The following is a 267,782-nucleotide window of genomic DNA, read 5'->3' on the forward strand; positions in this document are numbered from 1 at the left end:
AGGGGTTTGGAGAGGAGGCTTGGAAGGGAAGGAGGGCTTTGGTTCCAGGATCCCTGCATTCCCACGAGTTCCATTAAGGAAGGGGGAAGGGCTTCCTGCTGAGGCAGCCATCTGCATCTTTCTGTGAACAGCAGGAACCAAAGGCCTGGTAAAAGGAGAGTAAACCCAGGGTGACAATTCTGTCTGCAGTCAAAGTCAGAATGTGGCTGACTTTTTTATTATTAGTCATGTCGTTACTACTATTATTATTAAGGAGAAGGGAGGGTTTCTCTGGCAGAATTAGAAGGTCTATAATGGAATATTAATTACAAGCAAACAATAGGGTTACAGGCAGAAAAGCGTCTAGCACAAACACACCCTGTCAGCCTCTCCTGGAATGTGCCATCGACAGCAAGCTGGGATTGTCATCATCCAAGCTACTGTCGCTCTGCTACAAACTATCTGAAGTCCAAGGATGCATGTCTGAGGTCCCTTAAGTTATTGCTTTCTAGGTTAGAATAAATTAGACCTGGATTTTTGTAAAGTGCTGTCACTTAATGCCTATTTTATTAAGGTTATTTTTATGCCCATAATTTGAGGGTAACACATCTGTTATTTCCTCTACTGCCTGGCTTTGAGTGAACATTGCCTATGGAAAGTAACAAAGAGTGACACTGGAAAAAATAACAAGGGTGTTTTAACTTCCAACATCTGGAGAAAACAATATTAAGGAAACAGGAACAAATAGGTATGGTAGCCTAAAAATCAAAAGTCCACTTTTTAAGAACAGTACATAGTTTATACAGTACAGTAGATTTTTATTATTCTAGTTTGGGAAAGCTAATACAAAAAATAAGATTGAAAAAATCTCATTAAAGAGATTCAAGCATTTCAAGCTCTTGTTCAGGTCATCCTAATGCCGAAACCCCAGGTACAAAGGGAGAGAAAAAAAAAAAAACAACCCTACTAATATCCCTTCCAGAAAAGACTTTCAAAATTCCATCTCAAAAGCCTCCTGTTATGTAGTTTTCTATAAAGTTTTATCACTGCTACATATATATCTCTGGCTACTACCTACACAGATGCAGAAAATTCTACTGTGTCATATGGAACTTGAAAACTGAATTAAGCATTCCTGTGGAGTGATAAATACCAAGATTAAGAGACCAGCGGTCTTTTTCGAGAAAAAAAAAATAGTCAATTATAAAACCTCTCAATATTTGCATTCACAACATTGAATATAGCAAAGTAAATCAAAAAATATATCATATAATCCTTTAGGGAAGGAGCTGAATTTACCATACAAATATCTGCCTAGAAATAACACATTTCCATACTAACTTCTTTTTAAATTTGATAGATTTATTTTACAATGTACATTCCTAAACCCTCCCATTTGTTGTCTGAATTCCTGTTTGTGACCTTGGAATTCCAAAATTATTATGTCATTCTCTGCCTTTTTTTCCAAGGGCATTGTATTAGAAAATGAAAACAGTATGAAAATACTTCCGTGTCTCTGCAGACCCTCTCCTTTTCTCCTGTTAACAAGTATTGCCTTAGAAAGTTTTGGGTTTTAAATGAAACGGTAGCTTATACTTACAATACTTTGCAAAATACAAAGTCTACCTTTGTTTCACAAAGCTTAAGGGATAGGTGTAGCAGAAGCTACTCATTTTAGCTACTATTATGGGGCATAGAGATTTCTGCCTTTATTTAATTTTTTTTCTTTCAAAGAAAACTACAGATAAGACTTTTGAAAGAGTTCCTGCCTTTCTTCTTTTGACTCGCCAAAAGAGGGCTTCTGCTTTCAGTGGCACTTGATTATTTTAGCAGTTTCCCTCATGTAAAGGCTACATGTAAGCAAAGACTGTTTCTCCAGCCAGCAATGAGAAGTAGACAGGTGATGGTTAAGAACAGATACCTGTTATGCCTAGACCATTGCTTGAGGCAGCAAAAACCAGAGGAGATCACTACACACCTGAACAGAAGATGTGCTTTTTGGTTCTCAGTGTACGTGCCCTGCATCAGTGAAGGACTCTTGTACTGGAATTGTTTTCTGAGAAGATTTTCTGTCTGGATACTTTTCTTATGTACTTTTCTGAGATACTTTTCTGAGAGGGTTTTCTCAGATATTAAAGATACTTTTCTGAGGTTTTCTATCTGGACACATGAAAGTGACTCCAGGCACAGGTGAAATTACTCCAGCTTCTGGTTGAACATCCCAATCAGGCTGCAATACAACAGGTTGCAGTGCAAGAGAATTTTAGTCATGAGATATTCCATGAGAAATTTTCTGATGAAAACCTTAGTGCAATGTGAAAGTTGGCATAATGAATGGCAGTCTAACCCTGAAAATCCTCCTTATTTTAACAGGTATTACAAATACTCAGCACCTCATAGGATTAAGTTCAAGGGCAACTTTAAACACAGTTTTTCCTTCACAAGTACTAATCTTCCTAAAGAAACTTTGGGAACGAAGCACGCAAAAAATAAACTTTAAAAATATTTGTCTGCTTTTAACACTACCAACCTAGACCATGAGGTACATACACTCCCAAGGAAAATACAAGAATATGTTTTTATCTTTAAATCATTAAACATTATTTTCCTCTGATGAGACTGTAGATGCAAACCAGTTTCCCAAAGCAGAAACAAAACTGCTAAAGAAACATCAGTGTTATACCATTTTATAATGAAAGCTCAACACCCCCCAAATAACTCCAAATTGCAACTTTGCCTTAATAACTCTGCTTTTTAAAAGTTCTTGCAGCCAACATGATTGTGAAGGAAGATGATTTTCCTAATATTTGTTCCCGAAGCTGCTAATCCATAGTCAGAGAAGTTTTCCTTCAGGAAATACACCAGATGCTCTCACTGAATTTAAGATTTTAATCTCAAAATGTTGAGTTTTTTCTTGTGTATGTTTGTAAAAGCTTCATCTGTGATTGCTCTATATCACCTGTTCCAGGAAACAACTTAAGTTTCAGTGGATTGCCTACACAGTAGGCATTATTGATGAAAGGTACAACATCTGTTAAAATGGCATCTACTTTTTTTTCAGTTGGTTAATAGTTTAATAGCTTTAGCTATCAGAGAAATGCAGTACCTATGGGTAGCACCTCAGAAAAACATGCAGGCATAGTATATGCATTCATAAATTAGTAAAATTTATCACTGAATATATGGGTCTCAGGAGACCTCTTTATCACTTAAGTCCTCAAAGTAAGGCTCCAGTGGGATTTGAAAAATGTGTGGGCTTTTTTCCAGCCCTGTGAGGTGAATTATACCTATTGAAACTACAGATATGCCTGTGAAGACAGGTGCAAGCAGTTCCCTCAATTCCTCTGAGTCTCTGGTCCCAGCCGGCTGCAACCCAGCTCCAACCCAAAAACTACACAAGCACGTTCTCTGAGAGGTAGTTATTGGCTTGCACACTGTCAGCCTTCAAACATGCTAGCTAAGAATCGACCAAATACTTTCTGAAGTGAGTTTTAGTTAAAGCTGATTAGTATGCAGAACACTTAGAAATAAAATTGAAGTAATTACACCTTTGTTAATTCCTTCAACCATTAAAAAGAAAAATGTACGAGCAGGTATAGCAATTCAGATGGCCTTAAAAATATATGACAGAATCACAAATAATCCACAAGGGTCATCGAAGTCCAACTCCTGGCCCTGCACAGGACTTCCCAGGAGTCACACCATGTGCCTGAAAACATTGTCTAAACCCTTCTTGAACTCTATCAGACTTGGTGCTGTGACCAGCTCCTGGGGAGCCTGTTCCAGTGCCCAACCACCCTCTGGGTGATAAACATTTTCTTCATATCCAGTGGAAAACTTCCCTGACATAGTTACGTGCCACTCTCTAGAGTCCTGTCCCTGATCACTGGGGAGGAAAGATCAAAACTGTGCATTGAACATTAAGCTACAATTTTTAAAAATACAGACTGGATTTGTAAAAGAAATGAGGCCAAGTGACCAGTATTTTTTTTAAAATTGTGATATCCTTCCTCATTTGTAATATGTGCCATAAAATGAAGTGGAAGGAGTAAATGAAGCAGAGAACACCTAACAGATTTACTGACAGTTTTGTACTAGCAAAATATAACATTCTGCATTTTTTTGATATATACTGGGAATTCACCAGTTCAAATAGTACCCAATGACCCTAGTTCAGTAAAGTACCCAAGCAAACATTTAAGCATTTTCTGAATGTGTTGAATAAAGCAAAAGCCTGAATTAAAGCATATGCTTAAGTCCTGTGCTAAATGGAAACATTACTGCTCACATAAATTGCAGTTGCAAGGCATGCAATTGTTCTACAAATTATTCTCAAATTATTCTAAAAGCTATCACAGAAATCCAAGTAATTCATAATATTAGAAAGTCAACAGGAAGACTAATATCTGTCAACTGGTGTTTGGAGCAAGCTATTGATTCCCAAGTGGAGCAAGGTTAAAATGTTATAGCAACATGATCTGGCATGATTTTCCAAAAAACTTACAAGCAAGGGAAATGCACCAGGGAATGCACCCAGGGAGCATTAGGCCATGCTTCTGAGAAGGCTGGATTTCAGGATAGAACTCTGAGGAAATGGCAAAGAAAAAAGTCATATGTCTTTCAGTCCCCAAGGATCTGCTTATGAATTATAGCCAAGGACGTGAACCTCTAGGTTACTTGTGCTTCAGATATGTAAGAATCTTTTCCTTATTAACTCTTCCACACCACAGATAACACTCCTCTTCATAAACTAGTGCTCTGTTCTTTCTATCAAATGCATAGCAAATAGAAAAAAAATATTTCAAAAAAGAGAGAGAAAATCAGTCCTTATTAATCATGAGAAGGAATAGAGTCAAAACAACTTCATTCCCCTTTGTTTTCCAATCTGATTTTGAAAGAAAATGAGATAAGCTAAGGGAAAAGAACACTGAAAGGTTTCTGAGCTGAATCTCATCAGCTCAGCACCAATCAAGGAGAATTTGCAAGAGCTGTGACAGACATGACAGAACTGTAAAGTGCAAAAAAAATGGAAAATATTTACTAACCCAAAGACTGTTGTCCACTAGTGTTCTAAACCAAGACACAATGTCTCTCCTCTCATGTTTCAGTGTGATAAAAACTTATTTATGGAATAAACCACAAGAAAGGTAGGGGTCATTACTTCTCTGTTTGTATTAGACCTGGCTTCTTCTTAATTTTAACATATGAACCCTGAAACAAATATCCATTTCCTTTGTACCATGGGAAGAGGAGGCCTTTTCAAGCACAAAAAGTAATTGAAAAAAGATATTTTCTGGTTTTAATAAGAACTAAGCCAACATGATATAAAAACCCTCTATGTTTTGCAACACCTGTCACAACTTCAAAGAACGTGAGAAGTGGCTATTGCAAAAAATAACAGGTGTCAGCCTAGAGATGTGAAGTCCAATATGTAGCAGAAGCCCAGCAATTCAGGCAATTCCTGTTAATAGAACACACAACCTGAACTTCCCTCAAAAAGTAAAACAAAAAAAAGCCCCTTATGACCCACAAGTCAGGGGGGATATTTTTAAAACTCTGTATGTTCACAGTATCTCATAAGTAATATATCATTGAAATATGCAAAGGGATTCAAAAATAGGTTGGAACAAAACTGAGGTTAAGAAACCAAGCATTCAGGGCCAGGAAAGAGAGAAACAAATACTAAAAAATACAACCTTGCAAATGTTGATAATTGATGAAAACAATGCAAAATGGATCATCAGCTAAACACTGATAGAGATTGATGATCTGGGAAAGATTTGTTTTCAGTATATAAATTTCCCTGGTCATAAGGGCTGTAAGATATGCAAAAGTCTTTAAACTGACAGTTCTCTGATACAATCCTGAAAACTGGATGGAGTTCTCCTGTTAGTCCAAATGAGAACATAGCAAGTGACAGAAATATTGGAGGCATTACAGAACTGATACTAAAAACAAATTACAAGTTAACTGCAGTTCACGTACAAGGTCCTGCCTTTCAACACACTGTAGAGAAAAGGACCACAGCTGAAATCCCAGGATGGCTCAAACAATTTGTTTATGATTTCATAGTTTTTAGTGTATTGTCACTAAAGCTCTGCTAAAAGTAGGCATTAAAATTTTTGAGGGGTTAACAATAGAAAATTTCTTTTTTCTTTCTTTCCAACTACCCAAAAGAGACAGAGAGAGTAACATCTGATTAGTAAGTGCACTTCCTCTGTGATGCTAACTGTGAAATATGTAGCTGGCCCAGCATATTAACAAGGAATATGTGCATGAAGCATAGAAACACACTGGATTGTTTGAAACATAGCAACAGACTGGGTTAAAGGGTCCTCCCTCACTGCTACCTAATTTAGCTTATTGTGGGTTATTCATGGTCTGGGCCCCCTGAGAAGCTGTCATGGTGACTCATGACAACCCCATATCCAGTGTGCTTGCCATCATGCTATTATATATGGGAATAGAACATCTTTTGCTTTAGAGATAGGCAGATGTGCATCGGATGTGGGGTTTTCAGGAGGGATTAAGGGGGTTGGACATTTTCTCTCATTTTTCATTAGCATACATGGAGAATCTATCTAACAGTAAAGCAAAGGCACTGACATGCTTTGGAGATCCTGGGCCTAAATCTCAAAAAATAATTGTTCTTAATTATAATATTGAAGAGTGTGAATCTGTTCAGCAGAAGAACAACCGTTTGCTTCCCATGATTAAGACAGCAACCAAAACAGTGTTTGGAACCAGGTAAAACCACAAAGGGTACATCTACATCTAGATGCTATTCCAGCATCTCTTTTCAGTTATCACCTTATTTGAGAGAAAATTCTAATCACCCTAGTTTGTTTTCAATTTATCTCTTCAGATTGTTGGAATCTTATTTTGAGAAAAATGAATGAGAGTATGCACTGTTTTTTCTGTCTTACAGGTGGTACAGCCTTGATTGCCAGCTGGATAAATGCAAGTAGAAAATCTTCCTAAGGTATCCCAATCCTGCCAGATGTTTTGCTTTTTTGTCCCATGCAGCTTAGAGCAATAACATTCCAGACAATGCTTTTTACTGAATAGGCAGTGCAGGATGCTCTCCCAGAACATAGGACCGTGCACAAATTACCCAATTAATTTTATTCCCAGATGCCGAGAACTTAAGACTGTGCCAAATTAGTCAAATTAATTTTGTTACAAATGTTTAACTGACAACAAAACAACTCCACCTCTGAAATCCATATCTGAGTCAAGATAGAGAAAATTTTATCAGTATTCTGCAGCATGCATTGCAATTCCAAAAGCAGGTTTTTTTCTAGGTGTTATTTAACATAATTTAGGAATCCGTATGTTCTATAAAAGCAGAAGGAGTACAGACAATGGCATATTTGTTAAGCAACAGTGGTCAAAATCTCCCCAGTTCCTTCAAAACCTCCAGTCAATGTTTTTCTTTAAAGTTGTGTTCCATGATTCAAGCTCTTGAGAATTTAAGTTCCTTGCTTCTTTGCTGGCTTAGCCAGCTCAGTCAGGTCTTTGTCAGCAGCTGGGAAGGATTGCAAATACATAGCTACCAGTTCATTTAGGACCAAACTCTCGTACACTTATGCATGATGGGCAGGAATTTACCCTCCCTGCATTAGTTTTAATGGGAATTCATTGGGAGAAAATGCTGCAGAAGGCCAGTGCTTAGTTGACAAATTGATACATTTACCAAATACCAAACAGGATTGGAGTCTGTAAAATGCAACTCCAAAACAAAAGTTTCAGGTTTCATTGCAGTAGCCAAGAAGGTAACATTTCCTGATCTCTTGAGAGGAATTCTTGGCATCATTTGCAACTTTAGCTTTTTACCTAATAGTACCCTAGAAACTGTAAAATATTTCAATTTTAATGAACAGAAAAAAAAAAAAAAAAAAAAAAAGAAAGAGTTATGACAAGGGGATAACTGAACACTAGCTCTCCCCTCAGCAGAGAAATACCTCTTGTAATTCTATTTTCCTTCCTATTAAAGACTTCCTAACAATATTTTCTTTCTCTTTCTCTCATGTGTATAAAGAGGAAGATAGACATAAAGAGAAACATTTTACAGAAGAATCGTTTGACCCAGGCTCCTCCACAGACCTCAGTGAACCTTCCCTGGCTATGAAACACAGAAAGGAAACAGGTGTGGGAATGAGCCACGCACACACTTCCCTCAACAGTGGCCACAAAATTCAGACACAACAGCTAAACCCACTCCTGCAGAAGCAATATCTGTGACATAAAGTCAATTAGTTTTATGATAGAATGGCAAGAGTGAGAGGAATCGTTTTGAAAAATAGGAGCAGTGGAAGGTGAAACAATATTTCTCTAAGTGATGTCTAGAGAAAGAAAATACGTAAAACCTTCAGAATCAAAAGAATACTGCCTGATAATTCTCAAACTATTCAAAAAGTAGTATCATATTGTGGTATCTACTGCAGAACACCTATGATGTATGTTTGTTAGTCTTCACAGAGATGCTAAACTCTTAGTTGTGTTTGTCTGTAAGTTATAGAATGCTTTAAGAATATTTGATCTGTTGTATATTTCCACAGCATCTATCAAAATGGAGTCTTGCTTCAAGCCTGGGTCTACAAATAATGAAAAGAGACAAAGTCTATAGCTTTTCCTGTGGTCAGCAATTCCTAGTTTTTCATTAGCACACCACAAACAGAAGGGCTTCACTTCAATATAATTAATAAAGGCTGTTAGTGATTTTTCAAAAATATTTACCTACAGCTTTGTCTTCTCATGCAGACTGAAACAATGTGCAATATGTTTGTTTTCTAGTTATTCTAATGAATCTGTAAAGTTTTTTGCTTTAGACACCATGCAATTATTTTAATCAGTGATAGTGTTTCTGTCTTGTTCAGTGTGCTTCTTTAAGTGCTATAGAGATGCATAATATTCACCTTTCACTGAAAATCATCCCCATCATCTATGGAACATAACTCCTACAAAACATGTATTCTTTTTGCTTTGTTGAGATTGACCCAGGCATACACTACAATTTTTAAGGTTGGAAAGGAGATGGACCTTCTACACAGATGGTGGTTTCCAAGCCATAAGAAATCAACAGATCAAACTGTGTAATATTCTCTGCATTGCAGAGTTCATTCCCTACATGATGATATTCATCATCCACCCTCTTCCTTCCTCCACAGACTCTCAGTAGATTCACACTGTATCCATTTCCAGCACTCCTCTCAGATTCCCCAGGCAAATGCCAATCAAAGCTTCCTTTGTTGGTGATATGTACATTCCTTCATGAGCTATAAAGGGTAAGTATGTCCCAACTTTCTTCAGGCTATCATAGGCACGTGCAGTATTATTGTCCCATAGTTTATCTTACCATACCCTAGAGAAATCTCATCATCCTGTTTTCTTTATATGGGCTACAGATGTCTTAGCCAAGCTTCCTCACCACTGAGTCACCGACCAGGATTGTTTACGTCTTCATAATGAGTCACCTTCACAATTTGGCTCATTGTCAATACTTGTGCTGACAGCTTCAGCCAGTCTCTGCTTTGTCTCATTCTCCTTCATCTTGGCAGTGTAGTTGTACCTGTAGCGAATAAGAACACAAAATGGCTCCCTCCTACCTTTCCTTTTCTTTTATGTATGCCACTTCATGTTCACTGATGTCACTTTCTATCTCTAGATTGACTGCTGTTCCACAACTTTTACTTTCATGTTGTTCCAAGTTCCTGTGCCACAGGAAATCCAATTCAAATACCATTTTTGCATTCAAGAATATCAGTTGATGTGCAAAATCTTTATGTACTATATCTTTGGTCAAATATCAAACTGCATTCAATATGTCTTTCATCCTATTGATTTATAAATAGGGATATTGTGAATATCACAAATATCTATGATGCTTTAGAAGTCACGTTGCCTTTTTCTATCTGATATCTTTTCTGGATCTTTTACACAACCTTACTGGATTGTATAAATGACTAAGAATTCTGATGGCCCAAGAACTTTCCTTTTTGCACTCTCCATTGCCTTAGAGGTTCATTTTATGAATGTTCTGTATTTATTAATTCTTTCCTTTTCTAATCACTGTGTTTAGTATGTCCACTCAGCACCTAATTGCCCCTTAGATCTAAACTCCCTACAATCAGTGGTTGGCTGGGCTCCCAGAGTTAGTCAGTCTCATTTTCTGTTTCACCTTCAGGGTTTCAAGGGCTACTTCAGAGTTATTATAGATACATTTCCAGAACAGCACAGAAATTTTAATATTTTCATAGTATTATTATTTTCTAAATTTACACCGTAAATATGTTTTATAATAATTCCTTTCTTACAAAACAAAACAAAACAAAAAAACCTTAATAAGTTCCCTTTAGGAATCTTTCACAATTCCAGTTCACAATTCACAAGTTGCATTTGCTCTACTGTGTAAGAAACCTTACAGGAACTGAATTGGGGTGAGAGGTAAAATACTGCCATGAAATAGACCAGGGTAAGAAACCAAAAACAAAGAGTTTGAATTACTAATCAGTTTTCAGGGAAAAGGTTAATGGGAAGGTGACCAGAACTGAAACCAGTTTGTCAGGTTGGGGGTGGGAAGGTTGGAGTGGGTGATAGTGTAGAATGTAAAGAAGTGAATAAAAACATTATTGTGCTTAATTATTATTAACAATATTAATAAATTATACCTAAACTTTTTGCAACTCATTCCATGGAAATGTCACTCCAAAAAAATCCTTTAAGGATTTATCTAGTAACTTGCAACATAAATCCCGTTTTCATTCAAACTCACAACTTTTGTGGATAGAAACATGGCTATATTTTGGTTTTAAATACCAAAGTGTTGTGTGAAGGGCAGAATATCTTTGAAGAGCTCCAAACTGTGTGGTACACAAGACAGATAATCTAAAACATAAATGAATTCTTTAATTCTTAGACTCTATTTATTGATCATACCTACAGTTCCTTTGACATTCTAGCTTTAGCCAGACCCACCTATCCACCTAGAAAAAGGGGTTTGTGTCCTTTAGTACCAGTTCAGATTAATGGGCAGCCCTATCATCCTGTTTATTTTTAAATCAATCTGGATAAACAAATACTTCCATTTGTCATTATTGTTTCTGTTTCTGTAATTAATCCTCTGAGAAGTTACAAATGAACTTACTCAGCCAAAATGGAAACTTCATATAGTAAGTTCTTTCATAAAGCACAAATCAAATATAAATTCACATTTTTTGAATATGGAAATACTTGTAGTGATGAAAGTTATACTTAGCACATGTGGAATGTGTGCTTCGTTTTTTTAAATAACAGTGATGCCAGTGAACTTCAAGATGATGAAGTTTAATAGGCCCTGGAACCTGCTCAGATCCAGCTGCCTCAATCCAAATGCTAATGTTGAGCTGTAAGCAGGAAAACTCAGAGTCTGAAAGACTCATTGCCCTGGTGGGAAATGCTGTTTGTGCAAGTGAGAAGAGCTGCTGGCTGGTTTATGTGACCGAAGGATTAAGAACATTGGCTCACATGGGGTACGCCTTTCCTGCAGACAGGATTCCACTTAAGGTCTCCCTGATATTATGGCCATTTTTAGATAAGGCCAAGAATAGTGCTGTTTGCATTGCTTGGGATGCCTGAGGTATTAATAAATAGAGCAATAGACACTGTGCTGGATTCCAGAGGTGAAGAATGATGATTTTTTGTTTTCAGATCATAGACCTAATTTTGGTGCTTTTCCATGTGTGGTTCTGGGTAAGAGACCTAAAGCTGTAGCCAGCTAGCTGTTTGTACACCCTGACAAACATGACCATAAAACAAAGCAGATTCATCATGGGTATGACAGAGCCAATATCTCAAATTCTGGAGGTTTTTCTATCAAGGTGTCATTCAGTGATGCACTCCTGCCTTTAAAGAACTCTCAACAACCAACCAACAGCAACAAAAAAATTGTATTCCAATTAAGGAAAACCCTATTTACCCTGGACTTTGCTACTCTGACAGTATAGGACAAGATAGTCTCAGTTACAGTTTAGTCAACTGTTATACTATCCACCAAAATCTGGGATAATATATGACCAAAATATGGAACATCTGTATATTGTTGAGAGCCTCAGCATAATTTTTAATTGGATGTGTTTTGAATGTTTTCTCACTGCTAAATAAACCAGACATTTTAAAAACACAAACCCGAAATTATTTATGGGCAAACCAATGAAATCCTCATTGCAAAACCACAGCTACACCAGCCATGAATGCTGACCTCACCTCTGCTGCTACAACTGATAAGAAAACTGATGCATCACTTAAGCTAAGCATAATTAAGAAGAAGTATGTTAGTGGATTTTTCAATATTTTGCTAGATATTTGCAAGTGAGAAAGATGCTGATCCTGATTCTGTCACTGGGCCTAATAAACAGTGCAATGTCTAAATAAAGTATATGTTAAAATGAAGCCAAATCACAAAAATGGAGATAGCATAAAAATGGAGAAAGTAGTGTGCAAAATTGAAATAAAGGGCCAGAAGGGAATTGACATTATGAACAATTTCACAAGGGATTATTTTGTTTACTATTTTGATTTATGTTCTGGGTCTAGAACATGGGAGTGCACTGATGGCAATTCAAAGAGGCTTACATAAACATACAAGAGGACAAGAAAACGCACTGAAAAACTGAATATTTGTGAATTGAAATGAGATGACACACAGTAGTGAAAATGTCAAAACTTGCATTGAAGGCTAACTAAAGCTTTAATTTGGAAAAGATTCAGTGAAGTTGCTCTGGAATCACCAGACAACTGCAGGAGTCTACAAGAGAAGTGTTTTTTAATATGACACTAGAGGAAAAGAAGCAAATTCTTAGTGTCCAATTGTGCAAGGTTTGGGAGGCCTCATCTGCAATACTACATAGAGCTTTTCTTCAAGGAAAATGAATTTATCACTAGCACAGGTACAAAATAACATACTAGGATAGCCAGAGCATATCATATCATTGGAGCAGCTTTATAAAATTAATTTGGGATTGTCAAGTAAACATCAGGAAAGCAGAATAGTTATATAAGCAAACAGACAGGACTGGCACAATAATAAGACAGCAGGCACTGGTCATAAATTAATTGAGGCTGGAAACTGAAAGATGGTGTCTAGCCATTACAGCTATAACGTCTGAAGGATGAACTGCTCCAGAGTAAAGAGGCAAAATTCATAAAAAACATTTTACAAACTATGAAAATACAGAAGAGTTTACTAAAAAACTTGAGCAGGCAACTCCAGACTTTGTTTGCATTCCTTCGTTTCTGTCTGATGAAGGATAGGAATCTGGAAGGATAAATGCACAACCTCTTGGTTCTAGAGGGCCATCAAGTTCTCTGAGAGAAGAGCTGAAGAGCTACATCACACAACCAGCTTTTTCATTACAGCAGAGAAGTCATCTGTAAATTAGAGGCAGGTGTAAAAGACTATATAGGCTGACTGTTTTCAATGGGGTATATATGCAGACTTACACAGAAAAGTGTGCCACTTTTGTCTTCTAACCTAGCTAAAATTCTATTACCTGACAGTTCAAATCTGAGGAGCAAAATTGCCTTCAGGCTGTTTGAAATAGTGCTTGTCATGTCGGAAATTAATGTGAACCCAGTAATCACAGAATATGCTGACTCAGAAGGCATCCATCAGGATCAGTGAGTCCAACTCCTGATTCTGCACAGCAGACCCCAAGAATCACTCCATGTGCCATTTCCTTGAGTCCTGTCACTGGTCACAAGAGAGAAGAGATCATGCCTGCCCCTCCTCTTCCCCTCATGGGAATGTTGAAGACCACAATGAGATTTCAATAAAGAGTCATACTGAAAAGTGTTTAATTGAGAGCTCAACTTCTTGTTTTATACACTATTAGTCTTCTTAAATGATTCTAAAGACTCCTTGTAAGATAACTTAAGTTTTCTAGTTACACTGACAAATACATTACACAGGTAATCGAAAGCCATATAAATGAATTTGGCTTTAGTTAAGCATACTTACAGAAAAGTGTTCTAGAGGCATTTTCTTCCAAGTTTACTTGATTCTGCATGGTGGGATATACGCAAGAAATCTCTTTGAAGAAAACAGACCGTAACAGCCATCATGTCTACTGAAGAATGTTGTTTAATACAAAAAGATGCAGAAAAAAATCAGACAGGATACAATGATGTTTAAAACAGATTGCATCAATGACACAAACCATAACACAAAGTCCACTTTCTTAAAAGCAGGGAAGAAACTCTTTCTCGTTCCATACATTTTAATGTTTTTCTGTGTCTAATTAATTCATTAAATTTAAGCAATAGGTTCTGTCTGAGAGTTCCATATTTTCATTTGAACTCCTGAAGAAATTCATCACAAAAGACTCCTTAGATCTTACTTCACTAAATTCAAGCAAAGTCAGAATTCCTTCAAAACCCACAATTCCTTCATATGCAGTGAATCAAAAACGTAAACATCGGCTTATTTCTGATCTTCTGATCTAAGTTTTGTCCAACATGCTCAGATCATTCATTCAAAAAAAATATGCTTAGTAACTGTTCAAAAAGCGGATTAAATCCTTTAACACATTATTACTGCACTGCCTCAATAAGCCCTTACTTTACCAAAAAGGATATTTACTGTAAATATGGTACTAGAACCAGCTGCATCACATTTATGCAAAAAGAAAACATACTGAATTGTTTAGAAAAGAGGCATAATATAGTGGTGATTGCTTTTCCCTATACTTCTGAATTAAGAGTTTGAAATACTATGCTTGAAGTCCCATAAAGCTTGGTATGTCTTGGGAGTAGCACTCCTTGCTTAATTTGGGCCAGGCTCTTTTTTCCACTTTGAAGGAACAAAATGAGACTTTAATAGTTCCAGGAGCCTCTAGGTAGTTGCAAATTGAGGGTTCTAAAGTATTCACATGGGCAGAGCTCAGGCCATAGTATAAAGCATATTTTAGAGAGACTGCCATGTAAACCAAGGTCGGACCATCTCTCCTCCTACTCATGCAGAAATAAAATCAAATCACTTTATTCTCCTCTCTCACTGCCTCCTAGGTAAATTTTTATGGTTTTATATGTATTTATATGCAATTATGAGACCCTTCTTGATTTAATAGCATGCAAGTGAATTGCAGTTGTGATCCTTTAGGGATATCCATGACTCAAAACAAGTCAAAATAGGTAAGTCTTTGGAAAACAGAGAATAAGACAAGAGTGTGAAGATTAAGTTTCATAATAAACATTTCAGAACTGCATAGTATTTAGGTTCAAGAGGGGCTTTGGTACAAAAGAAATAAAATCCAGCCCTCTGCCTCACTCACCCCAAAACATAATGAGATTTCAAATCCCAGCCATTTCAGACATTTGTGCCATGCAGAACTATGTAGCTCAGGGCTTTTAGCCAGGAAATTCTGCAAATGTGTCCTCAGATTAAAAAGTGCATGCAACCCAATCATGCCACAGCTTTATTTTGAATGCTTGCACTTGGCAATGTCTCTGGATGAAGATGTCCTGTATTTTTTGGCTTCTGGATAGTTTGTACTAGAAAAGCATTTTGGCACAATTTGTTTAACTGTTTAACCTCTTAAAGGAGCATGGAAATAAAATCCCTTTAATTGGTCTTAGGTATGCACGTCTTGAAAGGTTTAAGACTAATTTTTATAACATGAACTAAATATATAGCCTGAACTAACTTCCTATCCATCCAGGATGTTCTTTCTAGATCAAAGATGAGGATTCAGAAAGAATGCAATGAAATTGCATCAGAAAAAATAGCTTACTGTTTGGCAGTGCTATGCAGAGGTTAAAGACACGTCTACATGACAGCCAAGAAGTATGATTTAAAGCTTGTTTGAGGATGTGTGTGCAGGCTGCAACTAGCTGGCCCAGTGATGATAAACATATAGCCTTTACAGAGCAAAGTGTGGATTGAAAACTTCATCTGAAAATTTGGGCAAATATTTACGTGGTTAAGCTGCACTGAACACCAAGCTGCCACAGCTGACACCTTATTTGTAGGATTAAAACTTCTATCTAGCCATAATGACAAAAAAAATTCTGACAAGACTTCATTCTAAGTATTTAATGAATTCAAACAGAGTGAATGAAATGGGGAGTGGGAAATGAGAGTACTACTGGATCTTTTCATATGAAACTCCATTTCATCAATAAAACTATACCGCTTAATTTCTGGGATACTTACGCCTCTCAGCAAAATACCTACCTTCTGTGATTTCTTGCAGTCACTGAGAGTTATTCGAAAAGTGTTTCTGAACTAGAGTTTTCCATAACAAATTTCAGAAAAGAATTCAAACATGCTCTTCCTCAATTGACCAGATCCATAGCCTGAAAAACAACCTTGAAAGCCCAGAATAATAAGGCTTGCTTGCTTCAACAGACCCACCCATGATTGTGTGCTTTAATTTTTCAACAAGATGTGGAGGTAGGGCCTGAGGAAACCCATAAAAATGTTTGGTTTGGCTTTCTGGCAGATTTCCCCAGCTCAAGCGCATGAAAAGCACTGAGGATGCAAGATCCTGCTAAGTTTCCATAGAGCACCTGACTTGAGCACCACAGAACATTCTGTACATCCCGAAGCAGAGGATCGTATTGCTGCGTTCACTCTGGGGACAGCAACAAGCAGCAGCAACAGCAGGTCATCAACTGGAAACTGGAAACCTGCCATCTTCTAATTAGTTGCTCTCTCCTTCATAATAATCCTGTTTAAAATCCTACAAAATGCAAGGTCACGTTTGCTGCACAAACTCAGATAATGTCAAGCCAAAATTTTAATCGTGTCATTAGCCAGAAGCACCTTTTTAGATGGAATAAATATCACGTCCTCATAAAAATTAGGGTATATAACACATGGCCAGGTTCTGTTCTTTCCTATTCTTAATCATTGTCCAGATGAACACAATTTTTTTTTATAACTGAACCAATTTCTTTTAGCTAAAGTCAGCAGCTTTTAACAATAGTTGAATAACTGAACTTGCTTTTGGTCTCAAATTCCAGTCTTTCAGATAAAGGAACCAAAAATCTCATTCTTCTTATACCCAATGCAAAGGTATTTTAAACCACTCTAGTTTTCAGTGATTCCAATCAAACACCTGTGTAAGCAATCACAGGATGCATTTTAAAAGCAAATAATGTGACTTCACAAAAAACATTCACAAGACTTTAAAGCAAAGGATAGCAAAAGCATCAAAGTCTTACCACCATTTCACAGATTGTTGCAGAACTATGAAAGACAGCAAATGTGTAACTTAGTAAAATCAGTAAAATCAATTCCTGAATCAGGAGCAAAACACTGGTCTTCTGACTCCTAATCCAATACCATGGAGGAAAATTACCTCATCCGGATCTAAAACGAAGATTTTTCATATCTGGTACCTTCCCCACCTTCCACACTTCCACCATCACACCACTCAATATTTGTTCAGGATGCTGGATTGAAATGTTCTCCATGCTCTGCCATTTACAAAAAAACCAACCAACCAACCAAACAAACAAACAAACAAAACCCCAACAAAAACAGTTAACTACCGTGGATGGGTTCATATTAATACAAATTAATAAGGTTCTTCGGTAGATATGCTGCAGTATATTGTAATATATAGTGTAATATAATCCGAGTAATCTGAGTGCTTGCTACAGACACTAAATCATTGCCAAAAAAGTGGGGAAAACCTGCCAACATTATGTGCAAATTATGAAGTGTGTAAATTCACAAGATTCTGCCTTATTGACAGAGGTAAACTCTTTTTGAAAGAGACTGATTTAGATAGCTGATTTCTTTAAATGCATTTATTTTACCTTGCAGGCGTCATCCATTTGGGCAGGAAATTAAATTTTCAGCCAGTGATCTTTTTCACGACACCTCTTAAAATTATATTTTTGTATGGAATGCAAGAAAGCCTCTGTATGAATGCACCCCAAGAAAAATTTTACAATGCCTGACAATACCCCAAGTATTTCAGTAGGTGCAGAGTATACAGGCCCTTGGCATTGAGTCAAAACTCCAAGTCCCAACTCACAAAACAGCACAGAGCTGTGTGCAGAATTTGACAGGTCTGGGGCTTAAACCTCAGGCAGACAGGCAAGCAGCCAACCTTTCAAGAACTACCTCAGGCTGCTGTAGATTTCCCAGCTCTCAGTCTGGACCTTTCGTCACCCAGTGGACCATCTCTCTTCTCCAGTGGTTTCTGTTCTAATGGAATGTCTTGGGCAATTCCTCTCAACACTCCTCTCACTCTTAGGCTCACTCCTTAGTTCCACTCCTCTCCAGAGGATACAGCTCTCCCTCATTGCCTGACTCTGGGAAAAAGATGAGTTTGAGACTTCCCAGCCACACAACAGATTTCTTTCTCAAATTCACAATGCTCTTTATCTAACCTACTGGAGTTTAACAATCATGACATGCAACATCAGCATTGCCAAGGATGAACAAGATTACTAAATAGGGAGGAAAGGGAGCTTGCTACTTTTTCCTAATGTGTTCTCAGATACGGGCAAAATAGAAGCAGTTCTACACCTGGAAATGATCCCACACCAAGTTGCTCTCCTACCTCATCATCATCCCAACTCTACACTCAGTTTAAAGGATATTTTTCACTGTATAGGCTGTGACTGTGACAGGATCCTCTAAATTTTCTAATGGAAGCATTCTCTGGAAAGAATTGGCTATTATTTTTCCAATGAAAAGTGGAACACACTCATGGAAAGTCATTCTAGTGAAGTGCTGCCCCCACCCCTTTTTCCATAAAACAGTACAGTTTTGGTAAATGCTGTCAGTTGTTTATAATTCTAAAAAAAGAAAAAAAAGTTCTCCACAAGCCATTTGTACACCCATGACATGGTTCAGATTACAAAATTTTTGGGAAGTTTTTGGTATCTATTTCCACGTTTCTTATAAAAGCTTTTATACTTGTATATGTTCTTCCTCTTATTTCTTATTATCAAGTAAAAGCAACAACAAAAGAAATTGTTAAATATTCAGCTAATAACATCTTGAACACTTTTAAAGAAAGGAAAATGAATAAAAACATTGACAAAGTGAGAAAGCAGTGATAGCACATTTTACTAGTCAATTCTAACAGAGTTTTCACTTGTACCACTGAGAAAAATACATTTACTCACCATCGTTTCTTAGTATTAAGACATTTCCCAAGAGGATTTTTTCATACTAGAAATCCACCTTCATTTTTCTTTTATAGTATCCTATAAAAGCACCCATATTTAGTATCCTGAATCAGTCTGTGTGACCAGCAAGGAGCTCTAGTCTCTTGAGAAGAGACTCAAGAAGTTTGTTTGGTTGCTTGGGGTTTTTTTGGCAGATTCCTAAAATTTGTCTTACTAACAAACATACATGACATCTGAACTGATGTTTGCTGCTTATGTCACGTGGTGACCAGAAGTTGTTAGATAAATATAACAAATCTAGTAATTTAAGCATGCCAGAACAATCCTGATAGCTATAAATAACTGGCATGTCCTGGACTTTGACCATATTGTTTAATTCTCTCACCCTGCAAGCATGGTGATACACATTCAGTTCAGAAATCATCACTGTGTGCAGAATTTTTCTGGCACTGCTAAGCAGCCCAAGCCTAAAACCAAACCATGCTGGGGCAGATGTAGCAATTTACCAGTACAACTGATCAATTCCCACCACCCAGGGACTCTGCCTTGACTTACGAGTATGGATGTAGACAGTGAAGCCACACTGACCATAAATAATAAATGCATGACATCACACTTTGATTTCTACAGAAAAACACTAAGGATGTTTCAGAGGTACACCCTGTTGCATTACTAGAGCTCTATTTTCTCTTTATTTAGTATATTCAGGGAGAAAGGAAAGTCAATGGAAAGCTGTCTGAATTGATGGAATTGTTGGAAAGGAAACAATAAAAAAGAAGGCAGCAGAATTGAAAGGCAAGGTAAAGATGTCACTTTTCAGTTTTGTCCAGGAATGGTCTAGAAAATTTTATCTTTATGATCATCTTTGTAGTCCTGTAGCACTTGAATGTCTTTGATGCCTTTACAGTTATATATTAAACATAAAGGTTCAAATGCAATATACAGATTTCTTAGGCATTTTTTTGCAATAAAGGTCATGTGTTTTCTTAGCTATCTCTAATTTTTTTTATTATTATTTGAGATTTTTATAGGACTTGGGTATAAATACTGTTTTTTCCTTTTAAACAAGGTAGATATCACAAAAGTCATTTTTCTGGTTAAGAAAAAAAAAAAAAGTAAGTAAGAATTTAAACTTATGGTTACATCATTAGGAATCTATATTTCAGGGCTGTGACCTTACAGCTGCAAAATATAGAACCAGTTTTATTTCACGAGTATTTGTCCAAACATTTTCTTTCATTTTGATCCAAATACTTTCACACCCACTGAGTTAGACCTTGACTTTCTGGTTCGAACAAACTAAAAATTTCAATCAGGTCCTCAGCAAATTGGTGTAGCTCAACAATGGGGCAAATCACTGACTTCAATGGAGCTACACCGATTAACACCGGGCGAGGATTGAATCCTGATCAAATTGAAACTCAATTGGAATTGCTTTGCTTCACCTGGTGTTTATTCACACCTCACATCAAAACCATGCAAAGCTATGAATTTTGCATGATTCTGATGCAAAGCCACACACCATATATGCTTAAAATTGAGTTCAGGTCACTCAGGAGTTGCACAATGCTAAGCAAATCTTTTGATAAATATGGTTTGCGTTACTAGTTTGTAACGAAACTCCACACCAGGTGACTTTTGTGTGGTCTGGTGTTTCATTGTGAACATTTTGCACTGCTCTAATGAAACATGATTTCCAAGACAACTAGGGGATAAAAAAAAGTTTCCATTCAAGGTTTTACCCACAAGTTCTGCAATATGCACACAAACCATGACCACAACATTAAACTCCTGATGACTAAAATTTGAAACCTAATTCCCCATTAAAGCACTTAAATAATGTTGGTGTGGTCTTCTAGAATGAACTGCAGCTCCCATTATTGGAAGAACTGCAAATCAAATCACTCTGTCTTAGGTCTTTACATGGTCTGGGGTTTCATCAGAGTTTGTTATGGTATTGAGACTAGCTTTTCAGAGTTTATTTATCAAAAATACCTGAAAATGCAGGTGGCCATCTAGGGCTAAAACAGCATAGAGATGGACTCTTTAGAAAGGGACAGAAAAGAAGACCCCATGAGTAGAGCTCACCCAGTACTGGCCAAGAAGAACCAAGCTGACAGGACCCCTTTATCTCTCTCTGAAGATTTGGTGGCACTCATGTTTGGGCATGTGAGATCACAAGCCTGGAAAATAATGTTGCTTAATCTAGACAAATGTTTTTGTATATGGTCACACATTCATCACATTCTAGCCTTAGTTTCCAAGGCTACTGCCTTGTCTTTTCCATTCAAGAAATGTGTATGTCACATGCACAGCAAGACAGATGCCTCCAAGAAGCTTTAAATTTACTGTATTTGCCCTGCACACATGATTTGTGCATGTGGGGTAGATTTGATATGCATAAGCAAAATGCACATCTGGGATTTCTGTTGCTCTGCACTGTATTTTCAGATAGAAAAAGAAGTTACGAATACTGTGAAAAATGACAGTCTTATGCTAGTGAGGCTTACAACATTGCTTACAACTGCTTTCACTATGCTCAAAAGAGAACAAGGACAAGACAAAGGTGAGTATTTCCATCCAGATGACATCCAGATAGTGGGCAGCAATAAATCCCTTCAAGTGAGGTAAATATAGTACGTGGATGCTGCCCTATGGTGCATATGGGTCCATACATGCTTGCCTGCCATGTTGAGCTTTTTGGAAGAGATCACAGAATCACAGAATATGCTGAGTTAGAAGGGAACCAGAAGGATCATCGAGTCAAGCTCTTACCCATGCACACAACTTCCCAGGAGTCCCACCCTGTACCTGAGAGCATTGTCCAAATGCTTCTTGAACTCTATAAAGATCAAAGAGGAATGTAGTGTTTGATACTTCTGATGAAGATTTGGAGGAAGATGAGTGACCACCTCCTCAGAGATAGGCAGATGCAGCAATATAGACAACAAAAATACTGGCCAGGGAAAAATTAAAGTCTATAGTGAAGGGACACCTGAACTTAGGCAATTTGAGGGTTAGATGGCACTAAGGAAGAAACAATCTCTAGGTTTCACATGGCTTGGTTCCATGTAAGAAATTCTCTGCCTTTTGTTGAATTCGGCCTACGATGAGAGTAGGATTTCAGAAGAGCTAAGGTACCAATAACTTTAACATGGAAAATCCTTAGATTTCTGAAGTTTTGTTGATGTAAAATGCCACAATCTTAACATGGCTAAGCCATGCAGAATTTCTTTGTACTTGCAGCTCACTAAGCCACTTCAACTCAGCCTTGCTTTCTAAAACACATAGTCTGGCACAAGACTGAACTCCTCATAAGACACAGCACCAAAGCCATCTTCTTAAAAACCCTTATTGTGAGAGGAAACATTATATTTTATTTATAGTTCAATATTTATAGCACTCCCAAAGTTCAGGAAGCCTAAGGAAAACCCTTTCCTAATCTGTGAAATGTTGGATTTATACATTCCATCTTTTAGCAAAGTGACAAGCTATGAAAAGTCTGCACATTCCTATCTCTTAATTTAAATATGTATCAACATGAGGTTCATTAGATGAGAGCAGAAGACCAAACAGCTGAATTACTCCCTAGCTACCAATAAAGATAAAATGCTGGGAAAGGGCAAACCAAGGGAATGAGTCTGTGGACTTCTGCTCTCCAATGCCTTTCAAATAAGCCAGTGTGTCTCTTTACAGGGATTTTCAAATATATATTTTTTGTATCTTTGAGAATATTTTCCTTAGCAGCTAATTCAAATCACATCCTGCCACTCAGTGAGTTTAAGTGTAAGCATTCACATCCTGGCCAATCTACTGATTGCTTCCATGTTATTACAATACTATGAAAATCTCAAGTAGTGATCTGACCATTAAACCAAGTAGTAAATTAGACAGGTTGGGTTAGCATTTTCCTCTAGGGAAGTAGCATGCTTCTTTATTCAGTGTAAGAACTTCATGCTGGCATGCTTCTTTAGGCATAAAGACAAGAATGCATTAAAATCAACAATGGCACACACGCTTGAACAAAACAATATATATCACTCATTTCTCCTGGAAGCATCTCCTGTGCTCTTTGGATTGTAGCTGTGCTGGTGCTTGACTATTTGTTTCACAGAAGAAAGTGATGCAGGAACTGGAAGACAACATGACAAAAATAGCTAAGCTTTCCCCATTGGAATTTCAAAATGTGAGAGAGTGGAGAGAACAGTTCCCCCACCCCTTGGGAAAATTAGTCCTATTATTGCCAGCACAAAACCTAACATCTTGTCTAGCATTAAATATTTCTCTGGGTCAAAATTACTTGAAGAAAGTATTTCATTTTCCAAAGGGTTTCTATTTTGGGTTTTCAGCGTGGCCATTTAGAGAGCAGGAGAGACTTTTTTTTTTTTTTTTTTTGTCACAGGACAGTGTTTAATTTTACTTAGGCTACCACCCCTTCCCAGTCTCATAAAAAGGTTTACATACAATAGATCACAGAGACCATAAACTAAAGACAAAGACCTACACAATACTTTTGAGATAATCCTTTGTGCTCTGCACATACCGGTGCTGTATAATATTTGAGGAAAAGCACAATAAACTATTTCAGACATCTGTTTTTAAGGTTGAAGAACACTACAATGTAAAAAGCAGATGCTACAAAGCATTCACATTTCCACCAACTTTAAATGATCCTGGGTATTCAGGGAGATCACCAAGCTGAGTAAGTGCTCTCTCAACTGACAACAGTAGCACAATGTTAAATGAGACAGATTCTCATGCTGCCAGTATGTTGTACTGTCATGATTTCTTTGCTCCACATATGATGACAAAGGTGGTAAGTGAAGTTTGACAATCATGCATTTGCCTTATCATATTTGCCGTCAATTCTATTATTAGGTACTATATGAGACTTCAAGTCCTGTTTCAAAAAGCACAGCATGTGCTTAGTAGGATTTACACTGCCATCTCTACTCATCAGAGAATATAAATTCTAAATTAAACTGCTTATTAGAGATATAGTTTGGTGATTTCTTCAAATATATTATATACTTACTCAAAAACCGATTCAGGGATTATGGCATAAGGAAGCTGAGACAAAGCAGCTTTCAGGTAGCTGCTCAGCATTGTTCCTTCTGCCTTGTTTTCTTTTCCTCAAACGAAAGGAAGCAAAGGTTCCTGTTTTTTCTCCAAACCTCCTGCCCACCATACAGAATCTTCCATTGCAAGTCTAAGGCACAACAGCTACATAGGTGGGCTTTGGTGAAAGCAAATGCTTCACTAAAGTACATTCTTTCTTTTAGGCAAGTAAAACAAATGCATTAGATCATGTGCACAACTTGTGACAGTCACTCAAATTCTTTATAATCTTGAGTAAGATATTTTAAAAGCCTTCTCAAAGTCCACATGAACAGATTTTGAAGAACGCATTGAGGTGAGGATAATTCGAGTATCTTTCATTCAAAGTGTAAATAATAATTTTCCTTTAATGAGAAGGAGAACTGTAAGGCCTTTCAGGTCCAAGACACTTGTATGCAGATCAAAAACACTCTTTTGTCTGCTACTACTTTCTACCATCTTTTCAGTACTCTGGAGTTCATGTTTGTTAGTTATGACAAAGACTGTTACAAAGTACCCCAGGACTTTGTGAAGGCACTCTACTATCTACAAAGCAAAGACATTCTTCAGCTACTTTGCAGAATGTGACTCAATTGTGGGCTTTGTAGTGGGCTTCCAGCCAGAACTCTCTATAGTGATCTTGCTGCACTTCATATTCTAGCATGAAAACTTTTGGGAGAGTTGTTGGTACCTTTTTTGTTTGTTGTTTTTTTCTTTTTTTCTAAAGGCTTCTAAAGTATATCCTTCAAAGAAGCTCTGTTTTACGTTTACTTACTGGAAAATGAAGCAGTAATCTCCATACACCTAACCAGATGAGAAACATATTGGAGTTTTTTCTTTTAGTTGTCAAAAAGAACCTGTCACTGTCTCTGCTTCTGCTATCAGTTGTCAGTCAGTAGTTGTCAGCAAGCTAAACTCCGGGGAGCTAAAGCTCTGCCCTACAGATTGTGTTCCTGAAGCTGAGTACAATGGCAATTAACTACAGCTTAGGTAACAACGCCTGAAACCTTGCCTCAATTCACTCTTACTCTGGAGCACGTAAGTGGGAAAGTAACATCTGAATGAGCTCACAAAATGGCAATAACCTGGGTAGTTTGGTAGCGAATAAGAATGGGCTTAAAAAGCCTGTTCTCAGGGCTCATATTCTCAACATTTGAATTACTTGGGACTTTATGAAAGATTTCAGCAGGAGTTTTTCTCTGAGAACATGCTTAATTAATCTATATTTTGATGACAGTGCACCAGTATGGGCACAGGTCTGGCTACAGCCTCATTCACCACCCTTCTTCCCATGCACATACTCCTGGTGAATAACAACTTGGAGGCAATATAAAAGTATACTGAACAAACTTACCACTGTTAAGACCTGTTTTGATGAAAAAATTACAAAAAATCCAGATGTCATCTTAACACAGGGCTATCTCAAAAAGGATTCAATGCCTTTATGACCAATTATGGTCAAAGAAACTTTTGTTTTGATAAGCAGGTTTGACGATAGCTGTCTCCAGAAGGAGGATGTAATGTTTCCTATATGACATACCTTCTGTATTGTGTCTTGTTTTCCTGTGTTCTTTCTTTTCCAGGTTCTATTTGCCTCTCCAATCTTTTCTTGGGTGATATCCCATTTTTGTTTTATTGCTCTTTGTCCTTAGAATAGCAGAGTATTTATACTATGTGTTGGAAAAATGTTGCTTTTATGGATGCTCTGTCTCCTGTGCTAAAGAGAAGAAAAATTAATTTACCAATCTGACAGGATTGAGATTAAATGTTAAGGATTCTCTTAAAATATCCAATTTACAGGAAAAAAATCTATTAAATAAACCTTATATATTTGGCATTAAGGTTTTTCTTGCTTGGTATAAGTGCATCTAGGTGTCATGATGCATGATTCATCATGAATATTCATACACGTAAGACAAGGATTAAGAAGACATGTTTTCTTTGTTCTACATCCTAGGTTTTTTACATTCATACAGTTTATATCTATGCAGAGTTAGGACAAGTGAGGGGGTGCTCACCTACTTATTCTAGAGGGGGAAAGTCAAATACTCCCAACTACTCCTAGTACACCAGGTGAAGTTACCCTGCTGCATTTAGAGGAGGTGCTGCAGGTCCCTTGTGGCTCCTTAACAATCACTGCCAGATGGAAGGCAACAGTTAATAACTGGCATGAGAAAAGAGCAAAGCCTCTGCCCAGCAGACAAAATGTGTCTTGCCACCAAAGCATCTCATCACAGTTCTGTCTCTGCACAGTGTATTCCAGATACACAAACACTTCACAACGCAATGGAAGAAAATCCCCATGCTGCAGAATGCCTTTCAAAGTTCATGTGTGTCTTTACCTCAGAAAATGGCTTGTTTTTTCTCTACATGACAAGCACCTCAGAATTTCTTATAAAGGCACAAGTATCAAAGCAGATAAAACCTTTATCTAAGCAGAGAAAAGAGAAGGTGTGCACAGCCCCATGGATTCAACCACACCATGAGAAAATTATCTCTGCCATCCTGCCAGAGCTTAGGGATGGATCTTTAAAACACCTCTACCCATGCTATTAGATGTCTGATTGCAGTCAGTACAGTGTGGTCTGTGCTGAGTGTCAATCCTCATCTCCACACAGCTGAAACTACAGATGCTGATGTTTTGGAGGCAAATATGGATATCTCAGTAAAGGGAATGGTTTCTAAACCAGGGAAGGTGAGTACATACCCCTGACAGTAATCATTCTGCGTGAAGCTGAATCACATGGATGACAGTTGGTAGCAGTTTATTTCCATCTGAGAATCTAAATTAGTTAAACAAAGCTGCAATAAGGCTTTTCAGAGCTAAGGCAACATTTCTTACCATGGCCTCAGGGCCCTGCTCTGACTTTCTCACTGGCATGGCCAGATTTGCCCTACCTAGCATGCTTGCCCTTTTGAATGACTGGCAACTTCTTCCAGATGTTCCTACTACAGCTGTCACAGCCCAGAAACCTGGGTATGTTTGTACCCATATGGTATCCTTTTTAATTGCTTTATTGAACACATCTATTGAAAGAACATATTTATAGGAATCAAGTTTCATTTCTGAATAATTACGTATATTAAAATAAACTGAGTAAGTAAATTCCAATGAATAATTCAAGCAGCTGTAATAGTTGAATGTATAATCTGCCAGAGTGCTACATGATCTTATTTCCATTTGATTCCTGAAAGGAAGTGCCTTAAAAGCAGTGCCACGTAAAGTTATCTCTAAACACAGACACCATCCATTGTAAATATTTAATGTCCAATCATGAGTTACAGCACCTGTTTTAAGTGATCAGCTACTAAAGAATATATATATATATATATATATATATATATTTAAAAAAATTAAAAAAACAGGATGGAAATAGGGGTTTCTCTCAAAGATTATTTCTTATTGCTGAATTTCTACATCTCAATAGTGTAATTTTCAGTATTTGTTCTTGCAGCATCTACTGTATATATAGTTGAAAACTGAAACAAAAGTCTTAGCACAGAATTTTAGTTAGAGTACCAAGTACTTTAACCTCATTTTGCATGCACTATGATTTAAAGTGTTAACTATCTGTTTATATGTGATACACTACAAAAGCGGGCCCACAAACCTTTGTTCCCTTTCTCAATGTTTTTTCAATCAATCTTGTCTACTATTATAATTGTTTCAGTGTTCCTCATAATTTGTAAAATGTCATATTTATTGCCCACACCCATATTCACCTGCAAAAAACCTCCATGGATGCCCTATGCAAAATTGCCTCTAATCAGAATAATATCTTAAGAGTTAAGTGACAGATAACATATAATGAAGAGTCAGCAATAACTGGTAAAAGTCAGTGCCTTACTAAAAATAAATAAAGTGCAGAAGGAAGTAAAAATAATAGGATATAAGAGAGAAGGTGGGGAGGGGGGAAGTGGGACAGTTTTGGAATGATTCATATGAAGAAAAATGGGGAAAAATTTACAGTGGATCTGTTTCTCAGGGAGTTTGGTCCAAGTCTCACTGGCAAAGGTGAAGAGGCAGACTTCAGAAATATGAAGCAAGGAGAAAGACATAAAAAATTTAGTGAGGGGAAGAACTTCATGCCACTTTTTCCTTTTGGCCTTTATACTCTACACACATTTTCCTTACCCTTACTCATACACGTTCGTCTGGGGGAAATGTTGGGATTGGGAAGTGATCCATGAGAATGAAGCAGCTTGAAAAGCATTATATTAGTCTGTGGAATAAGTAATACTTCAACCAAGTGAAGTAATGGAAACCACTTCACCCAAGTCATTTAAAATTGGACTGAATAAGGCACTGGAGATTATGCTGAAGGGAACAATTCTGCATTGGCAGGAGTATGGACAAGATGACTTAATAGATCCAGTGTCCATGTGCCAAATCCTGAGATCCGGATCCAGTTTTTGTTACTCTATCTTTACTCAAGTTGAACTTCCATTCACGTTATTGGGAGCTCATTCTGACACAAGGAAAAAATAACCAAGGGCTTCAGGATTTATGTGTAGAACTGTGAATTAAACTTAACTTGCTGCATAAAAATTATGAACTGTGAGGACAAAACTAATGGATCTATACAGAGCACTCCTTGAATTATTCCTAACAGTCTGACCAGAAATATTACAGTTTATCTAGTTTAATTGGTTAAGACACACAAGAATCACAAGCCCTGCTGCTCACTTGAAATATGTCTCTGTGTGTATGTTATGCTCTTCCTGAAATGAGTGAAAATATCTGTGAATACAATATTGCAATGAAAATTAATTATGCTTTTCTATTTAATCATAGGAACAGCATTAGAAGCTTACATTAAAAAAAATACATAAAATAAGCAACAGCATTTTTTCCCTTTTCTTCATTAAGTATCACTGTGGTGTTTCAATGCAAATGGTATAAGGTTTAGGGTAAATTGAATCTATTTTCCTTGGTCAAGAAGTATGTGTAAAGGAATCAAGGCTCTTCAGAGATTCTGCTTAACTCTGTTTTGTTTAAGTTTTACAGAAAAATAGTACTAATTAAACCAAATTAGTCTATAAATGCTATTAACATATTTAAAATGAGAGATTTGAGTGTTCTCTGGGGACAGAGGCATGCATTATGTACAAAAGTGTTGGTTTAGATGCAGTTAAATAGCTCCAATTTTTACTTCATTCCCATTCACACCTGTTGCCTGCTTAGATTATTCCTGGCAAGGAAACGGTGAATGAGTTCTCCCTGGCACACTATAGAATGATCACAGACAGAAAAATCAAAGGCCATATTGAGTGTATTGGGGCAGGAAAAGAAGTCTAAAACACAGCTGAAGCAGCAAATTCTGCATTTTGTAATATATAGAGATATACATTACTTATATTAAACTTTACAATATGGATGGGAGGATTAGGAACTCTAGGACAGTGAAATGTCTTCCTTCCCAATAAAAAAAGTCATGTTAATAGCTGGCTGGAGTCTTATTAAAAAATTTTTACACCACATTGAAAATTTTAAAATAAGATTTCTAATATTCACGGTTTTAAGAATTCTTGTTTATACTAAGCACTATACTAAGCACTAGTCTGTATGAAGGGATGAGATTTTTCTTATATCTTTATGTACCAAGGTTACTGCCCAACAGTATAAGGCTACAAAAAGTCATGTGTTCTCAGAATGGGAAGAACAGAAATCTTATCTGACTGTTCCTTTCTTTTCTGTTTGTTTTTGGGGTGGTTTTTTTTGATGGTTTGTTTTGGGGGTCCTTTCCTAGATCTATTTAGAAGCTGTAGGAAACCTGGCACATTACCTTTAAAAATACCATGAAATCAAAGTGAAATTCATTAGTGAGCACATACAGATATGGGGGAAAGACCTATGGTTGACCATAGGCATGGGGAACCAGGAGGGAAGACATACAGATATAGTTATTTTTATATTGTTTGATTTCATTAAAACTTCACAAAGACCAAAGCATGTATCAGGTATCCTGCCAGGGTCTTCAAGCACAACCCAAAAAAGGTATTTGCTTACAACAAAGTTTATGGTCTATACAAAAACCAGAACTCCTGCACTCCTCCCCAGCTTCAGCTATACCCCGTAGATGCACCTGATTTCTTGGACCATCTTAATTTTTAAACCAAATAAAATGTCTTTCTGCTTCTTTAGGCATTGCTTTCACAGTATGCTTCTTCTGGAACTGCATTTAAGTAAACTCAAGAGAACTCTATATAGACAATGCAAAATCATACATGAGTTTTTGTTGTTTCAATAGACAGGGCTTGAGCAATGTCAGGGTTTATGGCTTGTATTTTATTTGGAGGGACTACTTTTTAACGGAAGCAAGAAGCAGTCTTTGGATACAGTAAGTCACAATGTATAAATAGTTCTACTGAGAGTATAACAAAGACTCTTTTGTGCTCTTTTACCAGCACAGCCAATCACATATGCAACTTAGTAACATAAAAATACTTCATCCTTACTTATGACACCTATATCCTACAAAAAAAATTATGCAGATATCCATTTAGAACTTCTATCAAAAGCACATTCTTTTTTGTGCATTTCTTATGAGAAGTCATACAGAAGCTGAAATTATTTTCTTTAATAGTTGTAGAGAAATACAAGAAATTTGTTGTTGTTTGATTACAAGGTAGAACATACAGTTAATTCATCTTAAATTAGAATACATTTGTGGAAATACGCTTCTCCATATGGTTTCATATTTATTTCTGCAAGGTGAATACAGTGACGGCATTTTTTTCAAATTAGAATCCACAATTTTTTTATTAAATCAAAACCAGCAGAGTTTCTTCTTAGCAAGCATTTGGGACCTCATTTTAAGCCATTTTAAGGAGGTCTGAAGTTTATTGGATTTTAAATATATCCTTCTCTCCATCAAGAGTCTTTTAAAGGATAGTTTAATCTGTCTAATTTACATTCAGGAATTTCATTTTACATGCCAGGCTCTGGGACTGTCAAATCCTTTGGCTTTGCATTCCTATCAAACATAATAAAGCAATCATATATAACCAGGAGGATGTATTTTTTTTATTTTTATCCAAATATCATTTTCAAATCCAATTTAGGTCATATAGGATGCCAATTTTGTACAGTTGAGGAGTTAGATGGATTTTCCAAAGGAAGATTATCAGTAGTAAGTATAAACATATGTCAGTTCATTAACTCTTTAAATAAAATATCCAGCACATATTTCACTTCACTCCCTCCTACACTTTCAAATAGTACAATAGATCCTACTTGAGGCTTTGTGAAGTCCTAATACAAAAACTCCTCAAGCCAGTAGAAATCATTGGTTTTCTGTGTAGGGTTTGTACTTGGGCAATCTCCAATAAATGCAAACATTTTTCTGGACAACCTTGATCACATTTTGAGATTTGGGACAGATAAGGATCCCCTGCCTATTCCAGCCACTGCTTAGAACGGCTTCCAGTAAAATATTCTCTAGCTGTTTCATAATTTAAAATGTTATTATGTCCTATTTAGAACCAAAGACAAAAGGTAAATTTGCCTATTGTTAGTCAGTCATTCCTCTTCCCCTTCTCTTCTGCAAATATAACACTGCAATTTTATCTATCTAAGAAGCTTTGCCCCATTTGGTCAAAATTAATAGAGGTTCTACACAAAGTTTTGATTAGTATTTCTCAATCACAGGATTTTTTTTTCCACTGTTATGATAGAGTTTAGAGAATATTTTTTGCTTCCTGTACTTTGAAAATGAAAGGTTCTTCTATTTCCAACTTTAGAAGCAACCCAATCTATGCTAATCCTGAAAGTCAAGTAAATTCTAACGACTCCTTAGAAGTAGTACTAATATTACAAATTACTTTCTTCCTCTGCTTAATGTTATGCAAATTGATACTAACCAATAAAAGTGGGGTTTATTGCAAATAAATTAGAAGGTACCAAAACCCAGTAATATACCCAACTTCAGTTAAGTGCTAAGCATTTTATTCCTTGTACACAGAGAATATTTTAAGATTAATAATGTATTCACATATTTCTTAGGCTTAGAGAAAAAATGAGTCTGTCTTTAGAGGAGCTTTGTACTCGACTGGGGTTAGATGGGGATTTTACCAAATCCAGTACACCATTCTCATCAACATAAGCCAGGTGAAGTTTCACTGTTATCTAGACATAAGTAAAAGCTGTTATGTAGAATTTCTTATCTCACACACAAATCTGCTTGGATGTACAGAAAGAGGGAAAATCTCCCCTTTTCTCAGTCTTCAACAAAAGGAAAAAGAAGACTGACATTGCTGGTTCTTCAAGAAATTGCAATATCATGAAATCAATCTTTGCTAATTTTTTCAAGTTCTTTTCTGCAGCTAACCAGCCATACAGTACCCATTTGCTCTTGAGCCCAGTCCACCCCATGTCTTATAATGACAATAAAAACCATTTAGAAGCCTACACCACTTAATTCAAATGCAGGGATAGTGTGATCTGTCAAACAGACAACAATACTTCTCAGCACCTTTCCATAAGAATGGAGCACAATATTCAGTCTTAAACATATTTAGATTCAAACATTCAAAACTTTTTAAGCAACCACATCTGTGGACTTAAAGGAAAATGTGAATAACAACTCAGAATGATATGCCCGTCTCACCAGCATGGCCCTAATCAGAAGGACCTCAGAGCAGCCTTTTCCCTAGGGCAAACAATAAAAGGGAGCTGGATTCACATAATCTTCCTGCATCTATCATAAGCAATTAATCTACTCTGCCTTGAACAGTCAACATACTAACCTTTATGTCAGCTCATTTGTAGCAGCGGCTTGTTATGGCTCTCCACTTAAACCTTTGCTCACCTCCTGTTGCTATAAGCCATTCCTGCCTCCAGTGACAGAGAGAAAAGGAAAATAAGCAACCAGGTGATGCCCACATGCTATTGTCTTGCATAGATGTGGGGGAAACCTTGATATTTGTTCATCTCTAGGTCTCCTCCAGTGAGAGAGTAAAGGCGGTTAGGACAGCATAGTGTCAAACTCCCTTCAGAGCCTATGGGCCAATATTCATCAAAGTAAAACATATCACAGTAAGTAAAAGTATGATCTGGACTCACATTGAGTGGTACTGAGTCATCAACAAACATACAGGGATGGAGAGATAGCTCTTCCCAAATGTATAAACTGAGATTTTCCTATTGCATCTCCTGGGTATAGTAGTATTTGACAAGACTTACAGAACTGAATCCATCAGAAAAAGTGAACACACAGGTTTAACAGCAACCGGTCACAAGTCAGGTCAGAGAGACATGGAGGCTTGATTGTGACTTCAGGGTAGGCCATGTCCACAGTTCCTGACTGCATTTTCATCAGCTACAATTTAGAAAGTATTTATCAACTCCACCAGAACAGAAAATAAATAACAAAAAATTCACTTCAGTATCTTACAATATCCACACTTCAACAATCAAGTAAATAAGATTCATTTTACATTCACACTTGAATTATTGTTATACAGCCAACAAAAACAAAATATGAAGCCTTACTGAAGAGCAGTTTTAATTTGATAGCATTTCTGAAGTGTCTGGGGATATCTGCTGTCTATGAATGCGGCATAAATTCTGCCATTGTTTTCTATAGTACTGCAAAAGGAGAACTTCCAAGTGTTGTTCACAGCAGGAAATGCCTTCAGCCTATTTCGACCCACAACTAATAATTCTTAAGTTAATATCTGGTGGGCCCCTCCAAGCATTTCAAAATCGTATGCTTTCTGCAGTTATTGGGTAAGGACTGTATATGACCTATAAAAATTGGTAGCATGAGTTGTGACATCTCATAACGACATGTTCTCATGTCAGTTTTGTTTACTGTATCAGTGGTGCAAGTTGTGCTTAGAAGAAAAGTAGCATACAGTGATTAAGAGATGTTTTTCTTTTGATGACTTCTTTCTCTTTCTTTGCAATAAAAAAAATCTGACTCTGATCACTATTCCTCCTCCATCTTTTCTCAAATCCCTTAGTCATAAAGTGTTGATGGTATTCATCTAGATTTAGAATGCAATGATTTTGTATCTTATTTATCACTGAATGATTAAACTTGCTTTCCTTTCATAAGAAAGTTTCATACTACCTACCATAATATCATACAAGAGTATTCTTAAAATATCCCTTTATCTACAAACTTTTTATATGCCATAATACTAAAAGAGTTGCATATGCAACACTGAACTATAAGTCCACACATTATGTTAACAATAAATAAGCTATTAAGGGATATTTACAAAGAAGTATGAAAAACAAGGCATAAGAAGCATGTTTATATATTCAAATGGATATATCAATCCAGACAAAAGAGAATGAAACATGTGCTGATCATCTCATTTTCATCTTGCCCACCAAGTTTTTGCACCTTTCAAGCAGTTTACTTCTACCGCTTATAAGCGGAACTTGACATGTTGAAGTAGACGACTGTGACCTTTTATGCTAGCTGAGGCTGAGGAACTGGTTCTAAATTCCTAGCCACACTTCCTTTATGAATTAATAATACACATCCTACCAAATAAACCTATTTGATATTATGAAAAATGTATTAGGAAGCTAAACTAGATGATCTTTAAAGAATTTGGGTTTATTTTTTAAGGAAATGTGCATGCTGGAAGATACTTTTATTTACTGAAGTGCATTTTTTTCTGTGAACTTTTTAAAGTTCATAGGAATAGGAATCCAAAAGCCACAGAGTAAAAGATGAAGCATTAAATTCTCATTGTGGTGTACACTAGGGTCATTTGGATAAATATGCAAAAAATGAATTTTCAAGCTACTGTCCTGTTCTTTACATTTTAGCATTAGCTTTGCAATAATACATTTCAGAAGCAGACAACACCCACTCAGTCAGAAAGAGATTACATTAAGTCTTTTTTATGAAAAAATAGGGAGAAGCAGGAACCTTAAGCTCACTCATATCTGTTTTAACTGTGCTGACTCCATTTGTATTTCACTGCATTGGTGCCGAGAACTTGCCCTGATTTGAAAGGTCAAAGATTGGAGGAGTTATTCCTTACAGACCATGTTCTTATTTCTGAATATTTGGTCATAATACTCTAAAATGTTCACGAAATAGACCTGGGCTTATATTTTTCAGATTCCATCCTTTAGAAAAGAAATAGTCATCCTCTTTCAAATTTTGAAGCTAAAAAAGTTATGTCAAAGTAAAAAAGTACAATTTCTCAGCGTGTCCACTGTATCCTTATTTGTTCCATTTCTGAGTGACTGAGCACTTGATTCAGCTCAGGCAGCTACCACTCCCAGTTCCTGAGCCTCAGCCAGGTCTCTCAGGCCCATTCACAATTCCAGCACTAACTTTCCATAATTATTTTATTTCCTTAATCTTCCCAATGGCTGGTTCAGCCCCAGGTGGGCTTCATTCCTCTCCAAGTTCAATAAGACAGTCTCTTACTCCCTCTGCTCTCCTGTCTCCTCCAATTTTGATTTTTGTTGGCAGCCTTACAGTATCTCCTGTCCTCTCGCTTATGCACACACAAACACACATATGCACGCACACACAATAGATGGGAAATACCATTTGGAGAAAAATAATGGCTAGTTGCAGTTTTCCACACCTCAAAAAGAAGCAAAAGCTGAGGGGAAAAAAAGACTAGGAGGGAGAAAAGAGAACCACAAAACTGTAAATAAATGGGAGAAGCAAAAAAGAGTTTGAATATATCAGCAGCAAAACAGTGGGAAAAAAAAAGTTGCTCATTTATATGAGGGTGGGGGGGGGAAAGTAAGGTATAGTGGTAATGATGATGAAAATAGGAGAAGATATAAAACCAGAAAAAACTTAAGCCTCACATAACCTAAAGCTCAATGTAGCTCTGCAATTTCTACCTCTCTGCCCAAAATTTCTATCCCTAGAAATGTTGATAAAGATGGAAAAAACTCCAACCAGATTCATCTTATTGTCTTAGTGTTAGCTTACCAAACAGTATTCCCAAAGGTGAAAATGTTGAATGCTTGAGCCTTCCCCCAGCTTTTTCCACATGTTAAGCTGGAGTGGAGTACATGTCATTATGCAAGTGTAATGCTGCATGCTACACCCAGGTGTAGCATCTGACTGCAGTCTTCAGAGACTAAGTCTGTCGACTGCAGTTTAATAAACTATCTAAATACATGGCTGATTTAAAGCAATGGCTGAGCCTAACCTGCAGAAGCTGGGTGTGCCTCCCAGCCCCTACAGCCGTGTGTGTGTGTGTGTGTGTGTGTGCGTGTGTGTGTGTGTGTGTGTGTGTGTGTCTGTGCATGTCTGTCTGTCTGTGTGTGTCTGTGTGTCTATGTGTGCCCCAGCTGCACCCCGGCTTCTTGCTCACTCCCTTCAAGCCTTCTCCCCAACATTCCAGTTTCCAGCCCAGCCAGGTCCCCCCCAGATGATCAAGGACTTGGTTATGGAGCACACCCCACCCAGAGGCTTAGACAGAGCCTCTGGGACTCATCGAGTGTTATGTTTGCAGCAGCCTGAAGCAGAGCTTTGACTCAGGGTAATCATCTTGTGAGCTGAGCCTTGTACGAATATTGTCCACTAATAGTTCTGCTGTGAAAGAACATATCTTTTCTCACTCTCAAAAGCAGAAATAAGTTCAGCTCATTTTTTAAAGAAATTACTTTAACAGCTTGTGCCGTATTTAGGAAAAGGAATATAAGCACACACCGGGGTCAGTCTGGTAACAAAGGACACACATTGGTTTGGTAAAAGCAACCAGAGCACTCACATGGCCACGTCGCCATGCACTGAAAGTGTGCTCATAGGTGTCAGTAGTTCATGCTTGGCCATCTGTATTTTGTCAACAATAGCAATTCACTTTTTAATGAATGTTTAAAGTCTCAATTCCCACAGGAGTAACAGCTACAGAGAGCATCAGCTATTGCTGAAAGAACAGGGATTCTAGGAATAAACAGAATATTGTGGAATGGCAAATGGGAACCGGTGACCTCATTATTCTGGAAAATGTCTCATTTTGAACCACAAGGAACTCTGACAATTGAAAAGGTTTAGTCATGAACAGTGGAGTTTTGCAGAGATAGAGTGAAAGCAAAATTGAGCCCCCTGTGTACTTATGGCAGTTCTTTATTATGTGCCATATATTATCATGTTGTGTTGTGTTTTGCTTTATCGTTGTTGCATCTTTATTAGAGGTGGGCCAGAAATAAAACCCAGATGTAAACATACCTGCACTTCCAAGGCACTTGGCTTAAGTTAAGAGCGCAGCAGCTGAAAGTTATCCTCCTCATGTATTCTTCTAGCACATTTATATTCTTCTTCTCTTAAAGTAAAAAAAAAAAAAAACAAAAAAAAACAAAGTAAAACATTTAAAATAGCAAATAAAATTTTGCTGTTGTAAAATAATTATGTATAATATTGTTTGTTACATTTTAAAAGAATCTGGCCATACAGGTATGGGTAGTGATTCTGACTTTAAAGAGGAGAGCAGTTTTGCTCTCTAGTCTGCAGAATATGAAGAATTCAGGACACATTCTTGTCCTTAAGTCTAGGGATTTCCTTTGTTTAGGCTTATTAGGCGAATTACAGACGGGTGTCTTGCAGTCAGACAGTGAGGTCTGCACTGGATTATTGAGTTGTAGGACACAAAACCATATAAAGAAAGAGATGTCATTATTCCAACGACAGTGGAGAAGAAAAATATCCACTGCTGACAGGCCCACTTACTCACATGTCCATTGGTGTCAACATACATAGTAGTAGAGACAGACTAGGTTAGGAGAGAGTTTGGTACATCTGGTTAAAAGGGAAGTGTGAGAGCTAAAGGGGAGCAAAATATTGTATGTCAGTATTTGCCCTACTGAAGAACAGCACACACGTACTGGAACTGAAGGATACCATATATAAAGAAGTAAGCAACCACATGTAGTATTTCAGCCCTATGCCCCAGCTGTAAAACATTATTTGAAGTTATAATAGTTGCACAGCTGTGAAAAGGTGAGGGTCATCCATTTTACATACATATTCAAATTAAGAATGCAGGGCTGCTGGCACAGAGCATCAGCAATGATATGGCCTCAAAGGTAGAAATGTACAGAAAGACAGACAAAAATCTCTTTTTGTTTTCTCTTTTGAAGGTGGATGTGAAGTTTTTCACTCCTCTCTTGCTTGTGCATGGTTAAGCCTGAGGGTAGAAAATGATGAATATCCCAAGCAACAAAAGTACAGATATACAGAAAATTCAAGAATTAACATTTAAAAAAACTAACCAACCAAAAACCAACCAAACAAAAAACCCCAAGGTACATAATGGTCTGATTTACACCTAAATCAGGGGGTGTCTAAATGTTCTAACTGCTTTCTCTTTCTATATTCAATTGTGTTTCTTGAACCCCACATCTGGCCATGGATGCCCTGACTAGACTTTCCTTATGTTCCATCTGGATCAAGAAACTAGATGTTTTTCACATATGAATATGCCTAACATGCCTGCACAGCAATACACAGGTCATATGTACCTCAACTAGCTCTTAATGAAAAAGTCTGGGTAGCAGAAGCTCATAATTTGTTGCTCTTCACTGACTATTTATGCTCTTTTGATTTGTCCTCACAACCTTCCACTATGACAAAGAAAAACAGAATTTCTGAGGTTGGAAGAGACCTCAGAAGATCATCTACTATGAACCCCTGCTCAAGCAAGCTCAGCTAAAGCAGGTGGTTCAGGATCATGCTCAGCTGCAATTTAATATACCTCCAGGTACAGAGATTCCACAAACTTTCCAAGCATTCTGTCCTAGTGTTTGACTACCCTGACCACAATGAAGGGTTTTTTCTTATGTTTTAATGCAATCTCTTCTGTTTGAGTGTAGTGATTATGTCCTGTGCTGCTAGGGCTCAGGCTGTGCAAGCTCAGGGTCTGCTCTAGGCAAAGCTCCCAGCTGTGGCTCTGCCTCCCTTCTCCTCATACAACTGGAGTTCAAGCTCTTGCAAGAGCTACAAGGTCTTGGACAAGATCTCGTCAAACTCCTTTCCTTTTCTCTGATGCAACGCAGTCTGTAGCTCTCCTGCAACTCTTTAACTTGGTGACACAGATCCTCTATTAGTGCACACTTCCTGCAGCTAAGGACACCATCTCCTCCAGCCCCAGCATCATGTCATGCAGGCAGGCAGCTAAACACCACACAGCTGCTTACTCGCCCACCCCCAAAGCAGGATGGGGAGAGAATTCAGAGAAAAAGGAAAAATCATGGGTTGAGATAAAGACAGTAATAGGACAGAGAAAGATGGAGGGAAGGAAGGGAGGAAAGAGGGAAGGGAGGAAGGGGAGTGGGAGGAAGGAAGGAAGGAAATTAAAAATCAATAATATTAATAAGAATAATTAGAATAATAATTAGAACACACAAACAAGTGATGCACTTGCTTACCACCTGCCAACAGATGCCCAGCCAGTTCCTGAGCAGTAGCCCCCAGCCTGCTTTCTCCATAGTTTATGTGCTGTGCATGACACTTTATGGTACAGAATATCCCTTTGGTTAGCTGGTTCACCTGCCTTGGCTATGTTCCCCCTCCATCTACTGTGTCCTCCAGCCTACTTGCTGGTGGGGTTGGGTGGGGTAAGCAGCTGAAAAGTCCTTGACTAATTGTAAACACTGCTAGCAACAACTGCAACTTCAGTGTGTCATCAACATTATTCTTATATTAAATCCAAAACATATCACTGTACCAGCCACTAGGAGGAAATTTAGCTTTATCCCAGCTGAAACCAGGATACCTCAGTGGGGCATCCCTGTACCCATAAACCTGCAAAGCTCCATCCGCCCTTGGGAATTCAGGTTAAGTTCACGACAAAGGATGATGCTTTAGCTTCTGCCCCATGAGAGGTCAGCACCATTGCTGAGGGTGTTATACAACCCTCCGTAGTTTCTGGCCCCCTTCTGTCCGCTCTTCTGCTCAAATTGACACAGACTGCTGCATCTCCTCGTTGCACCTGCTAGCTGCACTCTGTCACACATTTGTGTCACACAGGTATGCTTAAATCTCCTGTAGGACATAACCCAGCTGCTTCTCTTAGTACAAGACTGGCAAGACATATACAGTAAAAATACAGTAACCGATGCAGAGTTTAACAGTGCCAACAGAAACACTTGGGAAGTAATTCTTCTCACTGGGATTTGACATTATTTGAAGCATATTGGTTCTAATGCAGTTCTAATTATGTATAAAAAGCAGACATTATGATCCTCTATTTTTACCCTTCTGAATCTGCTCATACCATTGGAAATAGTTTAGAAACATCATTTTATCTTCAGGAAGTGGCTACTACCTATTCATGTACTCTGGGCAGTTCATTGTTTTCCTTTTGATTTTAGGTGCTTCCTTGGTCAGCTAGTAAACTATTCTAGATACTGGTTTGAAACAGTAATGGGAATCTAGGCAGCAAACGGGGGGGACAAGTTAGTCTCTACAAATCAGAAGAAAAATACTTAAAGGTAATCATAATTTTAACTGAAATTTCTGGAGTTTAGATCCAAAAATATTGATGGCCCTAAAAGCTACAGATGCTATGAGTTCCAGGTCCTTAAATCTCCAAAGACTAGGCATTTAGATCCACAGTACATCAGCTCAATGCACCAATGAATGGAAAATTGGTTGTGGTGTCAAATTATTATGTTGGATTCACAACTGTTCACCACTCTTCACAAACATAGTTCTATTTCTAATTCCTATTCTAGCAAAGATAATGACTCAGTAACTGTTAGCTGCTGAGAATGATTTAAGACCTTTGAGAAAAAAAAAATCTACTTTTAGTTATGGCAAAGTGAGAAAAGTAAATTAACACCACCATCAGGTAATGGCCTGTAACAGTCAACAAGGAGGAAAGATAAACTGTTGGGATCAGAAATTGAGTCTTCTATCTGTATTGGGAATTGTGACACTTTCGAAAATAGGTCTACCAGAAATAAGTTATATAATTATATATATATAATAAATTACACTAATTGAGTTGGTTTACTTCCATCTGGTAAAAGATGTCAAAGTATGTACAAGTAGAATTTAACAGGCAAATGAACACTCTTTCTTATTAAGGCTAACCATATCAAATAGAGTGTGTATATCTGTTCAAATCCTCTTTACACTCCAAAACTGCCTACTGAGAATGAACCATGGTCTCTGTCTCTCCAAATAATGCCCAGATACTCTGGGGGAGATTAGTAATTGTCTCAGGACAAAAACTGGCAGGGGACTTTTCCAACAGTTTGGCAGTAGAGGTAACGCATTCAGCCATTCATAACATACCACAGAATACAATTTCCTTGAATAGACAGGTCCTTAACAACTGCAAAATTTATTACCACTTTCACACTTGAAAAGAAATTTTGAAAAATGTAATTCATTAAGATCCTTCTTATTAGAAAATGGATTTAAAGACATATATTTCTGAAAGGAAAAATAGCATTTTAGTTTGATTTTCCAAAAAGAAAACAGTAGTAAAACTGTTGTTTCCCTATTCATCTGTCTGTTCAACTTGCTTGCCAGTTCTCCTCAAAAACTTTCAAGGAAGTAAGTGAACATAGAATACAAATCCAAAGAGCAAGACTTTGCTAATATTCAAATCAATCTGTACTTCCTAAGCTCAAGTCATTACATAAGACGTGATTCTCTCTTGGAACTTTCATTTTAGTAGAGGTAGAAATCGTTATTACACAGTAATACGCGTTCAAATTTTGTGTCTGCATTTAAGGCTACAGTAATAACAATCACCCTGTAACACAGATATCCAGTGTTCGGCCTCTTGCAGGACACTGTGGCCCTCTGAGGGCCACAAGACACAGAAAATTTTGATTATATGTAGAAAAACAAAACCCAAAAACGTTAGAGTGGCTGGCCAGAGAGTCAGTAAAGAGTCCTTGGTGATATAGCAAGGGTGATTGCACCAGGTCTTGAGCAGCCTGCTTTAACAGGAAGGAGACTGGACTACACAATCTCTAGAGGTTCCTTCCAACCCAAAAAATGTTATGGCTGTTTATATGGAGCCTAATGAGAAGAAAAGGAAGAGCTGGTGAGAGAACTTTAATCTGATTCAATTAACTCACAAAACAGAAGTGAATCTTGATATAGATTCATATCTCATTGGCAACTAACATGTGTTAAAGGATATCTGTATCTCTTACTGGATTGCTTAGACTTTTTTCTTTGTTCAGCTGCAGGCATTTGACTCACCTGTAACCTCTTTTGAGTAATCTCTGAATTTCTGAGTAAATCTTATAAGATGAAAGGTTTTCAAGGCTGTCACAAATAACCTATCACTGATGTATACAAAGTTTCTGGATTCAGCAAGTTAAGTGAAAGATATATTTATGTATAGACATACCTGGAAACAGCAGAAAACAATACCAAAGGATACAGGGAGGTCTAACCTAGTCAAAATTAAATGGACCTAAAATCCCTGAATCTAAAGCAGATCTGAATGACTGCCTTAAGACCATTAAAACAAGTAAGACAAATAGTGGACACAGTCACAAGAGTGTAGACTTCCATAGAAATGTGAAACATCAACCTGAATGCTGAAAGCAAGTAAGTTACAATCACTCTCTATTGTTTCTACTGTTTTTTAAAGAATGGAATTTTATGCACATCCTTTACAAATGAGTAGAACTGTACCCAAATGGATGTTATACCTGACTTACACTACACCTGTAAATTAAAACAAATACGCAGGACAGACAGTGAAAACCAGAATGAAAGAAATAAGATGTGGAATACAATTGCCAGACATGTGTTTTGTGTTTTTTCTAAACCCTGAAGATACCTATTCAGCTCACTAGCTGTCACTCCAGAAAGACACAGCTTCTCCTTATATGTGAAGAGAAAATCTGGTGTCCCACACAGCCTGTTTTGTCTCAAACGGCACCCACCATCCATACTTAGGCAAGTGAATTGAAGACAAGTTTTTCAGGCCAAACATAAAATTTGTCAAATTGTGTCTCACTTGTCACTGCAGAGGTTAGAGCTGGCTCTTTTGCTGTCCCTTGTTATATTTCTCTTCTTACTCTCTTCAACCCTCATTCTATGGTGGGATAAAGTAAGGGCCTTTCAAAGAGAAAAGCAAAAGCAAGCCCTGTTTCAGACTGAAAGAATTAACCTGGTAATTCAGGCAGCTCAGACAGTCCAAAGATTTCTACTTCCAAGCCAAATATTTTTGGCTATAGAGGTGATCTCAGATTCTGCTATCTTTTCTTTGGGTATTAAATAATAGTATTCTTTGTTTTAAAAATGTCTATTGAAGCACTGAAAGGAAAAGACTATCCATGTCTTCTGTGACTGAAGCATTTAGCTTTTCTAAAACTACAGGGAAAATCTTGCCTCAGATAACATTTAAGTCTTTATTTACCAAAGAAAAATTTCCTCAGTAGCCTGAGGCTAGACCATGCACATTTGATATGACACAGACAGGAGACTGTACTGGAATTGTTTCAGATAAATTTCATTGAAGGAGAAAGGTGTGAAATAGTTTCTGTATGAAGAAGGTTGAGCAGATCAGGACTGTTCTGGTTGAAGAAGCAGTAATATAGGCCTAATAAAACACTGAATGGCAAGAAGAAAGTGAATAGAAATAACAGTTCGTGGATTCTTCCCATATAAGAACTAGAGATTATCAAATAAAATAGCAATTGGCAAGACCAAAGCAGAGATCCCTCATTCAAGACACACCACACAAGGTACACACAAGCAGTATGAATCATTTTTACAGGATGTTGCAGGTGCCACAATTTTATATTGTGTGTAAAATGGCTAGAAATATTCATGGGGAGAAAAAAAATCAAGGACTATTAATTACAGATGTCACATGACTGACTCCAGTTTGCAAAGGCACAGAAAATTCCAGTATATGTTTGGCAGACACACACCACTGACTATTGTGAGACAAGCTGCAGGGCTGGAGAGGCATTTGGGCTGCCTGATGCTGCCATCCCTATATTCTTAAATCCCTTATTGGAATGAAGCAGAGCTGTGTTTTGCAGTGAGGCTGCTTCCAGAGAAGCTAACATATGGCTCTATGATTTTGAGCAGAAACATCACCCTGCAGCACCAAAACTTCTTCTGAAACTTGCTCATCTATTTCCAGCATTATCTGATGAAAAGAACAATAAGAAAAGAACACTTTGTTTTAAAAAATCACAACCAGCTCCTCTGCTATCCAAACTCCAAAATCAAACTCCACACTTTCCCGAAGTTTCCCTTCCAGAACCACAAAAGACATTGGCACGTTCTATAGACTCAGGCACCAGTAAAATCCAATATGTATCTAAAGAAGACTGATTGCCTGTCCTTACTGCAATGATTCTAAGGCCCAGTGCTCCACAGGGGAGAGATACAAGACAGCCAGAAAAGACATTGTGAACACAGACGGTGAGCATATAAATCACCAGTGCAGCTCAGACATGGAAGTTGGAAAGATGACTCCTATTTGGAAGATAAACTACACTGTACATGCTAAGGAGAGCAAGAAAATGTTTTGATATAGGTAAAATGCAGAATACTATGAGGGACACAATAAGGAAAGGAATCAACCTTCTGCCTCCTAGTGAAAACACTGGCTTTATTGAGCCAGAAATTGGAAAGGGTTATTTTTTTCCTTGGGCTGAAATATCTCCAGACCATAGCTGGGAAGAGAATCGGGGCACTTTCCTACAATGATTCAATCTAATATGGAAAAAAATATATGTTCTTACGATGATTTTCTAACACCAGAATATTTGTCTGCTTTAATAAGCCCAAAGAACCTAGGTGTCTGGTGATTTCTTGTCATAAATCAGGAGCTGATTAAAAGAAAAAAGTATGAAAAGAAGGCAAAGATTCTGGCAGGAGTCTTGAGAAAACAATTGAAAAGCATTTTTGAAGTTTCAGTCATTTTGGTGCAGTACTGCAAAGGCCACAGCTCTGAGAAGTAGTAGTTCCAAAGTCAACTTAGTCTGTCAACTAAGTACCTTAAAGCTCCTGAATCTACTGAATTTTAGACCACCGATTCTGCTCTCTGCCTGTGACTGGATATTGCCTGCTTAGAATGACGCGCAAAGCTGTGGTTGTGGGAGGGAGCTGAAAGAAAGTCATGCTACCTGACCAACAGGAAATTCAAAGTGCATCAATTCTAAGAGTCCAAAGAGCTGTTGAAAAGTAAGATAAGGTTCAGAAGGGGATTACTGTGTCCTAAATGTGATATTTTTATTGAGAGGGCAATGCTTAAATTACATTTTTATGAGCCAGAGTGGCATACCATCACTTTTTCATTTTACTGGGAAGCTTGCTGGGACTTCTCTGGTTCACAGCTGCAGAAGGGATTAATTTTATCCTCTCCTGAATGAGACCTTCAGTCCCAGTGTAACTTCTAACTTGGAAGCAGCATGCAAGGATACTACAAAAGCAAAATCATTATACCACGAGACAGAGTAAAAGAGAAACAGGAAAAAAAATTAATAAAACACTAAGACTTGCTTCAGCAAAACATTTATGCGCAAGTTAGCCTTAAGCAGCCCAAGTTAGTGAAGCACTAAAGCATGTTCTTAGGCTTAATAGAAGTTAATTGGATTTACACAGGTCCTGAAGGTAATCATATGTTTCACTGCTTCATTAAATCAGAATACAAGTATGCAAAAGGCAAGGGTTATCCTCAGGGAATTCCTCTGAAATACAGGGTGATACAAAACTATAAATCATGCTAAGGTATTTGTTATTAAAATTCAAACACAAAAATATGTTACAGAAAGTGCAGGTTGCATAAGAGCTGAGCCTCAGAATAGCACTTTGTTTAACAAGGTATCTGAGACATAAGACCTGTTTCAGTGTAAAATCAGAAGTAACTACAGTAAAGCCAAGGCTGACGCAGCTGAGATCAATATTAAACCCCAAAGAAGGGGAATTTTCTAAAATTTTAGGGGGAGGGGAAGAAAAATGGAGAACAGGTCCCCAGAGAACGTGATAAATTGTGATGGGTTAGGCAATATAGCTCTGCTTCCAAAAGCCAGGCTTAATCCTCACTCAGGAGTAGACATTGTGCCACATATTTAATCTATCCCTTAGAGAGAGTCAAAAGGATCAAAAGCATCACACAGATCCTTAAAGGGAAAGGTCATATTCCCATTGAGGACTAATGACTATATCCGTTCCTTCGAGCATGGGGATTTCTGGTGAGGCAACTAAAACTGCAGTGTTTCCAGCGTTAACTCTGGCTGTAGGGTGTCTGCTGCCACAACAGCTTCTTGAATCCTTCCCCTTTACTCCAAACCCTCATGCTGTGAACTTGCAGCTCCCTGTGTTTCTCCTACAGCTTTTCCATATCTTTCAGCAAAGGGATTTCTTTAACAAAACTAAGCTCTGTGATCAGATCACCCGAAGCCACTGCAGTGTCTCAAAACTACCAAAGCCTTTGTGGTTACAGAAGAATTGTAGAGAGCTGCTATAATTTAAGAGCAGGGATTTTTTTTTCCACTGTAGTGGTTCAATGTGTGTTGTGTGCACACATGTGCTTCAGCACAGATGGAGATTCAAATGAATATCAGACCCTTTGGTGTGAGTTCAAATTTCCTGAAGGTGTTGGAATGTCTGTAAAACATCAGATGCCCTTTTGGTTGTTTTTTTTATAAATACATTTTGATTCTCTGCTGATTTGACATTTCACTTTATTTAGGAAAATCAGGAGAAAAATGACAACATATAGAAAAAAGTTATTATGGAAAAAATGAACAGGGAAAAGGAAGGAGGCTTGGATGTCCCTGGCAGCTACCTGCCTTTCTTACACAAAGCCACCTATGATTCTTCTACAACCACAAACAAGCCAGCTTTTCTTTGTGCTCTATCCAGAAAGGAAGTTCAAAATATGTACATCTATTCCAAAGCTATTAATCTTTTTTATAAGATTATTGGGGAGAGTAGAGAACCATTGTCATATTTCTTAAAATTAATTTTCCCCAAAGTTTCAGGATTCTTTTAAGTCAGATTTAATATATACTTTCTTTTTTTTTCTCCTAACACATTTACCTCCTAAACAATAGTTATTTTATGACTGTTTTATTTTTTACTGCTTATATCCATTTCTCTGTTTCTTCAGGAAAGAAAAAAAAGGCAAAAATGCCCCCCCCCCCCCCAAAACCCCAACCCTCAAAACTTTAGACCTCTGCATTTCTGGCTTTAGTTTGAGCTTGTTCCTATCAACCCAAACCCATATGGCTGGAGAGGCTGTGTTTCCACAAGGGCTGAAGGATATACTGCATGAAAGAGTTTCTAAATGGTCAGCAAGACCACGAACAGTCTCTGAACCTTTTGATTCTTTAAAATGGTTTCAATTGCATATTGTAAGTAACATAAGGCAAAACAGCAACAAAAATCAGAGTCAGACCCCCAAACAAATGTCATCACTGCTTAAACTTCAGTGAGGGTGTTAATTATTATCACAAAGTGAGGAAACCACAGAATTGTTGGACCAAATACATGTTTCATGTGGAGAAAGTAGTACAAACAAACCAAAAACATACATCATTTTTCATGGAGTACAGAGAAGATGCATCTATTTATTCAACAAGCCTTAGGGATCCTCCTCCTGTACAAACTATCTAACCTAGTACAGTACAACTTGCATCCCAAGGCTGTTACAGTCTTCCATATGCTTGTAATTTATTAACTATACAGCCATGAGATTACAACTGGAATAATTCTGAGGGTCATTAAAAGGGAACTTCTTGTATCAAATCTACATAAACTGTACTGTGATACCAAGACCAGACAATCAACCTTCTCCCACACATCCACATTTGCAGTTCTTTAAGATGAGATTCAAACTAAACTTAGGAAATGCAATTATTCTAGCTGGGTCTAGGACACGGAATATATAAAAGGTGTGCACTCATCATGCTATATAAGGATAAGCCATGCACATGGTGAAAAAATGTACTTCTCACTGCAATACAGCATAGGGAGCAGTGATGCATGTAGTTCAAAAGTTATCCCAGAGAATCACAACCAGCAGGTATTTCACACAAAGTTGGCAGAAAGGCAAGAGCAAGTAGTTTTTGGATATTCTGTGTAGAAAGTATCTTTTTCCCCTTTATTATCAAGATGATTTGTTACCTAAAGCCGAATAAAAAAAAAAAAAACCATATCACAGTATTTATATAATACAGGAACATCATCTAGCCAAGCCAAAAAGATTTTGTTATTTATGAACCAATCTTGGAATAAAATTAGTTAGAATATTGAGAAAAAAAATAAAGACTATGCAGTTCACTGACCTGTACTCTCAGAATTAAGAAGGACAGACCCTTTCCTGGTATGCACTCATCAGGATGAGCAATTTTTAGAGCACCTCCTTGTTATAGACAGATGTCATATACGACAGATAAGCTAAGCTGACCCGCTTAGGTTATGTCTCTATTGTCACATTTACATGAATCATAGCCACACTGACTTATTTTCAGTCTGATAACCATGAACTTTGTATAGGTTTGCACAAGGGCTGAACACTGGTTTCAACAGGCAAAATCTAGGTCAGGAGAAGGTGGGAGAAAATCTCCAAGCGCCGTACAAAGGTGATAGAACAAATTTCACCAATTGAAACTTCAAGTCAACCTTATTGAATCCCTGGAAATTCCTAACAACAGAATGCTAGAACTGGTGTACTAAATACAATTAAATTGCTTTAGGTTGAGTAACTTTTAACTTAGGTCATTTACCATCAGAAATTTGAGCTAACTTACCAGGCTTGACTTAAACTGGGTTTAACATGTTTTACTTTTTCAACTGACCCATAACAATTCTATTCCTATATTTTCTAACTGAGGTAAAAATTAATTTTTAAAAATGTCTCCTACTTAGAAATCTGCAAGCAAAGCCAGTCCTGCACAAACCACACCTTTACTTGAATTTACTGCCATCATTTTAGAAAGTTTATTTAAAAGAATATAACCCAAATATATGCTTTTCTATAAAACGCACTTTTCAAGTTCATTTTGCCAGAGAAAATATTAATTTTCCAGAATGGCATATTTCATTTGCTACCAAAGAGGACTGACTGTAACATAAAGCGTGTGGCTCCTTTAGAAGAAAGAGAAACAATTTGACATGGTAGGTCTGGTATCCTTCTGCAATATCAAATGAAGCCCTACATTTTCAAAATGATGCATGGGAGCTTAACCACGTGGTGCCCATTAAAGTCCATGCCAGCTCTCATGGTTTATGAGGTCACCAGAAGTCCTTGATGGAATTACACCCCCGTCCTGCACGGTGGATTCTCTTGTATCACAGATTCTGAATCAAAGCCTATACAGTTAACAACTTGCTCAGGTTTGGATCACATATTTCTACTGGAAAGAGAGAAACAAGAGAGAAATAAATTACTGAACAATTGTTAGGGTAACAGCATGGCATGGATCTTATGTTGATACATATTCCTGTATGAGAAGGGGGAAATAATGTCTTCCTGTGGTCATGCTCAAGGCATCTGAATGAAAAGAGAAACACTGGGGAATATTCCTCTGCAAAACAAAAGGACATCCTGTGAGAGTGCAATTACAAAGTAATTCTCTGAGCAGTCCTAACAGCTATCAGACAACATACAAAACACAGTATACTTGAAGAATAAATATTCTGGGCTCTTTTGTGCATCATGTGAATTTTTAGAATTTGCTGTTCTGGTGCACATATGTCAGTTTTGTATTTACTGGACTGAATCTTTTAAAATCTATCAAAACAGTAACATTCAACGTACAAAAGTGAAACCTGGCACTTAACTTTCACAAAGACTTTGCACATTGTTGTGTTTTAAAACACTCAGTAGTTAATAAAAGACTGTGGTCTATTGGTATATTGGTTTTCATATTCTCTCCACTGGAATATGATCTTGCTTTAGCAATAAACTGATATGTTGATTGAATACTTTCCAATTCTCTAGGTTTCTAGGAGTGTTCCTGGGGCTGTATCATGTAGCAGCATAGTGACTGTGTTAGAAGGATCCGTCTTGGAAAATGAAAAGCCATGGTATCACTGGGGTCTCCTGAATCCGCATATGTAAGGTAAAATAATTTTATTCAAAAAATAGATGTTTGTCAAGTCACATGATTAACACATGGACCAGCATGTTTCTAGGAATTTGTACGCTTAACAAACATAGTCTAGATTCCATCAGATTACAAAGTGTCTTAAGGTAGTTAACAATTTAGAAAGAAATTTGTATGCATTAATACATGCATACCTTGCAAACAAAGGTCTAGAAAGAAGAAGACATGCTTATTGAAGGAGATTTGCACAGAGCAAAGAGATAATGTTGCTGAGACAAGCAGTAAATTGCAAACCAGCAATGCAATAAGGATTATCACCGATTGTTTCCACGGGAGCATGGTGTCTGTGGTTTACTGAGGCTTCTGTTACCCAGGGCTATGAATGGGGTAACCTGGCCAGCCAAAAACTTAAACGGTGCAGCACTCATTTTACAGCAACCAACAAGATCAGATCAGGCAGGGAGAGAAAAAAGCTGAGGCTTCATATGGCACCTCTCTGAACTAGGGAATACAGATGATACAAATACAGCTCTACTGCTTCTGGATCCAGGTGACTTCACACTTACTGCCCTGTCTGTCTGCGAGTGCAGAGGTCACCCACCGGGTAAGTGTGAATTAACCATAAAGGGAATGCAGTGCTGTATCAAATGAATTTCTGCAGCAGCTGCGGAGGCTGCGGCAAAATTTCAGAGGTTTTGAAGGGCCAATCCCAGTGGTACAACGGCTTTTGATTTTCCAAGAATGGCCGATTCCAGCAGCACCATGGCTTTTCATTTTCCAAGAAACATTCTTTTAACACACCCTGGAGAATATTTTCTTCTGCCTTTTGTTTTAGTTTCTGTTGTTACTATTCTTTGAAAAGAAGGAGAAGTCAGGCAAGTTCAGAGTGGGGCAACTTTTTCGTTACAGAGGATTGAATCAGCCAGTAAAGGACAAAGTTTACAGCAGGAATCCTGTGAAAGAAGCATTGTGTATGTATGTTCACATACAAACCTTGTGATATAGCCTGTAATATTTTAATTTTTGCAGCCAAGGTGCCTTTCTTTAAATGAGCAGCCAGTATGCACGCAGCTGGCCTGGGCTATTCCCCCCTCCCATCATCTCTTCACCCCTCTGAACATCAAGCACCAGCCAAATTTTACTGATAAAGCCAACACTAAGCAGAAGGAAAAATATGCATTCTTCATCCTGTACAGCTGAGCAGGGCTAAATGGCTAATAAAAAAATCACAGGCAACAATTTTAAAAAGGGGAAAGGGCTGGTGCTGTGGGTGGAACTGGAAAGGGGAAGAGGCTAGAGTGGTAGGCTGCGGAGGGGAACATGTCAGTCCCTCTACACAGTTTGAGGAGCACCACCTCAAAAGTGCATTGTTATTTCTGCAAAAATTTTTACTTCCATCTGAGGGCATTTTGGGTGAGCTGAGATCAAAGGAATTTGAATTAGTTTGATATATACAACTTAACTCAGGTACATATTTGACATGGATAAATACTCTGCCAGCAGTAAAGAAATATTAACAACTTGTAATCTCTCAACTTACACCTATACTCCAATTTCTGAAGAAGTATTCACAACCCTGATACACCGGTTGCAAAATTACACAGTCTAGGCTTTTGGGAATTAATGTATTCAAATATCTATTACAGAATTACCCGGGTTGGAAGGGACCTTAAAGGTCATCTAGTCCCAAGCCTCTTGCCATGGACAGGGACACATTCCACTAAAACAGTATCTCAGCGCTCCATCCAACCTGGCCTTGAGCACCTTCAGGGATGGGACATCCCCAACTTCTCCAACCCACTTCTATGCCTCACCACCCTCACCTCCTTCCTAGTATCTAATCTAAACCTACTCTCTTTCATTTTAAAGGTTTCCTGCCTCGTCCTGTCACTATATGCTCTTGGATAAAGTCCCTTTCCATCTTTCTTATAGGCTCTCTGCAGGTACTGGAAGGCTGCAATTCTATCACCCCAAAGCCTGCTCCAGGCTGAGCACCCCCAATTCTCTCGGCCTCTCCTCACAGGAGAGGCGCCTCTAATCAACTTGCTGGCCTTGCTCTGGAGTCACTCCAACAGGTCAATGTCCATCTTGTGTCAGGGACCCCAGAGCTGGATTCAGCACTTCAGAGGAGACCCCACCTAGAGCATAGGTGTTGAGAGATTGCGAATTCCTAACTAATAATTCTATACTGCCGGAGATGTCACCTAAAGCTGCGAGCTCCTTTGCCCTTGCCCTCCACAGCGACGCCCGGGCCCTGACCACGGCGCGCTCTCCCGTACCGAGCTCGTCTTTTCCTCGCCGTCACCCACAACCGGCTGGGGCGGAACAGGCTCCTGCAGCCCCCTGCCATGTGCCCAGCCCAGCGGCGGGCAGCAGCACTCCGGGGCGCCATTCCCTGCCGCTGGAATCCCGGCCGGAGGTGGGGGGTGCAGCGCGCGCGGCGCCGCACGGCGCGTGACGCCTCCCGGCGGCGCCGCCAGGGGGCGCCCGAGCGCGGGCCGGCCGCGTGCCGCGCCGGGATGGCGGGACGGGGGAAAAGCGGGAAGCGCCGGGGAATGTCAACGCGGAGGGCACATTGGCGGCCGTCGACACGGCAGCCACGGCACGGGGAAGGCCCGCGCTCGGCCGGCACGTTTCTGGCTAGGCACAAACTCAGGGAAAGCCTGGGCGGAGCGTGTCCCCTTTGGGTGCTGATTAAAACAGCCCCTTCGGTGGCAAAGCCCTCAGGTCGCAAACATAGCTAGAAAGTCTAAAAGGAAAATGGCTTTGTAATTGACAAGAAAAGGAAAAGTAGCTGACAAAAGGCTTTCTTTTTTTCTTGATGCCATCCTAAATCCATTTTTCTTTCTGAAAGGTTATATACTCTTTTCTTATTTGATGTGTTTAGTTACTTTTTTCTTCTTGAAATGATTGCGACATAATGATGCATGAAAACAGATTGATGTAAACTTTGAGATTAGGACTATAAAATGGGAAAACCTGGGTTAATTTTTTTGAATAAAAAGGAGAAGGAGGAGAAGGAGAAGGAGAAAGAAACACCGTAATTCAGAAGGGTATTAATTAATTGGAGGAAAAGTAACTCATGCTTTCCTGTTAAGTTATGATATGAATGGTAGCATTTTGAACTCTTGGCCTAAAATAGTTATACTGAGCTTTGATCCATAGGACGTTAACAGACGGGAAGCAGAGGAGTGAATTGGGGTGAATTTAATAGTATCCAGAGACAAAATAATTAACTCTTATGGTGCCTAGAAGAAGTTAGGGCCTGAAGGAAAAGGTTTTATAAAAATAAAACCAGAATGGGAAAAGGACCATTTCTGTATATTTGAGAGAATGACATCCTTCCCTAATATGAGTCATTAAATGAAGGCCAAGTTTGTCTTACCATCAACCAAAGAGGGCCACTATTTGCAAATAGGATTAAACACTGTTACTGTTAAGACCAGCGGTTACTGTCACTGCTTGTTTCTGGAGGTTTTATTTTCTTCTTATATTAGCAAGCTTTTCACAATACATGTTATATGTACATGGATTAATGGCCCTTCTCATGAGTCGTGAGACTCACAGATGCTCTTTTGAGCCTTGGTTGTTAACTGAATATCAAATCGTCTTTGGTTAACACAGAGACTGGATCTGTGTAAATTGGCTCAGCATGGGATGTAGCACTATTATGCTCCCTGATTTAGTTCTAAGTGTCCACATCAGTTCATCCGTATCATTAATATGTATCAGTTCCCAATAGATCATGTTATCATGTTGTAAAAACCAAAGCTCAGGCTAATCTATAGATGCAAGCTGTTCAGTGGTATTAAGAGTCCTCTAGGAAGGACTCCAAATTATTGATGAGGCTTGGAAAGGATGTGCTGACCACAGCACAGATAGGCTCAAGTGCTGATTCAGACCTGTGCTCAGACACAGGGTGTCTGTTCTCATGTGTACCTTCCAGTTTAATTGCTGTGTTAATCCCTGTTCCCACATAAGACATTGAAGTGCCTGTGAAAAACGTGCAGGACATATTCCATAGCTAACAGGCTATAAACTGAAAAGTATAATAAAATTATTCCATAAATACTGGAGAGATGCTCTTTACATCAAAAGAAACAGCACTTCATTTTTCAAAGGCTAAAACATCAGCGCAGGTGACAATGTCTTTCAAAGTGTAGAGTAGATATTAACCCACTTCACTGGAACTATGCAAAACCTCAGAAAGATGTACTTCACATGATTATGTATTATATACCAAAGGAAAAGGAAGGAAGGAAGAAAGAAATCTCCCCAGCCTTTCTGCAAATGCATACAATAGAACTCATTGAAAAGCTTCTCAGTATATTGCAGTACTGAACAGTAAATCAATGTAATCTGAATTTCTGCAGTAGCAGGAAACTTTCCAAATGATCGCTATAAATGGAGCACATGTTTTACGTATAGGTTACTATTTTTGGCAGTCCATCAAGCCCCTTTGATGTGTAGACAGTGGGGTTTCATCCAGCTAGCAGGACAAGAATAAAAGGTCCATATTCTTCCTTGTGCCAAGATCCACTCAGAGCAGGAGATGGGGAGCTGGTTATGGTCACACAGCTGTACAGCTGCTCCTGTGTCAGCCTGAGCCACAGCCGAACTTAGATAAGCTCGTGTTTTAGTCCCTGAGATGTATCCGTTAAGAATCAAGAGCACTTTATTCTGCTTCTGTGAGTCTCTCAGTCACTCTGTGTGCCAGCAGAGGGAGAAGAATTGGCACAGGAGCTGTTTATACCACCTTGCACTGGCTGCATGGTTCCTTACATAAGGAACATCCCCTGGGGGCCAGTTAAGGCAGTGCTCTGGAACACCTGCACAATACAAAGTGACGGAAACCAGCACAGAGAGTCTGGCCCATGAGTCCTCAAAATGGAAAAAGGCAAATGAAAAAAAACACACTAAGGCAAGGGAAACCAGACATCGCATGAGGATTAGAAAGAAAAGACCAGAATGAAAATTTGTAAGATGGAGTAAATCACTTCCTGACTGCAACAGAGCTGAACTTCAAAAAAGATCCACTAAGCCCACAGCACTGTTGCTCAGGACAGACAGTGTCTGAGTGTCCTTCCTCTCCTCAGGTTTCTCATCAAAGATGATGTCAAGATTTATGTATCCCTTTCTGAAAAGTTCTGTGAGTTTAAACTAGCCTCAGTCCATTACAGCCTCCACATAAAGCAGCAAGCAGTCAAGTGTTTTGCCGCATGTGGATAAGGCTCTATGGGACATAAGTGTCCAATAGCCATGATTTTGTGGCTGTCCAAGAGGCATGATTCTGTGGCTCTCCAGGTTGATTCCAATTACAGAGAGAAGCCAGTGTTGACAAAGAGAATTAAAAATGTCTATTTTGCCCATTAGGTTCTTTTCTTTTTTTAACTCTTTTTTTTTTTTTTTAACTCATTATACTCATGGCATATATATATATATATATATATAGTACATTTTCATTAACCCATCATCAAAGTGCACAAATACTAAACCCCTTCTGCTGTTCTGAGTGACATATTTCAGGAATAACTACTCAGAAATAACTGCTGTAGATGTGTCTGGCTGCTGAACATGAAAGTATGGGTGCTGCTGACTGCCTGGCAGCTGGCCCAGCATTTAACCCTGCTGTTTTAAAATGTCGTAAAATAAGCACAATTTAATCTTTTGAAACCTTTTGGTCAGTGACTGTGATTTCCGCAAAAAATGACTTCAAAGGAAAGACAGGCACCTTTGTTGATGCCTTTTTAAGCAGTCATGAGTTCCAAATTATTTTAAAAAAGGGAAGCAGAAACCTCAAAGTGTGTAACACCTCCTCAGAATTAGATGCTGAAGTGATATGTAAACTGGGCTGTAAAAATCGATCCTCCACTAGTGATGTGGCTCAGAATGATATAATTAAAAGATAATGTCAATGGAAAAAGAATATCATCATAGACTAATGGGCTCCTCCTGACACATAAATACCACAGCAAAACCTCTATTTTAATGAAAAAATACCATTTAGAAGCCAAGATATTTGATTTTCAAAGCAGGATGTGTTGGAAATGTTCTATTTCTGTGGCTGTATTTCTGTTTTGCCAAATATCTGACACAGAATTAACACTTCAACCTTGCAGTCTTCATGTAATGTGCAAGATTCCTCCATGCCTGAAAAGCAGCATGCTTTACCTGTGCAAAAAGCAGCTGACTTCTTCAAATAGTGTTCATTTTTTTGGTGAGTTGCAATTTTAATGCAGACTGAAGGTTTTATTTCCAAACTTAGATGTGAAAAAAAAAAATCCATATGTAATCATTTGACATTTATTCCACTCACCTTGATTTAGGGAATGTGGGCATTGCTAGGCATGAGATAGTTTAGGTGGTTGCTTTTCGCTGCAGTAAAAGGGGACTTAAAATTACCCTTTGAACACATAGAAGAGGGGGAAAAAGCATGTGAAGACACTTTGAATAATTAGACATACTTCCAGTTTACATCATATTACCCTTTTTACCTTCACAAAAAGACAAGAAAAAGTACTCTTCTGTTCTTCCCAGGTTTGGGTGGAAAGAAATGCCTTTTGACATTCCAGTATTAAAGCAGAATGATATGATCTATCACTGTATGCCAGGATGCTTTGAAAATGCCTACCAGATGTGGCCCTCAAGAGTCTTAGGCGTCTTCTGCTTAGTTCCTGGCTTTAGACCAGTCCAAAGAAGGAACTGGCTGATGAGCTGCTCAGACCAGGCTGATCTGGACAAAATCTGGATGACTATTGTCACCTACAAAACTTTAAAATCAAAAAGGGAAGTGCTTTGCAAGACTAGGCGCCTCCAGGATTAGGCAGCAGCCAAGCATGGGTTTCTGGAGAGCGCTTTTGGATGCTGTTCCACCTACATCCTGCCTTAGGTGCCTAAGTCCTTTACTAGAGCTAGCCAGAAAGGCTAGATTCCCATTGAAGTCTGGAGAAGGATTTACATTAACTTAAGTGGATTGGTTCAGGCCTTAAAATGAGAACCATGTGTACATCCTTATGAAGAATCTGGTCCTTTCTGTTTATTCATTGTGATTTGTTGCAGTATTGAACCATTCATACGCACTAATCCACAAATAATATGTCAGAAGATGTTCTGGAGGATGAGAGTTGTGACTTTCATGCCCATAGTCCACGCTGCTCTCAGTGGTTCTGGCCGTATGGCAGCTGCCCTGGCTAATGGGCCACTCAAGCCAGATACACCATTCAGGTCATATATAAGCTCTAATTGTATTACTCGTTTGGCTCGTCAATACTTTTCCATGGAGCTGAAGGAAGGGAGAGCATATGGAATAGAGAAGCAGGAAAATTAATGAATGAAAGAATATAACTTTCAGGGTTCTGGCAATGTTTTCACATCCATATTTTGCTCCGCTCCCCTGAGGTCACAAAAAGCAAATGGCATGTTCATTTCCTTCCATCTGTGCTATTCTGAACAGCAGAAGGGAACTTATATCTAAACTTTCGTAATAAGCAGGGTGGGAGGAGAGCTGGGTAATAATGAGCTTCTGGCTAAAAATGCCTCGTAGATAATTTGACTTTCAGAATGATGTTCACTGTAGACACATTTTTCTTCTTTCTTTTCCCATTTTGCAATGCCATGACACTTTAAATCAAAAATTTAAAAAAAGCCCCAATTCTTCCCAAATCCTACCCATCACACATGAAGCAGCAGGAGCAGACCCATGCAGAGCCAGGCCAGCGCTGTCCCGTTTTCCTTTAAAACGCACGCAATTCCTTGTAAACAGTGGGACGAGGTGGCTGGCCAGGAAGCCCTGGTGGTGTTGGATGTGTGGCGATGGCCCCCCTTTCCCCGGAGAGAGGCTCGGCTCCAGCTGCAGCTGCTCCCCGCCGCCGCTGGCTCCGCGGGAGGGGGCAGCTGGCAGGGCCTCCCCGCCGCCCCGGCACATCGCTCCCCCCGCCCCGGGCCGCAGAAACCAGAATTTAGTGACCTGGCGATGCTGCAAATAAATAAATGAATGGAGCTGGAGAGCTTTCTGGAGAGGCCTGCGGGCCGTGCTTCCCAGAGCGAGGGAGAGGAAAAGCGCTTCTGTAGGCGTCTGGCTGGCTGGGTTCCTGTCAGAATAATGGTTTCAATGTTGCTGTGATTTCACCAAGTGGCACGCTGGGGCACCTAGGGTCTTGGTAGGCGATTTTTTTGCAGTTGTGAATGCAAATAAGGCGTTTATTTAAATTAACCCTCTATTATACAAAGAAAACATAAGCTGGGAGGAAGCATTGCTGCTAGAGTCACTGACAGCAAGCAGTGCGTTTATAAAGCAGGGAGGAGGACAGGTCCTGCACATCACCTGGGAAGCACTGGCCAATATTTTCCTTTTAAAATGGGGTTCAAGGACAATAGTTTTGTCGCCAATCTGGTTAGCAAGGCAGCTCTGTACCTTGGCTTCCAGTCTCTAGAATGGGCATAAGGATCATGCCTTTATATAAGCCCCAGAAAAGACACTTAAGGGATGTGAAATCACTGAACACACACTAGGAAGCAACCAGGTTTCTGCTCCATAACAATGTTTACATTTCTGAGAGGAAAAAAAGAAAGACCATGGAGAAAACCCAAATTAAAATCATGAGATATTCCTTAAGTCTCCTCCTAAGCAGCGTTGTGCTTAATTACATCCTAAAAGATTTCTTGTGTGAGACTATTTACATGTTTTATGTTTCAGCTGGGTTGCTTTCCAAAAGGACAAAGTAATTTCAAGCCAGAGAAGCTGGACACAATTTTAAAATCAGAATAAAAATAGGCAGTTTTGATCAATGAAAAATTCTTCCAGATTTTTAATATCCAAAAATGGATCCAAACCCTTTTCTGTGGGAAACTTTCATCTTCAACGAACTAACATTTTTATAAAGATCCATTTCATTGAAAATTTTTCACCTAACCTGGTCCAGTAGTACAGCTTCATACCTGGGTATTGCCAAACCTCTGCTGGGCTCCCTTTGGGCTCGATGAGCTTCTGCCAGTTCCTTGATGCCTAGAAAACGCCACTTTACTGCTGTGGCAAAGCCTGAGTTTAAAATAAGGGCCATTCCATTCCTGCCTTTGGTTAAGCCCCTTCTTTTTCTTTTTTTTTTTTTCTTCTATTATTTTCTTCTTCTTCTTCTTCTTCTTCTTTTTTATTTTTTTTTTTTACATTTCCCTCTTGTTTTCATGGTAAAAGGTATTTTCAATATTTTACAAGAAAATACCGAATGTCCTTATTAGCTTTAGGTCATAAATGCCACAAAACAGATTTAAAAACTGGAATAAACCCAACATAAATGCTTACTATTGGTGAGTATAAGGGCATACAAAACAGGGCAGTAAAGTCACTATACAATATCAGTAAAACCATTAAAAAAATCTGGAAAGGCATCAAGATGGCTGGCCTCTTTGTAGTTTCAGCACAGAAAAAAAATTGAGCCTTATTTCTAAATATTTTCCCTAGTGGGAAATAACAGCTTGAAAATAATCCCAGATGTATTCATTTGTGCAACATTTTTCTGCTTGCAACATATAGGCATGGAAAAATTATTGAAGGTTTCAATTCTGGACTTGTATTTTAAAAATGTCAAGCTTTTGAAAAACAGCATAATTTTTCCTTAAAAGCTATTCATTTACCTGGAATGTTGGCCAGCAGGCGTACATTATGGACTTGGTTTAGCTAAGATTGAAAAATTGCCCAAAGGCAAAAGAGAAGTAGGCAATTTTTGTGGCTCAGATTATATACCAACACAAAATACAGTGGAGTTGATTTCTGAACTGGCATATAAAAGAATTTTGCAAGTATGTGATCTTGAAAGTGATCAAAAACTCTCTGAGGTTTTTAAAAAGCTCAGCAATTGTTATTTTCATGTCGTCTTTTTTACAATCAGAATCTGTATCCTGAGGTGCAAGTAATCAGAAAGGTCATATTAACTGGCTACTGAAAATAATAATAATAAAAGCAATCCAAGCCCATACGTAATAATTTCCAAAGAGGAGCAGATTAAGATGTATTTCTCTTAGCTCTACAAAACAAATTATTTGATAAAATATTCCCATTTTGGATAGATATTTAAAAAAAAAAAACACACTCTCAAAACTTCAGGAACTTGTCTTGCTAAAGGAATCAAAAGTTTTCTTCTGTTCGATCTAGACTATCATTTTGAAAGGCTACTTGTCTGGATAGTATTTACAGCCCAGAATTTTCTGTGACTAATTTCAGTGACATACAGTAAGCGATGTTACCATCTATAGGTGGCCACAAATAATTTTAATAGGTTAGACTTATTGGTAGCGGGGGGGGGGGGGGGGGGGGGGGGGGGTGGGGGGGGGGGGGGGCTGTTCCCCTCAATGTGTATAAAATCACTTTTTTAATGGAAGAGAGACTCTTTAGTAAAAAAGAAAGAAAAGTCAGTGAAAATTCAGGAAATAAAATTATTCCCCAAGAGCAAAAGGTACAGGTATGGGAAAAGGCAGAGTGGTCAAACCAGTGCACACCTACCCTTTAGGGCTGAGGGCAGTGCCTGTGCTCTGGCAGGAGGAGCCAAGCTCATGTGGAACCAGGCAGCTCCAAGAGCAGACAGACTGATGCTGTGCCAGCTCAACCCTTGGTGTAAGCTGAGTAAGTGAGCAAGGCTGGTCAGTGTGGACACTGCCCTGTGACCAGAGCTCCACTGACTTGGACAGAATATCAGTGCACAGTGCTGATGTCCTGTAGAACTGTGCCAATCTGTCTGGAGCCTGCCAAAGAAGCGCCAGGGCAGCACATGTACAGCTATAAAGGAGCATGGTCATCCAAGGGCCATGCAGTCTATTCTGTTCCCACAGGAATCATTGCCAGAACTTCACCGTTTTTCAATTTGGGAAGAGTTGAGTCTTTAGAGGGTACCACAGAGGTGACCCTTCAGGAAACTATGGCCACCAATTAGAGGGAATGGAGCACCTCTCCTGTGAGGAAAGGCTGGGAAAAATAGGTTCTTTTCAGCCTAGAAAGGAGACAGTTTTGGGGTGACCTAATTGCTTTCCAATACCTGAAGGGAGTCTTCAGGAAGGCTGGAGGGATACTATTTGCAAAGCTGGAGGGATACTAGTGACAGGGTAAGAGGGAATGTCTTCAAACGGAAAGTGAGTTAGATTAGATACTTAGAAGAAATTATTTACTTTGAGGGTTGTGAGGCACTGGAGCAGATTGCCCAGAGAAATTATGGATACCCCAAACACTGGAAGTATTCAAGGCTGGGTTGGATGGGGCTCTGAGACACCTGGTCCAGTGAAAGGTGTTCCTGCCCATGGTGGGGAGGTTGGAGCTACATGATCTTTAAGGTCCCTTCCTACCCAAGCTAAGATTCCATGATTCTTTGAATCTGTGAAATGGGGTTTCTCCATGACTGGTTTTTCAGTTGACTGGTTATTCCATGAAAGGTGGTCCTTTTCCTTTTGGAGTGCAGACTGCTGCTACCCATGCAGTCTGCTGCAAATGCAGAGCATTAGAAGAAGCTTCAGACACAAGTTAGAATGCCTTAGAGTGCTCCTGGGCTTTTGGTACAACATACCAGCTTTGCCCTGCTGGAGGGAATGTCCACGCTCAGGTCACAAGTGATACCAGAACATGGACAGTGCATGTGCTGGGAAAATGATGAGCATTGTGTCACAAATGATGTGTTCTCTCTTCTTCACTAGATCCAACACCTGCTCAATAACAGCAAAAATTATTTCTTGAATACTTCACATTGCCCTCTCTATCCTACTATCAACAAACAGTGGCTCAGTCATACTTCTTGCCCAGGGCTTTAAGAATTACTTGAAATAGCCAGTCAGATGAAGGTGGGAAGAGCGAGTTCAGGGTCAGAGCTTCTACACCTGCAATACTTTCTCAAAAAGAAATTGTGAAGAAGATCTGCTGATGTTTCTGAGCTCTCCACCAGCATACAGTGAGAAAAGAGGAAAACCCAAGAAAGGTGTAGTCAACAAAGTCTTAATGTACAGCTGGCAAAGCTGTAGGTTCTACTTGATGCCCAGGAGACCCATTAAAAAGCTGAGTGCCCCCAGCATCCAGCTGGAGGTAATTAGCATACCTTAAAATTAGCATATCTTAAAAGATGAACAAATATCTAATTGCAAATTAAAGAAAGATAATTTGTGCAGACATCTTTCTTGACCCCCTGCAAAAATTGCAGGTGCCTTCACAGATCAGGGAAATCAGATATGTGGTCTCTAGTTATATTCTAAGTATAACTTGGTTTATTTACACATATAAATAAGTACTGAAACAGAGACAATCACTGTGCAAGTAATTCCCTTCTTAAAGAGTCTCAGCTCATCAGTAAAATTGGGATTACAAGCAACAATTCCACCTGAAGAGCAGATTTTAGTATGAGATCAAAGCAAGTAGCAACCTCACCTTCCAATAACACCAGCTCCCTTCTCACACAACTCTAATAACACAAATTTTTAAGGTTAGTATATCGTTCCACAAATGAATATTTATTTACATACTTAAATTTTAAAAAAGAGAAAAAAAGTCTGGAAAATTAAAATGGCACCATCTGGTGATACCTGCCACACAGCGTGAATGGCTCATGAAGCTACTTTTGTTATTTGAAGTTTTGTTGAACAGCCTCGTGTGTGAGCATAAAAGCCTTTAACAGAAAACTCTTGATGAGCTACTGCTTTTTTTTACTGTTGCTTCATCTTGCTGTAAAGACAATTGTAGACAGGCATGTGGATTCAGGTACTTCCTTCAGAAATTATCAGAATAAATCAAGTTATATATAAGACTCACCTCACTCTAATTTATAGTTCAGCTCAGAGCATTGAACTTGTAAGTAAAATTTATGGGGGAAGAGCAATAAATTAAATTGCGTAGAAACATAATTTTTGTCCTGCAGTTACTTGTACAGTTCGATTTAATGCATAAAAAATGGAGTATAATACTAACTTGTTAATAAAATGTGCACAGCGCTGACATGTAAAAACAGTTTTATAATTGGTTGGTCCACTCTGTTAGCCTTGTTGACAACACTAAATTTTCATACCCCTACATTAGTAAGATTGAGCTAACATTATAAATGCAGAAAGCTCATAAATGCATACAACAGAAATTCATTTGGCCTTTGATTTTTTTGGGGGGGTGTCTTTAAAGTGAAAACTGTAAAATTACCACGTAATAAAAGCCAGTACACTGAACACTAATTGCCCATTTATAAAACGCTCTTTTCCTCCAATCACGTAGGTGTGAGGCATAAACTTCTTGGGTTTTACAGAGCTGCAATTTATACTTTCAGTTCTGCTTCTCTCTGTTGCATTTCATCTCAAGCTTATAAAAGACGAGCTCCATTTTATTAATCTGCATCAGCATTCATTGGACATTAAATCTATGTAGATCCCTACAGGGTTTTAATTGTGGCTGAATTGCCAACAATAATTGGGTCTCTGACTAACCATGGAGAGCAGGCCACCCTGGCTGCCGGGCACAAGTGCTAGCTCCCACACCAGCCACGATAGCCCACTTTGTCAGCCGCCCGAAGGGAAGTTGTCAAGTCTGGGACCCTGCTGCTTTATTCCTATAACTGTGTTTTAGAAACACCTCACAAGTGGAATTGTGGTTGCCTCATCCAGAAAATGTGGAAAGGATTAATGTGGCATGTAAAACAAATCACTCCTGAGCTCAGCTGAGAAAGTGGGTATTAAAAGCACTCCAGTCAAAAGAGCTTTAGTGAAAGGGTCATGGTGATATACAGTCAGCACATGTTGGGCTGGTAAAGCTGCAGGGTGTTTGGAAATGGTAATGGTCCATGGGTGTAAATTCTTTCAAGACCTCTTAAAGGCACATGTGTTTCTTGAGCATGTTCTCCAAACAAGGACCTGTTATAGGTTAGCTTCACTGGAACTTTTAAACTTTATTGATTGGTTTGTGGTATTCCAGGTTTGCTTACTGTTTTTTGGGGGCTTTTTTTTAGTGCTGTTGATAAACACAGAAAACTATCATGACAATCTAAAACTTAAAAATCTATAAACTAAGTTTTATACAGATTTATTGTAACATATTGCAGAACGTGTAATTTCTTTTCTTTATGCCAATAATCACTAGATTCACAAGAGTTAAGGGCCTATCAATATTTCTTTTATGAACGCAGGTTGGTTAAAACATCTGTAGTTTCGAGGTTAAAAAGGTCAGACCCTTAAGTTTGACATAACGTTTAGTGGGCCTTTATAAATGTTTGTAACTTTGTAACATTATATTTCCTAAAGTTATTAAAAAGATGGCTCATGGCAGCTTTTCTAGTAAAGCTGGGACGACTGAGAGTACTTAGCAAAAGCTTCATTTTACATGTTGCACTATTCTATGTTTTTGGTTGTTTATTTTTGGTTTTGTTTTTTTTTTTTTTTTCATTAGGAATTTCACTGTGATTTAGCATAACGAATGTAAAAGTGATAACAGATATGTACCATGTAGCCTTTTTTACCCAAACAGTTGCCACTATAAGGTGGCAAGGTCCAGAAAGGGTTTTTAAGCAACAACTCACCCTGACTTCCATCAGAAACATGAGGGTTCAATAATTTTGTACATTAGGCCTTCTGTGCAGGGATCATTTCACTTACATTTGAAATGGAGCCATTTTTGAGAAGCATGTGTCAGGTGTTGAGCAGAACACAGCCACATTTTTATACAGAATGAATGCCTGAGAAATGGAACTGAAAAAATAATGTATCTACTTGTTACAGTACTTGCTGTGATATAATTAAAAACACTAATGATCACTTCCAACATGCACCCTTCAGCTGAGAATGCATCCCTGCAGCAAGTGGCCTGCATCTAATTCTAGGAAAGCTTATTACGGTCATGGTTCGAAACGCAGTATTTTAGAATTTGGCCAACAGAATGCTGCTTTGGTCAACAATACTAGAGATTAGGATTTTTCAGTCTTATTTTTGAATGTATCTGTTTTTTACACAAGGCCACTGTTAATTATTTCATGTGGTCATTTAACCTGTGTTCGCTATAACAGACTTGAAAGCGAAAGCACACATTGCAGTTGCGTGATGTGGTAGGTGAAGACATTTGTTCTGAATAACAATATTTAATTGAAATCATTTTTAAACACACCAAAGAGCTGTTTTCTCACAGGCCCATAGGACTCTTATGAACAGGGACCACAGTTAAATGATCAAAACCCTACTTAGTCAAGTTAAGACAAATAAATAAAATAACATGTGACCTTGGCAAGGTTTGGGTTCTATGTAGGTTCTGGTTCAGTGCCTCTGTCGTTGGCTCCAGCTACAACCATGACTACAAATATTGTTTCACAGGCTTTAGCAATGACACCATTTGTTACTTTTGCCCAGTACAGCACTGGTGAAAGTCAAGATCAGTCATTCTCCTGCAACATTTCCATAATGCAATGAAATTCCAGCCATAAAGCATAGGAACAGAGAATAGATATGATGTCACTGTCTGGCATCTTTATGGAAATCAGAAAGCTTTGGTAATGCTGACCTTCAAAATTAAGTTTCCTGTCCTCTTCCCCTTCAGAAAGGTGAAATTTGATGTGCCTGTAAGTTATCTTGAAAGAGATGTCCTGTAGCTACTTGGGTAAACAGCTGAGGTAACTGACCAAGATGTACTTAAATGTTTTGTGAAGAGACACACAGTCTAAAAAGGCAAAGAAAAAAAAAAACAACCCCGGAAAAGGTTCATAGCAGATGTGGGGTGGTTTAATGGTATTGTTCCACATTGCAATAACGTGCAGGAAACTGGGCAACACTGTAATCCATAAACTAAATTATTGGTGTTCTGCCCAAACTTTTTCAAAAAAAAAAAAAAAACACCTGCAAGAAACAGCCAAATATTCTGAACAGAGGACTAATCCTTCTTGGGTTTTTTACCCTGAAAAGCAAAAACCAAAAAGTAAATCTACATTTATGAAATAGTTTTCTTTAGGCTTGCTAAGCTACAGGGCATATTTTCTAACAGTTTCCAAGAGCTGCTTTGGTAAATCAAGTCAGTGTTTCCTATACCTAGAAAAAAAGGCACTGTTTACCTTCTGTTTCAACTCCCATTTTATAACAGTCCTGGTAGTCTTCATAATACAACCTCAAATCAGCAATTTTGCTCAAACACTGTGGAGGTTTTTTTTTAAGTTGAAATATTAAAAATGCCTCAAGACCTTTTTAAGTTAAACTCCTAATAGCATCAGCTCTCAAATTCAGGTGTTTTTGAGAAGAATCTGCTCTTTCTCACACAAAACAATAAATTTCTAAAACAATAGATTCACATTGGAAGACATTTGTCAATACACTCACCATCAAATATGCAAAATCATTTAAAGTTGGAGCATAAACTAGCAGGAAAACGAAGAATAATAAAGTTGGGGAGGGGGAGGGGTTTCCTTTTTTTCTGTGAGTGAGCCGATAATAATTTGATTTTAATTCATTGAAAATGTCAACTTTTCAACCCAGAAAATAGCCAATAATATAATATAAACAGTGAGTAGACTCAATAGAATGTCACTCATTTACATCCTGGAGATGAACACTTTCTTACCCAGAGACAAATTTTAACTGTACTTTGTCAGCAACCTATGGCCCGTTGGATAGTTGGAATTTATCAGACATTTCAGTACCTAAAAGTGTTAATTTGGAGAGAAGAGGAACCCCAAACCATTTGTGCAGCTCATTACTCAGCAATTTCAGTTATGGCCCACCATCCTCAAGCCCCAAAAGTGCTTTAATGCAGAGTGAGGCATAAACCACCAAGGTTTTAAAACAAAGGTTGGGTTTATTTTCCTCTCAAGTTAAAAAAAAAAAAAAAAGTTGGGCTTTGTTGTTCTGTACCTGCAAGCCACATCAAGCATGTTCAACAAGGTTTTGGCATGGAAAGACCAAGAGTGAAGGTGGAATTTTTTTGTAGACCTGTGAGCAAAAATTAGTGGTACTTAGAGAAAAAGAAATTATATGAAATACAAAAGGGAGCAGGAAAAAATACCTGGATTGAGAAAATTCTTTATTAAAAATTAGTAAAAAAACTAAATAATTTACATTTCAAAAAAGTATGTTAGGAAAGTAATCTACTGTGTGTATAATTTATCCAAGAAAATATCAAAATGCCAAGATTCAGAAAGGTCTCATGTTTCATTTTAAACTTATTCTAGAAAAATATCTAAATATTTTGTGCATTTATTTTTTAGATTTTAATTTTATTGTGTTTGCTTGTATGTTTCCTTTTCATTCTTCTTAGTTTGTTTTAATTTTTTTTTTATTCATAGAATGGCAAACACAGTGAAGCCTTCATTTCTTCAAATCTGGATCTAAAAAATATACTGTAATCCTAAAACAACATAATTTTTTCCCCTCAAAAAGTTGAGCAAAACTTTTGTCATCTTTTCCAAGAAGCAAAAAAGGTAAAACTAAATTCCTAGCGTGAAACAGGCAGCAAAATATGTGAGTCCTCTTACATTTACATTTGCTGATGGGGGACTGTCCTTGTGTCAGCCATTTCAAACAGGGCACAGACACCACCTGGCACCCCTGTCCAAAGCCAAAGAGAAGGTGAGGAGGCAAATGTCCACTTTCTGCTGTTATTGCTCACGAGCTGCTGCCAGTGCTGACTTTTCAGTTTTTCTGTGTGGTCTTTTCCACACTTTCCATGAATTTGACACATTTTGCCCACAAAATTTTTCTACATTTCTGAAAAAAAAACCTCTACACAAGTGGCCTGAGCACACATCATGTGAGTCTGATCATTTACAAAGACTCTGATAATGTACCTCCAAGTGTGTGTGCACATGTGTTGAAAACATTTATCAGAGCCTTCCGATGTTACTTACTCCTGCTTTCAAAATTCACAAGTGTCATACCAACCCCAGGCACAATATCAAGATAAAGCATTCCAAGTTGAATTCCTGTATATTCTACTTGGTACATATACATTGGTACTGAAGCAGTCTCCAAATGTCATTCTTTACCTTTTGTTAGCTATAGATTTTTTATCATAAGAAACAAAAGGATAAGGCTTTTGAACAAACTAACCAGCTCTGTCTTCTGAACAAGAGAGCAGATAGAAGTAGGCAAGTGCTCTCACTCACAAGTTTGAACAGCAATTTTCAGGCAAACAAGAGGAAGCACTTTTCATTACAATGTACAATTAAATCATGGAACTCCTTACCAGAGGATGCTGCAGAAGCCAAAAGTACAACAGGGTTCAAAAGGAGATTAGACTAATTCGTGAAGGATATGTCTGTCAGTGGCTACTAAGCACTGTGATCCGGATGCCCTCTGGTGAAGGAAGTCCCTAACCTCCTGCCTACTGGGAGGAATTCCATGGGGGAACATCGGCATAGTTTTTATATTCATATATATATAAATATTATTTTAATTGAACACCTTAAAGAACTGTTTAGTTCTCAGACTCACAGTTCTTATTCCTACTTGACTACTTAAATGTTTACAGTGTTCTTTTTGTGGCCCTTTTTTAGCAACTTCAACACTACACTAGTCCTTTAGAGACAAAACAGTAACTTCTTTTAACGTGTTTACCTGATGTTATTCATCCAACTTGTAGAAATCTCTCTACCTTTGTAAAGCCGCAACATCAGTTCCCAGAAATCTGGTAAGTATAACTGAAATAAAATTTGATATGTGCACACCTGTACAGCAGATGACTATGTTAAAAGTGATTAAATAGCCTTTTTTTGTGTGTGTTTGTTTTAATTTGAACCTTACTCTCTTAGAAGAGTAGCAAGAAATTGTTAGAGCCAGGACCCCTCTGAGCAAATCAGTTTACTGAGGGTGAAGATGCAGCCCTAGATTTTACAAACTGAGGACAGATAATTGTCAAACCCCAAAGAACACATCATTGCAAATCTCCTGCAGTAACACGTCTCTTCCTGTGACCTTCCATGTGAAATGTGTTTCTATCGTTTACATTGCAATCATGTTCTAATGTAAGATACATTTGGAGTGTAAATATCAAGATTAAATATACCTTGAAAACTCAGGCTGAATCAGGTTTATAGCCTAGAGGCAAGTTGTGAATCCCATAAAGCATTGTTCAAGGGACCTGGTTAGTGTTTTGTACACCTGCTTAATGTTTTTTTTTTCATAGTCACAAATGTCAAACTGCTCACTAACGCATTGAGGTTTGAATGACAGCCATGCACTTGAGCACCAGTTATGTTTTTTCACTACCAAATTGGACTATAAATGATGAAAAAGAGGTCAGAAAGGAAGTATGGAAGCATACAAATTTGAAAGGGGAAACTGCTAATAGTCATAAACCGTGTGCAATCAAAGGACCAGCAAGTCATTGTGAATTACCTGCTCCATGAATTACTGATCTAACTGCATTATGATATGGAATTTTCTAACTCCTTTCATCTGTGGTACAACAGCTCCTAACAGCTCCCAGATCAAAAGCACGACTGCCAGTGAAACCATGGAGGAAAAGCCCACAACACTGACTTTCATTATGAGCTCTTATTTGTTAAACTTTTTTTAATATACATGTTTCATTATTTATTGATTCACTGATTGGATGTACTGTAAGAGTGCCACCTACCAAATATGAGGAAATAGCACAGAAATGATCAGCAGTGTGACACCTCAATGCAAGTCAAAACTTGTAAGCATGTGCACATAAAATCCCATAGCTTCTATATTTCTCCACAGGTGGTAACATAAAGACCATACAATGGAGCATTTTTGTTTGTTTCTTTGTTTAATCCTAATCACCCAAAATACCTCAGAAACAATTAATTCCATGTTAGTAGCTTGCACAATTAGCTTGCACATGCCAATAGAACCTCGTGAAGACACAGTCTATGTGAACAGTGATGAGACAATGGATTTCTACAGGTGCCTGTCATACCACACATAACCCAAACCAGAATCCTAAGTCAAGTTAGTTGTCATTTAGAAAAAGCTCAAGTCAGCAGGCATATTAAACAAAATGTATGGAAGGCTCTCTTAGGTGGGCTTAGAAATTCCTATGGTATCTCTTAAAACACATAAAAGACATTTCTAATCAAACGCTTTTTCTTTTCCCTCTGAATCTGTAACTGGATGAGAAAAAAATGAGGTTAGTTATGCTCACCTGAGCAAATTTCACAGTAAATATATGATAAATAAATAAACAAAGTATACAAAGGTATATAAAAATATACAAAAGTACACAAAATAAACACATATACATATGTATACATACACACACACATATATACACATTTTGACAGATACCTCTTCTGTTTGGTGGGGTTTCTATTGAGACAACTTTGTGTATGCCCAGAGATAAAATGTGAATTGTTTTCACCATCATGACAGTCTGTACGGTGAATATGTCCTTTTTCAGTGCTTATCATAGGGAATAAATGCTTCAGGCAGCAACAGCTGCATCATTATTTCAGTGTGAATATACTGGAGTCTTTCTACCTATGATCATATTGGTAAGTATGTGATGTGCAAGCAAAAAGAAAGTAAATTCTGTCAGTATCACCTTGCTGGTAAATCAGCCTAGAAAACAGACTTTCTCTTCTGTGGAAAGAAGTGATTGTGAGGGGACCAGTGCCCCCACATACACACTTTATATTTCTTTCCCCACAGCCACCCCACTGCTAAGGCAGAGGCCTGGTGAGGGTGTCAGGAAGCTGAAGGAGCAGCTGCCTGGGGAGCAGGGAGCCAGGGAAGCCTAGGCTGGCATGTGACCAGGAGCACAGGCTTCCTGGACAGCCTGCCTGTCTGCTTTCCATTGAAACTTTCAATGGAATCAACATGTTCCTGTGAAATGTTTCAATTCTGTAAAATCAGCGTTTTCCAACAGAGAAGCATTCCACTGGAAAATTTTCAACCGGCTGTAATAATCAGGGCATCTTTATCATCTCACACAGAGGCGCTGCTGAAGGATATTAAATTTCCATCTCAGAGACCATGAGCCAAAAGCTCTCCTTGCCTGCATCCCACACCACAGCCATGGTCATCACTAGAGCTGTTTGCCACAGCAGGCTGGGGTTTCTCCCTGGAGTGTTCTCCACGTTCTCTTTCCACTGTGAGAGCTTGACTGGCACTGTCCAACAGCAGGCACCACCAGCGTGATGTGGCCAAATACACAGCCACAGCAGAGACAATTCATGTTCTCCTTGGAAAAAGTCAGTATTTTTTGAAGGTTTGAAGGACGTTTAATAGTTTTAATCTATCATAGGAGCCAGAAGGTCCTGAGCTCCAATGATGAGCAGAGGTTGTCTTATGTATACATATATATATGTATATATATATGTATACGTAAGAATATCTAGATTCTAGCACATATATATATGTGTGTGTGCTAGATCTTTTGAGTTTAAATCTCCTTTTTTCTTTAGTGAGTTATTTAGCTGATTTTCATGTCTTCCTTAGGAGGTGGATTCATAAACTTGATGAAAAAGTATGGATTTTATTTACACAAAAGTTTCATTAAAAAAAATAGGAAAATAGCATAAAGAATGTGAAGCAAAAAAGAAAATGAATGGCTCCCGACAGAAGTTAGTCTAATTGACATCTCTTGGTTAGAAACTGCTGTTGATGATCACACCTCTTGATATAACCAACTTTGTTTTCAGTGAAACGTTTTAGGAACTTGTTCTGCTAGGAGTTAAAGTTAACTAGACAACATCTACAAATATAAATCACTGAAAACAATAATTCAATTAAGATTTCTAGTAAGTTAGTGAATCTAAATGACAGGAAACTTATGCTTGATAGATTGATCTTTTTTTCATTGAGCATATGAACCCAAATATATTTCTTTATTGCAAGAAAGAGTTAAGAGAAAGATGATATCTTTCTTTGGCTGATGTTGGAACCCAAAAAGGTAATTTAGCATTTATTGTCAACAAGTGTTAAATAATCAAACTACATGAAGGTAATCAGATCAATGCAGATTTTTAAATTCTATTTTATGACTCACTTTTAAGGACTGGATTTCCAGCTACTGATATACTTCGATTTCTGTTTGGTGCAGCTATAATATTTAGGAGGAAAAGTCATCTTGAAGCAAGTCATGCAATAGTCAAGATCTTCTAGGGTGCGATTTCTTAGTCTGAAATCAGCCTAATAAATCTCAGGAAGAATGTGCCTATTTCACTGCATTAGCCATAAAAGGAGGCTTGTGGGGACAAGCTTGGAGTAAACATCTGCACAGTAGATGATTTAAGAAAGGTGAGATGAAATCAACCCAACTTTTTTCTAAGGTACCTTTTCACGAAATAAATTTCCAGCCAAACTGAAGGTTGTAGGTGACTAATGTTTACATTGATCTTAAATTTTTCAAGAGGAAGTTTAATAAACATCATACTGACATCTGTGCTTTAAGTCCTTTTCATGATAGGAAAGTTTTTTACAGACCAGACCCTGAGGTATAGTAAATATTTTACTCAGTGACCTCAAATTTAGGGTGTAAGTATTAGGAGTCTCACTCGTCTCAACCCTTACAGCAGCAAGGCAAAGGAATAAAAGAGAAAATGAAAAAGCATGAAAGGAATAAGAGAGATATAGACACATAGACACAAAATATAGACACATAAAGAAACAAAATTAAAAGAAAAGTAAACAGACAAGAGAAGCCAAAAGACCAGAACAAAAAGAGAAACAGAAACAATCTACAGAATAACAAAAATCCTTTTCTGTGTCATAGAAAAACATGCATAAACCACAGCAGATAATCTTCCCACCATTACGAGGGGCAGCCCAGAAACAAAGCTCCAGATTTAGAAAGCTGGGTGGCTGGGGAAGCTGAACGTGGGGCTGTGCTTTGTGTCTGGCCCAGCCCGTGCCAAGCCCCAGACACAAACTCCCCCGGGCCACGGCAGAGCTCTGGGTGCCTGGCCCACCTCCAGCCCTGCGCCAGCGCTTCCGAGGGCTCCTCGTCCTCCAGACACCCAGTCACTTGTGTCTTGCCAGCTATAGGTCACGTACACGTCCAATATCTAAAGTCACTTTCCATCCGGCATGTTTTAGGGGTTGAAACTATTTTAAATTTCATTAATAATTCATTATACATGCTATTCTAAATTTCCCAGATGATGGCTCGCAGCTGACCCCAGCCCCAGCAGAAAGTGGGGGGATTTTTCACACTTGAAGACAGAAAAGCATGGCAGCATTGCTCTCCCTTGGGTACTGTTTGATGAAAGAGGAATACCACATGCAGCTGTGGATGAGTACTGGTGGCCACTGCTGTCCTTGCCACACAATAAGGGCTGTTCCAGGTCAAGAGGGATAAATTTTGGGAAATATAGCAACGCCAGACACAGAACATGTGAATATACAGTACAGTTAATGCATAAGTACCTATATGCATATTCAAACATACATATAGGTGTATATATATCATTTAAAATGTGAGGTGCTTGGGGAAGATACCAGGGGACATACACTTGAATTACATGTGCGTGTTTTTCTCTGGAGATGGGAAAGTGGGTAAGCAGAGCAGTGCACATGTGCTCCTCATGTGCTCCCAGAATGCCTTGTATTCCTGCTATTTTGGCTGGGTTACCTCAGTCCCCAAGTCTACAGTAATGCCTGTCACCCTTTTGGGTACATTTTGTTATAAATCTAAGCTAGCAAATATTTGTGTCAAAGCTGTCTACACGTGCAACCAGTTGAGAAGCTGAAATGCCTTCAAGTCATGTACCAACTGTTTTCATTTTCTCACAAATGGTGTTTCTGTTATTTTCTAATCTCTGCCTGGGTTTTTTAATTGTCTTTATTCTTCTCTAAAGCCTAACTGCCTTCCTCTTCTTTCCCTGACTTCTAGGCAGTGAGAAGAATGTGTAGGAGCCATCTCCAAATTTTAATACAAAGACAGCTAAAATTCCCAACTGTATCAAAACAGTCCCTTGCAGAGCTGCTCATCATTTCTTTTGTCTACACAAACCCCATCAGAGAAGCCATAATGCAGCCCTAAGAAACTACCAGAAATCCTGTAATAAGCACTTTCTTTCTAATGTGGCAAGGGCTTTGAAATTCAAGTTATAAATGTGACAGAAGGATTGAATTCAAGTTTACCCTGTGGTTATAGATGTGGTATAGTTGGGTATGAAGTTTGTGCCTTTGTGCTCTCCCAGTGCACTTAGTCAGTAATTGCCTGGGCCCAGGGCTTCTCCCACAGAGGTAAGAACAACGGGCTGACAGGAGACCACGGGCAGGCTGGAGGGATGGTAGAAACTACATCTGAAGAAATGATGGTGTCTTCTGTGTGTAATTAAAACAATTAGGAGATGTTTAGCAGGGTGTTCATCAGTACCAGTGGATCCTGGACCTGCTTAAGTGTCCTGCAAAACCACATTCTTCACAGTTTTGGAAGTCTCACCTAATACAGCTAAAGCTGTAGTGCTTTATAATGTCACTGCAATGCAGATTATAGTCATTACTGGATAGCAACTGATCATCTTGTTTGAGAGATTTGATTCCCCAGATGAGAACTACCCTACACAGATAAGCCAAAACTTCTGGGGTTTGCCAGCGTATTTATTTTCAGTTTGTTTGAGCTTGTTTATTTGTTTTTGGTTTGTGGTTGTGGGTTTTGGGTTTTTTTAGTAAATAATCCCGGAGTCAATATGCAACACCTCTTCTCCAACAGAGATATTAGAAAGGGAGCTTTCTGGCAAGTATCTCTCTTCATAAGGTAACAGCAGGACAATTTGAACTATGGTGGAATTCAAAGAAAATAAATATGAAATTGGCAGGACTCAAAGTAAATCCACCTGTCTTAAGATGACTTCAACTGTAAACACTTTAGGGAACTCAGAGAGTTACCACCCACAGTGAGGATGAGTGAAGGAACCAAGATGAGCTCATCGAAACAGACCTGACCTTGAATTCTCCCTAGCACTAGTCCTAGCACTCCACTTGCTTACTCTGCCTTAATCCACATACCAGGTTTTTTGAAGTCAGTAGCCTAAAAGAGCATATGACCATGTCCTCCTCAGTCTAACTCTATTTACTCAAATAATAAAAAGAAATAGTAACAGCAACAACAATAATGATAATAATTTTTCTTAACAAGGTCAATAACATTCAGTTACCTGAATGTTCATTTGAGACCTTTATCTGCAAGTTCAGGGAGTTTATACAGAACAGATGAGCATTGAAGGCAGAATTCTCATCTTCTTTTAATGCCATAAATTTGAAACAGCTCCATACAACCCCAAGGAATTAAATGAAGCTTGCAGTTTCTAAAATGGGATAAGACTTTGGCCAGTACCATGTACAGTAACAGACTCTTTAACAGACATTAAGGGTGCACAAGGGGGAAAATACCCAACAAAACAAAACAACTACAGAAAGGAAAAAAAAAAACCACCACCACACACACACAAAAAAGTAAAATGTGGTCCTTAAGTAAATATCAGTGGTTAGAGGAAGAATCTTCTATGAGCCTATGAGAAACGATATGCATTCATAAATCCTTGTCTGTTGCTAACTGATGGATGGACCAAATTTTATTTAGCCACATCAGCAGCAGACTCACATAAGAAATAGCAAGAGCAATAAAACTCATATGGATAGCTTTCATACGTATGAAAGTTTCTTGTACCATGTGTCACATATTCAGTTTGTAGGAATAAATATATTAACTATGTTTTTCTAACTGAAAATATTTTCCACATGCTAACAGACTTAAAAGCACGTTTAAAGAGAAGATGCAATAATGAGATTTTAAACTTTGGCTTTAAATTCAAAGCAGAACTTGAAGTAAGCCTTTGGGGATGTTCTCCTATTTGAAGGAATGCACAATTCTTGTTACTTACTTCAAGCAATGAATGGCAACACTCAATCACAAAAATGCAACAGAACTACTTAGGAGTGTGGGAAGACCATGTAAAATACATTTGAAAACCAAGATCCTAATAGTCAGCAAGATTTGGAAAAGACTGAAGCAAAAGTGAATTTGAAATTTTAAATAATAACCTCAAATCTTTGCTTATTAACCATTACTCATTTCCAAGGAAATAAATCATGTCAATTCCAATTCCCCAGCTACCAGAAAAATGGGATATTTATTACTGAAAATGACTTCTTTCAGAAATACAGGGTCAGCTATTTCATCAAAGACATGGCCAACTAGGCAATGTGCAGAATGAATGTTGTTGATTGGATTTCTTTGTTCAGGACTGGCAGAAAACAGTATATAGTAGTAGCAAAACTGTGATCAGATGGCAAAAGAAAATAGCAGTTGTTCATCAGGGCTTTGCCCTCAATTTTTATTTGAGCATGTACATTTGGCCTGTGTGGGTACGGGAGCCAGGCAAACAGCATAGGGAAGAAATGGGAAAAAAGGAGCCCAGGTGATGAGCTGCACAGCATTTCAGACCAGTCTCTGAAAAACACCACTGCAGACTCATTTATGGATCTCCTATTATTTTCTTTTTGTGAGGTTATTTTGCACGTTGATGGCTTTGCTGTGGTGAAGGAATTTCCAGGAAAAATCAGTCTCTGCTCATAGATAGGTAGGGTAAAAAAACACAGAGCATGCTTTGAAAAACAACAGATGTTAGAAAAGTCATTGCTACTGTTAGAGTAGTAGTTCCCACTTGCAAGCAAAATTTTGTTCTTTGATGTGGTCTGTGTACATCTCCTGTTGCAGGAGCCTAGCTAGCAATAAAAAACCAACAGAAGTAGAACCAGGAACTGCAATAGGATGATACAGGTACAAACTGAATGGAGGTAAATGAAGGTAAATGAAGTATTTTCCATCACTGGATTGTTTGCATTGGCACCATAGAAAGGTCAAGAGACCTTGGTATATCTAATATACGAAAATGGGACAGAAGAAGGAAGAAACACACCGAGGACTTTACTATTGAGCCACAGCGCCAACATGAAATGATTTCCCTCTCTCTTCCCTTTGCACTAACAGAATTATGAGTTACTGACCTTCTTTGGCTCATAGGAACAGTTATACACCACCTTGCACCAGGAGTGCTGGGAAGATGAACACCCTGCCCTCTCCTGTTCCTGTATAAGAGCAGGAGAAGCATGCTAGCAGGAGAAGCTCACACAACATTTTCCTTATATTATGACATTAAGGAGTTCTTGAGGTAGAGTTTTTACTCTCATATTTCATAGCTCTTGCTGGACTTTTTTTTCCTGAGTGAACTACTCTGTTTTTTAACCTGTGAAAAGTTTTGGCATTCTGTGACAATGAATCCCACAGACTGATTGTAAAATTAAGCATTACTTCTTTCACTGATCCAGCACAGTCATAATGTTGTGTCATTTATTCTGCCTTTTTTGGCTGGCAGTCATTAAAAGTGTACGCCTCTGAGTCATTTGGCCTCTAAGATAGTTCAGTTATAAGTTGACAATTTTTAGTAGGATGCTAAGAAATATTATAGGTCTTGTGATTTCTGTCTCTTCTTTTCCAAACAGTTCTAAACTGAGTGAGAGAACTATCAGACAGGCTTTTCATAATATAATAGGACACAGAATATTATTGTGTGTTCTAATGTTTGTAAAATCAGCATTAAAACACTTTATGCATCTTTGCTGTGTTATAATTGAACAAAGCTATTGTCACAGTGGTTGGGATTGGTTGAGTTTTTGGGGTTTTGGATCACTATTAAATGTAGGTTAAAAGCCACAGCAAAATTTCCAGATAATGTTTTCTTAATACAATTATTTATCTTGACTTTTGAGACACTTCTTTTCAAAACCCTCCTGAACTGCATTGCCCTTAAGTGCACAAAACAATCAACCTGAATGAGTGCATAACTGGGGTATAGTGAAAACTAAAATAAAGCAAATGCCCTTTGGGAATACATTTGTATCACAAATACCAGCTGGCGCTGGTTGATTCGGCTTTTGGCAGTCTCTGTAGCAATGTCAAAGACACAGTGTTTCAGAAACAACTGATGAGTCAGCGGCAAAAGGTTGAGAGATTTAGTTCAGAGAAGCTCATTTATTATATAATGAAATATTTCCGTAACATCCCATTTTTGACATCCCCTAAGAATACCAGTTACAGGCTGAGCTAATAATACCACCTATTATTGAAACTGCATTAACTTACTCCAGGATCTGATTCTCTTGCCACCTGCCTATAGACTTGTAAATCTTAAACCATTTTGAGCTGTAGTTTTCCATGGTTTTTTTCTGTTGTCCTATGACCCAATTCTGGGTTGTTTTTTTTCAAACTAACAAATACTGTGTTTCTTTCCAAGAAAAGCTCTTGGGAAGAAAAATATTGTTTTGTTCCTTTGAAATAAGGCCTGATGAACATGTTGAGAAGCTTTCTGACATTCATGCTTTGGAATAGGAATATGAAATTTGGGCTATAGGGAAGTTCTGAGGAGAGTTTTTGGAACTCTCATTATGGTCTTTTAAAATTGATCCATCGATTGTTGTGAACTCCCAGAACTAGTACCTGACATCTACAAAGTTTTCTTGAGCTTTACGCAGAAAACGTTTGAAAGAACTTACACCATTAAAAAATTGTCTCCTTTCTCCAGAAAAAAATACATTAAATACCTAAAGATGGCAAAACACTCAGACAGAAAGGATTTAACAACAAAAGGAAAGTGTATTGTTCACTTTTCACTATCTCTGTGATAAAAATAGAAACATGTTTGGTCACACATCACATACAGTCTGCTTCACAGGAATGTTTCCTAACCTTATGTGTTATACCCTCTGGAAGACAGACATGCTCTCTATTGCTATGACCTTTCAAATTTACAAGTGCATTTTCACTAGCTAGACATTTTCAGCCCTTTATCTGAACTGGCAATTAAAGCTTCATTTGCAGCTATGCTTCTGAAGCTAAAGCTTTCATTGTATCATTTCCAAAAGTTGGAATTTATTTGATCTGTGGAATAGTAAAACTGCTTTGGGAAACACAAAAAATGCATTAAATATTAAAAATGAAAAAAATAACTACTAGCCCTGGACAAAAACTATTGCCTCATGGCAAGATGATGAACTCAAGCAGCATAATAAAGGAACAGGAAGAAAAGCAATAGCAGATTGTCCTTTTCTGGAAAGTCTGGCTTGTTAGCTGACTGCATGGAATGAGTTGCAGGGGAAAACGAAACTAGAGAATATGTAAAGCTGGGAGATGAGATCATCCCCCCAAAACAACCCTTCAAATTCATAGACACTTCTGGATTCATGAGGTGAGAATAACCAGCACTGAGGACTGTAAAATTCATTTGCAGCATTTGAATTTGCTAACATGCACTTGCAAACTGTCTCCTCCTGGAAGGGGGAGCAGGAGATGCCCTGGAAATCAAGAGTGAAGAAATGTAATTTTTAAAAAATTCCTTACTAAAATGAGAGTGACAATAGCCTGCATCCAGACAGCCTCTGCTAACAGTCTACACCAATCCAATCAAGTGTTACAGCTACCTTTTAAGTTTTCATCAGCATATTGTTTTACAACAGCCTGATCCTGCAAATGGCTGTTCCCAGGTGCATAATCATTTACCCATGGAGTCCACTGAAAACAATGGGTGTCAGTGCATAAGTAACTACCTTGAGGACTGAGAGCCTTGAAATTGTTTCTGCATATGATAGGCAAGTTGCATATTTGCAAGGGGATTTTCTTTCATATGTGTATTTCGGGCTTTTTGTTTCCAAACTAAAATGGAGATAGGCCCACGTCAAAATACCCAGACAAAACCTTTTGAACTTTAACAGTGGATAGAGTCCAAACCTACAGCAATCTCAAAATTTTGCATGTATAGTGGCTCTTTATGATGGGCTGGATCCAAACCTCACATTGAAAAATATCCCCAAGGCAGTAGAACTTGGATCTGTGCTTTCCGGTTTGAACCCAAACTGAAAGTGTTGCAAGAAATGGCTCATTAGTTTACTCTGTAACATTTGCCTCCAGAAATCTGTCATTGAACAAAGGCACATCAACATCTGAAAAAAAATTATTAGTTATTTTTGGATAACCTGAAGCCCCTTTAAGTGTTGTAGCTCAATATTTTTTGGAAATCAAGGTCTATTGCAGAGCTGTCTTAGATCTCTCTATCAGCGCAGACAAGGATGACTTTTAACACAGTGAGAACATCAACATCCGCCTTAGGGTGGCCAAATTTATAAAGATAGCAAAACAGACCCTCCCTTGAGGTGAAAATGAGGGCATGATGAAAAGACTCAGCCAGATTTTCAGGGACTATCACTAAAAGCAGTAGCTCTTTTCTTTCTCTTTCAATCCTTCTCCTTCTTTAATGTTATGGTATATGTCTACTCCATCTGTCACGATAGGAAGAGTCCTTCTTCCCCCTGTGTAGTTCTTGCCTTCTAGCAGCTGTGCCTGAAAGAACTGGGAAGTAGCTGTAACTTCCAATCTTTTTCACTTCAAGTGTAGGGAAAACCAGACCACAGATTACATCAGATAGGCTGACAAGTGTGTCCTCCTCCCCACCGCCTCCTTCCTAGAGCCATGGGATGGAAAGTGAAGGTATTCAGCTAGGTCCTAGCTCCTCTGGGAAAAACAAAGAAAGTGAGAAATCAAGTACTTGGCTATTTGTGTTCTTGTGAAAGCGATTTCAGATATTTATGTGATCCATTTTGTGCCTTTGCTTGGTTCAAAAGATAGTTAATGTCACAGCCAGAAGACATCTTAAAGAAGTAACATACCCCTACAATATTCATGTCTTAACTCTGTTTGTGGACAAATGTAATGCTTCTCGTGCCTTGACGATCCCACTGAGAGACCAAAACAAGAAAAGAAAGAAGGTTTTGATAACTCATATGTGTGCCTTCTCAGTCCTAAAACAGGCCTCTCTGAAGTACTGCACTGATCGTAATGTCTGGAGCTACATCCTCAAAGTAGTATGTCAGCATGGATTTGGTCACATACTGATCACAGAGAGTTGATATTCTGACTCTGAAGACATGAAGAGATTGTTTTCTGGGGTGGGTTTTTTTGGTTGGTTTTTTTTGGTGGTTTGGTTTTTGGTTTTTTGGTGGTTTCTTTTTCAATTTATTCTATTTGAAGGGAAGAAAATAGATCTTAAATAGATGTTCAAAAAACACAAATTGCTTTTAAGCTTTGGCCTAATGTCTGTAAATGTTTAGAACTCGTGTAAGGAAGTCATCTGTCTTAACCGGTGTAAGGTCAAACTTATTTTCCATGTTAATTAGACATATTGGATCTGATAAGTCAATGACAGTGCTTCATTTTAATCAACAAAGAGAGGGGTCTTAACCCACACAATGCATGTATAACCTCTCCCAAACTAAGTGTAATGAGTCTGGAAATTATAAAATCACAGGCACTCATTCCAAGGCCCTGGAGATGCTGAATACTGTTTTCTTCCATGGGCCCTCACTTGTGGTAATAGAAGGCTGGAATTCTACAGAGTAATTATTACTAAATTATAATTGCAGTAATGGATGTGTTAAATCACTCTAGCAAGACTGGTCTTCTGAATACAATCACCTAAAAAGGATGTACAGTTATTTTTCTTCCACCCAGTGGAAATGTTCAAAATATCCCTGTGATTTTTGAAGCAGCTACATGCAATTTTTGGTACTTTCCAGAACAGTTCTGATTAACCCAGTAATAACCAGAAGTTTGGGGGGGGTTTATTGTGTGAATTTGGAATGTTACTCTGTGCACTGTAGTCTCTGCTTTTGAGAATTTTGCTGCCAGATAAAGGGGACTTTTTGGAAAACATTTGTGGAAGCAAATTCCCAGTGCTATGACAGCTGTTCTGAAATGTATTGTGACAAAAATAGCCACACAAAATGATTTTTTAAATACATTTTCCAGTTATTTGGAATAACAGCTGGAGTAATTTCTTTGGAGCCTGTACATTTAATGCACTAACACGTATTTTATTTGGTCTACCCATATTTATACACATTAGCCATTTTTAATGCATATTCTACCACAGTGGAGATTTAAATTCCAAGGATCCAGGTCTTCTCAGGACTGCATTGTGGCAAGTCCAGTACTCAGTTCATCAGCTCAGCAAGTCCCAGCAGGTCAGCTTGGTGCACCTGGTGTCCCCCCAGGCTGATCCCCCTCTGGGGCAGCCAGCTGTGCCTGCCTGAGCTGGGCTGTCCCCAGCCTGTCCCATTACAGCCAGTTCTCCTTTCACTCACACTCTCCCTCTGGGAAGGTCAGGGCTTCTCGAGCTGCACTACTTGGGCAGTATCAAAGGGTCCATGCTGTGTCCACACTCCACATTGAAAATTAAGGGTTTATACCGAGGAGTCCTTGGGCTTCCATCACAGCTTATCCTTATCCCAACCTTCCAAAGGCAGCCGGTGTGTTAGTCAAGAAAGCATCACAGGAGAAGAGTTCTCAACCATTTTTAAATGAGACATTATCTATTAAAGGAGGTGGAAACAATGGAGGTTATATTAACCCCCCCCCCCAGATGAAGACAGGCCTTCTTTTGGTCCTTCACACCTATAGGTCTGATTCCCTGATGCCTTTAACTTCAGTTGCTTACTGACATTACTGCTAAATTCTGTTACTTCTATTTTATACTAGTAAGCATAAAGCCAGAAAAACTGAATATTGTTACTAAGAGCAGAAAACCCTTCAACAGATGGAAAAATGATCCCACTTGGCAAGAGGCAATGTTTGGTACTTAAAAAAAGGAAAAAGCTTTTGGATTTCAGCCACCAAATCCAGTCCCAAATCTTGAGCTGTGCAGAGTAATTCCCAGAGCTCAAAAATGTAATGTACTGTTGTGGATCATCCATTAAACTGTCTATTGAATGAGGTATAATGCTAAGCAGGCTGAGGAGAGCCTATCATTCAGATTAATGCAACTCCAAATCACAAAACCTTCAGACATTATTTTTGTAGGTAAGGCAACTTGGTGCTAAATAAGTTTGTTTGCTGTGAGAGCCAAGCTGTTAGAGCATTAGAAGCCCAGAAGAATTTGTCTATTTCTAGGGGCTGAATCATGGCACAAGTATGCAACAAAATGGAAACAGAGTAAACACTAATAAGCAAAGAAAACAATATTGTTTCCTACCTCTATAATAAAAACTTAGCAACAATATATACAAAGCATAAAGAAAGTGCCATATATTCTCGCTTTAAGGGTAATTTTTAAAAAGGTATTTTAGTCTAGTCAGTGGGTCTCTAATGAGCCCATTCTGACTCTGAAACTCCTTTCAATAGTGTGAAATGCATCGTTTTGAGCTGTTGTCTGGATAGAGTTTTAAGCAGCCACTGAATGTGTTCCTAACGTTGTCCCCCCAGTATGAAATACCATACACACGGTATCATAGAAAAAGCATCCTAAAATATTGTGGAAAATGTGGGCTTCCTTAAAAATTAACCAAAATACCACGTAACTCAAGATTCTTGAATATCTAGCAACAGGGAAAGTTTTGTTTTAAACTATCTTAGCATATGAAAAGAATATTTTTCCCCAAAAAGACTTGAACTCACTATGATTGGAATAAAATAGCATCATTAATCTGGCTGCCCTGCTTATAGATGAGACTCATACATATATGAATATATATAGATATAGACAGATACAGAGATATCTTCAGTTTATAAGTGCCATTGGCAAAAAAAAAAAATAAAACATTTGTGACATGAAGCAATTAATGAAGATATGTGTTTCTCTATTATTTGCATTGCTCATACCTTCAAAAAAAAAAGACTTAGCTATTAGGTGAGTTAATTTAAATTTAAATCATAGAGTTATCAATTTGCATGAAAATACTCAGAAGCATTGTTTTAGTTACTCATAAGTGTTGACAGTCTGTAGGCAAGGAGCAGAGAGGGATAGGAGAAAGGAAGGAGAATATGCAGAACTTTTTACATGAAGTACTTGCAGTGGCTTTGTAGTGAAAACTCAATTATATTCTTCTTGATCCACAGTCATATTCTGTGAGCCCATAGCAACACAGCCATCCTCACTCATCCTCCATGGTGCTGTTGAACTCAATTTTTCAGTCCTTCAATGTCCCATGAAGCCTAAAAAAGAAGGGACACTAGAACATATGTCTTAAAGAATTGGTTCATTTCTCTCTATTGGACTATATAACTTTAATTTATTATAATATTATTTCATGATTGCGCCTTGAAGTGAGAAACATGTGGGACCCAAAGACTGTATGCATATTAATCCTTTTTTTTCCCTAGTATTTTAGAGAGATGGCCAGGTAATGGGAATATACAGTAGCTTCTTCCTCAGTCTCTTTGTACCTCATGAGTCTCATTCCATTTTAGTACAGGCTGAGATGTCTAAATACTGGGTGTTTGTGAAACACTAAAAATGAGTGCACAGCAAATGGGAGTTCTGGTCTCAGATTCCTCCTCTTAAAAACTAAGTTGTTCTTTCTGGATGATCCTGAGAAGCATTGAGACAAAAATTAGAGGAACTTTGTATCTTTGCCCTAGTTGAAGGAAATAGTAACAAGACAACCTGAACCAAACATGGACATAAGCAGCCTCAGCCCCCAGTGGAGATCCACATCAAGGTCATCTGTCAAATAAGCAACAGTGAAGTACGTGTGCAGACTATTTCTTGTGACATATGCCCTTTTCTGGCACTGAAAGTAGTAGTCTTCATCAGACTGGGACAATTTGTTTTAAATTGCAGCTAAAATAGACACATTGAATTTAAAGTGATAGGTCAAAACCAGAAAGAAAAGGTCTTAGAAACATGATTTGTAGGTTTAGTGCACCGAAGGGCAAATATAGAGTCTTTCTCAACCAGCATGTGGAATCATTTAGTTAAAACTCAATTGTTTGCTTGAAATTGTAAAGACTATCCCTCAGCTTTCTGAAATACATTTAGGTAGAGAAAACCTGCATAGAGAACATAGTGGTCAGTAAATGTGTCATATCTGCACCTCTTCTTTCATCAGCTTTTTGATGCAAACTCTAGTGCAACTAAAGGATCCCACCATTACAGGTCTAAACCAGAGAGCAAAGGTAACAAGTGCTCTGTCCAGAAGCAAAGGGATTTGCACAGAAGAACTGACCCAATCCCACATCTGAGAAGTGTAGACCAGTAATTTAGGGGCCATTTGCTTTTATATGACAATCTCAAGAATCCTCTGTTGGGACTATATGCTTCTGTTTCACACTGCTATCAGGCACATAACTTTCTCAGTTATGTATGAGATAATGAGAAAAAAATTCAGGTTTTGTCGTGTGAGGGTTTTTTTCTTTTTATTTGTAAAATTAGAATGATACAAGAATTAATATTGACGTTTCATAGCTGCTCCTAAATATCACATTATGAGAAACAGATCTCCAGGACTCTAACCAAGAAAGACTGCTTTTACTTCCTCTAGGAAAAGGTCTGGCTAATGCAGTATTTTATTATGTCTATAGAGACATTATTTTTATAATACTCTCTTTTAAGGATCTTCCTCACAAGGAATTCAGAATTTCAAATTATTTAAACATCACTAAAGTAATCCTTGACTTTTTAGGTCACTGGATTCAGACTGTGCTGTATAAAATTTTTTAGCAGCTCTCCAAAACAAATACCCTTGGTCAGTGAGAGCTATTCAACACTGAGGGGGGAAATCTGATTACTAAAAATAGGTGTCTGCTGCCAGCTTAACCCTAAGATATCAAAGACATACACACTGCAACAAAGAAAAGGAAAGGTGAAATGGCATTAGATACTTATAGGTGTATGTATATCAGATATGCATTTTTTTAGGTACCTGAATTACTTCATACATATCAAAGACCTCATTCCACTGAAAGTCCATGAAGGAGATGATTGTTCACTATCTATGTGTAACTGATTATGTGTAGGAGACTCAGGACAGATGTCTTCCCATGAAGGACTTGGTCTGCCCAGGAAAGATGCTCCCAGAAGGCTTGGGATCCACCACTGTGAAATCACTTCTCCACTACCCTAAAGACACTGTAGGAGTAACAGCTCATGGCCTTCAGCACTTCTTAACAGCAATGGCTACTGCAGATGGTTTGGACTGGCCCAAATGACCTTTTCCTAGCTAGTCTCAGAAATCCAAGTAAAGCCATGCAGAACTGTACGGACAGGGGCCTTCAGTAACATGCTGGCTGCAAACAGCTGGGGATAGTAACATCTTAAACTAACACAGCTGTCTGCAAATTGAACATCTGTCCATAGGCTAAGTATTCAGCAGTACAATAGAACAAACTAGATTCACTCTGGATGATCTAAAAATATGATTCTTACTAGTAGATATCCTCTTAAATATTACAAATCCCTAAGTATTTCTTGCATTACAAATATGGCAATGATCATTTTCCTATTTTGTGTCATGGTTCTCTGTCAACTTGCAGAGAAACAAAGGAGCTGCAGAAATTGTACAAAGCCACTTGTACAAGATGTTACTTGCCAGGGATTAACACCTTTGCTTTCAGAGCAATAATGGGATGAATATATATATATGTATATATCTCCAGACAAGTCCTCTTGAAGTGGAGCAGGCTGTGCTGTGCTACAAATATGCAACAAGTAGTAAGTAAATTGAATGGATTAATTGCTAAGACAGGTTGCTGAGACTGTCCTAATCACAGGATCACAGAACCAATAGGGTTGAAAAAGACCTCCACGATCATTGAGTCCAGCCAGTGACTGAACATGACCATGTCAACTAGACCACAGCATTAAAGGCCAAATTCCTTAAATGTCTCTGGGAGAGTGACTCCACCACTTCCCTGGGCAGTCCATTCCAATCTCTAATCACCCTTTCTGTGATGAAATTCTTCCTAATGTCCAAACTAAACCTCCCTTGATTTGACCTCATTAGTTCACATCACAGAGGGAGAATCACTTCCCTAGCTCTGCTGGCCACTCTATCCCTGATACAGGCCAGGATGTCATTTGCCTTCTTGGCCACTTGGGAACTGTTGGCTCATGTTCAGCCACTGCCAAACGGCTCCCCTGGGTCTTTTTCTATGGGACAGCTTCCCAGCCACTCTGCCCCGAGCCTGTAGCACTGCCTGGGGCTTTTGTGACCAAAGTGTAGGACCTGGCATTGGCCTTGTTGAACCTCATGCCACTGGTCTTGGCCCATCGATCCAGCCTATCCAGATCCCTCTGCAGAGCCTTCCTGCCCTCCAGCAGTTCAACACTCCCTCTCAACACTGACCCAACTCCAACCTACCTTGGGCAAAAGCCTTTGGCAATCTTAAATTGTATCAAGAGTTTGTGACATTACAGAGGTGGAACAATTCTCAAATACACTGATAAAAATTATCCGTAAAATAAGGAGTGTATTTGATGAATTCCACTGTGCCATGACTGTATTTGTGACACACAAATATTCTGCTCCTGCCACACTGTATAACCTATGTTTGAGATTAATACCAGGAACAAGGCAGATTTCATCACACAGTCCCAGAATACTATTTATAAATAAGGTATTTTGGCAGATGTTCATTAGAATGGTGATGAAGAGACAAAAATATTAAATATCCCATTAGCAATCATGAATTATCAAGTATTCTTATTCATTGCTACGCATACAAATCTCAGTGAAGAATGAAAATTGTGCAACAACAAATTCTCAATATACAATAACCACATAGAAATGTGATTATATTCTCAATATACAATAACCACATGGAAATGCAATTATATTTACATCTGAATAATAATCAGTGATTTAGTCAAATAACAAAAATAGCATTCTTTGCTGAGTAATTTAAGGACATCTTTGATCTGATGATTACTTACATTTGCATAGATACATAGATATCGCTACTTGATTTACATTCCTCCTTGTGCTACTGAAATTAAAGTAATTAATAACGTTTGTGTGCCTTTGTCTCTTTCTGAGTACTTGTGAAGTATTCTTAAGGATTTCATAATACATAATGTCTAATTATTACTTATTAACAGTAAGAGCACATGTCAAAAGGATTTCTGTCTTCAGAGCAATCTGTACACATCAGGCCTCACTACATCCTTGTGAAATAGCTGTTCAGAGCAGACTTGGGTGAAACTCTGTACTTGAAGAACAGATGCAAACATTTGTGCTGCTGTGTAGAAACAGTCACTTCACACAGCAAAGTGTGAAATGCATTGTTGTCTTACCCTGTGACCAGTCCCATGATGAGCCTCTTCATTTGTCTCCTGTGATGGCAGCAGGACCATATCTAGAGAGCTTCTGTCCTTCAGACTCATACACCAAATGCAGGGGGCTACAGTATCCTTGTCTATCCTGATGAGATTATGCCTCCACTAGACAACTGTAACTGCACCCACGTGTGTGAACTTCAGGACAGTCTTTCTTAGGAGACCCTGTTAAGCTCTGATGCAGAGCAAGTTCCATGCATTTTGTCACGATGTCCCAGTTTTATGGCCTTCACTGTCTTTGTCCTCACTGACTTGAGAGGGGAGCAGAACTTTTTCTCATGTCTTCATCTCCCTTTGTCCTACCACCAACCTGGCACGCGTTTTTGTTTTTCTGGAAAAGATGATTTCCAAGACTGCCCTTCAGAAGAAGATTTATGGAAAATTAGCTCAACTCAGTCAAATGAAGTTGCTCTTAGGGCTCTGCTGTCCCCTCCTTTCAATGCTGCCCTTCTGACTAGAATGGTGTGCTTTCAGGACTTCACTTGCTGCAATTTACTTGCAGAAATATTGATCTTTCTCAAAAAAAAATCAGTCATATCCTTCAGCATTACAGCTGTTAGGTTTTGATTCAAATTTCTCACTGAGTATGCAGGAGGCTGAAACAACCACACAGTTTTCTTGTGCAGTTCTGGAAGAAAAACTTGTGTTGTTTCTCCGGTTTGAGTAGGTGCCAACAAATTTGGACAAGAGGCAAAGGGCAGAAACTGATGCACAGGAAGCAACACCTGAATGTGAGGAAGAACTTCCTCACTGTGTGGGTCACTGAAGACAGGAATATGTTGCCATGAGCACTTATGGAGTCTCCTTCCCTGGAGATATTCAAAATCCATCTGGACACAAACCTGAGCAACATGCTCTAGGGGATCATGCTTCAGCAAGGAGGTTGGACTCGATGATCTCCAGTGATGTCTTCCTACTTTATCCACTGTGAGATTCTGTGAAATCTGCTATCCCAGAGACACCTGTCATCCCCACTGTCTGGGCCTGGCTCAGCCTTGGCCAGTGGTGGGCCCATCTCAGTGAATTTAATAACAATCCTCATCCTGAAAAAGTCCCATAGGAGTGATTAGGGAGGCCAGTTCCTGGTAGGATCAAAGTGGAGCCCTTTCTAGAGGATCTATATTTTCTCCAAAGAGAGGTAGAAAGTACTGCTATATTTCCTATCAACTAGTATCTGCTATATAGTTCCTACACCTTAAGAAGCCTCTGCAGGGAACTGGCCCAGAAAAGTAAAGAGTTAGAAATATAGATGAGTTCTCATAATTTATCTCAGAAATGGCTGAACTATTTTTCTCATCAATGCTAGGCTTTTTGTTTGAATTATGCAGTGTTAGTTTCTTACTTGGACCCATCACAGAAATAGATCATCAAGGCCAAATCTGCAGCATGTCAGGATGGCAATTTGCAATTTCCCATGGTAATTACTGTATATTTTTATTAGCTATGGCATGAGTGCATATTAAAATGCAAGGGCTGTGGCCCCCTTTATGCTCTAGTGTTATACAATCTATGCTTCCAGTCATATTACAGAGAAATGATGAGGCAGCTGGATTATTTTCCTCCCTGTCCCATCCCTACCTTGCCCATATGGCAAAACTGTCTCCAGTACTGAGACGTCCTACTGCTTATTTTTCCCTCATTTCAAAAACCGAACAGATCATCTCTTTTAGCTTGTGAGCAGACACACAAACACACAAAAATGTGGGGGAGCCCTAACCAAAAAACCCACGGAAAAACCCCATGAGACATTCTATAAATATAGGGGATAGCTTAAGTAGGAAGATAGAAGCTGGTTGAATCCAGAATTGAGTTACATGATTGTTCAATGCCTTAGAAATTGTACTTTTAATATGATAGACTAGCTGCCTGGAATATTGCTAGATACAGAGCAAATAGTTCAGCCAATGAAGGCAAATGGTAATAGAGACCCTACCCTATAAGTTTATTTTAAGAAACACACAAACGTGTCACATTTTTGCCTACTTTTGAATTTAGCTATTGAGGAAAACAAAAAAATCAAGCATTTTTACCACCAGAAAACCTAATGCGTTCCACAATAAATGTTAACCTGTGCCTAAGTTTGCTTTCCTTTTTTGCTCTTGAATATTATTGATTGACCACAAGAACAGAAGAATCTCTAAGTTCAGTCCAAATTATCTGAAAGCTTGTCCTGATTTCCCAAGAATGGATCCCACAGCACTTGGTAGAAAGAAAAATATTTATCATCTAGGTGGTAGGAGACACCTGGGGGGAGTGAAACTGATAGTGAGAATAGAAGTTTGACTCAGCTGTAGGTAGAGTAAGATGTTTGCCCAGAAAATACAAAAGATCATCAATAAAAACTGTTGTCTTGAGATTCACTCCACAAATATGATAGTACATCATGGAAATAGTATCAGCAATTACAACTGGCAACATAACAGAAAAAAAAAAATCAGTGGGGTATTAGAAACTGATCTAGGAGAAAAATATCATTTACAGGTATATTAAGATATATTGAATGAGATTTTTCCTGTGGCTGCATCTCTTATTTAGGAAGAAGGTTCATGTAGAGAAAAGAGCCTCTGGAAATTTCAGATGCAACTGAAGGAGGATTTCCTTTGGAAGCCATGAGGAAGGCTTTTAGTTGTTCCTCTAAAAGCCACTGGTAACCCCAGGCATCAAATAGGCCACTCACTGGAGATGGGGCCACAGAGCCAAACCACACGTGTTTCAGGGATCTGTCACCAGCAGAGCACTGGCCCAGGCCTCTGGGCTACATAAATTTCACAAAAAATCTGAAGACTGCCTCAGTGCTTGCAGCAGCCTAGGTTAGGGAGAGGGTTGAAACGGGCTAAAACTGCCTTTACTTCTCCCTCCCATGTGAGTAGGAGTCCTGTGTTCTTTGTCAGGTGACACAGACTGTCACCCCTCACTGCCACTAAGATTCATATAGAGTATCCTTTAAATTTAGACAGGCATATTTTGAGAAAAAGAGTGAGAATAATATAGGCAGAAGCTGCACCAGGAGAAATGCTCTGGTATCCCATGAGAATGTCAGAGTACCCACCATGAATCTCCTTGCATCCCCACAATGAGCCAAGCCATAAGGAACTGCTCCCGTTGGGCCAGGTCCCAGCACACAGCTTCTTCCACGTGCAAGGTGCTTCCACAACCATTGAGACAACATAGAGACAGGGGTTTCAGAAAGAAAATTAAGAACTATTCATGCCCTATCTTTAAATCTCATATTTTAAGACTTAGTTCATGTCAAGTCACTTCCCATGACCATAAAACAAAGCCTAAATGGAACAAGGAGAAGGAGAACTAGAGGGATATTCTTATCCTAACGAAAAAATTAGTAGGCACACAAGCCCAAAGGGGCACAAGTGATATCGTAAGCATTTCTTTGCTCTGACAAACTCTCTTAGCAGTAAGAGCACCAGTGAAGAGGCTGTCAGTGGCTAAAAAAAGGAAATCCCCAAAGTGGCCACAACATTCAAGGGAGTGTTCAGGCCTGAGTCAGCTGTTAATTAGGTAGCTTCAAATGGGAGAAACCATTTACAGGAAGCCCTGATTCTGGAAAAAAAAAAATCTCATGCACTCTATCTGGCATAGTGATGGGTCACTGAATGTTAGATAGAACAGAGAGAAAGAAATGGGGCAAAAGCTTTAATGGTGGCCAGGAAAAATCTTCAACTCCTTATGACCATCTCATTCATTTTTGTCCTCTCCATCACTTTTCAATTCATCTAGATACTTTAGGTTGGCTTGTGGGTTGACTCAGTCACTGAGGTGAATAAATTCTTTCCACCAAAAAAGCAGAAGGTGACATAATGTTTATCCTAGTGGCCTTCATAATCATTCTCTCAGTGTTCCAGGGACAAGGCAGAGAATCAGATGCCATGATGCACAGTTTTGTGGTGTTAATCTAATTTGACACAAACATAAGTAGGGAAAACAATTCTCCAAATCTCAAATTTAATGCTACTGGTGTGATCACATCATTCCAAATTACTGGATTAGGTAAATAAACTCCCTTAAAATAAAGCTACAGTGATGGTTTCTTGCATTCTGTTGGCTTGTGTCTATTTTATTCCTATTAAATTTGTAGAACAGACTCTTGTAAGTGTTTTCCAATAACTTCTAAATTTCTACAATTGCTGAGATAGTGTCTCAGACAAAGACCTATAGGGCTGAAATAAAAATAGTGAAGGGTTCAAGATGACATCATGTTTTATGAACACAAGACGTGACCACAAATAACCTACAATAACCTTTAAAATTAGTTTTTTCCTGACTTCATAAAACAATATTTTATTTGGCAGGCCCTTATTGGCAAGCACTTTGAACAGTTCTATTTGTTTTCTGTAACCAGGAAGACACAACCAGTGTTTTCACATAGGTTTCCTCAGTACTGTGGTTTTGCCATTTTTTGCCTCTTTATTACTGCCTGCTGCTGTTGAATATTTTTCTTTGGGATGTTTATTAAGAACAAGGATATGAATTTTAAAAAACCCTAAACTTTCTTTGTAACAGCACTGGTGAGTTCTCCCACTGTAATATCACTGTATCAAAAACACAGAAATAGATCATGGTATCTAGAATGATCTGGTTGCTTTAAGTCTAAAGTTATGTAATAACATGCAGCTGGCTACATGTATATTATGAGAAACTGAAGGAAATCAGCCCATATGTCCTTTGATGCATTAACCAAGACCAAGATTTAGAAATCCACCATAGCTTGTAACACCATATGAAATGGAGGAAGAAGCTTAGTCAGTGACTGAACTAAATAAAAAAAAACCCTAACATTCCAGTTAAAGTAAATTAGAAATGAACATCATAGAGTGACAGAAATACTCCTGGTTTCTTAGGGGATTTGACCTGGGATTAGTTGCTATTTTATTCCACCATCACCAGTGGTCCTGGTTATGAACCACAACTTGAGAGATAGATGTGTTTTCATGGTGCCTCCTGCAACTGAATGGGATTGCTCTCTGTATTCGACACTGTGCAAGCTTTTGTTCTTTTAGTTGTGCTGTTGTGAACAAAATGGACCATTTTCCCACCACATCTGTAGAAGAAGTTATGCTGCTCCCAGTGTTTTAAATATGTTAATTTGGGAGTTTGTGGAGTTTTGGTGGTTTGGGTTGTTTTATATATACATACATATACATATACTTATATATAGATATATAAAAATACAAATCTGTGTAAGATTTTTATTCAGTATATTTTTAACTAAGATAGAAAGTTTGTCTGTAGTCCCAAATTGCACTATTCAGCAAATCCCATCTTCCCTGCTGCCCCTGTCCTCTCACCAAAAGAAAAAAAAAAAGGAAAAAAAGGGTTTATATGTTTGAGCAAGTGCCATGCAATCAAGATAAGCTTTTCAGCTTCTGTGCAGTTTGGAGCTCCCAGAAATCCCTCTTTCTTCTGTGCAGTGCGAAGCTTGAGTGAACAAGGTAGGTTCCAATAATTAAACTTGCTCTATTGACCTAACCAAAATTAACTGGCCATGCAACAATGTAGCTGTCCATGTAAAAACAGGAAGTCAGATTTCCCCAAGTAACCCTTATTCACCATGAGAAAAACAGCTGGTGCTCTCCCTTTACATGCAAGTGTGTGGGGCATGGATAAAAGACGTATACTTCTGATATCCTCTCTTTTGAAAGGCTGTGTTTTTTTTTCCAGTGGAAGTTTTCCAGCACTCAGTTCCTGAGAGGTAGGGCCCCAAGATAGTCTGGTCAAAATAGTTAGAATCATATCTTTGTAAGAAGAAGTCTGTGAAATCGAACAAAGAAGCCACATTAGTATAACATGAATAATCCTCCCTGACCTCCAAAGAGAAAAATAATAAAGGATTTATTGCGGTTTTTTTTCCCTCCCTAAGAAAGAGTAATAAGAAAAATCCTCCTTACAACAACAATAACCACTGTTTCAGAATCAGAGCCTTTGTGTCACTGTTTTTCAGTAGTTACGCTACATTTCTCCCAGTACACTGCTGGGATTTTTTATTTTTTATTTTGCTACGCATGCTCGCACATCTGCTCCACATGTGTGATCAGTGACTGGATTTTCTGAGCTGAACGTCCTGTTAAATGGACAGAGTGGGCAGATCATTCCTTAGAGAGCAGAGAATCTGCCTCTGGTGGATTGCTGCCAAATGCAATGGTGTAATAAAGAAAAGAAAGCTGCTCGTTCGGATTGCTCTGAAATGAACTGTGTCCTCTCCTAAAATTCCATCTGGTTAAGGTCCCTGGAGGAACAGTCCAACACACCTAGGTCTGGCAGTCTGTACATTTGATGGCTGTAAATGTCTCTGCGTAGGTTGACTGGGGGAAGGCAGGATCATTATGAACTAGAAGAGGTGAAACCATTGTACTTTCATTCCCTTTCACCCACCCAGACAAAATTACAGACGAGTGCTATGGAGGCGAATGTACTTTCCATTGCTGACACTGATGGATAATCTTTAAAATAGGTGTTGTAGGCTTTGACTTTCTCTGTATTGTCTAAAAGCTTTGTTTTCAGCTGGTGGAAACCAGCAGCAGTCTGGACTGATTGTCCCTCTTCAGGTTTGGCCCTTACCACATTAATCAAGGGGTTCGTAGCAAACCCTATGAAGGAGATTGAATTGAGCACTTTGTTATGTGTGCAAGGAAATCCAGCTTCCAAAAACACGAGGGACTGATAACAGATGTACAAAGTAAGTGAAGAAATTAACAGATGCTTCCCAGTTCGGGCCATGATCGCCAATGAAACCCAGCTCATATGGTTCATAGGTCACATTAGAGTCTGCTGCAGATTAATTTGGTTCTTTGCTGATGCTGGCAAAATTAAGATTGCAACTGCAAAATGCTGGAGTATCCCTGAATACAAGTTGATTTTCTGAAGTAATACCAGTGCTACTACAAGGATTCTTCTGTGAGTTTAGTAGTTCTGCACTAGGCAATAGTATGACATTGGTTTAATCCATCTCTGTAATAGATGTCCTGTAGAAGATGACAGCTCTAGTCTCAAAGAACCAAATATTTCATTATAATTTTCTTCTCAGTCTACATGTATCCTTGTGAAATAAAGAGGTCCTGGGAACAGTCACGGGCATTGAATTATGATCATTTATAGTGTTAAAGAGTTAGGCATCCCTAGCAGCCTCAAGGCTGCTGCTAACTACCCTTCAAACCACTCCCAGGCACAAATCAGAAGCAGGGGATTTCCAGAACCATTCCCAAAATACAATTTGTAAGCAGACACATGGTTTTGAAGGATGAGAGTGTTTACTAGAGCAGAGCTGGCTGCCCTGCACTCATTGGCCTTGGCTCCTGGGAACACTCAGGGAATGTGTGAGCTGCCCATCCATAGGCCTGGACAACTCTCACCAGTAAGACACTATTTTAAGGAGAGGCAGAGTCTACCATTTTTTGAGACAGGGGTGTGGGTTTGGGGGTTTCTTGTGTCAGAGACAATTTTCTTTGTAAAAAGCACGAATAATAAAGCTCTGAATTTATTTTCAAGGCTCCCCTCTGCAGCTACCACTGGACAGGGTTTTGTTTCTGTGACTGTGCTGGAAGCTATTGGGCAACTGAGTCTCTGCAGCAGTGTCACTGATGGGGTGGATCTCACAGCCTCTAGCTAGTGTAATCACACTGCCCCACTGAATACACCCTAAATGTCCTTTGGTTTGTTTTTCCTTTACCAAAGGTGTTTTAAAATATCTAGCTGCTGGTTAAATTGTGAGTTCACATTTTTCTTGTTTATCCATCTGCTTGTAATTGTGCTGCTTTTGGTTCAAGATGATTTTTAACTAATTTGAAATCATTAATTTGATTATTGCTTACCACCCAGAAAGAAATGGCCAAAATCCAGGATTCTGCCTTTGCAAGACTTTTCAAGAACTTGGATTCAGCTCAAATACAAATGAATTATTATTTTTCAGATTTCTCTTGAGTCAGATAATATAAAAAATTGTATTGGAAACAGCTACAGAGGGAGTGTACCTTAAAGAAGTTTCTCCTTTTGCTTAAGCTGTTAACAACTATAAAACTGAGAAAAACATCACTTTCATCTATAGCTGTGCTGGCTCATCAGGTTTCAGACCAGGTATTCCAGGAAAAATCTCATACTTAACTGGTACTTTCTGGGCTTCCTAGCAAGAACCTGCAACCTGGCAGGAATTCCTGAACCAAGCACCTTCCAGTCCCATGGAAGGCTTTGTCTTAACCAAACACTTTCAGGCTTTTTGCCCCCAGGCACTGGAGACAAAAAGCAGAACCAAGGGTCGGGTCTTGAAGGGCTTCCAGCCAGCTGAGAGTAAGCTCTCATGCACAAACCTGTGAAGCCAGTGACTTTTTCCACCTTGACCTTCTGCTACTCAGATTTTGAGAAATGCAAGGCCTTCGGTGTTCAGTGAGTCGATGAACCAGGTTTCTTCAATCAGTATTCTGTGACACATCATTCCATTAGACTATTTCTGATAGTGAATAGATGTAAGGTAGAAAAGACCTCAGATTAAATTTTAAATATGGCAGGATGCATGTAGGGAAATCATACTTGCTAAATAACACTATTAAAGTAACATGAAGAGCTTTCCAGTTTTTTCAAATGCAGATCCTATCTCAAGCAATTATTATGTACAAAAGGAGGATTTAGCAAATAGCTAGCTGAAATAGGACAAGATCATTAAGACAAATGCTGGAAAAAGGTATTCACTCATTATCGAGATCATGATGACAGCATAATAACTACTGAGGAGTTGAATGAACTAGATTACAGAGCCCATCATTTGAAATTAACTCATTCTCAAGTTTCTGTAAGTTCACTTAGAGATTTTCAGTATTTTCTTGTTTTCTTCCTGCTTTTCTGTGTCCCCATTTGTGCTCAGCCTTCCCCTCTGTTCCCCTTAAGCTAAAATCTCCCAGGAGTGTATTTTCCTTGTAGTGGTCACAGCATGCCATGGCAGCAATGTGGCTCCATGGTTAGCACAGGAGGCTGGGGTCTGTGTGTTAACAGGGGTCTGCAGTTCCTCCTGCTGACCAAACCTCTGGGGGAAGACAGGGGCAAAGAATCATCTGAAAGTGTACGGGAGAAATACAGAGTTAGTTTAAACAGAAAGGATTCCTTCTTCAAAACTTTATCAGCTGAGCAAGGCACTTTGTCCTCAGTGACTTTTCCTCATTGTAAGACAGTAGAACTGAAAACCAGTGTTTGTCTGCACAAGACCATTGAACTTGAGGCTAATCATCTCATCCACCATCCACAGGGTCAACTGCTCTGGACCCTTTGAAAACCTGGAAAGTGTTCCCACTGGCTGAGGTGGGGTTTTGGATTAAGTGCCCCATATAGGGACAGTAGAAAACCCCTAATCGAGCAATAATAAAGCTTAATGAAGTCAAACTGTCCTATACCATGCAGTCCTTCTAAAATATATTTAATATTAATTGAAATCTTTGTCATTTTATAGGGTTACATAAATGAATGGAAAAGAACATAGAGGAAGATGTATTGTGTAAGATAAATAGGCTATTTTAGCACATATAGGCGTATAGAGGCAGAGGTCTTCAGAGCCATGCAGCTGTCTGCTACTGGACCTGACATACAGCTTTCTAGATCTCATAAAACTTTAAAAAAAGACTCCACAATACAGTACTGTGCCATACCACACCATAGACCTCTTCATTTTGCAAAGTATATGACACCATTAGGGACTAGAGAGAGAGAAAAAAAAGCCTACTACTGGGGAAAAATGTTTGCCAACTTTGTCTCCTCAGTGTTCAGTACTGTTTTTAAATACCTCAGCAAGTTGTTCTTAGGTGAAAGATAACAGTCTGCCAAGTCTTGAGAGTAAACATTTTGTGTTGGTCCACCCACAATGTATTCAAAAAAGAAACTAGAGCTTATTCAGTTAACTCAGGTTTAACTATCTCATTTTCAACATAGTTCACTCTTCATGGCCTTTCATATCCGTCTCTTCATGTTTCAGCCTCCTGAAGCTTCCTGTTTGGTCTTTCATGTTTGACTTCTGGCTTAATCAAACTTAGGTTATCATTATATTTGTGAACACATCTGATGAAGGTGCCTCTTTTATTACTTACCTGCAGTCTGTTGGCAATAGACCAACACAGAGTTTCAAAGTACAATGTACTTGAGGGCCCTTTCCATGTGCAGTTGGTAAGTTAATGGCTGTACCAGGAGGAAGAAAATAGTATAAAACATGAGAATAAAAGCTTTGTCTCTGATATTGTAGAACAGGAGAGGAACAAAATAAAGGGTGCAGGTAGTACTATTGTTCTAGGAAACTGAAGAGGGGTATATAGGGTTTGCTGGTCTCCTGTGGAAGCCAGGGTCAGTGTGATTTTTCAGTTCAAAAGTAAAAAAGGAAAAAGTAAATGCAAAGTAGGAAAGAGGCCTTCAACTGGAAAAGCACATGTGAATGTCATGATAATATGGGGCTGGAGATGTTGGATTTGAAGCTGTCAATAGCTGCCTATGAAGGGAAGAGAAGCTTTGCAGCTGGTGTAGCAGAAGGGAGTTTGGCCAGCAGGACATGCAGCAGAGGCTGAGATGCAGTCTGGAAAGGAGCCTGACCAGGAGCTGTCAGAAGGCCTTGACCATTCTGAGAAGGGTGTGCAGTGGTAAGTGCTGGCAGAGAGCTCCCAGTTCTGTCTCTCCCTGGAGCTGCTTTGGTTTCTGCCCCTGAACTGCACACAGGTCACTAAAGGATAGAAATCTCTACAGTGTGGCAAGACAACCAAAACAACACGCAAGCCTTTATCTTAAGAATTTCACTGTCCTTGGAGAAGGACACTTGCTTGGAGATTGCCACAGGTTGTACGTGTGACTTAAATCCTGTTCCACTTCAGAAGATAAGAGTGCAATGTTTTTTCTGGCCACTACTGAGCTATATAGTTTCTTGGTCTCCATTCCTCAGGAGAAATCTGATAAAGCACCTTGGACAATTTGTCAAAACTTCTGCTCTTGTTATCTTTTAAGACCTGAGAAATTGGCCAACATTCAAGGAGTTTGGACTGTTCCAAAGAAGAGAAACTGGTTCAGAAATCAATACCTCTCTCAGACAATTTTGTATATTTATAAGGAATGGATTGAACCTCTTGAAAGTCCTGAGGAGAAAACCCACAGTTACTCATTGTATCAATGTCTTTCTAAGTTATCTCCCCACAAGGACTCTCCTGAGATTTTTCAGGATTGTGCAACAAGCTGTTTGTACTGGTATCTGCTCCTTTTCCTTCTATATCATGAAAAGGAATATATTGCAGAGGAATCACAAGTTACAGAAGCCAGGCTAATAGAAGAATCAAATTAACACCGTCATGCCAGGCCTGTGTTGCAGGTGAGATAGTAAGATTTGCAGAAGGCAGTTCTTTTAAGTTCAAGCCCAGAACAATGCTCAGGAAGCTGATTTTTTGGGAGGATAATGTTTGCAATCTTCAGAAGCACCACTTTGTAAAGTATGACTGGACCACTAGGTCACTGTGGGGCCTATTTAAGCATGTCTTTTTCCTACTTCCATTTATTTCTTTCATTTATGCAACCATTACATTAAATGATACCCTTTTTTGGCCTTTCACACAGACAGCTGAGATTCCTCAGTTGTTTTCAATATGTCCTTGTATAAGCGTGGAGACCAGTGGCACTCCATGAACAATTTTTTCACTTGATTCCAGGTGGTCAAAACTGCCAACTTCAGGGGAGCTTCAATGGACTGTCCGTGACTGAAAGTACAAGGAAGAGTTGCAATTTCAACAGCTGTTTTCTCTTTCTATGAGTAGCATACAGAAAGAGATAGCTAAACCATATGCTGCTTTACAGTTCTATCTGGAGCAAGCTCCTGATCTTCAGTGTGAACACTATGCATTTTATCTGGAGTACCCGCACCAAAGCTGGTCGTGTTAGTTTCTTATGCAACACCTAGCTAAAGCCTTTAAAACAGCTGGACTGTCACAGTCTTCTGCAAAAATAGCCAATGATCTATTATGGAGAGGGCTCACATTGTAAGGAAAGGTGGAGGCAGAGGTAGCAGCAATTCTTGATGGTGTGCTGCTGTCAAGAAGTGTAATTGTACTACCTCACTGTCAAGGCTGTGGGTAAATCAAGACTCAGAAATCGTGTCTCTCAGCAAAATGGGAACAGCTCTCCCTGGCTATTACACATTGCTTGCTGTCCCCTCTAATGAATGCTTATAAAGTACTTGGGGACCTTCACATGCAAAATGTTATGTTTAAGCCACTGAAAATTAATTTTTATTGTGTACTTGTTTAAGCTAATGCTAACAGTAACTAGTGGAAAACTTCAATCTCTGTCTCAAATAGATCAGACTAATTGGAAAGAGCTTATTGGGTAAAATATGTGAAATGTGAAAAAAGTCTGTCTGAAAAGTGCGTCGTGCTCACAGATAGAGAAAGGGAATCTGTCATGTATTAGCACTTGTATTTAATCTAATGAGAAGGATCAAGAATACAGCAAGTTGATACAGCCAGAATGTCGTCTATGTATATTGCACTGATAACAGTCAGCACTTAAGTTGTAAAAAGGTCTGGTATGTATAGGATATTCAAATATCTTACATGTAAGTGACAACTTTGATATTGAGCAAATGAGCTCAATCAACTTGGAGCTATCAATCTTCTTTGAGCTGGAGTGAGGCACTTACTAACTACACCTCTGGCACTAGTGCCTAAAATAAGGGGATGCAACAAACAGTGCAAAAGAATAAAGAGATTGACGACAACTGAGAATAACACTGACTGGCCCTGGCTTAAACACTGGACCTATAAATTAACACGTGTGCAGGTGCAGTTCTGAACGTGTCTTTGTGCATGTGCGCGTACTTTCAGTGTCTGCCAGACAGAGATCACAGGGAGCTGTTGCAGCTCCCTCAAGCCCTGCTGGGCTCTGGCAGTTGTGGAGGACTTGGTAATTGTTTCCCCAAACTACATACCAGGTGCAGCTCCCTTGGCTCGAGACTGTCATTCACAAAACTGCTCTGGGGCCACATGGGAAGAGCCCACATCTCCTGCACACACTATCCCAAAGAAAGAGGGCAAGTGAGAACCAGAGAATAAGTACTTTGGTATGGAACAGATATTTATCTTCAGCCTTTGCTGATTCTATCCCTAGCCCTTAATATATGATTGCACGACATTATTTTTAAGATAATGAATTATCACAAATGTAATTTTTAAAAATTCTGTGTAGAATTTGCTGATCAATATACTTTTTTTTTTGTAAGCTTTAAGTTTTAATACAGTTTCAATTTGAAGGAGGTACCCGTGAGCCTGGGACTGACTGACTACATCAGAGGGCAGAGATTTTAGGGTGTATTTCCTCAGCTGGAAGTCTGCAACCTGAACCTTGGTACATGCCAGGAGGCCGCCCTTTCCCCCGCACACCCACTTCCACCTCATAATATCACAAAGCACTTTGCATTAGCTAAACCCACGACCAGCCTTTATGGCACCCAGCACACCAAGCACGGCTAACAGGGTAAAGCCGCTAAGGGCCTCAGCAGGCGCAGGGCCGTGTGTTACGGACGGCGGCGGGGCCCAGCGCCGGGCTCGGAGCGCCCGCGGGAGCCCCGGGAGCCGCCGCCGCCCGCTCCCCATTCCTGGCGCTGGACACATTCCCGGTGTTCGACACATTCCCGGTGTTCGACACATTCCTGGTGTTCGACTCCCCCTGCAGGGCGAGCCCCGGCGCATCCCGCCCGCCTCGGGCTCCGGGGCCCGCAGTCACCGCCGCTCACCGCCGCGCTCATCAGGGGCGTACCGCCGAAAAGGCTCCTAGCGCGGAACACTGGCCTTTATCGCAGGAGCAGTCTTAACCTCAGCGTCGCTTACTTTCTCTCCTCTTAGTCAGTATTTTAGGGTTTCAGCCTATTTCTTTATGGCTCTCAGGTGCTTCCAGAGATGCTGTTTTCTCCGTTCCTCCCCTTCTGGTACAACCCCCTTCTGCACGGCTCCCTCCAGCACACCCCTCCATCATCTCTCTCACTACCCCACTAGCAAAGCTGAGGGGCACAAATGATTTTTTTTTTGTATCCCTCCACGAAGTTTGACATTTGAATATCTCCAACCTATATCAAAGCCAGAATATTGCTTTTTTTTTTTTTTTTTTTTTTTTTTTTTTTTTTTTTTTTTTTCCCTTGATATGAGTAGTGAGAGAAAAGGGAATTTTTGTACTATTTATTTGAGTTTTTTCAATCAAAGTAAAACAGTTTGGCATCCAAGTGCAGCTTGTTTCAAATGCTTTGCTTGGGGATTTTGTATTAAACTGCATTTCCCTATAATAATGCATTGCCCAATGGGAGGAATATTCTTGCTGTTTAATGCCACATCTTGCCTATGGAGTAGTCTTCCTGGCTGAATGTCTTTCACAAACACTCCAGAGTTGTCCAACTTCCTCCGTGCACTTGCAGCTTGCTACAGTGCTCAGAAGAAGAAAAAGATGGTTGTGTCTCAGGCACTTGGCAGAAGACAGCTGCAAGATGGGGACAAGAGCCTTATCTGCTCTCCTCTGAAGGCAGCATAGAAATACAGACATTCTAGGCCATAGCTCTGTTGAATTGACTGAAGCCTATGTGTTTTTAAATGAGCTAAAATCCCTGACTTATTCCAGTTTGATTCCAGAGATCTCTTAGTTGACAATGTGTTTTCTTCCCAAAAATTCATTCAAGTGGAATATTCCCACGTGTTTTCTCCTCCTCATCCTACCAAATGTCAGCCACAGCCCTAGACAGAGAGCAGTCAGCAGTGAAGAGGGACACGGGGATGTTTCCCACAGATGGTCCCTTGGGGGAGCATGGTCCTGAGCTCAGCCACCATCCCTGCCAGGCTGCTTAGGCTGGGAAGGGGCTGAGCTGCATCCAGATTGGGCTGAGGGTGCAACGGACCTGCAGCAAAGTCTGTGCAGGGATCAAGAGGAAGGCTCTGCCTGGAAATAAATGCCAAAGAGCTGCCTGTCCCCAGCCCTCTCCTGAGGTCCCCTACCCAGCTCCACTTCTATTGCAGTGTCACAGCCTGGGCTGGCAGGGTTAAACACACACAGACCAGCCCTGCTCTCCTAGAGCTGCACACACAAGTTGGAAGTCCAGTCCCCTATTAAATGCTTTCAAAAAACCCCACTTCTTAACAGCATAGTGTCAATGGGTCTGTCCAAGAAGGATTTCAGCTCAATTCACGTTGCTGATAAACAACATAAACAGGGATGAGCATTTGTAAATCTACTGCACAACATCAAATGAGTCAAATGAGAAACATGGCTGAATAAATTTAATACACTGATAAATTGTGTGGTCCAAGGTCCTTGCCTATATTTCAGGTACGTGAGTAATACCACCTATTATCTCTAGAGCCACTGAAAAATGAATGCAGGCAAAACAAGATTTCCATGGTTCAACTGGTTAATCAAGGGTTCCCTAATACACAGAGTTGTTTTCAGCACTTGAGTATCATCTCAGAAGTAATAAATTTTATAAGACAGCATTTATGGTTTTCAATTTACAAAAAGACTTCGTAAATATGAATACATTCACTGTAAGAAATGCTGCTGTGAAGTAGCCATTATTCATATTGCATAGAGGGAGAGGCTGAAGCATAGTGAAGTTTACCAACCTGCCAGCTCTCATTTTCCCTGAGCAGGACTAGTGTCTAGGAAATTAGATTTCTTGGTCTTTATTGAAACATGGGACCATGTGCATCACATTCACTTTCCTCTTTTATGGGGAGAAAAGAGGGCGGTAAGACACAGGTGGGGCCTGAGGAGTCTCCGTGATCTGGCACTGACCTCCCCATTCTGGGGCTCCAGGTTTCCTCAAGCAGTGCCTGGGTTCTTGGCCTTCCCCAGCCTCCTAACAGCATCTGTGTCCAGCCTCATTTCTTGGGTGGTTAATTTGGGCTGTGGAGTTCCTTGGAGAACAGTGACTGTTTTAAAAGTGGCTGGCAAACTAATGTCTCAATGAAGACCAGGAACCCAAAGAAATGCATTCAGTGTATAGCAGTATGTTAGTTTCTTCAGAGATACTTTTGTTAGACAAGTGTCTGAGGTCAAATTTTGTTTCTACTAATGAACACAGCAGTGACAGTGAGAGCCATAGCCCAGAGAGTTTGCAGCAGTTATTCTCGTTTCAATTTCACATATAAAATATACCTGTTTGGACCTGTTCTAGTTCATAGTGGAATCAGTTACCATACCAGAATCAGTAAACAGCATCACTCTTGAAAATGTCATTAGTATGAAAAACAAGATGTCTTTGATGTGTTAAATAGCAAATCACCTTCTCAGCATTTTTGACTTTTGCATCTTTTAATTCCTTTAATCATGATTATTATTACTGCTAATGTTATTGTTATTAATTCTTTCACCTAATTACATTATACTTATTCTTTCCTCCCCAAGAGTCCTGGTATAGATACTTGAGGACTGACCTTTGATGCTATAGAAACTGATCATTTTTCTTTCATTTGATGAAATTTTTAGGCACTCTTGCAGATTTCTGTTCAAATGTAAGTAGAAGGGCCATGATGCACTATTTCATAATTTTGTATGTCCAAAAGTTAGACATGTCTTTGAAATTAGTTGAACATAATTGAGGTGCAATCAATTGAAATAAGACACTTTTTCTCACCTCCTTTTATAAGGTGAGACATTTTGGGTAGGATGAATCACTTCAGATGATCCTATGCAAAAATATGATCAGCATTTTCTGAAACCAATGCTAAAAATGTTACATGTAGTGATGAGACTCACAGTTAAAGTAGTTTATACAGTCATCTGTACATAACTTCTACCTGACAGCAAATATGCATGAAATTCCAGACCTGAGTGGAGATGGACACCTGCATGTAGAGAAACGAGCAAAGATCTCACACAGGAGGGCACCTGTGGTTACTTCTGCACTCTCAGCTCTTGCTGTGTAAGAGGCACCACTGTAAAAGCACAGGATCCCCTGCATTACTGTAATGCTTGTAAAACATGGGTGTATAATAAAACTCACATTCTAACCTACAGGCAACTCAAAAATATTTCCAATAGTATTTACAGTTTTACAGTTTTCCTTGAACCTAGCTACTGAATATTGCAACTGGGAAAAGCACACTCTGACTGCACAAACACAAAACATAGTTCTAACTGCAGAGGGCATGAAAGAGCTATTGAAGAGCAGAGTGTTTTACTTCCAAGGCATTATGACCTGCAACATAATTTTCTACGAGTTTAATTTTTTTCCACACTGAATATCTACAATACGCCATTTTTGTCCTAAAAGATCCTCTGAGGATCCATCTGAATGCTTTCTTGTGGAAAAATACAAACCTAACAAAGAACATAAATTATTAGATTCATTGTAATGGATATTTCTTTATGATAATCATGGACTAGAAATCATTCTGTTATCCTCACCGAATTTAGTGGATGTCTCTTCTTACGGAGATTTTCTTTCCCATTTTACTTCACATTCAAAAGGTTGGGTTGTTTTTTTTTTTTTTAATTTGCATACAAGATTGGTAGTGTAGACTGAGCTTACATTCACCTGTTTCCCACTTACTGCCATTATGCCATTATGCCCAGCAACTCATTAATGCTCATTTGAACCATGGACCACACCTATCACAGTGCACTATGGCAAATATTTTCTAGGGGTTTTTTCTGATGCTTCTAGGGTTTTTATCAAATCTGGCTTAAGATTCAGAAAAATAAAAAAAATAATAAAATAAAGACCTGAGATTTTCACTAAAGTAGAAAATAGCATTCCAAAAAACCACTTGAATATTCATAATTTGAACACAGAATTGTTCAAATCTCCATTTTGTCTGTAATTTAGAGTTTTCCGGAAAGCTGAAACAAATCTTACTCAGTGTGTGTTTTGAGAGGAATGAAAAAGGTCTGCAAAAACCACTACCAAAAAACTCAGCCTAAGGCAGATTCATGTTGGCAGGAGCCATCCCAGACGATAACAAATGCTTTGCCATCCTCCACCCACACAGCCTGATTAGCATGAATCCCCATTTTTCCATTAGCCCACATGCTAAGGGTGTTTTCCAGCCTCCTCTTGAAGGCAGTGGCATCTTTGTTTTTCACTTTGTAGCTTTGTGTTTCACTTAGTAGCTGACACTATGCCCAGAGTTTTTTCATCCCGTCTCAACACCTTAGGTTATCACTGCTGGGAATCAGAGAAGATGGAGAGAAAAATACTGGCCCTTCCTCTGCCATCAGCAGTATTTGTTAAGAGTTAACTTGGGGAAGATTTTGGATAAAATATTGATGGACACCAGCAGAGGGTGCATTGCTGCCACTGTAATGACCATTCTTATACTGTAAGTAACCATAAGTAACCATGGTGCAGCAAAGCTTTGGACAAATCCTGCACATTCCAAAGCTGTGGAGCTGCTTACACAAAGGTGCACAATCGAAAGCAGGCTTAAAGACCAAAGTCGGTGAAGCCAGTTGCTTTAAGGATTAAGAAAAAAACAAACTACCAAAGAGAAGTAATGTGTATTTTCTGCTGTGCACTCAAGGCATTTTTCAGCTTTTCTTGAAATATCTATCATAAAAGTTCCTCTTTGATCTGCTGTAAGCAGCCACTCCCAGAATGGGTGAGAGACACCTCGTTTCCTTCCTTCCTTTTCTTATCCTGACCTACCAGTCTGGAATGCAGTTCACCTCTGAGCATTTTCAGATTTATCATTTTTAGAGAGGCTTGCATGTCACAACACACAACCAGGCTTACTTTACTGCTCACAAAGATCGCACATGACAGCCAAAGAGAGGAGCCACATCCAGTGTGTGACCCTTCCACACTTCACCCATGTAGATACACCCTTGTCTGCTGAAGGGGTACAACAATATTAGAATAACAAATACTCATCTTGCCCTCAACATAGGCAGGACCTGAAACTGCAAAGTTAGGAAAACAGTGCCCCACGGTTGAGTCTGCGTTTAGGCAAATCTGTGATTCTGTTGCTGCAGCCCTACATGCCTCCAGCACATCCCTTTGCAGCAGGAATCACAATGTACCTTCTCCCCCAAAGGTCCCACCTGATGACTCAGCTGAGAGCTAGGCACTTTTTGCAAGGTTCGTTTCCAGACAGGTAACAGTTTTTCAGCTTCCTTGTCTGAATTTCTACTCAGCAGCTCAACCCTAAATGCTCACATACAGGAAAAAGTAGTGTTCAAAAGACACTTTTGGACACTGTATTTTTCTAATCCTGTACAAAATCATCCTTTTAGGCTTATTGTTCTGTCATTGCATTCAGAGTGAGTACTCAGAGAGATTTTAAATTCTGAACTGCCCTTCAAAAGTGTCCCTATAACCCCACATACCACAAGCCTGTGGGTGCTTAAGCTGGAGTTACAACTAAATTCCAAAACATAGTGGGCATTCATGAAGACCATAATGTTCCCTCCCAATTGGCAAGGGAGTTGAGCACAGCATAAATACACACTTAGAACTGCAGCACAATAAAAATAATGATGATGATAATAATAATAAGCCCCTAGCATAACCAGCATGGTTATGTGTGAGTTAGCTGAAGATGGCCGGAGGGAGGAGATGCCGTGCATTTTCGAGGGCACTGCAAGGAAATTTCAGTCCCACTGACTTCAGTGGGGCTTCAGTGAGGCCATGTCTCTGCTGTGGAAAGGAACTGCTTAACACAGCATCGTGGGGTTCCTTGCTTTTTGTCTATGAGCAGCTCCTGGCAAAACCACTGGTTACTAAGTGAAAACATACTTTTTCCAGTCACCCAGAATGGAAGCCATACCTGGATTTGGTGCTTTTTTCTTTCACTTTTTGTTGTTGCTGCCATTCTGATAGACTTGCAAATCTGGCTCCTTGACTAGGTGCTGACTTTACAAACTCCAGTTTGGCTACTGAAGCAGGAGAAGGGGGGTCTGGCCCTGAGGGGCATTATTCCCCCTCAGCAGGATGGCTCAGCTTACAGCCTGACTCCAGCTAACAGGCGGCACTCAGTGTCAGCCCAGCAGCTGCCATGCAGGAGGTCTGTCCCTTCGGGCAGCTGCTGCTCATCTGCCGGCAGCTGGCAGCGGAAGTGACATCTGTTTTCAGTCCCAGCTGTGAGCAGCACGGAGGTGCCAAAGCCCAAACGCCTCAGTTCTCGATCCAGGAGCAAGGAAGGGTTTCTGATGCCAGACCACGGCCTGGCTTGCAAGGGAAGGGAGGGGGGGATCATCTCTTTCTACGATGGTGGGCTGGGAGGGATGGAAAAAGAATGACAAATATGGAGAGCAAGAATAAGCAACAGAAGTAGGGAAATGGATGGGGAAAGAGCACAGAAAGAAACAGGAACGGCTGAAATGAAAAGGAAATATGAAATTTGAAGTGACCAGTCAGAAGCACAAAAACGAAAGGAAGGAGGTAGAGTAATGAAAGAAATGCAGAAGTAAAAACTACCCAAAAGAGACAGTTATCTAAAATGGCTGCTGAAGACAAAAATGCCTTATTGAGCTGCCATCTGAAGTGCTACTGAACCTGGAAAGCATTCCTGCCTGCAGCCCTTAGCATATCATGCCATTCAAGGGATCTCTCCTGCAGGCTTTGTAATCTGGTGGAGCTCTGGTACATCCTCTCTTGCCTCCTTGCTTCTCTATGCTATTTAAATTCACATCACTTTTTTCTTGTCCAAGTCTCTTGCTCTCTCATTTATCTTTGTAATTGTGTTATAATTCAGTGTTGTGGCATTTTAACAGAATTATAGTTTTATCTTCTGAGACAGGAATAGGTGCAGAATGAAGGACACGATCAATTACAATCTAAATATTGAAAGCATACTTAAATTAACCTTGCAATAAATATATTAAGAAATGCCACTTTGCTCCCCAGGTTTGTGTATGCAAGAGAAGTGACTTCATTCTATCATGAGAAGTATTTTCACAGTTGAGACTGTTTCCTCAGTACAGGTGCTGAAATTGTGTTTTTTAGATCTCTAAACTAATTGAGTATTCCTGGAAGAAATAATGAAGGAAAATGTATATTTAACAAGTGCTTTACAGCCCTGTCAATCAAAATCAACCTACACTGGGAAAAAATGCAGTGTCAGTGACTGCTTCTTTTCCTTGGTGCTTGCCAGAAGCACAAGAAAAACTGAATTCTGGTACACAGCTGGACTGGGAAACAGGCTGAGAAAGAGATGTCATAAAAATATCACATCTGAAGTTGAAAGTGCAGGAATTGGGGCACTAAGATTTCAACCTATTTTCACACTTTGCCTTTGGTATCTCACTGTAGGCAGGGAATTAGTCATTAGTCACAGGGAACTGTGTGCCTTTACAGATTTTTCAAAATCAGGTGCAAAAGAATAGATTGATTGAGTAGGAATAATCTTATCCCAAACTCTGGCCTACAGGAACACTGTTAACACAAGTCTATTCCTGAACCCCCAAACCTTCCTCAACAGCAATGAAGAGATTGTCTGAACATTGGTGGATGCTTGATAAGATGAACTATAATTTTTCAAATCAAAGTTATGGATGAAGAGGAAGAAGATACAAAATAAAAAAAACTTTTGCATGTCTCAAAGTAAATGTGCTCTTCTTCAGAAATAAAAGCCAAAGAAAAAGCAGTGAGAAGTGGTAAGCGTCTGAGGCAGGGGGAGCAGAGCAACCCAAGTATGACCCTTCTCTGGTGAAATTACCTACACACAGGAAAAGTTGCTGTATCTTCATAAATTGCCAAACATGAATTGGAAACTTTATGTCTTTGGAAGCTTCTTTTTGGATGGCACCTAGAACAGCATTGTGGAGATGATGAGACTTGGGTGTCACATAGAAATACAAATTTGAATACACCAAAGGCTCCACGGCATCCAGAAATTTTTTGTTCTGCAGCCTACATTAATTAGTAAGACAAGCTCAGCCAAAGCTGACTCTGTTATTAGAGTCCACTGATTACAATAGGTAACACCTCAGTTTCTTTCTCTTTGCTTTTTGGCATAGTTTTGGGGTATTGGGGTTTTTTGTTTATAATGCCACTATCTTCTATGCTTTTCATTTTTCTTCTTCAGAGGACGATCAAGCCTTTTTTTTTTTTCAAGCTAGGTTGTCTGAAAAGCTAAAGAAAAAAAATACAAAATAGAAAATCTTCTATCTAACGGACTGAAGACAAAGTAATACAGTTTTCAGATTTTGCATGAAGTGCGTTAGATTCAGTATACAAATCTAATTTATTCAACTTTGCAGTTTTGAAAAGCATTTCTAGGGCCACATTCTGCATTCTCTTTTCTGATGAACACTACCCAAGGAATACTAATTAGAGTGCTTGAGGAGTAAGGTAAGCAAGGCTGGCAGAGTTTGAGCTTCTATTTACTTTCTGTTATCTCTGTCCAAATGTTCAAAGCAATATGGGTGGTGACTGATTCACTAGTTAAATTCAAAACAACATGTGTGTACAAAAGGCTGCCAAGTTTCTCATGTATATTGCTATTTGTGAGAAGCTATGCACAGACAAAAAACAATCAGCCAGTTTCTTAATTTCATTTTATATCTTTATTCCCATTGTAAGTACTAACAATCACCCAGAAACCATTTAAATTTGGTTTGGATACACAATAGCATTAATCACAGTCTAGTTTCTTTTTTTTTTTTTTTTAACTGCAGTTTTAGTATTTTGTGATCTGTTTTAGTAGTTCTGTTGTTGGTGTGCTGCTTCCAGCAAAATGGACTTTTCAGTGTTTGTAGATTATTTTAAAAGATTGCTAAAGATTAAAAAGTCATAATGCAATGATTAACAGTACATTAATAAAGCTTATTATCTTCCATTTAGGATTAGTACTAAGTATTGGATGACCCAAAACTTACTTTTTCTTGTGCATTGTCTGTTCTGTTTTTAAAACAAATCCATAAACAACTATAATATATTTTTTTTATTATAGCAGTTCATTGCGGTAGAATTTTTAATTGGATTGAAATCCTCTTAGGAGAATGAGGTAAGTAAAACAACCCTAAAAAATAAAAGCTCTGTTTAAGCAAATGATGTCGCACACAAACCAATGTTAATGCAGTATCACAATGTATAAATTAGAGTGGATAGAAAACATGAAGGATTTTCTAAATTCACTTTCTTATTATTTGGGGAAAACACATCACAGATTGCATTTTAGTCTTCAAGAAAACAAGAATAACAAAATACAGTCAAAGAGACATCTTTCATCATGTCTTTTAAAAGCCTGTGGGAAAAATTCCTTCATCAAATTTATTAATGTAAAAGCACATTCAGAAAAATTATTTGTGAGAGCAGTCCTGTTAAATTATGAATACCAGTAATAAATTCTTTAGTTCTTCATTTATTTGTGTGCTCTTTATGCAAACAGACATGAATATATGTATGAATTATATATGCCTATTGTATAGCCATACACAGAGCTAATATGAATGCTTATGTTGTACAATGTCAGAAAAGGACAAATTATTAATCAAAGTAGAGAGAAGAAAGAAAGTAAGAAGAAAGCAAATGATGCACAAGTTAGTCATCTTTGCATGACTTGTGTGGAAGAAAATGACTGCTTTGGATATAGAACCATCAGCTAACAGCTCTTTATTTTATTGTGCAATGAAGAAAGTTTGGGACCAAGATCAGCTTCTAAAAGGAATTTAAACCAGAGATATAAATAGTCATGTAAAGGGAAAGAGGAAAGGGACCAAGCAGGGAACTTGTTACGCTAAGTTTTGTCTGAGCATCAGAGGGAGTGCAATATGGTGAGAGTAAGGGAAGGGGATGATGTTTTTAGAGGGAAACTTGCTGAACTGACAGTGACAGTCTGAATCAGGGACTCACTGGACAATTTGGGTGGGGCTACTTCTCCAAGACCTTATTCCAGCCAGATCAAGTATGTAAGACACTAACCTAGCCCCTTCAGAAACTGCAGGAGAGAGAAAATTTCTGGGTCTGATGCATAGGGAAAAACATATGTTTTCAGGGATGCTGCTTGTATTGCTCTTAGTGGTTGTGATACCCGGAGATACCCCACATAATAAACATCCACCATTTCATCTTCCTGTCCCAACGATCCACACTTGACTTTTAATGCAGAGTGTCTTTGAATTCATAATGCTTGCTCTCCTTACTGCTATTTACTACATACATCTGCTAACCAGCAAGAGATGAGAATTATATTCTTCTACATGAATGAACAGACTCTTCCTATTTCAGTGGAGCTACAGAAGCTCTGAATGATGGCACATGGGCACTGGAAGAAGTGCAGCACCAAGGAGGCTACAGCCAGAGCATACTGCATCTGGAAAACTGGGGGTTAGCACCTCACTGTACCCATGCATATCCTTTCTTTGATTTGAGGTTACCTTCCTTCCACAGAGAACAGGTACCTGACCTTTCCAACACTTCCTGCAGTATGCATTTCTCTTGATGTCAGGAAAGCTACAATCTTTAAGGAACTCTACATTCACTAATAGGTGTTAGAGCAGCAATTTTTACATTGTTTCACATAAAGCAGATGAGCTGTGCTTTAGGATTAATTTATCTGAAATAAAACTGAAGCCATATCCTAGGGTACAACACACACAGTTAAAGAAAATTCTGCATAAATGCTTTGGTGTCCTCTGTGCACCTTTTAAAATGACCAGTACCTTAAAAAACATTTCAGTATCATTCCTCACAGTATATATTCAGTGTATCTCAGAATTATTTGTATTTCCTTTTACACTTTATACATAATATTAGACTTGTATTTTAAATATCAAAAATATGCTGTTACAGGATCTTAATAACAAATGGCATAAATCCAGAGTTTTCAACAAAGAATAAAATGGCTTAAGATCTTTGGTGAACAGATGATGAAAAACTAACATTTCCAAAAGCTACCCATGATTTATGGTCTTATGCTACCAACAGCTGGCCAATCAGCTCCGGGTTTCTGTCCTTTATTAATGCCATGATAAGAGCAGCAGCAGAATTTATTGTCTCCTGGAGCAGCAAAGGGTCCTGGAACAAAAAGAAAAGGAAAAAAAGAGGGAGTAGGAAAAACAATGTATTTACAAAAGTGGAATAAGTAAATATTTTGAATACATTTTCAATTATGCCAAATTATGATTGCTGAAGAAACAAAGCTCTTTATTAGAAGAACTCCTAAAACTTTTATTTTAAGCAAGCATAATTTCAATTAACCATTTTCTCGAATCTCCTTGATTCAAAACTGCTAGAATTCTATCTACACCAAAAAACTTGATTCTGTCACTGGCTTCCTAACTGAATTTTAAAATCTAAAAGGCAGTAAAACTTCTGGGGTTGAAAACATGGAACAAAATACAGGATTTAACTGACTGCCATAGCAAAACCCTGCAACTTTAAACACCAACTGAATCCCATCTGTAGTCTACCAACTACTTGAATTCACAAAGGCATTTAAGCACTGGGATTGCAATGGTTTAGGCTGATTTCTGTATCAAATAATTTCAAAAAATAGTCTGGTTTTGACAGGCAGGTATAGAAACAAACACAGTAAACAGCAATAAAATGACATATTGATTCTGTGCTTCTAATTGAGTACTCCAGCTCACATTTGAAAGATTCTTTTGTCTATACCAGGTTTTCTTAATTGTATGGACTACAAAAGGTTGGTCCCTTGCAACCAGTAAGATTTCCATTTGTGCACTGGGAAAATAGCAATAGATGTAGTCAGGAATGGAGACACCCCTGGAGTGAGAAATAGGAGAGAATAATTTCTGTGAAGCAACAGAGAAAAAGAAAGGTCTACAAAACTCTGGAGTAGGGAGAAATCATGAGCTGTTCTCCATAGCCATGATGGATAAAACAGTAGGTTTTATCTGCCCGTTTATTCCATGGTGGAAACAATAGGTAAGGATTAGTATACAATGGAAGAGATAATTGGACAGATGAAAGAAACTCATCATGAGGGTCCTATAACATGAGACTCACATCCATGTAAAATGTGATAGAGATAGAGCTTCCTGTCTGGAGTAGGAGGATGGAGCAGTTTGATTCCAAATCTTTTCACCTCTTTTTCTAAGATGCTGCACAAAGAAAGGATTTGTAGAGAGCACATAAGAAATTTGGACTAATGGACAATGAAGAAACCATTTCCACAACTTATACAAAAAAAACAATATTAAAACTTGCTTTTTAATAAAAAAAGCAACTGCTGAAGGGACCTGCCAATTCAGCTAGCACAGAGGGGAGGTGGAGACCAATAAGTTGCAATTGAAAGAAAAACTGAAAGGGAAAAGGTGTACCTGGAACATTCTCAGTGTGGAAAAAGGTCCAGAGGAGAGTCACAAAAAATTATGAGAGGGCTGGAGCACCTCTCCTATGAAGAAGGGCTAAAAGGGTTGGGGTTGTTCTGTTTGGAGAAGGGAAGGCCCTGGGGTGACCTTATTGCAGCCGTTCAGCACGTAAAGAGGGCCTACAAGAAAGATGGGGTCAGACCTTTAAGTATGGTCTGTTGCGACAGCACAAGGGGTATGGTTTAAACTAAAATAGAGTCAATTCAGACTAGATATAGAGAAGAAAGTATTTATGATGGGCAGGTAACAATAGGACAGGTTGCCCAGAGCGGTGGTGGATGCCCCATCCCTTGAAACATTCAAGGTCAGGTTGGACAGGGCTCTCAGCAACCTGGTCTAGTTGAAGATGTTCCTGCTTACTGCAGGGGGTTGGAGTAGGCAACTAACCTTTAAAGGACCCGTCCTAACCAAACTGTTTTATAATTCTATGATAATGCTCTTATTAACTTCATTACTTATGTAAATGAAATTTAACATGCCAGAGAGGTAACTGGATTGAATTAAAAACACCTAGTGTATAACCACTTTTTTATCATTCCTGAATTTTTTTTTATTTGCCTAGAATTTTGTCCTAAATATAATCAAATAAGTAAATTAGAATTTGTAACCTTGCAAAACCTTACACCTTCTGAGTTAAGCAAGGAGTACAGAAGTCTATTGAGGTCCTGCTCCTTCAGAACCTTTTGTCATGGACCAAGGATGCAAAAGCAAACTCAGAATTCACTGCTCTGGTTCAGTAGGGTGCTCACTCCCTCATTTCCCATGGGTATAAACTGCTGGATAAAGTACAAGGAGAGCGGAAGTCGTGCACACACCCACTCAGACGGCAAACGCTTAAGTTGCTTTCAAAATCAAGCAACACAGTTCTTGCTATTCAGCAATGCCAAATTTCCTTGTGCCCTTCATCACTTTTTGTTCAGATTATCTCAAGAAGCACTTCACAATCACAGGCACTCTCTTTCAAATGGGCTTCCAGCCATATTTGAATTTGGCTGGAGGTGCACAGTATCTTTTTTTTCCATTTCACAGAAAGAAATAAAATACACCTGGCCAGGAATGCTCTTAATGTTTCTCCCAATAAATCTTTCCACATCCTCTGTTGGTTACTGGATTCGGTACACATTCCTTTGCAGTAATAAATTATTCAAGTTTCTAAACATAAAAGGAAGCAAGAGAAAGAAATTTAACTTTCACAGGAGAGATTGAAAGTGACACCATAAGATTCCTTTAGACTGGAAAAAGCCTTTTCTAAAGCTAAACCTAAGGCTTTAATGGTAATGTCTATGCTCTGAAGGAATGACATGCAAAGAATTATGAGCAATATTTGTAAGGCAGGCAATGTGGCAGGGTAATGTGTACAGAAACCTGCATGCAGAAGTGGTCTAAAAACCACTGAAACTGACTGCTGAAATGAAATTGGTTCAAAACCAAAAACATAGTAAGTAAGCAGCACAAATTAGAACCGCAAGCTTTACAGTTACTCCACTCCTAATAATCTGATTATTAATACTATCATTATAACTCTTCAGGAAACCTATTGGCCCCTGTTTAGGATTGGTCACTCTAAGTCTGTTTTTTGGAAATAACCAGAAGTGTTTTTCTTTAAGGGAATATATATGATCTCAATTAGGATAACAACTGCAATAGAAAATATATTCTTATTCTAAGTACAGTTCCAGTTGACAGTTTAACTACCTCGTGAAGTATATACTGAGGATATCAATAAGGCAGTCCTTTAAAGTATTGATCATAGGGGTTACTAATTTTAGATTTGTGCTGATGGTCCTTCCCAGTAAGGGACATTATCCCATTTTGATCTCAGGGTCATCCATTCACTGAAGAGTGTCCAGCACCCGGGCCCAGGAGCCAGCCTCTGAGTGCAGGAGAAATCAGTGCCATAGAGGTCAAGTATGTGCTGACTTTAACTTGCTTCACTCTCACAGCCATAGTATTACTGGAAGGAGGTAGTAAATAACATGATAAACTGGACTCCTCCAGCAATTTCAATTTGTCTATCCTGTATCTTTCTGAGAATCAAGACTCACTCTTATGATAGGAATCATTATTGTAGTATCTGACGGTCACTGCTTGGGGATAATTTAAAACTGTTGTTGATCATTTCTAGTCATTATCACAACTATCCCCCTCCTCTCCTCTCCCCCCACCAAAAAAAACCCCAACACCCCCCCCCCAAAAACAACAAAACAACCCCAATGCCCCAAACCCCTCTCTCCCCAAAAAAAACAAAAAAAAACCCCAAACCCAAACCCAAACCAAAACAAAAAGACCCCCAAAATAACCAACCAAACAAACAAAAAAAAAAAAACACGGAAAAAAAATAGCAACTGAAAGGTACACATTTTCCAAAGTGTAGGCATAACAATGACTAATGCAACAGCTAAATTGTATAGTAGGTATTCTTTCTCTCTTCCAAATCCTGCTAGGACTTTATTTTATTTTAGGCCATTACTCTGCCTGTAAGCAGATACTTTCAATGTAATTTGAACACCAGACGTTTTCCTAAAGAATATTAAAAAGAAATAAAACTACAGGATTCAACAACAATCCAGGAAAGGAAAAAAATCCTGTGGGTCTTTATTAATTTAAAGTTAAACAAACAAGCCAACACTTCAAGTCCCCTGACTATACCCTTAAAACACCCATGGTTTTGACACTTCAATGTTATTTCTGGCAACAATGCTGATTAGAGCTGATAGTGCCTACAGGGAAGCTTCAATAAAGATGCCAGGACAAACTTAATCTACCACACCTAACTCCATTGCACATTCAGGCCTCCAAACTTCTTTTATATTCAATGGCATAGCACTAAATCTTTCAAAAATCTCATTATTAGTTGCAGGAAGTCAAATAATCAAGCAGAACCATGTCTTCACTTGTTTAATTGCCTGACGTGTTTGCCTATATTGTAACCACGATAAAACCCAGGATGTCAGAACAGGAGGATCAATACAAATCCTCAAGCAGCCACAAGAGCTCTCACACGTTACTGCCCACCCACTGCTCAGCACTGCAAATTCCAAACACAGAACATCCTCCAGCACACCAGTCAGTGAGAGCTCAGCCCCGCACACACTGGACTGATCAAACAGGGATAGCTCTTTTCCTCATTAATAAAATCCTTAAAAAAGACTGTGACCTTTAAAGAAGACTTGGAGGCAGTAATAACTTTAATGGATTAATAACTGAAGTTCCACATGATCAACTAGTGTGCCATGAGCTCCCCCCAAACCACTGTGATATTCACTGTCTATTCATTTAATCCAGTTGATTTAAATGATTCTCCTATTAAAAGAAAAAAACACTCCCCCCCCCAACATTTCTTGTCCATTAATAAATAGAATTTTTTATTGTTTGAATAGATTATTAACTACATTTGTAAGCTAAACCCAAAACTTTTACCACTTTATATTTATGTACTTTGGAAAAGAAAGTATTCAGAAACACTGCCAATGTTATAAACCATAAATCCACATAACAGCACTTTGAGTCCAAAATAAAATATCTACTTTGTCTGTTCTTAAATAGTAAAAATATTCCACTGTAACCATATTGTGTGATGGCTGTAACTCATACTTGGAATTTATTTGATGTAGAATTTCTGACTGTAGGGCTTCTCTGGTATGCAGACTAAGATTGGCAATGGCTAAAGAGTTAAAGTTGTGTTAGGAATATGTAACGTGATATTTTACATATGTGCATTTATTTAAGAAACTATGAGGACATCTGAATATTTACTGACATTTCCCTTACATTTAATTTCCTTGCTTCTATCTGTTTAGGATTTTTTTTTCCCAGCTGGAACTTCATATACACACATTTCAATTTACATGTGTACTAGTTCAGTTTAAGAATAGTTTGAGAAACACACCTACCCTTCTCAGCTCAAAAAAAGAAAGCCTCTGTAGGTATTACCTGTTCTTGTACTGCCTACAGAATAAAACTGCTGTATTCCACTATTTGCACTCTGTCTTGCTGTAATATTATTTGACATTCCATTAAATAAAGTTTTTTTAAAATTAATAGAATTGTATAGTCCTGATTATATGGCTCACAGAAAGCCTGAAAACAGGATTTAAAGACATTGCTAAACTTAGGCAATATCGGTATTAACACAGTTATGTTTGTAGCAGGAACAAAAAGAGGGCTGGAGCATGTGCTGGCATGCCTGCATGCTCCTGCCCTTGCTGTTCCATTGTAAGGCTGCTCTCTGGCACAGTTTTGGCTCCTGACAGCTAACATGTTTCCAGACAATGGCTGGGCATGGTTCAGGGGACAGCACAGGCCAAGGAATGCTCCCAATGGACAGGCTGAATGAGGCCACCCTCTTTTGGGAAGCAAGAATGTAGCCATATGGAGATGAGGCATGCTGTGTCTTTTAGCCCTGGGACAAGAGAGTCATCCCTGGCCTGTTTTACTTACCAGTATGGATACAGCCTATGCACCACTGGGAAGTGACACTTGAGCCTTTCTCTCCCTACCAGATGCATCAAGAATACTCAGAACCACAATCAAATAACGTCCCCCAGACTGAGGCGCAAATTCCATGTTGCTACCACATAAGCACAGTCATTAAAAAAATAAAAACTAACTACTCTCTAGACACCTTTCCCACTAAAACAGAGAAGGAGAGGGATGAAGCACACTAGAAGACATTGACTGTGCTGTACTGCACTCTTGCCACCTATGGGAAAAAGGCTGGAGCCAACAAAAGGAACTCATGCCCCTCTGTTCCTTTTCACAGTGTGGATATAGGTGCACACCAGGTACACCAGGAGACGTGGGCAGAAGAGAAAAGTGCTGAAACAGACACCATTCTGGGAGGTATCTTGCAAAAGACTATGTTGGCAGTACAAGAGGAGCCACTGCTAATTTAAAACCCTGTGGAATGCTGCAATTTATACCAAGGCTATACCAGGTCCCTCCAAAACTCACCTGACATCACATACTGAGTGTTTCATTTGCTCTCAGAGAAACTGAGGGAATCTAGCCTCAAAAAGCTCAATATTTGAAATTTTCTTCTTCAATTATTACTTTTAATTGAAACAGTTGCTCTGAAGAGGGACTGAGTTCTTACACTACCAGAAATCAATGATCTAACATGATTTGTTGTTTAATCACACCATGAGGAATTCATCAGTAGATTCATAAAGAAGCATTTTTTCCCCCTCAAGATATGTACTGGCATGCATGCATCCGTGCATTAAAGCAACCTCCATTTCTGCAATAGTACAAATTAATCTGAGGTCTTCTTTCTATTTGAAATGCTTCCACATCACATTTTTAATCCATGTGCCAAAGGATCTATTGATAAGTGTCATCTCATACATGATATCAATGCAACAATTTACCTCAATAAGAAGATAGCTATGCAGATAATTCTAAAAGATAAGAAAAGTATTTCTCTGAATATTTTTAGGTTTTCTTTCAAGTAATACATAAGTAATTAAAATAGCACTTGAGTTCAGATAGGTAGCTGGGTTCAAAATTACTTGAGCAGGTTCATAATTGAACCTCTGCACACACAACCTTCCTTTCTAAACTAAGAAAATACAATCAATTTTTCATTAGTGGATACTCCTCAAAATATAAATAATTTTGAAATCTAGATATTGAGGATGCAATGAGAATTGAAAAAATAACATGATATGGCAATGGAGGAACCAAGCTGTCACTGTGCTAATGTAGTTTAGAAGACCACTTAATTAGTGAACTCTGATAGAGCTGAGTTAATTCCCTGCAGTTAAATGGTCATACATTCATGCTAATCAAGGCAAATCAAGGATAAATTGTGTGTAAATACATGAAACCGTATGGTAACTCTCTCTCATACTCTTCATCAGCCATGCTTCTTACAGTTTATACAAAGAAAATGGAGAGCCATCAACATTTAAAACGACTGTGAACATCTACTAAGAACAAACAAATATTTTAAACCTTCTGGAGTCTGTGAGGATTCAATCTCTACTGCTTTTGCTTTTATTTTTTTCATGTAAGATTCACAGAGTAAAACCCAAAGGTAAACATCACTCTTTTGCTAAAAAAGTCCAACAAAAGAGCACAACAAAACAAACAAACAAAAACTCAAACAGGATTCTTTTCTCTAGTATGGTAAGAGTAGACAGATTCACCCTAGATCAGCAGCTTTAAAACAGCTCCATTATCTACATGTTCTACAGTAGGTAGGTGACCAGGGCTCAGTTCCCTCCCTCAGTTCTCCAAATCTTTTTTTTTTTTTCCTCCTATAAAAACACTGTTTGCATGATCATGCCAATGATGGATAAAAATTCCTGGACCAAAAAAATTCTCTGAAGAGTTTGTTATGAAGAACACTTTCAGTACATTCAATCTCTGCAGCTTAGGCAAGAGTTTTCATTCAGCACTTAAACACTATCTGATTGAAGCTCTTTGCAAGAATGAGTGTGCCAGCAGTGACAGCACAATGCCTGTGAATCATCTTGCCCTCTAAGTTGCTCCAAAAGCTACCTAATGCTTGAGCTAGCAGCCAGTTCTGCCACCTGTATGGGACTGGTACAAAAGTACTGGCAGAAATAGGCCATTTAACAGATGTGGTTGCCTGCAAAATTGTATTATATGTTTGAGTTTTCTTAGAGGTCGTATCTTGAAACAGTATGTTACCAAATAATTCTATAGTATGAAATGTATTCATGTTAATGTATGTTACTGTGCTACCTACAGGCTCTATGAGGTTACTTTGGTAATCCTGCAAAAAGCACCATCTGGGTTTTTAATGGGAAGGAAAAAATTATTCATGTCAAAAATTATTCATGTAATCAGTATGGGAAACCTGAAATGCTCCAGAGGAACAGGAACCTTGCTTTCTGCTCTGACAAACCTGCATTCTGTGACCTGCTGAAAATCTAAGATTTGTCTGAAGTTGACTGAAGCTGTAGCAAGTCATTCCTCTGTTTTCAGAAAGCTGTGGATCAATTTGATAGCACTAAAATTCAAGTGGAAGTGGGATTTAAGCCTTCCACATAGCAGCAGCATATAGAATCACAAAACCACAGAATCATCTTCAGTTGAAAGAGACGCACAAGGATCATCAAAGTCCCGACTCCTGGGCCTGCACAGAACAGCCCCAAAAGTCACTCCATGGGCCTGAGAATGTCTTCCAAACACTTCTTGAACTCTGCCAGACTTTGCACTATGACCATTTCCCTGAGGAGCCTGTTCCAAGTGCCCAACCACCCTCTGGGTGAAGAATCTTCCTGATATCCAACCTTAACCTCCCCTGACACAGCTTCATGCCATTTCCTTGGTGCCTGTCACTGGTCACCAGAGAGAAGAGATCAGTGCCTGCTCCTGCACTTCCCCTCATGAAGAAGTTATAACAGCATTCCTCTCAGCGTGTTTGTGTGCTGTCTCTTCCACTGTGAGAGTCTATCAATACTTGGATGGGCTGCAGCATTAAGTTTTGCAGCTAGCCAGGAATACAGAGCAGACTCACCACATACACAGAGAGAAAAAATGGGTTAAGAGGTGCTGGGCTCATGCAAACATAACACCTCAATCATGCACATTATTTACAGACCACTGCATTTCTCCAGGCACCAAGCAAAGACAGAGCAACTATGGATCCATATGACTGCATCTGACACGTGGGGCTAGTAGCAGAGCAAAAGCAATTCAGCACAGCTTAGCTGGTTTTCTCCTTTTATAAACAGAGAAATACAGCACTTTCAAGCTCTGTTTCACTTGATTGCTGTTTTAGCCCTAGCTGGCAATAAGAAGGAAGGCAAAAATGAGTATGTAGAGAAGACAGAGAGAAGTGACAGGGGAGCAAATCAGAAGGGGGAAAAGTGAAAAAACACCAAGTTAAAAGTTTAAATACACAACTATCTTAACCCTGAAAATATAAAAAATAAACCACTGCTAAAGATGAGGTGAGATTACATCAATGTCAGAGGCTCTGTCTGACAGATAAACTGTGTCATATACTGCAGGTGAAATAAATAATTTTAAAAAATCTTCACAGAAGCACAAAGGACATTTCCAGTCAGTGAGATCTGAGGTCATCAGTGCAACTGTACTACAAAAGAAAAATTAAATTACAAATAAATTCCAAAACCTACCTAATGGGGACAGAGGAAACAATACAGCACTTCTTCAATAAACTTATAGCACAAGCAAAAAGTACATACTTACGGTATATTTAAAACAGTATATTTCAATATTAGAGGTTTTTCCTTTATATACCAGATTACATTGACAACATAGATTGGTAGTTTCATGTTTCAGGAAAAAAATGAACACAGCAGTTCAGAAACATCTAAGTTGATAATATGTAGTACAAGACATGAAATGTCTTTAGCTATCACAGGTTACAAACTTTGCATACAAATGTGCTGCAACAGATTCATAGACTTTGTAACATACAATTTGTGATTGTGACTATCACTGCTATATAAAAAGACTGGACAACATTTAATTAGTGACTTATAAAATTGTAAGGTTTTGGAAAGAATGAGTGATGCATTTGAATCTCCTGGGGGATGCTAAAAATCAGTGCAGAGGAAATGTGAGCTTTTTTTCTCCCCTTTTCTTGCAGTCTAAAGCACATTTTTCTTCCCTTCTATAAATGCTAACTTTATATGTAATATTAAGCATAACAGACGTCCCAATCTCCAAAATAAGAAGAGGCATGTGTCCATTTGTTAAAATGGGGACAGGCCAAGATTAAATCATTAAAATCTTCTTCATTATATACCTCCTACAGACTGTGAATAAATCTGAAACACAAGCACACGGCTGAAGTAACCAATTGATTGGAAACATTCCTTTTGATTATCGAGAACTTATTTGAGATGGTTCAGAGGAAAAAACATATGGTCCTTTAAAAAACAAACAAAAAAATTCTCCCTTGGGGAAAGAAATAAACAAAATCCAAGAGATACTGAGGGACAAAGTATGCACAGACATGTGCTGGGCTATTGTTCACATCCAGCCTTGTGGCTTCCAAACTTTTAGGATGATAAAATCAGTTCAGTGGGGTAAAGGCCACATTCCAATCCTGGTTACAGAAATACAAACCAAAGTAATGACAGTATTACAAGCCTTACTTTGCAGTTGCAGAGACTGAATTTCAACTTTCAACTCTGTATTTTGCTACAGGAGATCAAATATATAATTGGTTTTAAACTGTTCTCTCAAAATTTCAAAAGTAGCTTTAAAGTGACTCAAATGTCAGTGTTTTGGGCAGTGAGACACAGTGAGGGGGAGTGGCTGTTCAGAAGCTCATTGTTAGTCGTTTGATATCACAGATTTCCCTCATTTGATACTCTTAATTAAATCTGGCTAGTTGCATGCAAAGTGGCTCTCAAGTTGCATCATCTCATCATTCTGCAAGGAAGGGCTGATTGTAGAATAAATCATAAAAGCTTCATGTTTAAGTTACACAGTGAAATATGAAAACATTGAATCACACCTTAATTGTCCATCCTACAGCTTTCATTTTATCACTCAGATTCTACTTCTCTGACCACATCTCTATGATGTTAAGGCATAGTTTATGTCCATCTCTGTCTTTTCCTGCCTGTTTCTGAGGCTGTATACCCGACTGGAATGCAAAAATGTAAATTCCTTGCGATTCAAGACTTTCATGTAAGGCCAATCTAGTTTACATTTAACAAAAGAACTCAAACTAAACCAAAAAATCTCAAACAAAAAAATGGCAACAACAAGGAAAATTACCAACATAGACTAATAAAAAAGCATCCAGAAATGAGACAAAGGTTACAAGGACACAAGGTGACATCTCTCCTTGGAGAGTAAGAAGAGAGAAGTCAGCAGGGGTAAAACAAGTTACAACAGAATTTAGTAATAAGATTTATTCCCTTTGTCTTTCACATCAATAATAGGTTTTAGCACATCAATTTTGCAGTAATTCCAATTGTTCTCAACATTCTTTTGCACAAAACACAAACTTGTTCCAGCTCCAAAGCAGTTTTCACACAGTGAATGTAATAAGCAGAAAAGGAATTTAAATTTCTTGCAAGCATGAATAATTCCATGAGCAAAGTATGTCTAAGCACAGGTATGCTCAAATACACTCAGAACTGCTGCAAATGGAGAAAGTGCATTTGCACTCTATTGTTTTCCTTCAGGTATTTTGCCTACACAATGTTTACCTACTCACTTAAGACTGAACAAGTTACATCACCAGCACTCTAGGACACAAACTGAATGAATCCCTACTCAGAAGGCACAAGGAAATACTAATAATAATTTCTGAAAATGTTGATCCAAACTCTCAGTTCCTCTACTCTTTATTTCTTTGTCATCCTTAGTCCATAGTCTAAAGTCAATGCAAAGTTTCTGTCCTTAAAGGATTTAAGAAAGGATTCCTTCTTAAAGGATTCCTTCTGTTTTCAGCTAAGCAATGGTGGGAGCATATGAATTTTGAATCATTAATCCCAAAGGAAGGATGAGTCTTAAAATCTGGTGTGAATAGAGGTACAGAAAGCAGCAGTGAATAGTCTGCACCTAATCCAACAGATAGGGCAGGAAAGTATAAAAACACACCAGGAAACCAGTGTGGTGTATTTTGTAGAGTGTTTTGTTTTCACTGAGGAACAGTAGACACCCGACACTGTATCTTCCCATGGAGGTGTGGACGGAAGTAAGGCCATTTGCTCTCTACAACGCCCTGAGAGGAGGTTGTAGCCAGGTGGGGATCAGACTCTTCTCCCAGACAACCAGCAAGAGGACAAAGAGGAAATGGCCTCAAGCTGCATCAGGGGAGGTTCAGGTTGGATATAAGGAAAGGATTTTTTCACTGAAACAATGGTTAAGCATTGGAACAGGCTACACAAGTGGAACTCTACCCTAGTGGTAGAGTCACCATTCCTGAAAGTATTAAAAATTAGTAGATGTGGCACTTTGCAATACCATTTAGGGGTCACGGCACTCTTTAGAAAGTTGGACCTGATGATCTCAGAGGTCTTTTCCAACACTGATGCTCCTGCTGAGATAGTGGTTCTGAGTCTCACCCCAACCTGATCATCCCTCCACTGTTAAATCAAATGGAGGAATCTCCCTTGCCACTGGCTACTGATTAAACTGTGGCATAACTGGAGGGTGAATAGCCAACTTCCAAAATTCCCCTTGAGTGAAGCCTAGTGAAAGGAAGGCAGAAAAGAGCACATAACTTGCCTTGCAGTAAAACCATGGCAAACAGATGAAGCAGTTAGTAGCATTCCTCAGGGTCCACCCATAAATCCTTATCCTTCAACTCAAAATGCATAAAATCCTTATAGCTGTAAGAGGACACGTGCTTGCTTCTAGATTCTAGTTTTCTCTTAGGCTATGAGGGTCCAGCTACACCACAAAGATAGAGCTCACAGATGTTCTTTTACATAAAAATCAGGGTTTGCCAAGACAGACTTCTCTCTCTTTCTGCCAATTAGTATCAGCCCAAATCATGTAACACAATAGCCTGTCTATATACAAACAAAAGCACCCAAAATGAAAATATATCCAAGTGATAGAAAACACAAAAAAAGTGCTTTTAGAAGAAAGACTATTTTAAAGCTTTAAAAGGAAACAGAAAGAAACAGAACTAAAAAGAATAAAAAAGGAGTGAGTTCTGCTTTAGCAGATGGATTAATTTCACTCTATAATTAAGACTTTTTATTAAAAATAAGGCATATAAAATATTTTGTTAGCTATGACCACATCTGTTTTTATGAGATTATCATTCAGTGTTAAGCCTATTCTTCACATATATTTTATCCTGAGTAGTATAACACAAGATACTATGTTTTACAGCCTTTAGCACTTTCAATTTAATTGTTACCAAAGTTTCCTTTCAAAAATCCTAAAACCATTTTATGCCTACTTGCAACTTAACATATGTCTGTGACTGGCTGCACAGGTAAGTTTAGCTCTCCCTGGTATCTTCTGTAATAGCCATTTGATTAAGAAACTACCTATGGAAGTTTCCAAAGGCATGATTTAACATGATATGTAAGAGCTTATCACATTGCTCCGTCCTCACTTTAAAATCTGGGTCATCCAAAGCTAATTGAAAACTATGGGCTGAACAAGTGACCAATGTTATTTTCAAACTGGTGCAAGGCATTAGTATTTTTCATATGAAAATGGCTTGCCATTTTTCCAAAATAGTAAGGTAGGAGAGATGATATTTTAGACTCTCTTGGTCTGCATGTGAAATGGTTTTAATTTGCGCCTTTCTCTATAAAAATTGAATATTCATCTAAATTAGTGTTGCCAATATTTAGAAGTGATACAAGAATCATGGTAATCCTGAGACTTGTATAATTCATTTACAAAATGTTTAAAGTATTTTAAAATATGCTGATTTTGAACAACATTTAAAACAAACTGAAGAATAATTTAGAGGGTCTAACAAAATTGTTGGATTATTTTCTGAATATAAGAGTCAAAAATTAATGCAAACAGAACACTAAGTAGTCTCCACTCTCATTTGACTGCATCTAACTACATTACAGATCCTGGAAGTAATACTGGCTGAGGAATTTTAAATTGATTTTTAGAAGTCAATACTTTTTTAAAATAGTAACTGTATAATATTAACAACGTTCATGTTTAAAGGAAATGTAGTAGCTTAATTTTGTGGATTCCTGGTCTTGGTATCCACAGCTACCAAGGAATTCTCATGAAAAGGTCAGTTAGTGAAGTGGGAACATTGGATGGCACAGATATGAATCCCAGCACTCACCATGTGAGCTCAGTTATGAGAGCCTGCAGAGCTATTATGCCATAGATTTGTTTGGTAGAAAAGGAAAGGAATGTAGCTCTATTTAAACCTTATCCAGAATTAAAAACCAGTTCTGCTGTTCAAATAATTTAGGTGTTAGTTGCAACTAGAAAGCACAACTTTAACTTTTTCTCTCACTTTGACTCACTTTTATTTCTTCCAGCTTCACTATTTGCTTCCAAGTTAGCAGCTGCATTCAGAAGTTCATGTATCTTTTTACATGGGCATGGATTTCACATTGTTCATCTCCTCAGCCTGTATCAATCAGATAAATGTGTGGTTTGGCTTTTCATGGACATGCTTTAAAAGTTTCCTCCAGACAAAAGAAGTAATCTCTGACTCCATTTCCACTAAATCCTCTCTTGATTCAATATCTCTTTTGTCTTCAACAAACTGTATTCCCTTGTGCCCGCTCTTGGCCTCAGCTTTTTCACCCTGCATGTTCTGCTTCCATAAATCTGCTGCCTATTCAGTCAGCAGAATTATGTCTGCAGCAGTAGAGATGTACCACAGGCTCTTCTCTTGACACTCCCAGTTGTCCTCAGTCACAATGTCCCTTTCACAATAACTACTGAGATTATCTTTCCATTACCTACTTGAAGCTTACCTGGTAAGAACTTTTGCATTAACTTTTGCTGCCTAACACCCTTTTATATGCTCAAAATGAGATTCCATTCTCCCAGTCAAATAAATCTAGCAACAACACATTCCCTTCAAGGTCCATTAGGAAAACACAGGCTGTCTTGTGATTGAGGTTGTCTGGATTTCTTTCAGTCCAAAGATGGGACTTAAAAATCCTTTCTAAGTTAGTGCAATTTGATTATTTCCCACTGGTTTCTGCACACCCTTTCCTATAACCAGATCAGACACTAGCAGAAAGGATTTTTTGAATTATTTAGCCTAATCTTCACCTGAAAAAATATTCTTGTGTTCATGCCTCAGTGATTTACTGCAGCACATATTTTTACAGTTTATAAACTAAACAATGTAATAGAAACATACAGTAGGAAAAAACATCCTCTTTTCCACTTCCCCGAAATTTTTGACATTTTTTCAAATATTTGCTCTCTTACCAATATCCTGCAATACAAGCAATGACTTCCAAAATCTACACTTTTAAGACACAAGTCTCACTTTTATAGAGACGGTCATTAAGCCCACACTCACTCCTGAAATCTTTTATAGTTGCAATGCACATATATACCAAGAGTATTATTCTTATTGAGAGTAAATTATCTGACTTACTCTTCAATTTTTTCAATACATTTTTTATAGAATTCTAATACTAGGATGGAAATTTGAAGTGTCAATTTAAATTTTTGTGTATTTCTTTATGACCAATCTCAAAGCTTAATGACTATACAAGATATATTATTAGGATACATTTAGGGGAGTAATAAATTTTAAAAACATTGTATATGAATCCTTGTTTCTGCAACTACCATCATATCAAGCAAATAAATCACAGAATCATCAAGGTCAGAAGAGACCTTCAAGACCAGCAAGTCAAATCATCAACCCAGCACCACCAAAATCACCCCTAAGCCATATCCCCCAGTGCCACATCCAGACACCTCTTGAACATTTCCAGAGACAGTAACTCCACCATCTCCCTGGGCAATTATTCCAATGCCTGACCACTCTTTCAGTGAAGCGTTTTCTTTTCTAGTATCTAAATATGTGGCAAATTCACATTCTGCAGTCAGTAAATACCAGGAGCTCTAAAGCCAAATCAGTCAGTAGAAGCAATCCTTTATTGTGCTTAATTGATAATGTGCTGAGAAAGCTGCCAAGGACCCCAGACAGTTCTCTGGGTCCTTGTGTTTGCCACAGTGATGTTATATTCTGCTTTGACTTTGGTATGTGCTTAAAGGAACCAGTACTGTATTTACACAATAGATAATACATAATCTGCAATACGTTATGACAAGCATTGTATTTCAAGACAATTATAATTTGACTCTAGTAGATTTATAATGCATGGGACTAAATACCTATTGAGTTTTACCACCCAAGAAGTACTGTTTCGGACTGAAATGCCTGGATTATATTACTGATATAAAATGGAAAATAAACTTCAAAATAAGGAAAACAAGCAATAGACTGATCTGTAAATGATGTCATTGCACACCAGCTCCAGGACATTAATTTTATCAAGAAGACTGAAGCTATTTATAACAGCAATTGCTATCAGTTACTTTTCAATTCCTTAAAGTGTTAGGGAAAGAGAAACACAATTCAGATGAAAAGAACTAGAAAAGTCTCATAAGCAGCATTACAAAGCAGAACTATTGCACAATTGGGAGATTCTGCCTGCACCCACTGTTTACAGTTCATGCACTAATATGATCTGATTTGATAACTCAGAATCTGAAAATAAGATATTTTGAAGTACAGATATAAAGAATAGTGCTTATTCATGACCAAAGAGTTAAAATTCAAGAAGCTTAGTTGCATGCACTCGTTAAAAATTATAGTCCATGAATCCTTGTATTTAAGCCAGGTAATTCAAACTGCTGTGTCACTTGCAATTGTACTTAAGGTTTGTAACTTGTGGAATTTTCTGAAGTTTATTTTGGAATCAGTTTCTTCTCTTGAAAGAACTGCAAAAATATAAAAAGCATCACAAATCAACAGAACAGATTAGTAAGCTATTGCCCAGGTTGCCAGTCCCTCCTTATGTAGAGAAACATATTCAAGATTCAATAGCAACAGATCAAGACGTGGTTTCATTTATTCCACTGGATGAAACCAAGTCCCAGCAGAGGCTGTTGGCAATAACAAACCCACTCAGCCTTACAGTGGGTAGATATGTACTTACTCATATCATACACCACATACTTCAGGTGCAATAACTAAGCATGGCTTCTGGACAGTGCATTGCAAGGTTCTGGTGGCATCCCAAGAACAGCAGCTTTCTTGGAAAGGTGCAACTATGTCTGATATGAATTGCTCACAAATATACCCACAGTGTACTTAATCTAGGATTGTAAATCTTATTGGTTTTAAGACAAAGCATTATTGGCAAGTATCAGTTTTATACTGTTGCTGTTAGGGACACAAAAGGATGAAGCAGACAGCAGGAGGTCAAGCAGGAAAGCTCTCTATTTTATTTTTTCTGACTCCATATATACAGTTTTACAAGCAGGCCAAGATTGGCTACACAGGTAGCCACCTCTTCAACCTCGATGGTGAACATCGCCATCAATCATATTTCTCCTCCCAGGGAAGAAATTAGAATTAGAAGTCTCCATTTGCAGTATTTACTACACCTATCCCGCAAGGTAAACCAATTAAAAATGAACATTTAAGAGTCCTAACACCTAACTGAGCATAATCAAGATGAGAAGTCCCATAAGCTTCAGTGAGAGTCAACCCAATATTAATTTCATTTGCATTTGCTAAATGCCTAGAATTGTTAAATGAATGACAGAGCATATCATAAAAATTAAACATGCCTGCCAGATACCATTGCTTGATTCATGGAAGGTATACAGGGAAGCAACAGATAAATGACACATACTGCATGTAACTCACAGACACTGCCAGTTCACCTAAAAGATCACTTTAACAAATGAACAAATGAGCTCTAAAAATTTTAGCTGCATTATCTGTAACTGCACAAGTTTCTTGAATCTATTCCCAAGCTCTACCTATCACATCCACTCAGGCAAAAACAACTGTTAATGGAAAAATATTTTCTAGTTCAATCTGCTCAATCCCTGCTACCAATCTGTATTCCACAGAGCACTTCCAAATTGCCTGAAGCCAAGTTCTCAAATTGGAAGCAAACATGCTGGAGGAAAGAAACTCGACTCTTCCTGTGCCATACCTTGTTTCCCCATACTTCAAAGTTTGAATCATTTCTCAGGAAGTATTTTTCACATCCCTTGTCAAGTCCACATCCATCTGTGCCTTAGGTTTTCTGATCCCATCCTTACATATCCAAACTGCATCCCTGAACACTGCAAAGGTTACTTGTCCTTGCTTCCACTGGATACACATTTCTTTCCTGCTCCTCAGTTTAAAATCCTTACTCACATCTCAAGACATCACTTCCAACCTGAAAAACATTCCTGACAGTGCTGTAACATGCATCAACCTGTAGGTACAACTGTGAACATTTACCAGCATATTAAGCAAAACTGGGGATAAAACATCAATACAAAAGGACAATGTACACGTTTATCATACATTCTAAGCAGCACTGTTTGCAGTGCTATACAACACATCTCAGTGCACCAGTGAAATCACTGCACATATATATCCTCACTGCTCTCTTAACATACCTCTTGGAATTACCTACTTCACTTATAATTTTTAGTATGTTATTTTGGATAGGGGTGTTTACTCTTATATGTCATATCAAACGCAGTCCTGATTGCTTAAGTTGGAGCATGAGTTTTAGCAAAGCCTTCTATCAACAGCAACCAAGTTTAAATGGCATTTATGTAGAAGGTGTTTAGCAAATCCCTGACAGAACACATTTTCTACTTTTTACTAGGTTATTATTAATGCTGCCCTGAGTCAGGAAGGTGGTCAGCAGGACCAGGGCAGCGTTCATCTGCCTGTACTGGTGAGGCCAGTGGTGAGGTGGCCTCAAAGTTGAGGCCACACTTCAAATCCTGTGTTCGGTTCTGGGCCCCTCAATACAAGAAAAACATTAAGGTGCTGAAGCATGTCCAGAGAATGGAGCTGGTGAAGGGTCTGGAGCACAAGTCCTGTGAGGAGCTGCTGAGGATGTTCAGCCTGAAGAAAAGGAAGCTCAGGTGGGGCCTTATCACTCTCTACAACTGCTTGAAAGGAAGTTGTTGCCAGGTGGAGGTCAGCCTCTTCTCTTAGGGAAACAGTGACAGGATAAGAGGAAATTGCCTCAAGCTGTGCCAAGGGAGGTTCAGGTTGTACATGAGGAAGAATTTCTTCACAGGAAGGGTTGCCAGGCATTGGAAAAGGTTACCCAGGGAGGTGGTGGAGTCACCATCCCTGAAGGTCTTCAAGAAACTGCTGGTTGTGGCACCTAGTGGCATGGTCTAGTTGCCAAGGTGATATTGGATCACAAGTTGGATTCGATGATCTTGGAGGTCCTTTCCAACCTGAATGATTCTGAGACTATTCACAAACAAGCCTTACAATTGTTCATCAAACCAGCTGCCTTGTATATGTTGTGAGATAAATGTTTACACTTAAAAGAAAAACACATTCTGTACTCTGAGCATTAGAGTCGACAAGCGGACAAAGTTGCTGTGTTAATACCAGCTGGCTTTAAATGTCCCTGAATATTGTGACAAAATGCTTTTTTGGTAACTGCATTCCCACCACTTCAAATTTTAAAATATTCTCTAGTTAATGACGAAAATACTACTGAGCAATAACAATGCTTATTGTTTTAACACTTTTTTCATCTTCAGTCTATCAAAATAAATTGCCATGAAGAAAGCAGATGATGAAGTCTGTTCCTACCAAGATAAGATCCTTATGTACATAATTCTTTTGTAAATTATGAATTGAACTTCATGAAGCATTTCCTATCACATCTTGCTTTGCACACAATTTTAGGCACACACTACCTTCACCATCTACATTGCCTTCCTCATAACTACAGTACCAGTTCTGAATATCCACTATCCGAAGCAACTAAGGTGTGTGTGGGCTGCTCATCTCACTGTAAAAGCATAAGAACAGCACAGAAATGGAACCACCAGCTCCACTTAGGATAATGCTGGTCTTGAGTAGACTGCAGAATGATTCAGATTACCATGCGTACCCAGTGGATAGTGCTTAGTGAACTTTGAGATATGTCAGGAAGAATTTCTAATTATCAGTATTTGGGAAATACTACCTGCTCCAGCCAACCTGCTCAGAATATTCTCTTTTGATGAGGGACATAAACAAAATAACATCTGGAAGTCTTTTATATCACCCGCCCTTTTAAAAAAAAAAAAAAAAAAAAAAAAAAAAAGAAAAAGCCATTGTCTGACTTAATTACTCTAGTAACTGTCAACTTTCTGCTGCCAATTATTTAAATATCAAAATAATATATATGCCTGAGGCAATAGAAAGCAATAAAAATAAGAGTTGGCAGTTATTACTTACATTATAAAAATCTTGATTCAAAGAGTTCATCCAATTAGTAAAAGAATAAATTGCATAGTGTACCTTTTAGCTAAAGTGTTTAATGCTGTTTTCATTTAGATTGTATTTGTGTTTAAGTCCAATAACAGTGAGTGAGAGTGACAGGGATCCATTTTGCAGTTCCTGCCATCTGGCACAGGATCCCTTGGAAGAGTCTCAAAACATCTGCTTAAGCACCAGATGCTCTTGAAGCAGACAGATGACTTGTGTGAGGGCCCTGGAGGGTAAAAGGTCAGTCAGATGGGTGCCCCACTAGGCTGAAAGATATCTCCTCCCAAGCACAGCCTCTACTCTCGCTGCATCCATGCTTTCTGGGTTTGACTTTAGCCAAACACCCATTCCAGACCACTTCTGCTCCATATCAGTAGCAAAAAACATAGGAGTGGAGTGGAAACTTTTGGACAGGGAAGGCAAAATAAGAGAAATGAAGATAATTTAGAGTAAATAATAAAAGCAATTCTGTTGCTGAAGGGAGTAAGGAACAGGGACTATTTGATTATAAAAAGGATGCTGCTGCAGGTGAAAGGAAAAGAGAATTTCCTGCATGGAAAAGATGAAAGGACAAGGGAAGATTGCCTTCTGGAATAGAAGGCAAAATGCAAAGACAAGGAGCTGTTGTAGGAAAAGGAGAGTTGCTGCTGCTTTCCAGTGCAGGAGGGACAGGACACTGAAGCCCAGGTCAATATTTTAATCCAAAGAACCCAGGAAAAGCGTATCTCCTGGGGTTTCCTAAATTCAGTAATCTTCACCAAATAGAGCAGCACACTAAGAACAGTGATCCTGTTGAGGATCTTGTAATTACACAATGCACATTTTGCAGATTTTTACTTCAGTGTAGTTTAAATCTGAGGCCCAGATCAAGTGTTTTCCCTCCAGCAATTCCAAGGATAGTTATCCTGCAAATCTTTGGTTTCCAAAGAGCAAATATATCAGGTTGGTTCTCGGTGAAGCACTTCATCATCCTTTTGTCTGTCAGACATGGTAATAACCAGGCGACCAAGGCAATGACATGCATCTCCTTTATAAGCCTCATGGAATCAGCCCTTTATGTTTGTCTTTATTTCTGCTTTGAGTCTTCCTGTCCCTCCTTATACTGAAGTGCCACCATGAAGCCATTAGGAGGTCCCTCCCTCTGCTACTCTTCTATCTGTAGTAGATTCTCCAGATGAACTGACTTTATGAAGCCTTGAGTCTGAGGAGAGAATGTTTTCTAGGAGTTTCTAGCACCACTGCTGCTTTGACTCTAGTCCAGCACCAGCTGGAGGCACCAGAATCTCTGGATGAGACTGAATCATCCTGGGACATGGGATAAAACATGCAGTACATGTAAAATTTCAGGATGCAGAGGCTTACAGTCAAAGCCTTCTGCTATGAGTTGGTATTGTGACTTCACCATATTCATAATAAACTTCAGGTGCCTATAATTTTTTCAGTTACAGTAAGCAAAGATATAATCAAGACTGTTGGGGGCATTTTTCAAACCATTTTTTTTTTCGCAGTGTATACCTAACTCTATATGGAGAATATCTTTCCTCACACGAAGCAGTATGATATGATCAGGTCTTGACCCTAGAGATGTTCACGTTACTCATGAAAACTCCAGTGGAACAGGTACTGGAGGGACAGTGACCACTGATAGTGATGTTAGTGGCAAAGACTATGAGATTTTATTAGTCTATGGTATGAGCAGAATATTTCAGTAGCATATTCCACATGGAGCAATACAGTATAGTATGACTCCACAAAGGTTCCCTTTGTTATACTAGTGCAATAACTTAACAAAAAACAGAAACAAAAACAAAAACCAAACCAACCAAACCAAACCCCCGCCCCCCCAAAAAAAAAAAACAAAAAAAAAACAACCGAACAAAACCAAAACCAAACACACAAAAAAAAGAGGCAAAACGCCATTAGCATACTTAACATTTGTCAGCTATGCTAAGGTAGTACAACACTAATACCAGAGGATTTTTTTGGGAAGATCCACCTGGGGCTCTTCCTTCTTTACTGCTCAAGTATTGACACAGCCTGAAAACATTTCTAATTTGACAGCCTAGACCAATGAATAACTAAAACACTTCTCCAAAGCCTGTTCTGGTGAATCACTGTACAAAACTAGAATTTTATAGTTAAAATGTTGAGAAAATATCTACAAGTCTTATGGGAGAAGTTTCTTATCCTTGCAAGTCTTAGCAGATCTCTGTATTTATTTTGGAGGCTCTGACATTGCTTTATGTCACTTTTATAATCTTACTTTAAAATGCAGTCATCATTAATAATAAACTTTCCATTGTCTTTCAAAGTGAAAGCTTTACTTTGCTAATGTTAATTTTTATAGCATTATCAGCCAGTCTGCCAAAACAGTGGGGTTTTGGGTTTTTGTTGTTTCAATAGGATATACCAGCATCACTGCAGAACTCAGTTAATTGACACTGAAATTATTTTTTCCCTCAGCATCTCAGATGATAATTGGGTCTCTACTGAACATCTTCATCAGTCATTGAGGAAAACTTTTTAACATGCATATGCAGGGAAATACGATGAGTAGTCTGGCACAATTATTTTCATAATTGAGTAGCTGTTATGAGTTCCATTTTTGTAAATAGAAGCATAAAACTGTAGGAAATTTCCACAGCTGTTCTGTGCAAACTCTTGCTCCTGAGCTATTTACAATCAAGATACTGAAAAACTGAAGTACCATTACTATGCCAACACAGACCACAACACTAACTAAATCCTACTTCTCACAACCAGACATGCAGACAAACCCTCCATTCTCCTAGGACTCACAGGTTCTAGGCTTCTACCTAGCCTACTTTAAATTCAGCTGCCTTGAATATAATTAACCAAACACTACATTGTGTATAAACATGTACTAGAATGAGGTATCAAATTAAATTCTGAAATACTGCATAATTAATTTGCATGACACAAAGAGAATATATTTTTAAAATAAGTGTTTTTCTTCAACACCATAATTGTGGAATATCAAAGCAATAGAATAATTCAAATCTTACAAGGTAAAAAATAGGCAAAACAAAAAAGAAACCAACACCCCCCACTATTCAGCATAAAAGCTCAGAGTGAGGTAGAATCTTTCCTCTATTCCAAGCTTATAATGAAGAATTCCTCACTACTTCTTCTTTCTCTCAAATCTGATCCTGTATGTTCATTCCTCCCAGATCTTCTTACAAAAGATGACAGAGAGACTAAGATCTGTATCTCCAGATCTGGCCAGACACAGCATTCCCTAGAATGTGTTCCCCCACACAAAGCATAGCATCAGTGGTCGTGTCATCAATCACAGATGCAGAGAAATGAATATAAATGTGCTTATTTCTAAACCTGATAGCTTGTTGATACTTGAAAAGAGATAAATCACTCTACAAGTATCTCATAAATAATGTTCACTTACAATGAAAGCATTAATAGTTGCAATAGTATGTATGAAGATCTACGCAGAAGGCTATTCACCTATCACAGGGTGTGGAAAGAAAAAACTAATAGCATGAACAGTTCAAAAACTCTGAGACACAATAGACTTAAAAGGCATAAAATGCTGTGGGGAGGAAAATGTGGAATCACACAAAAAACTTGTGAAGTAAAGCTGTGAATCCGTACACATTCCACTCCTCCACAGATACTGGCCCGGGGCTACTATACGTCTGAAAGAGGGTGCCTGTGTGGAGATTTATGAATTAACTGCACTTCATTTTCAAAAAGTGCTATTCATCATCACATGGTGTTTTCAACAAGGACAGTCTAGCTAAAATGCTTCAGCTGAAGCCACTAAGTATTTGCTAACTTGATACTGATGTCAATTCCAGGGTGGAGAAAAGCACAGAAATTAAGGATCATGGTAGGCCAATTTCACAGGAATTTCGCAGAGAACACTGTTTTCTGACTTTTCAACTCCTTGCTGCTACTTGAATTTTTACTACAGCTCACTCTTTCTCTTTGCTTATACTAAAAACATTACATCCTAGTTTTTTCTCCACTGAAAGATACTGATAATCTTTAGCAAGTGGGAAAGATGGAATAACAAGAACATGATCTGCATCACTGGTGCTTTTATTTATATCTGACTGATCAAGCCAAAAAGAACAGTTTTGCGGTTGCTCCCACTTTAGCAATTTAAAGCCTTGTCTATGCCATGATGAACAGATACTGTTCATCAATAGAATAGCATGCCATGTTTCAATATAAGGTGCATTTGTAACTCCTGGTAGGCCTTGAGTGTTCCAGCATGGATGAGCATGTTTAGGAATGTCTTGCTCTAAAATAAAGATTAGAAACTCGAGTAATAAATATATAATCATCATCTGGATAAAGATGCCTAAAATCCTACTGCCTCTGACTATAATTATAGTAATAAAAGTATTGCTGACTGATGAAGAAATGTACTATTTATGCTGCAGGGATTGCAAATCAACACTTTTTTATACTCACTCAGTTAAAAATCCAGTCTGCATTATAAAACTTCATTGGTACAAAAGAATTATTCATTGGTATATAAATTAACTCACCTCTGGACTGCAGTGATTAATCCTTTTGGCTCTCTCCTCCTGTATTATCTTTTTACTATGATCTATATTATTGCCATGATAATAAACTTGTTAATTCAAGACAATACTTGGTCTTTACTGGATAAAACATGTTTATGTAAAATGCATGCTCATTGTCTAAATCACATCTTCAAGATATCTTTCATATGTAGTAAAATATTGTCTCAGTAGATTACAGCAAATATTTCCAAGCATGCCTACAAAGCACAACCCTCAGAAACCTCTTATCTTATTTTAATAGCACATCTTTAATCTTATTCTGCTCACTATATCCCTGGAGTGAATATTAAAAAGAAGACCTATTTTACAGTTGCCAAGTGGGGATACATCATCTGAACTGCAAATTTAAATTTAAATGCTTTAGATCTTCTAGAAAGATTAAAAACGTGAGTGGTATTTTCATCTATATTTATGAAGTACGTATTGATAGAGTTTCCAATTTCTATCAGTAGGAGTAGAACAGATGATGTGGTTATTGCAATGCTTTTCCTCTTTTCAGTGGAAGAGTTGTGGACTGTGGTCTACATTCAGTTGAGCCAGCTTATAAATAATTTTACATTAGATGACTTTTTGAGAAAATAGAGAGGAAATAAACTGTTCACTGTATGAGTTTTCAATTTAAAATAAAGGGGTTAACTCCAGTGTCAGAACTCAAATAATTAAGGAGTTTCTGTGCAGACTATTTCAGGATATTTCCTACTGGGAACACACTAACAAGTGTGGCAAACTACCACAAGACTGGTAAAATGATCATGGGCTCCACTGTCTACTCCACCCATGCCATAAAAAGCCAAGTTCATTGCTGCTGCCCTGCTCGCAGTCTTTTTTATTTCTCTCTCCTGCAATGTTCCCTCCTGCCTTGCCTTTTTTCTCCTCCTCCCACTAAAATGTCTCTTTATCCCTTATTCTCTCTTCTTGACACCAGGTGCCCAAGCTGAGGGTGGTTATGAACACATGAAAACCCCATCGCAACTAAAACACATTGTACACCACCACCAAATAGGAGCAATGAGCTGCAGTGTGTTCCCTGGGGAGAAAAATCGGGAAAAAAATGCCAAAGCCTGTGTGGGGTCTGTTCAAAGTCTTTGTGGAAAGGGCAGCCATAAAGAAAGCTGAAACCCACGGACAATAATCCATGATTAACACAGAGGAATGTCTGCAAATTTCCTGGCTGTAGCTTTCACTAGCATCAACAGTGTATGTACAAGAGAGAACATACATTATATGGCTGAATCACTTGATTAAATCTCGATTAATCATCAAATCATATAATATCCTCAGTTGGAAGGGACCCACAAGGTTCACTGAGTCCGACCCACAAGGTTCACTGAGTCCAACCCACAGGACAATCCCCAAAATTACATCATGTGCCTGAAAGCATTGTCTCACAAGAGTAAAAAATATTCCTAATAATATGTTGGCTCTCCCTACCAGGATGCAGCTTACCTTCCTCAGCAAAAAGAGTGGGAAAGAATAATTCAAAATTAAATTTAATTCATTTACTGTAGCTTCCAATCCCACCTTGGCTCATTGCTCAGACTGGACAGTATCCACTAGCAGGAACTCTATCAAGGATCCCTGTGAATGGACAGAAGCTAGGACACTGCAGTGGCTGCATAGAAGCAGGAGTTCATCAGATACATATAAAAGTATGCCTAATGCATATACAGCCAAGATATTGCTCACTTTTGCAAAGCACAATGTTAGGACAGGCTACAACTATTTTTAAGTAAGGGAACAAATCACATAGCTCAAAACACACTGCATAGAGTAAATCCACTTCCATCTGCTAAGAAAACTGTACAAGAACATTCCTTTATTAATTGGAGAACCACCTCTATCCCCAGCCAAGAGAGTTTTTCCTAATGTTAGGAAAAAAAGTGTCCTTTTTTAAGTGGAAAGCTTTTGTTCAGTTTTACATTCATCTTGTACTTGATACCAAATAAAGCCAAATCCTACAGATAACATGAATTTAGAGTAAACACAATTTGTAAGGGTATCAAGTTATAGTGCTTACTGAAGCTTGCAGAAATAATAATCATGCTGCTACCAATGATAAAATCACTGGAACAAAAAGCCATTGGACCAGTACCATCAAGTGTACTAGCTTAGCTCAATACCCACACACACAATCATAGGATCACAACATAGTTTTGGTGGGAGGCACCTCTCAAAGTCATCCAATCCAACTCCCCTGCAATGAGTAAGGATGTCTTCAACTAGATCAGATTGCTCAGAGCCCTGTCCAACCTGACTGAATTATTCTGGGTTCTGGGCAACCTGTGCCAGTGTTTCATCACCCCCAGCGTAAAAAACTTTTTGTTTAATCTAAAAAACTCTCCTTCAGTTAAAAAACGTTATAGTTTCTAGTGCTTCTCTGCAATAAAATCACTTTTGCCTGTACACTTGAATGCCTGTGTCCTTTGCCTGAAAAACATCACCAAGAAGACACAGTTGCTACATAATCAAGATACAGAGGGCTTTTTCTGCAAAACACTTGCCCTAGGATTATAATTAAACTTGTTGCTGCACTTCAGTATGGAAACAATGTCAAGAGCCATGTGCAAACATTCCATTTCATACTAAACTGATGCTTCCTCAAGTGATTTAGTAACGTTTTAGGGTGGACACAGAGTATGATTCCCATTTTGGCACAATTTGGTGCAAGCTTATGCTATAAATTAGCACTCCGAAGTCCTCTGACCAATGTTCCCATCCCAAGTGAATCTGATCCTTCACATTCTTAATTTTTCTGGCAAGTACTCTCCTAAATACAGCTTTACTGCTTCTAGTAAAATGGAATACTGATACAGAATCTTTGGAGAAAAAAAAAAAACGCAAACCAGTCCTTGATGGTTTCACCAATGTTTCACAGTTATTAAGAAAAAAAAATCTTATTTTAAAATAAGTTTACCACTCTTTTACTGTAAAGAAAAAGTTAGCTCTGCCCTGTTGTAGCACTTTAGTTCGTGGTGGTCTTTGATTTGAGGCAAGAGTGAACATTAATTTCAAAAGGCAACATGAAGAAAGATCCTGACTTAAAAAAAAGAAGTATGTTACAGTGATTTGGGCTGTTGCTTTTCAATAATAACCCTGAGCATTTCTATATGTCTCTGTGTTCAAAAAGATGTTTCTCATGTCCCACTTAACCAAGAATATGTACCTGGTAATTAGGCATGGAGCCAGTGAATCTCCAAGCAGTTTCTCTTAATGCTCTAATATCAACTAGCATAAAACATGCCCTTGTCAAATAGAAGGAGAGAATGGCCTAATTCATACCATAAAGAATTAGGAAAAAAAATACAGATTTAATTACATGACAGTGTCTGCTAGGTGGTGAATAGCTGAAATATATGTATATACAACACAAATAAATGTTTCAGATGAACTTGATCAAGCTACAAGGGCAAGATGGATAAAGTTACTGACACCAATATAGAAGGAAGGCAAAGACAACATTTGCTTAAAGGAATAATCGTGCATGTATAATGAAGGAGTTGGATGACCATTTTTTCTCTCACTTAATTCTTATTTTTCTATGCATAATGAAAAAGCAACATTATTAGACACTCATTTTGTTCAGCATTGACCTTGAAATCCATCTCTTTTAGAAACATAGTGGTTTCAAGCTCTTACAGACATGGCTACAAGGAGTTGCTGGCCCCTCCACTAGAAATGCAAACCCTGTCACCAACAAAAGCAGCAGTTCAGCTGACAGAACTGCCAACTTATCTTTGCTGTTGCTGTGACTGACACACAACTTGTCTATGAAAACTTTCAGCAGCTATTTTCTTACACCACTGAATTTCATCCCCACTCTCACTCTTGGGATGAACTATTTCAGCAAAGAGATTATATTGTTTCGGATAGAAAGAGAGGTTTTTCCAATGCGTTCCTGAAAAATGTGAGGTGGCAAGGTACCTTGTAGCAAAACTTTGATCAGTCAGATAAAGAGTTGAGGAAAATGAGGAAATCATCTGAGTTCACTAGGCCAATAATTCAATAAGCTCTAGAGAGATTATAAATAACATTAGTTGGATGATTCTATGCAGTAAAATGCACTTTTGTCTATCATGAGGGGAAAAAACCTAAACAAACTGCAAACAAGCTTTAGTAGAATGTTAAAAAGCTAAGAGGCTGCACCTACAGATAACTGTTACCTTGCCCAAATTTTCTATTTATTGCAAAATGTATGTAAAATCTGAAAAAGTGACGTGCCAGTAAGAGTAAGAGTTACTAGTAAGTTAATCAGCAAAATCTTACATCAACCAGACGTAGATGCATGGTTAGCCCTTATTTAGTAACAGCTAACTACTTCAAATTGGGTTTGGAGTAAACTTTAGGAAGTGGAATTTTGGCATACAAACAAACATGCTTAATGGAACTTCAGAGTGCAGTAAATCACCCCAAAACATTTTGAAGCTTTATAAACAAAGTAGATTCATCTTCTCTCCAAAAGATTTAGAAACTTAGACATGCAGAGAACATATACTTCCATTTTAAAAAATTAACACTTCGTGCTATTTATTCTAGAGAAATCCTGGTTTAAATTATTTTCACAAGAGTGTAGGGGGTAGAGAGGCATAATTGTTAATTTCACTACAACTTTTATACAAGGATTTGGTATGAGAAATCACACCAAATTTTAAAGGCTTTACGAAAATGGGCTTGAATTTACATTTAAGCTACACTGCATTGCAAGACACATCAGGGCAAACTACCTTTATAACACTTGAGTCAATAGCTAAAGCACTGACAAAATTCTCCTTAAATTTTGGCATATCACTAATACTAAGCAGAGATTGTCATTCAGGAGTAGGTTTTTACCAGTAAATTCTTATCAATTAAGCAGTTAGGATGTGCAGCAGAAATATCATATTTTTAACCTGCTGAAGGTTTATTCTCAGTACAAGCAGGTATCAGTCACAGACTGCAATTCTCTGAGCATATCCACTAGTTAAAGCGCAGTTAGTCTCACTGAAGCTACAACTTTGCTCACTCAAAGTGGAGGGCTCCTAAACTGTACACCCCTCACAGCATCAGAGTAATTATATCTGACCATCTACCCTTAGGCATACCAATAAAGCCATGGTTTCTATCAGACCAAATCTGCCCAGCCAGAGACAAAGGGTGGGATCTGAAACTGACTCATAGCCTTACATGGGTCTCCCATGATAACTGACCTAGAACCATGCTCCGTTTAGAGTTTCATTTACTTCACCCTCTCCTCCAGGATCGAACACTCCTAGACAAATTTACTAGACCATATATCGAATATTAATACTTTGCCTTACCTCCCTTTGTGTTCCTAAAAATGTTCACGTGATAAAACATTGGCTGGTACAGTAAGTTTCTCCTACAGATGCACTTGCAGTACAGCATAACAAAATAGGTAAACAGTTTGAGAGCAAATGTCACAAATGCATCACAAAATCCTTTCCTATCCTAAAGTATCTCCCTTCTTAAGCTCTCATTCCCTAAAGGGATTCTATTAATAATACTTTTTTTTTTTCTTTCCTGATTGATAACACAATGCTTGAAGAATGTATTCAACATAAAATATTTTATCTATCATAAGCTCATCATCTTTGCTTACATAACTTGAGAATTCTCTGAATACAAACTTGGTGCTGGAAACACTGTCCATACAAATTTTTGAGTAACTAGACCCTTCATACCCTTCACTATTACACAGGTTCTGAAAAATAAAAATCAGCAATGTTTAGTTGCAGAACCTCAATATTTCATTTTCTTGCAGAAATGTAATTATTTTTAGGCCACATTTATGTCACTGTGGTAATTATTCATCAGGAACCAAAATAAAAGTTACAGTCCTGACTAACACAAGCCATCTACAGCATTTTATGGATGATTTTTAGAATCCACTAAATAAATACAAACCCTGAAACATGAATACCTTTGCTTCAGTTTTAATATTGCAAAGGCAGACTCCTCCTTGGTTACTGCCACTACTTTTAAGAACAGAATTTAGGATGTTTTATCTCTACTCCGGGTAACTGCATCATGTTTCACCCAGTATTCCCACAGTACATATAGCAAGGACTTAAAAGTTACATCTCTTATATATACATAAGTTTTACATATACACACACACACACATCTAGTATAGAAAGAGGGAAAATGTTCAGATTGAAATTTATTACCCGCAGAATGAGGAAATGCTGCACAAGAACAGGAGTCTGCACAAGAAATGGAGCTTTACCCTGACCCCAACCCTTTCCAGTACTTGAAAAAAGAAATTAAACTTCTACAGAAGGAACTAACACCCCCTCCACTTCCAAAGATAGAGTCAAAAGAGAGAGGAAGTCCACTTTCTCCTTCTGAGGAAAAGGCACATGCTGACCCTTTTGACACCATCAACTATTTTTGTTTATGAACTCCATGAGCTTGTAAACATAGTTATGTCATAATTACAAGGATGAATCTTTGTGCCTTGAACACGGCAAGCATAGAGCACACTTTGAGGGCAAAAATCAAAAGCTGAACTAAGGAACTGGTACCCGACCTAGTAGAAGGAATGTTCTGAACCCATTTTACCTCATTTTGAATAATGAAAGATCTTACAGGACAGGGAAAAACATCTGAAATTACATAGTTCTGGGAGCAAGTGACCATAAAAGTTGGTATGTAGTGAGCCTCAACAAAGCATCCTTCATTATATTGCTGTTGTTTAAGTAGAAATTACATATTATCTTCATCTTTCATACAATTTGCTAAAATTTTGCCTACAAAATTTAACACCTGGTCTGCTAAATTTAAGCACAGAACATTGGAATTCAATTAACAAGGGAAAGACACTTGAGCTCATAGCTGCCTAGGAATGGAAAGACTGAGTCAAGGAAAAAGTTGAAGCAGAGGTTCTGGCAAAAATGTGTATTCATGCTGTTGCCAATACCACACAGGATGAATGAAACTCAAACGTAAACAATCCCATTTTTTAAAAGATTCTGCTTGGTAGAAACTTCAAAGAGAAAAACAGTTATAAATCAAGAAGATTTATATAAGTACATTGTGAAGCAATGGGCCGTGATGCTCAATAAAAAATATGACCTCTGACCTGGTGAGAAAGTACACTGTAAGGCTGGGAATATGGTTAAAATGTTAGTTAGGAGAATGAATAAAAATTGGCTTAGGAAAGCAACTCCTCAAAGAATGTTTTAAAATCAAATTTAATGAGTTCAGACTGAAAGTGCTGGAAAATCCATAATGTGACATTTTCCACTTTTACTCAATCCAAGTATTTGACTGGAAAATAACTTCCAGGAAACACTTCACAACAAAATTCAGATGAAAATCACTACCCAGTGGAGGTTTCCTGTGATCTCTCTCTGACTTCTGTTAAGCCTCAATCCATGCATTTCCATGTCTTAAGAGAACAGTTTAATCTAACTTCAAACACTCTGCATCTCATAGTCTTGAGATATGAATATATTTTCATATTCAGATGTTTCAAACATATTTAGATGAAAGCCAGCTGAAATGTTTAGAAACTTAACATTAGTGAGATGAAGCTGCCACGAGATTTGCTCCTGTTATCTTTGAATGTTAAAAAATAAATAGCCCTCAGCAACCACAAGCCAGCACCAGAATGCACTGTGATTGTTGTGGCCTCATTATTAATGAAGAGAAGCAACAGGTTCCTAGAGGTGTGCATCATCTTTAGTTTAAAAATTACCCTAGTAGGCACAACAGCGTGGTAATAATTTCCAGTTGGAAACAAGAAAATTCTGAAAAGATACAGAGAACTATAGAGTAGAAAGCTGTAACTCTGTACTAGAAAATTTAACAAACAATGAAATACTCAACAGTAATAGCAGAGAGCAAGTTAAGATGATGATAAAGTCAACATGTCTTTGATTTTAAGTTTGAATGTGCATTCTCACTGTATTTCTTCAAAGGAGTGGGTGACAGTTGATTGAATTTACTGGGTTTTCCAAGACTTTTAACAAAATGCTTTCCCAAAGGTTTTTAAGAAAACTAATGTTCCAGAACATAAGACAGAAGACCTGCCAGGGATAAATACTTGCTCAAAAGACTGAGTAGAGTGGGTAGGAGAAAATGTCTAGTCCTCAGAACAGAACTCACACAGTTCAGGTGGGGTTTGTTATAGGATCTATGCTGTTCAACACATTCATAAAAATTGGAAAAAATAATAAGCAATAATATGAGTTTGGTTATGATACAAAGTACATTAAGGTAGTGGTTGACTGGCATGGAATGCAGGAAGTTCATTATAAACTGAGTAACTAGACAATAAAATGATAAATGAAGTCAAATGTAAGTGAATGTAAAACAATTCATCTGTACTTCAAATTTTAAATTATGAGATCTCAGCAGACCAGAAGCAAGCCCCTGTGCTTAGAACACTACTTTGTGAAGAACCATCTCTCTTCCTTGTTTTTCAGTCTATGTTGTTTTCATTAGGGGACACAGTGGAGGCTAAAATTTTACACGGATCTTGGAAGACAAGAGCATGGAACAGAAACCTATCAGGGCTAATACTTCCACCAAAAAACCTCTCTCAAGCTCAGGAGCCTGAGAAGGGAGGCTCAGGAAATACTTAAGTTAGCAATTACTGAGTGTAAGAAGAAAATTTAGGGGTGCCATATATGCTTGACCTGATCTGATCTGGTTCTGTCCTAGGGATTTCCTTATAGCTACTGCTGGACACAAGATAGTGACCTAGATAAACTTCTGATCTGGTCCATTATGGTCCATCTTTGATGGTGACATATTGCAGCATAATAAATCCCACTGCAGTGAAGCCCAAACCTGGGATGTATCAGGACTGATGCTTCCAGAGGAGATGGGTGCTAAATCTGAAAAACGTTCAAGTGCACAAAGCTGCTACTAGGATAGACAGGGTATCACTGGGACCTGATGGTTGTGGCCAGGCTGGGGCATTTTCCATTCTTGACATTATTGGGCCTTTGCCATGTGCAATATCACATATTATTTTTAAATATTTCAGCAGTGGGTATTATGCACAATGGAAGACTTCACTGAACAATCTGACATAAGCAACAAATAAGATTTGGGTCTTAGTATCTCAAATACATACAGAAATCCCAACCTCAGGTCTTCTAACCCTTCTAAAGAAATACCCCCAAGTTAGCCTGAGGCTGGATTACTTGACACCTGGTAGTATACAGCAGGAGAGGAAGAAAGATGAAATTAATACTCCCAATATAGATTTGATGGGTTATTGCCTCTGCTGCACAAATTTTAGGAATTACCACACTGCAAAGACTGCAGCAAAAGCCTGCAGAATAGTTACAGTCACTACAATGTACAGCTTGAAGGTAATTTTTGTGTTCAAATGGCTGAAGAACTTCCTAAGTTTTCCTGGTCTAATATAGTGATGAAAATGTGCTACAACCTTTGCATACTTTCACTCTAAAACTAAAATTTGCATTGAAACTGGAAATTTATCTGAAGAATTTCAGCCATATTTTTAATTGAAAAAACGAACTCAAAATATAAAAGCTCATAAGTAAATTAATACAACAGCAAGCTGTTAACATTTTAAAAATGCTTCTTAAGCACACAGAACGATTTTAGAAAGCTTCTTTGTTACTGTTGTTTTATGTAATCAGAGCTAAGCCAGAAAAAACGGACTCTGTACTATAAGTATTTTAGTTACCTGCTAAATTATGCCTCTGAGGGACAGCATGGAAGCCAGACAAGGAGATTAATTTTAGATGCCCAACTTAGAGAGTAAAAGAGTACAAACATTGTTTTAAGTGGAGAATTGCAGCACTAACAAACTCAAAAGTGCAACTGTCCTTAAAAAGATGCAATGGACTTCAGAGGTTTTTGTCAGGCAGGCTAGCAATGGAAAAAAGTTAAAAGCCATTTGTTTGCAAACAAAATTTTGTGTTAAAGTCCTTTCATCTTAAATGTTTATGTTTCCATTAAGAGATAAGAGGTCAACATCAAAGCTTTAATAAGAAATAAAAATCAGAATAACTCTTACTATCAGATTTGAAGATGAAACTCAGATTTGATGCTCATAGTATTTGTTTTTGCAAATGGTTCCAATTGAATGTTTATTTCCCATTAAAATAAAGTATCCAGAATAATTAATACCCACATACTTTTCTAAGTTCCTTTATTGTATATCACATATTTTCCTTTCCACTAGAGAGTTTGGTAGTTCACCTTAAATCCACTTGTTCCCCAAAATTCTTCATACTTAAGAAGCTATTTTAGAGGAATATATCTTATACAGTTAAAAATATCCATAGAAGAAACAACTGGCAACCTTTATTGACTAACACTGTCAGAATGGCTGAACTGAGGTATAAAAGCAAGGATGTTTAAAGGCCATTTTATGAAGTCACGACTTCTAGGATATGTCTACATGCCTTAATCACTTTGGCTGACAAATTGATGGAAGAACTCTGGTTCCTCCAATTATAAGTTCAATAGCTGAAACAAGTCTAAAAAGGTCATGTGTAAAAGGCATAAAATATTAACGTCATAGTTTTCTGTGCAGCTTGTTAAACTCCCAGAACTTGCAATAGCTGAGACAAATTGAGCAACTTTCTGACCTTTCTCTGATAAAAACCTACACAGTTATTTAATGAAAGTCCTAAAGGTTACCAATTATTTTTCTTAAAAGAATATCTTCCTTAGACTGGGAATTTGGTACTGCACTGATAAATTAGTTTGTGGAAATCTTCATTTCAGTGCTTTTAGAAGAGTTGCAAATCTGTAGAAAATTCACTGGTTTGTTACCTGTTTTGGCTAGAAGAGGAGGAACACTTGAGGGGAAACAAGAGGACAGAGAAAGGTGGCAAGAGAAAAAGAGCAAGAAAATTAAAGAGCATGTATGCATGCATTCAAGGTAGACACACTCAAACTCTGAAATAAAAGAATTTATAGAAATCTGAAATAGCAATCCCAGGTTTTTTGTCAGTATTATCCAGTATCAAGCTTCAGGATATCTACTGAAATGAGCAGCAGCTTCCCACAACGTCACACATCAGTATTGCAAGTAAAAGTGAGATTGCAAAGTTCTGTGTTTATGACCTTTCCTGACTCAAAGCCCAAAACTTTCTCAACATTTTGGTAAAATTTGAACTAATACATTTCTTAATTGATTAATGTGCCAGACACATGTTCTTAATTTCTTGACATCCTCTAAATGGTACAAAACAGATGTAAAAGGCTAGTTTGATCAAATAGATTTCAGTTTAAAATAAAAAGCCATGTTTGCAAATTTTTCTCACTATATCAGTTCTACTTATTGCAAAATATATGTTCATGACTGATTACAGGTAATAGTAATAATTAAGGATAAAAATGTGCCAAGCCTCCAAAAATATCAATTTCTAGTTTTACTGGTGAATGACTGACTATAGGTTTGTATTAAGAAATCTGTTCATTACATATTATGAATATATTCATAATTCATTCCAATCTATTAATTACAATCTATTCATTACAATCTATTATGTCATTACAGCTGAAATTTTAAAAAAAGTAATTTTGAGAAAAGTGAGGTCTCCAGGCAGCATCCCAATCATTTTAATCAGATTGCAATCATTTGACCAATTCTATGCTGATTATTAAGTGAACTGAGAAGCATGCAGGGGTCATGTAGGGCAGAACCTATTTGTCTTTAATGAGTTTCCAAAGTTTTATTTTGTGATTTTACTTCATTTGCCCTCCAGGCTCATTATCTCACTACTGGTTGCCAAACCACCTTCTACTTTGTGGATTATCCCATTGAGGGGTGTGTTCCCTCTTTTGAGAAACACTGCCTTAATGTTTACCCATAATACTATTTTAAGAGATCTTTGATGAAAAAGAAATCATAAATGTTTACCTCTGGGGTTTACCAAGACAGACATAAAACACTTTTGGCACACTAAGTATTTCTCGAGCCATTAGCCACACTGCAGATGGGCCTCTTTTCAAAAAGTCTTTAAGGCTACAGTAAGTGTCCAGTATGCTTGCATAAGAGATCACCCACAGTTCAGGTTCCTCTTAGTTTCAAGCAGCTTCATAACAATTCTTCTGTTGTGTCATTTGTCTCTTTTTAGTGTAGGTACTGTGATTGCTCTGGCTGTTCCTTTAAAGAATATAATAATAATAACAACCAAACTATCCTTTATCTTAACCAAATAGAAGTTTCAGAGGCAAAAGTATTTGGGCTCACCTTAACCCAGGCAAGCCCTAGCACATATTTGCTGCTCTGACATAACATTCTGTCAGTGCTTCTCTGAAGTAAGATTATTTTCTATTAATACAGTTCTATAACCAAGATATATTGACATTATTTTCTTATTTTAAAGCTTTCTGTGGTTTCCTATGTCCAAATGTACTTTATTTTGGATGATTACTGTTCCTTTTTATTCCTTGTGAACAGTAACAAAGTCATTACTGAAACTTCAAGCTGTTATTTCTGTAACCTTTACAAGCTGCTGAATTTGAACTCCCAAGCTAGGAAATGCTTCTTCTATTCTGTTTTGATTACTTTATTGATAATTTTCGCAATTCAGTCATAAGATGATCATTATTATTATCATTATTAGTATTATTATTTTTTAAATGGTGAAGAAGCAGTAAATAGAGAAGACAGGGGGGTTTAAAAATGTTACGGTCATATTCAAGCATAACCCCATTAACTACCTAGAATATGTCTAAAATAATAATGTTTGTGTGTGTGTGAGATCAAGGATTACTTTAGGATTATTCTATTGCTCAGAACATAGAACAACAACATGCAGCTGAGGTATCCTCCCAAATCTTGTGGCTCCAACGATAAAAATCAATGCTTTTAATATCCAGCCCTGCATGGATGCAATGATTTCACATTAGCTTTCATATTCTTTGGGTTTTTAGCAGATCTTAAGACTCTTTCTAAGTACAACTTTGTTTATTTAAGAATAACTTGGCTTCTTTTTATAGGTTTTCCTCCTAATATTCAGAATTTGCTTTCTCCATTACATCCTACCTGACCATTATGAAAACAAAGATTCTTATTCTAATATATCATAATACCATGCCAGTCATTGCTATGTTCAAAGGGAACTTGCCACTGTATTAAGGAGCTGGACTTTTACTAACATTTTCATCAACACTTGCCAGTAATATCATCCATTAAAAAATGGACCTTTCTCCCTATTTTTAATTCACGTTCCTTATCAGCTATTTCCTTCAAATTATCAGAAAAGTGGTCAAAAACGAATTCTGTAAGTTCAGACTGGTTACATAATATTCTTTGGCCCTCTGTATTTTTAATGTGTAAACCACTTCTAACATTGCAGAACTGTTTTAGAAAAGAAAAAAAATCATAAGTGTGATTTAAATTAACAGTATTTTCAGCATGTAAACTAGAGATTTTATAAAGTGGATCCAATCTGTATATCAATATCAGTAATGTGGTATCCTATGCATGATGTTTATAAGAGAAATACCAGCTGCAAACATGCACTTGTTATAGGCAAATGAAAGGTAAAAAGAAGTAATTTATACAGCACATTAAACCCTTTTCCTTTAATTCTTCTGATTTGCTTCTTGGTGTATCAAATAGCCATAAAAATACTTGACATCATTTTCTTAAATACCAATCAAACACTGCATTTAAGAAGTGAAAATAAAGTGAAAATACTTTTTCTTAGGGCTTCACGTCTCCTTCATTATCATCCAAACTGAACTCCTTGGTTCTAAAAGCATTTAACTTCCACTTGCAAAACATAAAAAATGCTGTATTTTCAAAATGTATTAACTTCAACAAATTTGCTTTACTAACACAAAATCCAGAAGACAGCCACCATTTTCTTTTATATCAACATATTGTTACATGCAACTAATCATATAACCCTTCTAAGCATAACATAATTTTACCTGAACATTATGATGGCCATGTCTCACTGAATTCCCCCCCCCCCCCTTTTTTTTTTTTTTTTTTTTTTTTTTTTTTAGGTAGGAAATGTGTACCTATCAACTGTATATGTCTGGTAGTGATGATATAAACCTGTCAGCTAGAGGAAAGCTCCATGAAGTAACCTGTCATCACTCTTTTCCTGAAATAAACTATAGCTTTCTGGGACTTCTAGAAAGCATCTAGTGACAGAAGTTATTGCATTATTAGGCTATCCTGCATTATCACAGGTGCTCTTTGTGTTTCTACTTCTTCTGGACTCCCTGTCATGCCTGCGTGAAATTCCATCCTCAAGCATGGAACTCACCTACAGGTTCATCTACTAATGGCTTGTACTAGAAGTAAAATACCTGGGTGACTCTCAGATCATGCTTTGGACTTAAGATTAAAAAAAAAAAGAAACTGCTTAAAAGGTAGTTTTTCATTAACAAATTGTTTTTGTTCGCAGTCTCTCAGTCCCACCCAGACCAGCAATAAATTTGGGGCTATGTAATTTCTAGATTCATACATCCAGTCTTTCCATGGGTCTTTGCGTAGAAACAATTATGTTCTATATAGATCCACAGCCAAAAGTAAATTTGATACATATATCACACATATACAAATGATGACTACAACCTATTCTTTGTTATCAATCAAAGTAGACAGCAGGAACTCAACACTATATGCCTGTCTTTGTGAGCAGGGACGTGTTTTAAAGCCATTTTAAAACAAGAGAGTTGGAAATAGTTTAGTTACTTTGTGAAGTGTTTCACTTTATATAACACTTTCTCCATGCTAGTAAGTGATAATTCTGCCTGCAGTGATCTTACATAATGAGTCTAGCTTTTTATTTTCAAAGAATGGAGGCAGCAGGCTGCTGCAATCCTCTTATCATCACAGATCAAGAATTCCCACTCACATCTCAACTGCTCTAAGATGTTCCCGTTAATATTAAAACATCTTGGTGCCATGCACATCAAAATCCACTGAAGATTACAAAAGATTTTTCTTTCTTTCAGTCAGCTTTACTAACTGTTGCTATCGACATATGTCGATTTTATTCACTTGTATATAAAATCATATACATACAATGAAGTCTAAAAGGCAAAAACTGCAGTTAGACTAAAACAATATGTGAATTGTTACTTTTTACCATGATAAGGTGACTCTTAAACCGATATTTTAATAGTTATTCAAATGATTTTTACCAAAAGAAGCCAGAATTCACCCTGAAAAAATGGGGTTTGATAGCAGCAGAAAGAAAACTGAACTGTATGTCCTTCAGTGTTTTACAAACAAGAGATGAACTAATGTCATATAATAGCAATATTCATATTGTGTTGTGGCATTAAAAGTCTATAAAAGCATAAACTGAGAGGTATTGATACTCACAGCTCTTAAAGCAATATAATTTGATGGGAAAAATCAAGAGCTTGGTATATCAGAAAAATATATAAAATTAAAGTGCCATTTAATCAATTATATATAAACCAAAACATTCAACCTCCCCAAAAAATCAGTTAAGATTACATTCATTCTTTTTTCTTGAAATTTCTAGCTTACTTTTTCCTACACTGCTCACTGAGTTAAGAAGCTGCAAAACCATATCTGCACTGGAGGCAAGGCAGCCCACTCTTCTGGTTGACAGAACATGTTTCCCAGGCAAATGGTTTATTTTTAAGTAGCTTTTGTGAGTACAAAATAAGTTGGAGTGCTAACTCTTTTTGCCTCCAGCTGAGGCAATTTGCTGCTGTTACAGACACTGTTTCAACACCTATATATGCCATGCCCTTCCTGTCACCTGAGTACCAAATTGTTTTGATGAAGGACATCAAATACTGCAGAACCACTGGCTGAATGTACTTCCACTATTTTTCTCTTTTTCTAATGCTGAAAAAAAGCAAGTTCCCAAACAGAAAAGCAAAAAGGGTCTTGATGTTTTTCATGCATTTCTAAAAAATGTTTACCATTTATTCCTCTCTAACGAAAAAGCTTACATTTTTGTCTATAACTACAGGCTTGTCTGAATTTTGAACAAGAACAGGCAAGAATCTTCCAAAAATCCTTTTCATGTCATATTTATTTCCCTTTGATTTTGTTTTAAATGAAGATTCTACCATTAATCATATAAATTGCAGGAGAAGATAATTTGCACACAGAAAGATAATTACATACCTTACATTGGATAAGGAGACCATAAACCAAAATGTTTTTCTTTTTAGTTTCTCTTGCAAATTTCTTGATTGTAGTTAGGTCTTCCATCCCAATGCTGAAAGAATTATTTTCTGAAATATCCAAGTGTACCTGCAAAGAAACAGATGAGGAAAAAACAAAATCCATATTTTCTATGGTGTGCCATTTTAGGCTGATAGTTTTTAGTATCTCATTTGTATGTGTTAAGCTCACATAAAAATACAGACTAGAAAAGGCTTTTCTTAGATAGTTTCTATTAACTACTGAATTCCACAAACACATTTAGGGACATGAAAACTATTTTTTTTCAAAGCAGAAGAAAGCAATACCCAGAACATGTCATGCATCTTAAAAATATTCAATTTAATTTGAAAACATACAATATTCTTTTATAAGCTCTAGACTAACTGTCACAGGACTTTTTTTGTTTGCTTGTTTTTTTTACTGTCAGAGAACTATAAAATACACATGTCTTTTGTAAGCATCTTGAAGGTTTTCAAGACAGAACTGAATTCTTTAAAGTTTAATTGGAAATTTACTATCCTTTCAGTACAGCATATTAGTTGCCAAAATTGGATTAATTTCTAAAAAATACTTCAAGTTTAAAAAACACAAACTACTTTGAAGGAAGGTAGGGATATGACTATCCTGAGCTCTTGGGCAGGGAAAGGCAAGTCTCATTTCCATCAGGGACACTGCACAAACATAGCAGGCCTTACAGGACCTGAACTGAGTTCAAGAAGTGCTTGGACAACACTCTCAGGCACGTGGTGTGATTATTCAGGTGTCCTGTACAGGGCCAGGAGTAGACTTGATGATTCTGAGGGGTGCCTTCCAACCTCGCACATTCTATGGTTCTGTGAATTCTCACTTGGGTATCCTGTGCAGGGAGCAGAGTTGGACTCAATGATCATTGTGGGTCCCTTCCAACTCAGAATATTTTGTGCTTCTGTAACTAGCATTAGCAGGGAGGTATCAACCAAGTCCCACATATTCCACATTTTAATCAATTTCCCTTACAAAGCTTCTACTAACTGTAGAAATCAAAATTAAAGATGATGATTTGTACATATAAGGTTTCAGCACCTATTAATAGCAGAAATACCTTTATCCTTAAAAGAAAGATAAAGCATTTTTCTGGCTGAATGATTACATTATATAAAACTTATCTCTGATTACTAAACAGAGGTAGGGGTATAGAGATCACTCCAGAGATCAGTGCTTAGGAAAATTATTTCAAGTTCTCTTTGTACTTTATGTTCCATTTATACTGACAGAAAATAGGTCCTCACTCATTTTCCCTCGCAACACTTTCATAAAGAAGCTGTTTATTGCTAAATGCATAATCACCAGAAGCAAAGCTGTTGTCTTCTACTACACAAGGAGAGATTAATTTTCACACACCCATTATTTTGTTATTTTCTACCCAAAACAAGGCTAAGTACTACTCACTTACAGCAATTTACAAGAAATTATAAAAGCTATTATTTTGAGAGAACTTAACCTCTCTACCATTAACCTCTTTGACAGCTTTGAAAAGGGATTTTTCTCAAGCTAACTTCGCTACTGAAATGCAAATAATTACAACTACAGAGCTGAAGTATTAGCATTCCTTTCTTTCTAACCCTAAGCAAAGCAGCAACATAAAAATCAAATCCATTCATATCATTTAACATGAAAATGTATTGCTCAAGAAAGTAATATCAATTTAAGAACATGATTTGTCAGGTAACAGCATAACTGGAGAAGATACTGGCTTGATGCAAACAAATTGCCTGAAGTTTACCTCTGTGATGCCTATTTCTCCTGTAACATTAATCTTCCCTTTTCTCCAGATCCAATTTCTGCTTCAGCTTACAGATGCCATGAAACTATTCAATCAGGCACCAGGATAATGGATAGTCTTTGAATCTGTGGCAACTGATAGGTGGAAACATGGACAGAAGTCATCATGTCCAGTGCAAGCTCATCCTTTCATTGGATCAATGCTCACTGAGCCAGTTAAACAGAGAACCTGGCACAATATTAACACCTGTCATTTTTACAACTAAAGAAGATGATGACTGGAAGGAAAAAAAACCCCACACCTTTTTTTTTTTTTTTTCTTAATTATCAGATTATTTTTTAAAAGTTGCTTTTGTCATTAAATCAAACAACAGACAAGAAGTTTCCAATTGCCCAAATCCAACTACGTTAGATTGTTCCTAGTTAAGAGTTTAGAATAGAAGCAGTTAGCTGCTCTCCTCATTTATTCTTTCAAGAGTTTTAATTTTGAGAGTAAAAAACCATGTTTCCCTTACAGCTGGTACCTAAGACCTATGCATTTAAATGCCATCATACTGCTTTAAATTCTGATTCACATTTGTCTGAAAACATGTCCTTTAATATTGAAAGACAGTGTATTATAAGATTTTTTCATTAACAATTCATTCAGGTAATGTGTTATAAAAGTATATAGGAAAGAATAAAGCTAAGGAAAATCCCACTCATGAGCCTTAGTGAAGAGGACACCCAACACTGAATTTAATTAAAGACTGATGAAGGAAGTTTCTGTCCCCCATACCATTTGTAATGAGTTTTAGAGATCAGAAGTTTAAAAGACTTCAATACTTTCCAGTGAATAATACAAGACAATGATTTGTTAAGTTAATTCGTGTCACTTAAAACACACCTTCCAGATCTGCTTTTCTTCCCTTCTCGTATTTCTAAAAGATAGTGTGGTACTTCCACCAGATGCCCAAGTGCAATTAGGCAACATACTTTAACAAATGTATTTCTATCAGTGTTTTAAATATTGGCAACTGTTTCCACCTAATGATGAGATTTTCCTCCACTGTCTAGTTCTCAGAAATTTCAAGTAGTTGTCAGAAACAACTGATGGATCTGGAGTACAGTAAAGGGCTAAAATATATTATCTTCTCCTAAAGCTATTTTAAAAGGAGTTCACCAAAATAATTTATACATACTTCAGGCTGCTCAAGCAAGTATACCTTCATTAGAAATGGTTCTGGGTTCTACAATGACTTCAAGACTTAGTATCTCAGGGGAAAAACCCAAGTTTCATGGGGAGATTGTGTAAGAATTATTTGCAGTCCTATTTCTTAGGAGATACTGAGACCAGAATGTTTATAGCTACAACTATTAAACCAAAGTTTTCACATTCCTAGCATCACACTAAAAAAAGTATTCAATTGAAAGTCCAGACCGGAAAGTGCTATCAGTGGGGCACAAAATAAGCATGCTATTGAAACCTTTGCATTAGCTAGCTGATAAACAATTCCAACTTTATCTTCACACTCAAAAATTCAACAAAGAGAGAAATGGTTTTTATATTCTTAATAAAGGATTAATGAAAACATTTCCAGTCCAGAAAAGAGCATTTTGCACACCCAGTAGCCTTGTAAATGACCATCAGAATTTGAGACATGTAATTGCTCTGATTATGAAAGCTGTATCCTTGAAAATTCAGTAAAATAAACTTTTACCTTGCAGTTCCCCAAAAACAGGGTCAAGAAAAAAAGATGACCTAGAAACAAAGTGCTAAATTCTGATGTTCATAGAATCACAGTAACTCACTCCAAGCAGCATATAGGTGAGGATATAACAGGTATGATAGGTTAGGCTCTACAGAAGGATCTGGACAGGCTGGATACACAGGCTGAGGCCATGGGTAAAAGGTTTGAGAGGGCAAAGTGCCAGGTCCTCAGCTTGGGTCACAACAACCATAGCCAGCACCACAGGCTGGGGCAGAGTGGCTGGAAAGGTGTCCAGTGGAAAAGGACTTGGGGGTACTGGCTGACAGTGGCTGAGCATGAGCCAGCTGTGCACAGGGGCCAAGAAGGCCAATGGCATCCTGGCCTCTATTAAAAACAGTGCAGCCATCAGGACCACACAGGCATAGAAAAAAAATAAAGCCATTTAATTCTGTTTCAACTGAGCATTCAAGCACAGCACATGCTTTGCAGCATCCCCAGCAGAGACAGAGCACAACAGCAAGGCAAGAGTTAACAGTTCAGGGAACCAGCCAGCCATAATGAGGCCCTTCACAGAAATATATAAGTAATAAACTATCATTTGCTAGTGTCAGTTTGTTTCCTGACAGGAGGCAGTACATTTGTTAAAGTGAAAATGAGTTTCTTTAGAGACAAATTCACAGTTTGAATTTGCAATTTTATTCTGAGTTAGCAGCAGTTTAAATTTACTCTATATTTTTAAAAAATATACTAAATATTGCTTATATTTATATTAAACGTTAATTTAAAATACTAAATGAGATGCTTTCTACAGTAATTTATAGGCATTACCTACCGAAATAAGGACAACTGGACATAAGAGAGGAATATTTGATTTTTCCAACATATCCACTAGTTCCTGGATTTCTTGAATGGCACACCTTTTATCCTAAATTAAAATAAATATTCAGAATTACTGAAAATAGCAATTATTTCATAAAAATGGAATTTGAAGATCTGTTATTCAAAAAGAAAGATGCATCACTTTTTTTTTATTTTGGGGGAGGCTTGATTGATTAACTGATTGTTATTAATATACTTTTATGGTATTGTCTGTTAACGTTATAGATACTTGAAAAATAATGAGATTAATAATATTAATAACCCTTTATATACATATATAAAAAAACCTAAACAAGATTAAGGGTCTTGACTGGTCTCACATATGGTTCATCTAAAACCAACCTGTTCCCATACATGGACCCAAATACAGATCACATGGCACGCACATGTCCACAACAGGAAACACAAATTTAGACCACGGCAGCAATGAATGCACATTTAGATGACTTCAGGTATGACAGGGCTCTCCCTAAAATAATTCACTTCAATACAACAGTTATGAAAGGAAATTTTAAACTACTTTGGATTTTATCCCTCTTGCTCGAGAATTCATGGCTGGTTAACAACACAGTGACAGAAGTGCAGAACCAGAGGAGAATGACCAGAACAGCATCTCAAAGGTATAGTTTAGTGCACATCAGAAACACTAAACATTGGAATGGACCCAGCACATGAGGACAAAAATAACAAACAACTTATTACCCAAATATTTATTATTTACCATTACTAGTGAGTTTAGGTGTAAAATGAAAAGCAAACATCCTCACTACTTACATTTACACAAACAAAATTGTAGCACTGTCCTGAAATGATGTTTTGTAGACGGCTATCATTTTTGCTTAGAGATACTGAAATAGCTTCAACCTGATTAGACAAAAAAAAAGAAACAAATCAAAAATTCTAATTCAGCCTTAACAATCTGCTGAAGTTTCCACCGCTGTGGCACAGGTTGCTCATTTAAATGATTTAAAACTGGCATTTATTATTTCCACTATGAAAATCACTCAGAATTTTGAGGCACTCAACAGTGAAGCATGGAGCCCAGCATATGCTGAAGTATGCTGCTCAGGGTAGCTATTCCAGAAATGGCCCTGGAAGTATCAGACAGGAGCACCGCAGCCTGGGTTGGGATGTTCAGCTGTTTCAAGAGATGAAAACACTGTCCATAAAATGATCAAATGATTTTAGACCTCTAATCCTGAGGAAACCTCAACAACATTCAGATATATAAATTTTGTCTTCATGAAGTTAAAAATAAAAGAAGTACTTATGAAAGACCAGGTGCACTGGTATTCTAGGATTCTGCCCAGAACAAGAGTACAAGTCTTGTCTGGAGTTTCTCCTTGAAATAATTTCCTCAACAAATATTTTAATATACTTTCTGAAGTACAGACATACTTATTTCGTAACCTTTAACACAAGCTAAATAACTATCTTATCCCAGTTAAAATAAAAAGTAGATTTTACTGCATTATCAGCTTCAGGGTTGCCTTAAGTAAAACAGTAAACCAGGTAGTAGAGGGTGAATCTGTTCCCTAGAAGAAGATAACACTTTAAAGCAAATAAAAAATCTTGAAATTCAGGAGAAAAAAAGTCTTCATGTTACTTCATTAAATCAGCAAATCCCACTGATTCACAGTACACCTGAGTTTATTTCTTCTCGACACACATAGTAGAGTATCATAGCAAGCAACAGAAGTAATACACTGCTGTGCTCCCTTAAATTGCCGCTGAATCGACAATCCAATAAAGTACCAAATACATTTTAAAAGGCTTTGCAGTGTTACGTAAAGCTGTATCTGTTAATTTTTTGTAATAATCAGGAGCTAAATTGTTTGCCAAAGAAGACTGGTTTGAAACCAAGGAGTTGACAGTTATGCTCTAAAGATTTTAGAAACATCTTGGGCTCAAAATCTGATAGCATAGCCACAAATAGCTGACATTTAATATTTCAAGTTTAAAATAAAAGTTACAGTAGGTAAAATTACTTAAAATTACTAAAAATTACTTAAAAATACTTGGAAAATGCAATACTCCAGGGCTCACCTGGCTTAGACCTCTGAAGATGTAAAATCAGAAATCCCTGGTACCTTTACAACCTTACATGTACTTCAGTGAACACAAGCCTACTGCAAGCCAGTGTCTTTTCTGAATATATCTGGAACATGATCCAAGGAAGAAGGCCTACTTTTACTTTTTCCTCTGAGGTCTTACAATAAGTGGTGCTTAAGCATTGCTGAGCATTTAAAAATTCCTTTAGTGTACCAAAATTTTTATTTAATTTCAAGAACTTTATCAAGTAACACACTAGCATTTTTTGACCACCATATTATCTAGTAAAAATAAAATCTAAATTTTCTGTTGGAAAAGTAAGAACAATTGCCTAAGAAGAAGCGTCAATAAATCATTAATTAACTAATATTAATTCTTATTTTATTTGCCATTTACTACCCTATGCAATAGTACTTCTTCAAAAATTAAAATTAATATTAATCAATGTTATCAACTACATTAGAGAGCAAAAGGTACCTAAAAATACTACATTGGTAAAAAGTCATTCTCACATAACGTTTCAGTGTTTAAATAAAAAAGGAGTATATGGATCTGCTTAATTACTTCTGGTCCTTGTAATAAATGATATTCTTTAATTTTTTTTAGTTATCAGATGCCCTGTACTGAATTTTCAACTTAATTCAATATCAACTTCCATAAAACCAAAAACTAATAAATAGAAGGACATTTGGAACCTGCCAATTTATTCAAATTATATCAGAATTTAAAATCACAAACACCAGTGCAGCAGATGGACAATACAAACATTAAGAAATTAGTGATTTCCTACTAGTGAAGTGCTAGTTCTTTTTCTATTTGAAAACAAATATTTTTGCATCCTATTCATGGATAATTATCCAGTCACAAAAATGACACACAACTTCATCCAGTTGTTTCTATTTCATGTGACAGCAGCACTTTTTCACTAAAGACACAGGAGTACATGATTTCCAGCCACAGAAGAAAACACCTTCAGCTCCCATTTAGGTTTGTTTGATTCAAAAGAAAGGGCTAAATAACAAATTTAAGGAAAAACTTAAGTTATGTTATTCACAGTATGATATCTTTAACAAAACATTCATTCTTCAGTCATACTGTTTAAAGTAAAGTACTGACCATTGTTAAAATACTTCACAAGCAATAGCTGAAGCCTTTAAAATTTCTTAGAAAGTATTTTAATTTTCTTTATCTTATTAGTTAAAATTTCAGGTCTTTTCCTCCCTGTTATTGGTATTATATTGATATCATTTCTGAGCTTCTCTCAGAAATCCTTCTAAGAAAAATTCTTTTTAATTCTTCTTTAAGAACATATGTAGAAGTTAACAAATACCCCACAAATAAATATGTCTGCTACTGAGAACTGGAGTGTCAAAAGTATCTAAAATATTAAAATACTGGTCCCAGGTAACATGTAATCTTCTGAATGATTCCCAGTTGGTCTCTTATTTAGACCAATTATCCCTTTGAAAAGGCCCAGTTTTCAGTGTGGTACATTAACACTGCTTAAAATAATTATTTTGCACAAAATCAAATCTCCCTCACACAAGGTACTGTGCTTCACTTGAAAACAAATAGGCTTGTGCATATATTCTTTATAAGGCTAGAAATTCTGAATATAGGTGAGTTAACAATAACTCAGAGGTTTTATTGTTTGAAAGTATATGGATAAGTGATGTCCTCCTACCAATAGCAGAATAGTTTACACAGAGAAAAAAAGATAAATAGCAATTCATCTGGTGTCAGTGAAATGGAAACATAATTCTGCCCCATCATAAGCTCTTCAGACAAGAAAAGATCTTATTCAATTCTGCTCATTTTTTTCACTTTTAGCTGTAGGCATTTAAGAGATCTAAAACATGATTCTATGCCAAATACAATCCCTTCCCAAGAAAAACTTTAAGTGCAATGTCAAATGACATTTCCAGATACAAAACAGCAATACAGGTTGATAGAGAAACATATCCTTGTAATAATTAACACACCATGCAGAAGATCAACAGACACAAATAAAACAATTGCAGAAGTAACATTATGCAAATCAGAAAACCTGTACTTTTGAATAGTTATTCCCTGGCTGCTTCTCTGGGTCACAGGAACATGTGATATCATTACATAAGATATAATTATGAATCACCCCAACACCAGTCTAAATTAAAACAATTACCAAATGTTAATCACCTTTGGGAAAATGGAAATATGATAGCTCTATTAAAAAGAACAGTGAAAAAGGAAAAGATAGTTAAATGCCAGTAGAACATTCCATCAACATCCTAAAGCAAAGATTCCTATGAGCATTCACTGTGAGAGAAATGTACCCTCTCACTCTACAAAAAGGCTGATTAATTCAATTTTGCATTCACAGCTCTGCAGGAAAACAACCTACTCTTTAATTGGTTCAAACTTCAAGTCACACTTCAAAGTAACAAAAGTATTTCCTCTGTAACATATTTGTAACAATTTGGACTTACTGAATTCATAAAATCTAAAGAAAATTGCCTCTCTGTTGCCTGGATTCAATTTCTCCTCTAATCTAATATGGACAGTTAAGTGGATCTGTAAGATCCCCCTGTACAGCACAACTGGGCAGAAGATGCTTCCTTCTTAGTAACTTCCACACCTGGTGTTAATCTCTTCTAATAAATACTACAATGACACAGGAAGTTTCAGTGTCTGTTTTAACATTATTTAGACCATTTCTTAGGAGTAGTGGCAACCAGAAGCATCAAATTAATCATACAGTTGAGAGTCACAGGGTTGTACTTACTTTTATTTGGTTTTTCAGAGATTCAGGAAGGAGAAAACCTACTTGTGCAATAGATTCCTTCCCATTGGTGATAACACAAACTTGTTGTGATAGGTTGTCTGTGATCAAGAAAAAAAACTTTAGTATTTCATGCAAAAACAAATTAATCCAAATTACTAATCTGCTAAACATTACTTTCAGTCCATGTATTGTTTCTTGACAGAACATTTTCAACAGCTGTATATTTAAGGGCTACAAGGTACAGTTAAAGTAATACGTAATTTGTATAATATACATCTAAAAATTCAAATTATCTTTTATATGATTTTGTACAACATTATATACGGGGACATAAGGCCTGTTCCCAAAGCCCATTGAAATTTGTTCAGGTCCACACTGACACTAGATGACAATTAAGAAAACTTTTTGAAAATTTCATCCCTCTTTCACTTCAACAGATAACTAAATGCAGTGTCAGTAATACTGAGTAAATAAAGGGGGGAAAAAGAAAAAAAAAAAAAAACAAACAGGAGATAAGATAAATCCTATTCCCAACCATATATACTAAAAAATTACCAAAAAAAATTATTGATGATACAGTTTAAGGAGACAGCAGATGTAACCTCAACAGCAAAGAACTTGCAAAGTTGTGACAAAGATCTTGGCCTGGGCAACTTTTGCTGATGATCTTTTGCTAGTGGGGCAAAATACAGTATTTTGTTGCTATCAAACAACAGTGCCAAGTTATTGCCTGATCTGTTCCACAAAGCCAGTATTTCAGACAATTAGTAATTTCTCTTGTAATTGACTTCAGGCTTTAGATTCAATGAACATTTTCCTTTCTTTACACCAATAAATCAAAATTTAAGTCTGAAACTCTCAAGTGTAATTCACGACTTTATTCTTTAGATGCTGAATTAACACGCAGAAAAAAGCCACAAGGTTTCAAATGTTTTTGGGGTAGTCATTCCATAAGCAACTAGAAATTTCATACATGTAAAGTCTAATTATTTTTAAAGCAGACATCAATGAAACTCCAGAGACAGAAATATACCAAACATCACCACAAGATAAATTAGGAGTGAAAGACAAGAAAAATTATAAAAATATGGGCTAACTGGTCTTCAAACAAGTCTAGATATAAACAATACGCATTTGTTGCATGTGGAAAGTTATTTCTATAATTACATACCACACAATAAGTTCAATCAGATGTATAATTTCAGTAGTGCAGAAACATCTCACTTTCTATTGTAAACTCACAGACTTCTTTATAAAAACAGACATAAAGATCTGAAAATTAATTTTAAATCTGTTGTAGAGTTAACATTATCAGAAAGTGACTCGTGATTTTTAAGCCATTTTCTGTGAGCAGGAAAAGTGAATTAACCACTGAGAATTCCAAAAGATAATTAGAACGATTTTTTGAATCATGGATATTTATTATGTCCAATATTTATAACGTGACAACAAAAACAGTGGTGGCAACTGACTTTGTATTAAGTTAGCAAGTATGGGCAGGGAGGAAGAAAGGGAGACAACAATAAACATCTGCTTATAAATCATCACAACCAGATGGAAGTGAGAATTAAAAAAATCCATGGCCAGTTCTCACAGGACTGGAAAAGAGAGGATACCACAACTGTGGGAGAAATGATCTTCCCATAGATTCACTGGGCAAAAAAGTATACTGAACATGCATCACAGTTGGCTTCTGCTTAATAGAGAATAAGTTTACAGTCTGAAAAATAGGAGACCATATTGAATTAATTTCTTATCAGCAGAAGGAAACTAATGAGTAGACTGAAATCAGAGCAAGAGCCACTTGAATTTAGTACTGTACATAAAGTGCAGATACAAGACAGAAATACATAATAAACCAGAGTAGCATATCAGATTTCAAGAACTCAGACTCTATTGAACTAAGTAATTCAATGAAGAAGGTCAGATTGGAGCTATTACAAAAATTCACATGTGGAAGAAGGCTGTGGAATCCAAAAAGGCACCATAACTTAGGCTTAAACAGTACTTTTAAAAAAGAAGTCTGTAATCAACAGCATCAGAAGTATTCTCACAAAAGACTGCTCAAAGGCTGCAGCTATAAAAACCCATCTCACTACTCTCTCCAGCCCTCTTAGATCTCTAATTTCCTGTAATATAAATGAGAAAGGAGAGGCAATTACAAAAAAGCAACTAAGATTTGCAAGCTGAGTTTAATAAAGAAGAGAGAAAAACCAATCAAGTGTGGAAAACTGTATTTTTTTATCTGGAGAAGAAACATAATATTATAAGGGGAAAGTATGTTAATGAAGTAGGGGAACCTTAAAGTAATGGTAATACACACATTGAAAAGATGCTGCATGCTTTTAAATGATCAAGGAAATGAGTAAAGGAAGTCTGGGAAATCATAATTTATAAAATCATCATAGTAAAGCAACATTAATGTTCTAGTTGAGGTTTGAAACTCAACTTCCATTTAAATCCAAACTACTCCAAGTTTGATTGGTCAAAAAAGTTCCATATGTTAATTTAGACTGCACCTTTACTGCACTGTAGGAAGGAAGACTGAGTGGAGCCTTCCTCTCCAAGACTGCCAGTGTTCACTTCTGCTAAGAAGATGCAGCTCTGTCACTCAGTGTAGACATGCTGAACTCAGTGAGCACAGTTGGAGTGCTGGTTTATAACTCCACGGATTCCATGAGTTTTGCTGCCTGCCAGTAAACTGTGTGCAGCACTTCATTCCTGGTTTTCAGAATTCTGTTTGGGTGAACAACATAGTCATTCTGGAAAGCCATGACATGGCTATGCCACAAAGAATTTTGATACTCAGCTAAAAACATTTTGTTTTCCATTGGACCGCTGGAAAATTGAGGCTGGAAGGGACCTCAGGAGGTCTCTCTTTCAAACTCCTCAAAGCAGGATCACCCCTGAGGTCAGGCCTGGTCACTCTGTCCCTTACTGCTCTGGCATACAATCTCTCCAGGCAACCTGTTCACTCTCAGGGGTGCAAGAGGTTATTCCTTCTATCGAGTTGGAACTTCCCTTGGTTGGGTTTTTGTGCTTCCTCCTGTCCTCCCACAATGAACCACAGTTCTACTTAACTAATTCTGCCATAACTTCCTTTTCATTTGTCCAATGCTTTTTTTAGTTGTTTTCTCACTATTACATTACATATCAAACTCTCTGCCTTGCTTTGGCTTCCTCTTCCTCCACTTATTTAAACTTACTGTTCCCGTGGAAATTTCTTCTGCCCAACACACATCACCCATTTACTGCCAGCTTCATTCCAGCTGTACCTGATAGTGGAGTAGTGTTCCCTATACACATCCATCACATTTGATCCCTTTCAACACTTTTAACATACACTTAGAGCATATTTTTTGCATTAAATAAAAAGTAGTTCAAACATTACACCATCAAATTTAAACATTAAATTTCCATTTCAGGAGTTTTCTTCATAAAAGCTAAAATTGCCACAAGATTTCAGAATTTATTCTATTAAACCTCATTTGTTTCTACAGCAGAAAACCTCATTTTCAATTTTTCCACACCCTCCTTTGATATCCTGAAAGCCTTAGATCACATTATTATTCAGCAACACCTGCCACAGTCTTTATCCTAGGATCGTACACAATTATACACTAAAATGTATGCATGTTTATGGAACTACCATAGCTAGATGATGTATTAAGTGTATTCTAATGGAAGACTTAGAAGTTTACCCTGCAGAGCATGCCACAAACAAGCAGCAATTAAAATAATACTTTGTTTGAATAAAGATAATAAATATCATATCCTAGAGAATTAATACCATAATGGAAAAAAGAGCATCTGAATGCAAATAGAATTTAGCCTACAGACATAAATTTTTTCTCTTAATTGCACATATAAGTGTGTACATACACTTGGTTTTGGAAACATGCTCGTACCACACTATGCTTTAGTCTGCTATTACAATTCCTATTATTTTAAAAGCACATCCTAATCATCAAAATGTTTTTGAAGTTTGCAGTGAATTCCAAGTAGTTAATTAATTTATCAGAATTCCATTTGCATTTTCTTCATAGCAATGGCTTGACTGGTCTAGAAATTCAGTATGGTTTTCTCCAGTATCTTTAGAAACATCTTTGTTATGAGATGCTACTACTGTAAAGATAAGAAAAATTAAATACAGCCAAGCATTCATTCATGCTCAACAGGATGAGTTGAAATTGTTATTTGAATAACATACGTAGCAAAAAAATCTAACTATTTTTTTGTTGTTTACCCATTCCCCATGTCTCTGTAGCTACCAAAACTAAAAATCAAACTTGACATTGACCCTACAGATATTAGAACACAGGAAAGAAAGGAACATTTTGTGGTAGCAGGCAAGAAGAGGGTTGTTTTCACCTGACAGTAGCTATTCCAAGGAGCCATTCCCCACCTTCCAGTCTATTTCTTTGGCTCAGAGAAGAGCCATTGGTTCATGAAAATGCCCATGAAAATGCAGCCTACCTCACATAAGATCTCTGTCCTTTGCTAAACAAGGCTTACCTCAATTTTTATTTTTATAAAAAGTCACATAGTTTCTTCACAGAACACAAGTCATAATATGTAGCTCCCAACAGTCCTAAAGAATTTAAAGGCATTACAATATTTTTCTTGGCACTTGCAAAAGTCATCAGTTTATCTACATCAACAGATACTTCTTTAGCCAAATGTGAGGGCAAATTATCCAATCTGAAAATGCATAGTCTTGTGGAAAAGTAATTTATAAAGTAAGGCCCTTGAGAAAAGAAAAAATGAGAAGGAGGAGGAGGACAGAGAGTCAAACTGTAAGTTACGAACTTCTGAGAAGCACCTATTTAAAGTTTACATGTTGGAACTAGAGTTCAAAGTTATCTACCTCGAGGGCAGTAATCCTAATGGAATTTTTTTAGGATGTTTTGTATTAGCCTGATCTTAACTACATTTCTAGATGAGTCACCCTTATTGTAAGACAATGTTTTCTTACTTCAAGACTATTAAAAATAGGCGTGTACCACCTTGTCTGCATACTCTACAAGTTTATACCTGCTTAACTAAAGAAAAGCATTAAATTTGCTTTTTATAGAAGTTATAAAAGAGAATTGAGGAAGTTAGGAAACTAAACAGAAATGTTTTAAGAAAACCATCTCAAAAGAAAAATAGCTCATTAGTCTATTTACATCAGTGAAACGTTTCTCTGCCTTGAATAAGAATGATATGCATACATATAAATATCTAAGGTAAAACAAATGCATGTAGGGATTCATGTTTTTCTTACTTCCCCCAAGTCAATTTTAGCAAGCTGAAATTTGTTGAATTCCTGAAGAAAACCAAAAGTTTTGATCACTAATAAATACAAACTGCAGACTACATACAATTTGGAACTGTAGTCACAAAATTATTTGTGTACACCCAAAGCTCTTCATCACTACTGAATTCACCTAGACATAAAATGTGCATCCAACACAGCAAATGGGTAACTTAATAATGAACAAATCAGCTGTGAAGACTGAAACAGCAGTGGGGGGCAGTGTGAGGCCAGAGCCTTTAGTACCCAGCATCCTCCTAGCCCATGCATTCAACTTCTGGGACATTTCCAGAAGACCTTGAGAGCATGCAAAGTGGCATTTGGAGAGCTAAATGCAACTTATCTTGCAACTTAACTTGACAGGCATGTGGGACCTCCCCTTCAGCCACTCTACATGGCCCAAAAACTGATGAGCAGGAGCACATCACTTACATGAGCATGTAGTGACAGGGTTAGAGGGAATGGCTTCAAACTGAGAATAGATTAGATTCAGATTAGATATTAAGAAGAAATTCTTAACTGTGAGAGGGCTGAGGCACTGGAACAGGTTGCTCAGAGAAGTTGTGGGTGCCCCATCCCTGGAAATGCTCAAGACCAGGCTGGATGGGGCTCTGAGCCACTCGATCTACTCAAAGGTGCCCCTGCTGATGGCCATGGGCTTGGAACTAGATAGTCTTTAAGGTCCTTTCAAACCCAAGCCTTTCTGTGATTCTCTGATTCTACAATATAGCACCATGTAGTGGGTTCTGAACTCTCAAGAAAAGCAGACACTGTGATATAGTCAATTATCCAGCTTGTAGGAAAGGCCCAAATGAGCATGCCTCAGCTTGTAGGATGGTTGCCATTCTCCAAGGTGACCCGTCCTTGAAGGTTTCTCATAGATGCAGCACAACACAGTAGAACATAGCTAATAACGTTTTTTCTGTAAAACTAACAACCATAAGACAAAATGATGCCATAAAGGGGTACATCAGGATGATGCTTCAAAGGACAAAAATATATTCTTGCCTTAAATATGCTTTAAGTGTGGCATGAATGGTGCATAAATCATCTCCCTAATATTAATTTACATGGTTCAACTGTCCACTAACAAAATAATTCATGCTATAGCCACCTGAAGGTCTGAGATTTTAAGCCTTTTGAAGGGCACAAAATAGATAAGGCACAACTTCCAAACTGCTGTCTTGGAGGACTAACAGTGCCAATTCAAAATCCCACTAAAGATAATTAATTATGTAAGATAACTCTGTTATGCAGTGTCCTAATTCGCTATGAAGGATTCATTATACTGATTGTATAATGAGCAAGGAACAGGTAAGGCTTCTGCTTCCTGAACTCATGCAATGCAGCAAGCAAACCTAAATTTCAACAGTCTTAAAATACAGATTTTCATAGAGACCACCATAATAAGTCCACTGTGGTTAATGAAGCAGATAAATTGAATGCTGCCACAGCAAAGGAACATTAGGTAAGTAAATGGATTATCCTGATTGACCACCATGAAGGTCTTCATTTTTACTTTAAACTACACAAGCCTTTTATTAGAAGCAAAAGTTGAAAAAGATCGTACTGCCTTTATGAAAAAAAAATGTACTAACATTACATATACATATATATATATATAAACTAATATAACAACTAAAGTCCTTTAAAGACCGATGAGATTATTGAAGTTCTTATATACACAGGAGCATGGAAAATCATTTGGATGAAGGTTAGTTTATTTCCAAGTTTGTAATTTTTTGACTACTGAAGAAGAGTCTGGCTTCATCTTCTTCACTGTGCCCCATCTGGCATTTATAAACACTGCTAAGATCCCTGTGAGCCTTCTTTTCTCCCGACACAACAGCCTATGCACAGTGATGCCTTATGTTTCAGCTTTCATATTTTTCAGATTCTGTACTGCCTTAGTGTGTGAGTGACTCTGAACTTCATACAAAGTGTTAGGTGGTCCTCTTCACTGTTTACTTAGACAAAACAATCCTTTTCCAGCCTGAGAACCATGGACACCATTGCAGCGTCAGGCCCAAGAAGTATAAACAACAGCAAATTGAGGAGAGCAAAATGAGCGGATAGGAGTTCACAACCTGAAGCTGTAATTGGACAATTAACCAATTAACTCATATGTAAATGGACTAAAACTTATAAAAGTGCAAAAACTCGTGACCAGTCATCCATCTTGGGTAGAGCCACAGCCAGGCTCTTGTACTGCCCAAGTGTATCCTTTAAAGGCCTTTTAATAAATACCTACTTTATTCCTTTAACTCTGTCTACCCTTTGTTCCAAGTGGCCTCTCTAGGCATCAACAGCATATTCTTATTTGACAGATGTTTCACTACTTAATCACTGTCATGGCTCTTTGCATGATTCTCTTCAGTATGACCATCTCTCCCCTGATATGGAAACCCAGAATTGGACCCAACACTCCAGATGTGAGCTCACCAGTCTGAATATAGAGGAAGGATCACCCTCTTCAGCCTGCTGGTAAATGCTCTACCTACCGTAGCCCAGGGAGCTGCTGGCCTTCTTTGTCATAAGGGCATGTTGCCAGCCCTTGTTCAATTTAGGAGTGCATTGCCAACTCCTGTTCCATTTCTTGCCCACCAAGACCTCTCAGGGCCTTTTCTGCAGAGCTGCCTTCCAGTTGGTAGGTACCAGTCTGAAATGGTGCAACTCCAAGGGCAGAAGTTGGATTTCCCCTTGCCGAATCTCATGAGACTTCTGTTAACCCATTTCTCCAGCCTGTCAAGGTCTTTCCGAATGGCAGCACAACCACTCAGCCTATCAACTACTCCTCCCAATATTACATTATCTGCAGGCTTGCTGAGGGTGCTCTGCCCTCATTCAGGTCATTAGTGAACATTTTAACTGTTATGGACTCCTAGGGTAGACCACTAATGACTGGGCTCCAACTGAACTTTACTCTTTGAGCCTGACAGCTCAGCCAGTTTTGACCCACATTCACTTTTCTAGTCTCTACTTCATCAGACTGTCAATGAGAATATCATGGAAGTGAGTGTCAAAAGCCATGTTGAAATCAAGCCAACCCTATCCACTGCTCTCCTCACGTCCACCAAGCTACACATTTCATTTTAGAAGGTTATTGTGTTGGTCAGGCATAATTTCTGGTTTGTAAATTCATGCCAACTACTCCCTGACACCTTCTTTCCTCCAAAATGTCTGGAATTCCTAAGCTTGAAAGTCAGGAGTGTGGAACTTCTAAGAACCTTACAAAAAGTAGAATTTGAAAAATCCCAGGCCTCTAGCTATGAAGATGCGAGCCCACTGCCTGTCAGAACCAGAAATTTCCAGGCTTCCCAAATCTATCTTTTTGATTTGTGCCTGAAAAGTTCAGTTAAGTAGTTCTAACAGTGCATCTAATATGAAATATTTACCTTTTGTAATAACAAGAGTGAACAACTAGCCCTTCACTCAGCATGCTCCAATAGCACGCATTTTGCTCTGATTTTCTTAAATAGGAACTGCATTCTTTTCTCTGGAAAGGAATTTTTAATCCAAAGGGAAGTTCCTTTCTCTTCATCAGTTTCTGGGGTTTTATCCCTCAGTTCTCAACAAGGAGTCAGGCAAAGGTCCCCTGAATCACTCCCCATGAGTTTACAATAACCATCTCATTATACAGGATTTGAGAATTCTTCCTTCCTACATTGTTTTAGAGGGAGTCCACCTAGATAAAGGCTAAATCCAGTCTAATGTTAAACTGGTAGGAAACCACTGCCAGCACAAAGAAAAAAAGGTTTACAAACTGTTTAACAAAATATTTATAAATTTATGAAATACCTCAATATCACATAACTGCTGTATCAATCCAGGCAACAACTGCCTGTATGTGAAACAGTGAAGAGCCCTAAAGAGTTAAAATTTAATTTTCACTCTACTACATAAAATAGAAAGACAGAACATATTCAGAACTGACCTGCAAATGAAAAAAAAATTGTTTATTTCTTATAAGGCCCTTCAAAATTAATCTCTATTTGACTGTAATATACACAGCTTTTTATAAGATTCTGTTTTCTGAGAGAAGTAAATAAACAAGCTAAAACATCTTGCCTAAGCACATTTTATCCATCAAATAACTTTTCTTAAAGACATTTCAAACTGCCACACACAAATTTCTTAATTAGAATCAGGAATATGCAAACTGACAATCACAAGGACAAACACATACCCTTAACGATCGATTCAGCTGCATACAGATCCCGCTTGTAGGTCACCTAAAGGACAGACAAGCCTCATTAGATTTAACACAGCAGGAAGGAATGTAAAACCAATAGAACAATACCCAGAAGGCAATTCTTTACATTTTAAACACCATGAACAAGTGATATTGTCAATTTCTTAATTTTGGTAAAATATCACTCGCAATTTATGGAACAGAGGTTGTAGAAACTAATGGAGACTTGAGAAAACCCCTTTTCCAAACAGTTAAATCTGCTTAGAATTCATTTGAAACCTAAAAGTATTTTCAATCCTTTGAAAAATCACAAAAACATGATAATGCATCTGTTTTTTTACTCATCCATTCTACTCCAATTTTATTGCAAATAGAAAAAAATTTAACAGGACTCTGGATCACAAAAATGACAGCCAGGGCAAAACATTGCTATTGCTTTTATTAATATGGTTGGAATTTTTCAGTAGTGCAAGGCTATTACTGTTAATGAGAGTCCAATTAACCAGTGGGAGCCAGTGAGCATGAGTTTTCAAAGAATTAATAAACATCAAATTCTTCTTGAAGACATTAATCAGCTCAAGTTAGATAAACGATAAGATACTGAATATTTACTTGGTACTTGCAAAAACACCCTTCACATCTGTCTTTGTACCCTCATGATGGCTGACAGTTGCAATAATAGGCTTTGCAAATAAAATAACAGAACATTAAAGTCAGTATCTACTCAAGACATTACCCAAGCCTTTGTTAGCAATGTCTTCACAATGACAAGCAGTGACTTGAACTCACTTGACTCTTAAATATTTCTATTTGTTTTTACTGTAAATTCATTTTATGATAAATAAAATATTACCTGACTTTCTGATTTTTTTTTTCTTTAGAGTCTAAATAATTTTTTTCTTTCATTATGAAATGAACTGAACAGGATTCCAAAAGCTTTAGTGCTGCAAGGCAAATCTTACAGCAGGACATCACTAATAGGATCAGCATCTTAGTCCCCAAGTAAGTGATTGAATTTAACATAAGGATTCTTGTAACCACTTTCCTTTCAATCTCATAAATTAAGCTCCGCATTATAGTTAGACACAGATGAATAACATCTCACTATTTCCCCAGTGCATCATATTGTGTTAAAATTAAAAATTAACTTACTTCCCTACAGTTTTTCCCGCAGGAGGAGCAGCCAGAGAATGAATCTAATCCTGTTAAATTTTAGAAGTCTGACTTTACATACAGACATTTACATTTCTACTTACTGTTGGGAAGAATCAATGTCTTGAAATTAGACTTAAGGATAGAGTGACCAATTGAGTGACTGATTTTGCTGCAAAGTTTCTTTTCTCTTCACCAGATTCTAGAGGGCGTTTATACTGAACTTTCAGTAAAGTAGAACAGATTATAATCTCAAAACCTTTCAAGAAACAAGACTAAAGCCTGTTAGAAATGGTCTCACACTTTAACATTTACAGTCTCTCTGAGGTGCAAAGTATTCTTAAACAGTCTGATTGAAAAGAATGGTAGGTGCAGTCTTCAAGAAAGCAGAATGAGAGAATAAAACGTTAAGAATGAACTTTTAAAAATCTCTTCTGAAATTCTGAGACAGTCATCAGTAAATGCTTTGTTTTCTGGAGAAATAAATAATTGAAGACCATACATATCACATGCTTCATGAGTAATTCTTTCATAATCTTTGATCCTATAAAATAATTTTAGATAAAAGCTCCTATAAGTTTTGCTAAAATTGCAAAGCTCACACAGAAAAACCCTTCCAGACACCACCTGTGACCATCCCTTACTAGTCAAGGAGGGAGAGTTTCTATACACGCCTTTCAATTTGACTAAGATGTTAAATTCAATCCCCTGAAAGCTCCCTATCATAACATTTGCACAGAGCTTGAGCCCAGAGTTGTCCATAGCACTCTAGATGCACTTGTAATACCAGAACATCTCTTTTCCAATTTCATATTCTTGTTTCTTGACCCATGGCTGACATATAATATTTTGCCACACACAGTGAAAACTTCCTATCCTCTGTGATTCCTACACCACATTCAAAGTCACTGTCTTCCAAGGACAATTCACTAAATATGGCCTATACTTCATTTCTTTCTAAAATCAGTTCCTTATATTCGGCTGCAATGAAAAGCATACTCTTTGTTTAAAATGTTTACTAAGTAATCCTTATAAATAGGTTACTTCTGAACAATTATATTTTTATTTACAAATCCTTAAATCTTTTTATTTAAAAATCCTTAAAGCCTGCAAACTGTATCAGACAGCTATTAAATACCTTCCAGACAATAACAGTTTCTGCAGAAACCGGTGAGACATGGTGAGAATTATCTTTCGAAATATATCAATTATCTAATTTTTCATCTATTTAATAAGAGCTAGTCATCCTATTTTTAATTAAGATGTCATGTAGTAGCAAGTCAAACTTTTGCCAGTTTTATGTTATATCAGCACTACCATCTCTATCAGCCAAGATTATAGTCTTGTAATAAGGTCTTGAAGTCAATTTCACAAAATAAGTAAATTCTACGTTGGTTGGCATTAATTACTTTAATCACACGACTCTTTATTGATCAAGTTTTGCCTGTAGCAGTGCACCCTTTTGTTTTGTTGATCAATATCAAACTCAGAGGCTGCCAATTACTCAAATTCTCATTTTTCATGTGACAATATTAATTTTCATTTTTTCCTCTTGAACATTCAGTGGTCCTGGATTTCCAGAATGCTATTGCTGCAATCCAGGATATCACTAGGCCAAATATTAAAACTCAACACAAATACCTCACAGTCACAGAACATGAAAACATGACCTGCTTATAGCAAAGGCAGCAGTCTTACTTATTAAGCATCTCTACTTTTCTACTTCTTTAATAAAGCCTCGAAAATAACCAGACAAGTTTGTTTTCCTGTGAGCCTTTTCTTGTAAATTGTCAGACTACAGGTTTTCACTGCCTAGGAAGATGTCCTTTTAGAAGTTGTTCCCCAAAATTACTTCCATGTGATGTTTAAAAGTCTTCAAAATGATTTAGCTTGATGAATGGTTCAGACTTACAAAAATGTACATTAAATGCAAAAATACAACTCTTTACTGAACAAATGTAATAAAGTTATCATCACACATACACAAATGTACTGCATTTCAGTTTAATGAAGTTTTTCCCCTCTTATACTAAGACATCATACAGATCTCCTTTGTATGGGATAGTTTTATAGGATTAGAAAATAATCTGTTGCTTTTTTAGAAATAGTAAGGATTTTTCACTGTCAACATTGTCTGTAAATCTGTCTCCATTTTTAGAAAGTGTTATTATACTGAATTTTTTATCTACAATACAGACACACATATTGGAGTACAATAAATACATTCTATTAGTTGATTTTATGCTTCAAGAGAATATTGCCCCAGAATATTTAAGGTAATTTTACTTTCAAAGTATCAAACACAGAGAAACTGAAGATGTGGTGTTAATAAAAACTTTCAGTTTCTTTTTTTTTTTTTTTTTTTTTGCCATCCTGATCTCAAATATCTTATAAGTAGCTATATAATAACAATCTTTAAAATAGAACTCAAAAATATTTATAACACTGAAAAAATTTCAAAAACTTGGTTGTTTTCACTACAAAGAATGATTTCAACTTTGTCATTTATTCCCAGAAAATGAACAATGTCCTGCTTTAGCTCCAACAGTGACTTTGAAATGTTACTTTTCCTAATGCACAAGTGCTCAGGTAGAATAATTAGTGTTAACCCAAGAAGATAATATATAAACACACACAACATTTTACCACAGCTTTGAGTCATTTAATGTTCTGTAGGTTGTGCACCTCATACATAAACTGAATTCTTACAAGTATCTGATCTGCTCTAAAGATTCAAGGTCCACATAGGATGAAACTGGTTTTTAATACTCAAAATTTAGAAAATGTTAATTGGCTGCAGTCCTTCTGTTATGCATCCTCTGAAACCTCAACTGAAAAACGATTATTTGTTTCAGCTCTTATTTATCTGGATGGAATACCTTTTTGCTTTGTGTTGAAAAAATAAGACTGGAGCCATTGAGAGAACATCAGTTCTTGGCATACGAAATTTCATTTAGCTCAGCCTTAAAAACCTAGCAGAAAAAATAATATATTACAAATTACAGTATTATGACAACTAAGGAAAGACAACTGTGTTTCTGAGAGCTGATTAGTAACAGCAATAGTTCCTAATCATTTTGTGAGTAAGAACCACTTGAAAAAACTGGCAGTCTTCTGTACTTCATGAAACTGCAGACCAAGCATGACTGTTCTCTTCTTTAATGGTACTGTTCCAAGTCACCTGCCAAACACCTTGGCACAGAATGACCAACACTGAGAGCTATTCAAGAAGGAGCTGTATTGCTCTGTAGGCTCTAAACAGAAATTAGTATTTCCTGCAGAAACAATGTAATATTTTACAGACTTTGTAATTTTTATGCCTTTCACTTTTAATGTCTGTACAAGCCACTGAAGACATCAACAACTTTAAACCACAAAATTAGACAGGGCACAAGATGCAAGAAGGTATTTTAATGACCTGGCACCAGCATCTTTGTGCTTAGTGTATGTAAAATTTTCACTGCTCTGCATTGCCTTCAGCACAGTGTCTGCACATAAATGAGTATTTTTGCTACTGCCACACTCTGCACAACACTGTCAACACTAAGACTGTGCTGGGTTGTTCTTGGATGGATACCAGGTGCCCACCAAAACTGTTCTGTCATTCCCCTCTTCAAGTGGATAGAGGAGAGAAAACACAACAAATGGCTCATGGGTCAAGGTATAGGCAGGGAGAGATCACACAAACCAAACACAACTCAGGGAAATTAGTTTGAGTCTAATTTATTACAAATCAAATCATAGTAGGATAATAAGAAATAAAACCAGATATTAAAACTTCTTCACGCAACAACTCCCTTTTCCGCAGGCTCAACTTCAAATTTTCCCCAACTCCTCCCATCCAGGGGCACATGGGGATGGGAAATGGGAGGTGCAGTCAGTTTATCTCACAGCATCTCTGCTGCTCTTTCCTCCATAGGGGGAGGGCACCCCTTTCCTTTTCACATATTATCATTTTTCAAATGTTTAAAGACCTCTTTAAAGTCCACTGCTACTGCAATGTGTCCCACATGCTATAAAGTTAACAGCATCAGGATTTTGTTTCACAAACAGCGTTGGAGTGACCCTGACACTTCAACAAGTCTCTTTTAGAGCAGAGATGCGCACCGGTTCAAGTCCAAACGGAATTGGGGACTGGTTACTAGTGCTATTCCTTGGGGCCTGGTACTGGGGAAAATACTGTCTCTTTATTAACAACCTGAGAAAAGGGAAATACCCACAGAAAACTAGTAGATGAAATGAATGAACAAGAACTGTTGAATCAACAACAAATGAACAAGTATTCATTCAATAAGCTCAAGGGTCCACCAGTAATTTAGAATTATCCTGAAAGCCTGGAAAAAGGAGCTGAGAGAAACTTTGTGGTCAATAACAAACATATATACACATATATCCTGGGCAGCAGCAGTTCATATATGCTGAAATACAGAAAATAGCTTTACAGAGAAGGACCTTCTGGACAAGCTGAGCATGAGTCAGCAGTGGGTAGCAGTGGAGAAGAGGATTCCAACAGGTATCAGTAAGGAAGTAGCCCTCGTTACAGGTAATACAGGGAATATTATCTCCTGTATTTGGCCCTTCAGAGAACCCTCCAGAGTACTGTTTTTAGTTTTGGGCTCCTCAGCATAACACAAAGAGTAACAGGAGGAAGCCAGGAGGAGGTTGCTAAGATGGTGTGAGAGAACTTGGCTTGTTCAGCTTACAAATTGCTCAAATTACACAAGATACAAGATGGTGAAGGGTTAATTAATGGCCACAGTGAAGAATAAATTGGACTTTTCTTGTAGAGCTTTCTGTCGGCCTTTCTTCCTTTCCCAGTGCAAGAGGCAGTAAGGAAAATGTTGATGAAATAGTATGAAAAAAGTGCCCACAGAAGGTGATATTCGTTAAAATTGTCTTCTCCAGAGAGCCTGTGAAAGCACCCTTCTTGGAGCTATTCAAAACTTAGCTGGACAAGGCCCTACACTGCCTAATGTAACTAACCTGGTCCCACTTTCAGCAAGGTGTAGGACCAGATGATATCTATTTCTTTCAGATTTAATTAGTCTGTCATTCTAAGCTACATTTATCTGCTGGACATCAGTAGTATCTACAGATAGCAAAGAGCTAAAAGAGCATTACTAGTGTATTTTGCTACCCTGTCATGTAAGTGCCATGCTTTGCAATGCAGACAATGAAACCATCCAAAAATTATGTAATGTAAATATGCATCATTTAATCTGTTCCTCAGAGGACTACATAGGAAAACAGACCATATACTGTTTCAGAAAGACTATATGTCCCCAACAAGATATCAAAAGAAGCTCTGTATGCAACCAATTCACAAGTAAATGTTGCTGTTAAATTGCACAGGAAACTTGCACTGCAGATTGGGAAATTGCCTTTCTTTTTAAGAATTATAGTTATGATGTTAGAAATACAGCCCCATTGGAGAAAATTTACTGTCAAAGATAGATGCAGTGATTTGAGCTGCTTCCAGATCCTTCGATGTGCTAATGAATAAAATAAAATAAAAACCTTTAAAATTGCTTGACACAACAGCTACTAAAAATGAATAATGTCCCACCATTCAAAAATTAAGTGATACTTTGAAATAGAAGGGACATATACTTTGGCACCTGTACACACAAGCTGCTTTGTCAGTCATCAGCAACATATCAGCTTACCAGACAAGGTAAAATGTTTTAAGATGTTTTAAAAAACTTAAAAGATTATTTGAAGAGGTCTTAAATATTAAAATGTTACTGAATGCAATGAACTACTCTAAAAATCAAATTGTTGACAGCCAGGTATTTGGCATCCGGAAAAAAAAGTGATGTCCTCATAGGAAAAGTGGAGGAAAATAGACAAAAGATATAGAAATAGCAGGAGAAAGCTCATATTATAAAATAAAATTCTTGGTTTTGGAGATTATAGATTTATAGTTTTACAGATTCTCAGATCATTCAAATACCTAGATGTTTTTCCTATTTACAGGAAAATACTGTCTTCATTGGTTATCTCAAGTAACACCTGCCCAAGTCGCTCCACAATAATGAGCTCTAAAAAGAGCTCAGACAAAATCAGTTCTGAAAAATTTTTCTAATGTCATTAGAAAAATGAAATAGAAAAGCCTAAATTACAATTGAAAACACATCTGAATTCTTATGGTAATATGCAAATTTTATTAGTTTTAAATTATATATGTATAACTAGATATTATTATTGTCTTTACCTTCCAGAGGTCAGCTGTTCCTTCAACAAGTTTGGCATTTGTTTTACAGTATTTCAGAGCCAGATGCAAACATTCAGTTCCATAATCCAGGTCATAGTCTGTACACTGAAGTAATTAAAAAAGAAAAAATATCCTAAATTAGTCTTAGATACTTCTAAACAATAACACATTTTCAGTCATTAATTAAACCTTAAATCTGAACAGTCCTATCCACAGTAACACATGTGTATTAGGCACATAGGTTTAGCATGGATCAGAAATAAAGTCATTCCAAGAAGCTTATGCCCAGTTGTGGGTATTCAGCAAAGTCCTACAATAGTAAATAAACACTTTACAAGCACACATGAATTCAGGTGCTGCAAGTATATTGCTAAACCTTTACATTGTTAAATAACTGAATGAGAAGTTACATGTAAAAAAAAATTCTTGATGGAGCTGAGAGAGGCCTCACCAATAGAAACCACTGACTTTCCAGTGACAAACCTTTAGAGTATGGGAACAATTTAATAGATGTAGAAACATGACTCTTCAAATGCTGTTTTGGTTATTGCAGCATCAAAAAAGGGATGGTAGTAACTAAGAACCTCTGTATTCCTCATGTGATTCCCTCTATCTTTTTCTCCAGTTATATGCACAGAAAATAGCAGTCCCATGCTGCTCCATGATCCTTACAGATTTAAAAAAAGACACAACAAAGTTTTATCTACCTTTTAGTCATCTAGAAAAGATATTATTCTCTTGACATACCCTACCAAGAAGTTTGGCTTCCTATTGATACTGATTATAAGAACTTTATTAATGAAAAAACAAGTAGGGAGAAGAATCTTCTGAGCCAAAACATAGGTAGAAAAGCAGGTCCTGGGAGCTTATTAGTCTGGACTACTTCAAGATGATTAGTCTAACTAAGATAAGAAAGTCTACTCTATTTTCATTATTACCAGTTGTCCAGAAACACAAATTCCATGTAACAAGGATAACTTAAGATAGCATCTTTTATTTAAAAAATGGAGGTATTTGAGAAGATAACAGGCCAGCTAGCACACTATTCAGTCTCTATTTCAGAGTGAACTGTCAACGATAAATAAGAAAGAACAAGACAATAATACATTCTTACTTTCCCAGAATGCTCCCTTTGCCTCATATAAAGTTATTATTCTTGCTTCAGAAATCCCTATAATAAAAAGTCTCTGAGGGACAGACTGAGCCAGAAGTGACTGCCTTAACAGCACTCAGTGAATTACAGGAATTCTCAATTCAACCAATTATTTTTTGAATAGCAGTATTTTTTAGCAACTGCAGCAGGGAGTATCTCATTCACCATTCTATTCATCACATGCTCTGTTATTCTGACAGAAAAACCACCTTCTCAACTCTTCAAAATGCTCCACCACATCTCTTCTCACATCTTTCCACAGATAAAGAGATCAATATCAATTCAGTCATCTCATGTGTGGAAACTACTTAAAAACTTTGATCAGCCCTTTTGCCATCCATTTATCTACACCTACCTATGAATTTTATCGTAATATCCTTCTACAAACCTTCTCAGCCCTCATCTCTACTACACAGAAAACAAAAAATGGGTACTTCCACTTCCTGTTCCAAATTTTTTATGAACAAAGTAACTGCACAGGTGTCAGTACAGACCATCATGAAACTCCAGCGGTGATTTACTGCAATGAAAACTGGTCATGCACTTGGCCTTGTTTCTTATCTTCTAACAAATAATCTACTCTGGTAAGTCCTTTCTCTTACTCCAAATCTTTAAGTTTCCTCTAAGAGTCTTCGGTAAAAGCTTCTGTGAAACATCTTATTAATGTACTTAGGTTGTTATTACCTCAATCAACCTCAAATAAGATGCCAGTGAAATCCTAAAAGAATGGCATTTAGCTTTGCAATACATAAGCTTTCCTTTACAAACAATTCCAGTGTCTCAAATTTAACCATACGTCTACAAATCCATGTTTCAAAGATACTGTGCTTATTAATTCCCAGTCCCCTCCAGGATCTGAGAAATCAAAATTGTCAAGCATGTAAAAAATTTAGTGAGTTAAAGAAAAACCAAAACAGAGTACTGCAATACAACCTGCTTTTCTTTTTATTAAGTTCCTGATGAAGTTTATTAAAACAGATGAAGAAAATTTTTAGTTTCTATTCTTGTTTTATAATGCACCAGTGATATTCAAGAAATTCACTGGCATTACAGATCTGAATTGCAATATTCATACACACAGACATCCTAGAAAAAAACCATAGCTATCACTTTTATATTATTTAAACCAGTAAATTCTGTCATTTTAGTTGTCAGCCAACACAGAAAAGTACTTTAAATGCTATTACTCTTCACAGCTTTTTAGCTTGAGTTACAAAACAAACTGGACGTAAGAACATAGAGTAACTTAAAATTAAAGGGGTTTCAAAAAAAACACTTTGGAACATTTTTAAATTAAGCAGAAATTTAAATAAACAGGATACAAAAAAAGTCAATAAAAAAGATAAAGGAATAGGGAACTCTATCTCCAAAATACATAAAAGTCCAGTGATCCTTCAAATAAAGAAGTACGGAAACAAAGCGCCAGTATAACCAGAAATGGCCTAGTAACTTTCAATTCCAAATATTTATTACCAAAATGTTTCCTTCTTTCATTTTGTTTTTAAGGAAAATTTTCTGGTAGAACACAAACTATTTCCCACTAATGTGAATAACATACAGATTAAAAAACCCAATCTTTTTGTGTTTTTACTTCAGAATGGAAAACTTCAGAGATAAATTTAGCTGTGAAAAAAATTACTTTGAAATACAATTAAGTAACATCTTTAAATATATGGGTAACTAATGCAACTAGGACAAAACTAAGCAATTCCAACGTTTTAGCAAGGCAATAATCACAGATAATTAGTAGGGAGTCAAGAAGTTCCATAAATGGGCTAAGGCATCTTGAGAGTATTGCTTGCTTCAAGGGATGAAATACGACACAAAGCAAAGTAATAATTAAAAACATATTTCACTAACACTTGTATATCATGACATTTACCACTCTAATTATCTGTAATTGTTTCAACCTAAACATATTGTCAGAGTGTACTGTTCTCCAAGTCTGATACACTGATGTCAGAAGAGAACAATGAAATGAAGTAGCAGCACAAGACCAGCTGTTTATATATCACCCCATGCTAAACATCTTCACGAGAAATTTTAAATCTGTATTTAAAATGCAGAATTCAAAAGCTTCTATACTGCCCTAAGAAATTCAGTTAACAAATTAAGCATTATTAGAGAGCACCTTTAAAAAAAGTCCTGCATCAGGCACAGCCAGTCAGTCACGGGTAAGGGATTGTCCTGCTCTGCTCTGCACTGGGGCAGCCTCACCTCCAGTGCTAGGAGCAGTGTTAGGGCACCTCAATATAAGAAAGACACTAAACTATCAAGGAATGTCCAAAGGAGGGCAACAAAGATGCTGAAGGGCCTTGAGGAGAAGCCATAGTAGGAGCAGCTGAAGTCATTTGGTCTGCTCAGCTTGGAGAAGAAGAGACTGAAAGGAGTTATACTGCAGTTACAACTTATTTACATGAGAAAGAAGAAGGGCAAACACTGATCTCTTCTCTTAGCTGATCAGTGACAGGACTTGAGGGAATGGATCTGATCAGTGACAGGACCTGAAGTCATATCAGTGGAGGTTTAGGTTGGATATTAGGAAGCAGTTCTTCATCCAGAGGGAAGGAGCAGGCTCCTCAAGGAAGTGATGCAGCACCAAGCCTAGCAGAGCTCAAGAAACATTTGGACAATGCTCTCAGGTGGTGGGACTACTGGGGATGTCCTCTGCAGGGCCAGGAGTTGGATTCAGTGATCCTTATGGTTCCTTCCAACTCAGGATATTCTACGATTCTATGATCCTACAAAGTTCTATGATGAATTCTATGACTCTACAAAAACTACAGAGTATTTATGAAGAACATTCTTACTGGCCCAGGTATACAACCATTCTCATCCTAAGTCTTCTGTATATAATTCAGTGTACATCTAGATTCAATTTACAATACAAAGATCTGTTTAAAACTCTTACTCTTTCTAAACCCCCTTTATTACTGAAAGCCTTTCTAACATAAGTTTGACAGTGTACAGTTAACTGAACTTGACATGCACACATAGCTTTGTGAAACAATAGACATAATTTAAGTTTCAGACCACAGATTTGAAATGATGGAAACAGCTGGGAATACTGGCACAAAACATATTCACAAAAGAAAGAAAACATAATAGTTTAGCCCTTTAAATGACACAGAAGGAAATATGTTACTTAAAAAATGCTTTTGTAGTGTTGAATATTCAAAGGCATTCTAACAGGTAGTTTTGGGGACTCTGTTTTGGGGGTGGGTTTTTTTGTTTGTTCTCCAAGAGTGGATGTTTGAACAAAGTGCTATGAGAGGAATTAGATAGAGATTTTAGCATTATACAAAGTCTTCTTCCTCTTCCCCCCAAATTAGCTTGAAAACATTTTGAAAAAATACTCCTACTTCTTAAAATGCAAGGTATATTGTAGTTCTTTGTATGTAAACATAGGATAAGAGGTTAGAGAAAAGAGCAGCTATGCAACCTTTCTCTCCCTGATATTTACTAATATGCTTACTTGCTTCCAATATAATACTCTGAACAATAATTTACTGTATCTTTATATGGGAACTGGTGACCATACAACAGAACCAACACAGATAAAAAAAGCTTCCATACAGCATTGTTATTTTCTTATCTTTTCACCATTCCTTAGTTTATAATGACACAAAATAATATTCTTTTATGCATTAACTTAAAGAAATTTTTCAGATATGCTCCTCTACACAGGTATCTTTTAACCTGTGTAGAACCAGCATTTACGCTTCTTCAATCCTTATGTAATCTTTAACACTTATTTCATTGTCAGCAGTGTCTCCATTTTATTCTCCCATGTAAATCCATTCAGTAACAATATTAGAACACTCGCACTTAAAATGCATAACTAATCAACAATAGCAGAGCTTTCGGATTTTTCCAGATCTTGGCAAATCAAGTTTCCACTGCTGAAATGCCAGAACACATCATGAACATTTATCATCAGGAACATTTTATTGAGTAAAGAAAAGAAGTAGACACAAGTTGTCACTGAACCTGAATTGGCCTATTTTTATAATATTTTAAAATTTTTTTTTGCCATGCTCAATACCACTGAAACCAAAAAAATGCTGAAACCAACAGTGGATTTGCAGCAAGCACTCAGCCTACATCAACATGCCACAGCTAAATGAGAGACAGCAGAAGCAGCAAACGGAGGAAATGTGACTGAGGAAACACTGAGATCAATGTAAAACCAGATTATCTCATCTCTGAAACTATTTTTACTGTAGTTAATTATTAAAACTGTTGTGACATACATCCAGATGCAGTAGTAATGAAGAGAACAAAGATACAGCAATTTACTCCCTAAGAGAATTAAGCAAGCCTGTTTTTATACAGACCTGTACCTATATCCCAACACCCATCAATGCAGTAATTGCAAAAGCCTTTTCCATACATGCCATGATTTCCTGGCAATCTACCATTAGACCCCTGAACACTTCCTGATTGTTCATTGGAATATTTTGGTACTCATGTTGCTCCCAAGTAGACTAAATACCCATATTTTAGTTATAACATGAAGAAATAAGAAAATGGTAATATTCTATGTGACAAGAGTAGAAGTCAAAACACTGTGTTAGGACTCATTGTTTACGCTTTTTAAATTATCTTGCAAATTGGAAAAATACTTCAGAAAGAGTTGTTTGGACAAGACAAAGACAAGAAAAATCTTGCCCTAATGTAAAAATACAGATTATTTAGGTTATTCTAAGAAAATTTGAAGAAGTAATTGTTCACATTCTCCCAATAAAGAGATTTCTAAATACATTACATTACAAAATTTAGAAACCAACAGATAATTTAATCAAGGCTGGAAGCAGAGGTGAGCCAAATTCAGGCCAAGCTAGAATGCATTTATAAATTAGATTTTTTTTTTTTTTAAACAGATAAGATTATTCACTCTTGGAACAATTTACTTCTGAAAAATCACCTCTTAAATTATGCAAGATCATAAATGGACCTTTTCCTTGACTTTCAATACACCAAACTGTCAATAACAAGCAATTAAAACCTCCAGCTTCACTACTTTGACTTTTTGTTACTATCTCAGAACAAGCAACAGATGACAATTTAGGTGGGTGGTCTCCCATATGTGGGATACCAGGATCCTCACAGTATTCAGCATTTTCTGAGCCTTTCTGAACAGGTGATTCTCATGGATACAGGATACTTACCAGGTAAATCCAGTAACACAACAGTATTCTCATAATCCAATCTAACTTCCAACTTGAATATTTGCATTGTGTCTCCTAAACATACGCTTCCAAATTACATCTGAAAAGAAAATGCCTTTTCACTGCCACAGAGATGCCAAATTTCACCCGTGGAGTGGAAGCTTTGCACCACTGCCGCAAAGAGTTTCAAGAGCTAATATGTGAATTTGCAAAGTTCTTTGAGATGCTACAGGATGAAGAGTGACATAAAATGGAAGTAATTATCCCATTAGCAAAACCCCTTTTTCTTTCTTGTGCAAGGCATTAGAATCTCTCCAAACATTCCTGTGGCAGAATTTAATTAGGGCAAGGTGGGGATTCAGACAATATCCTGGCTCTACCATTGCGCCAAAGAACTAATCAAGTACAGAGCTATCTAAACTAGCAGAGTTTTCTCCAGACCACCAATCTAGCCTCACTTTTTGAATAAAAGAAAGCATTACTGACAACATTTCTTTTACCATATTTACCCTGAAAAGTATTCTTCAGAATTGGGTAGACTGTAAGCATAGGAAAAATTATTTATTCCTTCATGCTCCTCATGGTTAAGTTTTCAGGGTAAAAAGACGCCAGGTGAAATAACAGATCTCTTTGGAAAATATCTCATAACTACAACCTGCTGACTATTCGAATTAGGATATTCATTTAGGTGAGGTTGACAACCCTGTAGTTAAGCAACAGTCTGCATGGACAGTCTGAAAATGAACCGAGAAAGGCAGAACATCTGCAAAACTACATTATTAAAAAATTAGCATCATATAGCAATTTTGCATCCAAACAAGAAAAAAATTACCAGCTTTCTGCATGCAATAAATGGAACAGAACTCAGGTTCTACTGAAGTTCCAAATAATTTTTTTAAATGTGACTGAAGTCATAAAATCAAAGCTGACATGGACCACGACAATGAAAGGGCGCTGTTAATAATGTGAAATTCCTCATTCCATAAGAAAAAATAGATTTTCTTCTAACATTTAGGAGTACACAGATTTCCCTGTCAAACCATCACATCTAAAATCCTAATGACCTATGAACAAATCAGAAAGGCTTTTTTTTGTAGATTATTTCATATGCTTAGCTTGTACATTGAAAAAGTCACAAATATTTGCTGTCTTCATACAAGTAGTACACAGATAATTAAAATCAGGGCTAGGAATTTCAAAAAACTATTCAGCTGAGTATCCAGCTTGGACCAACCAAGCAGGTAATTACACTAAAACTGTAATAACCTGTTCTATAGGCAGATGGAAGAATGCTGCTTTGGGACTCCATACAAAGAACATTGGTTTGTAGTTCTGTCTTCATATAAATCATACTAAAAGATTACTATTAGTCTAGCCAGCTCTTGCCTAATTCACAAGTTACTTCTTGACTCAGTATTTCAGAATACCTTTAATGAGAAGGAAGAAAACCTACAGACATAAACTGGAATGCAGATTTAGGACAAATACAATAATGATGTTACATGACATACACTTCTAAGACCTGAACACGGAACTATAAACTACAAAAGTAAAGTGGGTGACCAGAGCCTGGGGATGTGGAAAAGGAAGCAGACCTACACACTCACACAGAGCATACAGAAAATGCAAAATCCATTTGAGTAAGAATGAGGTTAAATGATCATCCTTGAAACACAATAAACTTAATAAAAGATTCTGGATGCTTTTTTAAAAAAGACAAAGGTCAAGAAACAACCCAGTGCAACCTAGGCTAAAATTTATATATTTTATGCACTATTTGTCATATGTTTAAAACAATGGTGACCTCTTTTTCAGTTCTTTTACACTACAAAAATGAACAGCTCTGACCCATATCACTAATTCCTGATGGAACAGAATCAGACAAAAAATATTATCCCCAAGTGAGTGCTTACAGGAGATAAAATATTAAGTTAGTCAACCCTGGTGACAACTTACATGCCTTGATATACACAAAGTTTCATGTTTGGTGAATGTTAAAAATAAAGGTTGAGGTGTCTTGAAGATTCAGGTATATTTAGTCTTGGCAAGGGGATGAGCAGTGGTTTTTTTCAGGATTCCAGCACTGGAATTAAATGCCCAAATTTTGCCTTACTTATATTTTAATCCTTCAGTCGTTTTTCTGAATCTGACCCTTTCTTGCAAATTTACCAAGGTTTTAGTCAACAATTTGTCTACTACCGTTCATCTAATCGCTTGTTGCTCCTGGCAATAATAATTTGACAGACATTGATGTTCTTAACAAAGAATGAAGCCACAGGAAAATCCCCAAATCAGTCTAGACATTTTGCCTCGAAGGACTTTGCCTGACCTATGCCAAAATATTGCTAAACTTCTACAGCTGACTCCACTTCCCTGCTACAGAGGATACTAAAATGCTTTGCACATGTTTGAAAGAAGAATCTCAGTAATGTTGTGCCCTTTCAAAAAGTACTTTAGAAGTTTACAAAATCCACATGGAATACACTCCCTATTATTTACATACAGAAAAGACAATACTTAGAGCAAATACTTTTACAATGGCCCTAACAATAGCCAACTTCCTTTCTTACTCTGGCAAAATTTTCCCTGAGCATTTCCCGGGCTTTGTTAGAGGAGAACCATTTTAGGATTTCCTTTTCTTCTACTAATGACCAGGTTGGACAGTTTGCAGACTATCTCTTCTCCCCATCTCCACCCAATCTGTGGACCTTTTGCAATGAGTTTTTGGGGCAGTGGAAGAACATCTGTCTCCCAGAATTCAGCATCAAAGTATGTGCATGATTCTCTCTGACACACTATTGTTTTGTATCTTGTCATTACTATGTTTATATATAGCCATTCCCTTCTATGCAGGCAGATGCTGTAATGGCCTGTAAGTAAATGTAATTGCTTAGTATTCAAAGACTGGTTAATGTTGGCTATGAACAGATACACTAATTTAGTGTAGTCCCAAAAAATACTAATCTCTACACCTTTTCCACACAGATTAGATAGAATCCCTAAAATCAGATTGATCTGTGAGGATATCTGTAAGGAGGTTATAGACAGAAGAGAAATGTCTCTAAACATGCTGAAGTTCATTCTCCTTCAATGAGGATTCCTGCTTCCTGCTGTTTCTTTTTTTTTTTTCTTTTTTTTTTCTTTTTTTTTTTTCTTTTTCACTTCAGCTTCATTGTTCTGGTTAGCTAAATATAAACTCCCATACTCTGCAAAAGGTCCACTATCAACAGATGATTAAACTAACTATATATGTAATACAATATTACCCCACCCTCCCCCAAAAAGTGTGTAGTTCTTGCAGTAAATTTACACAGGTACAGCAGATCTTGAAGAAAATGGTAAGATAATGTATAAATAATCAGCAGAGGAAAAAAGTGTATCTTTTTTTAATATAAGATTCTTAAAAAGCTATCCTTTAATTTTGAACTAGTGATCAGACTTTGCCATACCACACACATATGGAGGATTCCTGCAGTATGGCATTCTAACACGTCCTGCTCTTTTCTCAGCTCTTTGTAGCTATTCCGTCTCACAGGGTTCTCAGCTTCCTGGACTGGTGGCATTGGTGAACAGAACAACTCTCTGGTATTCTCCACATTCATGCTAACTCCTAACCACTGTATCATCTTACAAGGGCTGTTTGTTTGCATATCTGACATAGAAGCTGGTCAGAATCTTCTACCTACCTCTCCTCTTCTGCTTCCATTTTTGTTTGTTTCTCTTGCAGATCATGAAAGCGTAAAGCTTTCCAAATGTTTCTGCTACCTTTGTTGCTTTAGCAGATGCATTTCAAGTGTTCAGTGCTTAGAGTATTTCAGCCTTTATATACTGCGGTTGTGTTGCTTTGTACAGAACACATGACATGAGACAACAAGATGCTTTGTGTTAAAGACAAAAAACCCTTTGAGATCTTTGTGCATTTCACAATATGTTAAAAACGAGTATTACAGAAATCAGTCCCAGCCTATTCTGATTAAAGGAAAATAGTAGTCTACCTGACTTCCTGATACTCTAATTCTTTTAAAAGGTACTGCTCCAGGGAACACTTGACTTCTGGTAAATGAAGTCTTCCCCCCACCTGCTTCCAGGCTTCCAGGATCATACTTCACATTTGTTCCTATTTAAATTAAGAAGTGGAACAGAAACACGAAACTACCTTAAGCAAAAATGAACAAGTCTGGTCTAAGGAATCTACTCCTTATTTGCTGTCTGTGGAAGGGGTGGATTTTCAATTAACACTTCAACTTTCCTGATTTGCCTTGGGATTAATAAAAACAGAAAAGAAGCACGCATTTTTAAAGACCAGGAATTTGTTATTAACATTACCAAAAAAAAATTTAAAAAATTCAATTGGCTGATTTTGTCCCAGGTAGTTCAGAATTGAAGTACATCATGGATTCTCCCATTTTTTACAACTTTTCCAGAGGTTTTACTAATTAGTAGAGATTTGCTTTTTTGATTTTGAAGGTTTTAATTTGTCCATTAATGTGGTTCGTTACACTGAGCAGGAAATGAGAACTCACAAATTAGGATGTACCAGAACTAAGAGTAGTGATGCAATGTCACATTTATCCCTTTAACAAATCTAAACATCCTTTTACCTAAAATTCCAAGGAAAAACCCTGGCTAACCTAAAGCCTCCCACCTGCAAGATCCACACACACTACAAACACAGTTCTTTCTCCCCTTGCTGTTGTTTGCATTGGTCACTTGTCCACCCTGAGCTAGATACACATCATACAAATAAAAGTTGTAAAAATTCACTAAAAAGTTGTCATTTTTATACATTTTAGAAATTTTAGAAATTGGGCAATTTGAAAGGTAATAGTTATGAAGTTAGAAGTCTTGACATCATAACAGCTAAATCAGAAAGTAACATATATCCCAACAAAGATATGTTTAGAATATGTGTTTTAGGCAATAGGGAGGATGTAAGACTAAAAATTAAATTAAATGCATCACAATGAAATGCAGGTGAACAACCTGGCTGAATTCCTCAAATCTGTCCTGGATTTTTGGTGCCAAATGTAAAGGGTACACATATATTTTAAGATACTATTTCAATCAATCTTTGGTATTTGTACATAAAATTAATTAGGAGGCGTTTCAATGGAGGCTCTATTTTCCACAAGTCATTACTATCTTTTTTAATTTGAGCAAGAAATGGAAAATGTTTTCTAAGGAAATTGCTTAATTTGGTAAAGATCATACAAATATATTATTTCATATTTTAACAGTGTTAATACCTTATTCCATTCTAGATTTGATAAATTTAAAACAGCAATAAAAAGAGAAGGACCTCTAGTCTGCTCTGCCCAGATTGCTACCAGACAAGAAGAGACAAAAAAGACTGCGGATAGCAAGCCTATAAGGGTCAGACAACTGACCTTTAAGTGAATTTCACAACTTTGTGGTCAATATATTCAGAGATTTTACACTCACAAACATATGTGGAAGTAAACAGTCTAAACCTATCTACTCACATCAGACGGCCGATTCAAATAGAGATGGAGTTTAAAAGCAGTATTCCACATTACCTGCAGTGTCACTGAAAAGCCTGTGTTACTTGAAGCACTAATTCAAATGGACAGTTTCTTTCCAAGGAATGCATGTTTGACTGTTGTTTTTCCCCACACTGCTATTGCATAAAGGTCAAAACTGTATAAAATACACAGGCATGGGATCACGATCCCAGGCAGAGTCAGCCAAAACAAATTCCATTCCCAGCTTCATGAATTACTTGCAACATGAGTAACAAAATTATTTTCTCTTCTTTGTTCAACTGTACAATGATAATTACCTTCACCAGGCTGTGGGATTGATTATGGATATGTTAATATTCAGGAAGCATCATAAGCTGCATCCATTCCTACAAAAATCTGTCCTACAGTAGCTTGTCTAGGTTTTCCAGGGCAACGATTATCTGTCTTTTTTTATTTGTTTGTACAGTTCCCTGAACAATAGGGTCTTAATCCTTGACTTGGACAGCTAGACACCATTGAAACATAAATAATTAGGAAACAATATGAGTTGAGAGATTTTAGCGAAGTGTTATACTTCCCAAGAGTCCAGGCACAGAGCATTAAAATGACCAGAATGTAGCCAAAGCAAAGGAAACTGGGGACAAGAAACCATAGCCTTGGTTGTTTCTAACAACTTTGGTGGCTTGTTCTTGAAAGAGCAGGGATACAAAAAAGAAGACTGATGGAATGCATATGTGGGGAAAAAACTCTATTCAGAGTGTAGGAATTGTAAATATAGTTGTCTTTTGAGTGAGGCATTTAGAACAAGAGCTTTTTATGTATTTGCCAGCTCTACCATATTTGCAAATTATAAGCAAACACAGTAGAAAAACTACTGGGTTGTTTGGGGGATGAGGGGGAAGGTAGATGCAAGAAACAGCACATAAACATGCAATTTGCAAAAAGAGACACACATGAAAAAGGGTTGTATAACCAACAGCAGTAGTTTTCTCTTGAGATGTGTTCTTATGCACATAGAGGCTGCATTTCTTATGAGTTTATCCACTATATTCAAGGTAGAATCTCAGAAATATCAGCTGTGTGTCATATACTAAGAATAACCCCCTGCTTCCTATCAGAAGGTTGAAGCCAGTCCAATCACTTGAGTAGCTCTCCATTTGGGATAGTTCTTCATCTTCAGCATATAATATCTTCAAGTATCAAGCATAAAGGGTATGACATGGAATTTGTGCCAACATTTCTAAGGAAAACAATTACTGAACAGAAACAATTAAGTAACAGCTTCTTCATTGCCTGTCCTCACATTTTTCTGTTGTTAGTGACTTCTAAGCTTTGTACTCTCTGAAAGTGAGTATCAGAAACTTGGGCTAGTTTAGAATTGAAAGACTGATGGGGAAGCATGACTGTCAGCATTAACATGAAAAATAATTCCTTCCAAGTGACAAATGAAGAAATGCTCTGCTTCCAGTCAGTCTGGAAGATACCTGGAGGACAGGCAATTTCCACAAGGTGATGAATGAAAAGGAAGTAGAATGTTAAGGCAAAAGGCTGGAATGTTTCCAGTAAACTGTGAATGCAGGGTGCGGCAAATGAAAGCAGTCTTCAGGGCAAATTAAGGCAAAAGAGTCAGGGTTTAATACATTACCCACAACTTTAATTTTCCTGAATAAAGTTAATTTCAAAGCAATATATTAGGAAAAAAAATGAAAAATTAGAAGAAAGACAAGTAAACATTATTTTCAGCCACTAATTGAATAATATATAACACACATGCAACAAGAAAAAAAAATAAACATTTCTGTAGATGTTGCAAGTTATACTTTCTCAGTATTTTACAACAGCCTCTATCTCACTAAATTACTAAAAATGTCACTATTACACTGCGCATTCAAAACCCTTTGATATTCTCAGTCAATAATACATACTTTATATAGACACCTAACTTTAAATACATAAACCCACTCACTTAAGTAATATATTCAATGCACAATACAAATTAAAGCAAATTTGTCTTTCCAGTCGTTTAGGCCCATCACTCTCCTCTTGTATTTGAAAGTTAACTAACCAAGAATTTGAATAGATTAGAATGATAAGGCTTTTATAAAAGATCCAGAAGTAATATACATACAGTTTGATGTGATCTGAAAGAGGTGCTGAAGCTGTATTCTTGAAAGATGAGAAATAAAGTCACCTTTTTTTTCTTTTTAACTAAAGTAAATGGAAAAAAAGGTCTTAGAAAGTCTTAATGTCTTACCTGCTGGTATGCTTCATAGATTATATCAAACAAGAAAGCCTGAGGCATTTCACTCGCTCTGTACCTGGCACGTTCCAGTGAGTGGTCCAAGCAGCCATCAGCAGCAGAGGCAATAACAGTAGAAACTAAAGGACGGATTGCTCCTGCTGCCTATGGAACAAAACACAATGAGAGACCTAAATGTTACCAATATTAATTTATATCACAAAGCTTTAGTCCAAAAAGCTTGAAAATTATTATTCCAAATCTTTTCTACTCCTCATAATCTGTAAGACATGCTACTTTGTATGAGACTTTCAAGATTAATTAGCAATGGGAGATTGTATAAGAACTCTTCAAGGGACAATTTACCCAAAAAAAAAAAAAAAGGAATCTTAAGTCCTTCATAAACATCTACTGCAAATACATGTACATATCTGAGATGGTCGTTCTTCAGACTTTCTTCTCTATACATAGCAGGCGGTTTCTGTAAGGATAGTTCTAGGCCTATTCAGATAGCAAACAGCAGCAGACACACCTGAGAAGTCTTGAAAATCCACAGCACTTATTGCTTTCACAGATCTCAGCTTGATCTAAACAGATCTAAACCAATCAGAACTAAGATACAAGAAAAGTTTCAGAAAATTCAGCTTGTTCCTCTGTGTTCAATTCACCCTGTGAAATACCAAGTAACCACACTTACCAGTGAAATCAGAAGGAACAACACATACACCTGAAAGTACTCAATATCCAGCAGCACTGTGCTGCAGAACAGATATTTAAATGCTTGTATTTCAGTTTCAGTTTTGCTTAGGTTTGAAACTAATTAAACATATACCTTTGATATTTTCATCAATACATAGTATTAAAGATCAGTGGCATCTCTAAAACAGAACTCTTCTACAAGGCTTTAGGCATTTTGATACCAGAAAGTTACCCACGCTTCATCAGTAATTTATGCTCATATGCTTTGGATGTAGCTTAAACCAATTGGGACAAGAGGGGTCCATACAATAATGAAGAAAAGAATGCAATGGCAGAACACTGCTTGCCAAGTAACAGGGCAAAAAGCATGCTAATCACTGGGAACAGCACCATCACAGTGTACTGTTCATTATCAATTTTTAAGAATATTAAAAAGAATAACTGATGCTGTTTCAAAATATGTGGAATTATCTGACATTTTAAAACATTATACATAGAAAATCATTCCCAGTGGTGAATTCTGACACTTTTTACTGCAGCTACATATTTTCTGAGGTTTAGTGAATTTTGACACAGAAAAAAATAGGTGCCTTATCACATATGAGCAATTTTACTTATCTCTGTTGGCAAATCCTGCTCTAATACATGAGTCCTGACCACTCTTAGAAGATTTCTGACCTTAGATAATCATAAAATGGTAGAAAAAGATAAAAAAGGTTTTGCCCTCTCAGAAGAGGAAGAACAAGTTCTTCCTCCCTCCCCCTTTTACACTATTAAACAATAAAACAAAGGTGACACCCTAGGCAGCATGTTGAGCACTTTATGAGTTCTAAACTACAATTTCTCAGTTCCCTTTTTTACAGAATGAATATGGAGACATGAACCAATTTCTCATGCCCAAAGAGTTCTGATATGCATGACCAACCAGGACAGGATGAAGGAAGAGAAAAAGTTCAAGAGATACATGTGAGAAGAGAAATATCTGAACTACTTTCTCAAAATCTGAAAAGCACTTTTCTTTCTAATACATGGAAAGAGATAACTACACAAAAACTACATGGAGCAAAACATTATCATCCAAAGGTTAAATGTGGTACAGAAACATCAGTAAAAAATATGCAATCACATAAGAACTGTCTGTAAAGAATCTCAAGAAATCATCTGGGCCACCTTTCTGCCCTAGGCAGGATCAATTTTATTTCTGTAATAGAAAAGACAAACTGTGAAAACTAAACACCACTATAATTTTAGTAATATGTCCATGTATTAAATGAGGTGTAAATTTAACAGATGTACTTAGAGCAAAAGCTGTGCATAGCAGAAGTAGAGAGACTAAATTATCTGCAATTTGTCCCCTCTCTATTTCCTATGATTCAAGGACATGGATTATTACATCTATATCCCAGCTGCTGGGCATTTGGACTATGTAATTTTGCTCTGCTGTCATATTTTAATTGATCACACACATACACAAAATTATAAAATTAGAAGGTCATGGGAAAAGAGAGAGAGCAGCATGCTACCCAGAGTTTTGCTGTAATTAGCTATATATTTGATTTTTTTTTTCTGGAACAGTTACCATTCCAGAAAGCCATTTATCAAAAGAAGGTTCCTTAGGCTGATCCAATATTTTATTACAGTTTTTCACAATCCTGTCATGTTACATTTTCAGCATAAAACAGGCTGGAAGAATACAATGTGACTTGCGTAACCAAATCTCACAAGTGAAACATGCACTCTGAGGAACAAAAAACCAAACTGCAATTCTAAATAAAATTGAATACTCAGAATTATGTTTTAAAAGAACTCTGAAACACATTGTTTTCTTGCCATCTGGTTTATTGCACAATAAAAATTATGAATATCTGTATTGGTATCTTTGCAACAATACTGAACCACAACTCCCCCTCTGCTGAGGCCTAAGCTCTTCCAAACAATTCAGAAAGACCTAATTTCTACTAAATCCAAATGCAACATTTTTTTTAAACTCTGCAATTAACTTCTCAAATAATTGAAAGCTTCATGGCACTGAACACTTAACAAGTGCACTTTTCAAACAACTACAGTTTTCTTTTACAATACCCCATAACTGAGTCCAGCGTGGCAGGCTGAGTTTTTCCCCCCCTCTTCCTGCCACTTCAATAAGAAATCACAAGTTGGGCACAATAAGATTTTTTTTTTCCTGCAGCAGGTCCACTCAAACTATACCTGGCTGATTGAAAACATGAAATTTAATACAAAGAACAAGATTCATGGCTGACTTCCAATAATACAAAGGGGAAAAATTCTGTGTATGCAGAATCAAGATAATAAGCAGTCAATTGATTTCAAAAGCAAGCCCCAGCTTTTTCTCCAGAAAATGACAACTCGTCCTGTGACTGAAAGTAGAATGGAGAGCTCTGGTACTTAGTAAAGCCAAGAAGTTTCAACTGCTCAGAAAACCTTCATATGATAAAGAGCTGCAGTCCAAAAGCCCCAAAAGCTGAGCCTGAGCACGCTTGCCAAGGTGCAGCACTAAGTCAATACCTTAAAATGCTGAGACAAGATACAGAAACTGATTATCTGTTTTGCTCACTACTGGCTCATTTTCCACAGGACCTTTCTCTGTCTCACAAACACACATGGGCTCTCTCAACCAGATGATGTGACCCAACACAGGGCTGCTTTTACCACCTCAGTGACACACGAACTACATTAATTCCTAAGGCCTCTTTCAGACTGCATGAAACTAGGAGCAAGAAAGTGAAAACACTGGCCTGTAGCCCTGCACTGTTTTCATATGACACAAGAGAGCTGAGTCCCAAACACAGGAAACTTTGCATCTGCAGTACTGCTGGCAACATCTCTGAGCTGGCATAAGTCAACAGAGCTGCCAAACCCATGCTGGCTTGCACAGACCTCACCACAGATGCTTCTGCTTCCAAAACTGGCTCACTGTATCTCCATTCATGGTCTGGGCATAACATTTGGCATGTAAAATCAAAAGAATTGAGCTGTGAGTTTTGTCTTATATACAGGTCAAAGAGGGGCACACTTTTAGGATGTATGGCTCATTCTGCAGTACTTCTTTCTGGTTAGCACAAACCTCCCTCCTACTCTGAAAAGCAGAAAACCTTTCTGAATTCCACCTGGCAGCCTTGCAATGAACTGAATGAACAGACACTTTTTCATTCAAACACTTAAATATTAGGGCACAGTAGAGACAATAATGCAATAAGGCAGTATTGTACCTGAAGGGAGTTTTGTCTCTGGTAATTGTGAGGCGCAAATGAAGAACACAATCATTCATCTAGTCCACATCTATTCAGTTACAACAAGCATTTTAACCTTTGCAAGGGATTTCCATGTTGGTTTTTGTAGTTATAAATCAGTAACAAAAACTATTTCAATATTAATAAAAGAGAGTGTATACTGAGTTTCAGGTAGTTGAATTTTATTTGCTCTAATTTGAGAAGCATTGACTTGCTATTTATGTCAGGAATGCACAAGTATTTGGCCCAGCTCTCAGGTGAGGTACAGACATGAACTTAAAAATTAATAAAACAAAGAAAATCGGTCCTCATTGAAATTGTAAGTACTTGCTAATGTCACTGTAGTTCCAAAAATCTTTTTTGCACTCTGAATTACCACAAAACAAAATACAAATCCTGTGAGTCTAAAGCAAGTGCCTGGGTCTTATACTGACACTTCCCTACTCAGGAGTACTTGTCTTCCAATTTTTAATAATTTTGAGCCAGACCTCAACTAGATTTGCTTCCAAAATCATACAGAAAATGCATCATACACCCTTCCTGAATGTGAAGAGGATATTCAACAGATAGTTAAACCGAATTTCTTTAAATATCCACTTCACAGCCACTCTAATTCAAACACAGCCAAGCACTAACCTTGGCATGTCCAGAAAATTAATTTCTTTCCCCCATTTTTGCATATTTTGTTAAATATATCAGTTAAAGTATCCAAATATGAGTGACCAAGCTCTTAAAATGCTGCTTCATAGCATAACAGACATTGAAACAGATACCACTAACTGGTTAGTTTTCTTTTGCAGCCACAATATTGGAAGAAAAAACAACTTTCTCATCTATTACTTCCTTAAAACATTGCTAAAATGTCCTAAGAATGTTCCTGTCACTTCAGGGGAAGTGACAGACTCCTGTCACTCATAAGCAAGCTCATCCATTGATCTGGTGAAACGGAATCCAATTCCAGATGCTTTTAGAAACAACAGAAAACAGAAGAGACAGCAGGTGTCTTTTATGACCCATTTTAAAAACTGCACAAAACAAAAAAAAATTTACAAAAAGGTTTAAAGTCTTGCATTCATTTTTTTGCATAACTTCCTAGACCACAATATGCATTTAAGAATTAAAGATTCAGTGGTGACTGGAAAAAAAATGTAGAAAATGAAGTGCATGAGGAAGGTCAGCATAACAAGGCATCACAAGTGTTTTCAGTATATCCAAGGTGTTCCAACCTACCTTTTCACCAAACAGTAACCTACTGTTCTCAGTTTATCATACTTCCATCCTAACTAGAAGTTGTTTAGATGTGTAGGTTCAGTGAATCCATAACTAGGGTGAGCTTTAAGATCAGACAACACAATCAGTTCATGGACCGCTGAACACAAAAAGTATTAATGACATCTTTTATTACAAAATGAAATATGAATTTTTAGATTACAAAAGCCGACACATAATATAACAACATGGCCAACATAATGCAGTATAGCTTACTTTTACTGAAAATTCATAAATAATTGACATCCTCATTTTATTTATAATAAGATAATATTAGGTAGTAAAATCCACACAGAACCCAATAAAATTTTCATAAAGATTAGGGAGGCAGAGGGAGCTTTTATCACAAGCAACAAATTATCCAGCTTACAGATATTCAAAACACAGTGCAGCATTCACTTGAGACCAACACTTCCCACCTACAGCACAACACACCAAGAACAAATTAACAAAGAGCCAAAAGCCCCAAAACAGCATGAAAACCAATATGCATCACTGATTTGGTCATTTTGGGCAGCCAAAGTTGAAACAGAACAATGCTAAATAGCTGCAAATCTCAACAAGTTGAATGACAGGGACTGGGGAGAAAAAAAGTTGTAAGTGGCACAAAATCCTTACGAAAATGTCAGAACTACAATTCCTTTTGTTTTAGAACTGCGTGGTAACAAGCTCAGACAACCACAGATCCTCCAGGCTGGCCTACTAAAAAAAGTATGCTATGTCTTTGGCATACTTACCCTGCCCCCAGTAAGCCCCAAGTATTAATGTAGACACAAAAAGTCCCCTCAAACAGCCAGCTCGGAATCCTAACTTCAAGTCAGTGGGAATGACAGCCTAAACCTTTACAGAGTCTAGTCATAAATACGCAAAGCCTTCCATCTCTCTAACATGACTTCTTTACACTTTTTAATTACACCAAAAATACTTTTCTTCTCCCCTCATAGCCTGTCTGCCCTGAAATTCACTTTCCTTACACTATCTTCTCAGCAGCCTAGTAGCATTAAGTAAGTGTGTATTTTACGTTTTACTTACTTAACATTTTAATCATCCCAACTAAAAATACAATGTTTTGATATTACTCGGGAATAGGCCTGATATGACACATAGAAAAGCAAGCCTTATTAGTGCTAAATTTAAAAGAATGTTTCTATTCTTAAGTTTTTATATGTTTTCTCAATATTCATATTTATGAGTTTTAATTCTGTATTCAGACTTGTTTTCAACTCTGACAAGCAAAACAGAACTGAAGCAAGACTCACAAATAATTTAGCCACCATGCCTAGGGTATTTTCAATACACTGAAAATAGAAGTACATTAGAAATACATTTTCATAATTTCAAAGCAGCTAACTTCTTTGAAACTGTATGCTGGAGATGGTGGGGCTTGTCACACTTAGTAGGACAACTACATCCATCTTGGAACACCATTAAAGTAATTTTTAAAATTGTGAACTTGGTAAACATACAAGCAATTTTATCTTGCTTTTCCATGAAGACAAGGATTGCATTAGGACACTGGTGAACCATGTAACAATAACAATCAATGTTAATTTAGACAAGCTAGGTATCTAACAGTTTACAAATATGCCCTGGAATGGTTTTTGTTGGGTGAAAGACTATTTGTATATTTCCAAACACTACCATCTCATAAGGATTTCAGTCTAAATTAGGTCTGGCTATGAACCAGCAAAAGAAGCTCAGAATAACTTTGATTAATTTCTTCTCCTTTTATTCCATGAAACTGTTTCCACATGTTACTACAGGGAAAGTATTCTTTTACACAGATCAAACTACTTTCCAGGAAGGGCATTCACAGCCATCTACAGTACAAAAAAAAAAAAAATACAGAAATAAACACAGTATCTCTGATGCATGAAACAGGTAGAAACCTGCATTTCTATTCAGACATTTGCATTCAAACTAATTGTATCTACAGTAATCAACTTACTTCAGCCACACTCAGCAATAACCATCTAAGTTAGAAGAATTGTCTCTACTGAAAGATTTCTTATTTCAAATTAATCAAACAGAACCTTCAAAGCAAAACTCAAAAACTTAATTATGAGATTAAAATATTTCACATATTTAAGAGGATGTTCTTTTCAGATTTCTTCTATATCTAGTAAAACAAAGGCATATAACCATTTTTGTAAAATAAAGCAATTAGAGAATTACTTCTAATGCACACTTAAGGCATAGCATTAAAATACCATATCTTAACCTTATCTTCTTATGTTTTTGTTTTTTTTTTTCTTTTCATTTTCTGTATTTTGTCTCCAGCTCCTACCTAGGACTACTTTTTTTTCTATAACCAAAAGTCTTAATCTATGAGAAATTTTCTGATTCCAGCGCAGAAGTGGAAGAATTAGGGTATTTCTTCCTCCAGTCTACAGAAATCCTAGCAAAACAACTCTATTTCAGTGGACAAGATGGAGGCAGAAACAAAGTCATGACACAAACCATAAAGCCACCACAGCTATACAGAAGTGCAGTTGAAAACAACAATTCAACTATGAGAGCAAAGTTTTCTAAACTTAGGTGTGAACACTTGTTCAAGCCCAAACTAGTCAAGCTTCCAAACTGAACTAATACAAGCCTGCACATAGTCCTCAGAGTTCATAACCTCATTCCGCACCCAGAACCCAGCTACTTTCTGGATAGCAAGGCAAGGCAGCAGTTTGGTTGTATGGTTTCAACTCAAACCTGTCACCATCTGTCCCCATAACTCATTCTGTAAATGTTGTGTCCAAAAGACCCTCCAAAACAGCTGCACACTTCTCTTGAAGGACCAGATACAGCATGGAGTCAGTCAGGACTACAGGACAAGCAAGATGACTCAGTAAAGAACAGCACACCACAATAAAGGTAGAGGTACTCTCATTAGCATGCAGAAACATAAACTTGAGTCCAGGGCACAGCATACTTTCACCCACACTCACACCCAGACTCTCCCATGTAGCACAGACATAATCTATGTGACTGTGCTGTGGTGGGGCCAGGATTCCTTCTACCTATTCCTTCTACTGACAAACAAGCACAATCTGCAATGTGGGCTGTGCATCCATTAGAAATTAAGTCTGAAGGAAAAGGATTACCTTCTTTCTGCAAGGGCATCTTCTGCCTGTATATTCTTTAACAGAAACAGTAATTCTTAAATTACCTTATTTTGATATTTGTTGGGGGAAAAACCCAAAAAGCAAAATTCATAATCCTTATGGCTATGGCATGTTTGATTCTCATTACAGCACTAGAATTGCTTTTATGTAAGCACAGCCAGTGCAATTTCAGCTATCTTGATACATTTACACTGGCAGCTTTTAATTGCCCAAGGACAGAACTGGTTGAAATGTTAAACAAGCCTAGCCTTACACAGATATTAAACCTAATCATCAGCTAGACAAAACGAAGGTTAATTAGAACACATGTAGGGAGTTTTGAACACTCGGAAAAAAAGGCTTGTATGCTAAACTTCACCTAATTTCCCTAAAGTCTGTTTAGCCAGCTGGCTATAAGCAACAGTCAAACTCACTAAAACTGGGCACATGTTAATCTTAAACCAACACCAGGAAGGAAGAAGTTATAATTGTGTTTATTCCTAGCTGAAAGAGCAGGGATGTTTAATCAGAAATTTAATACACACTTTGATCCAATGTTAATGAGCTGACACTATGTTGTACATTGAAATTACTTCAAAGACATATGATGCCTTAAACAAATGTAATGTATATTTATGACACTGTTTAAGAAAAAGAAAACATTTCTTCTAATGAGGTCACCTTTATCAGAATATACCATCTGAGTAACTGGGGATAGCACATGTACATCAAGACAAGTCAGAGCCCCAATTAGCTAGGGCAAACTAAAGAAGGTAACACCAACTGTTGCTCAAAAATTAAGACTGTATCCGTTCTTTTTTACTTTACATAATTTCTGTTCTTTTGTATTTAAAGCATTTACTTCTAGGCATCAGTAAATATTATTTTGGTCTTTTCAACCACATGCTAAATTCTAAATGTTATTCTGTGGAACAAGTAAGATTTCTCAGAGAAAACAGAAAAGATTCCCCTCAAAAAGAAAGAATAATAGGAATACATAAATGAAATATATATATATAGATGTTTAAAGTAGAGGAAAGAAGCAGAACTAGATGTATCACAGGCTGCAATTTTTCAACACACAGCACGGAAAACAAGCTCAAAAATGTACCATAAGTAGAAAAGAAGTAAAACCAAGTACATATACACTGAGGAAAAGAGAAGAGTGGTACTGCAAACAATGATACAACATTTATGTGAACATTTGATTTCACATTAAAATTGTATTTAAAAAAAAAGATTGAAAGTAAGTTGTAAGGAAGTCATTTATTTTGTTCTTGTATGCTGAATTACTGACATAAATTTTTAAAACAGCAAAGCATAAAATTATGAAAATTCACAGGATTAAACCAATATATACATTTTTAAAGTGTCATACAAATTATATAGAATTCATTCTAGTGAATTCTTTATCTGCACATTCCTTGTGAGAATTCAAGAATGCTCAAGGAAGTTAGTGATTCCCATAGATACAATAGTAAATTACATAAAATATATTTTGTCATATTGTTAGCTAAATTAATGTGACATAATACCTTAGTCAATATATTTAACTTTTTTTTGGTCACAGTGCAACTGGAAACACTTAACAACATGCTCTCATTTAACAAGATTTTTTTTCTTCTAGATACGTTTTTAAAAAATATTTAAAAGTTTGGTATAGGGTCTGTATAATGCTACTGAAGATCTATATTAAGTATATGATACACACCATACATAGCATCCCTCACCTAAGGAGCAGCACATGCTGGTGCAGAGTTTCAAGACTTTCTCGTGACCTATTTGTTCTTTTCAGCTGTCAGCAACAGCTGTACATTATACACAATTACAATGGATTCCATAAGATGTATAATTTGGTCTATGCAATTCAAATATTTCAAAGCAAATCACATGGCCAGTAACCCACCATAGGTTTTCCATATTTCTGAAGCATTTTAAATCATACTTACAGCTTTACATTTTGGCATTCATTCAACATAACTGACAGTAAGATGAGCTACCAGAACTTTCTTGTTCTAACTCGTGCTATACCGCAAATCTAGGTTGCAAAATTTAAACAAAACCTCTGCTCTAAAAATTAATGAAGCATGAAAACAATAATTTTTGTCACTAAAATTAACAAGATCGTTTATTTTACTTTGATTGCATAGTACTACCTTGCACTAACAAGTCACAAAGCACAACTTACAGTCAGCAGGACATCTTTCAAACCCCAAATACTGATTCGCATTGCAAAACACTATCAGTGAGCATGCACTCTGCCACAAAGGATTTTACATATTACAGTAAATCAATATAAGGATAAGTTAGCATTTGCATTCAGTGGAGCAGAAATCTTGATGCAACTGCCACAGGAGTTAAAATTGGTTTTAGGGGTTTATACTTTAAGAAGAATAGTTTTCCTCTAGACAGCATGCACCACTACAAAATCAACATCATGATGGGAAGGCTACTGATCCACTGCGTATCATTTAATACATGATTTGCATCATTTCAAGAAGAAAAAGAAATCTCAGCGTGTTGTAGGAAGACTCTTGCACAATTTAATCAACCAAATGCAAAAGTGCAATGTTTAATTAATAACTCTTTTCCCACGCATACAGTCCTGAGCAACAAAACCCCACAGGCACTAGAGATTGTGGTCACACAGAGCCCTAAGCAACTCTGCACTTGCTTATCAAATGTCTTTGCCTCATGAACTTGCTCAGCTGCTTCTCTCAGAACTGTTTGTGCTTCTCCTGGTAGGAAACCTCGGACTCAAGTTTCTTTCCCTTACAGTCCATTAAATTCAAAATTTCAAGTCACCTCTTTATACAGGCTTCATCTAACACTTTCTGTTATCAAGGGCCTTGTAAGATGTGTAGGCGAATCCACAGACGGCTGGGACAAGGAATTCTGCCAACCTGTATATTCCAGAACACATGGTTTTATTGCAAGGGTCGTGGGTAAAAGGGCCTTGCCTTCAGCCACCAGCCTCAGCTGAAGGGAAGTCCCAAAGAGAGAGGGAGAAAGAACAGAAGGGTGAGAGATAAGACAGAAGGGAGTGAGAGAGCAAGGTGGCAGGGGGAAGAGAGCAGGGATAAGAGAGGAGGAAGAGGTAAGAACAGGAGAGGTAAGAGTAGTGGGAAGGAGAGGAGGAAGGATAAGAGAGCAAGGTCTTTGTTACAATACATTATATTTCCTTTTGTGATGAATATTCTAATTTACAGTGACCAACCAATACAAGACACAAAATCCTATAGAATCTACATACAGCCTGTAAGAACTACTACAGTACCATATTGTGTTATATTTTAAACTCTAAAAACTACTCTTTAGACTTCTGTTCTGCTACATTGACCTTTGGATCCCTTAGCCCGCAGGAAGGTATTGTTCAATCAAAAGAGATTTTCCTTCAGCTAGCTAGACCATTGTTTGCAGGTTATATAGTAACTAAGACTCAGTATCCTACAACTCAAAGTAAGCTTTCATTTCTATTTTGATTATAAGTTTCATATTTTCAGATTCTTTGCTAAGCAATCATATTTATAAGGTTTCCCTAATTCATCTTCCCCAACAAGATGGATCATTGCACCTTACCATGTCAGTTTGGCTCACACAGTGACTTTAATACATGTATTTTTGGATTTGATATCTCACAAATTCTCTCCTACATGCTCTCGGGCTTCTCAAGGCAGTTTTAGTTCTTTCTGTATTACAGCCCACTTTCTTCCTGGAAACAGGAGGATAAGCACAGAACCAGTCCAGCAAACTATTACAGCATATGAAACAGGCCAAGTTGGCTTTCAGAAGCTTCACCTAACCTGCAGGGCTGGTGTTGTCCTTGCCACAACCACTCAAATGACAAACTCAGCCAAATGCAGCTGAGAACATTTCTGCTCAAAAACTCAGATAATCTTTCTTTCCAATGCAATATTTGGTGAAAAGGAGTAAAATTTACATGCCTAAACCTTAGTCAGAGAGGTATGGCTAAGAACCTCTTCCAGATCTTGCCATGTAGGAGTTGCTAGAATGATCCAAGGCCTTTATTCAGCTTCTCACACATGCTGGACAAGATTTCCCTTATTTCAAGGAACTAGTCTTTAAACCTTTTATCTGCTGCAGGAAGGAGAAATCTGAGTGCTAAATAGACTTATCTTTGCTAAAGGCTGCTTCATTTCCCAAACATAATAACATCGATTTTAACTAGCCTCAAATAAATGGCAGTAGCATATATGTCATTTCTCTAAATTTAAAGGGATACATTTTATAGACATTACATAAAAATGACCCCAACAACCACTTAGATACAAGAAACTATGTTCAAAATTTATTTTCAGAATAAACTAACCCTATCTTAAAAAAAAAAAAAAAAAAAAAAAAAAAAAAAAAAAAAAAAAAAAAAAAAAGGCAAAAAATGTGCATAGACTTCCAGAAACTAAAAAGTGGTGGATTAAGGTACCTTTAAAAAATACTGGTTGTGCTAGTACAACACAAAAATGGTGCCAAGAGAAAAGGGACATTAAAATTTAAGTTTCTCTGTATGATTTATGTATTCCATTTGGGTGAGTTGCATCCTTCATAATAAACACAGCAAATCATCTAAGATACTTAAATTGAGACTGGGAAATGACAGAGCCATTTTTCCCCTTACCAGTGCCCTCCCACCATCAAACGTTACACCTTGTTAGGACTAAGATTACAAGTATTTACCAACAATGCATTAGTTTTCCATTCAACACAGAAAACAATAAACAACTTGGCTGAAAATGTTTTAATTTCTATGGGACCAAAAATGCCATAAGCTATGGAAACATCACTATGCTTTCAATAGTTATCCATTAAAAAGGAAAAATGCACTGCATAACTGGCTTTTGTACAACAGTAAAACCACATTTAATTTCATCACACGTTCAGGGCTGCTAAGGAGCTCCTGATCATTACAATAATGTAGACTCATAAAATAGTTTGGGTTGCAAGGGGCCTAAGGGTCATGTAGTCCAACCCTGCTGCAATGAGCACAGACGTCTTAAACTCTGAGTGAGATCAGGTTGCTCAGCCTTGTTCAAGCAGATCTTGACTGTTTCAAGGGATGGGGCATCCATCATCTCTTTGGGAAAACTTCTCTTGTGTTTCATCACCCCCACTGTAAAAAAATATTTGTCTCTATCTAGTCTAAATCTACTCTATTTTAGTTTTAAATCATTACTACTTGTCCTATTTCAACAAATCCTGCTAAAAAGTTTGTCCCTATCTTTCATATAAGCCCCCTTCAAGTACTGAGAGGCCACAATAAGGTCTCTCCAAAGCTCTCTTTCCAGGCTAATTGACCCTTACTCTCTCAGCCTTTCATCATAGGAGATGTTCAATCCATCTGATCTTTTCTGTGGCCCTCTGCTGGACCTGCTCCAATAGGTCCACATCTTTCTTGTGCTGAGGGCCCCAGTGGGTTCTCACAAAAGTGGAGTAGAGGGACATAAACACCTCCTTGGACCTGTGCTGGCCACACCAGAACACTGTTGACTTTCTGGCTGTAAGCACAATACTGTCAGCTCATGACCAGCTTTTCATCCACAAGTACCCAAAGTCCTTTTCTGAAGTGTCCTCTCAATCCTTTCATCCTCCACCCATTATTGATACAGGAGCTTGCACTTGGCCATGTTGAACCTCAGTGTTTACACAGGACCACTGCTTGAGCTTGCCTAGGCCCCTGTGTATGGCATCCACCCCTCAGGAACATCAACCACACCACTCACCTTGGTGTCTTCTATATATTTGCTCAGAGTGCACCTGATCCCAATGTGTCTGCATCAATGAAGAAGGTATTAAAGAGTACTGGTCCCAGTATGGACCCCTGAGGGACACCACTCATCACTGATCTCCAGCTGGACATTGAGGTGTTAACCATTATCCTCTCGATGCAGCCATCCAACCAATTCCTCCTCCACTGAACAGTTCACCACTCAAATCCTTCTTTCTCCAATTTAGTGAGAAGGAGATTGTGGATGACTGGTCAAAGGCTATAGGGAAGATCAGAGAGGCAACATCCATAGCTCTTCCTTGCACTGATGTAGTCACTCGACTTCCTTGACCACTGATGTAGCCACTCCATGATGGAAGACCACTAGGTTGGTTGAGCAGGACTTGCCCTCGGTAAAGGCATAATGGTGCTGTCTAATCCCCTCCCTGTCCTCCATGTGTCTTAGCAGGCTAAGAGCATGTAGGTCCTAAAATGCTATTTTATTCTCAAATTGATTAATAACAACCCTACAATTAATGAATAATTATTTTTACATTGACATTAGTCACTCTCCTAAAGTACAAAACTCATTCCATTCATGTCCAGATGGTAATACTAAATAGCTCCTCAGTTCTTGATTCTGTTTTTGCACAGGGGTCTGACAGGACAGTGAGAGCCTTGCAAAGCATCAAGCATACAATGAAAGCAGAACTTCTGAGAACACAGGCAGAGGATAACTTCAGATAAGCCAGTGTATAAATACGAATCAAAAACAATCTTGTCACTGATGCAGCCTTTTCAGATGGCTAAAATCAGTCTTTGAATATAATGAAGAGGACAAAGCTCATCTGTAAAATATTCAATGAAGGGCAAAACCATAAGAGATAAGAAAACCAAAAGATAATTGCTCCAGAGAAAAAGTGCAAAGAAAGGTCAGAGGGGGCAGAACCACTTCAGCATTCTGTTCCCATTCAAGTACACCACACTAGATCATCTTATTTATCCACCCAAGTCTTCCTTTACTGTCAATGAACAAAAAGAGGTGGTTTTTGGTTTGCTACCCACCAAGTTTTGCTAATGTAACTCAGCAAGCATAGATAGCAAAATAAGTGGGTGAAACAACAGGATCCACAGCAGTCGATGTTTTCTGCTCCAGCCTTCCGCTACAGTAAGAGTGATAACGGCAGCACAAGAGGAACAGACTGAGCACAAGACGTAGTGTTTTCTGTCTGGGGGTATTATTTTGACCAACTGCCTCTGTGAGTAGAAGTCCACGAGACTGAGCAGCACTGTACAGTTGTATTGGCATGTAAGCTTTGTTCAGCTCCTTGCTAAAGCTCAGAATAAAATAACAATGTTAGACAGCTTCCAGAAACCAGCTTTTAAGAATGCCATTTTGACTTAGGCCTTTCAATATAACATACTTTACTCTCAAATCTAGTTTATGCTAACTAGAGAAAAAAAAAAGTCTTTGGATGTGCCCACTTTTTGTAAACTATCAATAGCAGAACTGACAAGTCTCCCTCCCCCCTTCCTGTTTTTCTTTTCATGTAGGCATTTTTCATTTTAGTTATGTTGTTTAAAATGCAATTTTGGCAATGAGATATTGCTAGAGGCTTTGGACCAATGCCTTCTGAAGCTTCCACTTTTCCCAGCTTTTACTGGCTATAAAGAATTTGTTTCTAGAAACATATAATTTTAATTGCAAAATTACCCCCAAAACATAAACGGAATTTAATTGGTTACAAAGTAATATTTTGACATAATCAAGGAGTTGTTTTTGGGGTTTAAGATATAATTTATTATATCTGGTTAAGGTAAACATTTTTATTCCCAGAGGCAAATAACAAACTGATTAGTAAGCGTAATAAAGCAGTTTATTTGTCTGAAAATTGGCAGTCAGAAGTGAAATAATTCACTTGATCAATTGCCATTTTAAAGAACATTAAAGTTTCTCATAATTATGTTATCTATATGGTATGCAGACATATAACAATACAGCATTACCCCTATTAACACAAGTCATTTAATATGATGTTTCTGCCAGGTTTTGTACCTTTCTACACAATGCAAGAGGAAGTAATTACTTTTTGTACTGAAAGATTGAAGAACTGACATCCTTTTAGATATGCAAAGAATTTGACCATAGGAACAACTAAACATGATAGATGCTCTGGATCGATTCTTTTCTGATATTCAAAACCATGCAAACTAGTTTTGAGAAAGTCATAACTTTCCATTCAGTTCTTCAGAATTCTGTAGTTCTCAGGTGGAAACAGCCACCTGTCTCTGGGAAGGTGGTTTTCCAACTTGTTACATAAAATGAAATTCTTCTCATGTTCCTTAATTCAGTTACTTTGTCAGATAATATCAACAGCACCCAGACCTCAGAGACTTCAAGCACACATCTTTCTGATGGCCCAGCCTTGCTGAAGTCAGTGGATCTCAGCCAACACAGAAAGTCACCACAGAGCACATGATCACCACACGCATTTCAGACAAATGTCATGGAACCAAATAGACTATTATACATGTACATAATCAACTTTTTGAGATCAAATGATACTTCAGTGATCCAGGTTAGGAAATATTTACCAGTTAAAACTTAAGATGAACTAGAATACACTGACTTGAGAAGGTCCATGGAGATTGCCTTAGTTCCCCCTACTTTTCTATTTCAAATACCTTACAACCAATTAAAAAGAAAACCAGGAGAAAATATTACACTAAAATCACAAAACTTTAAAGAAAAAAGTGAAGAAGTTAAATTCAAATGAGATATGATATACTTTAACATGCAAAGACAACATAAACACAATCAGGAAAGTTATTCTCATTTCAGCCCAAAACCAAGATCAATTAACTCCATTCTTCTACCACTCTCAAAGAATCACATTTAAAGCTGATTTACAAAGACTATTTACTTTAAAGTCTTTGGCAGACAATCAATTCTGAAAAGCCATTTTGCGCTATATCAGAAAGCATTTTAACAAGACTTTTTGACATAACAGAATTTAAGTTTTAATAACTGGAAGCCTAGGTTCTAGATCACTGAAAACTATAGAGCAGAGTTCCTATTTTATTGCCATTTCTTATTAAGCCCATCTACAATACTACAGGCCTATTAAGAAGAGGCTCAACATATTTAGATTTGCAACAATGTTCTGAGACTTGACATAATTTGATTTTCATGATAAATATTTTAACAAGCTATATATTCCCCTTCTACACCATGAAGGTGTAGGAGCACTAAGAAAACACTACAGTTTGTTCTTTGGACTCATTATTCCACTGTCAAAATTGTGAAGCACCTGTCAATAATTTTTTACCACATTTTCTGGGAAAGGCAAGCAGTGGTACATTTTCCTAGTCTTCTAGTACCCAAACAATCTGCTATCACTGATAACTTCTACCTCAAACCATGTCATTGAAGCAGGGAAGCATTATGCATCTTATTAACGGAGAATTCAAAAACAAATTGAAGATAGCTAATTTTGCAAAGAAGCCTGTGGCTAAGATGTGATTCCTTACATCTTTGACTTAGTCAGTTTATCTAACACTTCCTTTTGTTGCTAGTGCATGTCTCTCCTATCCTTCTACTTGCGTAACACAACTTCTACCAACTCTTTCCTTTCATATATCACTTACTTTCTCAGAAATCTTTTTGGTTTCTGTGAGTAATCCCAGTCCTTAGATGCAGTGTCAAACAGCAGAATATCCAGCCTACAACTGAAGGTTTCCCACTTGCCCTGTTTTCCAGCAGTTTGCAATGCTTACAGGTTCTTTCATTGCTTATTCAGGAGTTCCATATAAGTTTGAGATGAAAGCACAAAGTTTGCAAGTCAACCAATGCAGTACACACACTCCTTGGCTATTATTAGTAATCACTAACAGAACTGCTATAGCATTAGGTGATAATTCTGCATGGAAAAAAAGGTAAACTATCATTACATAACCTATCTTTCAACTAACAAATTGCTGATTGATTCAATCCCTTGACAGTCTCTATAGCAACAATTATTCCCAGCAGCAAATAATACCTGCAGCATTTAAATAAATGTCAACCTCCTCCACCTCACCTCTCAGCATAATGAACAGATCCAGATTCCCTTACTTAAAAAAGCCCTCAACACACATTAATAAAATTACTAGAAAATTCCTGACTTATCAATCATGATTTTAGCTGTACAGTATAAAGCACATTACAGAGTTGTATTGCTGTATAGTACATACCCCATGTTCTTTAGCAGCCATAACCACTTTTGAAACAATATCTTCTTCAACAAAAGGCCTCACAGCATCATGGATAACCACTACTTCTGGCTTCTGGAGCAAATGGCCGGAAAATTCATTCTCTGCAAATATTTTCAGTCCATTGAATATTGACCGGTGACGAGTTAGTCCACCTTCTACTACTGTAACTCTTTTGTGGCCATATTTTTCAATGATAGTCTTCATTGTTTCGATATTTTCAGGAGACACCACCACAATAATGTCAGATATCCAACTTATCCTAGAAAAATCAGTGCAAAACCAGAGAAAGTAGACATGAATGACTAAATAAAAGTGGAAATATACGAAACAAAGAAATTCATAACAATGAAAATGCAAGACAGCTAAATAAAGCACCTCTTGATATACCCAAGTCCAAGTTTTTGTACTCCACTCCTTAAGGGAGAGCTATAACAGAAGATTTATGCCAATAACACTGGAGTTCTGGGAAGGGACTTGCTTCCAACAACCACTTTGTGGAGGTGCACATTCTGATAACTCTTCAAAAGCCTTGAAATCATTTCTTACTCCAGCATCATTCCTAACTTCAAACAGAACTTCTACATCTAACAGTGACAGTTTGCTAATCAGTTTCCAATAAATTGGTAAATCTTGTGGCCTGGAATACTCCATGTTCTAGCAAAGCGCACAGTGTACAAAAGATTAACACAATCAAGAAAAAGCCTGAAATAAAGATCACTATCAAAGCAGGCATGAGCAGTAATGGTAATGAATGAAAACTGTAACACTTTAATATTGACAGGAAACGTTATATGGGTAGTCTGAAATATATATAACAGAAAGGTTTCTGCTGTAGGAAGCTAGAAAAATGTAAAACTATAGCTGTGATTTTTAAGAATACCATATGGAAAACACATTTTTAGAGATCTCCAAGATTTTACTGTTAGTATTAGTGTAGCTCTAGAACTGAGGGGGTGTGTGGGGGAAAGTGAATGACCTACAGACCACAAGATTAAAATCAATAATAGCTGAAGCTACGCTGAAATCATTCTTCTGTCAAAGTATCCAGAAATACAAAATCTAGTCATATGTGACATTTCAAAACAACAGAAATACCATAATTCAAATTCATTGTAGTGTCCTATTTTCTAAATGCCTATGTAGAGAACGTTTATTAAAAAAAAAAGGTGTGTTCCATTTCTGTGTCTCCACAGATGGCAGAAAGAGCATTTTAGCATGTTGGACAAGAAACTCATAGGATGATCAATGATTAAAAAAGAAAAATTACTATGTTAAAATTACCCATGTGTAAAATTACCATGCATGCTAGTTACATATACAACTAGGGAAAAAGACAGACAAGTACAATGTACTGTCTCAACTAAAACTAGTAAAGCTACTGAAACTAATATTGCAGACACAAGAAGAATGAAGCTACTAACAACGAAATATTTCCAGAAAAATAAGAGTATGAAATTCACAGTTCAGAAATACACAGGCTCAAGATACTGATTTTTGCAATGACACATGAGAAGGTATTGAAGTAAGGTATTCTTACTTCAAAAACCAAAATTTATCTGTGTTACAAGCCAGTTGCCTATAACTATGTGAAACAACAGAGCATCTTCCACCTTATGTAAGGAGGGGTGGGGGGGTTGTAATTAATAATATTCCATGGAAAACTACTTCAACGAACTGTAAAATAACTATTTAAAATAAAATAAAGAGCTATTAACATTCTTCAAAATAAAAAAACTCGTCCTTATGTTCACTTTACTATCAGCAAAGGCAGAAAATACAGCCAAACCAATACTTTCTCAGCATTCTTAAAGTATTGAAGTATTTGAAGTTGCTCGAATGTAAAATCTGAAGTCATGTCGTTTCAAGTTTCATTTCAACTTGCATTCACCACAGGTCAATCAAAAGATTTAAAAATCTCACATATGAATTCTGCCATACTCGTAATATCTAACTATAAAACATAGCACTTCTGCATGACTTCAACTTGGAACTAGGGCAAACTAACCAGATTCTTCTCAGTTCTTCTTTTAAATACCGAGAGTCAGTCAGTCATTTACCAAAGCAAAATTCAGGAAGAGGTATTTCACACTAAATAAAAACAAGAGCTCTGCATTTCGGTTTGCAGAAAGACTGTAGCCTTACACAGTACCCAGAAACTGGACAGTCTGCACAGTCACTGTGACTGTGTAAGAGGAGCACTGACATTGCCCTTTCTGGAGTCAAATGAAACAGATTATGAGGCAACTGGGTAGTACACAGCATCTTCTGAGAAGTGGGGAAGAGAACACAAGTACTGACCCAGCCTGTGATAAATCTCTGCACAGAGAGGGTGGAATGGCTCAAGACCTCCAGTGGTACAATACACCAAAAAGTGACAGGATGCGGTCACAGCTCCACCCTGTGTCTGCATAAACACATTTGTAAACTGGAGTATGTCCTCCTTAAACTCATTCCGGACCCACGTTCTACAATTAGAGCTGGGATTTAGGGATGTAACATATTCATGTAAGAGCATAAAGGTATCCTTTAGACTGATTACATACAGAACTGCTTAGGTTTTTGTCCCACTAAAACTCATGAAGAGTACTAATCCAGTACAGTGTGCTACAAATTTTAATGAATGAAAGCTGTGCACCACACAGGTTGCTAGTTTTTTCTGAAGATCTGCCTATGGAAATGTTGCAAGATGTTTTAAAGAAGCAGAAAGATACCAGTATACACCCAATCTGGCAGTAAATAATTTTTTTCCTTCCTTTAATTTGTCACATTTCCTTCAGAAAGATTTCATACTAAAATAATAATCTACTGAGGACCTGCTCAAATCCAGTTTAAAAACAGCATTTCAAACACCATTTCAATTTTATAACTGTAATATTGGATCAAGCTTCAAAAAGAATCAGCACGACACATGAAAAAGATCACAATGCTCTACCCCAATGTGCTTTCACAACACACAACTCCAGCGCTTCCATACAACACAGGCTGTGGTTCCAAAGTAGAAAATCAAGGCTGACCAAATGAAACAAAATGACAAGTCCAGTTACAATCACTTTACAACTGCCTTGGGAGGACCCCAATAGTAGCAGAAAGGAAACAATGAGGCATAAAAGGACTATATGGTTGTTTCCTGCAGCTATCCTTCTCGTCATCACCTACATGTAGACTTACTGCCTAGTAAGAAACAGTATTGTTCCATTACATTTCAAACAGGATTACAAACACTTAAACTAGTTGAGCTGGACCTGAAAGTAGGGGAGCTCATTAACTCAGCAACAGATTAAGCTATTCCTTCAAAACACAGGCTGCAGAGGAAATGAAAAAAGCCCACTCTGAAACTGTATAGCCTAAATGGCATGCTGAGGTACAAATGTGACCCAGATTTAACCTTCTACCAGTTTCACTCACATAGAAACCAGTGCTGAAATCTGATATAAGGCTGAAATACTCACACTCAATCTCTTGTAACTCTCATTATGCCACTAAAAAACTGTTCAATAGAACCTATTGAGACCAGCAAAACAAGGCCAGAACCAGGCAGTCGCTGCTGAGATGACATCAGCAGTGTTAGACGGCATCTTTCACTGTCAAAGAAACTTTCAGAGGGGTAAGATAAATCATTATATTACTTTTGCTAACCTTACTAAAAACCAAGTGAGAAAAAGAAGCTACAAGAACAAAATCCATATGCAGAATTCAAGCATAACTTCCTTTTGCTCCATAAAATCTTTGTTATGAATTTATTGATATATGAAAAATATATTAGTACAAATGTGTCTCTTACAGTACAAAAATGGAATCGGGAAGCTTTTGTGGTATATTAAGAAAGTCTGAAGGATCTCATGTACAGAAACCATTCATTTTTCCCAGAAATAAAATGCTCCTTATGAGTCAGACATGACAAAAAAGATGCCTCTATAAAATTTGCTGTAATTATTTTTTGCTCGTAAGCTACTAGGGAGAAAAAAAAAAAAAAAAAAAAAAAAAAAAAAAAAAAAAAAAAAAAAAGCTAATGACAACTGGTCAAAAAGAAGAAAAGAAGCATCAGAGTAGATCCATTTAACAAAACTGTAATTTTGTGACTTATAGAGCCAGTAAATATGCATCAATCAATGGAGAAAAATATTTGGCAAAAAAACATGTAGGACATTTCCAAAGAGAAGCTCCTTTGGGAGCTTGCCCAGGGAATTTTAAGAGACTTCCCCTGTTTTGAGATATTACAATAAAGAAAACAAAGCTGTCAGAAACCTTTATGGAAAAATTTAATTCTGCCAGTGAAGATATTAACTCTGCTTTCCTCTTTTACATCTACTCATTGTACTTGCAACATCTGGTGAAATATGAGCACAACAATAGCAGCAGCATATCTGTTCCACAAGGATTTTAAAATCAATCTTTATCTTAGTTTGTTTTCCTCTCTATAGATTTAGTAAAATATGTGTGCACATGTGCATACAGAGCTAAGATTCCTCCCTGTCTCAGAAAAAGAATTGAAAAGATTCTATTCTAACAAACATACATACAGCAAAAAAAAATCAAATTAAGGAAAAACTCTGCTAGTTGTTACAGAAGCAAAAACAAGGAATGCCATTCTAAATCAGTTGAACTTGTTGTGACGGTCTTGCATAAGACGGTTTTGTCTTCAACAAAAGCAGGAAAAAATCCAATGGGAAAGTGAGACATTTAAGTTTTCTAACATTTAATTTTAGCCCACAGGTAGGGCCTGACCTTCCTATCTGCACTGGCAATTAAAACCGATTTTTCCCTATCCTAGTTTTGTCCCTCTCCTCCTCCTCGGGGTATCATCTGTGATTATTATTGGCAGGCAAATGTTCTACATGCTGTTATCCTATACAACAGGATGCATTGCTTATTCATTCATGTCTGCTCTTGTCTCATTTGCCCATTTTTCCACACTGATATTTAAGAGTCTCACTACTTTCAGTTGAACAGCATAAAAATCTTTTTTCTACTGATCTTTAAAGAGAAAAAGCAGCTGCACATCCTTGAACTGATTGTGTATGTCTGTCTATACTCTGCTACCTCTTTTCCAGTTATAAAAAAAGCTTCAAAGTAGCCACACCAGCTGAAATGCCCAGTTCAACAAAGTTATTACAGGCTAATGAGTCAATGACACATTCAATTACATCAGGTAAACCACAGACATGAGAAGACAGTATCAAGTTAAACACAAAATCTGCCATTTCTAGGCAGATTATGTGTTAAACTGCAGCTCCTCAATATTACATGCTTGCGCTCATATATGCACAAAACAGGAACAAGGTACATCCCTCACAGTTTCAGAGCCAGAAGTAAAAGTGTTGAGATGAAAATGAAAGCCATCCCAAGCTTTGGAGTACATGTGTTCCTAGCTCCTCACACACATCTTTACCAATCAACACTCCAGTTCAGCAGAGGTGGCAGGAAGCTCTGCCTGACAGAGCACTGCCAGGGTTTATTGCACTTCTAACCAAAAGCACCAAGTTGTTACTCTCACACTCAACTTGGTTGAACTGTACAACTTGAAATAAACCTTCTCATTTTTTGCAGCTTTAGGACAAACATAATAATGTTGCTCAAAGTACAGCTATTTTCCCAGAGCTTGCTGGCAGTAAAAATTCTTTTTTTTTTTTTTTTAGATGCATAGTATTTCCTTCCCAAACCTCACTCTGTTCTCTTTTCCAGGTCTCCAATACACTGAGTGAGGATATAATTCTTCTCTGTAGATTCCCATGGCATTTTGGCAGAAATTACAGCTGTGGCAAGCTTTGGATTGGACACTTTGCTTACTGATCTGCTTAGCTTTGCAACTGGCTGCTGTTGAAAACTCAATAAAGAAAACAAGCAGTATTTCTTTCATAAAGTCACAATTGACCTGAGGGAAGCCTTGCTGGGTGGGAATGGGAAAAGAGTCCCAATTTTGAAGTTGTACAAGTTTCCATGTGTGAAGAACTTCGGGAGATGCTGACAATTTTATTTCTTTCACTGATCTCCACACCTCCCCATTTATTCTCCCTAAAATCTAAAGGTTTGTTTTCCTACAAGTTACTGCAACACATCCAGAATTCCCCTTGACACTCTGCTCCTACCTGTGGTGTTTCAAGTGACACTAGATAGAAGACTTACATTATGTTAACATTTGACAATAATTTATTAACTGTCAGTCACATGCCTAGAACTCAACAGCCCTATGGAAAGGAAAATCCTGGCTCCTAAGAAATCCCATTACTTTAATCCTGTAACTGCTCTAACATAGAACTGTTAAGGGTTGGAAGGCACCCTAAAGATCATTTAGCCCCAATCCCCCTGCCATGGGCAAGGACACTTCCCACTAGTCCAGATTGTTCAAGGCCTTATCCAACTTGGCTTTGAATGCCAGCTGGCTTGGGGCATCCACAACCTCCCTGGGAAGGAAACCTGTTCTAGTTCCTCACCACCCCAACAGTAAAGAATTTCTTCCTAATACCTAACCTAAACTTCCCAACTTTCAATGTGTACCCAGTATTCCTTGTGGTATCACTACAACATAAACATGGAAAAGTTACACGTGCACCCACACACTGCATAAGCCATCAGCTTCTAGTCCAGCAACTATAACTTAAACATTTTTTCTTTGAACTTCCTGCTGAAACAAGGTGTTTTACCATGGGCAATAGTGGAGCATAATGCAGTGCTGTACATCAGTGAGTTCATTCATCCCATCATGAGGAGTAAATTCTTTTTTTTTAAAGTCTTTGGACATTATGAAGACCATCTTCAAGGGCAATGGCAGAATAGATCTCTTTTCAGGGCTGATGGATAGTGCTATGACTGTCTCCAACAGCCGCGGTGGGCTCACAGCTCACCAAACCAGCCACTGCAGTCACACAAACCCTCGAGCTTCGAGCCTGAGGGGGCTCGAACAGGCGCATCCCCAGGAGCTAAAGAATGCGGCACAGCCTCCGAGCATAGACAGGGCTGGGGAAGGAGGGCGGAGAATCCACTCGGGATGGCGGCGCTAGAGCCAGGCTGGAATGGGGGAAGCGCCCGGGTCCCGCCCGGGACTTCGTCCCAGATGAGGGGGCCCAAACACACGTCGCTCCCTTCCCGGTCTGACCGGGCGGGTAGGGACGGAGAGACACCGCAACGCAAACCAGACCCGCGCTAATGCCCAGGGCCTGAGGCGAGGGCAGCGGGGGCTGCCTGCGCCTCTCCGGGACCCGGCCAGGGCCGGCAGGAGCCCGCGGGGCGCGGCCGGGAGCCGAGCGGCGCCGGGCTCGTTACCTCTCCATGGCCCGCACCGCGTAGCTGACGAGCGGCCTCCCCTGCACGGCGCAGAACTGCTTGGGGGTGGCACCGCCCAGGCGCTCCCCGCTCCCGCCCGCCGGCAGCACGGCGGACACCGACACTCCGCCGGGCGCGGCGCCGCGGCTGCCGGGCTCCATCTGCGCCGGGCCCGGCGGCGGCTCCGCTCCGCGCCCCCCGCGGCAGGAACGGCGCAACCGCCCGCCCGCCTGTTTTATTCGCCCGCGACGTCCGCGATCCAAAGCATTCGGCGCCCGCCCGCTCGCCTGCCCCCGGCGCGCACCGGGCCCTACCGCGAGCCCCCCCGCGCTACGCGAGCGCCCGCAGAAGCTGCCCCGGGCCCCGGCAGCCGCGGGAGCGCCCGGACCACGGCAGGGGAGCGCCCGGGGCAGCGCGGCACGGCGGCGGCGGGCACCCAGCCGCACTGCCCGGGCACGGCCGCCATGGGCCCTTTAAGTGGCCGGCGGGCGGGTGGCTCGGGGCGGGGCCGCGCTGAGGGGCGGGGGCGGCGCTTCCCGCCCTGTCCCGCCGGGAGCCGCGGAATGGGCCGGGGGCCCTGTCCCGGTGAGGAAATAAACACAGCGCCAGTGGCGCCGAGGGAAAAGCAGGCCGACCCGGGGGGCCTTCGTGAGAACCCAAGAGGCTGGCTGGGGACACCTGCTGAAATGTGGTGATTGTTTCCCTTCATCCTAGGAGGGGGAGATTAAAATAAAGTCATGCTGGAGTTGTTAAGGTTGGAATGCCTCTTATGTCAGTGAGTCCAATCATTTACCCAGCATGGCCGTATTCATTGTTAAACTACATTTCCCAAGTGCTACATCCACACACCTTTGGAACACTTCCAGGAATCGCGACTCCACTACTTCCCTGGGCATCCTGTTTAATGTCAGCCCTTTCAGTGAAGATATTTTTCCCAATATCCAACGTAAACCTCCCCTGATGCGACTTGAGACTTTCCTTTTTTGTCCCTTGCTACCTGGGAGAAGAGGCCAATTCCCACCTGACTCCAGCCTCCTTTCAGGGAATTGTAGAGTGGCAAGGTTTCCCCTGAGCCTCCTTTTCTCCAGGCTAAGCAGCCCCAGCTTCCTCAGCCGCTCCTCACAGGATTTGTGCTCCAGACCCCAGCCCCTTGTCTCTCTCTGGACACACTCCAGCACCTCAATGTCTTTTTGGAAGTGAGGGGCCTAGAACTGGACACAGCACTCTAGGTGTGGCCTCTCCAAGTCTAGCAAGACTACCACTCTTCTGGTCCTGCTGCCCACACTACTCCTGATACAAGCCAACATGCCATTGGCGTCCTTGGGCACCTGGCTCTTGTTCAGCTACTAGGAATGAGCACCCACAGGTAAAACTCAGTGGTAGTTAATTCACTGCGAGGATCTGGGATGCTCCAGCTTGTCTCATGATGTTACTTACTGTAAACAGTGATGGCTGAGACATGTTTGGAAAATTCCCAGGGCTGATGCCCATTAAATGGCAGAGGAGGCACAGTCTGGTGATCACCTGTGAAGACCTTAGTGAGGTGGCAGGTGCCAGGGTAAGCCAGGAAGCTGAGGCAGTGAGTGCGGGTCAAGGCCAGGGAGGCATCAGACTGGGTGCACTCATAGGAGACCAACAGTAAAGACTGCTTAAAAGTAGCTTCCAAAGCAAAACAAGGAGAGGACGGTTGAGAAGAGGATTGCTTTTAGCTTTTTCATAACAGCTCTTACTAGTGGAAGAGCAATGTTTGTATTTGACAAGTGAGTCTTCGTAACTCAGTCCTCCAAGCTTGAAGGTGGGGGTACTCAGGGCCCTGGCCCTTGCCTCTATGACATTATTTTTAGCAAAAATTCAGTGTCTTATATGCAGGCTATCCTAAAATGACCAAAGTCTTTAAAGTCTGCAAAATTTCTTTATATCTTTGAGAAAATAGCTTATTTATGGATTTTCAGGTTTCTCTTAGCTGTGTTAAGAGGAACCTAATAAAAACACGTACAGAGACCTTTCTGAGGAGTAAGCATGAAAAGTTTATGTGCCAGCTAGGCTGCTTTGCCAGTGTCAGCTGTGGACTGGAGTAAAATGATCATACAGGCTTGCAGAAGAATCATAAGCAGGAGTCATACAATAGGAGTGAAGTGATCCCTCCTAGCAAAGGCAAGACTTCACAGGTATTCTTGATAGCTGCAGTCGCAGGAAAGTCACGCACAGCACAGGCACTTTACATGCAGAGGTGTCAAGCTTTTGGAATGGAGACTTTTCACCAGAGAGGGAATTAGCTAGAAATTAAACCACCTTTCTTCCAACAAGTGTTGGTCTCATTGTCCTCAGGACAGTTTAGCATGTTGGATTTTTTTAAAAAATCCATTGGCTCAGCAACAATACTAAACTGTTTATGTTCTTTTTTAGCAGGTCTTTTATTTTCTTTTCTTGGAAAGTATTTCACTACCTAATTCCTGAATGATGACATTTATTTTTACGTTGTCTCTTTTTGGAATTTCCAAGTCTGTACTGTGAGTCAGCATCCCTTCATTATTATTAGATGCCCAAAATTAATTTTTCTTCTTAAGCTAGGCACCTCCAGTATCCAAAATCATCTTTCATTCTGATTTTTTCTTGCAGCAATTTTATACAAATATGTTCATGGCAACTTATTCTGCAGCATTCCCATTTTTTCAGTTTTTTCGGTGTGACATATTCTGAATTCCTGTCTTAGGTCCTCATGAATTCATTTATAAAAACCACACCTCTTGTTTGCCTTTCTATAAGGAACAAAAGAAGTTCTTTTTAGTTCCATGGCTTCTCACACGGTACATGAGTTCTGGGGAGTAGGTAAGACATTCCCAACACCAAAACAGCCTTCAGAATTATTTTCCCCTTCCTTCTTGATGTTATGGTTTTACATGTCTTCACTTACATCCACAATCTCTTGTGCCCAGGACCTTTCTTGTCCATCGAGTGTTTCCCCACTTCATTTCAGTCATTAATATTAATTTCTTCTGTGAAGGAACATGTGTCGATTTGGTTCTGTTCTTGCTCTGAAGTCCATTTTCCTTATTATACTAGGGATATTATGCTTGATCAATCCAGAATAAATTATATTTGATGCATGGACTTTGGTGGATGCAGACTTCAGTGACATCAAATCTGTTGTATATTATCATGAGATTTTACAATCCAGCCAAAAAGCACTTTGAAGCTGCTTTTGGCTGCACTTGAACATCAAATGTTTCAGAAGTTTTCATGCTTTCCACAGTCCCTCTGGAGTCAAAAGATTTTTGTCATGTGTTGATAGCACCTGGTAATTTTTCCAGAAGCCCATCAGATTCTTGGGGTATTGGTTATACTGAATTTATTACTACTATTTCTCCTTTTTTTTTTTTTTCTGTTTTCTTAGACAATGATATGGAAGGAAGAGCATATTTAACATTCTTATCTATGTATATTATGCTTTACCATGCGTTAAGAAAACTGGGATTTGGGGGTTTACATTTTTTTAATATTCATTTGTTAGTAACATGCAGTGAAGCACTTTGGGAATGGAGCGACACTTGTTGAATGCATAATTTATCTTCAGTTACATTCCACTATACATTTTGTGTTGAATCAATCTAATATTTTAGTTGCTGTGCATATATTTGCATGCTCATATACAAACATTGGAAGTGAGAAAAATGTGAATTCACATGTATTGGAAGAACAATTTCGCAGTTCTTGGCTGGGCAAAAATGGACAGAGACAGCATTTACCTCAAAGCAAGTAAAGAGCAGGCTAATCTATAATTTCTGTGCAGGGGTATGACATCTGAAACCACAGCTGAAGTTTGCAATTATCCAGTAAATATGCCAATCATATGGTTGAAAAAAAAAAAAAAAGTGGGTTTTGGTGGTGGTGGTGGTGGTGGTGGGTGGTTTTTTTTTGGGTTTTTGGTGGGTTTTTTTGGTGGGTTTGTTTTGTTTTGTTTTGTTTTAATTGAAGAAAGAAGATATGTGCGAACTGACATAAAATTACAGTAGTGAAATTCACCTGACAATTTGACTGTTGGGGGAAAAATCATCTGTTTCTATGACAAACTCAAAATAGGGCTTTCAGAGAACATTAACTTATGGGAGTTGTAGATATCATTCAGAAAGGTTTTTGTGGAAAAATTAGTGAAATAATAAAATTTCCTAATTTAAAATTGCAGTTGAGTCTTCTGTAGATGTGTATAGCTGAGAAATTGTCCTTTTTTTTCAAAACTTTTAAGCATTTTAGTTTTAGTGAAGGCAAAGTAAGATGAATATGCCTTTTCCTGACAAGCAGCAAGGTTCACTATTGCATGTTTTAAAAGGGAAATGCATGCAGTCAAGGAATATTTTGCAAGTTAAAGTAAATTGTAAAAGGAAAATTACAAAAAGCCCTCAATATACTATGGAGGTGCAAGATCTCTAAAAGACAACATAAAGATAAAAAAAGTATTACAAAAAAGCTAACACAGTATATGTAGCATTTTGAGCAGTTGTGCAGGCTTCTAACCAGAACCTTGTGTTCACAGGATTGCATTTCACTAATTTTATCCAGATATATGAATTATTACTTCAGTGGTGGCAAGCCATAAAATGAACATCCAGAGCTGTAAGGAAGGAAGTGAAATGCCAGTTCTCTTTAGACAGTTTTTGTGTTCAAGTAGGATAGCAGTCTTTGCTCTCCTGAAGTCACCATTAACTGTCTCAAATCATGGAAGTTACTGTTTACAGAAATAGACACAGGCTCCATGCCTATCTAAAGAGATTACAAAGCCCCCAAAGGATAGAATTTCAGTTTTTTATCTTGCATGTCTGTTGCTATTTGTAGCACTTTGCACAAGATCTCGAAGTCTTAGGCTTCATGGAAAGGATGTTTATTTTTTCTAAATATTTGGTTTCAGTTCTGATTGATTACTAGAAAAGTAATCATGTGCCAGTTTTATCTTATACCGTCCACAATTTTCTAGCTTTTGCCTGAGTCTGAGGACTGATTAGCCCTCCACATGGTCCGTTTAGACTGACTTTTATATCTTCACTATTTCAATCTTTGTTGCACAGCAGCTGCCTTAAAGTATTTGCTCTGTGGTGGGAGTGGATTCCAAGTCAATATAGTGTCATAGGGAACTTAGGGCTTGAGGCAGTATAATAGATGGGGCAATGTTAAAAAAGGCAAAAATATTTTCTCTCCAAAGCATATTTAGCACCTTCAGGGAAATCTTATCTTGTTTCACATTAGCATCTATTTATATTTGTATTTTTATAAATATGACTGCAAAGGGTTATTTCTTGGTCTGAAATTCTTTGATGAAAAATGCTATAGATGTGTGGAGTACTTAGATAAAGATTTGGGCTATTGATTTGCTGCTATTGGTATGTGGAACTGAGATCAAAACAGCACGTACAGCAAGGGAGTTACACACATGCATAACTTAAATGAAGTGAATGTTAACTATCAAATATCAAAGACTGCTTACATGCCTTATATACAGTGTGCATAGAGCCACCTATAGATCAGATCCCTAAGGGGAATTTTAAGTGCTATTTTCTTCATAGGCAATAATGCAAAATATATTTTTTTAATAGTTGAGGTGTAAATAGAGAATATTAATACCAAGAATGTAAAGGAAATGTGGTCTTTGAACACAGAGGAGTGTTTTCATGCTTGCACATCATTGTAAGTATGTTGAAAAACATGCAATGCATTTCATCTGTGTTTTACATGTGCAAACCCCTTTGACATAGTTTTACATGGTTTTGGTAGCTAAATTTCTTCTATGAGTACTTGATACATAGAGGAAGCATACATATTTGAGTGCTGTGCAAGTGCTAGAAAAAATTGACAAACATTGATTTTGATGTTTGGCACACATTTTAAAGCTTCACCCTAAAATGTTATATTTCCCCTGAAGTGTTTATCCATTCTCTATCTGATAATCCTCTAGGCCTGTGGGATATGGATGGTTATTTCAGGAACTAATTAGTATTTTGTGTACACAAAGTAAAAGAATTTGAAGATAAGAGAATTGCCCTATAGTATGTAATCCAGTAATTCATGAGAGTGAAATTCCTTGACTGCAGGAGAATTTGTGAAATTCAGAAATGTTAAAGACTTGGAAGAAGACTGCTACTGCTTTAGGGAGTGCTTTGGCAAGTAGGTGATGAGATGGAGGCCTTGCAATTTTTCATTAGAAACAGTTGACTAATCTTAGACTTGGCTCTGGAAGGGTCTTTGTAGATTCTAGATGTGTTGGTCAGATGTTCAGTAATGCCAGGTTTGGGTAGGCCCATCTGCTCAGCTTTAACATCACCATGTATTGTGCTGTATATAGGAACTGTGGTTTAGGGTCTTTGGCTGTCACTGGATGGTGCACCAGATAGTGACGCTAACAAAGACATGCAAGTTGAGGGATGGAAATCCCTCTGGCTCTTTTCCACTGTCTCTGTGACATAAGACCCTCCACCAGCCATTAGGATAGTGCCCTGTCATGTCAGTAAAAAGAAAAATGTTTAGTTTTGACAGATGACTGAAGAAAGTTACCTCTGAGGAAAGAGTAATGGTAGTTTGATTTTCTCAAGGTGATTCAAAGCGGAGATAGTCTATGAACTGATTAAATAAGTGGTGTTGAGCCACAAATGTCAAGATGGCAGTGATATAGAATGATGTAATGAAAAGTTATATGAAAATAAGACTTGAAGTTAGATTTGGTTTTTCATGGCTCTGAATTTTTGTTTTAATTTTGGTGTGTGTATATTTTCTGTGTTTTATGCTTTACCTTCCTCTGTGTTATTTCCATGGAATGTTTGTGAAGGAAATGAAACAATTCACCAAACTTCAAGTGATGAAAACAACCAGATAAGACCAATGAAAATTTGCAGATTTGGTAAGTACAGGTGTACAAGTTTTACTGTTTATTGCTGCACTGAAAGCATTGTTTCTCCATCTCTTGTCACTTTAATAATGGTCCATACTTTAAGAATACCAGGAATGTTATTCATTGGCCCAATGTCTAAGGAATGTAGATGAAGTCAGCTTGCAAGGGTTCATATAAGAGGGATTCCATCCATGTCAGTTTTTACTCAGTAAATGAAGACTGGTCCTAACTATTCCACTGGGGACTGAAATTGCAGCAATCAAGTCAAGGTAGTATCCAACACAAAAACTGGACTTAATCTTCATTACATATTTATATGGTATACATCAGACAAAATAATCATGCACTGGTAGTTCTTTTTTTCCTTTTCTTTGGATTTTTTTTTTTTTAGTGTTACTTTCTAACCCATTTGGTAGTTGGCAAAGGCAAGTGGCTTAAAATGCAGTCTGCCTTGTGGTCAGGTTTGTGCATCTTTTTTCTCTTTCCAGACAGTTGCTTTATATTGAGCAAAACATATAGGATGGTAGTCCCTAAAAACAGTAGTCTTGTCCTAATCCTTTGCCTCATCCTTTACTGACTTACGCATTTCTAGCATGAAAATGTCAGATTAGAGAGGGTCAATCCTTTGATCCTGTTCAGTTTTTAGGAAGATCAAGGTTACAGATTTTTTCCCCACTGCAGCAATGTGACTACCTGTCATCCAACAATTATACAGAGACTCAGCTTGTTTAACATACACCACTGAGCAACCATCAAAAGTTAACCATTTTCCAACATACTAATCTAGCTGGATGCAAACCAACTACTTGATGAAAAATGCTCAGTAACCTGCTACTGTTTTTTTGAGTAATGCAGTCCAGCTCATTTTGCTTTAAAAATTCTTCCTGGAACTTACCTGTGCCAATACTATTGTGGTTTCTTCATATGTTATTTTCTTCAGTACTGAATGCTTCAGAAAATGGAATAAGTAATGCATCCTTCTCTCTCTGTGTGTGTGTGTGTGTGAGGTGTGTGTATGGAAAAAACTGTGGGACCGGTAATGTAAATACTGGGAAGAAATGAGCCTGGTCATTGAAACACCATGGGAAAGAGGATTTTATTTTGCTAGAGCCAGAAGTTTCAAAGGGAAGGGCAGAAACAAACAGATTTGCAAGGGACTGCAGTATTTGAGTAGATAGAGTACCACAAAGTACTATGTTCTTAAGATTCAGACAGTGGTTTGAATGGTCTGTCTAATGCAGGCTTTTATGGAAGACGTATGCCAAGAAGTATTAAATTAAGCAAAAAAAAATGGAAATCCTTAATATTTACTTTATTATTGGCAAAAGACATTGCAGACATTTTCTTCTGCGAGAGATGTCAAGATTCATAACTGATTACCAAAAGATCAAAAGAAAATATGGGGACAGTAGTTGAATAACATCTAGGAGAGGTTTTATGTCTAACTCACTAGTGTATTCTTGATAGTCTTGTTCACAAAATCAGATGACTGTGATTTTATACATGTATATGATATTTGATACATTTTATGTAGCTGGTAAGCAAGATTTTGAGCCAAATTCTTCAAGAAGTAAGTCCAGGTGTGGGGCAGGCTGATAGCTTTCTAAGAAACCTGTACATGAATCTTGTCAGCTTAGGCAGTATTTATTCTCCTCAGAAATAGGAGGTTGTGGTCACCCATCAGAAGATGTGAACAGTGCATTTCTGTGAAGATGGCAGATTCTAAAGTCTCCCTGTTTTCTCTGGTTCAGTGTGGAGTGGTACAGACACACTGTGCTGTGAATTTTTCCCTTTGCACAGGAAGGGAAGGCACAGAAACAGTCAGAAATGCTTTTCTACCACATGTATTTAGATTTGACAGTCAGCTACATCCCAGGGGTAGCAATGTTCCTGGGTTATTTGGCTTGGCAATCTGCAGATGGAGCAAGTCTTTTGAAATCTCATGAAAAGTTGTGAGGACCAGAAGAAAATGAAGAACACACAGCATATGCTGTCCTCCACATGCTATTTTGTTCCCTTATATTGATCCATCTTCTTTTCTTTCTCCTCTCCTAGACATACCCAGGTTCAGGTATTTCAATATCTGAAAACAAAAGATGCAGTGCAGTGATACAAACAGTTCCCAGGTGCTATTAGCTGTTCTGGCTACTGTCCTAAATACTGCAATAAAGATGTACAAAAGTAAAAGTTTCAGCAGGCTTTTTCAATGAAGAAAAGAAAGAAACAAACACCAAAAATAAGTGTTTCTTGCTAAAATCAAAATTTTTGCAGCTTTACATTTTAGAAACACTCAGACCTCTGTTCTCCATCCAAACTTAATGGCCATAGGGAGCCTAAAAAGGCTTTCTCCAACTCACCCCAAAGTAAATTAATAAATAAATAAGCAAATAAACAAAATAGTAATCTAACAAGCAACAGATGTTTAAACTTGCTTCAGCTGCAATTAAAACAAACTCTTTGTGCTGCAGAGTATTTTAATGCTTTGAATAGTCACTCCATTTCTTAGTGGCTGTTCTTGTGGTAGGGCTAGGCAAGTACTTTTCTCCTTAGGCCCTCTCTCAATTCTCCAGTGTTTTATATGAAAGAACTTTAATGATTGTGCCTGGATAGCTCTTCAGCCAGCCAAACATCAGATTTCACGGACTGGTTTGTGCTTTTACTAAGTTGCTTTACAGCTTCTTCACTAAGTCACTTCTCACTAGGGCTAACAAAACAATTCAAATGTGGAACTCCTAAGCCAAGTCAGAGCATTGCTTTTCTTCTCAGTAGTCAAAATCAAAACAAAATCCAGACATTCTGAAAAGAGATTTTAAATATTCAAGTATCAAAAGGCAAGTGTGCTGTAGTAATATAGTTCAGAACAGCTAAGGGTTTAAACAATGAGACAATTATATATATTGTACAACTACTAAAATAGAGCAGGGGACAAGAAATAGACAAAGTGTGCAAAACATTTTTTTTTGTCATTTAGTATTTTTTTTACTTAAGCAGATGGTGGTAAAAATCACTTTTTGACAGGAGTTACCATTGCAGTTTAGTAAACAGAACTATATTATCATTGCAGGGGGTTTTGATTTAGGCCACTTTTATGATAGCTGTCTTATTTTATTTTATTTTATTTTATTTTCCACGACATTCAAGAAGTACCATATTCCACAAATATTCCTATTAAAGAAGTTGTCCAGATTTTCATTTTTATTAAGACATCCTCTATATTCCTTTGTGGTTCTAAAAAAGCATTAAGAATGCCTGAACTTTAGTAATGTAACATCACCTGTTTCACTACTATGCCAAATCAAAGGGAGGTAAGAAAATGCAAACTCCCCAAATGGAGTTACAGTTCAGTGTTTCTAAAGATTTCTCTCAGTAATTAGTAGAGACTGCTTATTTTCATGGTATGTTGTTCAATAAGCAGTAATTAAAAATTAAGAGTACTTTCTTGTCATGGAAGTATTGAGTGAGGTAGATGTTTGATTATTGACTCAGTGGTAGGCAATATCTCTTGTAAATCACACTTTTCTAGTGTCAGTCCACATAACTCCTAGAAGGAGTGAGCTGAAAGGCTGGATGTCTTTCAGGAAGATGCATGGGCAGGCTTTTTGTTGTGGGGGCGACGTTCAAGCGAAATTACCAAATCCAGTGACAGAATGTCTGCTTAGCTCATAAATCTCTAGAGAATTTTCAGGTTTAGCCTGGAGCAATGTTTGTATGTATGTCAATGAACTGAAAATCAAAGCCCCTTGCCTGGCCTCCGGGAAAGGAAATGCATCATGAGAATAGGATACCTTCCAACTCTAAGGATTCCTTATAATTTTCAGCTGAACACCTCCAGGTTAATACTGTAGCAACAGGACTCTCACAGTGGAATGTATTGAACAGTCCTTACTTGATTAATGTTGTACTTCTTCAGGAAGGATATAAAGGTCAAGGTTAGAAGGACTAAAGTGATTTACTAGCAGAAATCTCTTAGGTATTTTGAAGGGTGTTATTCAAATGTCTGCTTTATTTCCAAACAAATGACTAAGCTTGGATTGGGTGGTTTTGATTCCAAGGCTGCTGGAAAGGCGAGAGCAGCAGATTTGTTACTGTTATTAAATAACTGAATAAATAAACTTCTCAAGGGCCTTTCTCATCTAGATTGCAAATGTCAGACCCTTATGACTTCCAGGGTTGATAAATGTCTTAATGACACATAGTATCTACCACTGCCTCTAAGAAGCGTGCCTCTGAGTGCCTCCATGCTATCAAAACAATCAGCATCTGGCTACGTTTGTTTCTAGTGATATCTAAGGAAAATTGATTTCCACTCATTATAAAACAATTCACCCGTTAGCTGGGAGAAGATTTCATCAACTCAAAAGTAATGAAATAGTGATGGCAGATTAACAGATTATTTCCTAATTTATTCACTTTTAGTTTTCTACAGAAGCAAGTATGAGAAATTATAAAATTATTAGGTTCTTTTTTAGATGTTTGAAATGCTTTTTAGGAAAGTATTTGGAATTCTGATCTGCCTACCAATTATGTGGTTGCACATAATTGAGAAAGTCAACTTCTGTATAATTTTAGTGTAATAAATCTAGACTATTTATAGTCTCATGTATAAAAAATTTTACTACAGAATCTTCCTCTACATTGTACTTTTTCAAAACATTTACATACTTCTTGTATTTGATTTAATACTTTAAGAAAAAAAAAAGTAGCATGTTTGTCTTTCCTTTTTAACTCAGAAGCAAACTTGAAATGTATCATATCTAAAATTATTTCAGTTTATGCAATACTATTCACCAAGTCTTTGAGAAACTTTGGCCACTGACCTCCACAAGGGCAACGGCCCATATTCTACCCACTGCAACTTTACATGTTGGAGATTCTTCACAAGAAATCAGTTAGATGTACTTGTGTAATGCCTTTTGTCTGGATCCTCGGATAGACCCTGTGAGGTCATATGTAACAGGATGAAACCCAAGGCAGATTGTAGAGGCCACATTGATGCATTCAGAGCAACAAGCTGCATCACAGAGTAACATTATTCCTTCAGAAAATTCTACAGGACTATATTTCTGGTGCTGCTTTCCTACAGATCTCTCCCACAAAAGGCCAGTCATGGCCAAAGAAGAGACTTTAGCTAACTCAGGTGGCACATCAAGGTTAAGTTACTGCTGATGGACGCAGCTCCTGCTGGCTTCCCTCTTGTTCCCTCAAATATGCCAGTTATAAATGGGCCCCACGGTCTTCCTATAGCATGTCCAGCAAATTTTCACAAAGTCATTTTAGCTGAAGTGTGTCAGATTATTTCCGTTTGGGTAGTTCTGCATAAAAAGACAATCTAGAAGTTACTATCCCTATTTCTAAATGTAAGCTGATATTAAACATGTATTTTTGTTCCTATAGTCCAGCTTCACTGACTGAAGAAGAGTTATTAGCAAGATATGCAGTTTTTTCATCCTTGTTATTTCTGGAAGTTAGACACAGAACAGGTAGAGTAGCTTTACTGATTTTTAGTGACTTTTGACATTGAAATTGGTTATATTTTAGTCCATTATCTCAGTATTTTGTGTTTTATCACCTTGAATAAGTAGCTGGATAGCAATTTAAAAATTGATAGATGTTTGACATTTGGGAAAAAAATCTGTCATTAAATGATTGAATGAGTCTATAATGTCTTTTAAAATAAAAAAATAATAAATCTCCAAGTCTGTTGAACTGATATGCCTAGCAGCAATGTCATTTCAGTCCTCTCTCTGCTAACTCCTTTATTCATCATCTCTCCTTTTATGCCTAAAATAAGCACCTTTAAGATCAGAAAATTTAAGTGTAAATGGTCTCTGGTCTCATAATTTTGATATTTTCACAGTCACAAAACTGAATTGGAAACAACTAATTTATTAAAGCAGTGGGGGGTTTTAACTATACTACCATATAGATCACTTAAAATTAGATTAAAAAGTGTATCTCTCTCTTATATATAACAAATTTTAAAGTGAATTCTTGAAAGTAACTTTGAGGAAAAATCAGTACATTTTCATAAAATTTAGGATTCAGTAAATCAAGTCAGGCAGCAGCAGTGATTTTCAAACAGTTCTCCATTAATGACCAAGATTTCTTCTAAGAACTTCATTAGGAATCTTTTGGAATTAAAATGTAAAATGGGATGAGATAAAAAAGAAGGTCAAAGGGAGCTTGGGTGAGACCTTATCAGGCAAGATTTCTCATTACTCTCCTGTTGTGTAATTTTTACTTTGAGTGCAAATGGATTGTAAAAGTTAATGATTTAAGAACAGCAGAACTTCCCATGATGAAATCTTGCCCATAGTGTTTAAATATCGCTTGAAAGATTAAGAACAGGTGATTCATGCAGTATGTGTTGAAAAGTAGATTAATAACTAATTTTATGATCATTATATAAGAATTTGTGAATAAATGTGCGGGACTGTATTGGTTCTATAGAAAAAATGAAACCATATGTAATTTATACCATTATTCTGACTTGATCATTACTAATGAAAAGAAAAAAAAATGGTGGTGTCTCTCTAGCTTGTAAAATTTCTCTAATACACACTTCTTCTGAAATGCAGAGCTTGAGAATTAAAGCTCCTGTTAAATAAGAACCTGACTTGGACCAATAATAAGGACCATCTGTTAAATGGTCATATAAGATTTTTACATTGAGAAAGATTGTTTCAATGTTAAATTTCATGATAGAGTTTTTAAAACCAAATAATATTCTCCCTTTTTTAAGTGTTGTGGTTGGTTGAAATGTGTGCATTTTCATACAGAGAGCCAGACAATACAGCTTTTTAGCAGTGTTTATTTTTGTAAAAAAACAAAGAAACCAATGAATTTAAAGGAAGTAGTATTTGTCTTTTGATTGCACATTTTTTGAACAAAAATAATACAAGATGAAGAATGAAAAATACAGTTCTTATGATGCTATGTCAAAATAAAACCTAAGTCTATGAATGTTCAAAATTAAAATATATATACCTAAATGCTAAAATGTCTATTTTACATTATCTACAAAATGTATGTTCTAATCCAGGCCCAAATCATAGGAAAATAGTTTGATACATATGAAAAGCTATAAACATAAGGAAAATTTGAAGGGAAATAACACACATAAAAGCTCATTAAATAATTACAACAACAAATAAATAGTATGTTCAGCTTTGCTTTTTGATTGCTGCCATGCATATTTTAATTTTTGGTATATTAAAGATAAGAGAAAGGTGAGCATGCAAAGCACTTTTTCTTAGAAATAATCTGAAAGCAGATACAAGGTGTTGTATTTTTAAGCTGTTGTCAGAAGATCATAAAACATGATATAAAAGGCAATAGATGTGATAACTGTTCTCAGGAAAACACACAACAAAGCATCATTTTACAAAATTGACTTCAGTGAATACTCTTGCCAAATTTTCTTTGCTTCCATGGCTGGAGAAATTGTAAAAGTTTATAGTGTGGTTTTGGAAGGCTTGTATTATTCCTCATCTTGAGCGTTTGGAAAATCACCCAGAAGGTCCATATGCTGAGAATGCCCCTTTTGATTTGGTCAAAACAATAAGCATGTAGTGTCAACTGAGAACACAGCAATGGCAGACTTGTCTTTAAGCAGTCAGAATGGTAAAGCAAATGGTTACAGGTGAGTTCAATTTTGGCACAAGGAGAGGGAGAAATGAGAGAGCAGAGGATATCTGACTTCTAACTTGTACTATGCTTGCTGGATTTACTGGCTCTTTTCCTTTCTTTGTGGTGCTGGATGGGCTTTGCTTGAGAGGTTCCCTCAAAGTTGTGGCTGGACTCATTGTGCTGCCTGGTGTATCGCTTGCACTTGCAGGCTGTGACCACAGTTATTTTGTAGGTTCTTATACTTCCATCCTGGCACTGAAGCTGAATCCTCTGAGTGCGAGTTTTGTCATTGACACATCTCCACTCCTGTGAGCTCCGCCTGCTCCAGTACTTGGTTCCGTAACCTCCTCCAATCCAGTTGGGGAGCAGTGGCAAAGGGAGGCATTCACCAGCACACACCAGTTCTTTCAGAGGATTAATGCTGGTGCACTGGCCATCCGAGATGTACTTGGTGGATCTCAGTTCTCGGCAACCAACTTGAACGCGATCTGCAGAATGCACACAACAAGAAACACTGAGATTCAGAATGGAGTGATTTCCTTAAACAGTCATTTTCACATTAACCAGGTATGTTTTGCAGAAGATAAAGTAGGCTGTAATCTTTACTGGACATCTCTTTGCTGTTGTGTCCCCCAACATGAAGGCCTCAAGTGCTGATGGTATCTCTGGATAATACCACAGCATAAAGAAATCCTAATGGCATGCACTTCAGCAGTTGTGGTAAAAGAAGCAATTTTATTCTCTATCCTTCTTCTAAAAGGGACATGCATTTTGGAAGAGAAAAAATGCCCCAAGGGAAGAAATGTTTCCTGCTTGTTCTCAGTCTAGGGAATCTGTGCTGTGATGTTTACAACAATTATGTTCGATCTTTAGCAAGGGGGAAAGCACTGCTTTGGAAACAGTTGAAATGCTTTTAAATTAATTTCAAATAATGTGTTTCTTCTCATTCCATGATTACAGTGGACTGAACTCCCCCATGAACTCTGCAGCTCTGAACAGACACTGCAGAAGTGGTAACAGCTGAAGTTACCACAGAATGAGGTTCTGCCTAGGAAGTTTGAATGATTAGCAGTAACAATTTCAGAAGGGTTGTTTTGCTCTCAAGAGAACACCATCTTTGTAACTGTAGTAGTCTGTATATTATATGTAACATAGAGGATCCTGCAAATTCTCTCAGGCATCTGACAGAATCAACATGCAGAGCTTCTCATACAGGCATGTTTGTACCTGTCTGTATGTGCAGCTCTGCACCCTGCAATAAACACAACTGTTTATTTCAGTAATTACACTTTGAAATAAACGCCCACAGTGTGCTTAATTTTAATAAGCTATCTTTACTGGCTGTGCTCTCCCTCTTTCTGAAGGACAATTACGGCACAGATTCTACACACAATGCAATTAACTAACACTTTTAAAATAGAAGTAATTACTAGAAACATCTCAGAGTGAATCATAAAAGGCTTTGAAGGTACATCTACATATTACAGCTACAGGCTGCTTCTGTTTCTACTTGGATTTTTGGGAGCAAGTTCTGAACTGAGGCACTAAGTTAAGATTGCTTCACCCTGTCCTCTGTGTCTCAGGGTGGGCAGGCAGAGGGACTCTGAATCTGCAGGTTGATCCCAGGGACAATTGACAGGGACAGGGCTGCTCTACTCCCTGCTTTGCAGAAAAGATTCAAGCTTGCCTTCCTGCAGCTGCACTCAGGAATGTACCTGGAAGCAGCTGGTCACAGATCTGGTTTTGTCTTTCCTTCTGTTTTTCTGTCTTCCCCGGCTCAGCTTTTCACCAGTGACAGCTCAGTGACAATGAATACCTACTGAGCTGTTCCAGTAATCTCATAATGATGAGTTGTTTCCTGTGTATTTAAACCTTTAGCATTCACAGAAGCTGACACACCTGGCTTAGCTGAAAGGTATCGGTGTCACTTGTTGCCTTCACTTTCCAGGGATGACTCTATTTTTATCAAGTTGCTGTGGGTGGGTTGGTGTGTGTGTGTGTGTATGTTTCTCTATCTGGATTTCTTTCATTTTAAGGCAGTGTGCAGGGGAGGGAACAGATAAAGTCAGCAGGTTTCCAGATCCCCACGTATCTGACATATATACATAAAACTCAGAAGGAAAAGACTGGCTATAAAAAAGGCAAGTTAGAGCAGAGATCATAGGTAAATTACGAGCTGATTTGTTTACTTTTGCTGGAGGTGTTAAGCGGGTAAGTGCTACAGCAGGAAGTAAAACTAAACAGCGGGAACAAAATTCAGAGGTTTTTATTGCACTTGAAAAGTAGCCCAGACACCTCCCCTGCCCGCAGTGGGAGGTGAAACAAAAAAGCGAGCGCTCTGGAAATGCCTCTCTCTCCTTTTTCTTTATCTCGCTTCCCTGCCGGATAGATGCCACGGAGCCCGGCATTCCTGGATGAACCTCCCTCAGGAAGTAACCTGCCCGAGAGAGCCGGTCCTACAGGACTTCCCAGCACGGGGGTGGGAGGGCGGCCGGCTCGGGGGCTGCCCGGCCAGGCAGATCCCGGCCCGGAACCAGCAGCATCTCGCCGTGGCCCGGCTTCCCCCAGGCGCCGGTTCCCTGGAGCTCCGCGCTCGGGCGAGGGGGCCGGAGCTCTGCCACGGGGTGCGCGGCTCCGGCCGGGCTCCGCCGCCTCTCCCGCTCCCGGGGCCGGGCCAGGCGGGGCTGCCGCCCACGGCTGCGGTGAAGTGCCGCCGGTGGGATACTCACTGTTACGGTCGGATCCAGTGCCGGTGTAGTGCCTGCCTCCGTTCCTAGCTTGATTCAACGTGCTGTTGCTGCTTGGGCTCGCCGCAGCGGGTTTAACAACGTGGGAATAAAGTATCTCTGTGGCATCGTTCTTGAAAGCCAAGTAGCTTCTCGTGAAGATGCAAGCCAGGAGAAAGCCATAGAAGTGAATGGCAGGGAGAAGCATGGCTGATTCAGTCTCTGTCTGACAGAGCTGGATGAAATCTTTTCCTTCTGCTTCTTCTGTGTAACTGAAATTGCTCTTGAAGGTTTCCTTTATATATTCAGAGAGGTTTGGCATTCATTCAGGTGTAAAGTTGTGGATAGCTTCAGAATGAAAACCCACAAAAGGGGTGGGGTCCCTACATGAGCTGCGAAGACCTTTCACCAATAGGAGAGAAGGCTGCAGTAAAGGAGGAGTTAGATGCACTAATTGCAGGATTCCTGTTTGGGGTTTTGAGGGTATCAGAAAACTTAGAAACCAGCACACAGCAGCATTTATGCTGAGACCTAGAGACTGCCGGGTCTGCCCTGACATTCCCTATGGTTCTGCGTGCTTGGCACTTTCGTGTGATGTGACTAACACGGTGTCAGAATGAGTCTCTCCTGCTCAATTTATGGAAAGTTATGTACCCTCTTCTCAAACTGAGCTGAGCTCCATAAGGATGAAAAAATTCTAGAACTTACAGAAGACTGCTAGCTACACAAATACTGTCTGCAATATACTTAAATTATTTTTTTTAAATTGTGAATAATTTAAAGCTGCCTCTAGATGCTTTAAATTATGCAGCTTTGATCAACAGGGAGTACTGCCAGGAAAATTACTTGGTTTAGGGGAATATTCTCTCCCTGGTGTGCAGAGTTATAAGTATATATTTCTGTATCACCACACATAAAAAGTATCTCCTCTTGGCTCCTTAGTACAAACATAACCATATCTATAGCCTCTCACCATACTCATTCACCAAACTAGTGTTTTTTAGTTTTGTACGTTGCCTAGAGCATTCTTCTATTTTAATGCATTATTTCATGTGATAAAGGAAACAAAGAGAAAACATGCAAATCTTTTTTTCAAAATTGCATGGCTCAGATACAAACAGCAGTATAAACTGAGATGTTGCCAGTAGACCAATTCTTGTCTGCATCATGGTGAATGCTCTATAGATTTTCAAAATAAATAAAACAACAGTGATCAATACTGAAAACTTTAGTGTTCTAACTAGAAAGGGAACCTTTTTCTTGGGAAAAAGCCCAGCCTTTCAGAAGGCCATATTATGTAAAGATTAGACTGTAATCTCACTTACACTCTCTGTAACTGAGTTGATATCTAAAGTCACACTGGATTTTATTGCTGTAATAAAATCATAAGTGGAACACAGGTTAGTTGCATCTATTGCCAGGATCAAAATCTGTCATTCAGAGAAGACAATTTTGTTTCACCCTAGTCACAAGCAGACATTTGTCTATATCAACAACACTTTCCTCTTGCATCACTAAGAAAGCTATCCTGGATTTCAGCAGGAGTAAGGACACATCCACAATGAGTGCCAAACTGATAGCTTTTGCTTAAAGGACACAGGAAAAACAGGAATGTTGCAAGATGAAGTGAGTTTTACTGCCAGAGCTGTGTGTGGGGAAGTTGAGTTGATTGCCTGCATCTATTATGACTAGCCCAACCCAGTTCTGGAATAACAAGAATGTTGCAAGGCAGAGTGAGATCTTTCAGCAGGGTAATGTATGGAGGAGTGGGTTCACTGCTAACCCCTTAGAAAGCTCCAAGTTCCACTCTCATGGAACATCTATTCTAACCCTGAAAGCAAAGATGTGCATTTTACCTTCCCTTAAAAAAACAAGTTTTCTTAAGCAAATAATAATAAAAACCCCAAAAACATTCGTACATTACAGATCATTAACATTTTAGCTTTTTTTTTTTTTTTTTTTTTTTTCCAGTAACAGTGAACCTTGTTAAAGTTCAAGTCCTACTTCATTTTGTTTTCATATTCACAGATCATACAGATCTTTACACATCTCACCTTCCCTGCAGGATAGTCTCTGTGCTAAACTGAGCCACTGTAATTAAAAGCATGGAACCAATTTTCCAGTTATCCACAGTACCTGTGTATACCAGTCAGGGGACCTCTTCCTAGTAGAGAGATTTTCCCACATTAGACAAGTCTTAAGAAAGTCAGGTTTTCTTGAGAGCTGTTTTCTTTGAAATAAGGCATATAATCTTCTCACGGGGAAAAGGAATGGAACTTTGGAGTTGTTATAGGGCTGGGTCAACAATGAGCTTGCTAGGCCTCAACCTTTTCAGCTTTCAATGAAAGCTAATGATCATCCTTTCAAATTTAGTCTAGCCAATTTAGACAAACCGTTAGTTTTGCCACATACATCTCTTGGTCTTGTCACTTAGAGAAGGAAGACCTCAAGAAAAGCCTCTTACACCCTTTTTAAAGGAAAAGTTTGGCCCTGAATTTGCCACAGGGAAGATTAATACAGATTACCTCATTTTTTCTGTGCACTAGATACAGAGTAGACATTGTTTTAATTTTATTTGTGTTTTCCAGTTGTTACAAATATTGTATTAAAATATTGTAATTTCAGTGTCTTGATCAGTACTGTCAACCTTCCTGCTTTGAAAGGTAAGCAGGCTTCTGAGGAGTTTGTTATTTATTTTGATTTATACTTTCTTTATCAAACCTAGAGCTTGCAGTCTTTAACTTTTTCTGAGTCTCCCTGAGAGAGATCAGAAGTTGCTTGAAAGAATTCTGATCAGATAAATTTGGTTATTCTTCGTCAGCGAACTTCAGAATCAAAAGGTGTTTCTTCTTGCTTAACTCAGAATGAGTTCCCAGACTTAAAATATATTTTGTTATCATATGTTAGATGTTGTGATAAGTTCTCAAGGGTGAAGGCTCCAAGTTATTCTCGTAGCTTCCAATATAGACTTATACAGTGTATAGTCTGTTCTCATTCTAGTCAGATTTGATGGCTTGTGTCGAACGTTGCTCTGCTTAATCTGTAATATTGGCCATAAGGAATATATTACACAAGGTCTTTGAAGTCTGTACTGGCTTCCTTTTTGCCCCTGGGCATAACTCAGGATGTTCTTATTGATCTATAAAACTCTATGTGCTTTGAGTCCTAGGCAATAAATTCTCTCTCCTTTATCTTCCATTATGATGCTTAAGATTAGCCAGGACTATACCTGAGTGTCTGGTGGGGTTGAGTACTCAGTGTGAAGGGTCCAGGAGTCTGGATTTCACTGCTCCCAAGGATACAAGAGAGCTTTCTTCTGCAGCTTGGCATGCTGCAAGGGCCCTTGTTTATTCAGATGCTTGGAAAGTGACTGTGGGGAAGACGCAGGGCAGAAACCCATTAACCAGATTAATTTAAATGTTTGTACATGTACCCAAGGATAAAGTGCTACATTTAATCACACACTTTTTTCAACTGAACTGCTCCTCCTATCTTGACAGCCTTGCTTCTGAGTGAACCTAAACATAGTGGTAAAGCCATCCATCACTCTTGAGAGAGAATGGTATCCAGAGTTATCTGCACCTTAAATCTTGCTTTTTGCATTTTCTGTGATGGAAAAACCACACTCTCTCAATGGATGTGAAATAATATAAGGTATACATTCCATAAAGATCCCAAAAGAGAATTCTCTTCTTCATGGTCATTTATAAGTCTGTCAGGATCCCATTCGCCATGTTTCTTAGACAGTCTAATGATGTCCAAAGGGCAAAGTTTTGTGCAGAGTGCACACACCTGTCTAGCAGCACAAAACAGCCACAGGGAATAGAAGAGTATGCACTGACAAGTACAAATGACTGCCAGAGAGCCTTGCAAACCACATGATCACTGAATGAGCACAAAAAAAGAAGGAATCCTTAATTTTTCATAAAACTTAGGCCTGCCCAGTTTTAATAATGACAGAAAAAGGCCAGAATTAGAATTAAGCCATCATGGAAAGAAAGGTTCAAAAATTTTATTGTTAGTTCCAAGAAGAAGACCATTAGAGTACTGCACTCCTGACTTGTTTCAAAGCCAGATACTTTGAGAGTAAGTACAGGCTCAGATAAATGATTGCAAAAAATAAACTGACATTTATTACTTTGCACCTTAAAACAGAAAGGACTGTCAGGCTATTTTCTGTTAAGCAATAAGTATATTAGTAATGTACTTCAAAGCTGCCTAAAATGTGATTTGGAGCTTGATAAGAGGACTTGTCTGAAAGTGAGGTAAAATTGTAATAAGTGCAACTGTTGAGAACTTGTAAGCTGTTGTGCAACAAGTTAGCATAGTTTTAAAGCTCACATAGAAAACATGTTAGAGAACCAAGATACCCTCCCATGCTGCAAATTCTAAAACGAAAGATTTTCTGAATACTGCAGTTTTTCTATACTGACACTTTTTAATTTTCTCAGTAAATTACATTTAGGAGATTCAATGGAAAACATAACATATATTCTCATTAATAAGAATTACTAATTAGTTCTGATTTATGCCTTTTTCATCTCCCTAAGATGCCATATTACAAATTTTTTTTTTCTGCTTGCTCTTATATGTAATGTAGACAAAATAATTTAGGTCAGTCTGTGGCTTCAAAGGAGGTAAATTATCACTTGTATCAAAAAAGACATTAAATAGACTGAAAAGTGTTTTTTTGGTGGGTTTTTGTTGTTGTTGTTGTTTTTGTTTGTTTGGTTGGTTGGTTTTGTTTTTTTTTAATTCTAGGAAAATTTACAGTAGAGTGAAGAACTCTTCTTGAACATGTGCAATAAGATTTCAAGACAAGTTTGAAGACAATGTGGCTTATCATCCAAAACATAATTTATGATTTCTGCATGTGTTGAAGAAGAAAAAGTACCAAAATATTTTACAAATGGGGAAAAAATTAGAATAACAGCCTGTCCATTTGTGATAACATTTTTGTGTGATAACATTTTTGGAAACTCTTAGATGACACTGAAATGAGACACTTCTATTTTAAGGAAATTTAGGTCAGGATAGATGGAATTTATTTTTACTACAAATAGACACTGAAGAGAACTGGACTTTGGTATCTACATATTTTGTAAAGTGTTGCCCTAAGGAGTGAAAGTCCTATTGATTTTCAGTGAGCCAGTTACTTAAATGCTTTTGAAAATTTTACCCTCAGGTTAAAATTCTGAAACTCCTACTCAGTGTTAAACAGGCAAAGTCCCATCAGCATGCCCCAGTTGCAAATAAAACAGAAACTGAGTAAAGGTTTTGAAGTCTGACTTGTTTCTTTATGTGTAATTAACTGAACTCTTAATATATCACTACGTTTCAGTAAACTGCTTTGTGTTTCTAATTATGTGGTCTGAAATGATTACAGTGTATTTAAAAAATGCACACTCTACTACAAACCAGCTAAGAAAATCTGGCATGGTGTCAGGATTTCCTAGGCAAACACTTGCCAAACCTGTTGTTAGATCCAAAGTCATAATTTAAAAACAAGCCTACAAGGTATCTGGAAGAAGATCCCTCTTTCCTTCCTTCTGCTCCATCTCTCACCCACTTTACAAGGAAATCACTTTACATTATCAAAACAGAACAGTTACTGACATTTGTCTCCTGGTAGGAAACTTATCCCTGCTACGTTCAGATTTTAGATTTGACTAAAGTGACTAGTGCACATTCTTGTTTAAAAAAAAGTTACCTTCACCAAGAATGATAGTGTCCAAATTCTTCAATCAGATAAACATGCACAGCTCCCTGCTGAAATTAAGGAAGTTCCTGAGGGCAAAACCTGCCGCCAAATTAGATTTTTAATAATTGTAATACTGTGTAATCCTTTCCCTGCCAAGAGACAGAAATGGCCCATCCTGCACAAAAAATTTACAGGTTTACCACACACTCAGTATCAGGGTTTCACCCATGAACTGCAATATAGTTGATCAAAGCATATAGAGCTTATTTTATTAAAATTAATCTATACAATATGATGGTGCATTTGTACAGTACTGAGAATTTCTTGTTTGCAGATGTGGGATCTGCTATAATCCAGCAAATGTTTTCACATTATCACCCCAGAGAGTTTTAAACACTGGGAACCTTAATTACAATGGAAATCTGTCTCTTAAATGATCTATCTTGATGTGTTGGTTTTTAGTCTCGGCTACTGAGAGTATTTCCTTCCTATCAGAAGTTAGTTTTAGTCACCTAATTTTTTTCTAAATCCCAAACTCTTTCATGCAATAAATGAATGAATCAGTCTACATGAAATTAAGACATAGAAGCAAGTATCATCTGACTACACAGACACTACAGCCCATTCCAGACTTCCTTTCTGGCAATTTTCAATACCTTGAATTCCCATGTAAAAAGAAAACATAACAGGAAGAGCTGATTGAGATCTCAGTGGAATGCTCTTGAATCTCTTTTAAAATTACATTTTTACTGAACTAAAGCTTTGTAAAACTTATTTTGACTACAAAACCTTAACTAATGGAGTGACAAAATGCACACTGAGAGTCAAGTTTCCAAAATTGTAGGGCTAAATGACTAATAGGTTTTCAGGCATTTTTACAGTAAGAACATTTTGTTGTTGCAGTTGAGTCATGTCACTCACAAATATAACACATAGAAGAATCACATGTGCAGTCTGTTTGGTGAAGAGTGTGAAAAATGTTATTACCATGAGGTTGAGAGGTGGAATGAATATTCAGTACATTCCACCCATTCTCCAGGCTCTAGGTAAAATTTCATATCAAAACACTTCCTAGAAGAACAAGAATGGCAATTCTTTGCAGCCATAAATGTCAAGATTTCAAAATCTTTTCTTCAATCCAAGTCAAAAAAACCTTCACATTCTGAGACTCCTTACAGAAGAAACTTCAGAGAAAGAAGAAAATCTAGCCAGATGTTACTATGTTTAATTTTTCTTTGATTAATCTTGACTTTAGTAGTGGCAGTTCACCAACAATAGGATAATCCTTGCCTTAGGTTTTAAAGGATTATTTATCTCATCTTGTCTAAACTTAGAAGTCACTTAGTATGCCTTCATAGTAATAAATATTACCTGTAGTTGCTTAATCAGAGTTTTAAGTAAAATAATCTTGTAGCCTGAAGTGCAGTGGGATTTCAGTTTTCATCTAATGCTCTATATACCTTTAGGATCATAATAGATTAGCACTTTGAATTAAAATGTAGTTAAAGTTATATGGTTACAAAACTATTTAACAATGAAGCCGCTGTCAGGAGAGATAATCAGCAATGATTATTTTAAAATTACTACTTCTTCTTCAAAGATTAAACTTTGTCTATACTGCTCAAAACTGGCCATAACAGTAGCTCTTGTCACTGTTGCACCTCACATCACTGTCCAGGAACTAAACAGGCTCAACAACAAATGCATGTTACACAATATTCAAAACCTTGACTCTATTTATGCCTGTAACCTCCAGGCAATGAAGACATTCTTTTCGTAATGCAAAGCATGATTGTTGTGAGCGACATTTATTTTGGGACTTCAGTCTTTAGTCTTTGGAATGACAAACTGGTTTAGATGACTTACAAACAGTATTCAAGAAAGGAAATGTCAGAACATTGTGTTTCTTCACTTGGCCTTTCTGCAATTCTTCAGAGCTTTTCGAAGGGTTGCTTTTCTAAAATGTATCTTAGCATGGAAATGTTACACAAATAAAGCTTTCATAACTGTCAACATCTGAGTTTGTTTTTCAGGAGGAATACTTCCAATAAATTTTCACTCTGAAGAAAACCAGAGTAAGTGTCCTTCCTTCTTGGAGTTTTTATCTAAAACGTAGCTCTCTTCTCACATATTCATGCCTGCCTGATTAGAAAAACAAAATAATTTTTACTGTAAATGGAAAATCCTGCAGGTGAAAATTCCTGGCCTGATTCTTCCCTGATGGTAACCAGACCTGTAAGTCTTGGAGATGCCTATTTCCTTTGTAGGGCTGGATGTATCGAGCCACTTTGGTATAAACAGCCAGTAAGAGACAGTATGTAGTTTAATTTTTGTTCTTCTCATTACATGCTACCTTGGCTTCTTCTTAGGAAGGTAGGATCATGAAATCTTGTCTTCCAGCCTCCCTTCAGAGTTTTGTCTCACAGATGCTCATTTTCATCCACCTCTTGCACAGCTGAATGGAATTAACGCCTTGTGCCGACTCCCTCCTTTTCTTTTTCCATTGCAAACTCTGGCAAGCTGTTGGAGCATGAGAGGTGTGATAACAACTGCCTGGCATTCCCATGTCTGTGCACCTGCTTCCTCTGTGTGGGAAGCACATTTAGCAACCAGGAGAGGAGACAGAGGATTGGGAGTGTATCTCTCCAGAGATTTTTTTTTTTTTTTTTTTTTTTTTTTTTTTTTGCACAATTGAATTTTCAAGGAATGAAAAGCATTTGAAGTACCTATAAAAGACAGACTTGCACAATGTCAGAAATAGCCAGTAGATCAGGCAGGTCCAGGAGCCAATCTGGGGGCATATTTTATAAATTTGGTATTCTGAGGAGATTATCTTAACTAGAAGGTGGAATGCATTTTGCATTCATTTATATAAAATAATTGGAGAAAAAGAATTTTACTGGTTTCTTTGATTCCGTGAAAGTACCTGTTGCTGTAGAGCTCCTTCCAACAGTGAAGGAGCATATCTATGATGGCTTTCTTACTTTATGCAAATCACATAAAGGAAAACTAGTTAAAAATAAATTCTATATGTAAAAGAAGTTACAGCATAGTTTTTGTGTTTTATAGGTGTAGAGGATGTCAGTAAATGTTATAGCTGAAACAACTTCCTAAACGTTGAGGTTTTTCCCTCTGTAGCTGATATAAAGTTTCACAACTGCTTCTTACTTGAACTATACCACAATTACATATGTAGCCTCTTATAAATTGTGCATAAAATAGATATCTTTTTCTCCTTCTAACAAATAATATAGAAAACAGAAAAGAGGATCTCTTACACAGAATAAACTCTTTTGTTCTGGTCATCCCAATCCATAATTCTTGTAGACACAGTATCAGTATAAGGTCTGTTAAGAAAAGAGCTAAAACTGAAGTGCTGGAGTGAATTTATTCATTAATGACTTTCTCAGTTGTAAAGTGAAGAAAGTTGCTATTTTATTATGATTAATTCAATCAACAAGTATAAATAAAACCAAAAGGATACGATGATTACTAAGGACAGAGGAATAATATATGGCCATGAAAACCATTTTATTGTACATTCCAGAAAACACTTCCATAAAAACCTGTTTAAGTTAGATATTTGTTTTCTAAACTGTCACAAGAAAGAGCCATGCATGCTTTTTGCTTCAGCATGAGGGATCCAATCTGACCCTTGCTGAAGTCAATGGAAATCCTTCAATCCTCTCACAGGGAGTTGTGTTTAGAGCCTCCATGCAGTAAAACACTCACCAAGGGAGTAGCTGGCCAAGTTCTGATGATCTGTGTTCTGAGGTGCTGAGTGCACTTTAAAATAACCCAAAACATCTTTCCAGTAGGTGGCACATGAGATTTCATAGTCTTAAACATAAATACAGCATTGGCATGTCACCACCAGCCCAAAAAGCTCTTAGGTAAGCAGTTTGGACTTCAAGGCCAATATGAACTTTATATGCAGCAATCAGAATAGTCTTTTTACTAGCTTCTGCTCAATTAGCTTTCAATTCACATTTCCATGTTAAAAAGAGGCATCATATTTATGAATAGCTTGGTTATAAAATTTTTGATTTATCCAGCTTGTGAAAATGGTTTACATCTTTTCATTGTTTCCATTACTTAATGTTTATTACTAGTGTCAGCACACTTGTGCTAATTATGTGATGGCAGTCCTTCCCAAGTACTCATTCAAAACATTTGAGGGAGGACTTTATTCATTCTTCCTGTTAGAAGTGTAATCTATTTTGAGGTCATTAGTGAGTGTGTCATATCCTTGCCCCCGAATATGCATTGATTCCTATGGAAATTCAACACTGAGGCTCCAATTTCAACCTCATGTCACATGCAGTAACGCCATTATAAAAAAACTGTGACTGTCCATGAAAGAGAGGCTTGGGAATCCTCCCATTCCCATTTGGTTCTTTTTGTATCACTCACTAACTGCTCTTTATTTTGATACAACAGGTAATATAGCAGTGACTTAATGCCAAGTCACCACATGAGACTTAGCACACTTTGTGAAACTACAATACCTGAAAGAACTTGAAAATATCTTAATTATCCCACACAGAAAGATTAAAGGAAGGAAGACAGTCCCAGGAATACAGAGGGTGCTTAATGTAATCATACTTAAGGATTACTCTTGGCTATTAAGGTCCTTTTTGGCTAGGGGTGCTGCAGAGGATTGAAGTCAGTCATTGTTTGCCTTTATTACCTTATTACCATCTGATGAGCAGAAGCACTGCGTTTACTCTCCAAATCTAGCCTTCAGCTTTGTGGCACACATAATCTTTGCATGGTCAAAGTTCAGACTGTATCCTGAACCTTAATTGGTTTGGGCTCTAGCATCAAAAGATGGCGGTGTACTTGAAATATCTCATTAATCTAATCTCATGATTTTGGGACCATTACAATGCTTTTTATGTCTAGGATTTGCATCTCTACTGTCAGGCATATGTGGATCTCAGAATATTCTCAAGACCTTACTCTCTCCATTCACACCACAAACCCTTAAACTAATACCGAGGCATTATTTAGATGAGTGCCAGGAGGTGGAAAAACTCTCACTACTCTCAGAAACGTTGATTATACTCAGTGGCTTTGTGTGGGCCAAGCTTTTGTTCAGGCAGCCTGCCTGGCCTGCACCCGGGCAAAATCAATCATAGTAATGGTTCATCAGCTCATACTGGGGGGTTGGTTTTCTTTGTAACACTGTAAATTATTTAAAACCAAGCTGTAAGTGGGCTATGTAGGAAAGTAGAGATGGAAAAATTGTGGGACATGTGGCTTAGGGTGCCCATATGTGCAGTCAAACCCACTTTTCAGTTTGTAGTCTAGACGTGGCCTTATGGCTTGGATTTGGCAATACTGAACCTCACAGAGATGAAAGTAGGGTTTAATACCCTAAGGCAAATAGATTGGAATGTGGAGAAAACCTAATAATGCAGGTTACTTTAATGTCTGCAGTATGACTGTGGTCAATCTCTCTCTTTTAAATGGGGAAGGGGAATTTCTTGTCATCAAAATTTGACAGGTACAATTCAAGACAAATAGTTTGAATCTCTAGTGAGTGTGGTTTGGAAACGAAATTAAAGTTTCTAATACATTTCTGTAAATTTTCTTTCTGAATGTTCAGCTAAACACTGATTCTCTCTTGAAGGCAGCTGTAATAATAAAATATTTTACATTTATAAAGTGCTTTTCATCCTGCAAAGTTCCAACACACTTTGAAAACTGCATGGGGAGCAACAAGCAGACATAGAAGCTCAGCACATGCCTTGGACTACAAGAATTCTGGCCATGAACACTACTAAAATTCTACCACTATTGAATTCATACTATTTTATTTACATGAAATGGCCAGGACCCTGGATTTTTCAAAATACTCAGTTGACTGTAAATTTTACTGGTTCACTATGTACCTAGGAAGGTAGAAGCAGTAAAATCATTTGTTTGGGATTGGAACAGTAAAAGTCTGCATGTCTTAAAGCTAAAGCTTAGAGTGTTAGGCCTTCCTTAACAGATATATCTGGACAATAGTTCCTATGTTCTGCACGTAGATGAGACAGTTGTCAGGTACAAAGCCTTAGTGAGACTGCAAAAGTCCTTTCCTACGGGAGAGTGAATTGAATGCTGCTAGCATTCATTTGCCTGACTGGTATGATCTGCTAAAAATAAAAAATACTAAATATAGCAGTAACTTTGAAACAAAATAACTACTTCATGCCAGAAACTAATACAAGCAATAATATTGGGTGAATATATATATTAAAATCACAGGGTGTTTCGTGAGAGTGGAATTAAAATGGAGATGTAGTGAGTGCTCTTTTTGTTTGCTTGCAAAACTGTCATGTAGCATTGTATTTTGGCATCAAGTATGTTGGAAGATCCAAAAATGCTCGACACAAGTCAGGACTGAAATGTGTACTTCTTTAGAAGCAGGAACTCTCACACAGTTCAACTGCAATTGTGCATAAGTAAGGCAGGATCTAGCTTGCTGAAGAGTAGCTCAAAATTCTGAAATGCTGTTAGTTAAGACTGGAAAAGTAAAGGATCTACTACATGGCATTAGAAATACTAAATTAAATTGAAACTGCACTTTTGTGTATTGAGGCAAGTGTCTCAAGAAACCAAAAATGTATTTCACCCAAAGAATCAAAACCAAAGAGATTTTTGGTTTGTGTATTCCATGCTAGCTTACTCCTGCCAAAAAGCCCATCCTCATCCAAGCATTTTAGGTAAATTATCAATAGAACACTTAGGGACAAACACACAACTCATATGATACAGACAATAAACGTGTATAAAACATTTTAAAATATGTTTTCTTCTTCCCTTTCAAAAAGTAAACTATAATCTCTATACCTTCTTTTTTCTTGCTTTTTTTTAAATGTTTTTTTGAAGAATTCTCTTAAAATTGGACCAACTTCATTTTAAAATAAAGTAATGATTACAACTGATGTTGCTTTTTGGGACCTATTGTTCATTAAAGCTTTTTTAAGTTTTCCACACATGGTCTACTGGCCAAGTTGTGTATGTTGTTCTTTGTCACAAACTGTAAGGTCTTTAAGAGTATAGCTTTGTTTCAGGGCTAACTCTTTAGAAAAACAGAAGAGAGATATTCTTTTTGTAAGTGTATGGAATGCAAATTTTTCTTTTTTTCTGATCTTGTGTTTGTAGGAGAAACATAAAAAAATAGAAAATTATTTTTGGATGAAGTCTTCAAAAGAGCTGAAGAAAATCAGCTGTCCACTTAGTTGGTTCATGAGGATGGTTTATTTTCTATCAGCTGGACATTTATCTGAAAAAGACAGTCACTAAGGCAAAGCACTATTTTTCATTATATATTATATTATATTATATTATATTATATTATATTATATTAAGTGCTATTTTAATTCAGCCCAAGAATCTGAGACTATGAAAGCCACAAAAATATATGCAAATTATTAATTCTAAAGGCCACAGATATGGCAAAATACTTGGCCTACACATAAAAAGTATCCAAGTGTTATTTGTTGCTCTTTCTTAAATGGAAGAGTAAACAGAACATAGATCCAATTTTACTTCATTTCTCAAGGCGTTTTTAAGATTGGAGGGCCAGGGGATATTGCCAGGTGATTTTATACAATACACCCAGCTTCTTTTGTACTGAACTCCGTTACCTAATTTGCCTATTTGACTAAAGCATGTGATTCAGAAAGGCACTGAAATGTGAAGGAAGACTTCTTCAGAGATGTGGAATCTGTCCCTTCTGCCAATCTAGACCTCCTCCCTGGTTATTAAGAATGTATATCTTATCTGTCGCCTGAAGATTTGGGATTCCATTTACCACAAAGATTTCTCAGCTATAATACTACCTAGAACTTTCCCTTGTAAAGGTACAGGCACACTAGGTTTCAGAGATCTCTAAGTCTTCTTTTACTTCTCTCATTTATCACTGTTCAGTCTCTCAGACAATGCCAATCTACTCAGCTGAACACAAAGGAGTTATTTTTGCCTCTAAGAATATGGTATGAGGCCTGCTATACACAGAGTACAAAACATCAAGGCATTCATGACAAAAACCTAATATAAGAACAGTGCTGTCAAATTCTGAGCAGTGTCAGACTGAAGAATACCTTGACAAAAATAGTTACATTTGTCTCGACATTTTACAACCTTTGTTTCATCATGCAGATAGGTACTTCTAGAAAATTAATTAGTTGAGGTGGACCCCCCTTGCCTCTGTTTTTTTGATTTTTTAAAAAGGTCATATAGTAAGAACTGGGCTTGTTTCAAGCTGGTTGCTAATTTTCACTAGATGCTGGTAATCCGTACCTCTGCCCAGTGCAATTTTGCATTTTCTCTAGAATCATCTTGCAGTATAAATTCCAGACTCATTAGACAGATCTCACTGAACTGTACTAGTTTAGGAATAAGTTATACAGACATTGTCTTCAGTTCTAAAGCTGTGCACAAACTGGGAAGTTGGTGCTTTCATGAACATGGAACAAGTGCCTTCCTAGAATTTGTGGGATGAAGGTTGGTGTCATTTGATGCGAACTGGGAGCAAGGTTACATGTTCAGGCGAGCACTGTGGTTTCAGACCAAAATTTCCATTCCCTAGAGGTATATTTCTATATTTCTTCTCTAATTCATCAGGCAAACACATGAATCTGCAGAAGGCCTTAGCAATTATACTGATGCCTCACATACCAGCAGAGTGTGACAGTCCAAGTGCATACCAAGGAATAAAAGCAGTGAATGCTGACATTTTAAACCACATAAGGGTATATGTCATTTCTCTTCATGCTTCGTAAGTGCTGCAGAAGTCACTGGGAAGTAAAACCCTTGAAATTCTACTAATAAACAAGGATTTAACACAAAGATTGGAAACTAAATAGAAAATCAGAGACAGGAGACAGAGACAGAAATTTTTTTGTTTGGTTGGTTGTTTTGTTTTTGTTTTTTGTGTGTGTAACTTATTTATTTGTCTTTCTGGGGTCAGTTCTCTACATAGGAGCTAACTCCCCATAAATCATGCTGCTTGAGAAGTGGCAAAAAGATGGAGGAGGCCAAGGCATAGACCTGTGCTGGGGAAATGTCTCTTGGGAGGACTGCACAGGGCAGGGGCAGAGGGTAGCCATGAGACAGCGAATCCACCTCCTAAACCATCAGAGCTCCAGAATCTATGTCCTCATCCAGAGCAGATGCTGGAGAGTACACCAGGAATAGAAACATTGGTGGTCTTCAGAGTTAACTAAATCAATCACAACTGTGAGTGTGGGATCTATATGGTATGGAGTCGACCTTCTTTTACCCATGACTATGTATCTACTTGTCCAACAAAGAAATTGCCTTTGGCAACAGTTTAGTTTAGCTGATGTATACATAATGAATGACACACTACAGGAACCATAGATTCTATTTTTATTTTCTGTTTAGTTTTTCCTGATTTACTCATTTGCTAGTAGGGAATTTAAAGTGATATGGTATTCTTCCATAAACACAACCAGATTGAACTCAAATACACACCTACAGCTCCATTCAGTACAAAACCTTCAGTTCTCATCTTGTGGTTTTCTGTGAATTTTTTCAGTCTGTCACATTTCCTTTCTCTATTGTTACTTCACACTCCATGGGGTACCATAAGTGAAGATTCACCAGAATGGTCTATTGTAAAATCTTCCTTTTGTGCTGGCTTTTGTCCTGGCAGGAGATAAACCATCTCCTTCACTCTGTCTGGGACACAGATGGGTATGGGCAGCATTCTTCCACTACTGAATCATTATTTAAAAGAATCTATTTTTCCAATTTTAGTGGCCTCCCTTTTTCAAAATTTTGTCATTTAGTAGACTATTGAATATTTTATATTTATAAAAGCCTGGTCTTTTCCTAAACCAGCTTGAATTGATTTATTTAGTGTCAGTATTCTCTAAACCATGCAGAATTTCTTCAGTTCTAATAAAATATGGACACTTGAGATCTTCCTAACTCCATTGCTTTTTGAAAGATGAAAACAGGCAAAATGTAATGCAGCTATAAAGAGCACTGTTTACCATGGGTTTTTTTCCCCCAGATATGGCAATTTAATAAACTGTTAAATATGTTCTTCAGCATACAAGTATAAAAAAAATGTTTGTGAATTTGAAGAACTGCTGTTGGTATTTGTGAAATATGCACACAAATGTTTCTTGTTCCTTCACGTGGGTTCTAAGGAATGTTGTGGGCCATCGAGAAAGTGGATAAATGTACTTAAAATTAATGTTTATATTTGCATCAAATACATATTTTTGTCCTATAAAATTTGGTTTTGCTCAGATATCTTACATTTTCATAGCCATATTTAGACTCATGCTAATGGTAAGGAGCAGTATTCTGATGAAAATCCTTTGCAAGAATGGCCTCTAAGTAACTCAGACAATCAAAGACCTTTGTGCTAAAGTATTGAAATATAACTAATTTCAAATGCTGATAAATACCCACAGCAGCATTTAATCACTGACATTTTAGCCTGTGCTTCTGCAGTATTTATCGCGCTTTTATTCTCATCATAAAGCAATCTCAAAGCATAGAAACCAGGTAGCTTCTAGATAAGTTTGATCTAAAAGATATGCTCCAAAACCACACCTAATGATTTTTAGCCACAGTTCTGGGCTGGCTGGCTGTTGCTCTATCTATCTATCTATCTATCTATCTATCTATCTATCTATCTATCTATCTATCTATTCAATCCATCCATCCCAGAAATACCTTCCTGAAATATGTGATGTGGCTGTTAATTCTCAGCACTAACTCCTGCCATAAATACTTTCCCCTTAGCCTGCACTGCTCACTAAAGCAGACATCATTCACGTGGCTCACCTCATCCTATCTGCAGAGCACAGATTGCCTAGATGGGCTTTGCAGATCTGACTGAAAATTTCAGACCATCTAGCAAAGCGAACTAACAAATGGAAACACAGGTGGGGCAGGCTCTTATGTGCTCAAGGATTCATTGTATGTACCTAAGGCATGTAATGTAGTAGCTAGGTGAAAAAGCCCTGGATCAAACCTTTTCTCTTTAGAGTCCAGAAGAATAAATTTCTAGAATGTGTGCTTTTATTTTTCTCCCCTTGGTGTCATGGGATGAATGTTTTGAGAGATTTCCTTAGAATCAGGGTATTCTACTGAATTTCCTAGCAGCAAAAAAAGAATTCTGAAGAATTTTGAAGACAGCATTATTGACAATGCATGTTATACATTTGCCTGAAAAATGCATTTTGTCCATTATGTTTATATTTCTCATGAAGCATGCAAAGAGAGAGCTAGGGTGTCTTTTTAAATAGGAAAAAAAAAAAAAAGGAAAAAAAAAAAAAAAAAAGAAACAGAAATGCATCTGTGTTTAATTAGTTTAATTATAGCTGATGTGCTGAAAATTTGCAGATCTATTGTGAGCTCATCTTCAGCAAAACCTCACACAATCACCCCTTCTTGTGCCAACAAATGAGTTAAATAGCCTGGACTTTTCCACATTGCAGCAGTGTTGGGAAATATTATCAACACCACTATATTTCTGAAGAGGTATAATAATGCTGGTTTCTAGGTTAAGTTTGGCTGTAAATTAGTAAGAACATGCAACCGTGTAGTACTTTCCCATTATATGATACAGTAAAGAAACTTAAAACACAACTTGTATATAACAATATATAAAACAAAGTAACCACAATTCTTACTATGCAGAAAGCAGCAGTATTCCTGTAAAGGGAGGACAAAATTTACTGAAAATTATTTTTATTAGGCAAGCCCAATTTTGACTTTTATGAGGCCAAGATAAGTAACATGGATTTCTAAAGTTATTTTAACAACAAGTAGAACAAGTTTTACATTCACTTTTAGGATTAATAATGCTTAACAGATTGATCCTTGCATTTACCTAAAGCTATTAATTTAATTTTAGGAATGTAAGAAAGGTTTTACTGGGTAAGACCAATGGTCTATCCAGCCAAATTTTCTGTCTTCAGCAGTGGCAATAAGAAAAGCTATTCAGAAATTCTCAGAGGTCCATTCCTCTTTCTCTTTCTGTGACACACCACCATTGTGTCAGGGTTGTCAGAGATACAGCCTCACCCTATTGTGATATTGTCCATCCATTTGTCTAATTACTTTTGGCACCTCTTGATGTCCTGAAATCCCACGTGATAGCAAGTGCCAGAAATCCATTAATCTGTGTTTAAATAAATGCATTTTTAAATTTGTTTTAGGCTGATATTCTATTATTTTCAAGTTTTCCTATTACAGGATAGAATGAACAGAAATTTTGCCTCCACCTTATCCAGAATTTTCATGAGGTTGTCACTTCTCTTTCCTACCTTCTCCTTTCACTCCTGAAGACCCCCAATCTTTTTAGTCTCTTCACATAAGGTAGCTGCTGAATTCCATATTAAGTTCCCCTTAGAGCTACATGCTTTATATGGAATGCCAAGACATTTTTTAATTTTTTGAGAGCTTCTCATCAACTTTGTGATTCAACTGCTGTACTGGTGAAAAGAAAACTGAAGCTTTTCATATTATCAATCTGATGCTTGCTTTTCTAGCATGACAGGTAACTTTCCCCTATTGTTTATGCAAACTCCAAAAATTACTTCTGGAGAATAAAGTTTGACTTCCCTCCTCACTAATTTCCAACAATTAATTTATATGTAATGCTATTCATTAACTTAAAATTTAGTATTTAAACAGTTCCTAATTTTTGCTATAGGAAGCTATTATATTTAGCTGTGCTTCAGTAATAGTGACACTTTCCTCCAGTGTGCTATTTGCTTATTCCTTTAGTGCATTTATCTGTATCTACAGCTCTTTTAATTATGTTAGGCTCTCTTGGAATGTCTTTAAAGTGTTGCTCAAAGACTCTGAATCATGTATATTCGTTGCCTTCTCTGACACTCAGTATTTCTTCTGGTTTAGCAGCTTCGACTGAATACTTTTCACTTTTATTTGAGGGGTGACTTTTCGCTCTCATCTTCTAGAGATTTTATTTTGCATTAGTAACAAGTATTATTTACAAGCACAGAAGCTTATGGCCACAGGTAGCTATCCTTTTTTCCTCCCAGGAGAAAAATACGAGCATTGTGCTGACTGTTAGAGATTTATGGAACACAAAGGCCTCATTCATTCTCATTTCAGGGTCATCGCTGTGTGATCTTCTTTGAACAACTTGCAGATAAGCATCAAGAGGTCCTCATGAATAACAATGACTAAACTGTCAAGGCAGTAATAGTATGATTGAAGAGAGCAACCTCTAAAAGCAACACATAGTAAGGAATGTGGAGAAAACTTCCATGCCTTATAGCTGTGATAAAATGGCAAGTGCCATTTTTAATATAACGGTGAACTGGAATATTGATTGAAATCAAGTCTTAAACAAATGGCTTATTTAACCAAGAAGAGAGGGGGGTTGCATTTTGGATAAAGCAGAGCAATGTGAGGGAAGCTCAGAGAATACAGTATCTTTCTCAGGCTCCTTTATTCCTCTGTGGGAAGCCACTTTACAGCATTCAAGGGAATGCCCTGATAGTGCTGCTGAGTTTCATATGAGCACATTGACAGGATGCACAGTTTGGCACAATTGCCTATTTCTAATCTGAATTACAAATAGCAGTAGTGGCACAGGTCCAAACTGACCTATACTGGTGGAATAATTCAAGTAATTATTCAGGAAACTGTAATGCAAACACATTTAGTTGTTTATTTTCCTGTGGGGTTCAAAATGCTGCAAAAATCTCATGGTATGCTACACAATCATGAGTTCCATGCCACACACGTAAATTAATAATATGATGAGGTATCTCATGAGACTGAAACAAGAAGATACACACAACAAGGTTCTAAGGAGTAATAAACTGGGTTTGTTTAATTCCTGGATAAGTTTCATAGAAGTAGGACACATGTGAAAATTGGATGGTAAAGATTCCCATGCCCAGATCAACTAGGAATGTCATGTATACTAATTAAGCAAACAGAAACAAGAAAACAGTTTTTATGTATTTTTGAGGTGCATACAATTCACAATAAGACAGGTTTCCAGTCTCAGTGCCAGATAAGCCTAGTCAAAAAAGATAATTGATTGGTTTTATGCACCATTGCACAGTGTCTAAAGGCATTCATAATCTATGGTTGATTGCATTTTGAATATTGCAAAATGAATACAATCCCCTCACTGTTGGATAAGATCACAATATTTATATTGACAATTGAGGACTTTGAATAATACATGGTCCCATCATCTTTTCTATAAAATTAAGACTCTTTTATGTCTGAAATCAAAACCACTCTAAATAGTTGGGATTTTGGCAGCATTTTTAAATTAAAATTGCTTATTTGTATAAGTTGTGCCTTTGTCATATAAATATGAAAATATATTCTCACTGTATGGACTTGGATTTAATTAGATTTCCAGTTTTCCTTAAATGTTCTTATAGTAAGCTGCCTGCCCTTACAAAATGAGATACAAAGCAAGTTCTTAGTTGGTGAGACTGAAAGAAAAAAACCAATGTTCCTATTCAAAAATTCTTTCTCAAAAGTTAGTGTTAAATATGAAGACATCTTTCAAGAAGAGTGAGATCACATGCACTCTGCCATAGCACAAACTGAGGGAAGAGTATGTTGTCTCTCTGAAAAATGTCCTGCTTCTCTGTCAAAATTTGGAGTAAAAACCTATTTAAACATTTCTGAGGGAACATGGGAACCATCACTATAACCTGTGAATGTCCCAGTCAAGCAAGAATGCTGAATTGCTTATAACACACCAATTGTCAGGCACTTCAAAGAATTATTCTCAGGCTCAAACTTCACTGTATGCATTCAAATATCTTAAAAGTTTTTAAAACCATGTTATTAAAATATCTTTCAATCCACTTCCTTTCCCACCCCTTCTAACTGCAGAGAGCTCTTCTATTTGGGCATCAAGATGAGAGTCAGTAGATCTTAATTTTGTTTCCATTATTACTATTTTGTGCTTTGAATTTTGCACTGATAAAAATAACTTCTTTAGTATAAAGCTTCAGGATGTATTGATGGAAATATCTATTCACAGAAACCAATGATACTTGGTTGCTGGCTCCCAAGAAAAGTTCTAAGTTATCTAGACATCCTAGAACAAATTTGACACCCAAAACCAAACTAAAGCCATAAGTGGAATAAGTTCATCATTGCAGTATGTCCAGTGAACAAGCAGTTACATTTTGCTCATGGAAGCCTTGAACTGAAATTCCTGCCACAAATTTGACAGAGAAGCAATTTGGGGTCCTCTATACTCCTTGGACTTGGATCATAAATTACCTTCTCAGAGGAAAGTACACAGAAGAAGTGATGCAACTGGCTTGTTGTGCTGATGCTGGAGAGCCTCTGAGACAAGGGGAAATCTCATTGGGAACTGGTGCCACTGCCCAAAAATTACCTCTGAATGTTCTCCTCATTCTTTACAGGCAGAGGAAGAGGGTGCTGGGGTGCTTTGGGCCCCTAGCAGATGTCAGAGCTGCAAATTGCATTTTCTGTTAGCTAGTTCAGTGTACAATCTGCGCTGCAAACTGATTTCCATTAATTCCCTTCTGGACAGCTAATTTTTCCAGAATGGCAAGTTCACTCAAAATTATGAATTTCTGTGAGAGTGTTTTCATGAGTCAGGCACAGCAATACTAGGTTTTATAACTCTTATGTTTCCTTTCCATAAAATTCTTCTGCTTGTGAGTATTGAATAAAATCCTCACACAATTACATTTCATAATGGGATTATTAAGCCAGGAACACTTATTTCTGGTATGTTTGATCTTTTCTTTTATCTCTACTACTTAAGTTTACTAAAGTAACTAAAACTTATTACTTAATACTTTTTACTTAATACTTAATACCTTTTCTTTCTTCTTGTCTACTGTTTCTCAAATATCCCTGAGATACAAAATGACATGAGTTATACTCATAACTGATAATGGATTGCTGATGAAAATGTATTGCTGAGAGTCAGGGTATAATGAGAAGCTGCACAATTAAGAACTTTAAAGCCCAACAGGGAAGTTCTGAAGGCCATCAGAGCACTGAAGATAGAGGTGTGATGTAGTGATAGTACGGTGTAGGTGATCACGATGTAAGTGATAGTACACCGTGGTGCTAAGAGGAAGGCTGCAAAGGCATTTGTCGGTGCTGTCTGGTCTGTGAGGGCTATGACGTCTGACTGCCTTGATGAGAGGGATGAGGATCTTTGAGGTTACAGAACCTCCATTTATTTTACTATGGGAAGTCTCAGGTGCCAGTACCAAATATTAATTTGTATCACTTTTGAAATTCTGTGCAAATTCTGCAGAACTGCTTTCTACCTTTGTTGACACCATTTCCAAAACATTAATTGGGACTCCTTTGGTTCTTTTAGGCAGTAGAGGAAAAGATCACAGAAAATAGTTCAGGATGTACTGTTTAAGTTTAGCACGCACATTGTTTGCCAGAGTTGTTTATGTATGTGGTTAGCACATCAATAGAGAGGGGGGAAAAAAACCAAAAAACACCAACAAAAACCCCAAAACAGAGAGCAGTTGCAATTGAATGGCAGTTCAGCTTGTTCTTATTTGTGGTGGATTTTTTTGCTGGTAATTATTTTGGAAAAAAACAGTCTTTAACTACAATCACGTCTACTCTGGAGTTAAATATTCAGCATTGCTTACTAATGACCTAACATTAGCACTAAAAAGCATAATTACTGGCAGTTATTAATGTTCTAATAGTATATGGTTCAGCCTGTTCTGAGAGTTAAGATGATACTGTGTAAAAAGCTTGCAGATATATATCCAACTCAAGCAAATTCCCAGCAATGCTCTGACAGATACAGGAAATCTTGTAGAAAACTATAACAGTACAGTCTGGGCAGTATTTTTATTCCTGCCCTTGTTGAACAAAGTGTTGAAAACATGTGAAATGCTTTTTTTCAAAGGAGCATTTTTGAAATCTGAAAGTTTTTGCTGCAATTCTCCTTTCCATTCAGAAGTTACATGTTTCCTGCATCTCTGTGACTTTCAAAAAATGTTCAGTTTTAACAAAACAATTTGGGTAGCAAATTGGGTAGTATTTGGGTAGCATTTTTAGATAAAAAAATCTTATTACCTTGAATGAGCTAAAATAACAAAAGCCAATGCTCTGTGTGTGTGACTACAATTCTTTTTATTGCATGAGACATATACTTTTTAATGGAAAAATATTCCTAAATGGAAAAATATTCCTCAATCCACACAAAACAAGGAGCTCCCTTGTATAAATAACCTTTAACTAACAGCAAATCTTCTGTTCCCTCAAGGCAAACAATCAGGTAGCTCTGACACCTGCAGCTACTGTAAACACTCACCTAAGAAGGAATCAAACTAGCAGGAGCCTGGGGAAGCATAAATACAGTAAATGCATTAAAAATACTTCAGCTGATGCATAGAGATTGTGCAATCATGAAGTACTAGGTTTTTTCCAATAAAACAAACCCCTAGAACTCAAGTTTAAAAGTTAGTCTACTGTGAGGTTGGAACAATTATCAGATACACTTAGGAGAGGAGGTGTAGTATGGATTAAAGCCATGTTCATACACCAAACTATTTGAAGGTAGAACAAATGTCTAAGATGACAATTCCTTTTAAGGTCTGCTGGCATACTTTACAGAACACATCTAGCACATTTTTCTGAAAAACCACAGATTTTTCTACAGAAGTGGAAATTGGCCCTATCCATATGTGATTTTATAACCTGTGCCCATCTTTTTATACAGAAATCACACATCCATGCTGACAGACAGAAAGTAAAATTCTCAAAGGTACCAGTGTACTTAGAATTCCAGTTGTCTAAATGGTCTTTATAATTTGTGTTTTTTTCAGCAATTCCTCTATGTTTAACGAATTTCCAAAGGGTCCATATTGGATTCAAATTGTGTTCTATTATACAGACTGTTACTTGCTCAAGTCCCCTACCACTTTTACAGAAATACTCTCAATATTTTTCTCCTCAGTGCAGTTTTGTGAACTTGAACATGTATCTTTATTAATCATGGGCCTAAATAATGCCAATACACATCAATATACATACCATACCCATACATATAATTTTAAAAAATCACTGTGAAAATGAGAATATGAGCAAAAGAAAATTTTAATCTAAATTTATTAAACTGTTCCTCTGTGAAAGGGAAATCATCATGCCTACCAGCTGTAGAAAAACCTCTGAAATCAGTAACAATTATGTAGTTTGTGAAAATGCTGAAGTTCATGAAGCTGGTCTTCAAGCATTTCCTCCAACTTTTCACCATTCAGTGCCACCTGCTCCCTTCTTATCCAACATGAATGAAAGAAAGAAGAAACAAACAGAGAAACAGTTGTGAAACATAATTATGGTATTTTCATTCTGCTGCTAATTGACAAAAATATGACAAATTTATGAATGCGCTTACATGAAACTAAGAGGAAAATTGTGGACTTGATTTAGAAGATATTTTCCAAGTCTAGATTCTATTTTCTGTGCAGGACAATAATGCAATGGTGGCTTTTGCCATGTACAAAAATTTAAGAGACAACTGAGAATTAATCCATCACTTGCCTTTGATGCACTGCTATGGTGTCCAGAAGTCATTTGACCCTAACTCTTTTCTAGGTTTAGCTACTTTTTTGTAGCTTTAGCCTAGGTACAGTACTGAGTATATGGCAAGAATTGTAGAATAAGAACAGCAGTAGTAACATAGTGTATATGTAATTCATTCACACAATTCAAGTCAGTAGAGCTTTGGTAGACCAAATAGTTACAAGGATATCAAAATATCAAATCAGTGAGACAGACGAGTCAGAATTCCTCCCAAGGCAGAATGCATGAAGAACCAATTTCAGTGCACATAGCCAAGAGACATAATGTATTCCATATTTAGATTAGGATGTATGATCAGTACTATATAAATAAAGAGATTTTTTTTATATAATTCAGATAATAGTTTAAGAGTCCTGGTATCAACATTAAACTCCTTTTCCTTTGAATGAATGTACATGCAAGTTCTTACATGTATAAATTCAAGCTCTTCTTCAGACTTTAGTTTTATTTGTATTACTTATAATCATTTGTATCTATTTAATATTACTGCATGAATTCAGCACAGGACATGTATTATCTTCATGGCATTAACTGACCAATTAAGTTATTACACTTGTTATTGGGAATACTTATGCTCTCTGAGCACCTTATCTAAACCCTCCTGGCTCCACAGAGAGTGTTTAGAGGTCAGCAATGGATATGGACCCTCCAACACCCAGGAAAATTGATTCAGAACTGCTTTTGTGCATCTCTGTGTGGTAGTCTTGCACCATATAAGCACAGTCTCATTGTCAACACATTAAAGAGAGATAATACTGAACGTTTACATCTGATAATTACATTGGCAGATATCACAATTAAATATTATTGAAAATGAAAAGCTAAAGCTTTTTTTCAGTATCTGAAGGTTACAAAACAGCTCACTGACAGAATTCTCTGAATTCCAGGTACACTGGATCAGTCATCAGCAAGAAAAGTATTGACTTCTACCTGTAGAGAGCTCTGCAGTTATTCTTCTAGAAAACAGTTATTACTTAAAGGTTAAGGTAGTCAACTTTGTTAGGAAGCAGTATTAAAAGTTTTAAACTTGCATAATATTTTTTTATGAAAAATACCATCAATATTTGTGTATATATATTTTTATATATATATATTAGAATAGCTACAAACCACTGTGGAAGTGCACATAAAACATTTTTAAAGATTAGGATATAAATTTCTGAGACTGGAGTAATAGGATCATTTGCCACAAGGATGTTGTTTGCAGAATGTTGTTTACATACCCATAAAATAGCTGCAACAAACAATAATTTCTTTCCTGACTGTTGATCAGACTTGGAAGCCAAACTGCAGAAACATTCCAGCATGCAGAATGGCCAGGGAACAAAGTTAAGTGCTGGCTGTGTTGAAATGAAAGATATGCCCAAATCATGCTGGTAGATATGCCCAAATCATGCTGATAGATATGCCCAAATCATGCTGATAGAAAAATAAGACAGAATATTTATAAACCTGTTGGGCCTCCTCTCCAGCAGGCTTGTCACATTAGAGGTGGTGGTCTTTATTCTCCAGGGTAGTATTCAGTTGTCAAGTCCCAATGAAGCTGGATTCAAACAAGGTGGTTCACTCATATGATGCAGCCTTCTGGGACAATTTGGCCATAAGTTGCATCTGGACTTTTTTATCCTCTTTCCTTACACTCACCATTGTGTATAATATATTAATTTATATTAGACATAATACTAGAAAAATTAAATAATGTTTCTCAGGCAACAGCCTAACCATTTCAGTTAATCATTACCTTCAAGCCAAAAATAGTCTGAACTGTTTAGATATAGGATCAACTTTGTATTATTTATTTAAAAAAAAAAAAAAAGCAAAAGCAAACAACCCACCTCCCAAAATTCTGCTCCTGAACCTGCTAAAGGACTGCTGGGATGTTATCAGTGCCATCAGCAAGATTAATAGCATGAGTGAGAGAAGTGATTCAAATTCCTGAATGCTTTAGACAGAGCTGAGTATTTGAAACATCTGCACAGGGCTTGCAGCTACTGGACCTACAAGAGAACTGCACTCTTCTGGAGCAATAGCTGGAATGCAGGTGGGATGTCCTACTGATCTTTCCTCAGGCTTCTGGCTTTCACCTGATAAACACTGATAACAAATTTCCGGTTACAAGAAGAAAAGAAGGAATTACACATTTATCTGCAATATTTTGCATTTCGCTTTCCAGGTGAAACATATTTAATAACCTCAAAAACAAGTTAATTGTACTAATTTTTATGTATCATTAGTATAACACAGGCAATTTTAAATTTTTCCCTGGTAGTTTGTTCTTTGATGGATGTTCTATAAGTAGCAGAACTGCACAAACCTGTGAGATGGAAAATAATTCTGTAGTTGAATCTACTTTCTTTGGGGGGTTGGACTAAATGACCTCCAGACAATCCTTCCAATGTAAATTAGGTAAGTCTTTACAATGTAGATGCAGTTTTTAAAAATACCCTTGTGGAAAAGCCATACAGCACAGTACCTTTTCTAATATCCTAGGGAAAGAATAACTGAATTCTGAAGATTATAAACTTTGGTGATTAAAAATATCACATATTAGGCATTTGTTTTTGTATATTTCATCTTTCACAGCCATTGAACAACAGTTTTAAGTTACAAAGAGCTATGGTGCTATTTGTTTTTCAGTAAAGTACTGTCAAAGTCATTGGGAAGTAAAAAAACGGCAGAATGATTTAGCACATCAAATCATTATTGTCCAACTGTCAGTTGCTAGACTCTGATAAAACTCTTCCACAGAAGAGTTTTCCCCAGAGATGTTGAAGCATGTGGGCATCTATGTAACAGAAACATGTTACATTTTAAATCAGGTTTAATCTCAATTTTATTGCCCCTAGCAAATCTGTGTTTCCATAATATGGTCTCTAAAGCAATAAAATTGCAATCTCCTATATCCTTGGTGTGTGACTGAAGCATGGGCATACCAGGAGGCCTCTGAAGTAGAAAACAAAAGGTGTCACTTCCCAAGGCACCTGCAGCCCGATGATTTACAAAATCAGTAACCTCCTGTTCTGCCCTTTGTCACCTTTATCACCTTGGTCAGTAAAAGCAGATCTGTCTGTGCTTTCCCCTATTTCTATGTTCTGCTATCACATACTATAAGGTCATGTTGGCTTGTTGCAACTGCTTATCCATGCATAAGCACATTAAGTATTTTTACTACATAAATATGAGAAGTTTTTTTGAAAAATATGTATAGCAAGTCAGTCATTATTCTGAGTAACCCAAAGGAAAAATGATCATTTGTTCACTTATGGACAGCAATTCAGGAATAGTAATAAATGGGTGATAGCTATGTATTTTGGAAAAAATACCAAGCCAGTGTAAAATCTGATGACAGTTCAGTCTGAATAAAAAAAAATATTCATTTTCTGCCCAAGTTCCTTTAAATTCATTGGGGAGTTTAAGAGTCAAGTTGCAAACACAGAAAAAAATATACATTAACTTTACTGAATTTGAGACAGTCTCTCTTTAATTATCCAGATTAAGTCTGTAGCTAATAGAGACAATCACCTCAAAACACCGAAACATATCAAAAAAACCCCTCACCCCATGTACATCACACCTCTGTGAGGGAATACAACAAAATACCTTCCAGAAGTTCCATCTCTCTCTCTCCCTTTTCCCATACTTAATTACTGAATTTTCTAGCCCTAACTTGTTAATTGGACTAGTTGATAAGCCACTTTTATTATTAAATGTAGCTTTAATAACTACCTTGCCTTTCACAATTGTAAACTGGTAGCTCTATCTTGTTGATTGAAAACACTGAACTTGAATTAAAAAAAAAAAAACAGTACCAGTTTCTTCTTCTCCCTTATAGTTCCTCTTTTCATGATTTTAAATACCCTAGAGATATTTTCAGAAGCTAAATTAGGGATTAAAGGAATTTCTCTTGTCATTTTTATACCTTTAACATGTCTAGTTTTCTTATTTGAGGTTTCTATTTGTTTAAAGCTACCTAGCTGAAATAGAAACCACCCACAGAATTTTTTCCATGAAAATTAGATATTTGCAATATAATACTTGTACTGTAGTTCCATTCCTCCATCATACACACTACATCTAGATTCAATGGTCTGAACAAGCAAAGGCATGCACATAATTAATTCCATGAGGGACAGCTTATTCATATATTTGCACACACAACTCTTCTTCTTTGTATATCAGTTACACATAATTTACAATGATTATTTCTGCTAACTTGAATACTCGGCGCAAATTAAATTCTAAATAAAGCTCCAAGTTTTCAGACATATTTTTGTTGTAGCTTGATCAAACATTTTCTATTGTCCTACTTGCACATGAGTGCGTGCACACACACACACACTGGAAATGGCTTTTTCTATTCTTCAGCTTGTGCTATGCAGTAAAATGGTTATAAAAATAGCAACATGGCAACAGTTGCTTGCACATGTGGATGTCATAAACATTTTGTGTTACTTTACAGCCAAACTCAATCCAAAGCACTGTCGCAGCAGTGGGCCCACTCCAGGAGCCAGCATGGGAGAGGGGCTCTCAGGCACCAAGGTGATTTGCAACTTACAGGGGAGTAATACATATGGTGTGAATTAGCTGTAAATTAAATGCACAAGTGTTTTCTTTATAAGTGACATGTATTTCCAAGGAATTTCTTCACAGAAAGGATGATTAGACATTGGAATGGACTGACTAGGGAGGTGGTGGAGCCTCAGTCCCTGAAGGCTTTTAAGGAAAGACAGGATGTGGCACTTAGTGCCATGGTCTAGTGGGCATGGTGAGTTTTGGTCACACGTTGGACTCAGTGAACTTCCAACCTAATTAATTCTGTGATTCTGTGATATACATATATGGACATGGGATCTGTACTTAAAAATAAAAAAACCATAGGAATATCATTAAAAAAAATTTAAAAAAAAAGCACTCTTTTTCTGGGTTATGAGTGAATATGATCCAGGAGACAGCCCAGAGGTATCAGAAGTCTCTCCCAGTTCCCTTAGCCCACCAGGATCTCTCGCTGGCCCACTCAGGACCTCTGCCCGAGTCCTGGCTCCTGGTGTGGGCACCCCTCACTCGCCATGGAGCTGCTTCCCCAGCACAAAGCCCTGTCCTGATTTACTATTTCTACTGCGTCCAGTTCTGGGATCGTCAGTTCAGGGACGACATTGAGGTGCTGGAGCATGTCCGGAGAAGGGCAAGTGAGATAGTGAAGGGTCTGGAGCCCAAGTCTGATGTGGAGTGGCTGAGGGGGCTGGGGGTGTTTAGGAGGGAAGGAGACTCAGGGGAGACCTTACCGCTCTCTACACTGCCTGAAAGGACGGTGTACCCGATGGGGTCAGTCTCTTCTTCCAGGCAACCAGTAACAGGACCAGAGGACATAGTGTCAAGCTGTTCTAATAATTTCTTCACAAAAGGGTGATAAGATATTGGAATGGGCTGACCGAAGAGCTGGTGGAGTCACCGTCCCTGGAGACGTTTAAGGAAAGACCGGATGTGGCATGATCTAGTTGAGGCGACGGTGATCAGTCACAGGTCCGACTCGACCTCAGAGGTACTGTTTTAAACTGCCTCCGGCATTCCAGCCCGGCCCAGCCCAGCCCGGCCCGACCCAGCTCAGTTCGGCTCAGCTCAGCTCGGCCCAGCCCGGCCCAGCCCGTCTCAGCTCAGTCGCGTCTCGCGGTCCCGCCCCGCGGCCGCCCACAGCAGCCCCTAAGATGGCGGCGGCGGGCGGGCAGGTGAGCGGGCGCGGCCCCTCCTCTGCCCTCGGCCCGCTCCGCCCGGAGCGGCGGCCTGGGCCTCACCATCTGGCTGTGCTCGGCACCGCCGTCGCGCCCCGAGGCGAGGGGCACCGCGTCCTCCCGCGGCGGCGGAAGGTGCTCTGCTCCTCCAGCCGGCCCCGGGGCGGCAGCGAGCGGCTGGGATCCTCCGAGAGAGCCAGAGCAGTCCTTCCTGCCCTTCCTAGGCGGCGGCCGGGCAGCCTGAGCCCTGCGGGCCCCGCCCGGGCCGCGCGGTGCTGCGGCGGGGAGCCGGGGCTGACAGGGACGGGGCTCCGGGGTGGGAGAGGACGAGATCTCGCATAACCGAGTGCGAAATACGAATCTTTGGGCACAGCCCTCGCGACTGTGGAAGGCGACACCCGGGGTCGGTGCTCTCGGCCCTAGGTGTGCCTGTCTGCCCGTTGTCACGTCGGCGCTCCCCATCGCTGTGTCCCGCAGTGCCGGGCATGACATCGGCCCGCTTGGGGTGCCTCAAGGCTGCTTTTCTCCAGAGATCACTTGGTGTTCCACGGGCAGATTTTGCACGTGTAGAAACTAAACTGTGGCCATTTATGTCAGATCCTGCCCCTATGCGACAGCTGCGGTTGACAGCTGGCCGTGCCGAGCAAGAGGCGGGGTCCCACAGAGCCCTCTGTGGAACAAGCAGCCTGCGACAGCCTGCCGGCCTCCAGCCAGAGAGTGCCACCGGTCCCACGCATTTGCAAGTTATTTTGTGCAGGTTTAGTACACCCAAAACACGCTGGAGTGGTCGTGCAGCCCATACAGGCCACTCCTGACATGCCTGTCAGTGCTTCCGAGCCATT

At 37.8% G+C, this 267,782-nt stretch overlaps 2 protein-coding genes across 2 annotated transcripts; both read right to left on the bottom strand.

Moving 5' to 3' along the window:
- Positions 1–110,720: 110,720 nt before the first annotated feature.
- Positions 110,721–219,928, bottom strand: CRPPA (CDP-L-ribitol pyrophosphorylase A). Its single transcript, XM_066318232.1, has 10 exons — positions 219,691–219,928; positions 212,410–212,689; positions 194,159–194,308; positions 180,098–180,202; positions 172,726–172,771; positions 163,244–163,341; positions 159,202–159,291; positions 158,381–158,473; positions 154,055–154,183; positions 110,721–113,185 (listed from the first exon to the last, which is right to left on the bottom strand). The coding sequence occupies exons 1-10, from the start codon at positions 219,849–219,851 to the stop codon at positions 113,081–113,083; spliced, it is 1,257 nt and encodes a 418-aa protein (XP_066174329.1). The 5' UTR covers positions 219,852–219,928; the 3' UTR covers positions 110,721–113,080.
- A 13,515-nt stretch (positions 219,929–233,443) lies between these two features.
- SOSTDC1 (sclerostin domain containing 1) lies at positions 233,444–237,193 on the bottom strand. Its single transcript, XM_066324700.1, has 2 exons — positions 236,923–237,193; positions 233,444–234,681 (listed from the first exon to the last, which is right to left on the bottom strand). The coding sequence occupies exons 1-2, from the start codon at positions 237,125–237,127 to the stop codon at positions 234,266–234,268; spliced, it is 621 nt and encodes a 206-aa protein (XP_066180797.1). The 5' UTR covers positions 237,128–237,193; the 3' UTR covers positions 233,444–234,265.
- Between the last annotated feature and the right edge of the window lie 30,589 nt (positions 237,194–267,782).

This window comes from Sylvia atricapilla, chromosome 1, assembly GCF_009819655.1.
Source record: "Sylvia atricapilla isolate bSylAtr1 chromosome 1, bSylAtr1.pri, whole genome shotgun sequence".
NCBI classification, from domain to species: domain Eukaryota; kingdom Metazoa; phylum Chordata; class Aves; order Passeriformes; family Sylviidae; genus Sylvia; species Sylvia atricapilla.

Coding starts and splice junctions, on each gene's coding strand:
- SOSTDC1 (XM_066324700.1), bottom strand. CDS start 237,127: ATGCTTCTCCCTGCCATTCACTTCTATGGCTTTCTCCTGGCTTGCATC. Junction 234,682..236,922: donor CACTGGATCCGACCGTAACA/GTGAGTATCCCA, acceptor TGCATTCTGCAG/ATCGCGTTCAAGTTGGTTGC.
- CRPPA (XM_066318232.1), bottom strand. CDS start 219,851: ATGGAGCCCGGCAGCCGCGGCGCCGCGCCCGGCGGAGTGTCGGTGTCC. Junction 212,690..219,690: donor GCGGTGCGGGCCATGGAGAG/GTAACGAGCCCG, acceptor TGATTTTTCTAG/GATAAGTTGGATATCTGACA. Junction 154,184..158,380: donor GTCCAGTTGTCCTTATTTCG/GTAGGTAATGCC, acceptor GTTTCTTTGCAG/GTACACTTGGATATTTCAGA.